Source organism: Pecten maximus, chromosome 10 (assembly GCF_902652985.1).
Source record: "Pecten maximus chromosome 10, xPecMax1.1, whole genome shotgun sequence".
In the NCBI taxonomy this organism is placed as follows: domain Eukaryota; kingdom Metazoa; phylum Mollusca; class Bivalvia; order Pectinida; family Pectinidae; genus Pecten; species Pecten maximus.
Window position 1 is genome coordinate 35144002 of NC_047024.1, and position 257089 is coordinate 35401090.

Genomic DNA, 257089 nt, shown 5'->3' on the forward strand with positions numbered 1-257089 from the left:
CGGTTGTATTCAGATAGCCTGGTATATGCATTGTATGACAAACATCCACTTGTAACGATTGTATTCAGTTAGCCTGGTATATACACTGTATGACATACGTCCACCCATAGCGGTTGTATTCAGATAGCCTGGTATATACACTGTATGACATACGTCCACCCATAGCGGTTGTATTCAGTTAGCCTGGTATATATACTGTATGACATGTGTCCATCTGTAACGGTTGTATTCAGATAGCCTAGTATATATACTGTACGACATACGTCCACCCATAGCGGTTGTATTCAGATAGCCTGGTATATATACTGTATGACATACGTCCACCCATAGCGGTTGTATTCAGATAGCCTGGTATATATACTGTATGACATACGTCCACCCATAGCGGTTGTATTCAGATAGCCTGGTATATATACTGTATGACATACGTCCACCCATAGCGGTTGTATTCAGATAGCCTGGTATATATACTGTATGACATACGTCCATCTGTAACGGTTGTATTCAGATAGCCTGGTATATATACTGTATGACATGTGTCCATCAGTAACGGTTGTATTCAGATAGCCTGGTATATATACTGTATGACATACGTCCACCCATAGCGGTTGTATTCAATAAATCTAATGTCTCACATACTTTGTATGTTAGCTTGTCCATCCACGCGTTCCATTTTGTTCTCCACATTGTCTGAAAATACCAAAACAAAAACAAAAACAAAACAAAAACTAAAAAACTCAAAAGACTTCTAAAACTCATATGGAAATAATTTAGATCCTATATTTTCCCATGATTAAAATGTTCTTGTTTATGAGATATTTTATATCTTTTTAAAGATATCTGGGATAACAATTCAGAAATCTTATGATTTTAATTTTCTTTAAAGATGTATCATATATCTGATCTAATTAAGAGTAATGACGTACAGACTGTCTTCAAACTGATCTAGTGTGTACCGATTAAAGTAAGGTCTATTTTTAGGTAGAATTTAAGTTAACCATTAACTGTGACAAGCATTCTCGTTAGGCAGGGACAGAGGATGACAAAGGAACTTAATGAATGTGTCATAACTGCTATTGCAATAGTTCTTGTCAGTAAGATACCTATCGTTTGTGCCTGCTATTTTAAATACATTGCCATGAAGATAATCATCTAAGTGTCTTGTTACTAGACTGTGCTTATTTCCTCACCGAGAAAATCATATTTTTATTTGTAACGAAAATTAAATCACCATTTTCAACCAAGATTTTGTTTATTTGTAGAACAGATAAAAGTGGCGGTGACTGATATTTTGTCGATATGGTTCTGCATCAGCTTATGAGATAACACCGTAGGATGCATTAAGGACTAAGTGCCAAAAATAATGTTTCTGCGTCAAATTTTACAGTAATCGTAAAACAGGTTTATCGGGAACGTTTGGGTTTTAAAGCCCCACAGTCACTAACAGTTTACAATATATTCTCTTATCTATAGTACTTACATTTTTGATGAGTGCCTTTTTCACAGATTTCGGTGTTATCACTGCCGATAGCTGGTGAATCTGACAGAAAGTGCTCACTATTTTACGTTACAAAACTTCAACTACAGTCAAATTTCGCTATTTCGAACTCTTATCACTCAAAGACCCCGCCAAACTCGGAGTAAAAGTTCAGTGCAACGGTAGATATTCTGTATAGAATATACTTAGCTACCTCGAATACTGGCTGTATCTTTTTTAATTTTTTTTATGACTCAATTGACTTGGTGATATAGGGGGTTAGATTGTATAATCTATAATTATTTGATGCATATCGAAAGTGCATATATATACGAGACGTTAATTATAATCAACTGTGAAGAATTCTTATTTCTTTATCATCGTATTCTAATTTATCTGCATATCTCACAAATATGTATTCTATTATTCCCCAAAAGCACAACAATCCACCACACTGAAAATCTATAAATCAAAGAAATTACTATACAAAAGTCTCAAAAAGGCGACAGGAACAGCTTGTCCAACAGTGAAAGAGCAAAAATACATTCCTGCTGACTCCCTTCCGCTCTCTTTCGTCATTACAAAAGAATGATCAATATATTGCCTCGTTTTGACAGGTAAAAAGCACACTGTATACATTCCATATCGATTTATCAATACATTACATTGTCGGCTGTTCAGAATGCAGTATACATTTATGTACCTATAGCTACAATAAAGCGTTATACGGTTGTATATATCTAGACGTAACGCGCGATGTTGGTGACACCGCTTCTAAAGAAGCATACCGCTTTCTAAAAGCGCTGCCGTCTTTTTCGTCGATAGGGTCTTGGTGTGATATTATATATCATTAAGAACGTGTTTTAATGTAAATTCTATTTGTGTCAATTATAAGTGGTATATCGAAACATAAACACGTTTTATATTGCTTAAACACCTCAAATATGCCCAAATAACGCTTGTAACGCGTAACATCTTCGGGCTTAGTCGTTTAAAAAAGAATATTTAAAAACGCGCCAAAGGTGGACACAAACTAAAAAAATGACGTATGGAAGTGAAAATGACGTCTTTATGACGTCAGATGATTTCAACAGTGTAGCGAATCTGCAAATGAGATAAAATATACCCAAACCAGCTCGACTCAACATGTAACGCTGGGCCGAGAAAAAAAACGGTAAAAGTTTAAGGTTTTACTGGGGGAAAATGGTAAGTCATTTTAATTATCTGAATTTATATCTGAAATGTGCTTTTGCTGAATGTATCAACTTAAGAAAATTTTCTTTTCAAAACAACGTTTTCATTTAGAAGAGGTAAGTTTAGAATTTCCGTAAATTGTCCAGCAGCTAATTTTGTGTCATTTCTTGCATATATAAGGGTTTTGGTGACATTTTATAGTGGATTACCACATACAAAATTAAGAAATTACATCATATGAAAAATGTGTCTGTACTGAATATTACGAAACATCTTTCGTTTTGATAATGCGACTAATAATAAAAAAACGATACCATAGTTATAAATTTCCGTAAAATGTCCACTTATATGCCGACGCATTAAAAACGTCATGTACGATAGTACGTCACGTTACACATTATTTAGTAGAAATCGTTTTCAAATCACATCTATAGCTACAGACTGCATGGAAAATGTTTGTGAATTATAAATAGATATCTGTACAAATTTATGTTTTTGAATACTAGAAGGATGGGGAAGGGGAGAGGTGCGTAATCCGGTAAACGATATACATGAAATTTATCTTGGATAAATATCCGCATATGTAATTGCGCCAGTCCGATTTACATGTATATCAATCCTACATTGTACTTTGTTGCGCTTTTGTCTACGATAACGCATGTGTTCTATATTAGGGTCGTAATTGGTAAAATCTGTGAAATAAAAATTATAGAAATATATAATTTTTTAATTACAGGATACTGGGGTACAATTGCCCTCTCTAACGTCCACGGAACGCATCAAATTATTCAAACAGAAGCGCAAAGAAAGTAGGAAAAGAAAACGCAGAGAATATTATGAAAAAGAGAAAAATCGCGTTAAAGTGAATCACAAAAATGTATCAAAGTCAGCACTGATAAAACGAAACCAACGTGCTAAAACCAAAGAACAAGAAGAAAAAAATAAAACGAAAAAGCTTAAAACTAAAGCACGTGTACAGAAATACAGAGAAAATAAAAAGAAAGCAAGCATAGGCGACAAAAACATGACAGACTCTGTAGAAAAATCTTTCAAAAATAGAATGAGCAAGTGTAGGTCTTTAATGCGTTTCAAAGAGAATCTACCGAATACTCCAGTGAGAAGAAGTGCGGTAATATCTGCATATTTAGATTCTAAATCTCCGACTGCAGAATTTCTTCAGAAAGAGAAAAAATGTGTTCCGCCTGAAGATATTGAAAATATCGAACTCGCGAATTGTGTACTCAATGACATGAAACAGGCTATTCAAAGTACCAAAACCAAACGCTCAGATGATGCCAGATCGTCTATTAATGTAATATGTGCGTCTGTTAATGGTCCTAATTCAGCAGAAAAAAAAATCCAAAAGAAAATAGCTCGCAAACTAGGTTTACCAGCTAGGCGTATTTCTGGCGGGAAACGTATTCGTCATCGGGTATTGACGTCTGAAAAATCTTCCTGGACGGAGACCTGTCGGAAAACACGCGCCGATAAAATATCGGACTCGGACAGGAAGAAAGCGTACGATTTCTGGACAGCTTCTCAAAATTCGCGACCAACCGGGAATAAGAATGACATCAAACGAGTAAGAATTCGTCCTAAATGTTACTCTAGTCACATGATCCATGTACTCGAGAAAACACAAACGGAAATTTATCTTGCTTTTAAAGCAGCGTATCCCAATGTAAAAATGTGTCAGAGAACATTTGAAAGGTGTAAACCTTACTATGTAATTCCAACGCGGCAGAAAGATCGGAACACATGTTGTTGTAGATATCATGTCGAAACGAGAACTGTATTCAAAGACTGCATGGATTTCCGAAGAAATATGATAAAGCACAAATCGGAGGATGAAAAGGAACAATACCCAATATACGATCACTTGAAGGAAATTGTTCTGACAACATTCTGCAATCAAAGAGATGACAACATTGATTGTATCAACCGAGAATGCAAAAACTGTGGCGTAAATTTATTGTCATTTCATGCTGAAGAATATGATAAGTCTGACTCTACTCCACAAGTCACGTGGTCGAAATACGAATACGTTAGCATCAATGTGAAGAAAAACAAAGAAATAAAAAAAACTATGCTTAGTAAAGAAAACTACTGCACCAGGAGAGATGTTCTCGTATCTAAGACATTTATTAGTCTCATTTCCGGCCCATCAGTTCCGCGCGAATTGGCAAACAACACAAATGAAAACCTTACTTGAAAATTTACCGATAAATGACTGCATTTGTATTCATGATTTTTCTGAAAACTTTTCATGCATCGAAAAAAATGAGCTTCAATCTAGTTATTTTCAGAAAAATGAAATCTCAATCCACGTTACTGTTATTCATAGACATTCAGTTCTTGAATATGATGGAATAGACAGTACAGAAGATATGCCGAACATCGTTACAGAACACTTCTTTGTTATAAGTCCGGACTTAAATCACGACCAATACTTCACATATGCTGTCCAACGTCTGGTATCTGAATACCTTAAATCTATAGCTTATCCAACAGAAAAAATGCATGAATTTACAGACGGATGTCAAGCTCAATACAAAAGCCGTCACTGTATGGGTTCAGTGGCTCATGCATGCGAAGATTTCGGGTACATCACATTAATCAGAAATTATTTTGAAACTTCGCATGGAAAGGGGCCCCAAGATGCTGCCGGGGGATGTTTCAAGCGGAAGGCGGAAATGGCAGTCATACGAGGGGCAGAGACTATCCAGTCTGCAAAAGACTTGTATAATTTTGGAAAAACCAAGTGTGAACAACCAAGTGAGACTGCTAATTGTAAGCAAAGACACTTCAGGTAAGTAAGTCTTACAAAAAAGTTTATGCCACAAATATTGTAGCATCTATATAGGCTAGCAGGCCCGTTGGAAGGAAATTCATAAATGCCGGGATGGGGTGTTAAGCTATATGTTGATGACAATAATTACTCTTTCATTACATGTGACAATTTCATCAACCTAAGGGTGGGGGGTGCTTCCGTGTGTGCTTCCAATGGGGCTGAAGGGTAAAAAAATTGTATGGATGTCAGGCGCGGATCCAGAATTATTTTTCGGGGGGGGGGGGGGGGGGTTGTCCAACCGTCAGAATTTTTCCAAGGGAGGGGGGGGGGGGGGGGGGGGGGGGGTGGCGGGCGAGCCTAGAAATCCAAGAATACATCATGGTTTTTGGTTGTTCTTTTTAAAATTTTAAAATTCCAGTTGGGCGGTCCGGACTCAAGTTTTATCCATGTCTTAATAAGGACGGATTCAGTAGTCATACATCAGATTTTGAAATAAAACCAAACTTTACATCGTAAACTATTCATAAACAATGTAAAATATGTTACATTGTACTTTTGGGCTTTCATGGAATTTTAACTGTTTTTCAGGTATATCGAGGCGGTTTCGCGTGAAACAAAGATACGGTTTAAACCAATCCCCCAAAACAGGAAAATACACCAAATAATAACCACCGGGAATCCCTCACTTCTGTTCATCCGTAATCTCTCGTGCTATTCTTGCGATGAATGTATCGAGGGAAACTATGGATCTTGTGTTAATCAACATGTCGGGAAAACAACGACAGCAAACATCAGCCGGGAAAATGTCAACGACGCAGAAGTCGATGTAGATGATACGGAGGAAGAACCACACGGATTACTTGATTTATGTCAGCCCGGTAGCATACTGGCTGTATACACAGACGACCCTAATGAAGACTTTTATTTATTCAGAGCTGAAAGTCCGCCCGAAAAGCTGAAAAGGAAGACAAAAGACAGTTGGGGGGCGACATTTGAAAAAGGACATGAAATCATACGGGGGGTTTATTTTGAGGCCACGAATGTCGATTTTCGCTACCGCCTTTTAAATGACAGACATGCCGTGGTGCCATCATGTTCTGTGAGACACATTTTGATGAATGCGAGTATGACCAATAAAACTCTTGTCATCAGTAAAACCGACAACGAGGAAATATTGGCATCAATGCCTGAAGTTTTTCGAAATTAATGAAATTTGAAAGTCGCGAATTTGACATTACATAAACTGAATATAATTTATATTTGATTACTTGTGTGATTCTAGTCAGTCTCGAAAAAATCCTGATATTTTTCAGTTCGATTCTCTGTTGCTTATTAGAACTTTACATTGCAGCTTGAATGCAAATAATTAGTAATAAAAACACATGTAGTGACAAGTAAACAAATGTTTCCCCGTCGATGTGCCTCACATTCTGTACAGGAAGTTGCAAGGAGATAACTCATACCGCTATAATTCAACGGAGTATGCGAATGGTGAGTAGCTTGTAGGGCTTAATTCTCCATCAAATATATCGAAATGTTGTGAGTATGTTAAAATCATAAGGTTATGTATTGTAAGGGTAGAGTATGAAGTCAAGGTACATATCTCTGGATTTAGATTTAAAATTCTTATATAGTCATGAATGTATTAATTTTCGAAAACGAAAGTAGGAATTACAACTCACCAGATGTAAAACGAATAGATATTAGGTTCCTTGTTTTTAAACGTTAACAAAACATGTGTTAATTACACCTCTGAATTTAGAAGTACATGTGCGTGTATATAGGTTAAAGACTGAATAGCGAATAGATCTACATTAGACAGCAGGTTTTCTATCCTTTGAAAACTTGTTCATGTATATATATGACTGTGTATCGACCCAGGAAAGAAAAGAAAGAAAGAAAGAAAAAAAAGGCCTTAGCAACTTGGACACTATAAGATGGTTATAGACCTAGATATCTACAGTCTACTAAGATGGCTAGAACGTGTGGACGCGTTATAAAATGTTTGTAATGGCGCTGTGTTTACCTACTGCGGTCAACTTTTACTTTCACTTTCGAGTATCTTAGATTTCTTAGAACGTTTTCCAAGCTTAAGAGGAAGGAATTTTAACAGTACTGAGCAGTTCAGGTTGATCTTATAAGAAGATTGAATAATATTGAACAGCCCTATGGGAATTTTTTTTGGACTCAAGAAAAAAATTTTTTCATAAGACAAAAAAAATGTTTAATGAACTTTTAATATACCTCTCACTAAAGTGTATAAAATCTGGTTTTATTGCATAACATTATTTTTTCTAGCCAAACTTGAAAAAGGACATACAAAATGTATATATGTTTGCGTGACTATTTTCAAAAACTATCTTACACAGGATACATTTTTGGAAATTGTTTTCTAATGATGGGAATCGGTTTCACTTTCAGAATCGATAATTGGAAACTCGAAATCGATCGATTATATTCGGTTTTCTAAATTAATCACAGAATTGCCCTTTTGTAGATTTATGTCCATTTTAAGTACAATTATTGCACGTATTAGCCGTTGTTTTTAAAATCGTCATCGATGATGGGTTGTTTTTTTCTGACTAATTTTCGATTATTTTTTATCATCGGCCCACCACTAATGTGGTCTAGTATGGATTAAGTAGTAAATGCAGTAAAGACCAATTCATCGGAATCCAGAAGCAACGCCGGCAACCCAGCGATGATGATCACGGATCTCTGCCGCTCATGATTCTGGGAATCTGAGAAAAAAAAATATATAGCTATACTCTACAGTACAATAAATCAACACAAACACGATATTGTAGTTTATCTAATAGATTTCTGTATTTGTTCCATGTCCTATGTCTGTATGTGATCGTTTGTAATTCACTTGTGTCTTGATAAAGGGGCGGATTACCTCGAAAATTAGGCAATTAACTTGTCTGTATATATCGGCGCTATTAATTCAATGATCATATCGGATTGCTATTTTAGAATCAGTAATCTAAGCTGATATTTGATAAGAAGCCATTCATCACATTTCGCTCTTTTCCAGATATGGCTTTGTCAGATTATTCAACGGACTTAACTTCTGGCCTGAACCGCCTGAGGCTGGACGGAAAATACAGTGACGTCACGATTAGATGTGGTGATCGAACGTACTCCTGTCACCGCGTCGTACTGGCGGCTATGTCAGAATTCTTTGAATGCATGTTTGATAGTCCAATGGAGGTGTGTCAAATCATTTAAATCTAAAACTCAATATTTACAATAAGGTCTATATTTACATATTACACATCTTTAACCTTGGCACCAACAAGCATGATACATTGCAAGTGTCTATGCCTTTTTCCCCCTTTATTTTTTAATAATATATTTTTATATCGCGAAAAGTAGAAATTTGGTATTTTACGACATGTGACCCTATAAATGAAATCATGTTATTGATATTATGCTATTAAATGTGTGATTCAGTATGATATTATTGTAAATGTGTTCATGTGATAAAATTGAGTTTCCATTGAAGAAAAGTTGATCCTTTAAGGCCATTGGTTATAGACATCTATTCGGGCAAAATGTGGGAGAGATGTGCAAAAAAATTTAACCGGGAAAGTACCCCAAATCGGCTGTAAAACTGGGGTAAAAGCACTGCATTGTGTCTACAGCTTTTTACATGTGCCTTGACGGAGCCTCGAATTCACGATTTTCTTAACTAAATCGCCCAGCTAGAAATACTAATGGCTGCTTCAACTTGGTCGACTCGTCTTCAAAGACGTTCAATGTAATTAGACCTCTAGTAGTAATTTGAATAATTACGTTTCTGTTTACTTTACAGGACTATTTTGTCTAATTAATTAATGAATTAATGAAATAAATCCAATTCCTGTTCTTTATTTTGTCTTTATTTTGTCTTTTATTGTTTACAGGAGTCAATGACTAGCGAAGTTGATCTAACAGCTTGGAACATCAGCAAGGACGTGGACATCTGTGAGAAGGTTCTTCAGTTCATTTATACTGGAGAATCTGCTATAGACATGTCCTCCGCTGTACATCTACTAGACAGCGCAGCCCACTTTCAGATGGCTTCTTTAAAAGCCGCATGTCTAAAGTTTCTGTCGATTAATTTAAACAAAACCAACTGCCTTGCCGTTTGGCAAACAGCATCAATTCATGGTTTTGGCGAGCTAGAGGCATTGGCGCTCTCTTTAGTAAAGAAACACTTTCCAGAGATCTGCTATAGTGAAGATTTCTTGGCCCTGAACAGGAAAGAGTACATTCTAAACATTCTGAATGGCCAGAATGTGAATTGCCCAGACACAACTGTTATTTGTAGGGCTGTCATGTTGTGGATAAACGCAGATTTTGACAATCGTGTTGATTACATCGATGAGATCATGAACGCCTTAAACACCCTACCGATGGATGTGCGAGACATCGAGGCTATCGTGGTTCGAGAACAGTTTGGAGATATACACAAGCACTCGGCATATCAGAGAGCAGTACAGTCAATGAAGGACCAGCGTGTCTTTCGCTGTAATTCAGTAGCAAAACATGTCACATTCAGCGATGAGTCGATTGTCGTGATCGGTGGATCTGAGGATGAGACCAACCGAGATGTGCAATGTTTCAGTTTTCCTCAGAAAAAGTGGTTCACATTGACTGCTCTACCTTTCGATGTGGGATTCGATTTCGCAGTGTGTTCTGGAGGTGTGCACATATATGTTACCGGCGGAACTACACGCAAGACAGCTTTTTTACGTTACGACGGAGAGCGGAACGTATGGGAGAACATGCCGGAAATGCCAAATAAAAGACAACGGCATTGTATGGCGATTGTTCGGAACAACTTGTATGTTTTTGGTGGATACGACACTCCACAGTCGAGTCCATATCGGACCATAGACATATTTGACTTGACCACATTCAAATGGAAAACAAGTGGAAATCATATTCTAGCTATTCCCGTGAGGTCAGCTTCGTGTGTCGTTCTGGGTCAGACTATCTATGTCGTTGGTGGTCTGGATTTAAAAGGAAATCAGGTCAATCGAGTTCAATATTTCGATGCAAAGGACAATCTCTCCGGTGCGGAATACCAGGTCTTGCCAGTGGAGCCAAACATCCAATATAAGGCGGTGGTGGTCGAGAATACACTTTACATTGTTTGCAAAAATGGCGATGTGCTGCGGTACGACCCAGGAGCAAACAAACGACCACCCGTTAATGGCAGGATAACGAACTTTCCAAGAAAAGACTATGGCATTTGTGAATTTGAAGGCAACATATTAGTGCTAGGAGGAACAGTTAAGTTCCAGACGAAAGGTGATATGATCCAGTTCAATATCGAGAAAAGCCTCACTGTCTCTATGCAGGAAGCCATGCCGGCTCCGAAACGACAGTTCGGTTTGTGTAAGGCGACTGTGATGAGGCGCCATCTTAGTAACATTGATAATTGATTTATGTGACAATACATGCTACCAATGGTATTTCACATATATCGACAAAGTGTGGATATTCATTTATAGAATATATATGAGAGGGCGAGAAGAAAAAAACCCAGGTCTGATAATCCAGTGCCAGTAGATCGGGTCTTTGGGCAGGTAAATATTGGTGACTACTTGGCTGATTGGCAAATGTAAGATTTCTCGTAAGTTTTGCCTTTTTCCTAGAGTAAAATATTGCTTATTCACTATAATGTGACCCCTTTGCTTCACCTTTGGACAAGTACTTATGAACAAAAACTTGCCCAAGGGACCAGTGATGCTGAATTTTCCCCGTCCTGTAATGTATGTGTCTGTTTGTATAGCAAATGATATTTGTTCAGGTGTGTGTACGTTTTACAAGATATGTAATGCCTATTGTAGATTTATGCACTTTTGGAATATATTAACAGTGTTAACGTATAAAAATATGTATATTTGTTTTGTTCCTTTTAACATTTGTCACATTAAAAAGCCGTAAGTATGGAACCGGATGCAGACTTCTTTTATTGTTAAATATATATAAAAGGACACATTTCTAAAATTAGTTCAGTGTTTTAATACCTATTGTAGCACATTTCTAAAATTAGTTCAGTGTTTTAATACCTATTGTAGCACATTTCTAAAATTAGTTCAGTGTTTTAATGCCTATTGTAGCACATTTCTAAAATTAGTTCAGTGTTTTAATACCTATTGTAGCACATTTCTAAAATTAGTTCAGTGTTTTAATACCTATTGTAGCACATTTCTAAAATTAGTTCAGGTGTTTTAATACCTATTGTAGCACATTTCTAAAATTAGTTCAGTGTTTTAATACCTATTGTAGCACATTTCTAAAATTAGTTCAGTGTTTTAATACCTATTGTAGCACATTTCTAAAATTAGTTCAGTGTTTTAATACCTATTGTAGCACATTTCTAAAATTAGTTCAGTGTTTTAATACCTATTGTAGAGTGAACTTCTAATAGCGTGTGAAGTAAACACCGTTGTGATTATAGCCTTTTGATCAGGTCCATACCTGGGTTCATTAGCCTAATCAACAGTTGTTTGTTTTTCAGGTTAAAATCATGTTCATAGAACTAACCAATATCAAAGAACTTAATATAATATGTGTGGTTTTATATGAATGTTTTAAACTTTTCATATATTTGAAATGAAGTTATCTTAATGTTGTGAAAATAAAATATGAAACATTTGTGAATCATTATCAAAAATTATATGACATTACATCATGCAGAAAAAATTGTGATTTTTTCGTATTTTACCATTTTGTGGACTTAACTTTTTTGAAACCAAAACCCACTTTAAAGTTTTGGGGGTAAGTCCAAAGGTATACACCTATCACCCTTCTAATTTGGTTTATACATTCATTAGAGATCCAGGAGTGATGCTGTGGCAAAATCATGCAGAAAAAAAACATTTAGTGGACTTACTTTTTTGGACACAAAACCCCACTTTAAAGATTGGGGGGGGGGGGGGGGGGGGGGGTTAGTTTTGGAAAGCTTGTAAGTCCACACCCTTCTTATTTGGTTTATACATCCATTAGAGGTCTAGGAGCGATATCAGTCCTGTTTTGGCTCTTTGGTTTTTAACTCGTAGGGACCAAGTCCAAGGGATCTATTGCTATATCTTATGCGTCGGCGTCGTCCATAGATATCTAAGTGAACGTTTTTTTTTTATAAAAGCATTGTGTTTTAATGTATTACTGAATACATAGCTTAGGTATTTTACATGTGTTCCTTAAGGCAAGACCTTTCCATTGATGCTATACTTGGTGACCCGCCAACATTGACCTTTGACCTACGTTTGAAAATTAACCTTGGTCACAGTACAAGAGAGGGCTTTATATTTGACCTATACTTTGCTTATCACAATACCATTCTGGTGGTACTTTTACCTTGACTGGCATCTTTGACCTACATTTAAGAATGATTCTTTATAAGAAACCACTTTGTGGTCTATGATTTCTTCTAACAACTCATGTCTTGATTTGTCTTTTTCTGAATATTAACAATCTTGGTCTGTAGTATCACTGACGAGACCTAGAAGGATGAAACAGCTGTATCATGTCACTAATATCAATGACGAGACGAAGGATGAAACAACTGTATGATGTCCCTTGTAGCACTGATAAGACATAGAAGGATGCAACAGCTGTATGATGCTCCTAGTACTAGTATCACTGACGAGACATGTAAGGATGAAACCACTGTATAGTGTCTCTTGTATCACTGACGAGACCTGTAAGGATGAAACAGCGGTATATCTCTTGTAGCACTGCCTAGATGAAGGATGCAACAGCTGTATGATGTCTCTAGTATCACTGACGAGACATGTAAGGAAGAAACAGCTGTTTGATGTCCCTTGTAGCATTGAGGAGACATGTAAGGATGAAACAGCTGTATGGTTGTTTGTTGGGTTCATCGCCCCGTGAGCAGCCATTTGATATTGAGGTAGTAGCTGGTGACTACATCACTGAACAACATAGGAGAGACCTAATCGTTTGTCATTCAGAGTAATAAGGGTAAAACATTCTTACCCACGTCAGCACAGACCGGTCCATTTCTCAGCCTCTCGGGAGCCACAGACCAGGTAGAGAGCGTAGAGAAACAGCTGTATGGTTCAGTGTTGTGTCCGTTATTTGGATATGATGTATCTCTTACTAATTACGCTCTTTAAGGGGTTATTCACTTGTGTCTTTCGTGCAGTCCTTATATCAGATATCTGATAAAAGATGTATGTCATCAAATTTTAATTGTATCCTCTGAACAAATCATATTTTATTTATAAACATAAAATATATACAAATGTAGTAAAGTTACACGATATCTCATAAAGATACCATTTTATTAAGCACTGACTCAGCGTCGCTTGAAACGAAGCCATGAATGATGATAATAATGATAAAAAAGAAACAACAGAAAATCAATACTTCATTGTAGAGAATAGACAGAAAAAAATATGAATACGAAGTTATGAGACATTGGCTTGCGAATATGGTAATCTACCAAAACATGTTTGTTTAACGTAGCAATGTTAAAGCTGTCGATTTCATAGAGAATAGACAGTTTACGATAAATCTTCATTTCATCCTAATTAAATAGCAGCCTGGAGAAATCTCTAGAGGTTATTAAATCTTTTTTTTTCCTTTTTGAAAGTTTATTAACTTAGCTAATTTATTTGCCCTAAAACACTGATACCGGCAAACCACACACACACCACAACACAATATTAAAGTAATACATATCTATGATAGAGAATAGGTGTATTTCATGATCCCAATGTCAAAACAACGCCTTAGTGATCTACATGACAGGTCTGTGGTTGTGCTTGTAGATAAGTCATAGCTTGACCCTTGGCTATAAATTTTTACATTTCCCGTTTGCAAAAGAAACCTTGGCTTACTTGAAAACCAGGGAAGCCTATACCTTAACGTTATCTCCGTTTTCTTAAGACCAAGTACTGGCTTATCATTCTGGAATACTGCAATTTTTCTGGATACCATTTAATGAACGTTAACTTCATACTACCATTCTTAGTGCTATTAGGTCAGGTTAGGAGGCACTGGGAAACTCCGAATGTGGAATTAATTCATTGTGGATTTGGAAGAAGGATTTTAATAAATCTCTAACAATCGTTAGTTAATTAAATGTACCGTATCAAAACAATAATTACCTGTTTCGAACTTACTTACGAACCCTCCTTTTCTCTTGTAATGAGGTGCCCTACATATAGGGTGTAAGAATGGTACTTTCTGTCCCATTGAATGATCGTTAGGCATATTTTAGAAGAATTGTGAAAAAAGTTATGTCAACTTATATCAATCACGCCTTTTGGCTCGATGGAAGCGCACGAGGGTCTCATTGTGGAAGGATATCGGAGTACCACTAAAAGCCCACGTGGTAGCGCAGTTGACCACTTAACATTCTACTCCTGCTTAACGCTCAACATTTAAAGAGTGGGACGACCGGTTCGCCCGTTGTGTTCTGCTTGATGTCTTCGGCAGTATGCTTCAGTGAGATAGCACTGTAAAATCGACATCATTTCGTGCTATCACGCGAAAAATCCGAAGCCTCCCAAAACACACAATCTACACTATATGCATACATTTCGCACACAGGGGCGATAAACAATGCATAACCAAATCACCTCATATCGCAAAAGGAAATAGAATATTTTGACATGATGTCGTCCATTAAACTGTCCCGTGTCTCTCGATACACGAATGTTATATTTTTGAGTCAGTAATCAATATCTATCACGGAATGTCGTTGGATATTGATTGGTTTGTTTTGTTTTTGTTTAACGTCCTATTAACAACCAGGGTGATTTAAGGATGTGCCAGGTTTTGGAGGTGGAGGAAAGCCTGAGTACCCGGTGAAAAACCACCGGCCTACAGTCAGTACCTGGCAACTGCCCCACGTAGGTTTCGAACTCGCAACCCAGAGGTGGAGGGCTAGTGACAAAGTGTCGGGACACCTTAACCACTCGGCCACCGCGGCCCCCGTTGGATATTGAATCAACACGTATATGTGAAAATCATAGGTAGGAAAAGGAGGAAGGCTACTATCTGGAAATGGAAAAATCAAAAATAAAGATGATGAAATCATTACGCTTATCATGCAACTTAGTTGAAAGGTCTTTGTAAGATGTTAAAGAATATGTCATTTATTTGAAATTCTACAGGGTGTGTCCAATCGATATTGCAATAAATTGTTTTGGGGAGGGCCGTCCTTAAATGACCATAGCTGTTGATAGGACGTTAAATAATACAAAAACGGACCAATCTTGTAATAAGAGCTGTCTTTTCCAGACAGGTTAACGGCGTTATAAGAGCCCAGAAGAAATACAGATACTTACTCTTTTGACGAGGCTGATTATATTGAAGAGCTTGTCATAACAGGAAAATAGTTCATCTAATTCATATTAAGATTTATCATATGACTACCGTTATATACGGTGTCATAAACCCATCACGTAAATTTTCTTTATGACACCAGTGTAATAACACCTTTCGCTAGCCTACGTACGCTGATTGGCTGGTTCCGTGAGAACTGTATTCATACGCGTGGGAACGACCTACTTCTTTTTACTACGACTCGTAAAAATGGCGACTAGTGCTTGTAAACTTTGAAAAAAAATCAACTGAACGACAAATCGGTCTATTAGTATTAACAGAACATGTTGTACAATCAAAGATAAAATCCTAGATGTACACAGCCTAAGTTTTTTTAATTATATTTATACTATAAGATGTTAATTAGGCCTAGCAAACATCTATTTTATGATCCCTAGCAACATATTTTAACTCCGATACAGGCGATAGAAAATTGCGGTTGCGTTGTCCGATGAGACATATCTAGTCTAGATTCTTTTCAAATAAACAAATAATAACATTATTTAATAAAATCCTCATGAAAAACGGCAATGTAGTTTGTTACAACTTGCCTTCAACGGTTACTCAGAATAACATGCTGACACTGTCGTCGACAAACACGTGTAATGTCAACACAAACAACACTGCCAACAAATCGGTATCCAACGTCGCTTTTCACGGCAGTCTGAACACAATGTTCAGTGGGAATATTCACGGTGGAACATTTCACATCTCCATAAACTCCCGCGAGGACGAGGATAAACACAAAGCAGTGAAAAGGCGCCGTACAATGGTTCTGTACGACAGCGACAGCGAATAGACATTTGTACAACGAAGCCTCCATTATCGCGCCAAGTGACGTCACGGCTTCGTCACATCAAAAACAGTCGCCCATGTACTTTCAAACTAAAATATTTTCGTCATTGTTTCAAACACCAAGGACAATTTATCTATTATAGATTAAATGAAAAAATGCTGAAATTTTGTTTTGAGATGTGTATTTAATAAAATGAATCCTTTTCAAGAGTCAGTTGTGTTAGAACTATTTCTTCTCTCGTCGGTATAATTGACCTACTTCGAAGGTTCGGGTGATTTGGTTGAGATGTGACGATTCAAGGCAAAAGAGAGAATCAGTTTTTGATGGGGAACGATGAAAGAAAACGTCATATGATAAAAAGAATCTGTCATTCGTTTCCCTTCATATTAGATTTATGATACTCGTTTAGAATTTTTTATTTTTGCTCGCCAGAGGCTCGCAAAAATAAAAAATTCAAAACTCGTATCATAAATCTAATATGAAGGGAAACTCATGACAGATCCTCTATATATTGACGATGTATTGTTTTCCTTTTAAAATAATAGCCTTTATTGGCCAGGACAATGAGACATACCCCTAAAAATTTAAAATAAAGGACACTACAGACTCTTCAACACGCATGTCTTATCTTGGTCTTTACACCAGGGACAACCTACAACTAAGCTCTATGATAAGCGTGATAATTTAAATTAATTTCAATTTCAATTTCCAATTTCTAGAGAGTAGCATGTCTGCGTCCCCTACCTACGGTGTTGACATGTTGATTCCATACCATGGGCGTGTTTGTACTATCACGACCCAATTTAATGAAGACTAAGGTGGAATTTTATAGTGGACATCATAATCTTATTGAGAAATATTCTATTTTCTAGTGCGATATGAAGTCAGACGTTTTCGAATTTTAAAAATTCAATAATATTGGAGCTGTTTCGTAGTTGGTTACAATTCATTTTTTCGGGCAAATATAACATTTTACCAATAAAAAAAATGTATAAATGGACATAAGCTACACATATTAATTTGTTTACGGTTATTTTTTTAAGTGCAACACATTTGACGACAATACTTGTAATTATTTCACTATTCTTGTATGTGATGTCAAAAACTCTTGACCCGCTCTCATCTTCCGCCTCGAATATTTATTCATTTTAAATCAACCACCTTATAGCTTTATCGGTGTTTGACAAAAAAGTACTTTTTGCACGTATTAAGTTTTAAGATTGAACCAAAAGTCTTAATGACATAGTTACGTTGTCAGAGTATCTGACGATTTAAATGATGATTTGACATTTCCGGGCTTTTTTAACCTTATGTTTTTACTGTAGGGAGGACAAGTCAGATGGAGGCATAACTGTGTATGTTAAAGATAATATATCGGTTAAAAGGAAAGTAGATTTAGAATACCCGACTTTATAATGTATATAGATAAAACTGTTCTTTGAAAACAAATCCGTATTGTACGGTAGATTCTGTAGACCCCTGAACTCATTTCTGGGTGGAATCATATCTCTCGTTCTATAGATTGCATATACAGTGTATTACTGAGGTCTCCTGATTACTGGTGATTATTGGTGATTTTAATGTAATTGTGTTAAGTCAAAACTATCAAAATACCCATTCAAATCGACTGCTAATTGGATTGTTCTCCACTTATTACGGCACAAATGTGATACAGAATTATCATCTTCCTACTTTTACATCATTTGTAATTCGGATATTTATGAAAGTTCTTCAGTTGGTGAAAGTTTCGAAACACATACCTGGCTATTTGTCCTCTCGAGACACCTGTCTGGCTATTTGTCCTCTCGAGACACATACCTGGCTATTTGTCCTCTCGAGACACCTGTCTGGCTATTTGTCCTCTCGAGACACATACCTGGCTATTTGTCCTCTCGAGATACATGTCTAGCTATTTGTCCTCTCGAAATACATGTCCAGCTATTTGTCCTCTCGAGACACCTGTCTGGCTATTTGTCCTCTCGAGACACATGTCTAGCTATTTGTCCTCTCGAGACACCTGTCTGGCTATTTGTCCTCTCGAGATACATGTCTAGCTATTTGTCCTCTCGAGACACATGTCTAGCTATTTGTCCTCTCGAGACACCTGTCTGGCTATTTGTCCTCTCGAGATACATGTCTAGCTATTTGTCCTCTCGAGACACATGTCCAGCTATTTGTCCTCTCGAGACACCTGTCTGGCTATTTGTCCTCGAAACTGTCTGCTATTTGTCCTCTCGAGACACATGTCTGGCTATTTGTCCTCTCGAGACACATGTCTGGCTATTTGTCCTCTCGAGACACATGTCTGGCTATTTGTTCCTCTCGAGACACCTGTCTGGCTATTTGTCCTCTCGAGACACCTGTCTGGCTATTTGTCCTCTCGAGACACATGTCTGGCTATTTGTCCTCTCGAGACACATGTCTGGCTATTTGTTCTCTCGAGACACCTGTCTGGCTATTTGTCCTCTCGAGACACCTGTCTGGCTATTTGTCCTCTCGAGACACATGTCTGGCTATTTGTCCTCTCGAGACACCTGTCTGGCTATTTGTCCTCTCGAGACACCTGTGTGGCTATTTGTCCTCTCGAGACACATGTCTGGCTATTTGTCCTCTCGAGATACATGTCTGGCTATTTGTCCTCTCGAGACACCTGTCTGGCTATTTGTCCTCTCGAGATACATGTGTTGCTATTTGTCCTCTCGAGATACATGTCTGGCTATTTGTTCTCTCGAGACACCTGTCTGGCTATTTGTCCTCTCGAGACACCTGTCTGGCTATTTGTCCTCTTGAGATACATGTCCAGCTATTTGTTCTCTCGAGACACTATGTCTGGCTATTTGTCCTCTCGAGACACATACCTGGCTATTTGTTCTCTGGAGACACCTGTGCGTCTATTTGTGCTCTGGAGACACCTGTATGGCTATTTGTTCTCTTGAGACACATGTCTGGCTTTTTTGGTCTCTCGATACACATGTCTGGCTATTTGTTCTCTTGATACACATGTCTGGCTATTTGTTCTCTCGAGACAATTGTCTGGCTATTTGTTCTCTCGAGACACATGTCTAGCTATTTGTCCTCTCGAAACAAATGTCCGGCTATTTGTTCTCTCGAGACACATGTCTGGCTATTTGTTCACTCGAGACACATGATTGGCTATTTATCCTCTCGAGACACATGTCTGGCTATTTGTTCCATCGAGACACATGTCTAGCTATTTGTCCTCTCGAGACATATGTCTAGCTATTTGTCCTCTCGAGACACCTGTGTGGCTATTTGTTCTCTCGAGACACCTGTCTAGCTATTTGTTCTCTCGAGACATATGTCTAGCTATTTGTCCTCTCGAGACACCCGTGTGGCTATTTGTGTTCTCGAGACACAAGTCTAGCTATTTGTCCTCTCGAGAGACCCGTGTGGCTATTTGTTTTCTCGAGACACATGTCTAGCTATCTGTCCTTTCGAGACACCCGTGTGGCTATTTGTTTTCTCGAGACACATGTCTAGCTTTTTGTCCTCTCGAGACACCTGTGTGTCTATTTGTTCCCTCGAGACACATGTCTACATATATGTTCTCTCGAGACACATGTCTAGCTATTTGTCCTCTCGAGACACCTGTGTGGCTATTTGTTCTCTCGAGACACATGTCTAGCTATTTGTCCTCTCGAGACACCTGTGTGGCTATTTGTTCTCTCGAGACACATGTCTAGCTTTTTGTCCTCTCGAGACACCTGTGTGTCTATTTGTTCCCTCGAGACACATGTCTACATATATGTTCTCTCGAGACACATGTCTAGCTATTTGTCCTCTCGAGACACCTGTGTGTCTATTTGTTCCCTCGAGACACATGTCTACATATGTGTCCTCTCGAGACACATGTCTAGCTATTTGTCCTCTCGAGACACCTGTGTGACTATTTGTTCTCTTGAGACACCTGTGTGGCTATTTGTCCTCTTGAGACACCTGTGTGGCTATTTGTCCTCTCGAGACACCTGTGTGGCTATTTGTTCTCTTGAGACACCTGTGTGGCTATTTGTCCTCTCGAGACACCTGTGTGGCTATTTGTTCTCTCGAGACACTTGTCTAGCTATTTGTACATTGAAATCTTGCACACAGATGAAACATTCAGAAGGTGACTGAAGTGACATGATTGATATTGACGTATTCGAAAATATGATACAGTTTTATTAGAAATAATAAACGTGTTTCTCATCAATCGATAACCTTCAATTAATGCAATAGTTGTATTTTTTTCTTCTAGTTCAGTGACTGAAATGTATTGATAGTGTGATTTTAACACCTTGTTTTTAGATTCCTTTTCATTGTTTGCAATAAAAGATTCATTGTATATTGTGGTTTTATGTTTATGAAATAAACTACGGTTTATACTAAATGTTTAAGGTACAGGATTACAAAAATACTCCCCACTCCTATTATTTCTGTTGTGGGTATATATAACCAGGTTTATAAAATATAATGAGTGGGAATGGTATTTACTGTCGAGTATCCGTTAGGGAATGTTCTGTTTAACATGGCTGGCCATCATGATCGTAGATGATAGTAATGCATGGTAGTAAGTTACATAACTAATTATCTATAACGGCAATCTGACTGAGACAAGTACAAAGTCTAACTAAGAACTAGTTTTTACATCACATGACACACAGTGTATAGGCCATTTACATTCCTCACACAATTCTTTAATTGATATAGAAGCATTAACATGAAAAGGAAATAATTATTTTCAAATAACATGTAGTTGAAATCTGGTAATTGGTACAGTCCGATTTCCCTTTTTTCGAACCGTTTTTTGGGGGAAATGTGTATTTAAGATACTTTATAATCGATATTAAAACTTGTACATTAAAGCTACAGACATGCAGCTTACCATTTCTGGATTAGTGTCATAGATATAAATAATCTAATTTAAAATTGAATTACTGATGATTTTTAGTACATGCAAGTCACCGACCCTAGCTAATATTACGGTTTTTTTTGTTGTTTTTTTTCTTTGTTTTTTTTTTATCTGTTTTTGTTTTTTCATGAGGTCGCTGAATTCGCGTAATTAGTTACCCGAAAAATATACCAAAATGTTTTTGTAATTATTTCGGTGGTTTTACATTTTATCATTAAACAATAACGATGAGGTCAAAATTTGGAACATAGCATTCAACGCTGATCAGAATGAATGTGGTGTTTTTGTGCTTGTTGTAGTTTGTTTTTCACGTGATGTATGGCGTGTAAATTGGTTTATAACACCTTCATGGCCAGTCGAGTCGATTTGTGTGATAAATTCAGGACCGACATGCGTTCATACGAACCGACATGCGTTCATACGAACCGACATGCGTTCATACGACTTACCCATTTACACGGGGCAAACCAATTTCACATAAATATCGTGTCGAAAGCACATTAACACGTCATATTCCCTGTAAAATCAAAGTGACTTCGAAATGGACCAGTAATATTTCCTCTTGCATCGCATTTAGTGCTCAGTTAAAAAACGATCTATATATACTTTTGATGACCTCAGTATGTAACGGAACACACACACAGGTGGAAGCTAAATGTCAAAAGTGAGTCAGAGTTAAAAGATATATTTACACACTATCTTAGGAACATAATAGCAATAATTTTTTTTTTACCAATCGATCTTACGTTGAACGAGCCAGCAGATGCTGATTTTCAAGACATGGTGTAACAAATAACCCCTCGTGTGCTACCATCGGGCCCAACAACAGTGGTTAATATACGTCTATATATACCCGGTAATTTATTTCGCCATTGGTGTAATACATTGTACCTACGTCCATTAAGAGCCCTGATGCAAGTCCTGATAGACGTGTCTTCTCGTAGAGTGTAAAGATACTTCTATGTACAATAACGACCAAATAATGGCCCAGGATAGATTTGTCTATGTTGGTCATTGTCGCATTGAATCAAATCTAAAACAACAATGTTTTATTAGCAATAGTCAGTTATTTTTTGTCACCCTTTCAGAAATTGCCTTTGCTTTCGTCGGAAATCTCGTTCCTTCTTATCTCCTTCCTCTTATGTTTCTTTCTCTCTTATCTTTGTATTTCCTTTTCTAAATCAGCTTCTACTTTTTATCCAAACTATCCCCCAATCCCATTTTTCAATTAGCTCCAGTCAATATATTCATTTGTTGATTGTTTCAATTCTACATACACTGTACTGCCCAATAATTAAGAATGTAATAGTAGATTTAAAATATGAGTATTCATAAAAATTGATTACACGTACGTAATTAAGAGAGTATTGATGTATATGTTTGTCTGGAACTAAAAAAAAAAAGAAAAAAATATATATAAAACAACAAGGCATCACAAGCGATAAAATCCCGTCGCATGCCAGGATTAGCCGCTTCTCCCTGACATCGTCGCAAGGAGATATTAAGTAAACAAAAGCTGATTAGATAAAGTAGAGAACTTTATTTTCAATTATATTTATATCAGATTAAAATAATTAAAGATAAACTTTCTATATCATTTGATGTTAAGATGAAAGAAACAGCAATTTGACATGTTTTACAATATAAAACGACAATGTACATTCAAGAACAGCTCATAATTGCGGCTGTAGCATATGATGTAGATTGCTTAGCTCGAAATAGTCCTGAATAAAATAAGCGATTCATTTGTTTGAATCCTAGTTTTATGTGCATATTTATAGAGATTGAATTCAGTCCACCTATGGCCGCCATACAGAATCCATTATTGTCGATCATCTGTCTCGCGAGACTAGCTGTAACATATTTGCCTAAGCCCTTGTTCCTGAACTCTGGTCGGACGAATGTCATCCCCAGGTAGCCATATATCTGTTGTAGCGACCAGGCGACCAGTTCCCCTGATTTAACCTCCTCCACACCCACACTCACAGTACCAACTGCCAAGATTCGTTTCACGCTTTTGACGTAATTAGCGTTTCTGTACTCCACTCCAGAAATTATCAATTCATAATCAGTTGGGACGAGGGACCGGGTAGAGAATCCATCTGGTAGAGTTCTGCAATAAAGAATCATACATGTATTGTCTAAAACAATATTCTAACGCTGGGTAGAGTACTACAATAAAGTACCATATTGTCCAAAAAAAAAATAGTCAGAAGACCTGTATGAGTTTAAAACATATTTGGAATGTTCAGTAATTATCTATAGGAATATATCCATAACCGATATTTTCCGATACTCGATTTTGTCTTTTTTTCATGAAACTGACATAATTCATATTAAAACAGAAAACAAGCTAATCTGCCAGAGTTGAAAGTTATCACTCTGATTGCAGTAATTGCGTGATGTATGTCAAGAAATATATGATAGTAAGTACAAAAAGCAGGTTGATAAATATATTTGTTGGTAAATTCATCGTAACTGTTGGTGAGTAAGCCACGTATGGTCGTAGATGATAGAATCCATGTGACATTTTGATAACAAAAATACCGAATAAAGTTTCATTATTAATGTATTATATGAAACTTCATCAGTAACAAATGATAATTACCAATTATAAAATTTAAAAAAAAAATGAACATTTTTCATAACATAATACAAATATGTCCTAAAACCGTCCCTATATATGTTGTGACCAGTAGGTATGTTACCTCTTATATAAAGTATGTAATCATCAAAGGAAGCAAAATTGTTGCTACGTCATCAGAATACAGTACTAGTATGACGTATTACACATTTGTACAGAGTAATCCAGTTAGCATTAAGATACATTGAACGAGATATGTTAATCGTGCGAGCCTTGAGTAATAGCTGTTATACTAATAAGCATTATCTATTAAAGCTTATATATACATACGGAACATCCGGAACATTCTCTGTGTAGTAAACGTCACTTCCAGAGGAGAGTACTTCCGTGTATGGCGAGACGCCTCGTTGAGAGAGAATGTCCCTTACTTTGTCATATGTTTCCTTCCATACTACTGTAACAGTTATTTATTAACTATTTAACATAGAATCGAAGTAATAATACAGTACAACATCGCAAAACCGTAAACGTACATATATTTTAGCTTATTCTTAAACGATTGTTACGCTGTAAGCATCCCGCTTAATTTCGATTGTCCTAATGGTAGTTTCTATGCATTTTGTTATGGCAAGCATTGCGAGAACACTATTTTATTATAATGTTAATTCATAATCTAACTTCAAATGGAATATTCAATTGGCTTTTTGTTTCGTCTTCAACAACATAAAATTATACCGCAATAAATATCGATATTGATCGCAATATGAAAACCATAACAAACACAACTCAACAAGATGACTACAACACCTACGCCGTGATATGTTAAGCTTGATATGTAAATATAGCGGTCATTGAACATTTGTGTAATATGAACAGGAAAACGGTAATTGATGATGCAAGTGCAAAATATGGACAAATGATAGTTTAAAATTTAAAAGAATAATGAAACATGAGAGCATCGATAACTCCCGTCAATTAAATCTAGGTCAAATTCAAGTAATGTCCAGTTCATATTACGACCATGTCAAAAACGCACCACACCATGTCAACGAATACCGAAAGTCTAAAATGTAAACAAACACAAACATGTCATCATACCATCAATCGAGGCGAAATATGCATTTTCCTTAAATGATGACGCTAGACAAAAGTTGATCTCAAGTTAGCATGAGATTATGTAATGCATGTGTAGTAATCAGTATATTTATAGAAGGAACTATCTTTTAAAATATGTCATAAAGGAAATAAAGCCTGAGCAGAAAATGGTGCAGGCCAGGGAAATGGTGTCAATGTGTATTTGTAACACTTAATTAGAGACAGCAAATTACATGGACCGAAAACGTCAGTGAGAAATTGAATGAGTAGACAGATATTATCACAGAAGTTACGAGAGAATTCAGAGAAAATGCAGCATTTCCTCTAAAAATGATCACGTGGAAATAAGACAGGATATTAACGGATCTATCACACAGTATAAGAAACCTGAAGACATTGTGATAATCACCAGTGAATTTTAAGTAGGTGGTTACTCAGTCCAGAAATACATTTTATGTAGCCGTTTCATTACCCTCACAGCCAGTCTGAAACAAACTTTCACTGTGTTGTCACCGAACTGCAGCATAGCGAAAAGACTAGGGAAAATGAAAGGGAGAAAAGCACAGTGTGCGGGCTAACAATACATTATTAACGATAATCCATAAAACTTCTACAACAAAACAATAGCTGATAGTATACTGATGAATACGTACCGTTAAATGTGATATGATCATGCTTCAACAACCCGGATGTGTTGAGTAATGATTGGATGTCGGTGTCAGGAACGGTGAAAATAAATACACTTTTCTCGTGGTCTGAACTCTGAAAGATAATTTTTTTTATTGTACTAGCTACGAAAGATGAAAACTCAACTTAGTTTCTTTTTAACAGTAATATGTCTCAACATTACGTTTAATGAAACCGCCGCTCATTGCCTGAGGTCAACATTTCAGCCCCAATCGCCCACGTGGTTATCCTTAACTTGTTATCACTATTTCTAGTGAAGTACTGTACATTGTACGTCGATGATCTTGCTTAATTTTGGTCCGACGAAGATGTGCTTATTCAATTTAAGACTGGTCACAAAAACAAAATAGCAGATAGTCATCTTTGATTTTTGTATTTGGAATAGTCATCGCTCTTTCCAAGAACGTACTAGATGGATCATTTTCAAATAACATGCAGATTTTCGTGGTCCCTAAGTTGTGCATGATCAATTTTGAGCTGAAAAATTGGCTGACAGGAATCTTGGAATTGGACTGCTGAGTTGGAAGATACCTATTTCTCTGGAAGCATTTCATGCGAGTTTGTCAAATCAGAAAAAAAACAACAATATGCAGCCATTTTGGATTGAAGCTTGTTAAGATTTCATTAATATTTCAAAAGGTCATTCACTAGGGTGTGGGTATATTGCTTAAAAGAAATGACATGTGCTCGTAAACAAAGAGCTTTAAATTACATCGTGATAAAATGCTGACTGCTGACGGAAATAAACTATATCCCAGGGTTGGAATGGTACATGTTGACGGTAATGGGAAAGGTATACGGTCTCTATCTCGATCTCATCGGCAAAAACCTTTCTTGTGGAATATGAGGTCAGATTCGATCTGTTCCTTTCTCACCACTCCTGTTTTCAGGATGTACATTAAACCCGATTTAACCTAGGTTTACATGATGGTTGTGTTGATAACGCATAAGACGCTAGCCCTCCAGAATGCCTGGGTTATTGCCACAGCACTTTTTCAATAGTTGTCACGCCTATGTTTTGCCGTTATGTTGCCTTCGTATTATCAATTTCAGTTAGACATTCGGTTCGGTCTGCATGATGGTGTTCTGTCTTAATGTTTCCATAATAAGCTAGATAACCTATGATAAAACTTACCTGTGTGTAAGGAAGGTGAATCTTTTACATACCTGTATTGTGTCTTTAGTACAACATATCGGTATAAACATACACCAGTCTGTGTGTTCTCTTACCTTTACCAGATATACATGTTTATTGTAAATGATCTGGAGGAGATATAACGACGGTATGATCCAATGTTGGTACTTTTAATCAAAGCAATTGTGTTTTCGTTAGATGTCTATTACTAGGATTGATACACGGTTCGCTAATAGCGACATTACAGTGTCTAACTGGTATACACAGGCAATATTTCTTCACGTGAATTTCATGTGAATTTCACGTGAAGGACTATTGCCTGTGTACGTCTAGATAATATAGAGCTTTTAAACAGCATGAGACTTCCTCCACTTAGTATGCTGGATGATGTAGTACATCATGGTATGGTCTCAAGTGGAACTCCATTATGAACTTTATACATTGTTGGCAATCTAACAAAGGACAACACTCCCGAATGTATCAATCAACTCTCACTTAAGTCAAACTGTCTGTCATTTCGGATCGATATTGATTTCTCTTTGATGTACGCATTCCGGACTGTAAAGGTGTGTACAATCCTTTGAGATTGCAGATGGCAGATACTGCTGGTGAGTGTTTTAGTCCCCGACGTGCATCGTAGCCCCCTTGCCACGTTTCAATTCATTTGAGATATAACACGGTCCAAAAAATTAAACTGTCACTAATGTTCTTTTGCAATGCAATATTAAAAATCGTGAAATTAAGGGCGTTTTACATCTCCCAATTCAGATTTTGACATTTCTGTTGACTTATCCGTTTGGCCCCAACATCAGCGAGGAGTCATAAAAGTACAAAAAAGCTTTACGATGCAGTTTAACTAATTTGGCTCTATTGTATCCAACAAATATTTTCTTTGTCTTTTGTACAATTTCAAAACGTCACAGGTCAAATACTCAATCAATACTAATCAATATATTAATCTGTCGTCTTCTGATTAAACTGCTGAAACAACGTTATCATCGTCAAATTAATCAACTTTAAACGCCACGAGCTTTAGATGTCCACAGGACAGATGCATTGGATTAGCTAGTTTCCTCAAATGATTGCTGCATTTCTCAGGCTTACAATTAACTATTTCCTCGGTGATCAATTCTTTAGTAATCTCTTAAGTTTTTATCACAAAGCATCAAGTAGCGTTAGCCAATACTGTGAATTTGTGACAATGACAAACCGAACAAATATTAGGGTAGATTGTGAATTATGGCCAGACAATACAGCGCTACCAGTTTGTGTTCTTATCACTACTCTCACCACTCTTCTGCTGCTAATGCACTCTCATACTTATTTACGTGAGAGGCCACGTGATCTGGTATCACCAGCACAGCAGTAATGGTCGAAAGCCTGTCAACAAACACGTCATATCCGCTTAGTCCACGTGACACTAGCACCACCGGGGAGTAGACCTGGCAAAAAACAAGAATATAAATCTCAGCTTTTGTTTTTTTCTTAGCAATTAATTACCCATACGACAAATATGACACGTATTGATTATATTAAAGTACATCCCGAAATGCCAAAGACCGGCTATTCAATAGTCCTCGCTTTAACGTTCTTTAACTACAAAGGTCGTCTTAAGATGGTTTACTATAAGAAGATACGAGTATTACGTGTAATTGTAAAAGAGATCGTCCTGCAAAGGAACAGAATACCAGTTTTAGCAGTTTATCTAAATTCTGACGGACTGTAACAAACGTTACATTACTATAATGTAAAGAATATTGGAGATTAAATGTTCACAGTTACATAGAAACCAGGAACGAAAAAAAAAAGCCGTACATCATTTTTTCTATTTATGATAGAGAATATAACACTGTGATAATAGAAATTGGAAAGAAATAATGAAAAATGAAAACATATACTATAAATAACCAATTTTGTAGACATGAACATTTCCTTAACATGTCTCCTACAGAGTGATCCTGTACTGTGAACTCTGAACTCTGAACTCTGCTACTCCAGATAATGTGAAGAAGCCTTATTTCGGTATAAAAAGAGATGATCGCTTCGTTATCATGTTAAATTTAACCGAGCTGACATAACTACTGACCTGATGTCACTGGTTATTTCTATACCTAGACCCGTCCTCTGCATTAGCTCGGTACCTGGTACCACAGCTATTAATTGTTGGGACCCACACCATTATTTTTTGTAAATATCATCGTGTGTTGTAGTCATATGTTTTGTTTGCTGTAAGAGTGTTTACACCTGGATAGATAGACAGAGTGGAGTTTTATCATAATACATACACAATCATATGTAAGGCCAGGTACACGTGGCTGTTACTGATAAGATGTAACAGATTTATACTCACTGCCATAGAGTCGGGCAAGTGACCAGACAGCATTGTAATAACACAGCTCAGATCGCTAACAGGTACCCGCACTGCCATCTCGTCTATACATAAAATAACCATTTGATTTGTATGACTGACGTAAAATGCTAACCACAATGATATAGTGATAGAAGATATATAGCTGATAAACGCATTCAATATGCCAGATAGAAGTTAATACTTATAGCCAGCGTGCAGAGAAACTTTATGTTTGACATATATTTGATTTAAAGAGGCACGTGAACAATGTAAAGCAGCTACTGCTTACCTGTTTGTTAACACCAGGGAGGTTACATACGTGTAACACGCTTAGGTATATGTGCATATGCGTGTTAAATCGTACGGGTCGTTGATCTCGACTGAACTCATATTGAAGTATGTACTGGTTGTTAGCTGTTTAAACCTCGTGCAGCTTCTGGGATTTTTTTGTGCCATCAACGTCATGGCGACTAGAACAGAAATCCCATAAAGCTTTTACTTCAGTACCATCGTGATATCTATTTTTAGTTTTCTCTTTTTAACTTAACGTTCCTATTATTACTCTTGGGAATGTCTCGTTTTTTTATGTTCATGTTGAACTACTGTCAACGTTATGATGTTCAGTGGGTTCAGACTAAGACATGATAGTCCCGAAAATAGGTACTATCATATCTCTATAGACAAATAAAGTCTTGTCTGTAGATTCTTTATGATTGTCGTTTTTTTCCACACTCCTGCCGTTCTATATGTCATGCCTTGTTTCATATGATCACCTTCTGACAAAATGTAGCTACAACCGATCCTTTGTTGAGATAGTAAACAACGACAAATACTTGTATATCCCGATCTTTACTTTCTCGTATATTAACTTATCCTAGGAGTTCTGACACAATTGATCTCCTGTTTTGATAAGATAATTGTTTGCAATTGTTTCGATACCTGGGGGACACATTGTGAAATATAAATGAAATATTCATCAAAAGGTCAGGAACTAGTTATACTGTACAATACACTACACATTAGGTAGGTGTGATATCTATTTGTTTTGTTATATAAAAAAAACTTCTGGAAATAGTCACCTTCAATTCTCAAAAAGAAATCTCTCTGACTATTAAGGAAGGTCTAAATATATGATAACAAGTACATATGGCAGGATGTATATATAGGAATATAATATAATACTGGTTTAAATACTATTCCATTTTAGTATACTGTAACTTAAAATTCTTCTGATGATGAGTATCACATTCAATACATATTAGCGGAACTTAACATATAGTGATAACGATACATTTCACATAGTCATTATATCATTACACACAGTAATTCTAATTTTACACTCAGTCATTATAACAGGATCATTATAGCATTAAACACAGTCATTATAACGTTACACAGTGATCATAACATTACACAGTCAGTATAACATTACACACAGTCAGTATAACATTACAGTCATTATTACATTTAACAGTCAGTATAACATTACACAGACAGTATAACATTACACAGTCAGTATAACATTGCACAGTCAGTATAACGTTACACAGTCATTATAACATTACACAGTCAGTATAACGTTACACACAGTCAGTAAAACATTACACAGTCAGTATAACATTACACACAGTCAGTATAACATTACACAGTCAGTATAACATTACACAGTCAGTATAACGTTACACAGTCAGTATAACATTACAAAGTCAGTATAACATTACACACAGTCAGTATAACATTACACACAGTCAGTATTACATTACACACAGTCAGTATAACATTACACAGTCAGTATAACATTACACAGTCAGTATAACGTTACACAGTCAGTATAACATTACAAAGTCAGTATAACATTACACAGTCAGTATAACATTACACACAGTCAGTATAACATTACACACAGTCAGTATAACATTACACACAGTCAGTATAACGTTACACACAGTCAATATAACATTACACAGTCAGTATAACATTACACAGTCAGTATAACGTTACACAGTCAGTATAACATTACACAGTCAGTATAACATTACAAAGTCAGTATAACATTACACACAGTCAGTATAACATTACACACAGTCAGTATAACATTACAAAGTCAGTATAACATTACACACAGTCAGTATAACATTACACACAGTCAGTATAACATTACACACAGTCAGTATAACATTACACACAGTCAGTATAACATTACACACAGTCAGTATAACATTACACAGTCAGTATAACATTACACAGTCAGTATAACGTTACACAGTCAGTATAACATTACAAAGTCAGTATAACATTACACACAGTCAGTATAACATTACACACAGTCAGTATAACGTTACACACAGTCAATATAACATTACACAGTCAGTATAACATTACACAGTCAGTATAACATTACAAAGTCAGTATAACATTACACACAGTCAGTATAACATTACACAGTCAGTATAACATTACACAGTCAGTATATCATTACACAGTCAGTATAACGTTACACAGTCAGTATAACATTACAAAGTCAGTATAACATTACATAGTCAGTATAACGTTACACAGTCATTATAACATTACACAGTCAGTATAACATTACACAGTCAGTATAACATTACAGTCAGTATAACATTACAAAGTCAGTATAACATTACATAGTCAGTATAACGTTACACAGTCATTATAACATATCACAGTCAGTATAACATAACACAGTCAGTATAACATTACACAGTCAGTATAACATTACACACAGTCAGTATAACATTACACAGTGATCATCATATTACACAGTCAGTATAACATCACACAGTCAGTATAGCATTACACAGTCAGTATAACGTTACACAGTCATATAACATTACACAGTCAGTATAACATTACACAGTCAGTATAACATTACACAGTCAGTATAACATTACACAGGCAGTATAACATTACACAGACAGTATAACGTTAAATAGTCAGTATAACATTACATAGTCAGTATAACATTACACAGACAGTATAACGTTAAATAGTCAGTATAACGTTAAATAGTCAGTATAACATTACATAGTCAGTATAACATTACACAGTCAGTATAACATTACACAGTTATTATAACATTACACAGTCAGTGTAACGTTACACACAGTCAGTATAACGTTACACAGAGTCAGTATAACATTACACAGAGTCAGTATAACATTACAGTCAGTATAACATTACATAGGCAGTATAACATTACAGAGTCAGTATAACATTACACAGTCAGTATAACATTACACAGTCAGTATAACATTACACACAGTCAGTATAACATTACATAGTCAGTATAACATTACACAGTCAGTATAACATTACACAGTCAGTATAACGTTACATAGTCAGTATAACATTACACAGTCAGTATAACGTTACACAGTCAGTATAACATTACACGGTATAACATTACACAGTCAGTATAACATTACACAGTCAGTATAACATTACACAGTCAGTATAACATTACACAGTATAACATTACACAGTCAGTATAACGTTACACAGTCAGTATAACATTACACAGTATAACATTACACAGTCAGTATAACATTACACACAGTCAGTATAACATTACACAGTCAGTATAACATAACACGGTCAGTATAACATTACAAAGTCAGTATAACATTACACACAGTCAGTATAACATAACACACAGTCAGTATAACATTACACAGTCAGTATAACATTACACAGTCAGTATAACATTACACAGTCAGTATAACATTACACAGTCAGTATAACATTAGATAGTCAGTATAACATTAAACAGTCAGTATAACATTACATTGTCAGTATAACATTACACAGTCAGTATAACATTACACAGTCAGTATAACATTACACAGTCAGTATAACATTACACACAGTCAGTATAACATTACATAGTCAGTATAACATTACATAGTCAGTATAACATTACATAGTCAGTATAACATTACACAGTCAGTATAACGTTACACGCAGTATAACATTGAACAGTCAGTAACGTTTCCCAGTCAATATAACATTACACAGTCAGTATAACATTACACAGTGATCATAACATTACACACTTGTTATAACATTAAACTGTTTTTATAACATTACACAGTCAGTATAACATTACACAGTCAGTTTAACATTACACAGCCAGTATAACATTACACAGTCAGTATAACATTACATAGTCAGTATAAACTTAAACAGTCAGTATAACATTACACAGTCAATATAACATTACACAGCCAGTATAACATTACAAAGTCAGTATAACATTACATAGTCAGTATAAACTTAAACAGTCAGTATAACATTACACAGTCAATATAACATTACACACAGTCAGTATAACATTACACAGTCAGTATAACATTACATAGTCAGTATAACATTACATAGTCAGTATAACATTACACAGTCAGTATAACATTACATTGTCAGTATAACATTACACAGTCAGTATAACATTACACAGTCAGTATAACATTGCACAGTCAGTATAACGTAACACAGTCAGTATAACATAACACAGTCAGTATAACATTGCACAGTCAGTATAACGTAACACAGTCAGTATAACATTACACAGTCAGTATAACATTACACAAAGTCAGTATAACGTTACACAGTCATTATAACATTACACAGTCAATATAACATAACACAGTCAGTATAACATTACACAGTCAGTATAACATTACACAGTCAGTATAACATTACACACATTCAGTATAACATTACACAGTCAGTATAACGTTACAAAGTCATTATAACATTACACAGTCAGTATAACATTACAGTCAGTATAACATTACATAGGCAGTATAACATTACACAGACAGTATAACGTTACATAGTCAGTATAACATTACATAGTCAGTATAACATTACACACAGTCAGTATAACATTACACAGTCAGTATAACATTACCCAGTATAACATTACACAGTCAGTATAACATTACACAGTTATTATAACATTACACAGTCAGTATAACATTACACAGTCAGTATAACGTTACATAGTCAGTATAACATTACACAGTCAGTATAACATTACATAGTCAGTATAACGTTACACAGTCATTATAACATTACACAGTCAGTATAACGTTACACAGTCAGTATAACTTTACACAGTCAGTATAACATTACATAGTCAGTATAACGTTACACAGTCATTATAACATTACACAGTCATTATAACATAACACAGTCAGTATAACATTACACAGTCAGTATAACATTACATAGTATAACATTACACAGTCAGTATAACATTACACGGTCAGTATAACATTACACAGTAAGTATAACGTTACAAAGTCATTATAACATTACACAGTCAGTATAACATTACACAGTCAGTATAACATTACAGTCAGTATAACATTACAGTCAGTATAACATTACATAGGCAGTATAACATTACACAGTCAGTATAACATTACATAGTCAGTATAACATTACACACAGTCAGTATAACATTACACACAGTCAGTATAACATTACACACAGTCAGTATAACATTACAGTCAGTATAACATTACATAGGCAGTATAACATTACACAGTCAGTATAACATTACACAGTCAGTATAACATTACACAGTCAGTATAACATTACACAGTATAACATTACACAGTCAGTATAACGTTACACAGTCAGAATAACATTACACAGTATAACATTACACAGTCGGTATAACATTACACACAGTCAGTATAACATAACACACAGTCAGTATAACATTACACAGTCAGTATAACATTACAAAGTCAGTATAACATTACACACAGTCAGTATAACATAACACACAGTCAGTATAACATTACACAGTCAGTATAACATTACAGTCAGTATAACATTACACAGTCAGTATAACATTAAACAGTTAGTATAACATTACATTGTCAGTATAACATTACACAGTCAGTATAACATTACACAGTCAGTATAACATTACACAGTCAGTATAACATTACACAGTCAGTATAACATAACACAGTCAGTATAACATTACACAGTCAGTATAACATTACACACAGTCAGTATAACATAACACACAGTCAGTATAACATTACACAGTCAGTATAACATTACAGTCAGTATAACATTACACAGTCAGTATAACATTAAACAGTCAGTATAACATTACATTGTCAGTATAACATTACACAGTCAGTATAACATTACACAGCCAGTATAACATTACACAGTCAGTATAACATTACACAGTCAGTATAACATTACATAGTCAGTATAACATTACATAGTCAGTATAACATTACACAGTCAGTATAACGTTACACACAGTATAACATTACACAGTCAGTAACGTTTCCCAATCAGTATAACATTACACAGTCAGTATAACATTACACAGTTATCATAACATTACACACTTGTTATAACATTAAACTGTTTTTATAACATTACACAGTCAGTATAACATTACACAGTCAGTGTAACATTACACAGCCAGTATAACATTACACAGTCAGTATAACGTTACACACAGTATAACGTTACACACATTCAGTATAACATTACACACAGTCAGTATAACATTACACAGTCAGTATAACATTACACAGTCAGTATAACATTACATACAGTCAGTATAACATTACACACAGTCAGTATAACATTACATAGTCAGTATAACATTACACAGTCAGTATAACATTACACAGTCAGTATAACATTACACACTCAGTATAACATTACACAGTCAGTATAACGTCACACAGTCAGTATAACAGTACACACAGTCAGTATAACGTCACACAGTCAATATAACATTACACACAGTCAGTATAACATTACACACAGTCAGTATAACATTACACAGTCAGTATAACATTACACACAGTCAGTATAACCTTACGCACAGTCAGTATAACATTACATAGTCAGTATAACAGTACACACAGTCAGTATAACATTACACACAGTCAGTATAACATTACACACAGTCAGTATAACGTTACACACACTCAATATAACATTACATAGTCAGTATAACATTACACAGTCAGTATAACATTACACAGTCAGTATAACATTACACAGTCAGTATAACATTACACACACTCAGTATAACATTACACAGTCAGTATAACGTTACACAGTCAGTATAACATTACACAGTCAGTATAACATTACACACACTCAGTATAACATTACACAGTCAGTATAACGTCACACAGTCAGTATAACATTACACACAGTCAGTATAACATTACACACATTCAGTATAACATTACAAAGTCAGTATAACATTACACACATTCAGTATAACATAACACACAGTCAGTGTAACGTTACACACAGTCAGTATAACGTTACACATAGTCAGTATAACATTACATAGTCAGTATAACATTACACAGTCAGTATAACATTACACACAGTCAGTGTAACGTTACACACAGTCAGTATAACGTTACACATAGTCAGTATAACATTACATAGTCAGTATAACATTACACAGTCATTATAACATTACACAGTCAGTATATCATTACACAGTCAGTATAACATTACACACATTCAGTATAACATTACACACAGTCAGTATAACATTGCACAGTCAGTATAACATAACACAGTCAGTATAACATTACACAGTCAGTATAACGTTTCCCAGTCAGTATAACATTACACAGTCAGTATAACATTACACAGTGATCATAACATTACACACTTGTTATAACATTAAACAGTTTTTATAACATTACACAGTCAGTATAACATTACACAGTCAGTATAACATTACACAGCCAGTATAACATTACACAGTCAGTATAACGTTACACAGTCAGTATAACATTACACAGTCACACCAATACATCAATAAAACTGCTTAGATTATATTTTGTTAGTAATTGGCCTAGATGAGAGTGTGGCTGAAGGTTTAACATATCTACATTAATATCACCAGTTATAACTACATCAGTAACATTATCATCAAAAACTTTATCAAACATGTCATCTAGTTTTCTCCAGTATTCTACATTGGATTCGGGTCTATAAATACATCCTAATAGTAACTTATGGTTATTGACTATAACTTCTAACCAAATAATTTCAATATCTTCACACTCCAGATCTCTTCTACGCTTACTGACCACAGTATCTTTTGTATATATAATAATTCCACCTCCAAATCCTACCTGTCTATCCCTTCGATAAAAATTATTAAAACTGTTTAAAATAAGGTCATTGTCTGATATTAGCGGGCTAAGATGGGTTTCTGTAAGACAAATTATATCATTTTCAGAGAGTTCATTATCTATTATGTCTAATTTATTCCTAATCGATCTTATATTCAGATGAGATATTTGGAGATTGCGCAGAGGACCAGGATTTTGTTCAATATCATTACACAACAGTAGTAGATTTGTTAATAATAAACTAAAAGTTACATGCTTCTCAACAAGATATAGAATATAAATATATAGTATATCAGAATAAAAAAATTTGGATGCTTGATATAAAATATAACTTCCATGTATATCACGTATCCACAACTTAATCATATATATACAAAAGACATTTAACCGTAATCAAAATGGTGTAGCGCTGTGCGATACATGAAATACATGGAAGGAAGAGTATTACAAAATAAACATGTAATGGGGAGGAGATACACTATAAGCAACATCATATAAATATATATAAACAAGACTAAGAATAACATGAGAAAGTTTTTGGGGTTTTTTTTCTGTATGGGGTAGAGTTAAATTCATTGGAAATTTAATTGTGATCATGATATTTAGGAAGGAAATAATAATACATTTTATCTAATAAGCATTGATTTTATACATACAGCAACACATGGTTAGGTAGAGGACGATTGTAACTAATAATCTAAGATAATCAGACACAGGCGTCTGTCACCACGTGCACGTGTATAATATAAAATAAGGCGACTCCATTATGGGCGGGTAAGCTTGATAGTAAAAGTGGACTCGTTGTATACAAACATATAGGAAATCATCCGTGACGACATAACACATGTGGTTACTATAAATATATACATAGAATGGTACAAAATATTTTTTTTGGAAATATTTTGACTCTTACTTATTTTTTTCATAAACCTGATCTTGTCTCACTGTATAGACGATAGACAAGGTACACTGTAGATAGGTAAATATGAAGAAAGAAATCATAACGCGTGTAAACGTGACGACTCGTTATCACAGATCAAATACTATTTACACTATATTCCAAAATGTTTGTATGTTTGATGACAATACATTTACACATATAGTACGTAGGATGAAATTAACAAGTCAATGCCAAGTTAAGCAAACCAACTCAGTGACAGACAAATACTACATGTATATACAATGGAACGCTTGTGTACAGGTATTATGAACTTTATATGTCAGAATATTTTTAACGCTACTGTGGCAAATGAAAGTAAATTTTCAGGACAGCTTTTAGATGTTATGAAAAAAATAATACTACATTGGAAGATAAAAGATTCACACGAGTTTCAGGTTTGACACGATCAATGCAGGAGTGCACGTGTGTGGTGATTAAACATAGACTTGGCGTACAAACCGCCCCACCGTGACGACCGACCTTATGCACTCAGCTGATCGTGTGAGGTACAATGTAAACACTTGTAAAAAAATGAACATGTAGAATAAATTTTCAACAGAGAATGGATTGGTGGTAAATACACGCACGCAGCAGAATTACATTCTCCTCATCATAAACTTCTTCAGAAAGTATCATTTGATTAGTAAGACTTAATTTATCAGTGTATATACTGATACATATTTGGACATGTTGGTAAAATTACACACAGTCAGTATAACCTTACACAGTCAGTATAACATTACACAGTCAGTATAACGTTACACACAGTCAGTATAACGTTACACACAGTCAGTATAACATTACACAGTCAGTATAACATTACACAGTCAGTATAACATTACACAGTCAGTATAACGTTTCCTAATCAGTATAACATTACACAGTCAGTATAACATTACACAGTCAGTATAACATTATACAGTCAGTATAACATTACACAGTCAGTATAACATTACACAGTGATCATAACATTACACACTTGTTATAACATTAAACAGTCAGTATAACATTATACAGTCAGTATAACACTACACAGTCAGTATAACATTACACAGTCAGTATAACATTACATAGTCAGTATAAACTTAAACAGTCAGTATAACATAACACAGTCAATATAACATTACACAGTCAGTATAACATTGCACAGTCAGTATAACATTACATAGTCAATATAACATTACACACAATCAGTATAACATTACACAGTAAGTATAACATTACACAGTCAGTATAACATTACACAGTCAGTATAACATTGCACAGTTATTATAACATTACATAGTCAGTATACCATTACACAATCAGTATAACATTACACAGTTATTATAACATTACAGTCAGTATAACGTTACACACAGTCAGTATAACATTACACACAGTTATTATAACATTACACACAGTTATTATAACATTACACACAGTTATTATAACATTACACACAGTTATTATAACATAACACATTCATCATTACATTACACACATTCATCATTACATTACACACATTCATCATTACATTACACACATTCATCATTACATTACACACGGTCATTGTACCATTAGACACGGTAATTGTACCATTACACACGGTCATTATACCATTACACACGGTCATTATACCATTACACACTGTCATTGTACCATTACACACCGTCATTGTACCATTACACACGGTTATTGTACCATTACACACCGTCATTGTACCATTACACACCGTCATTGTACCATTACACACAATCATTTTACCATTACACACGGTCATTGTACCATTACACACGGTCATTGTACCATTACACACCGTCATTGTACCATTACACACCGTCATTGTACCATTACACACGGTCATTGTACCATTACACACGGTCATTGTACCATTACACACCGTCATTGTACCATTACACACTGTCATTGTACCATTACACACAATCATTGTACCATTACACACGGTCATTGTACCATTACACACGGTCATTGTACCATTACACACCGTCATTGTACCATTACACACTGTCATTGTACCATTACACACCGTCATTATACAATTACACACGGTCATTGTACCATTACACACGGTCATTGTACCATTAAACACGGTCATTGTACCATTACACACTGTCATTGTACCATTACACACAATCATTGTACCATTACACACTGTCATTGTACCATTACACACTGTCATTGTACCATTACACACTGTCATTGTACCATTACACACAATCATTGTACCATTACACACGGTCATTGTACCATTACACACCGTCATTGTACTATTACACACAATCATTGTACCATTACACACCGTCATTATACAATTACACACGGTCATTGTACCATTACACACGGTCATTGTACCATTAAACACGGTCATTGTACCATTACACACTGTCATTGTACCATTACACACTGTCATTGTACCATTACACACCGTCATTATACAATTACACACGGTCATTGTACCATTACACACCGTCATTGTACCATTACACACAATCATTGTACCATTACACACTGTCATTGTACCATTACACACGGTCATTGTACATTACACACGGTCATTGTACCATTACACACAATCATTGTACCATTACACACCGTCATTATACAATTACACACAATCATTGTACCATTACACACTGTCATTGTACCATTACACACGGTCATTGTACATTACACACGGTCATTGTACCATTACACACCGTCATTGTTTCATTACACACTGTCATTGTACCATTACACACTGTCATTGTACCATTACACACCGTCATTGTGCCATTACACACGGTCATTGTACCATTACACACGGTCATTGTACCATTACACACGGTCATTGTACCATTACACACGGTCATTGTACCATTACACACGGTCATTGTACCATTACACACCGTCATTGTACCATTACACACTGTCATTGTACCATTACACACAATCATTGTACCATTACACACGGTCATTGTACCATTACACACCGTCATTGTACCATTACACACAATCATTGTACCATTACACACCGTCATTATACAATTACACACGGTCATTGTACCATTACACACGGTCATTGTACCATTAAACACGGTCATTGTACCATTACACACTGTCATTGTACCATTACACACTGTCATTGTACCATTACACACCGTCATTATACAATTACACACGGTCATTGTACCATTACACACCGTCATTGTACCATTACACACAATCATTGTACCATTACACACTGTCATTGTACCATTACACACGGTCATTGTACATTACACACGGTCATTGTACCATTACACACCGTCATTGTTTCATTACACACTGTCATTGTACCATTACACACTGTCATTGTACCATTACACACCGTCATTGTGCCATTACACACGGTCATTGTACCATTACACACGGTCATTGTACCATTACACACGGTCATTGTACCATTACACACGGTCATTGTACCATTACACACGGTCATTGTACCATTACACACCGTCATTGTACCATTACACACCGTCATTGTACCATTACACACCGTCATTGTACCATTACACACAATCATTGTACCATTACACACCGTCATTGTACCATTACACACCGTCATTGTACCTACACACGGTCATTGTACCATTACACACCGTCATTGTACCATTACACACAGTCATTATACAATTACACACGGTCATTGTACCATTACACACAATCATTGTACCATTACACACCGTCATTGTACCATTACACACGGTCATTATACAATTACACACGGTCATTGTACCATTACACACAATCATTGTACCATTACACACAATCATTGTACCATTACACAATGTCATTGTACCATTACACACCGTCATTGTACCATTATACACAATCATTGTACCATTACACACAATCATTGTACCATTACACACGGTCATTGTACCATTACACACGGTCATTGTACCATTACACAATGTCATTGTACCATTACACACCGTCATTGTAACATTATACACAATCATTGTACCATTACACACAATCATTGTACCATTACACACTGTCATTGTACCATTACACACGGTAGTTGTACCATTACACACGGTCATTGTACCATTACACACCGTCATTGTACCATTACACACCGTCATTGTACCATTACACACCGTCATTGTACCATTACACACGGTCATTGTACCATTACATACGGTTATTGTACCATTACACACCGTCATTGTACCATTACAAACGGTCATTGTACCATAACACACGGTTATTGTATCATTACACACGGTCATTGTACCATTACACCATTACACACGGTCATTGTACCATTACACACCGTCATTTTACAATTACACACGGTCATTGTACCATTACACACGGTCATTGTACCATTACACAAAGTCATTGTACCATTACATACGGTTATTGTACCATTACACACGGTCATTGTACCATTACACACGGTCATTGTACCATTACATACGGTTATTGTACCATTACATACGGTTATTGTATCATTACACAGTCATTGTACCATTACACACGGTCATTGTACCATTACACACGGTCATTGTACCATTACACACAATCATTGTACCATTACACACAGTCAGTATAACATTACACAGTCAGTATAACATTACAGTCAGTATAACATTACAGAGTCAGTATAACATTACACACAGTCAGTATAACATTACACAGTCAGTATAACATTACACACAGTCAGTATAAAATTACACACAGTCAGTATAACATTACACAGTCAGTATAACATTACACAGTCAGTATAACATTACACAGTCAGTTTAATATATTACACGGTCATTGTACCATTACACACCGTCATTGTACCATTACACACCGTCATTGTACCATTACACACCGTCATTGTACCATTACACACAATCATTGTACCATTACACACAATCATTGTACCATTACACACGGTTATTGTACCATTACACACGGTCATTGTACCATTACACACGGTCATTGTACCATTACATACGGTTATTGTACCATTATATACGGTTATTGTATCATTACACAGTCATTGTACCATTACACACGGTCATTGTACCATTACACACGGTCATTGTACCATTACACACCGTCATTGTACCATTACACACTGTCATTGTACCATAACACACGGTCATTGTACCATTACACACGGTCATTGTACCATTACACACCGTCATTGTACCATTATACACCGTCATTGTACCATTATACACAATCATTGTACCATTACATACGGTCATTGTACCATTACACACGGTCATTGTACCATTACACACGGTCATTGTACCATTACACTGTCATTGTACCATTACACACAGTCAGTATAACATTACACAGTCAGTATAACATTACAGTCAGTATAACATTACACAGTCAGTATAACATTACACACAGTCAGTATAACATTACACAGTCAGTATAACATTACACACAGTCAGTATAACATTACACACAGTCAGTATAACATTACACAGTCAGTATAACATTACACAGTCAGTATAACATTACACAGTCAGTATAACATTACACAGTCAGTATAACATTACACGGTCATTGTACCATTACACACCGTCATTGTACCATTACACACCGTCATTGTACCATTACACACCGTCATTGTACCATTACACACCGTCATTGTACCATTACACACCGTCATTGTACCATTACACACAATCATTGTACCATTACACACCGTCATTGTACCATTACACACCGTCATTGTACCTACACACGGTCATTGTACCATTACACACCGTCATTGTAACATTACACACGGTCATTATACAATTACACACGGTCATTGTACCATTACACACAATCATTGTACCATTACACACGGTCATTGTACCATTACACACCGTCATTGTACCTACACACGGTCATTGTACCATTACACACCGGCATTGTACCATTACACACCGTCATTGTACCATTACACACCGTCATTGTACCATTACAAACAATCATTGTACCATTACACACGGTCATTGTACCATTACACACGGTCATTGTACCATTACACACCGTCATTGTACCATTACACACCATCATTGTACCATTACACACCATCATTGTACCATTACACACCGTCATTGTACCATTACACACAATCATTGTACCATTACACACCGTCATTGTACCATTACACACGGTCATTGTACCATTACACACGGTAGTTGTACCATTACACACCGTCATTGTATCATTACACACCGTAATTGTACCATTACACACGGTCATTGTACCATTACACACAATCATTGTACCATTACACACCGTCATTGTGCCATTACACACGGTCATTGTACCATTACACACCGTCATTGTACCTACACACGGTCATTGTACCATTACACACGGTAGTTGTACCATTACACACCGTCATTGTATCATTACACACAGTAATTGTACCATTACACACGGTCATTGTACCATTACACACAATCATTGTACCATTACACACCGTCATTGTGCCATTACACACGGTCATTGTACCATTACACACCGTCATTGTACCTACACACGGTCATTGTACCATTACACACTGTCATTGTACCATTACACACGGTCATTGTATCATTACACACGGTCATTGTACCATTACACACTGTCATTGTACCATTACACACGGTCATTGTACCATTACACACAATCATTGTACCATTACACACCGTCATTGTACCATTACACACGGTCATTGTACCATTACACACGGTCATTGTACCATTACACACCGTCATTGTACCATTACACACAATCATTGTACCATTACACACGGTCATTGTACCATTACAAACAATCATTGTACCATTACACACAATCATTGAACCATTACACACCGTCATTGTACCATTACACACGGTCATTGTACCATTACACACCGTCATTGTACCATTACACACAATCATTGTACCATTACACACAATCATTGTACCATTACACACCGTCATTGTACCATTACACACCGTCATTGTACCATTACATACCGTCATTGTACCATTACACACCGTCATTTTACCATTACACACGGTCATTGTACCATTACACACAATCATTGTACCATTACACACCGTCATTGTACCATTACACACCGTCATTGTACCATTACACACCGTCATTGTACCATTACACACCGTCATTGTACCACTACACACGGTCATTGTACCATTACACACCGTCATTGTACCATTACACACCGTCATTGTACCATTACACACAATCATTGTACCATTACACACCGTCATTGTACCATTATACACCGTCATTGTACCATTATACACAATCATTGTACCATTACATACGGTCATTGTACCATTACACACCGTCATTGTACCATTACACACGGTCATTGTACCATTACACACGGTCATTGTACCATTACACACGGTCATTGTACCATTACACACCGTCATTGTACCATTATACACAATCATTATACCATTACATACGGTCATTGTACCATTACACACCGTCATTGTACCATTACACACCGTCATTGTACCATTACACACCGTCATTGTACCATTACACACCGTCATTGTACCATTACACACCGTCATTGTACCATTACATACGGTCATTGTACCATTACACACCGTCATTGTACCATTACACACGGTCATTGTACCATTACACACGGTAGTTGTACCATTACATACGGTCATTGTACCATTACACACGGTTATTGTACCATTACACACAATCATTGTACCATTACACACCGTCATTGTACCATTACATACGGTCATTGTACCATTACACACGGTCATTGTACCATTACACACGGTCATTGTACCATTACACACCGTCATTGTACCATTACGCACCGTCATTGTACCATTACACACCGTCATTGTACCATTACACACCGTCATTGTACCATTACATACGGTCATTGTACCATTACACACCGTCATTGTACCATTACACACGGTCATTGTACCATTACACACGGTCATTGTACCATTACACACCGTCATTGTACCATTACACACCGTCATTATACCATTACACACCGTCATTGTACCATTACACACCGTCATTGTACCATTACATACGGTCATTGTACCATTACACACCGTCATTGTACCATTACACACCATCATTGTACCATTACAAACAATCATTGTACCATTACACACGGTCATTGTACCATTACACACGGTCATTGTACCATTACACACGGTTATTGTACCATTACACACCGTCATTGTACCATTACACACCGTCATGGTACCATTACACACGGTCATTGTACCATTACACACCGTCATTGTACCATTACACACGGTCATTGTACCATTACACACGGTCATTGTACCATTACACACCGTCATTGTACCATTACACACCGTGATTGTACCATTACACACCGTCATTGTACCATTACACACGGTCATTGTACCATTACACACCGTCATTGTACCATTACACACGGTCATTGTACCATTACACACCGTCATTGTACCATTTCACACCGTCATTGTACCATTACACACAATCATTGTACCATTACACACAATCATTGTACCATTACACACCGTCATTGTACCATTACACACCGTCATGGTACCATTACACACCGTCATTGTACCATTACACACGGTCATTGTACCATTACACACCGTCATTGTACCATTACACACCGTCATTGTACCATTACACACCGTCATTGTACCATTACACACCGTCATTGTACCATTACACACAATCATTGTACCATTACACACCGTCATGGTACCATTACATACGGTCATTGTACCATTACACACCGTCATTGTACCATTACACACCGTCATTGTACCATTACACACCATCATTGTACCATTACACACCGTCATTGTACCATTACACACCGTCATTGTACCATTACACACCGTCATTGTACCATTACACACGGTCATTGTACCATTACACACCGTCATTGTACCATTACACACGGTCATTGTACCATTACACACCGTCATTGTACCATTACACACCGTCATTGTACCATTACACACCATCATTGTACCATTACACACCGTCATTGTAGCATTACACACCGTCATTGTACCATTACACACCGTCATTGTACCATTACACACCGTCATTGTACCATTACACACGGTCATTGTACCATTACACACCGTCATTGTACCATTACACACCGTTATTGTACCATTACACACCGTCATTGTACCATTACACACGATCATTGTACCATTACACACCGCCATTGTACCATTACACACAATCATTGTACCATTACACACCGTCATGGTACCATTACATACGGTCATTGTACCATTACACACAATCATTGTACCATTACACACCGTTATTGTACCATTACACACCGTCATTGTACCATTACACACCGTGATTGTACCATTACACACAATCATTGTACCATTACACACAATCATTGTACCATTACACACCGTCATTGTACCATTACACACAATCATTGTACCATTACACACCGTTATTGTACCATTACACACCGTCATTGTACCATTACACACCGTCATTGTACCATTACACACCGTCATTGTACCATTACACACAACCATTGTACCATTACACACCGTCATGGTACCATTACATACGGTCATTGTACCATTACACACCGTCATTGTACCATTACACACCGTCATTGTACCATTACACACCATCATTGTACCATTACACACCGTCATTGTACCATTACACACGGTCATTGTACCATTACATACGGTCATTGTACCATTACACACCGTCATTGTACCATTACACACCGTCATTGTACCATTACACACCATCATTGTACCATTACACACCGTCATTGTACCATTACACACTGTCATTGTACCATTACACACGGTCATTGTACCATTACACACCGTCATTGTACCATTACACACCGTCATTGTACCATTACACACCGTCATTGTACCATTACACACCGTCATTGTACCATTACACACGGTCATTGTACCATTACACACCGTCATTGTACCATTACACACCGTCATTGTACCATTACACACCATCATTGTACCATTACACACCGTCATTGTACCATTACACACCGTCATTGTACCATTACACACGGTCATTGTACCATTACACACGGTCATTGTACCATTACACACCGTCATTGTACCATTACACACGGTCATTGTACCATTACACACAATCATTGTGCCATTACACACGGTCATTGTACCATTACACACAATCATTGTGCCATGACACACGGTCATTTTAATGTGGAACAAAGGTCATTACAGCACACTATCCTGATAACGTTACGTGAGATATTTCGTTTTTTAAAGTAAACATTAATGATAATTGTAAAAGTCAAAAACTGAAGAGATATATCTATTTCCAATTTTTTCCCGCTTGAGATGGCATTCTGAGATGTTGTATATTAACGTCAAACCCGTTATGGTAATACATTCCAATATGGAATGGCTGGTCCATTTTGGTAAACCCAACTCCTTCATGTAATGCTACTGATACTGAATTCTTTTCCTCTATCCCGGCCAAACAGAATCCATCTTGAGCTATCATTTTCTGCGTGAGAGCCACAGTTACGTATTTCCCTAGTTTTTTGTTCCTGTGTTCCGGTATGACGAATGTCATTCCCAACATTCCACTCATGTGTTGCAGTGTCCAGGCAACCAACTTGCCAGAGGAGTCCTCAACTCCAACACTGAGAGCTCCTAGAGCCAAAACTCGTTTTACGCTTTTGACGAAGTCGAAATCCTTATACCACACACCCGTTAAAATCGTTTCATAGTCCTCGGGTCGGAGACATCTTGCTGAATATCCTTTCGGCAGTTCACTGAAAAAAATGTGAGTGAAACAGACTATATCTTGTAAGGTGAAGATTTATTAATGTCCATCAAGCTACCCACACAGAGTCGAACAGTGTGTCGCAAAACATGGCCAATTCAAACTTAAAACTCGAAGGATTATACCTATGTACCACTCCTAGAATACAGAATTAAATCAGTAACATAAACTGTTTTTATGCGCCTATCGAGCATCATTTGTGATCCAGAACTACAAATCCTGGTCATTTTCATTCTACACCAAAACCTTCTGTATCATTCCGAAAACATACTATCAAAGACTTGTAATTTAAATTGGGTAATTTTGTCAATCGTTCCATGAAAATCAGAGGTCATTCCGCCCGCTACGAATATTTTCATGAAAATCATTTTGTTTCAACGTATATTAATTTTGCAGATTCAGAGTAAACCTATGGAATTAGAAGCCAATCAGCTGGCCGTTCCAGTGAATATTATTGTTAAACATAAACTTAACTGGTTAAAAATGAACTTATTACACTGGCAACAATATAACTGGTTATACATGAACTGATCTGGTTAAGCATTGACTAAACAGATGATCCGTCTGTAAACGGCCTAAAATGTGGGCATCTAGAAGGAGGGTCAGTAAAATCAGAGGGAACCTTTAATTAGACATTTATATAAATGTTCATTCAAGAACTTGACACGGTAAACCAGCGAGACAATTTACTTACCGGGGTCCCTGGTTGATAAAACATTATTTATATGTAAGATATATATGGTATATTTATCAATATATGTATTCAGACAATATAACCTACGGTAATTGGCTGACAGTGGTACAGCAATACATTGGCACTGTTTTGGTTACGTGCTCCACAAAGGACGGTTCCGTCGAGGTACAAAGGATTTCTCTGATCATTTTGGAAGTTTTCAACCACGTGCCCGCTACAGTAAAAATGTGATAAAATTACACTGGCAACACGTACGATGGATTTTACCAATAACACATCAACATTTTGGAAGAACAAATCATATACAGTTAAGTTCTAGCTGATTGATAATGCCCGCAGACTATATGATTTAAAACATTAAAAAATGCTTTCTGAGGGCTATCTGATGAAGCAGGCTATCTGACGAAAAAAACACACGAAAAATTGCGGGCTCTACTATACTGTCATATCCAAGTTAACTTTTTGTGTATTGTCTAGTAAGGTATTGGTCTGGTAAGGTATTGGTCTGGTAAGGTATTGGTCTGGTAAGGTATTGGTCTGGTAAGGAATTTGTGTAGTAAGGTATTGTCAAGTAAGGTATTGGGGCCGTGGTGACCGAGAGTTTAAGGTGTACCGACACTTTATCACTAGCCCTCCACCTCTGGGTTACGAGTTCGAAACCTACGTGTGGCAGTTGCCAGGTACTGACCGTAGGCCGGTGGTTTTTCTCCGGGTACTCCGGCTTTCCTCCACCTCCAAAACCTGGCACGTCCTTAAATGACCCTGGCTGTTACTAGGACGTTAAACAAAAACAAACCAAGTAAGGTATTGTCTAGTAAGGTATTGGTCTAGTAAGGTATTGTCTAGTAAGGTATTGGTCTGGTAAGGTATTGTCTAGTAAGGTATTGGTCTGGTAAGGTATTGTCTAGTAAGGTATTGGTCTGGTAAGGTATTGTCTAGTAAGGTATTGGTCTGGTAAGGTATTGTCTAGTAAGGTATTGGTCTAGTAAGGTATTGGTCTAGTAAGGTAAGGAATTAATCTGGTGAGGACTTTGTCTGGTACGGAATGGTCTGTCAAGGAATTTGTCTGGTAAATAATTGTCTAGAACGGAATTGTCTAGGAAGGAATTGTCTAGTAAGGAATTGTCTAGTAAGAAATTGCCGATTTATATTTAAAAGCAATACGGAGTGATGCATATTCTCAGATATATATTCTCCTGTTTTCAAAAAAGAAATGTATTCCATCTACTACAAAGCGCATTTCGGTTTTCAGTTTGAAAGTCCTCACGGTCAGTCATGGTCGTCATTAAGATGACTTTAACAGTCTGATGGGATTAACACTGTACTTTTCTGTACTTACGAACGACGATGACGGGCTGGCTAATCAGACGACTTTTACCAAGTAAATCCCGTAGTACGACATCCGCTGTGTCTTCCAAAGTGTAAATGCACGTGACTTTCCCATGATCAGGATCCTATTATAGAAAATTAATTGATCATAACAATATATTTCGAAGTATGTTCTTATCCCAAGTCCGATCAGGTGATAACTAAATTTAGAATAAAAAAAATCGACCTTGATAGTTCTTTATGATTAAACTTGGTTTGTGTCATTTCTGACGTATTGTCATATATGTGCTACAAGATTCCTGTTTATTAAGGAAACTTCTGATAACTTCGAGATTTTCTGATTACTGGAGAAACTTCTGATAACTACAAAATTTTCTGATTATCAGGAGATTTCTGATTACTACGGAATTTTCTACTGACTAGATTATTGAATTTTCTTATTTCTGCATAATTTTCGGAGTACTACGAGTTTAATTTACTTCTTACGACATGAACTTATTTCTACGAATTATTCTATGGTTACAATATTATCTAATCACAACGGGATTATCAAATAATAGCTAAGGCACTATCGAAATTACCATAAAATTATTTGTACGCTACAATATTCTGCTATTCATTATCTAATTGCTAATTACTCAAACTAATACGATATTATCTGACTGCTACTGACTTTCTATTACAGATAGGTAAATTGGTCATAAACAAGCTTTATAACTACTAAATACTTATACTGATTTCCATTATGTTATAAGGCACATGATTACAAGAAATGATAACTGATAATCGGTACTGTATACAAGACCAAATATAAACTGTCGTACAAATATATATTTATAACTTGCTTCACTTACATTGAAGTCTTCTTCTCTCGTTTTTACGACAACTGCACTGAATTCTGACCATCTGTCTACATAAACGTCATATCCGGTCAATCCTCGTGTGATTAATGATATTGGCATGTAAACCTGGAGAAATGAAGTTGCTTTATCGGCCTACGTTTACTACGTATTTACTGTTTTTATGTCACATTTTAAACAAACATGGGTTGCCAGTCCATAAAAGCACAACCACCTTCTCTATGTACTTTTTCAATGGACTCCTTGCCTTACAAATATCCCCCCCCCCCCCCCCCCCCCCCCCCGAAAGCTGGAAAAAAAAAGGATAAAAATATATGTAATTATGGCTAAGCAATATTTGTATACACAAATCGTTAATTGATAGGAGTTGTTGCCAGAGTTAATTGGGGAGCCCTGGGTTCATCTCCGCTTACCGTAATGGACTTCGGTAGTTGTTTCCTCAATACAGGTAATAGGTCAGGGATGTCTTTTGGTAACACTTGGACTGCCATACTTCGTTTTTCTCTCACAAAAGAAAAATGCTAAAACAAGTAAAATATTTATACACCTTTGTAACTATTTTGATTCTCCTGGATGGTAAGGTTTTTATTTATTAGTCTTATCTTATTAAAGATAATCCATTGAGCGTTGGAGGGTTTAACAGGACTGGTACGGAAGAAGTCTTTTTGTGTAAGCCTGGATCATGTTCAGAGACTGAAGCTTGTTTGTTGCAAAAAGATGACTCGCAAATCAAAGACAACAAAAATTATATTGTTGTTAAAAGGTCATTTATTGAATGACTGATGAACTCTTGCGAGTCCACAATATATCATTATTCAACATGAATAATGTTTGATGTAATGGAAAAAACAGAGTGCATTTACTGAATATAATGATGTAGCAACAAAGATGGGGTACAAATGATAGGCAGGTCTGGCTCTAGAATAAACATAAAGGGTGGGATAAAAAGGGGTGGGTTTTATAAACACAAATGTCCACAGCATATGAATGGCTGAAAAACACGTGGAGACGCACGGAATTATATGACTAATGTAAGATGGCGATGCATGGCCAGAATCTCCGCTGGGCAGTGAGCAACGCGGATTGGTCCACAGAATACACGCCCTATATGATTGGTCAGTCGGGGCTATCACGGCAAGGGTCATGCTGACCCCCATGCACTGATCACGCGTGATGACTCCCTAAGGGATAAGGCATGCATGTCCAAAACACGTGATATCCAAAATAGCCACAGCTGGTCAGTAACTGGGAGATGACCACGGACTGAATATAATAACCTCTAATCACCTAATCTAGAGCCAGCCTCATATTAGTTAACCGTGCATATAGATACACACAATAGTATCAGAACAATTCAAATGTTAAAAGTAACAAAGGGGGAAAACCCATCTAACACAAATGTATTTATTTCCATGAAATAAATTATATTTGTGTAAGCCTGGATCATGTTCAGAGACTGAAGCTTGTTTGTTGCAAAAAGATGACTCGCAAATTAAAGACAACAAAAATTATATTGTTGTTAAAAGGTCATTTATTGAATGACTGATGAACTCTTGCGAGTCCACAATATATCATTATTCAACATGAATAATGTTTGATGTAATGGAAAAAACAGAGTGTATTTACTGAATATAATGATGTAGCAACAAAGATGGGGTACAAATGATGGCACAGATGATGAGCATTAGATACATGCAATGGACTGTACATACAGTGTATGTAGATCGATGTTCATCATCACCCCATAAGTCTTTTGATTTCACCTTCATGAGTATAAACATTGCATGGTCGTTTTACTACGCAAAAAAAACGTTTGCCTTGCACACCTGCCCTCCTAAAAACCAACAAGAGGATACTACTGAATGGAAAACGAGACGATATCAGCAGTGTCAAACAAAATGTAAGTGTTGAGATATCAGGACAACATATCTTCCTATATGACATTGAATAAGACTCTGCATTAGTATTGAGAAGTATTTCTTGTTGAATCATCATGCTGGGTTATATAGCCACTAGCTGGTTCATCATTCATACAGCACGTCATACACCGATATGAATCTAAATCAAATATGACAGAATATACCTATATGGAAAATGTATCCCACGATGAAAGTTTAAGCGTTGTATATGTTAGTTTTGGAACTTGTCGAGTCTTCCTCTGAAATCTCTAGTACAGTATGTCGATCACAATGAGTACTAAATACCGATGTAGGGTTATATGTGTTATTTTTATCGTGCACAATGTATATTGATTTTTTGTTGTCTTTAGATAACAAAACAATGCATGTTGATCCTATGCTTACCATGATCTCTATTTACAACGAAGACAACAGGGACGGTTACCACTAAATTTTCCATTTCTAGATAGCAACATACTTGCCGATATATAGATGAAATATAACATATATGATTTAATTGGAATCATACGGAATGTGTCTTTTATTGTTTAAATGCATAATAACCGTGTCTTTGATTTAACATACATAGAGGATATCTAACATTCCAAATATATTCACGAGTGGGGCCGATATTTTTATATGATTATCGAAATATTAGCCACACGAGTGAAATGAATTTGGTATTACTGAAGTTACTGTTAGTTATTCTGTTAATTTTAAAAAAAAAATTTTTTTTGCAAAATATACCGAGTCAGCTTTTAAATTGTCCTCGCTTTATTTTACTTATTTAAGATAACGCATTGAGCGTTGGAGGGTTTAACAGGATGGGTAAGGAAGAAGACTTTTGATTTCACCTTCATGAGCATCAAAATTGCATGGTCGTTTTACTACGCAAAAATGTTTGCGTGTTGCCCCTGACCTTCTATAAATCCTTTCTCATCCAACTGTTACATAAGGAATTTTAAATTTTCCTATTTCGCAAAAGTTTAAGTTTATTGATACAACCCCAGGAAATATGAATGGAACGTGTTTCTTGTTAGAGATGTTTTATATTTTACTCGCATTCTTATCGACCCACACCGAAAAGCAGCTGAATGAACTAGTAAATGAAGAGAAAATCGATGAACAGTTTACAAGGTTTACATTATATAGAACAACACTTAAGGAGCTGAAAGTATTCATACTTCACCTTGTAAATGAAGGATACCAAAGTTGTTTTTTTCAGGTCAAACAATTAGTGAAGTAAACAAGTAAATAACAAACATATGATATTTTGACAGGTGTAAGCCTACGTCACTTTGATGATCAGTTTGTTGTTGTGTATGTTGATTTGTCTGGATATAGCCATCATCAAACATGTGACGAAAATTGTTTGTTAAGATAGTTTTACTAATTCAAAGTCACAAGGTTAAATAGCAAAAATTAGCGGGTGTAGTATATATAATTCAACAAGATTTACCCTGTTCCTGTATTAAGATCATATCATTCAGTCGGTTTGAACGAAGGAAACTTTATGATGTAATTTATGTTTCAACATCAAACGATTCAATTTGACACAACTCGCCTATTATTTTTATTTAAGATGAACTAATAAAACAGGAATGACAAACACGAAAAAGCAAAAAACATCTTACTTACGTGATTGGAATATCGCTGTCTAATGCAGTCTACAGGTAACAGACTTCAACAGAGAATTTCACTTATTCACCGAGTGGTATATGATACAGATCAAGTCCATTTGCATGAATAAAACATCTCGAGACCAACTATATGATAGTGTATCGGCGTTATGACAAGTATCTGTATATTTTTGTGACAGATGTCGACTGGGAAACAACACGTGGTTTCGGGAGATGAAGGTAGATGTCGACTGGGAAACAACACGTGGTTTTGGGAGATGAAGGTTGATAAGGAACCCAACAATGCTTCGACATAACGACTTCATTGGGACATATTCTATATCCTTTTGTAATATAAGGTCGTACATCACGACTTCATTGGGACATATTCTATATCCTCTTGTAATATAAGGTCGTACATCACGACTTCATTGGGACATATTCTATATCCTCTTGTAATATACGGTCATACATCACGACTTCATTGGGACATATTCTATATCCTCTTGTAATATAAGGTCGTACATCACGACTTCATTGGGACATATTCTATATCCTCTTGTAATATAAGGTCATACATAACGACTTCATTGGGCATACTCTATATACTTTTGTTATATAATGTCATACATAACAACTTCATTGGGACATATTCTATATACTTTTGTTATATAAGGTCGTACATCACGACTTCATTGGGACATACTCTATATCCTCCTGTAATAAAAGGTCATACATAACGACTTCATTGGGACATATTCTATATCCTTTTGTTATATAAGGTCATACATCACGACTTCATTGGGACATACTCTATACCTTTTGTAATATAAGGTCGTACATCACGACTTCATTGGGACATACTCTATACCTTTTGTAATATAAGGTCATACATCACGACTTCATTTGGACATATTCTATATCCTCTTGTAATATACGGTCATACATCACGACTTCATTGGGACATATTCTACATACTCTTGTAATATAAGGTCGTACATAAAGACTTCATTGGGACATATTCTATATCCTTTTGTTATATAAGGTCGTACATCACGACTTCATTGGGACATACTCTATATCCTCCTGTAATAAAAGGTCATACATAACGACTTCATTGGGACATATTCTATATCCTTTTGTTATATAAGGTCATACATCACGACTTCATTGGGACATATTCTATATCCTTTTGTTATATAAGGTCATACATCACGACTTCATTGGGACATATTCTATATCCTTTTGTTATATAAGGTCGTACATCACGACTTCATTGGGACATATTCTATATCCTCTTGTAATATAAGGTCGTACATAACGACTCCATTGGGACATATTCTATATCCTTTTGTAATATAAGGTCATACATAACGACTTCATTGGGACATATTTTATATCCTCTTATAATATAAGGTCATACATAACGACTTCATTGGGACATATTCTATATCCTCTTGTAATATACGGTCATACATAACGACTCCATTGGGACATATTCTATATCCTCTTGTAATATAAGGTCGTACATAACGACTCCATTGGGACATATTCTATATCCTTTTGTTATATAATGTCATACATAACAACTTCATTGGGACATATTCTATATCCTCTTATAATATAAGGTCGTACATCACGACTTCATTGGGACATACTCTATATCCTTTTGTTATATAATGTCATACATAACGACTTCATTGGGACATATTCTATATCCTCTTGTAATATAAGGTCGTACATCACGACTTCATTGGGACATATTCTATATCCTCTTGTAATATAAGGTCATACATAACGACTTCATTGGGACATATTCTATATCCTCTTGTAATATAAGGTCATACATAACGACTTCATTGGGACATATCCTTTTGTAATATAAGGTCGTACATCGATGGATGCTCGTTTATGTACCAGGTTTACATTTCTCACCGCTCTAATTATTATTTTGAGGATATGACTTAACACGGATTTGACCTAAATTTTCGTGATGAATCAGAAGACGCTGCCCTTCTAGAACTCACGGTCTTATTCTTCTTGCATTTTTTCAATGGTCTATTTGCATGTCTACATATTGTTCATATTTTCCCCTTGTTTTAGAAGTATGGCCTTAATTGCATGTCTGTATATGCTATGTATTTTAATAAGTTTTTAATTATCCTCATCGTCGTTTGCAAACAGTGCTTTGATTAATCAGATAAGAAAATGTGATATTTTTCAAATATCAGAAAAAGTGATATAGAATGATTAATGCTCGATATTTCACTGGTAAAAATGTAATAAATACGCATTCGCTTCTAGTTTTAATTTAATTTGAATAATTTCACTCGGTTAAGTCACTTCCAGTGTGGTCTATCTTTTCTGCCGAGGTCCACAGTACAGTCTTGTGTTACATTCATGTATCTCGTATGCATACCATCAACTGCCTTGTGATTTTAATATGCAGCACCATGCCCATATCTCGTATGCATACCATCAACTGCCTTGTGATTTTAATATGCATCAGCATGCCCATATATCGTATACATACCATCAACTGTCTTGTGATTTTAATATGCATCAGCATGCCCATATCTCGTATGCATACCTTCAACTGCCTTGTGATTTTAATATGCATCAATACGTCCAAGATGTCAAAAACAATTAAATATGCAATTTTCTTTCCTGATTTATTTAAATCGCTGCGTACAATTTTCGTCGATCTGAAAGAATATGCATGTGTTCGACTATTCGGAAGTACATGCATTTGTTCGACTAATCGGAAGTTTCCACATGTATTTAATTGTCTATCACGAAGTATACACATGCATTTGTTCGACTATCCCGAAGTATACACATGCATTTGTTCGACTATCCCGAAGTATACACATGCATTTGTTGTCTAGCCCGAAGTATACACATGCATTTGTTCGACTATCCCGAAGTATACACATGCATTTGTTCGTTTATCCCGAAGTATACACATGTATTTGTTCGACTATCCCGAAGTATACACATGCATTTGTTCGACTATCCCGAAGTATACACATGCATTTGTTCGTCTATCCCGAAGTATACACATGCATTTGTTCGACTATCTCGAAGTATACACATGCATTTGTTCGTTTATCCCGAAGTATACACATGTATTTGTTCGTCTATCCCGAAGTATACACATGCATTTGTTCGACTATCCCGAAGTATACACATGCATTTGTTCGTCTATCCTGAAGTGTAGTCCGGAAATGTATACATCTGCTTTTCTATCTGGAAGGATATACCTGCAGTCCCTCAAGTACCCGGGCAATATATTGTTTCTTTCTGAATACATTTACAGAGAGGACAGGAAACAGAAGGAGTGTATAAACGTTATGTACGAAGTCTGTTGATACCATTGATATCAGTAATCAAATAGTAGAACTAACCCTGATAGTCTGTTATGATTCTGGTCCCTCACTTAGATGCCTTCAGGTAAGCAGGGCAGCTAAGGACAAAGGGAAAACAATACAAACACACCAATACCAGGGTGATGTCTATTGCTGGTATACCTGTTTCGCCCGAACAGAGGGCTTCATCAGGACCCAAATACATTTTTTAAAATCTCGCTCCAAATGAAAATGTGGGCAGATACCTACTACTCCTATTTAAGAATGTCCTTCATGCTGTGAATATGGTATACCCGTTTTTGACGCTTGGCATGGCAGCTCCGAAAATGTACATATCATAATACATTCGTGGGTTATAAATATAATTGGTTATCTAGACTACCGTCCGGTAAATAGTCAATAGCAGTGTTCAGGAAGTTCACATCCGTGTCAGACTGACTTCAAAAAAGTGAACGTAACCTTGAGGTGCTAGTTGTGGCTACACGGAAGGCGATAAGGGCCATTATCGAAGTATATATGAAGAAAATGTCCTTGTTGTTACGGTTTTTGATATACATATGTAATGAATTATTTGAAGGTATTGATATTATGTCCTTCATTTAAAAAAATAATAACAAATATCTTCTTCCACCTAATTGCATTCCTACCAGAAAAATATGGTTACATAATATAAACTGTACATTTAATTTTTGTTTGTTTTTGTTTAACGTCCTAGTAACAGCCAGGGTCATTTAAGAACGTGCCAGGTTTTGGTGGTGGAGGAAAGCCGGAGTACCCGGAGAAAAACCACCGGCCTACGGTCAATACCTGGCAACTGCCCCACGTAGGTTTCGAACTCGAAACCCAGAGGTGGAGGGCTAGTGATAAAGTGTCGGGACACCTTAACCACTCGGCCACCGCGGACCCCTTGTACCTGTAACATAATGAAATATAGCAAACGCATATAGTACAATTAATATCGCATGATGTTATAAACAACACATAATTCACATCATATAATCAACATAACATAATTCACATCATATAATCAATATAACATAATTCACATCATATAATCAACATAACATAATTCACATCATATAATCAATATAACATAATTCACATCATATAATCAACATAACATAATTCACATCATATAATCAATATAACATAATTCACGCCATATAATCAACATAACATAATTAACATAGCATTATCAATATAGCATAACTAGCTAGCATAATCATCATTAAATGATAAACATTGTATAATTAACATAATTTACATAGCATAATTAGCGTAACATAACAAACAGCATAATCATTATAAAATAATAACATATTATAATAAACATGTTATAATCAACAGAAAATAATAAAACATATTATAATTAACATAACAATAATTTACATAGCATAATTAACATAACATAATTAACATAACATAATTAACATAACATAATTAACATAACCAAAATTATACAGGGTATTTAACACTTATACAGCCACTGAATCAATACAAACGGTCAACGGTTTGCGATTATGAAATACGTATCTATTTCCACATTTTATTCTCTGAAGAAGGTATTTTGATATGTTCTATACCAGCATCACATCCTTTTTTATAATAAACTGATGTAACGAATGGCTGGTCCATTTTGATAAACCCCACTCCTTCATGTAATGCTACTGATACCGAATTCTCTTCCTCTATCCCGGCCAAACAGAATCCATCTTGAGCTATCATTTTCTGCGTGAGAGCCACAGTTACGTATTTCCCTAGTTTTTTGTTCCTGTGTTCCGGTATGACGAATGTCATTCCCAACATTCCACTCATGTGTTGCAGTGTCCAGGCAACCAACTTGCCAGAGGAGTCCTCAACTCCAACACTGAGAGCTCCTAGAGCCAAAACTCGTTTTACGCTTTTGACGTAGTCGAAATCCTTATACCACACACCCGTTAAAATTGTTTCAAAGTCTTCGTGTCGGAGACATCTTGCTGAATATCCTTTTGGCAGTTCACTGAAAAATATTTCACCAATTATACGTCAATATGTTGAAGTAGGTAAATTATCTATGAATTGAAATTAGTTATTTTCATTTCCAATATAACTTACGGTAACTGGCCGACAGCGGTACAGCAAAACAGTGGCACTGTAATGGATAGGTGTTCTACAAAGGAACCTTCTGTACACGAGATGTCTTTAATGATTCGGTTGGTTTTCAACGACACAAACGCTAAAAATGAAATAAAAAGTTACATAAACTTAGACCGGAGATGAAATATGACCAATGACACATCCGCTTTTCGTTAGCAAATAATGTATGTAGTTATTTCTAAAGCTGTAGTCACTTAGGCGGGAAAACAAAAACTTACTTAGTTCTAAAACTCAATTAAAGGGTTTGGAGAAAACGTGAATTGAGAGATAACTATGACACAGATATTAAATCGAAGTCTCACCTTTCGTCATGACATTAAAAAAAATCATCATCATTATTCTTTTTTTTTTAATTTACGGTCATATGTATATGTAATCATTTAAAATAAAAGAAGTTTAAATCAAAACGTGTTATAATCAAAGGAAATTTCATCACGTAAGTCCCTCTAAAACAGTTATGAAAGACTATTATTGATCTTCAAGAGGGTTATGGTACGTTGTATGTAATGGAATGTAATTTATTCGGTGGTTAGAAATAGCACACATGGCTTTAGCACTGAATTTAACATTTGTTTGTATTTGTCTGAAAGAACATACTGCAGCTTCTAATCGTTAATGAATTGATAAAAGAATAGCATCAGTGTTTACTGATTATTATAAAGTGTTTCATGTGTTTACAAACTAGCAATTGGTTAGCAGGAAATTATTGATTAATATAGAAATTGCAACGAAAATGTATATTGTAAGGAGATATTGCTTCATGTATCCAAACTATCAGAGGATCTCTCCGAGAAAACAGCACAACGGAAGTAGTCCGTGTACCAATCAGAAACGGGTTACGCCATTTCGTTTTCAGCTTGACATTCCGTTCTGTTAGTCATATTTTTCCTCAACGCAAGATAGGTAGGTACTGTACATGTAAATATTGTGAAGGGATTAAGAGTTTATTGTTGTGTACTTGCGAGCGACAATAACGGGCTGGTTAAGCAGACCACTTTTACCAAGTAGATCTCGTAGTACGACATCCTCTGTGTCTTCTGAAGTGTAAATGCACGTGGTTTTCTCGTGGTCATGGTCCTATTGAGTTTTATGGTAAATGTAAATAGAAAATGAAATTGTTATAAAATCATACATTTCAAACTAGTTTAAACTTACAATGATCTATCCGGACTGGACAGTTAAAAAAAATTGTGAAAATTGGTCCATGGAGCTCGTAATGAATCAAATCAGAATGTGTTTTCTCTATCAATTTACCGAACATGTAATTACTCTTATGTAATCTGATTGTTATTAATTTTTTAAAAGGAAGCTGGCTGAACGATTGCGGAAAGAGTTTGTCAACCCGAGTATGAAGGAATCAACGGAAGAATTGAAACTATCCTTGGAAACGAACAGGGGAGAAGATTCAGAGAACATGCAATTATACAAAAGAAATTAAATGAAGTACTGGTATTATTCATGTATACCGAATCTAAATCTAAAACGTCTTTGAAAGTAATCCATTCGGTTATAAAATGAGAGCCGCATGAGAATGAAAAAAATGTAACGTCACGTGGTAGAAAAATGACGTTTTGGCTGACTCATGCTATTAATACTTTATTATTATAGAAAGCTCTGTTTGTGTATAGAAGACCAAAGGCCTTATCTATTGATGCACGGCATGTCATATTTCTATAGGGAATACAATATATACTATAAGTTGAATTTATTTCCCATCTGTTCTAGACATGTAAAGGGCTATAGGAACCATGTTTTCAAAAATGTTCAAATAACCCTAATATAAGGATGGATCGAGCTGTTAACAACACATTCGCACAAAAATGTATAAAAAGGACAGAGGTTGTGTTGAGGGTGAGATGACAAAGAAAATAATATTGAAAGAAGTGAATGTAAGAAAGCATGGTAAGAAAGGTATGATGTATCCACATTGTTTTAGATAGGTATTGCAATTTTAAATAAAGCCGGCCGAGACATCATAATAGCGGATATAGAAGACAATTTGAGTATCAAAATAGTGATTAGATTAAGCTACGCTGTTGTTATTTTACTTTACTCTCAGAAATATGGTACAAGGTACTAAAGTATACGACCAATGAACTATACAGCAATTTCAAACATAATAACACTATCTAAAGTAACTTACATTCAAGCCTTCCTCATTCGTTATTACGACAACTGAACTAACTTCCGGCAATCGGTCGACATATACGTCATATCCGGTCAATCCTCGTGTAATTAATGATATTGGTGTGTAAACCTGAAATAATATACGTCGTTATTTTACTTACAGCATTCTATTGTATTTTATGAATGCACGATATCATAGTGAAATGTTAAATGTTTGTCTACGACTTTGTTTTATATGCCTTCCTTTGGTACATCATGTTTTTAAATTGAAAGATCAAGTCCTATGATTAAATCTGATGCTATAACTGTTTTTCATGCTTGTACAGTTCACAGATATAAGGGGAAATATTTAATACGGGTTAATATTATATTTAACTCATATGTTGAGATAATTTTTAAAATGACGGCGGCATATCAAAGCTAACAGTGGCAGTTTAAAAACTTCAAATTGGGATTACAAAACAGAATACCGGTAGTATGAATAAAGTTTCAGTTTTCAGAAAACGTTACTGAGATATTGCCCAATGATTATAATATTATCATCGTATCTAATGAATTATGGACAATATTAAACACAAAATACAGGAGTTTTTCTTCATCATAGAAGGATGCACTATAAACTGTATTGACGACGTATATAGAAAAAATATAGTTGCACACTGTTTTATAGTTACTATGTTACATTATAAAGATAAACAAATGCTGATCTATGATGTTGGTAGTGACATTGGGAAAGGTATTGATAAACAGCTTACGCATAGGGACATCGGCAGTTGTTTCTTCAAAGCAGGTAACAGTAAAGGTAGATCTTTTGGTGGTACTTTGACTGCCATGCTTCGTTTTTGTTGTTGTTGTTTTTTTAATAGAAATAATGCTACAATAAAGAAAAATATATTTTCGCCGTCAATTTGTTTTTGATATACATCATGGCAGATATTTGACTTTCAATTTAATGATGTCACTCATATATACGTATATAATCATTATCGACTCTCAAGTGAATATCCGGAGTTTCTCAAATTTGTTTTAAAATGTAACGTATTAGGTATATGCTGTGTTGATCACCAAAAGTTTTGTTTTGTTTTGTTTTTTAATTTGGAGAATAATAGGAGATGATGGACTGCTATACGTGTTCGATTTTTTAACTACACCACTGACAAGTTAGCTATCCTCAACACATATCCAACATAATATTTTTTTCTTCACAAAAGCAACCTTGTCAGCACTGAAAAATACAGAATTAATTATCTGTACGATTTAATTAAGAACAACAGATACAACCTATGCTGAAGGGAGTTTCCGTACTTTCCTACCTGAATACTTAGGGTGCTAAAGGAGTATAAGACTTCTCCGTCAGATATCTATTGACGTAAGCGTATTTAACATCACGTGTTCAGGTTGTGTTTTACTACTGTCTTGGTCAGAAACTAGAACGTTCTATTTCCACATGATAGTCACGATAAAACCCTGATCAAAAGTACACTACGTACTGCAAACAAAGACATAATATTCAATACATATCGAGCAGCTTTAATTTGTCTCCACGACAAAGTGTAAGTAGGTTTAGGTCTCCTATTCAATGTATGTATTTGATTTTGATGTGATATTAGAACTACCGAAAAGTTTGTCAGAAAGAAATAAGCCTATACTCACATGATATGAATATCCCTGTGTAGTGTGCTGTTATATAGACCGGCCCATCTATAGCATGTCAGGTTACTAAATATTTTCCGGGTACTGATCAGGCTTTATCGGTAAAGGTCAGTTGACGCCTGTGGTGATGAACCTTGGGTTATTCTACAACACGCATTATCCCCATTATATCATCAGCTTAAAGTGATAAAGAGCATTAATCTGTTTCGTAGCAATAAAATACGTCTGCTCTACTCGCCTTTTCTCACTAGACTGACCATTCATGCTACGTACCATTATCCTAATCACCCTGTCCAGGCACACCCATTCTCACGACACTGGCTTCCCTTATCTGTCAAGCCATAAACGTCCACTCCTCATCCGATAGAACAATTCAGTGCATTAATTCATTTATAAACATAACCTCATCTAAACAGTTTAATGATAAGTTCCCCTTTATTATACTTAATGATCTTGACACTTCAATTAAAATTTGACATCTCTTGACACTCGGTGAGGTGCCTTGGGACAATGTCAGACTCATCACTTGGACATACATACATGCCAGTCTGTTTCTCTCCCCCCTACTCTGTCGCTGCCTCTCATCAAGAGATTTCTTATATCTTTTATGAGATATCTTAAAACTTATATAAGATATCTCATAAAAGATATAAGAAATATCATATGATATATAACATATCTTATATTTTTATGAGATATCTTATATGTTTATAAGATATCTTATTCAAAAGTATATGTAATATATAAGTTATCTCATAAAGAAAAGTTTATAAGATATCTTAAAAGATATATGATATCTGATATATTATATAGCATTGTTAATTATAATTGTTATTCCTTAGGGAACCAAAGAATTGTATAAAATAACTCACAATGTCATATATTATTACTGTAATTTCGGTTCAACTCACCATACAGTTTGTAAGTAGTAAACCTTTATATAAACTGTTTTACTGTTGTATAATTGTAATTTCTATGCACTTGTCTGTTTACTTGTGTAAGCTATCAAACACTTAATAAATCATTGCAATGCAGAATAATGCGTTATTTAATATACGGTAGAACATATTGTTGTAAATAAAGTCATGTAATATTATTTGTAAATGATTTCATGTAGTTATGTATGTAAGATGTTGGTATGTAAGATGTTGGTATTTTACCTATGTTACAGGTTTTTACGGTCATAAATATGAACATAAAGGCTTGTCTAAATAATCAGACAGTCTTTGCTTCTATTTACCCGTCATCTTCTGTCGGCTAAGGGCAAAACATATTGAAAATAGAATGACGTAGGATTCGAGGTGTAAAAAGGCGGGAATTCCCCAGTGTACTGTACCCGTGTGCTCGTATATGCCATTAAACCTATACAATAACAACATTTATCCGATAGAAATATAATAAAGGGATGGGATCACTAGTATTAACATATAGTAAATTATTTAGCTGTGTGAGTCCTTAAGTAAAACGGAACTAGGAACTGGTTTCTAGTTCCATTTATCTTCAACGGAACTGGAAACTAGGACCAAGTCCCGTAAAATGTATACGTGACTGATAAATGACTTTGCACTCATTTGCACATATAGTTTTTCTTCCTCAGATGCGGGTCTCATATTGAGATAAAGTACATAGAATAGTTTCTTAAACGGAACTCGGAACTGGAAACCAACTTCAGCTTCCCCAGAACTAATCACCTGAAGCTGTGGGTACCAGTAATATAACACTAAATCTTTAGAAGGTTGTCTACGTTTTAATCAGACTTCTCAACGAGCACAATCAACTTTAACAGAATGTCAGTAATCCAAAAGAAGAGTACACAAAATGCTTGTTTATTCTGTACCGGTTCCATCACGGGCCACGTATATTTTGGTCAGTGTTTCCACTTTTCATAACAAGAGTGCTGCAAGATCATAATAAGATTTACATCGCCTTACGAGTGGCTGTCAGGCATGCTATTAATGTCATCTTTCAATATAAAGTCAATATCTAATTTTCTGACAATTGTGGATAACACATACTCAAGTCTTCAACATCAGCAATTAACAGCAATAACTTGTGGAAAAATAGTTTCATCAATTATTTTTCGGGTAATATATCTTTATATGCAAACATTTGCCATGAAACACACCAACATATCATGATTATAAAGCCTACAAAGTTTAAAAGAGGGCATTAGAAAAATGTAGGATATAGCCGGACAAACGAAATTTTACATCGGACGCCTTCCCTAATACCCCCGTCAAATTTGATGGCCGTATAAAATGAAACCTGGCTAACAGAAGAACTACTAACCCCTGTGACTTCATTAGAGTTTTTCATCAAGCAATCTAAACGAGTTGTGCAGCAACGTTAAATATCCAAATACATGTATAATGATAAAATTGTATTTAATCAGTTTCGTAATTTCTTGATATTAATGAGTTTAAGTACACTTTCCTAAAACACATTCAAAAGTTCATTTTTTCTATGTCATTTTACTAAAATAAACAATATTGTATCGCATTTTATTGAATTGCACTAATATATAAAAGACGGTCCCAAAATGAGGGTTATTCCTCGACAAAGCGATACCCAGTAAAATATCAATTATTTGCATTAATCACAAGAATTATAATTTCAATATGTTGTTTCGCGGTACTTAACAAGCTTACAAAGGCGTTGTGTGTTAATTATATATGAAAATATAATTGTAACTATAATATTATGTTATATGATATCCCAATTAAACCACTTATTTAGATCTCTTCCTAACCCAAGTGAAAAGGAGATAAAGGAAATAAACTCATTATTATTCGAGTTTTTATGTGATAGTAAAACTGACAAAGTTAAAAGAAGCATTGTTGTTCAAGACCATTGTAAAGGAGGTTTGAAAATGATAAATTTATATGCATTTATAAACTCTCTTAAATTGGGGTGGGTCAGAAGACTGTATAACACTGAAGGGAACTGGAAATATATCTTAAAAGAGAATTTTGATGTGGATCTTCTATTAAATATTGGTGGGGAATATATATCTCACTGTAGTAAATTATGTACTAATAATTTTTGGAAGGACATTTTTCATGCCTGGTATAAATTGATTAACTCTAAGGAAATTAAAGAACCCCAACAAAATTCATATTTGACTTAGTGCATTTGGCATAATAAGGACATAACTGTTGCTGGTAAACCTGTGTTCTATAAATCATGGTATAAATCAGGAATACGTACAATTGCAGACCTAAAGATTTCAGAGGACATAACTTTCTATTCATTTGAAGAACTTTCACAAAGATATCAACGAATACAAATTTTCTTCAGGTCCAAGGATTAATATCAACAGTTCGAAAATGTCTGCCAGACCCTCTACCCCAAAATATCCCACCAGTTATTCGCCCTTTGCTACCTCCTAATATACAGTGTTTTCTCTCAAGTATCAGTGATTCAAAACTCTTTTATAATATTTTAATAAAACAGACACTGTTGCTACTGGCAAATCAAAATGGAATGAACAGCTCCTATTTGATGAAGGAGAATGGAGTAAAATATACAATATTCCACGTAAAGTAACAAAAAATACTAAACTTCAATGGCTTCAATATCGCATATCTCATTATATTCTTACCACCAATTCTAAATATATGTATTATACACCTATGATTTCATGATAAAAAATGAATTATTAAAAAAAATATATATATTATCAAAGGATATTGATCTACCGCAGCGAAATTTAAGCCGTTGGAACTGTTCAATACGTTCTCAACACGTAGTCACGTATCACTATACACACCATAGGCACACTAACGGTAGAGATATCAATTTAGATATGCAAAATATATATATATATAAAAAAAAAAAAAAAACCCAACATAGCCAACTCAGAATTACGTCTTGATATTTATCAAGATGTCAATTCTCTATATGCACATAATACAATCTTGGTTGTATATGGTCGGTTACAGCTAAAGGTTATTGTTAACACGAAAGAGAGGTACTCGGCCGACGTGTCATGCTTTATGTAACAGTTTTCGTATAGTGGATAGGTTTTCTCGGGTCCTAGGACTGGGTTCCGTGTGTGCTATACATATCTATTTATACAGGGCAACCATCAAGGCAAGCTTGTAAGACTTTTACAAGCAAATTAAATAAGAACAAAGACAATTAATGTTGAATTGAAAATGGCCGTTTATTATATTAAACGACGGATGTTAAGAATATAACATCATAGATAACAATTCTTTCCTTAAAAGTCTTAGATGGGGGTCAAAACCCCATCAAGTACAAGTATACTTAAAAATTAAGTTCTCATATGGATATAGACATATGAGTTAAAAAGTCTAAAATGGGTCAAAACCAGCTTCATCAAGTACATGTATACATACAATTTTATAGTTATCATACAGATATACAAGAGATTCTACAGAGATTATCTCTGCAGAATTCACAATTTACAATCATACGACACATACTAACATAGGTTTAAAATGATAATTGATGTTCGTTAAATACCTATTAAAATCATAATATGGTATTGACAACTTCGGAAAGGAGGCAGTAAGGGGAAGGTGGTGGGCAAAATAGAACTTAGTCAAAGTAGTTAAAATACTTGGTGCAAAAGTACAATAAAATAGGTTGGCCTTGACCGTACGCACCTTGTTCCGCCATGTTTTCTTCAGCTTCTGTGTGTAAACAACTGCGTCATCGGTTTATATATATAGCAGTCTAAAAATAGCGACAAATTAATGCGCGACACTGATGAAGCTTGACCTCTTCACACATCCCTCAAACATGCCTCCTTCCATATCAATATGATCAACTTGATTTATAATACTATTAGTTTGCCTGCATAAATTACATTAAAACAAGTTTTAATTAGTATTTATACAGGGCAACCATCAAGGCAAGCTTGTAAGACTTTTACAAGCAAATTAAATAAGAACAAAGACAATTAATGTTGAATTGAAAATGGCCGTTTATTATATTAAACGACGGATGTTAAGAATATAACATCATAGATAACAATTCTTTCCTTAAAAGTCTTAGATGGGGGTCAAAACCCGCCACAATGATTTCTGTAAACACATGTACATAAACCTGTAATATTGGTGTTACAGAAATCATCCCCCATCCGCAGCCCTGATGGTTAGCCTTAACCTTATAACCAAGGAATTAAATGTTTTCGGTAATATAAAACATAAGACTACAAAATCGACTAGCAGTTGATACAACTGAGGGTTAGATTGCATATTGTTATCATCTCTTTATCATAATAGGATAAAAAATATATCCATCACTTCCTGACCCTATGCCCAGAAGTAGATGGATATTAACACCAACGAAGCAAGCTTCAAAATTAAGCAGCTGAACATATATTTTTCTTAAAATATGTAGAGTAGTATAATCCAGACCCTATGCCTGAAGATAAGGAGATAAATGTGCGTTAAGTGCGGAGCACTTAAGAAGACCATTTCAGTTGCAGCACATATTTGTCTGCCTTAGGAAAATTCTAACCATTTTGGTTACATGACCCGAAGAAAGGGACAATACAAAAAAGACCAAGTGGCCAATATTACAAAAATTGGTAAGAAAAAACCAATAAAATACAAACTAACATAAATCCGAGATACAAACAATGTATCTATACAATTGTACCTACCACCTTCTCGACCCTATGCCTAGAAGGGACAGGCACACAATCAAATTTAAGTACATTTTTTAATATCTAATCTATAAGATTAGACTTGAGTTGGTACAAATACCTAGCTACCACAAAACATTAAGCCTTCCCGACCCAATGCCCAGAAGGAAAATGTATGATTACACAATTAATAACAAAAACTTGGCCTTTGGATTATTACAATCACTTCTCGACCCTTGCTACTCGACCCTATGCCCAGCAGCTTGCACACACTAATTGATCACAAGTCATAAAAAGTTGGCATTCTAATGTACCTTTTAAAAGCCAATGAATGCCACCTGCCCATATGTTGTATTTCTTCATCTGGCAAACCCATAGCAGCAGCATAACTGGCTGCCCCTATTCTAAAACTGTGGCTGGAATAAGGAAGATGGGCTAAGCCAGCCCAAGCTAGAGAGCTCTGCAGACAATTACTAAAGTAAGAGTATGTGACTGGTACACAGTTTGGAAAACAAAAGAGTGGCCCTTCCGCCTGACCACGAAGCTTTAAATATTCATGAAGAGCAACGACTGGGCAAGTGGCAGCATTAGCTGGTTTACATTGTATCGATAGTGTAATAGGACGGATGTTATAGTGTCCTTTAAATGATCGAAACGTAATTTCAAGTTCGGAGGGACAGCCATTGGGATTATATAAGAACTTAGCATCCTGCAACTGGATTACATGAGATGCTGACTTATTTAAGGTCATTTCCCCAACGCGAAGCAATGCATGGAATGCCAGGAGGAACATAGCCCTAAGGAGGTGTATTTGATAATTTGTTTGACAAACATGTGGCAGTGATGCCACTAACTTAGATAAAATGCCTGGGGTAATAGGTAGACGACTGTCAGACCGTGATGAGACACGTTGTACCCCCGTTAGTAGCTTTTTAATGATGAATGACTGAGTAGGATCAGAACCACCAGCAAGCTTATTCAGATATCCTATAGCAGCCATGTAAGTAGAAATCGTAGAAGAGGCTAGACCGATTTCATATAAATGGGTGACAAAATAGGCTATTGTACCAACATTAGTAGGTATAATAGGAAGAGCTTGATTGGTATTTACCAGGAACTGTTGTAACAACTGGTACGCTCTGTTGTATGTACGCCTTGTTTGTGGTGATGTTGATTTTGACAACAGATGTACCAATGACCTGCTCAAATTTTCAGAAGGTGACCCGGAATTGGTGTTGGGTGTTGTTCCATGTAAGGAGCCACCTGCCGGAATAAGTCCACCTGTAAACGAGACAGATGGTCAGCCAAAATATTCTTTTTTCCAGGAATGTGTTTTGCAGAGAAAAGAATGTTCAAACGCAATGCAGCTACTACAAAACGACGCGTCAAGATCATCAAAATATGATCTTTGCTAGTTTGTTTGTTGATGATATCAACTACAGCCATATTGTCACAGTGCAAAACAACACATCCATTGCGTAATGATGGGCCCCATATTTCAATTGCCAAAACAATGGCAAAAAACTCTTTTACTGTAATATGATAAGAAGTAAAAGATGAAGGCCATGACCCGTAAAACCAAGATTTTTGGTAAAGGGCCCCAAAACCCAGATTGCTGGCGTCAGTAAAAAATTGTAAATGTGTTGATGCGACCCTTTGATCGTCCAAAAACATGGAAACACCATTGAATGAGTCAATGAAAAGTTTCCAAGCTGCCAAATCAGCTTTTGCTTCCTTATTCAAACGAATATGGTGATGGGGCTTCTGAAGACCTCTAGTCAAATTGATCAGACGCCGTAAAAATGTACGGCCAGGAGATACTACCTTACAAGCAAAGTTAAGTACTCCAATCAGGGATTGTAGTTCTCTTAAAGTTACTTTATGTCGACACCTAAACTTCTGTAATAATTGCCGAGCTTTGATAACTTTTTCCATAGGAAGTCTGGCTTCCATGTTAACACTGTCTACCTCTATTCCTAAAAAAGTTAATAGAGTACAAGGGTGAACCGTTTTACTTTGTTTGATGGGAATGTTGGTCTGACTACAAAATTTTAGAAAATTTGAAATATCTTCCATACATTTAGTATTTCCTGCTGGTGGACCAACGAACAGAAAATCATCTAAAATATGCACCATACCTGCCACCTGATACTTAGTTTCCCATTATCCAGTGTATTGCTGAGCTGAAAGCTTCAAATAATCGACAAGAAATCGAACAGCCCATTGGTAATACTTTATCAAAATAAAATTTTCCATCAATCTGGAAACCTAACAACTCATAGTCATTGGGATGGATAGGGATCAGCCTAAAAGCTGACTCGATATCAGATTTCGCTAGTAAAGCTCCAGACCCAAATTTTTTTATGAGGGCTATCGCATTATCAATAGTTTGGTAAGAAACAGTAGAGTCGTCTGGGTCAATACCATCATTGATGGATGATCCCTCAGGATATGACAAGTGGTGTATAACCCGGAATTCATTTGGTTCTTTTTTGGGGACCAAACCCAATGGAGAAACCTGGAGATTTGGAAAGGGTGGATTATCAAATGGGCCCTGAATACGGCCCTGCGCCTTTTCACTATCAATTTTTTGTTTTAGAACTGGGATATTGTCAAGTGCAGATTTAAGATTTTTTGAAAGCCGAAAAGAACGCAGCCCTTGATATTGTAATGAAAAACCATATGTGAAACCTGAATATAAAAATTGAAATTGTTCATCTGGATAACCTTTTAAATGAGCAAAAAACTGTGGGACATCAATGGGGGTTGGAAGGTTACTGCTTGTTGGGAGGTTTAGTTTGTGTACGCTGATTGGGGTTGGCATTGCCCTGCCCGTTTGGACTACCTTTGGAGGAGTCTGAAGTGGCCGAGGACGGCGACTTGCACTGTTTGACGGGATGCCCTCCTCCACAATTGGAGCAGACATGAGGGAATTTGCAGCGGGAGCCCTTTTTACAATTTCCCGTTTTGTTGAATGGCCAACAAATTCCTTTTGGGAAGGTATTTCCTTTAGCAAGAAAGGGCTGCTGCAACTGGGGCGATCGTGTAGCTTGTTTCAACCCAATGGCTGTCGCCTCCAAATAAAATTCTGAGTGCATATCCCCCCATGACATAAAAGGGTAAAGTTGATGCCAGCGGCGAAAATGGCTATCATAGTACATAGCAGCAGCAAGTCCCGACCTCCTGTTTAACGTCTGCACTATGTCAGCATATTTCATCAGCGATGAAATAGCCTGAACATGGTTTTGTACATAAATAGAGACAAAAACATGAAATGCAGATAACCACTGCTCAATTGTTTTGATACTAAAACTCTTTTGTTTTGGCACAATGGCCAATTCCGACCCATTCAATTGGATCTTGAATTGTTCACTTTCAGAGGATTTGTTGAGTAGAATTCCAAAATCTACAAATTCATCTGCAAGTATTTTTGCTTTAATTTTAGTATCAACGTGAAGGTCAAGAGGCCGGGAAATGCTGCTATTAGTATAGGTAGATGCTCCCTCACCAGTTATATTTGCTAGAGCTGCAGAAATTGGCATTTGAAATTGATTGTCTGACCGAAATTGTCCAGGCCTTCTCTGTTGTGTGTCACTTTGAAAACTGGAACTGTCCATATGCATTGATCCCTCTTGTTGCATTGCCATTCTGATGGGGTCTGTAGGTACACTTGATGGACCCCCTGCAGCTGCAGCGGGGACATATCCTGTTGACAGTCTGTTATTTAATATGTCTGCTTGAGAAGCTACATTGTCCCCGGTAGGGACCCTCATCATGTAACCCTCTTCCTTCATCTGCCGAAAAAGTTCTGCAGCAATCGCCTGTGTTGAGGGCAAGGCAGAGGACATGTTGACCGGTGTGGGAGGTTGAACTGGCAAGGCATTAGCCAAATTAGCCTCTGTCTGTGTTGTATTGTTGGGCGACGGGTTAACATGGCCTGTCACCATTGAAACATCCTGAGCATTTTCATTTGCGGTTGGCAAAATTTGGACAGGAGGAGCAGACGATTCTGTATGTCTTGTCCTACTGCCCACGAGACTATGTTGTAATGCAGCCCTTCTCCGGGTTCTGCGGATTGGTCCTGCCACATGTTCTGAAAACGAGGAGCATAGAAAGTATCTGTGGTACAAACCGTACGCTTTGTCTTTTTTTTTTTTTTTTTTTTTTTTATAGACTGCTATAAAAATGGTGTGAAACTAACATATCCAATCTGTTAATGTGAATATATATGCGATGATATATATCAAATTATACTGATGTATTGCTAAAGGTAAAGAAATTTAGTGCCTAGAACTCAAGACACAATAGCCATATAATTCTGAATTAGAAATTATCCATCACACCATATAGCTACTATGTAACACAATTAAACTACTAGTAAAAGTTCTGTCTTCAAATCAATTAACATTACAACAGACCCTGGCTAGCCAAGCTACAATTTTTTGAAAATAGGAAAAAGGCTAACCTTCTGACCAAGAAAACTTGAATACATCATTTATAACACTGTGCGTGTGCCTGTTATCACAGGCGTCGACTCTGTCAACAATCATGTGAACTCACATGTGTAGGAATTTGCGTAACACGCAAAAACCCATAACGGAACAGAGTCAAAACACAAGTGAACTCACTTGTACACAAAACACGCGTCAACAATTTGAACATAGACTTAGTGTCAACACAAAACATGTGAACTCACATGTAAACAAACGTGACCTAGATATAGGCCTATATTTACTAGTGTACAAAACATTGAAACATGTACAAAACCCAGACAAAAGTCGGGATGTTGGACATAGCTGTGCATTATCTTTAAATAAACCCAACACACTTACTTAGAAAGTAAGGTAACAGACGACAGTGTACATATTATAGGAATTCAACTGTTCCATTACAGCGATTGTCCACGTGTCGTGGCGTGTCTCATGTTACATGTACACACGTGTCATAACAACAAAAACACTATAATCGTAAATAAGATCATGTGCCAGACAAAATGAAATGAAAATAATACTGCATCAACGAAAAGGAAAGTCATTAAGACTTACATTTGGAAGACAGCTTATATAAGAAAAGAGCCAAAGTATACACACACGGTCTTCAATTAACACGCGTGTAGCCAGCCTCAAGTTGGGCGGAAATACAAAACATGATTCTGCGCATGGGCAAGACAACAATACTGTTAATCCCATAATATTCAGCCCCGACACTAAGTAATGAATATGCATGACATTACCTTATCGGGAAATGGAAGTGTATCACGTGGAAGCAGCAGCCAATCGTAGGCCCTGCAGGGCGGCTCCCCGCACAGAGTAACTGTACTTGCGCATACCATTAGCAGATAAATGAACACCATCTCTACACAAATCTTCGAACACGCCATCTTTTAGACCTTTGTGTCTCCAATAAAAATAGTCAGTCGAACCAACACACCGCTGTTTAAGAGCATTATTAACAAAGTCAACATGTTCATTATAAATATGTACCGGCATAGATCTTGTAGACTGTCTATAAAACAACTGCATAAAGCCAACTTGTTGTACTCGGAATCCCGCCAACAACCACTCGGCTATAGAAATTAGGTCGGTCACTATTGTGTCCTTCACCGTATCAAAGTCAAAACGATCTAGGTCGTTTCCTCCAATCTGGAGTAACACTACTGAAGGTTTAACGTCCTGTATAATGTTAGATATCCATCTAGCATACATGTGACGAAGTCTACCTCCACTTTTTCCAACACAAGTTATCTGAACTTTGTCCGGGTCGAATCCAAGATTCGTCCATGAACCCGACAATGTATCATCTAAACGTCTAACAAAACTGTGACCCAGAACCAAAACAGAAGCCATTTCACTAACGGAAACATACAAAATAGAACTTAGTCAAAGTAGTTAAAATACTTGGTGCAAAAGTACAATAAAATAGGTTGGCCTTGACCGTACGCACCTTGTTCCGCCATGTTTTCTTCAGCTTCTGTGTGTAAACAACTGCGTCATCGGTTTATATATATAGCAGTCTAAAAATAGCGACAAATTAATGCGCGACACTGATGAAGCTTGACCTCTTCACACATCCCTCAAACATGCCTCCTTCCATATCAATATGATCAACTTGATTTATAATACTATTAGTTTGCCTGCATAAATTACATTAAAACAAGTTTTAATTAGTATATATACCGGTATGTATCTCCAGCATGACGTGGCAAAAGACAAACAACAAGCGGATATATTCAACTTAGATATTAATTTACACGACAGGAAATTAAACAGAACACTCAACAATACAAGGCCTACAAATACAATTAACTCGCATACTGCACTCTCTCTCACACGGAACAAGAACCCCCGACTAGGGCTACAGTTGTTTCCCCAACAGAGACGACGGATAAAGGGACATAACTGGAAATAGACGACGACGGACACATATTTTCTACTGTAGACGACGGTAATTCAGAATAGACATTTAATGCCGGTATCTGGTGTTCTCGGTCAGTCCCTATCTAAACTTCAGCCGGGAATCAGCAGATACCTAACACCGAAACATGTTAATAAATTATTGGTTGAAATCGTGAGAATTTTTTTTTTGTATTTATTTTATTTTTCAAGTTTTTTTCAGCATAGTAAAAACATAAATATAACATATACACTTACACTCGCACATAAGATCATAATCACATCACATATATGATATCATCATTATCATCGATATCATCATCATAGTTCATTATATCATCCTTTTCATGCTACACATTCAATTCCTTTACACACATTAATTCTTAAATATTTAACATACAATGTAGTAACCACACCTATACCTACAGTGTACATCATCACGATCATCATCATGATAATCATCATCATGATCATCATCGATCATCATCATCATCATCATCATCATCCACTCAATATATCACAATCAACATATATATATACTATAAAATAAGTTACAAGTTACAATAATTATCTCACATAGTGAGAATGATTGAAATCATATTGGTCAAAAATAACATTTGTTGGAAAGAATTTGTACACACTTTAGAGGTGATACTTGTGCTCAACTCTTGGCCAACACTTTTCATACAAGGCTGATTCGAAGTTCATATCAAAATTAGATTTATTGATGATGATGTAGGACTTTAAAAAAAAACAAGCGAAAAAATGTCTACTGCGTCGATTGGATATAATCATCTAGAACGTAAAATCAAGGCCCCAAAAGAGTTTTCCACACAATACATATTTTGCTGGTGACTAGCTGCTAATTAGAGAAGTCTTTTTTTCTGTTCTGATTAAGATGTTTTCACAGTTTTTTCACAGTTGTTTTCACAGTTGCTTTCGCAGTTGTTTTCACAGAAAGCATTGGAAAGCATTTCATATATAGCCCATATCACAGCGACGTGCTGATTATGAACAACCCCACAACGCATGAACGCAGATTTGTTTCCGTTGAATCTGATTTATCTATGCATCAAAATAACTCGTATATTGTGATATGATTGCTTGTGTCAGAGGCAGCATTTGACAAAACAAGTTTGCTACCGTATATAGATAATGTGTATGGTTGTTGTAAATCTTCTGAATTGACGAGTTCTCGAACTGTTCCGTCTCGCGAGATTTGAACAACGTTATTTGAAATCCTGCCACAGACGTACACGTTTCCTTCCCCGTCAACATCCACTCCGTTTCCGCCTTTCAAAAGTCCCACCTTTGTAATTTCTGTGATTACCCCGTCAGGTGAAAGTCGGAACACAGCGGTGTCATCTACAGTGGAGGTGTATACACTGCCTATAACATCATTGCTAATCGAGTCGTTAGCGAGATAGTAGGGATACGAAGTAAGCTTATGCAGAGCCAAATCATCTTTTGTCAAGCAGTATATTTCAGATGCGAGTGCTGCTGTCAGAACATATTGACCATCAGTGTACGTTATTCCGTGACATGGCTTTCCAGTCTTGATATCAGCGTTTCGATATAGTTTAAGCTTCGAAGATTTCATTCTGATCTTTGATATCAGCTGTTTGCTTTGCATGGTAACGGCCACAGTGTTTTTGGCTACCATGCACAAATCCCAAGGTTGTCCTTGAAGAGGCAGTTCATCAAGTAACTCTCCATTTTCCTGGAAGAGTTTTACCTTATTGTTGCCACCATCCGCCAATATGATGTGTCCGTTCGATAGGTATAACAGTCCCGTCACCTGGCATCTCTTTTGATCAGAAGCAGTCTTTATGCACAGTTTTCCTACCTCTTTCGCCTCAGCATGACACAGCTGTTTAAATAGAAATCCCCGTCTTGTTCGAGTGATATGTAATCTCCCTAGTATGGGTGTCGCATCGTCCATAAACAATGCATCTTCATAGTCGAGACTAATTTCCACGGAAGTTAACGCCTGGACTACTTGTGGCATAATGTTTTTGCAAGATCTTATTTCCAAACAACCTCTATGAAGAAATGACACCATTTGCATGTCATCATCTTGAATTACATCACTCTCCGACAAAGCCTGCGTTGTTTTGATACCCATGTACATCCGCTCGCACTTGTTTAACATGTCATCAAGTTTTTTTTTCTCTTCCTTGTACGTAGTGTCCAGTTCATCGGTAATGTCCTCCTGTAATTTGTTCAGGTGTGTCTCGAATCTCTGACGCAAATCTGTCATCTGTTCCATTACAACGTCTCTTCCGTCGCCAAGATTCTGTGTTTGCCTTTTGATATGTTTAGCAAGGGATTCCATATTTACCGCTACTTCTTGAAGTTCAGAGCGCATGTCCTGTATTTGGGTGCTACTTCGGACTTTGTCTCCATGCTCGGACAGCGTCGTGACTACCTCACATCGTCTGTGGGCGACAGCTATACACGTAGAGCAACATACAGACTGGTGATCCTCACAGTACAGGTCCGTCTCCTTCTTGTGTTTCGGACAGTAGGTGCATGTTGGAGAAGTTGATGAGAGGAATTTCTGCCCCGATGTCACTTCCACTAGCGTATGGTCATCGTCTATGACGTCCCGGAGTTTATCAAGGCATGCATCACATAGAAAGCGATTGTACTCTTTCCACCAAACTTTTGCTGCAATATTCCTTACATTCCTTTTCTTGCATGGATCGCATTCGTATACTTGTGATTCTCGGGAACACATTTTAGACATTTCAACAATGAGGTTGTTGGTCGGGAATTGTTTGGCCCAGTTTCCTCTCTCCTCTTTCGGGTCCACTGGTACGGTTTCCAACCGACAGATTGGACAGGGGAAGGAATTGGTTAGTGTATCTGGCTTCTGTGTGATGTAGATGTCGAGGCATTCTTCACAGAATGTGTGAAGACAAGGTAACGATTTCGGATGTCGGAGTTGATCAAGACATACAGGACACTCAGTCAGACGTGGGTCGATGGCTGCACTCTTCTCTGTCAGATCAGAAGATACAGTCGCCAGATTGTCTGCTTTTCCACCTTCCTCCATCTTCCCCTTCACCGGACGTCAATATGCAACCATAATAGGCCTACAAGTATAATGAGTATATGATCGATTATGAGGACAAGCGTTTCGTATAGCTTTATACCTTAACAAAAATTGTATGTTATTTGCTTTCACTAACATCCAGAGGTTTTAGTTTCTCTTTCTATAGCTAAAATTAAAGAGATTAATTAACGGCTGTGTTATTTGTATTTTTTCGTATTAATTAGATAGATCTATGTACCGTGAGTGCAACATTTTGATTTTGTAACTTTTGATTATTTGAAAATAATCTAAAGATTATTGAATAAGGAGCATAAAATGTAACAATAAAGTGGATCATCACTATTCCTCTCAGAATCGATACTCATATCAGGTTATTTAACGTAGAATTATCAATGATGACCAGGAAACGTTCCCTAGGTGGCAAAGCAATTGTATATAAACAGTATTTATATTAGGGCCTACACTAATTAGATAAAAAAAAATGATACATGTATTAAAGAGTGTAGAATTAGTTAAACTCGACTTTCGTCTAAATAAGTTCATCTCCTTCCTGATTAAATTATTACGTCAGAAAAATCTTTTTAAGTTAGGGTCGTCATAATTAACATAGCGGGTTTATTTTCTTTCTATATTGTATTTTCACTAACATTTGTTCTTCGAATAATCAGCGACATGTGGGAATACAAAGAATTTAATTTTTTCAATAGAAAAACAAGAGGCCCATTGGCCTTAACGTTCACCTGAGTTTTGAAAGTTTGATATAGTTTTGTAGATTTGATTCCCATGACCTTTAAATCGATGCCGATGTTGTGATTGTTGTTCACTCCAGCATGCTACAGACAAAACTCCAAATGTGTTGGTTCTCGGAAAGAAGATGTTTAAAAGATTTTAGCATATTTGACCCCTGTGACCTTGAATGAAGTTCAAGGGCATTCATTTTAACAATCTTGATAGCTCTTCACCCGAGTATGCTCAACGCCCAATACTAGGTCTCTGGACCTATTGCTTAGTGAAAAGAAGTACTTTAAGGGTTTTAGGTTTGGTTTGGTTTGGTTTATTTTGTTTAACGTCCTATTAACAGCTAAGGTCATTTAAGGACGGCCTCCCGTGCGTGCGACATGCATGCGTGTTGTGAGTGTGTATGTGTGTTTTGGGAGGCTGCGGTATGGTCGTGTTAAGTCCCCCTGTGATAGGCCGGAACTTTTGCCGATTTATAGAGCTACCTCACTGAAGCATACTGCCGAAGACGCCCAGCAGGACACCCAACCTGGTCACATTATACTGACAACGGGCGAACCAGTCGTCCCACTCCCAATATGCTGAGCGCTAAGCAGGAGTAGCAACTACCATTTTTAATGACTCTGGTATGTCTCGGTCAGGGGACATAACCCAAAGCCTTCCTCACAGGGGCGAACGCTCAACTGAAGACCAAAAGTGAGGCATTGTCAAGGGAGACATTAGGAAGAAGAAAGTTGTTCAGAAAGAAGAGAAAAGATAATATCCCAAATTTAGTCGCCTCTTACGATCATACCAATCTTGATACTTTTTCTCAAGTATGCTGCAAGTTCATTATCGGGTATCTGAACTTCTTGCTTAATGAGATTTTTTAAAGACACACATCAGGTATCTTTACCTCTTGCTTAGCGAGAAAAAGAAATCGCCTTAAAAAAAACATATTTGACCCATGTTACATTAAATGAATGTCAAGGTCGTTGAATTGAACAATATTGACAGCCCTTCGACCAAGCATTCTATAGACCAAATATCAAGTATCTAGGCCTCTTGGTTACTGAGAAGAAGTTGAAAATGTAAATTGTTTACGAACGGACGAGGCACGAAGGCGAATTAGGATAGGTCAATTGAGATATCTTCGTCTCTAAAAACCAAGCGTGGCACATTGGTAACATAATTGCACATAATGAAATACCACAAAAAGTGCACATCGGTCGTAGGATTATCCGTCTAAGCAAAGTAAAGTGATGAGTCCGGTTTGTCTCCCTTATACCAAGTCGTCTCCTGGACTGCGTACGTTGTGGTATCCCTATAGTCGTGTGTACAATGTTATACATGTACCCTTGTACGATTAGACGGGGTTATAATTTATCAAAAGATTCTATCTTCATTGGGTCATAGGTTGCTTTGAATTAATTGTAAACCATAGCCATATAAAATATTGTAAACAATATGCCCTATTAGAAATAATAAACCATTAGATAAATGCAAGAATTAGCATTCAATCTGCAACTTTCGGTTTAAACGACGAACTGAACGAACGATCAACATGGCGGCTATAACAAGAATAATGATTAAAACAACTTTCAAAGGCCAATTATAAAAGAAACAAGAAATAAACTGTCAATATCTACACAACAAAGCTGCTTTCCTTAGATAGTCAATTAATGATTCAGCATGAAAATATCTTACCACTTTGTACAAGGTCAGTCCATAAACCTACGCACAGACGTCGAATGTAAATAAAAGATAGATATAGCGGTACAAAATTCCGGATTTTCCTCTTTTGGATTTATGATTTCTGATCTTTTTGTCAGCAAAATAAGACTATAGGACATTTTATTGAAATAGAAAAATATGGGGTTTTTTTTTAATTAAAAAACAAAAATACAATAACCTAGCATGCATGTAATATCGATATCGAAAGTACACAAGGAAACTGGTATGATATACAATAAAAACCCACTTGAATAAGAACATCGAATATACATGTACAATAACAATGGCGCACCAGGTCAGATATTGCTTGCCCATGCATGAAATAACTATGACTCAATGTCTGTGTGGATTGGTTATCACTGTAGACGTGTACCCGTACAGTTAAGGAACAGGAAGTGAAGATGATGTTGAATGTTACATTTGAATATGGTTACATACTCTGTGTGGGTAGTAGAAGGCTCAACAACGTCACTGTGTGTGAGGAAAAGTTTGCAAGTTGGGTAAATCACACAATACCTCAGCACCGTGGAGCTAGCAAAGTGATATTGGTTGATACCTTTGTCACAGGGGAAGTCCTCGTTTATGACAGTATTCGGACAACATCAATTCAAGGAAGTGTCTTTTGAAATGAAAATCACAGGGTTTCTTTTTAGGGAACCCCTGTGTGAATACAGCACCAGCTCTATTTGCGGAATATGTTGTCGCCTACTCGTTGTTGTCGTGATAAGTGGAAGGACGACTTATGTTCTGACGGAAAGCAGAAACCATAAATGTGTGTGTGTGTGTTTTTCGGCATAGCCGTATAATTTGCTTTTGGTCCCGGATATGACGCGAAAGGTGGCATTACTGGTCAAGATGAAATATGTGATTGGTCAATGTAGCGGTAAATGCAAAATGCAGATATACAGTTAAAAACGAAACAAAGTTAAGATTGAATGCAAGCTGAATAAGTGGATGTATGTATTCAAATGACACATTAATAAAATCATATTCCTGGTTCAAATGCAGTCTTATTATCACCAAAAATTATTCAAACTTATATAATTTTGTTATCCGTGCTGAAACTGCGCATTCCTAATTAGTGCGTTCATTTATTTCACCAGCAGTTTTACATCATAACCACCAGCAGTAAAACTGTGCCGTTTATCTTTTTAAGATATTTCTTGTTTTGTTTTTGTTTTGTTTGTTCTTTTCCCTTTGTGTTCGCAACTTTTAGACATGATTTCAAAACAGGTCCTTCTAGGACCAGCCAAGATTGACTCCATCAGGCCGGTTAACAAATTTCAATAAAATATGATTAAACCAATTAATGAATTATCATCCGTACAGAACGTATGGCCTATGTGGTTGCTCAATTTAACTGTCTGGTACAGAACTGAAACACGGGTGTTTGCCTCTGGTAAGTATTGTAAGTATTAAAAGGAAACAAATGTTCATTTGTGTTAATAGGAGAATTTGAGCACATAGGGTCATTGCAAATATTAAACCAACGAAGTCAGGAAAGTTCCTTCACCCACAGGCGTCTGCCTCTGGTTGGTATTTTTTAAAAACGTAAGCCTGTACTCTTACTGTATCAACGTTGATATAGTAGGAATAGGGGACTGGTCTTTTTTTTCTATTAATACTAACCTGAGGCAGACGCCTGTGGCTGAAGGAACTTTCCTGACTTCGGTGGTCAAAGATATGCACTGACCCTAAGTGTTCAATTTCTCCTATTAACACCATTGTTGAACATTTTTAAGGCAAACTTACAATCTGAGCCATTATCAAAATCGTGTTGAATAATATTATTTTTTCCAGATTGGAAAGGCGTGCAAACCATTCACACTGATTTCCTCACGTTATACAACTTAAGCTATATAACCGAAGCATTCAATTCCGTTCAAATATAATACAGCTCATGCTCTTTCGTTGCCAGCATTAACACGAACTAATACTGTAAGTATTTGGCTATAAAATATACCAGAGTGCGCTTCATGAAACGACCAAATATAAAAAAGAATCATTGAATTTCGTATTGGTTGAAATCGTGAGAATAATTGAATTTAACATTGGATAAAATCGAGAGAATGATTGAATTTCATATTGATTTCTGATGAGCTATATTTACTAAGTTTGGGGGAGATTTTTAGGTGATATCAAAACATGGGACTTGGACCTTACCAAATACTTCAATTTCATCTTAAGATATATTGATGATACCTCTTTTTAAAAAGTTTGGTTTACTATTGTTTAACGTCATATCAACAGCGAAGATCATTTAAGGACGGTCTTTAAATAACAAAATAAAAATGCTAACTACGTTGATTGGATATAAAAAACCAATTACCCTAGAATATTTTTAAGACTATCATAGTGTTTCACAGAAAAGTGTAACAGAAAGAAACCCAGACGCATGCAAAAGTGGATATCTTGCGGCTATTATTTTGAAAAAATTATCAAAATATTGGCCCCACTCATGAAATATATTTTGTATTACTGAAGACACTGTTAGAATATTCATAATACCTGTGGGCACAATAGGAAAGTTTTCAAGAAGAGAAACACGAATCAGAATACGAGGATGCGATTTCTCCAACTGTGTCGTTGATTCGTGGAATTCCACCGTCTTTAGTCATGGCACTAACTTTGTATACCATTAACACCATCCAGGATGTAATATGGCAGGAAATGACCGGAAGTCAGCACCAGTAATTAACGGTGAGTTACGGTGAGTAGATATTCTGTTTATTACATTTTACAGCAAAACATACCGGGTCAGGTTTTATGTTTCCCATTGTCCTTTGTAAGCAGTGTTTTGATTGGTCAAATCAGAAAATTAAAATATCAGACAGAGTGATATGTTTCACTAGTGAAATATATCACTTTTTTACTGGTAAAAATGTAATAACTATTAACTACCACGGTAGTTCGTCAGAAAAACTTGAAATGACATTAAAAACAATTCTATCTGTGTGTTTTACATGGTGTGTATAGTAAACATTGTAAATAGTAAGAAATATATTTTGTTTTAAAAGTTTTTAATTCGTAGTAATGCACAAACTCAACCATGTGTTTTATAAATAAATAGTTCTTTTTACATTAGTTTCATGTGAATTTGTTCCGATCATGGGTCACCCGAGATGACAACATTATCTCGAACTACAGGTCTAGGTTTCCGCGTGACTTTCTGTAGGTTCCACGCGTAGTTGTACTTAGTTAACGTATCTAGTTTCGACTGATGTCTCTTGGGTACCAATGCTCGCCTTACAAAAACCTTACATCCATTCTCTACTACAGACCTGATTTGGTTTAGGAGACGTTTCTTCCCTCCATGGAGAAGATCGCACTCCCAATCGCTAGTGTTAGCTTTCCCGGGAACAGTCCGTGAATATACCACATGGCGCTTTCCCCGGGTCTTCGTTTGCACAGCTAACTCATACAACGCTGTTTTCCGTGATTGGTCATTGAACAGCTGTTTACGTTTCAAACATTTGCAGCCGAATTTTGTAATGAAGGCTCGTTTTGAACTTGGTTCAAATGCGTTGACTGGAGTGTATGCAAGACGCCATGTTGACCAATCTAAACGGCTGCACGTGAAAGAAGAGCTTGCGACTTTCTCTCTATGTATGGGTTGTAAGTCTGCCTTACACCTAACGTTTACCTGGAAGAAAAAAATGTAGTTTCTTAAAAATGTATGTCCAGTGATTGTTAGTAACTAATTTCCCAATACATACCTGTTAAAAAAATGTTTCCCTTGGCAGGAAATATAAACATATTCGTATATTGGAGTTAAAATTTCCTCCTTTTATAAGATTGGTTTGCTGGTAATGCAATGGAGTTTACACCAATAGTGTACAGTAGCTCTTTGCTTTTTACATTTGATAAAAATGTAAAATAGTGTATTCCTATGAAAGACAATCACCCTGTTTTGTCCCTATGAAAGACAATTACCCTGTTTTGTCCCTATGAAAGACAATTACCCTGTTTTGTTTTTATGAAAGAAAATTACCATATTTTGCTCCTATGAAAGACAATTGCCCTGTTTTGCTACTATGAAAGACAATCACCCTATTTTGTTTATATAAAAGACAATTACCCTGTTTTGTCCCTTTGAAACACAATTACCCTATTTTGCTTCTATGAAAGACAATTACCCTGTTTTGTTCCTATGAAAGACAATTACCCTGTTTGTCCCTTTGAAACACAATTACCCTATTTTGCTCCTATGAAAGACAATTACCCTGTTTTGTAACTATGAAAGACAATCACCCTATTTGTTCCTATGAAAGACAATTACCCTGTTTTGTCTCACAATTGGCTTTAGTTTGGTCAGTGGTGAAGACTTTTCTTTCACAGTCAGTTTATTTTGACGGCTTCTTGGTAATTGTTTTTGCGATGAAGATGGCACTTTTCTTTTCTTTATTTTCGGACTAGTGACTGTGGATATAGATGGCACAGGTACAGGATTTGATGATGTTGTACTATAATAGCTCGCCCCTGATTCGTTTCTTCGGAGAGTACCAAAGAGACCCTCCAACTCTCTGTTAATACCCCCGGGTCCATGTCTTGAACGGACCTCAGCTTCGTATCCCTGAAATGAAAGTTTTATTTCATCGTCTACATCAAATTTGTAGCTAAAAAGGAAAATGCATAGGAGGAGACAACACTATATAAGGCATCACGAATCATTCACAAAAAATCCTGTAAAATATAATAGATAAGTGTTAGATTTAAGCCTTTTATGTCAACTTTTTTGTTTTGTTTTTGTTTTTTTTTGTAACAGGATGAACAGCCGTAAAATGATTTTCAACATCTGGTTTCATGGACTATAATTATGTCAATTTCATGTCAATATCTTGACATTAAATGGCCTTTCTGTTCTTTCCAGGTCAAATTAACGTAAAACTTTTCATTCGAATTTGACTATTTGACCTGAAGACATCTTGCTTTAGAACCAACAGATTAAGTAAAATGACGTTTACAACAACATATTTAATGATAATGTCAATTTTCATTCAAGTATATTTACGATAATTAACATATATCTTAGATAATAAGGTTTCTGAATCGGTGTTCTTCGGGTTCCGGTATCTAGCTATAATGATTGATAACCGAATATGTATTACCTGTTTTTATTTTCCTGTATAGTCTTAAAAGCGTTATATAAATACAACAAAAATATGTACTCTAAATACTCTCGCATAATATACGTACAGTAAAAAGGTCCTCGCCTCTCTCCCGATAACAAATAGCCATTATGAAATCACAAATGTTGGAAAATTCGCCCAGTTTGAGGTAGTGGCCGTCTGTGTTTGCGGCCATTGTCCTGTAGAAGTCCTCAACACCTTCGTGATCAAATGCCTGGACTCCATATATCTTTATTCCCTACAGAATAATATAATAGTTTGATCAATGCCATGCCGTATCTCACTGGAAATGTACCGCGTGTCTATTAATACTAGAAGCAACAATCTTGGTTAAATTGTGAAGTTATTTTGACTATTTTATTTTTTATTTCCTGTTTGAAGAACACAATAATGTTATTACAGTATTAATAACAAACACAGGATAAAAAGGTAGGAGTGTTAGGATAATTAACTAACACTAATATATGCTTATTTGCAATGGGATACATTTTTAATTAATATCACATGTTAAGAATGAAATGTGATTTCTTTAAGGAAATTACCGTTTCTTATTAGATGAAAAACGCTAGAGGTATCGAATAATCATTAAAATGTGCCTTGAACTTTTCGTAAAATATGGTTGAATGCTACTAGACGGCAACCGGTAGAATTATGGCTTTTATTAATATCAGAATACTTATAATAATATATCTTCGTACGTACACTATTGCGGAGATGACTGACTTCCTCTTTCCAGTCAATGTTGTCCACATTCATCTCGTACTCGGGTTCGTGTGGGTTAGCGTCTCCAATCATCACCAGTATTTTCTGCGACATGGGAGTCCACGAGAAGTTTTCTCGGGCCATTCGAAGAATCAATTCATAGCATTCATCCTCATCACCACCACCGGTACCTTCCGTCTCCTTCACGAAGTTACAAAGTTCCACGACATCGCTACACAGATCCAGCTCCTTGGTCAAATAGAAAACGTCTTTGTCGCAATAATCACCATGTGCAATGACGCCAATTCTTATGCCTGGAATGTCCGCCTGGAGGCGCTGTATCATGTCCTGCAATCTTCCCTGCAGCTCATCAAAAATGGAGGACATTGAACCCGTAGTGTCAAAGGAGAAGACGATTTCCATTTGACCTCCGGGAGGAAGAGCTAGTGTTCCTGTCGCCATATTTATCTACACCTGTGAACACAGAGTATGCAATGTTATGTGTCAAATGACGAGGACGTTTGGTTTATGGACAACACCATATAGTCCAAGCAATTGATGAAGTGCATCAGGATCATCACAGATCAAGATGAGACATGGTTGGATATTAATTGCTTTCAATTTTAATAAGGGTGTTTTATCTGACTGCATCATACCCGATCCCAGACTGGCGCACCATTTATAAGTGTTCTTGTCTTTTCTTGGTTTAACATTCCATCTACTTTACAAAAAAAGAAAAAGCAACGGAATTCTGGCGATTTATCGGCGAATTTTTAGCTTACTTCTAAATTATCATTATAAATAAAAAACCCTATTTAAATTGTACGATAGATATTTACTGATAGAACGTCCAGTTTCTGTGTTTTATTCTGGGTCTTAGTTCCTGGTATTGTGTTTGACGTACCTAACAATACGGGCAAGATTCAATCAGTAATTTTAGGATGAATACGTTAATTCACTTATCACTCTTGCTTATTGGTATTATCATTGTTAATAAAACAAAATGTCACTCTGAAATAACAAAGCATGTGGTACTATGTATACAGCATTTGATAGAAAGAAATCGTTGTGTTCATAGTAGCATAATAATCTGAATTACTGACACAATGCACGGGAAAATAATAATAGTAATAATGATAGCACGCCCTACTCCAATAGATATCAACAGAACCAGTAAACACACTTCACCTTCAACTGATTAACGCCTACGGGAAGGTAAAAACCAATATAAATAAGCATCCCGGAAGAAGCTTTTTGCAGAGTAAGCATATCTTGCGCAAAATAAATCAGACAGTTATAGGAATTATACACGTAGTTCCGTGTTAGGATTATCATTTAACTTTATGACTTAGCACGGCTGGCACGTATTATAACTTACCTTGGCCGGTGTACAGTCCTTCAGCCGTACTCCCGTTAGTGAGGCGTGTGTGCTACCTAGGTCTGGTATCGGCAGATACGGGTATTGATAAACACTATTATTATCGTCTATGTGTCCTATAAACAAGTCCTGTCATGTTGGAAATGTAAAACACATACAAATGTACATTTATGTCAAGGTATATGGAAGAGGGGTATCGAATGTAGTTTAGTCTATTTTTACCGCTGAGTTTTAAGAATGCGTAGGTGAAGCCAAATCAGAACATTTTTAGCTAACTCACTCAAGTGTAAGTGAGCGTCTGCCTGGTACATCGTCCGTCATCATACGGTGTCGACAATTTCTCAAAATCCAAAATGCCTGGAATAAAGATGTTTGGCTGGTAGGTTCACAGGGACTTGAGAATGTGTTACAGTTTACTTAAGCATTGAACTGTTACCAAATGGTAGTATACAGTCGATATGAATACAGTTTGGGTGACAGATAAATAGAATGTCGCCCGTTAGGGCGACATGAAATATTTATCTGTCACCCAAATTGTATTCATATCGACTGTATACTACCATTTTGTAACAGTTCAATGCTTATATTTACATTCATAAAGATTTTTCATTTAGTGTATGTTATGACGCGTTTAAATTTGCCGCTTACCCTATCACTGACGTCATCAAGTTCAAATACCGGAACAGCCGAAATTTCCAGAAGGAATAATATAGTTCCTGATGTCGTTATTAATAGCAAGCACATATGTAAGAACGTTTTTGTACAAATATGGCTTTATTTTTTATTTCATATACGCTTGTACATGTAGGTATCGCCAAATTATTCACAATTGCATAATTTCTTATTGTTCAAAATCGAAACCGTTTTTTCTGCGCAATGATATAAAGTTAACATTTAGAAGTGATGCGGTTCGAACGGGCATTGCCCAGGACAGACTCGATTCCTCGGAAACACTTATGTTTCTATCGACTGGATTTACGTTAATTTAACAAGAATACCAGCGTTTAGATTCTAAATGAAAGTCGTCTTGACAGTAGGGGAAACGATTCCAAGGATATTTCGTTCGAAACAGATTCCAGTCTAACCGGTCAACTCAGTGCACGTGTCGCTAGGCTAACTTGGCAGACGATTTTCAACTTCATAGGGGCTCGATTTTGTAAGGTAGGCCTTTGACATCAGTGAATAATCACAAAACTAAAATCCAGTAGGCCTACACATATTCAACCGGAAACCATGTCGATACTCCCGATATTTATACAAGATTGTTTTTATAAATACATTACTTTTATTGTTGTCGTATCTTGCATTTCTGAAAATTCGGAACGAGCCCTGTGAGTGTGACGACATTCACAATTTGATCATATTTCGTATAGATCAAGAGTGGCACTTAATTATAGTAATTTCGTGTTGACTACATTTTTCTAATTATAAAATGATACTCTCATAACTTGTAATGTTGCTTTATTTTTCGTTGTGGCTTCTGTAAATAAATGCTAGCATTCCAAAGCTCTCTAGGCCGAAAGTAACTGGCGGCCATTGTTTAACCTACAACACTTGGAGCTGTATTCCTACACTGACCGAATCACTGTAAATTGTAGTATACAGTCTCATGAATACAATTTGGTTTACTAACGACATATAGACAAATGCAACACAGAATGTAAATATAGACAAATGTAACACAGAATGTAAATATATGTATTTGGACCTCCCCTAGTGTGTATAGCACATTTTCAGACGTTTTGGGTATGTAATTGAACGCCCGGGGAGTCATTTTTATACGCCCGACAAAAGACTTAAGTATTATGTTATCATGTTGGCGGGCGGGCGGGAACATATGGTGTCCGGACCATAACTCCAATACTACTCGACCCAGGCTCTCCATACTTGACACAAATATACATCTTGATGAGTCGGAGTGTCGCATACCAAAATCATGCCCCTTACCCCCTTATGTGTGGAGTTATTCCCCTTTGACGGTTTAACTTCGGGCACATATGGTGTCCGGACCATATCTCCAGTACTACTCGACCCAGGCTCTCCATACTTGACACAAATATACCAAAATCATGCCCCTTACCCCCGTAGTTGCGGAGTTATTCCCCTTTGATGATTTTACTTGTCCGGACCATAACTCCAATACTACTCGACCCAGGCTCTCCATACTTGACACAAATATACATCTTGATGAGCCGGAGTGTCGCATACCAAAACCATGCCCCTTACCCCCTTATTTGTGGAGTTATTCCCCTTTGATGATTTTACTTCGGGCACATATGGTGTTGAGCTCTCCATACTTAACACAAATATACATCTAGATGAGCCGGAGTGTCACATACCAAAAGTATGCCCCTTACCCCCTTATTAGCGGAGTTATTGCCCTTTGATGATGTTACTTATCCGGACCATAACTTCAATACTACCCGACCCAGGCTCTCCATACTTGACACAAATATACATCTTGATAAGCCGGAGTGTCGGATACCAAAATCATGCCCCTTACCACCTTATTTGTGGAGTTATTCCCCTTTGATAATTTTACTTGTCTGGTTAAAATTTTGTAATTGCTCACCGTTCACTTAATAATGGTATTAGGAGGCTGATTCTTTGCAAAGAGGTTCTTTTAATGAATATATTCTGTATATAAACATGTGAACTAATTTTTGTGTTGTTGTGTCTAAACCAAGGTTTCCCATATTTGCAACATATATATACATCTCATCATTTAAAGTTGCCCTTCGGTTTCGACTACACACCAACTTTTCAACAATGATGCTTCATTTTAAAGCATTACAACCTGTGAAACTACCCCCTTCCAAGTGTCAAATATTGCGGCGGGCGTACGTTGTGGCCCTCCAACGTGCCCTTGTTACCGAATTTTAATCTAGCCCCCCAAAACACCTGAAAATGTGCTATACACACTAGGGGAGGTCCAATACATGTAAGTTGTAACTAATCATCAAGTCTCCCTGTGGGTGGGTTACTTGGATGAAGCCCCAAAAGTGTCCAAACAAAATAATATTTAAACACTCTCAAGCTTTAGGTTACATCTCGCCAGAAAAGTTATCAGATCACTCATGCATTACCAAGCCCTTAATTCTTCTTGAGATATACCCATGATACCATGATATTTTGCCTTTAAATAACAACAAATAAATTGATTGCCTTTTTAACCTAGCTAACTGCTTTTCCAACCAGCAGCATCAATTTACAAGCCGTTGCTATCTAATAGCCTATTCTCATATCACGATACAGTACGGAGTTTTGAGAGATGTAGATTACATAATTTTGTACTCGGTAGCCTTTTTTTATCATATTCAACTCTCGTAAAATGAAAACGAATGATCAAGTCCCTGTGGGTGGGTTACTTGGATGAAGCCCCAAAAGTGTCCAAACAAAATAATATTTAAACACTCTCAAGCTTTAGGTTACAGGGGTCAAATTTACTAAAACTCTCAAACCATTTTCAATTTAACAAAAGTCCTAGATTCATAACATATATGCCAGAAGGATACATACTTGAGGGATAGTCCAAATACATGTAGACTTTAACAAATTCTCAAGACCCTGTCGACGAGTCCTATACGGACGAGGCAGCTGTATGGTGTCCCTAGCATCAGACGAATCCTAGACGGACGACACGGCTGTGTGATGTCCTTAGCATCACTGACGAGTCCTAGATGCACAAAACTGTATGGCGTCCCCATGCAGTGTCCCTAGCAACACTGACGAGTCCAAGGAGGAAACAGCTGTATGATGTTCTCAGCATCACTGACGAGTCCTAGATGCACAAAACTGTAGGGTGTCCCCTGCAGTGTCCCTAGCATCACTGACGAGTCCAAGGAGGAAAAGTTTGTATGATGTTCCTAGCACCACTGACGTGTCCTAGAATGACGAAACATCTGTATGGTGTAATCCGCAGTGTCCCAGCACCACTAACAAGTCCTGGAAAGAACCAGCTGTATGATGTCCCTAGCATCACTGACGAGTCCCAGAAGGACGAAACACCAGGTCCTGTATGATGTACATGTCATCAATGTCGAGTCCTAGACTGAAATAGCTGTATGGTGTCCGTAGCATCACTGACGAGTCCTAGAATGACGAAACAACTGTATGGTGTCCCTAGCATCACTGAAAAGTCCTTTAACGAAGAATCAGCTGACATGACAAGCCCTAGAAGGGCGAAAACGCTGCATGGTGTCTCTAGTAATCCCGAGCATCACTGAAGAGTTTTATCAAGAGGAATCAGCTGTAGGGTGTCCCTTTCATCATCGACGAGACCTAGGAGGAGGAAACAGCTGTATAGTGTCCACAGCAGTACAACGCAGTTTTTTTAATCAATACTTTATTTAATTCTTACTTGAAGATGCTATGTTGTCATTTATACAATCATTTGGTACTTAGATTTTCCCACAGATTGTAGGCATACTGATGTTGCCGACATCTCGCCAGAAAAGTTATCATATCACCCATGCATTACCAAGCCCTTAATTCTTCTTGAGATATACCCATGATATTTTCTTTAAATAACAACAAATTGATTGCCTATATCGATATACTAACCCCCTGAGCTTGAAAACATCAAACTTCGACACTATCATCTTTTCTGCATTAGCCGATCGACTCGATCTTTACTTTAACCTAGCTAACTGCTTCTCCAACCAGCAGCATCAATTTACAAGCCGTTGCTATCTAATAGCCTATACTCATATCACGATACAGTACGGAGTTTCGAGAGATGTAGATTACATAATTTTGTACTCGGTAGCCTTTTTTTTTTATCATATTCAACTCTCGTAAAATGAAAACGAATGCGTTTGTTCAGTTTGAAATGACAAACGGCAGTGTTCCGAGTGGGAAAGCAAAATGTCATAATAGAAGAGACATGTTCATGAATCTTCATAGCCCAATTTCCGCTTCTGTACTACACAGAACAACAATACGACTGTAGCCGATTCTTAATATTACTAGAGAAGAAAAAGGTGCTCGTGAAGAGAGGATGACTCCCCCCGACTGGACATGAAAATGTTTGTAATATACCTGCACGACCATATAGCCTTTCACTTAGAGAAATGGTTCCCCAGTAATAAAATCTGAGCTGATAAGAATGATGATTGAGTTGGTAAAACTTATTTGACAATTGATGTATACAATAAATAAATAATGTTTATACTATATGGACGAACCAACAAGAAAACAATCAAAGTGATTTGTTGTACAAGCGATATCATTATCCTGTATTATCAAACTAATTGTCTGGCCAGTTTTCATGAGCATTCCTTGACTTTATTGTTTCCATAAGAAAGCATTATTGAATTTAAGGGGAAATCCTAGCGGAGGAAGGTTCCTTAAGTTCTGTTTAAGTTTGGAAATTTCCTTCGGTCAAAGAACCTTGATGAAACCGGGGAAAGTAGTATTTCGTCTTTTGAGAAATTGCAAGGTCACCAAGCTCCAGTTACCTTACGTGTGGCTACATTTGAACAATTTTAACCAATTACCACGCTCCATTAATTTTAGACCATTGTTGGGTCAACATGATCAAATACAAGATTTATTCTGATTGTATATAAAGAAAAACAAGTATGTTTATATCAAATATATAATTTAATTTTAACAAATGTATCCACATACAATTTAATTGCATGCATAATGAACATATTAATCATTAATTCAAAACTTTTTAACTAAGTGAAACAATTTAACTATCAACATCATGCAATAGCAATATTCAAAACTAATAAGACAATATCAGTTTCCCGGTCTTAACGATACCGGAGATTCACCAGTGGAAATTAGCAGGACTATTGTGATTATAAACAAATAAATAATGCGTATACAGAAAGATTTTCTACAAAGATTTTCTACACAATATGCTAAAATATATTTCATAATTCCGAAATACACTGGTATAGCAAAGAAGATTTCTATTTTACCTACGAGTTAATTTTAAATCTGGACCTACTGGTCTACTAAATTTGATACCCAAGTCTTTCTGATGTCGGTCGATTCATTTCTGGCGTTACCAATACCTTGTGCATATTTTGTTCAATTTGTTAATGTGTCGGACTTGTAGTCCGTTTCTGATGGGTTCAAAGAAATTTATATGCTGGTAGTATCCCTTCATTTTCCAATATTCATCCAATTAATTCTAGTATAAAATTAAATGACTGTGGTAAGTTAACCACTGTCGCTGGAAGGCTGTTCTATATATAGATGTTAAATGCATATAAATGTCTGGTGTGGGAAGATTTATATCAACTGTTTTTCCATTGCTAAATTCATGAAACTCGGAAGACCTATCAAACTGTTGATCTTTTCAATACTAACTATTGCTGTACATGGAATATCTCCAGATATTTTGTGAAATTAAAATCCCCCCAATACAAAAATGCTAGAGTTTTACCTAAAAATTTGGTTATCTACACAGAAATTGAAAAATTGACAAAATATTAGGAGGGAATGAGAGAACATGATGAAGACTAAATGCACTATTTGTGTATTATCTTGTCTAGCTACATTACAATATACCTCCTAATATCTGTCTTTAATATCAATATATCAAGACTTTGTTCAAAGTAAATGATATGGGTTGGTAATAAACAAATATGTTTATGAATCAAACTCACATAGAAAAGAGGAGTACTTGACTCGAAAAAGACAAGGTGAGCGTTTTCTTATTATTTACCTGCTGCAATGAAGAATCAATTTTCTTTGGTCTGGGCACAAAAATTGTGATCGATATTCATTTTACCGCAGTTTCTAGCTGCTACAGTGCATTCTATATGTTCAAAACTCTAGAAAATATTCGAAAGCAAATAGTGTTAAGGCCACGTTTAAGATGATATATTACATCAAATAATATACTCAAATTTGTTCGGTATGTATTTGACAAGGCTGTGCTGTTTTGTTCGGTATGTATTTGACAAGGCTGTGCTGTTTAATATTAAGTAAAACAATTTAACCAATCATTTACTGATGGAAGAATTAACATGCATGGTGACCAGTCAGGTAGGTATATTTGAGCATGTCCGTGTCTCAATCTGATTAAAATCAGCTGTAACATGGCTACGTTTACTACGTACTAACCTGAACCATGTAACAGCTGATTTTAATCAGATTGCCTGTCTCTGAATCTAAATGTAGATCAGACAGATGTATCCGAAAATGTCTACATATACATTCATGTATATATATATCAATTGTTGGAGAACCTAACTTCACTTTTATTAAATAGACACAGCATAAGGTGAAATTTGAGAACATTTTAAATAAGTAAACAAAAGGCATAGAGAATCTACATTTTGTACATCAATCATTCCCAATGATGTTTGGCAAATATATATTTCAAACATGGCTACCAAATTCAGCCCTTGCCCTAGACTAGAACCATCTTACAGGATTGAATCACCTGCTTCCGCCTATATTGAATCACCAATCCCTTCCAGCTACAGTTAAAGACATAACCTGATGCAAGTTAAATATAAATAGCATTACTGTATGTTCTTTGGTTTATCAGAAGTCATCAGAACAGATTAGTAACTTGATCTCCATAACCTTGAATTTAGATCGAGTTCAATAGTTCAAACAAAACTGACAATCTTCAACTGTATTGTCCTACAGTCCTCATACTGATGCTATCACCCTTGTATCCCCATGGTAATTGTTATAGAATTTTGAACACATTTAACATAAGTGACCTTATATATAAGTGAAGGTCTTATGGTTCTTGATAAGCAATCATTTCAAAGAAAGTACTAATGATGGACGGACAGACGACCAATGATTTGCCACTGCTTTCTTGATGTTACATCCAGGCACTTCTTGTCACGTCAGCAAAAACTATCATCTTAATGGAAACTGCACTCCAGTTTTTATGTCACATTTGAAATAGGATATGGGCAGGTGAATAGTTTACTTTGTACATTAACATAATCACAAAGTGATAAACTTTAAGCAGTGTTGTTTCATCACCTTGATAGCTACAAGATCTTTATATGCTCATAGAAATTGAAAACCTATTCTTCCAATATTTTAATTCTGCCATGCCAAATATAGCATACAACTGGATTAACACTCAAATGATAACTAGAGTAGTGTTTCAAGATCACAATGGTAACTTTAACATGACACCTTCATCAGTATGGTAACTATGATATTTTCTTACATCACCATGGCAGTTATAATTTTATTTTTTCATCACCATGACAACTACATGGTAAATATAAAATTATATTTTATATCCTCCATGGTAACATTAACATGAACCTTATATCATGGTGGTAAATATACGGTATATAACATTATCCTTGAATCACCATGGTAACAATTACATTTTCATTACTTCACCATGGTAACTATAACATGATCCTTACATCACCATAGCGACTATGATTTTATCATCATATCACCATGGTAACTATAACATGATCCTTACATCACCATAGCGACTATGATTTTATCATCATATCACCATGGTAACTATAACATGATCCTTACATCACCATAGTGACTATGATTTTATCATCATATCACAATGGTAACTATAACATGATCCTTACATCACCATAGTGACTATGATTTTATCATCATATCACCATGGTAACTATAACATGATCCTTACATCACCCTGGTAACTCTTAACATGTTCATAATAATAACATGATCACCACATATGGGTAATTGCTAAACCTTAAGCACAGATCACAGGACAGTTCAATGTGTTACTCTTAAATCACGACATAATGCTATCACTGCATCATATCACTTTGTCACAATCAAATCATCGCTGTTTTCATTGGAAGGACATAGTAACATGTTGGACATCAGTCACATTGATGCATTCCGCAGCAGACTGGACCACCTCTTGACCTAGAATAGCACCTCCATCTAGTGTGTCATGGCCCTCTAACTGCTGTTGTGCCAGTTGCTGTAGAAACAAGATCATACAAATGGTCAAATCCAAGTGATTAATTTAATCAATCCGATTGAACAAAGGAGAAAATATAAAAAGAGGCCCAGAGGGCCTGTATCGCTCATCTGGTTTCCACGAGATATGAAACAAGAATGATGCTTAAGTATATTTGTCACTGGTATTGCTATGTCAATATATCATAGGCATTTTATATGGGTACGTGAGGTTTTAATGCCAAAAAATGTATTAATCCATGAAATGAAATTGACTTTTGGCACAACCCCATAGAGATGCTACCACACAAATGTGAGTGATATCCATTGCTTGGTTTCAGAAAAGAAATTGTTTAAACCAACTGACTCCTTTTGACCCTGCCCTCTGCCCTAGGGGGGTTAGTTCCTTGCTTTATAAAATTTTGAATCCCTTCCCAAAAGGATGCTACCAGTCAAATATGAGCTATATCAATTGCTAAGTTTCAGAGAAGAAGTTGTTCATATCAATTTAGCCAAATTGACCCTTTTGGCCCCACCCCTCAGCCCCCAGGGGGGCCAACCCCAACATTTGTACAATTTTGAATCCCCACCCCATGACCATGCTACCATACAAATATGAGCGATATCCATTGCTAAGTTTCAGAGAAGTTGTTTATATCAATTAAGCAAAATTGACCCCTTTTGGCCCCGCCCCTCAGTCCCCAGGGAGCTCGGCCCCATCATTTGTACAATTTTGAATCCCGACTCCAAAGGGATGCTTACAGTCAAATATGAACAATATCTATACCTTGGTTTCAGAGGAGAAGTTGTTTATATCAATATAGCCCAATTGACCATATTTGGCCCCGCCCTAAGGCCCCTAGGGGGTCAGCCCCATCATTTGTACAATTTTGAATCCCCACCCCATAGTGATACTACCAGGCAAATATGAGCGATATCCATTGCTCGGTTTCAGAGAAGAAGATGTTTATACCAATATAGCCAAATTAACCGCTTTTAGCCCCGCCCCGCCCCAGAGGCCCCCAGGGGGTCAGCCCCATCATTTGTACAATTTGGAGTCCCCTACTCATAGGGATGCTTCCGACCAAATTTGTTCAAATTCTGATCAGCGGTTATAAAGAAGAAGTCAAATAAGTCAAGTATTGACGGACGGACGGACGACAGACGCCACGGTATGGCATAAGCTCACTTCGGACCAGGTGAGCTAATGAATGGAATTATCATTTGATCATAGCATACTTGATATCATAGTGGTGGGAATGTAAACTAGAGGATGGTTAAAAGAAAATATTTTTTAGAATTACAATATTTCTTGGTTCTATGATACAAATTTCAATTTTGACAGTGTACATGTATATATAAAATATATTTTCAGCTTAAGTTGTGGCCTACCTGGAGAGCTTCTAGCTGAGCTGGATCAGTTATAACATAAACCTGCTGGCCCTGGTCTCCCACAGTGATAGTTGCCACACCCTGCTGTTGCTGCTGCTGTTGCTGTAGTTGGCCTAGAAGCTGAGCTGCTGTTGTCTGGGTCTGCTGTATGGAAACAACGGCCTGTTCCTCTGTACCTAAGACAGTGGCACCACCCATCAGTGAACTCTGCTGTTAAACAACCCAAAAAATTATTGCGTTATCATTCACATTGACAAAAAATACACTTCTTTTGATAAAAACATGTATCACACAAAAAAAAAATTAAAAAAAAAAGAATCTTCTGTTGATATGAAAATATGATGTGACCAGAGAGTAGAACAATTATTGAGAGTTTCAATTTTCGTTTTGTCTAATTTTGTTTAGTAAATTTCAACACCATCAAACAACCATCCAGTGAACTGAAATCACTATCAATTATTTCCTAGCAAAAGCAAAATTAGACCAAAGAGTGCGATTAACTGAAATTTCATCTCTAGTGAGCTAAAAATCTATCAGACACCAGGAGTTTCTAGTGCGAAGATACATGTATCTTAATACATATTTCAGTTCCAAATCTCAGGAATCCAGGCTTCTTTTAACTTTTCCCACTAGAAAACAGCTCTAACTCTATAGGTGGCTCAGATGACTGAGTGTGTTTACTCACAGCTTGTTGGGCCTCTGATGTTGTTATCGCCATGGTTGCATCCTCCTGAGATACTGTGCCATCTGGTGTTGATAAGGCATACTGAAACTTTGCCCGTTTTTCTGGCGGTTCATCTTCATCATCTGTGAAACATTCATGTACAAAATTCTATGGTAAAATTGATGATCTTTTAAGTAAGAACTTTTTAAATGTCACTTTATATGTTTTTTAGTAATTCTCTGCAATCCCAAATTATTGCATGTATTCCATCAAAATATGAAAATATGTTCAATTGTAGCAAGTAGACATTTGGGTTGGCATTTAGAACAGCACTGGAAATACTTCTATTATTTAGGAATAAACATAACTGTTTTCAAACAAGCCATAGTAATTGACATTTTTTTCATAAGATTTTTAACAAATCTACAAAATGCTTGAATAACTGATGGCTAATAAAATATAAGAGGTCCTCATTGTAGAGCACAACTAGAATGGTGGACATACTAGACTGGTTCCCTCCCTTAGCTCTCTACTCTCCACCATGGCTACACTCAGTCCACAAGGAACTGGTGGTGGGTAACCATGTTCTTTTTTTTATTGGTTAATTTTTATATCCAGTGATGTATGTATTGCTAATTTTAGACATGAAGAACCCCAATATACACAAAGCGATGGATTTCAACGTCAAGAGTAAATACATCTTTTGGTCCATAAACAAATGAAGAGGATCTTAAGTTTCGCTTTTTCAAATGACTTCACGCAAGCAGTGTCCAATGTGCTTATGGCAATGACACTATTAATAACATCTCCATGATGACATCGCATGCACAATAAAGATGCACAAATGCTGGAGTAGGAATTCTCACTCAAGATGGTTACTCACTACCGGTCCTCTGTGTAGCATATGCAAGGGAGGTAACTCAAGGTACCAGTCTAAGCACAGACTGAATTTATTACCCAACATCAGTGAAGAGGATGAATGATAACTCATGATGACTATGTGAATATTGGCCAATCCTATTACAATCAAATCTTACTTTTAGAACTGTAGTTAAACTCGTCAGCAATCCACTGAATCTAAACTTTTGATTTTTTTTTTCTATTCCTACCTGCTGGGTTTCGGTGTTGAACCAGTAATTGAGCCTCATTTTCAGGTGAGATGTCCTCTCCATGAGCAGTGCGTTTATGCATGGCCAGAGTAGATGTCTGTCTGTATGTTTTTCCACAATGGTTGCACACGTAAGGCTTGGAGTGGGTGTGTACCACATGATGTTTGTACAGACTGGAGTACTCAGTAAATCTCTTTCCACAGCCATGTACAGTACATACATATGGCTTCTCTCCTATGGAATAAATAATATTGATTATAAAACAATGAATTTTTTTTTTTTGGGGGGGGGGGGGGGGTTGTTTCATTTAGGTATGTCGAGAGTCCACAAAATGCACACAAACAGCATAAAAGATAACTGTCCTGGTAAACATTTATATCCATCATTTACATTTACAGGTCAGAATGTAAAATATTATCACCAACAGAACAACTTAATGTGTTCCTCAGTACCTGTATGTATGCGGATATGGTTTTTGTAATTGGTGGCACTAGCAAAAGCTCGTCCGCAGCCCTCCTCTTGACACACATAAGGTCGCTCTCCTGTGTGGGTACGGATATGTACCTTTCGTATATTGGATGTTGTGAATGACCGATTACAGCCCTCAAATGGACATTTAAATGGGCGTTCCCCTATTAAACAAAAGAAGCAAATTGTTGTGAAATGATTCCAATGAGATTGATACTACTTTTGAATATGTGTGTACACGGGCAAAATGTCTTGAGGTAAATTTGACCTGAAAAAATATTGACCTGAAATTGGCCTGACTTTGACCTGAATTTAGGGCAAAGTCAGGTCAATTTTTTTTCAGGTCAATTTCTTGACATGAATTGACTGTTCTGCTCTTTTAAGGTCAATTTGACCTGAAAATAAAGAAAATATTGACCTGAATTTGACCTGAAGACATTTTGCCTGTGTAGCCCTTACTCCATGCATGCTCCTGCCAGACATCATGACTCTGAGCCTTCGGCAGGACATTGGATGTGTCACAGCAAGTAACATCTGACATAACAATATGTGCAATGTACCTGTTACTAATTCAACTTCTATGCATGTTACTGATCAAATACATGAAATACAACACTTGGCTTCTTGTTTATTTAAATTCAGAAGTACAATGTACTAGTTATTTAAAGCTTCTATCACACATGGTGATGGGGTCAAGGTAATTCCTTTGAGCAAACTTGATAGTCCTTCATTCTAACATTCTACTTGCCCAATACCATGACTACAAACATTTTGGTTATTGAGAAGAAGAAATTTGAATAAAACAATTGATGCCAGACAGATGATGGACATTGCAAAGCATGAAGTCATTTTTCTCTTCACACAGCTGAACCAAAACCTTGAAAGTATGAAGTTCATTACAAAGTATTACAAATGGAGAATCATAAGAAATTATGTTAGAAAAATCTGTTCATCATATCAATATAGTAAATTAAGTAGTACAGTTTTGAACATATTCGTTATTGATGAGGTAAGCCCTGAAATATCTCAAAAATGGATTCTCACCTGTGTGTGTTCTCACATGCTTTTGCAGGTCCCCTGACGTTTTGAATGCTTTATCACAGTTTTCTTCGGGACATTTGTAAGGCTTTTCTCCGGTGTGAACTCGTGTGTGACTCTTTAGGCCATAGCCTGTGGCAAAGGCTTTCGTACAGGCAGGAAACTCACATTTAAATGGCCTGTCTCCTGTATGAGATCTCTCATGGACCTGAACCAATTACAAAAAAGGACAGCTATTTCACTAACTTTGTATAAATGTTAATTATATTCATATAAGTCTCATGAACAACATTTACTATACATATATTTCTTATCACTCAGTATATCAAACTTAAATCAAACCGAAGTCTTTTCTCTGAGGGGTTTCAATGCCCATCAATATGTGCCAAATATGTGACTTGGAAATATGCCACCAAAAATGCTGCAGACAAAACTGTTTTCAATTTCGACAGATTGAACAGCTTCATCATGATGATAGGTTGAACCCTTCAGAAGAACTATTTACACATTTAACCCTGGTGACTTTGAAACTGGGTCAAGATAAACCAAGACTGAACAAAGTTAAAAGTCCTCTATCACCGCAATTTACATTGACCATTGTATAGCCTCACAAGCACCTCATTTTGCTTCAATATATATCACGTATATATTTCTAAACATTCTTGACATAACTACTTGTTTGGACTGTACCTTGAGATGATGATGGGTGGTATAGAGACGACCACATCCTTCAAAGCTACACTTGTATGCTTTCTCACCAATATTGATTGGTTTGCCATCTCCAGTTAGACCTGCGGCAATCACAGTCTGAATAAAAGAAATTATTTAGGAAATAAGATCATGATTAATTCAAACTTCTTTCATTAAAGATTTTATTTTCATATTTTTAACAATTTTCTTGAAGGTATAAAAAATATGTAATTATTTATCACAGCATTGCAAAAAACAATACGAAACATAGCTGAGGTTAGTTGAATTTTGAGAAAAAGATAAAAATGCCAATAGTTTATGAACAGCGTATGCATGATGACGACAAGTCATGTTGACTCTCCGAGTTAGTCAAGATGACTACCTAAAAAGGATACATCTATAAACTGTTAATACCGAATCATCAGAGGTGACTAATGTGGGGAATTCATGTTCAACGGAGTGACAAAAATAAATCTGTTGTATCCATTGCAATCTTAAATATCTTTATTTCCTCTCTATACACTAACCACAGGGGCATGAATAGTCACTATTAAAAAATAGCCAGAAATACCTATATATAAAGGCATAGGTATTTCTGGCTATTTTTCTGTATAAGACTAGACATGCCCCTGTGCTCTAACCTTCTCAATGCCTTACTATGCAGTAACAAACCAGATTCCTTAAATTAGTATTTGCTGCCCTACTTGTATGGCTTTACTAGTATAATGTGACTGAGTGGTAGGTCATGTTACCATGATCCATTTCAGAATGATCGCACTATAAATTACCGGCCCTAGCATTCCTTGATATTATCTTCATAAAACCTCTAACAGATTAACTATACATATCACATGATTCACTATGGTACAAAATACTTATCTCCAATGTTGCTTTTTACACCAATAATGTATGCATTAAACATGTTGCAATGTTTCAAGACCGACTGTTTTCTTTGTCAAGCTATGAGTGAGTGATTTCTAGTGCTTACCTGTACAACAATGTGACAAAAATGCCAGTCAATAGAGTGCATATACACGCTTCGTCAGATACGCTACAGCCAGACTACTTACTATGATACACATTTCGTATGACTTACTATCAAATAATGATACACATCAATATCACATGACTAACTACGATACACAACACATGACTTATTATTATAAATGATGATACAACATATACAATGAATCACATGACTTACCATCATATGGATCACATGATTTGCTATGATACACATCACGGTTTCACCGGACTTTCTATGACACAAATCAAATCTAAGATAAAGATCACTATGATACATGTACAGTAGATCACATTATTTACCAAGCTGTACATATCACATGACTTACCAAGATACAGGTCAAATGACTTACTATGATACCAATCACATGACATCACTAAGATACACATCCCATGACTTACTATGATATACATCACATGACTTAGGATACACATCACATAACTTACTATGATATACAGTACATCACATGACTTAAGATACACATCACATGACTTACTTTGATATACATCACATGACTTAAGAAACACATCACATGACTCACTATGATATAAATCACATGACTTACTATGCTGTTGACCACTCCTCCAACTCCATTAGCCACACTGACAGTTTTTGCTTCAGATGCATGTACCATATCTGTACATGTCTTCAGCTGTTCTGCTGATACCTACAAAAACACACATCATCCAGTATCATAAATATTGTTTTGTACACTATTTAAAACATCTGTGTGCATAATATTGTAGTGTAGTCGAAAAGACCTGTCAATAATAGCAATTTCATATACTGTACTTTCACATTCCGGTATATCTGTCATGTACTTCACTAATAATTTGTCGGATGAAGGCAACAGAATGTAGTCACCAAAACATGCATACAATTCAATTCTGGTTGTATATGGTTATATATACATTTTTTTTAATATCTATTCACATACACATCATGACCATCGGAGATTTCTTTAACTGACAATATCTTTTAAGTTTGATGCATTAAATTATATCAACATGTGCCCTAACAGTCTACATTCCCATAAGTATTGCTGAAAAAGATTATTCCACCAGTCTCTAACAAGCATACTGGGTATTGTTAAAGCAAAACATGTCCCCTATACAACTGGCCCCCAATAAATTAGTAACTGTGACCTTGATCTTGACCCAGAAACCCTGAAACTCAACCTTGTCTAAGATATTATATATAGAATCCTTTATTATTGTGTGAAGTTTGATCAAAATCCTTCAAGGCTAAAGCACTGACAAACATTGGCCTTACTTCCATAGGTACAAGACAGAGAGGAAACTTATCTTCAGTTACCCAGGGTAGGAGTCTGATATATGTACAAGACGGATGGAGAGAATTCCTATAGTCATCCATGGTTCATTGGTAGGGGACTAATAATGTCCCCATCATATCATACCTGAGTAGTAAGCTGCTCCAGAGTAAGAGGGGCAGAGTCAAGGTTAGCAGCGTCCCCAAACAGAGCCTCGGGTGTTGGGTGGGAGATGTAGGCTGTAGTACCATCCTCCAATTGTATGGCTTGTAATCCCTCTACAATGTAACGCAAAGTTTATAACATCTTCTTCCTAGTGTTTTCAATACTTTAAAGGTTTCGTTTATTTTTAAAATGTTTTAAAAAGATATTTGAGCTTTATGCATAGGTTTAGTTTTGTTGAGGACACATAACACATTTATACTACATTGGTTTACATTTGCATAGTAAGTATCTCAAAATTGAACTTGTCATGAAGGCTTGACTAAGGTCAATGCCTCACCTTTTGGGGTTGTATGTAAATAAGCTGTCGTCCCATCCTCTAACTGGACAGGCTGGCCATCAGTCATATGAGCGTGGCTTTCAGCCAGTGTCTGACCATCCACAATGTGTGTACCATCTACAAGGGTCATCTGCTGGGCCTGAAGCTGCTGTATATCCTTCAGGTCAACCTCATCTGCCATACTGTCTGGCCCGGATTCAATCTGGCTGGGTAAGTTTGACACTGCAATAAGATAAATTTCAATTGAAAGCATTGGTACCAATCCTTGACAGATAGAATTAACACTGTATACAGATTTTATTTTGATGTTGGCTACCACATTGGTATCGTCCTTTAACATATGTTTTTAAATCTAGATACTGTACACGTGGAAATTTATGTGAGGGGGAAATTTACACTTATTACACAGAGTCATTTTGATTGCAAAAATTTTCCCCACGCATATTATTTTAATATCAATTTGCATAATCTCGAACTACAAACGAAGGTGGATTGATTGGGAAAATTACTCCAACGCGTATAGTTTACATATCGAAATCGCGAAATTAACCACGTTTACAGTAGTATATCTACCTTGACTCAGCCCCTGTACCACAGCTGTACTTCCATCCTCAAGTGTTATAGTCTGACCCTCTAGAAACTTTCTCCCTGTCAATAAAACCAGATACGTCTTTATTTTCCTGATATACTTACGAAGTTTGATAGTCTGTATGAAATCTTTACTTTACTCATCAGGTCACAATTCACATTTTGGCTATATTTACTGACATACATATTTTGTTTTGGATTGACAACTTTTAAATAGATTGAGAATTAACCATTCATTTTTGCATTGAGTTGATATGCCACATACAGCACAATGGAGTTAATGATATTGATCTATTGATCTAAGAAGAGAAATATCATTCAATAAACAAGAGACCCATGGGTATTATCATTCACCCAACATACCTACACTGAGTAGATATTCTTTGTTGTTATAACATCTCTAGGAGCAAATATAGCAACTGTGAATTTGTGAATAGCATGACAAATACAAGTATTAATCTACCTTTGGAAAAAAATAATTTAATACCTATTACACTGCATACAGGCTCAATATTGAATAGTATTTGAAGTTTTTGCAATGAAAGTTTATCGCAATAGGTCACTCGAGACTTCACATAGCTTACATTGTATCTTATAAAATTCCAAAGTTTTCTGATGAATATACAATAATCATATTTCACTCTGGTGTCCGACTTTTTTTATCATTCTTTTCAGAAAACAACATATATCAGAGTATATGAATGTACATGAGTATAGGGGTTACCTTTAGGATGCTGAATAAAGGCTGTGGTCCCATCAGCCAATGTAACAGCCTGAACTGTCTGGGCAGTAGTATCAGCAGGGATCAAACCCTGGTCAGGTATTGATACCGTCACGCCCAACTGTTGGGTGTCAATGTCGTGTACTAGGTCCTCCTCAATCTAGCCAAAAAATTAAACATTATGAAGCTACAGACATCAAGATCTCCAATGGTATAAACTTCTCAAACAAAACAGCTACTATTTCTATTTGTAAACTTATGGACAAAGCTGGTTTCAGTATGATCAATTAAGTGCATCTTTGGAGACATTTGACAAACAGGACTAATGCATCATTTGCATAATACTATAGTCAATACTTTGATATCTTAAGTCTGTACAAGTACATATTTTCTCTATTTTGTTATTTCAATTTTTTTTCAATTTTCATTCTAATAATCTTGTAATTGATGGCCTAAGTCTTACCCCATGACTTTGAAGCAGAAGTCCAATTACCTCCCCTTCGTGCATGTCGTTATGAATGCCCACATTAGGGTCAACTACAATGGAATCACCAATCCCTGAATTGTCTACATTGGGTTCAACCTTAATTTCCTGATTAACTTCACACAGTTGGTGGTCATCTGATTCGTCTTCCAGAATGTTAGGTTCTGGATGGTCTGGGGGGTCGTCCTCGGTGATCTGGCCAGGGACATCCCCAACATGGCCAATCCCCTCTATAACAATACTATCCATCTCAGCTGGGCGGCAACATCATGGTCAATGGTGAAACATTTTTCTGCAAAACAGATTATTACTTCATTGGCAATTACACACATATATAATGTTCATGTTTTTTGTTTACAATAACTTTTTGGTAATATTTCTTTGCAATACCAAATAAGCACCTGTAAAAGGTAATAATTCTATAATAAGATTAACAAACAGTTGTAATCATTTGTAGAATTTTTTAGTTTATCTACCTTTTCTTTGTTGATTATCTATTCATCTCCATTTGAATTAACTAAGAACAAAAGGCCCATGGGTATTATCTGACTTGAACAGACCTTAGTAATTGCTCTGGACGACATGCAACTGGCCTCCTGTTAATGAAGTTAAAGTCTAGATCTACAACTAAAGCAATTAAGGAGACCCAGGGCATCCAGTAGACCCTTGAGAGTGTTTTTGACTCCCGAAAATGAGATCTGACTCTTGGGTTTGAAGGGACATGTCTATTTGAAATATATATGTTTTGACCCTTCAGATTTCTCAGAAATAGTGATTTGACTTCTGAAATTACTAAAAGTCAAGGGTCAACCGGATGCCCTGACTAACCTCGCCTGGCTGTTCAAGGGAATAAAGGGGCAGTAAATCTAGCAAACAAACTAATCTGCCTAAGTACTATTGTAGTATATATACTCAGCAGCAGTATAGTGGTCTGACAACACTTCATGTGAAATAGTGTAATTTGGTGGCCATAATCATTGGATGGCCATGTGATTTCGGACTAACCTGAAAAATAACAACACTCGGTCAGGACCATCTCAGGAAAGTTAGAGCTAAATCCCACTCATTCCAATGTGAAAAGAAATAGTAATGTTGCTCAATTGCAAGAAAATCATGATTGCACAATCATGTTACAAAATGGCACCGTGCACGTGGCTACCATGTCAAAGTTTTAATAAGGTAAAAAAGATAACAACATAACACTTTGTCAGCTTCCTTTCTTTAATACCCCTGCCAATATCCAGCTTAATGGCACCAGTGAAACTGGATAAGAAGTTTAAAATGTGTTTTTCAAGATGGTGGCCCAGCTATAGTATGGCAGTCATCAGGACCATCTCTGGATCGATCATTTCTGGCAAGTTTGAGCTCAATCCTATCAGTGTAATTTGAGAAGTTTGAAATGTGAAAAGTTTTTACATGGCAGATGACGATGGACAAAGCATGATGGCTATAGGTCATTCAAACCCTTTGGGTCAGATGACCTAAAAGTTGCCAGTTTTTGCTTTTATGACAAAATTATTCATGTGTGTGCAATATAAATATTGATCGATTTTTAACGTAAACAATTACCTACCAACAAACTCATTTTGGGGGTTCACCAAAATTTTAATATGTTAACGTATCTTATAATGATGGATAATCCTACATATTGTTTTTAACAATATCTTTTCCAATTGGAAGCTGTAAGTAAGTGTTGCAAATAACCTAAGCTACACATGTAGGTTAATTATTTCATTAATCATAAAAAATATTTTATAGGCTATACAGATATGATTTGTCGTTATATAATCCAATAATGGAATCACAGTACAAAGTATAACAACCTGTTGAACATTAGGAAAAAGTAAGTTTTTGCAAACATAGTTACCCTCTTTTGTTTAATTTTTTTTTTTTTATTTATAAATCATTTACATTTAGCTACTTGCATGATGAGAACTCAAAATAAACTTTACAGCCAAAATTGAAGAAATAAAATAAAACGTGTTTGCATCCATTACACAATAATCACTATTCTTATATGAATTGTCATCCGACATAACGATGATATCCCAAACAAATACTGTATACTGTATTTTTCTATGTAAAAAAAGTCTTTCAACAGTGGAAGCCATTATAGTATTAAGTTCCTGTATTATACGCATAAAACAGTATCCATTCATTCTTCCGTCTGTGAATTTGTTGCTACCACCTTTAGGAAACAAGTTGACAACTAGGCCTAGCTAGACTATAAAGGTTGGTTAACACATTGTGTACCTTCTATAGCATACACACATGTCGATCTCGGCCCCTAGAATGCTACAACTAACATGTCAAGTGGGTCAAACAACTCCATATAGTTCACAAAATAAATTAACACAGATTTAATATCAAAGCATTTCTACTTTCATTTTCCAAAAACATGTGTCTATCAGAGAGAAAATCCCAGTAGCTCAGTATCGACTAATGGAAGAATTCGCTTCAATAAGCTTATGTGGTCGTCTAGCAGGACGGTCTCCATCTTGAAAGTTTACTGTACAAGACCGTTTACTTGGTTTTCATGTTTTAAATGGCAAACAGACCCATATTCGAAACATTTTTATAGGCAACATGATAACTGATGCTCTAATTTCATCAATCCCAACAGCCACTCTGCTGTTGACAGTATGCACTTTGAACACTGGGAAAACTTACCCAAAAATCCTCACTACCTAGACCGCCATGCAATGCTCTGTCTTCCGGCCCCGATTATGGATATCTATAATTATAATGAATAAATATATGTAATATTGTCGCAATGTTTGTTTGAATGATTGCATGCATGCATGATTTTATTAGTCAAAATAAGTAAAGATTCAAAGTACTTACTGAATATATATTATAAATCCAACCCCTCCTGACTTTTCTTTCGGTACATCACGCTATGCATATTGGTTTAAATTGATTAGCATATCGTGACGTCACAAAGGCAAGCCCTGCCGTCTAGACTTGCACATGGCCCGTTGGATGAAGCACTTTCAAGACTATTTTTACAACATATATTTACTATAATTGAATAAATGGATTTAATTCAGACATCTGTACCTAAATAAAGTTACATGTAAGCTATATCTATTTAACTACATATATCACTATTTATCAAATACGATCGGAGATATTTGTGTTAAGTAAAATATATAATATTTGTATCTAAAAAAAATACAGCTGGGCCTGTACATCCATGATCTCTGATATAAATAAAAGTGTATCTTGGTGTAAATACAGATATCTTTATTTTACATACAAAATCACTGAGGGACCTACATACATGCAGAGACTTGTATATCAGGTATATACATGTCTCTGATGAGGAGGGATAGTAGATAAAAAGGTCACTTGTCAAGATTAACCCATAGTTAAGTTTAGTCGGGCGGAGGCAGAGGTCTAGCTATATGGGCCATTCTCTCAATAGGTCTACAATTAAAGTTGTTATAAGAAAATTTCAGATGGCTTTCGGCCCAAGACAAGCGGATTTTGGAATCTTTGTATACAGCAACACATCGATAACGCATTTTGACAGTTGGCCACGCACAAAAAATACCAAGGTCAACGCTAAATCAATCGATATGGCGTTGAAGGTCAAGTTAATTTCCATACCATCACAATTTTACATCGGAGTAAAACGACTTACAGCCTTGATAATAAACGACATATTCGGGTAATTTTGGTGTTTCTTTACTTATTTTCAAAGTTATTAACAGTTATGTTGTATTTCGTCCATTTTTTTTTTAATTTTTAGATTCTTTTTAACAATTTATATTGTGTAACGGTACAGAATGTCCCCTTTCAAAAAGCATTTAGTTAATCTACCAACGTCTACATTTCATGAAATTAATGTTATGGGTGTTTTTACTGCTTTGGTTAAAGAACGCATTTAAAAACCTTTCTGCTAAGCGTTTTTGTTTTTGAAAATGCGTGTCAAAATATGCCATTTACATAAAATGTAAACCAATTTAGGTTTTGTGACGGTGAGGACACTGTTGTTACGGTATGGAAGGCATGTGATGGTACTGAAATGTATGATCACCGAACTCATTCTAAACAATGACTCAACGACTTTTACAAATAAAACTGCGCTTAATTCTTCGTCAAAAATACTTTACTTCCTGTGAACTACATGCAGAAGAACAACGCATAGAAGTAAGGCTAACTTAAACTGCAATGATATCAGATTATAAGCTTGATTGATTTCATCAAACAACAGATGACAAAACAATGCCAAATGCAAATTATTTGAACCATTGAATAATATGTTAACCAAATATGGTCTAATTTGGCAACAATAGAAACTTTTTTTTCAATTAAAACATTTAACTAGAACTGTTAACTATTACACTCCCCCATCTTCACACACATATATGGATTGAATAGATTTTTAAAATTTTCATTGCGGCTATGAATACCAGTAGCTAGCAGCTACATATCCCGTGGCGCGCGGTAGCGCGCCTCGGAGGATATGTAGCTAGCTACTGGTATTCATAGCCGCCATGAAAATTAAAAAAAATCTATTCAATTCATATATTTACATAACCTTGATTTAAAAAATTTATATCGAGAAAAAGAGAAATTTTATTAAAAAGAAAAATTTGTCATGTATACGACGAAACGCCAAATTATTAGAACAGCCGGGAGATCCCGCCTATGCACCACGCCATTGTTTTAATGTCGTTCCGCATTTTCCAGTCTTTTTTGTTTAATTTTGTATAAAATAAAAAGAAAGAAGTATTAAAGTAAAAATAGTATCTCGTACCAACGTTATCGATCCAAGGGAAGCTACTCTTCCTGTCTTACTGTCGATGGCGTATTAATATGACCCGATTAATCAGGTGATTTGCACGAGAGACAATATTTTCATACGGTTTTCATAGTGTATTCATGGTCATATGTTTGTTGTTTTCACTTTGTATGTTCATATCAGCAAACCACATTAGGAATGTAAATATAAGTAAATGTAATGCATTCGATATTTATACAAAGTAGTTAGTGGAACTCGTAATTCATACAGGTCAATTGTAAAATTGGAATTGTTGCAATAAAGTCATTCGATCACCAGCAATAATGCTGATTGATTGTATGTATAACCAGCACAACTTCTTTGCAGCAAAAAGCGAAAAGAGTGAAACGTACATATATCTTGAGTTTGGTACCAACGCTGTTGCTCTTTCGCGCACGTTCATATGAAATGTTCTACATTTATTTGACTGTAGACGCGTCCTCGAAATCCCAAGGTCGGAGTCGTTAGACTGAGTCGGTAGAGAAATGGAGAAGTCTTTAGAAAGAGTCGGTAGAGGAATGGAGGAGTCGTTAGAATGGGTCGGTAGAGGAATGGAGGCGTGGTTAGAAGGGGTCGGTAGAGGAATGGAGGAGTCGTTAGAATGGGTCGGTAGACGACTGGAGGCGTGGTTAGAAGGGGTCGGTAGAGGAATGGAGGAGTCATTAGAATGGGTCGGTAGACGACTGGAGGCGTGGTTAGAAGGGGTCGGTAGAGGAATGGAGGAGTCGTTAGAATGGGTCGGTAGACGACTGGAGGCGTGGTTAGAAGGGGTCGGTAGAGGAATGGAGGAGTCGTTAGAATGGGTCGGTAGAGGACTGGAGGCGTGGTTAGAAGGGGTCAGTAGAGGAATGGAGGAGTCGTTAGAATGGGTCGGTAGACGACTGGAGGCGTGGTTAGAAGGGGTCGGTAGAAAAATGGAGGAGTCGTTAGAATGAGTCGGTAGAGAAATGGAGGAGTCGTTAGAATGGGTAGGTAGAGGAATGGGGAGTCGTCAGAATGAGTCGGTAGAGGACTGGAGGAGTCGTTAGAATGGGTAGGTAGAGGAATGGAGGAGTCGTTAGAATGGGTAGGTAGAGGAATGGAGGAGTCGTTAGAAGGGGTCGGTAGGGTAATGGAGGAGTCGTTAGAATGGGTAGGTAGACGACTGGAGGCGTGGTTAGAAGGGGTCGGTAGAGGAATGGAGGAGTCGTTAGAATGGGTCGGTAGACGACTGGAGGCGTGGTTAGAAGGGGTCGGTAGAGGAATGGAGGAGTCGTTAGAATGGGTAGGTAGAGGAATGGAGGAGTCGTTAGAAGGGGTCGGTAGGGTAATGGAGGAGTCGTTAGAATGAGTCGGTAGAGGAATGGAGGAGTCGTTAGAAGGGGTCGGTAGAGGAATGGAGGAGTCGTTAGAATGAGTCGGTAGAGGAATGGAGGAGTCGTTAGAATGTGTCGGTAGAGGAATGGAGGAGTCGTCAGAATGGGTAGGTAGATGAATGGAGGAGTCATTAGAATGTGTCGGTAGAGGACTGGAAGAAACGTTGAATGTGTCGGTAGAGGAATGGAGGAGTCGTTAGAATGGGTCGGTAGAGGACTGGAGGCGTGGTTAGAATGGGTCGGTAGGGTAATGGAGGAGTCGTTAGAAGGGGTCGGTAGAGGACTGGCTGAGTTGTTAGAATGGTTCGGTAGAGGACTGGAAGAAACGTTGAATGTGTGTCGTTAGAGGACTGGAGGAGTAGTTAGAATGGGTCTGTAGGGACTGGAGGAGTGGTTAGAATGTGTCGGTAGGGGAATGGAGGAGTCGTTAGAATGGGTCTGTAGGGACTGGAGGAGTCGTCAGAATGGGGGAGTCGTCAGAATGGAGGAGTCGTCAGAATGGGTCGGTAGAGGAATGGAAGAGTCGTTAGAAGGGGTCGGTAGAGGAATGGAGGAGTCGTTACCCGAATGGGTCGGTAGAGGAATGGAGGAGTCGTCAGAATGGGTCGGTAGAGGAATGGAGGAGTCGTTAGAAGGGGTCGGTAGAGGAATGGAGGAGTCGTTAGAATGGGTCGGTAGAGGAATGGAGGAGTCGTTAGAATGAGTCGGTAGAGGAATGGAGGAGTCGTTAGAAGGAGTCGGTAAAGGAATGAAAGAGTCGTTAGAAGGGGTCGGTAGAGGAATGGAGGAGTCGTTAGAATGGGTCGGTAGAGGAATGGAGGCGTGGTTAGAAGGGGTCGGTAGAGGAATGGAGGAGTCGTTAGAATGGGTCGGTAGACGACTGGAGGCGTGGTTAGAAGGGGTCGGTAGAGGAATGGAGGAGTCGTTAGAATGGGTCGGTAGAGGACTGGAGGCGTGGTTAGAAGGGGTCGGTAGAGGAATGGAGGAGTCGTTAGAATGGGTCGGTAGAGGACTGGAGGCGTGGTTAGAAGGGGTCGGTAGAGGAATGGAGGAGTCGTTAGAATGGGTCGGTAGACGACTGGAGGCGTGGTTAGAATGTGTCGGTAGAGGAATGGAGGAGTCGTCAGAATGGGTAGGTAGATGAATGGAGGAGTCATTAGAATGTGTCGGTAGAGGACTGGAAGAAACGTTGAATGTGTCGGTAGAGGAATGGAGGAGTCGTTAGAATGGGTTGGTAGAGGACTGGAGGCGTGGTTAGAATGGGTCGGTAGGGTAATGGAGGAGTCGTCAGAATGAGTCGGTAGAGAAATGGAGGAGTCGTTAGAAGGGGTAGGTAGAGGACTGGAGGAGTCGTTAGAAGGGGTAGGTAGAGGAATGGGGGAGTCGTCAGAATGAGTCGGTAGAGGACTGGAGGAGTCGTTAGAATGAGTCGGTAGAGGAATGGAGGAGTCGTTAGAATGAGTCGGTAGAGAAATGGAGGAGTCGTTAGAAGGGGTAGGTAGAGGAATGGAGGAGTCGTTAGAAGGGGTCGGTAGAGGAATGGAGGAGTCGTTAGAATGAGTCGGTAGAGGAATGGAGGAGTCGTTAGAATGTGTCGGTAGAGGAATGGAGGAGTCGTCAGAATGGGTAGGTAGATGAATGGAGGAGTCATTAGAATGTGTCGGTAGAGGACTGGAAGAAACGTTGAATGTGTCGGTAGAGGAATGGAGGAGTCGTTAGAATGGGTTGGTAGAGGACTGGAGGCGTGGTTAGAATGGGTCGGTAGGGTAATGGAGGAGTCGTTAGAAGGGGTCAGTAGAGGACTGGCTGAGTTGTTAGAATGGTTCGGTAGAGGACTGGAAGAAACGTTAAATGTGTGTCGTTAGAGGACTGGAGGAGTAGTTAGAATGGGTCTGTAGGGACTGGAGGAGTAGTTAGAATGGGTCTGTAGGGACTGGAGGAGTGGTTAGAAGGGGTCGGTAGGGGAATGGAGGAGTCGTTAGAATGGGTCAGTAGAGGAATGGGGGAGTCGTCAGAATGGGGGAGTCGTCAGAATGGAGGAGTCGTCAGAATGGGGGAGTCGTCAGAATGGGGGAGTCGTCAGAATGGAGGAGTCGTCAGAATGGGTCGGTTGAGGAATGGGGAGTCGTTAGAACGGGTCAGTGGAGGACTGGCTGAGTTGTTAGAATGGGTCGGTAGAGGAATGGAGGAGTCGTTTGAAGGAGTCGGTATAGGAATGGAGGAGTCGTTACCGGAATGGGTCGGTAGAGGAATGGAGGAGTCGTCAGAATGGGTCGGTAGAGGAATGGAGGAGTCGTTAGAAGGGGTCGGTAGAGGAATGGAGGAGTCGTTAGAATGAGTCGGTAGAGGAATGGAGGAGTCGTTAGAAGGAGTCGGTAGAGGAATGGAAGAGTCGTTAGAAGGGGTCGGTAGAGGAATGGAGGAGTCGTTAGAATGGGTCGGTAGACGACTGGAGGCGTGGTTAGAAGGGGTCGGTAGAGGAATGGAGGAGTCGTTAGAATGTGTCGGTAGAGGAATGGAGGAGTCGTCAGAATGGGTAGGTAGATGAATGGAGGAGTCATTAGAATGTGTCGGTAGAGGACTGGAAGAAACGTTGAATGTGTCGGTAGAGGAATGGAGGAGTCGTTAGAATGGGTTGGTAGAGGACTGGAGGCGTGGTTAGAATGGGTCGGTAGGGTAATGGAGGAGTCGTTAGAAGGGGTCAGTAGAGGACTGGCTGAGTTGTTAGAATGGTTCGGTAGAGGACTGGAAGAAACGTTAAATGTGTGTCGTTAGAGGACTGGAGGAGTAGTTAGAATGTGTCGGTAGGGACTGGAGGAGTGGTTAGAATGTGTCGGTAGGGACTGGAGGAGTGGTTAGAAGGGGTCGGTAGGGGAATGGAGGAGTCGTTAGAATGGGTCGGTAGAGGAATGGGGGAGTCGTCAGAATGGGGGAGTCGTCAGAATGGAGGAGTCGTCAGAATGGGGGAGTCGTCAGAATGGGGGAGTCGTCAGAATGGAGGAGTCGTCAGAATGGGTCGGTTGAGGAATGGGGAGTCGTTAGAACGGGTCAGTGGAGGACTGGCTGAGTTGTTAGAATGGGTCGGTAGAGGAATGGAGGAGTCGTTAGAAGGAGTCGGTAGAGGAATGGAGGAGTCGTTACCCGAATGGGTCGGTAGAGGAATGGAGGAGTCGTCAGAATGGGTCGGTAGAGGAATGGAGGAGTCGTTAGAAGGGGTCGGTAGAGGAATGGAGGAGTCGTTAGAATGAGTCGGTAGAGGAATGGAGGAGTCGTTAGAAGGAGTCGGTAGAGGAATGGAAGAGTCGTTAGAAGGGGTCGGTAGAGGAATGGAGGAGTCGTTAGAATGGGTCGGTAGAGGAATGGAGGCGTGGTTAGAAGGGGTCGGTAGAGGAATGGAGGAGTCGTTAGAATGGGTCGGTAGACGACTGGAGGCGTGGTTAGAAGGGGTCGGTAGAGGAATGGAGGAGTCGTTAGAATGGGTCGGTAGAGGACTGGAGGCGTGGTTAGAAGGGGTCGGTAGAGGAATGGAGGAGTCGTTAGAATGGGTCGGTAGACGACTGGAGGCGTGGTTAGAAGGGGTCGGTAGAAAAATGGAGGAGTCGTTAGAACGGGTCGGTAGAGAAATGGAGGAGTCGTTAGAATGGGTCGGTAGACGACTGGAGGCGTGGTTAGAAGGGGTCGGTAGAAAAATGGAGGAGTCGTTAGAACGGGTCGGTAGAAAAATGGAGGAGTCGTTAGAATGAGTCGGTAGAGAAATGGAGGAGTCGTTAGAATGTGTCGGTAGAGAAATGGAGGAGTCGTTAGAATGTGTCGGTAGAGAAATGGAGGAGTCGTTAGAAGGGGTAGGTAGAGGAATGGGGAGTCGTCAGAATGAGTCGGTAGAGAAATGGAGGAGTCGTTAGAAGGGGTAGGTAGAGGAATGGAGGAGTCGTTAGAAGGGGTCGGTAGAAAAATGGAGGAGTCGTTAGAAGGGGTAGGTAGAGGAATGGGGGAATTATTAGAATGGGTCGGTAGAGGAATGGAGGAGTTGTTAGAATGGGTCGGTAGAGGAATGGAGGAGTCGTTAGAATGGGTCGGTAGAGGACTGGAAGAAACGTTGAATGTGTCGGTAGAGGAATGGAGGAGTCGTTAGAATGTGTCGGTAGAGGAATGGAGGAGTCGTCAGAATGGGTCGGTAGAGGACTGGAAGAAACGTTGAATGTGTCGGTAGAGGAATGGAGGAGTCGTTAGAATGGGTCGGTAGAGGACTGGAGGCGTGGTTAGAATGGGTCGGTAGGGTAATGGAGGAGTCGTTAGAAGGGGTCGGTAGAGGACTGGAAGAAACGTTGAATGTGTGTCGTTAGAGGACTGGAGGAGTAGTTAGAATGGGTCTGTAGGGACTGGAGGAGTGGTTAGAATGTGTCGGTAGGGGAATGGAGGAGTCGTCAGAATGGGTCGGTAGAGGAATGGGGGAGTCGTCAGAATGGGGGAGTCGTCAGAATGGAGGAGTCGTCAGAATGGGTCGGTTGAGGAATGGGGAGTCGTTAGAACGGGTCAGTGGAGGACTGGCTGAGTTGTTAGAATGGGTCGGTAGAGGAATGGAGGAGTCGTTAGAAGGAGTCGGTAGAGGAATGGAGGAGTCGTTAGATTGGGTAGGTAGAGAGGAGTCGTTAGAATGGGTCGGTAGAGGAATGGAGGAGTCGTTAGAATGGGTCTGTAGAGGAATGGAGGAGTCGTTAGAATGTTTCGGTAGAGGACTGGAGGAGTCGTTAGAATGGGTCGGTAGAGGACTGGAGGAGTCGTTAGAATGTGTCGGTATAGAGGACTGGAGGCGTGGTTAGAATGTGTCGGTAGAAGACTGGAGTTGTTAGAAAGGGTCAGCAGAGGCCTGGAGTTGTTAGAATGGGTCGGTAGAAGACAAGTGCTAGGAGTTGTTAGAAAATTTGGCGGTAGAGATGTTATATTCTCTTTTTCTTAAAGCATCAATTTCAATCGTATGATAAAACAAGAGGCCCATGTGCCTTACCGGTCACCTGAGTTTCAGCTTATTTGACCCATGTGACCTTGAATGAAGGTCAATGTCATTCATTTGAACAATCTTTATATCCCTTTACCCAGGAATGCTATAAGTCCAACACCAGGTCTGTGGGCCTCTTGGTTATTGAGAAAATGTCCTTTTAATATTTTAGTATATTATAATTGACTCCTGTGACTTTCAATGTATAGTTCAAGGTCATTGTTAAAGGTTAGAAATTATAAAAAATGTCCGTGTTAGATTAAATACAGGAATTTAATCTTAATGTAACGGTATAGCCAGCAGATGAACTCTGTGTGTAAAAGTGATGCGGAGACAGTCTCCATATATCAATAGATAACCGGTGGGGTCTGTTGACATCTAATTAGTGTATGCTGGAGAAGTAAGGGGCCTTATCAAATTGATGTGGCATGTGCTACGGACCAGTGTACCTCAGAGTTGACCTTCCCAGGACACCAAATTTTTATAAGTAATTAATCTGATAGGAACAGTAAAAACAAACGGTAGAGCTAAGTTTGGGCAGTCATAGACGAGGGTTGGCTCGGTTACACACCTTGTACTAAACGCTAGTAAAGACGACTGTGGAAAACATATATTAATGTGTTGATTGTCGTGGGTGCTGTGTAACATTTTGGTGGCAGCGGTGGGATATATCTGTCAGACACATCTCTGGGATATATTGAACACATTTCTGGGATATATGTATCTTAATTAAGTGTTTTAATTTTGGTATATCAAGAAACTGTTATTGGCTATTATAGCTGTTTGAGCCAAAGGAGGTCTATGAACTGTATGCAGTAACATATCACAGTGCAGTATGGCAACTGAGGAAAGCCTGATAGAACTAATGACTGGTGAACAGATAGAGGAACAAGTTGATGAAGAAGTAACTATTATGACAAAGGTTTTAAAAGACAACACTGAAATGAAGGAATTTGAAATGCGAAAAATGGAAATTGAATTAGAAAAACAACGCTTAGAATTTGAAAAATTCAAAATAGACCGGGAATTACAGCATCAATTGCGTCTGAAAGAACTTGAACTTGAACTTAATCGTGGCACAACAAAAACTGAAGCCACAACGAAAATTCCAGTGAAACTTAAATTACAACCATTTAATCATGACAAAGAAGATGTGCTAACATATTTGGATGAATTTGAGTCGGTATCCAAGCAAGCAGGATGGGAAGAAGATATCAAAGTCTTACATTTGAAATCCTTACTTGTTGGAGATGCTCGCGAGATTGCTTCTCATTCTAGTAAAACATATGAAGATCTACGGAAGGCCTTAATTACACGATTCAGCAAAAGGAGGTCTGATTATTTCGGAATGTTATCTGGTATCCAAAGAAACCACAATGAAACATACCGAGGACTTATGGCACGCATAGATCAATATTTGGCAAGGTTCATCGGAGAGCGTGATACTATTCAGTGTTTTCGAGAAGAGTACTTCTTGAAGGCGTTGCCAGGAGCACAGTCCCAGTGGATACGTAGAAACCAGGGAACAGGGACGGTGGTAGAGGCTGCAGAGGATTATATAGTACCTCAGAGAGATCAGAATAGGCGGAGTGCTGGGCATATACCTATGGGATCGGGAGGTACGAATGCCAGTAAAGTGGTTTCACAGGAAATGTCGCGATTTGCTGGCGAGGGCAAGAAGAATGTGGTGTGCTTTAAGTGTAAGGCACGGGGCCATATTGCCCGGGACTGTCCGAGTAATAAAAGACAAGGAGGACAAAATCAGGCTTCGTATCTTGTTAGGCAAACAATTGGGGAGCGACTGATTTGTGTGCCAGGTCTTGCAGACGGACAGGAAATAAGCTTTGTCAAGGATACTGGGGCTGATGTGACGTTAATTCGTGAGGAATTTGTCAAGCCAAGTGCTATCCTTGAAGGACAGTGTATGACGTTATACACGGCGATTGGCCAGCCGTTTCAAGCAAAACGGGCAATCGTGGATCTTGACCTTCCATGCTTTAAGGGTCATGCTCAAGTTGGTGTCGTGTCGGACTTGGCTGCTGAAGCTTTACTAGGAATGGATATTCTTGACAGGTCAGTTATGGCAGTGACAAGGGCACAGTCCAAGCAGCAAGAGGCTGAGGAGCATGTCGTGGAGCGTGAAATGGAGGTAACAAAAGTACTACCTCGAAACATTATGGAAGAAAGATCGGAGGAAAGGCTGGGTGTTGATGAGCTGTCAACGGTCAACTCAGAGGAACTTTCCAAGTTACAGCGAGAGGATGAGTCGCTGAGTAAAATTAAGGCGAAGTCCTTGTCGTCAGCTGAGGAAGCTGATGAAGATGATGTTGCTTTTTATTGGGAACATGACATTCTAAGGCGAAAGTGGAGGACTGGAGATGGTAAAACAGCTGGAAAACAGTTGGTACTTCCCAAATCACTGAGACAAGCTGTCATTAAACTTGCCCATGACAGACCTTTAGCAGGACATCTTGGACAAGAGAAAACTAAGCAAAGAATCCTACAATCATTGTATTGGCCTGGAATGTTCTCGGATATAAAAAGTTACTGTCAAACGTGTGATGTGTGTCAAAAAGTGGCTAGACGTGACCACCAGAGAGCTCCAATGGTCATTGTGCCAAGAGTTGGACAGCCATTTTGGAAAATTGCTATGGACATTGTCGGACCGTTACCAATGACAAAATCAAGGAATAGGTTCATCCTAACTGTAGTTGACGATGCAACGCGATATCCTGAGGCATTCCCATTACCTAGCATTGAGGCGGAGAGAATTGCTACAAAACTCATGGAAATGTTCAGCCGTGTGGGTATCCCAAATGTTATCTTGACAGATCAAGGTACTAATTTCACCAGCAAGTTACTGACGTACCTCTACAGAAACCTTGGGATCAAAGGTATCAAAACAACTCCATACCACCCTCAAACAAATGGCACAGTAGAACGGTTTAACGGTACTCTGAAAGCCATGCTAAAGAAGCTGTGCGGAGGTAATGTCGAGCAATGGGATGAGTTACTGCCCTATACCCTGTTTGCATACCGTGAAGTCCCACATGAGGAAACTGGATTTTCTCCTTTCGAGCTTCTGTACGGTTGGCCTGTTCGTGGACCTTTACAAGCACTAGAATCAATCATGACAGGAGAAGGAGACACCCCAAGATCTGTGGTGGACCATATAGTAAACATACGAGAAAAACTTCAAGATGTCAGTCAGGTGGTTCAAAATAACTTAGCAGAACGGAAGGCCAAGGTCAAAGTATGGTACGACAAAAGGGCAACTGAAAGATCATTCAGTCCAGGTGATGAAGTCCTTGTTCTACTCCCAACGGAGAACGCCAAGATGCTAGCACACTGGAAAGGACCATATAGAGTGACTGAAAGGGTCAACAATGTCAATTACAAAGTCAACGTCGGAGGTCGCAGAGGAATAGTCACGTATCACGTGAACCTGCTTAAACGGTACTACCGTGCTATGAACATAGTTAGCAGAGTAGAGGGTGACGATGTTGGTCAGGAGGGGAAAATCTTTCATCCAAATGACTCGGAGGAGACAGTTAAGGATGTTAACGTCAACAAAAACGTAGGCAGTGACAAAGTGATGGAACTGTGGGCGTTGTGTGCTGATTTTGAGGATGTCTTTACGACAAGGCCAGGGAAGGCAACTGTAGTGGAACATGAGATAAAAACTACATCAGAGATTCCCATAACACAACGGCCTTATAGGATTCCATACACTCAGCAGGCTGATGTAAAACAACAACTGGATGAGATGGCTGAGCAAGGCCTAATCATACCGTCAAAGAGTCCATGGAGTTCACCAATAGTTTTGGTCAGAAAACGCGATGGAACGATTAGAATTTGTGTGGACTATCGAAAACTGAACAGCATTACAGTGTTTGATGCTTACCCAACTCCCCGCATCGATAACATACTTGAGCAGCTGGGAAATGCTAGATATTTGAGCACTTTGGACTTAACTAAGGGTTATTGGCAAGTGCCTCTTTCTGAAAATTCCAGAGAAAAATCTGCATTTATAACGCCGTTTGGACTCTACGAGTTCACCGTCATGCCGTTTGGAATGAAAACAGCTCCAGCAACTTTTGCACGACTTATGACACAACTACTTCAAGGTCTAAGCCATGTTTTGGCTTATTTTGATGACATCATCATACACTCCAACAGCTGGGAGGAACATATGCAGGATGTTCAGGCTGTGATGGGGCGACTTAGGGAGTATGGCTTCACTATTCGACCAAGTAAGTGTAGTTTGGGGCAGGAAGAAGTAAGGTGCCTAGGACACCTTGTTGGAGGTGGCAAAATTCAGGCAGATCCGGACAAAATCAAAGCAATGATTGAATTTCCTTTACCTATCACAAAGAAACAGGTACGTGGATTTCTAGGGATGACAGGATATTACAGAAAGTTCATCAAAGATTTTGCTGAGCTGGCAGCACCGCTTACCGACCTTACTAAAAAGGGAGCGCCAACAAAGGTAATCTGGAATGAACATGCTACCAAGGCTTTCAAAGACCTAAAGTCTAAAATGGTGTCAACACCAGTGCTGTCAATGCCAAATTTTGAGGAGCAGTTTGTTCTGCAAACAGACGCCAGTGACATCGCTATTGGCGCTGTTTTGACACAAAAGCAAGCAAGTGAAGAACACCCTGTAGCATACCTTAGCCGGAAGTTACTGCCGAGGGAAAGGAACTATGCCACGATAGAGAAAGAATGCCTGGCCATAGTTTGGGCGATCGAGTCCGTGGCACATTTTGTAAGTGGTACAAACTTCGTCGTGGAGACCGACCACAATCCATTAGTGTGGTTAAACCAGGTTCGAGACAAGAACCAGCGCCTATTGAAGTGGGCACTAGCTTTACAGCAATACAACTTTTGCGTGAGATACCGTAAAGGAAAGGATAATGCCAATGCAGATGGATTATCACGTATTTAGGACTTGGTTAATTTTCAATTAACTCGGTAAATGCATTCAAAATGGACAATAAGTGAATTCAAATTGGACAATAAGTGAATTCAAATTGGACAATAAGTGTATTCAAAAGTGGACAATAAGTGAATTCAAATTGGACAATAAGTGTTTTCAAAAGTGGACAATAAGCGAATTCAAATTGGACAATAAGTGTATTCAAATTGGACAATAAGTGCATTCAAATAAGACAATAAGTGTAATCAATGTGAACAGTAAGTCTATTTGAGTTGGATATTAAGTAATTTTATTATGGATTTATTTGGATCAGCTTTAAGCGTGAGTATTGTCTACTTCTTCTGTATAATCTTTATAATGTAACCGTGTACCGAGTCAACCCATCAGATAGATATCAGTCCTATAAACTTCTCTTGTTATAGAAGTTTATTTTTAGGAGGGAGGTGTTAAAGGTTAGAAATTATAAAAATGTCCGTGTTAGATTAAATACAGGAATTTAATCTTAATGTAACGGTATAGCCAGCAGATGAACTCTGTGTGTAAAAGTGATGCGGAGACAGTCTCCATATATCAATAGATAACCGGTGGGGTCTGTTGACATCTAATTAGTGTATGCTGGAGAAGTAAGGGGCCTTATCAAATTGATGTGGCATGTGCTACGGACCAGTGTACCTCAGAGTTGACCTTCCCAGGACACCAAATTTTTATAAGTAATTAATCTGATAGGAACAGTAAAAACAAACGGTAGAGCTAAGTTTGGGCAGTCATAGACGAGGGTTGGCTCGGTTACACACCTTGTACTAAACGCTAGTAAAGACGACTGTGGAAAACATATATTAATGTGTTGATTGTCGTGGGTGTTGTGTAACAGTCATTAATTTGAACAATTCTGATAGCACTTCATCCCAGCATGCTAAAAGTCCAATATTAGCTCTCTGTGCATTTTGCTTAGTTAAAAGAAGCCATTTAAAGGTTTTAGCATAGTCCCGTGTGACCTTGAACTAAAATCAAGGTGTGTAACTTGAGAAAACATGCTAAAAACCGCATGGTTATCAAGAAGATGCTGTTTAAAGATTTTAGCATATTTGATCCATGTAACCTTGAATGAAGGTGAAGGTCATCCATTTCAACAAACTCGGTAGCCCTTTATCGAAGCATGCTACAAACCCAATACCAACTCCATGGTCCTGTTGGTTATTAAGAAAAAGTAATTTAAAGATGTTAGCATAATTAACTCTTGTGACCTTGAACTTCATTCAAGGTCATTTATTTGAACAAACGTGCACATGGCGGCACGTACGTTATCCATGCATGCTACGTACAGACTTAATAACAGGTCTCCGGGCCACTTAATTGGTTATCAAAAAGAAGCTGTTAACAAAAATAGAATATTTGACCCCTGTGACCTTGAATGAAGGTTAAGGTCATCCATTTGAACAAACTTGGTAACAAAAAAAAGGCCTTAATTTATCCCTACATATACTATACAGACCTAGCTAATATATATATCAGGTCTCTGGTCCACATGGTTATCAAGAACAAGTCATTTAAAGATTTTAGCATATTTGACCCCTATGAGATCATCCTTATGAACGACCTTAATTGATAGCCCTTCATCCTAGAATGCTACAGACTAGATTTCTACCAAGTCCGTGAGCCTGTTGGTTATTGAGAAGAAGCTGAAAATGTAAATTGTTTACAACGAACGACACATGACGGACAGCGGACAGCGCCGGACAAAAGGCAATCGCAATAAGTCAACTGAAACCTCGTCTCCGGTGACCTTAAATGAGAGATAAGTTTTGTTTTGTCCGTTTTTTTCTCCGTGCTGCGAATGTAGTCGATAAGCCTACTGAATTCAAACTTCCGGTTATATTATCGGTTAGTTTATCCTGATTTTCTGGACCGGCAGGGATTGTTGTTGCAGGTTGAAGTCCACCGGCAAGTCTGCAGTCTTTAAGATAGTACAATTTACGATGGATGACATTACCGAGAAGTTTTGTAAAGCGTCTACTCTAGTACCAGTAGGGCTGTCAGCTGCAGCTTTAGGAACGTTTATGTTTCTCAAACGATTCGGGATACTTTATCAGCTCTTTCACAAGGTGCGTCTGTCCACAGGCGTCTGAAGTTCTGACAGTAAACTGAGATATAATACCATAGAAAAAATAAGAGTATCTACTATAAAAAAAGAACAGGTATGCAACGCCTCCGATGTCAACAATCACTTAAATCTCTGCAAACGGGAAAAATATACGATTTACAATATAATTATTGGTATACACAGATGCCGCTAACATTATTTAACACTCGACAAGCATAAACCATTACTCACTGCGTTTAATAAGTTCTATTTCAGCTAAAAACTTTCTGAGATGGTCTGTCACGTCAACCATGTCGTGAAAATGGCGGACATTGTTATGCAGGTCCGCAGTAAATATCGAGGTAATACTTTTTAATCCATGAAAAAATAAGAGTTACCTGCCCTTTATTTTCAAACGTTTTAAAAACTGAGAAACATGTTACACCAGAAGTATTAAAAATGTTTCAACGACACAGAATATAAATATAAATTGAAAGAATCCATGTGCTTCTAGAGTTCTTTTTTTATTGTCAATATCATGAATTAAAAAGTATTACCTCGATATTCACTGCGGACCTGCATAACAATGTCCGCCATTTTCACGACATGGTTGACGTGACAGACCATCTCAGAAAGTTTTTAGCTGAAATAGAACTTATTAAACGCAGTGAGTAATGGTTTATGCTTGTCGAGTGTTAAATAATGTTAGCGGCATCTGTGTATACCAATAATTATATTGTAAATCGTATATTTTTCCCGTTTGCAGAGATTTAAGTGATTGTTGACATCGGAGGCGTTGCATACCTGTTCTTTTTTTTATAGTAGATACTCTTATTTTTTCTATGGTATTATATCTCAGTTTACTGTCAGAACTTCAGACGCCTGTGGTCTGTCATTACTGACATTACCAGTATAGGGTTGTAGGCCTAGGTCCAGACGTCTCCTTACAACACATCCGTCATTATGCACAAAGGCACAATACTATATGATAATTGGTATGCTATGGGTCAGAGCCTATTATATAATATCAACCCATTTATGTTGTAAATAATGTGTCCCTGTTCCTTGGCTAAATCTATTATGTATTGACTCAGAATGTCCAATAGTTATAGAAGTATCAGACTGACTTACAAAACAACACACCTCCCAATGCTGTACTACCTCTAGCTAGCGTGAATTCGAATTTTACCTTTATCCTACTGGTAAAGGATGAACGTTCTGTCAGACAGAGGTCGCTAGCTCGAGCCCCAGGGCGGACAGGACATTTTCATTACTGCTTCGTTCCTTCCTTTTAGATTACAGATTTGGTGTCGTTGACCAATCAAAGTGTAAGATATATGTGATTAAGAGGCTCCCTAATAGCCAAAGATACGGGGTTGTTGTTGTCTTAAGATACAAAAAAAAGAAGGAGTGAGTACAAGTGCAAAAGTGGAGAGTATAAATCTCCTTATAATTAGCAGTACGTACTGCATAGCGGGAGTTTCCCTTTAGCCTTAAGTTGTAGGATGTCCCTTGCATGGATAGTGAGAGCTAGGTTGCTCGTACACTTTTTTTTTTATTTCTCTTTTCTATTACACATATTGGGGATAGATAGTAAGAACTGAAGCTTTATTCAGCTGTTGTTATAAAATGAGTCTCACAGATTAAGTGTTACATTAAAAAAATATACAGGGGGAGCCTAGTCCAATGGAGTCCTCAATTTCCTATATGAAATTCTCCAAGTTCGAGCATCCTCTGATTCTCTATTGTCTGTTGGTGTAAAATATGATGTCTTGACAGTGGAAAAGAATCTATAAAACATTAAAAGAACCATGTAATTTAAAAAGAACCCCTTTGATCAAGTACAAATCCTGTGTTAAAATTTTTAAAAATTGGCAAGAAAATATCTTGATCATTTATCAATCTGGTTTGATAAATCAGCTTGATGACGTAAGGAACACCATCATGATGATTATATTGTATTTAACTGAAATGAAATGGGCTGGCTGCCATGTGTTAGTGTGTGGATGTCAAGAGTTGAAGTCCTGGTCTGGTTGTTGCATTTCTATAGGCCCATCAAAATTTGACGAAAGTATCTGTCTGGCATAAACTTTTGTATGGATAACTTCTACATGATTCAATTGATCTCTTTGAGACTTGGTAAACTTTATAATCATTGTAGTTGTTTTACCAGGGCCGCGGTGGCCGAGTGGTTAAGGTGTCCTGACACTTCATCACTAGCCCTCCACCTCTGGGTTGCGAGTTCAAAACCTTTCCAGGTACTGACCTTAGGCCGGTGGTTTTTCTCCAGATACTCCGGCTTTCCTCAACCTCCAAAACCTGGCACGTCCTTAAATGACCCTCGCTGTTAATAGGGCGTTAAACAAAAACAAACAAAGTAGTTGTTTTACCAGGAGTGGCACAGTTTAATTCTTAAATTTTTGCAGAAGTTATTTGACTTTAATTTATTTCTATATTTTCTTTTGTCTTCTGATTTTCTCTCACATTCTTCATCTGACATCTTTGAAACTTTGAAGTCTTTATAATAATGAATGATGATGATATGTAGCTGTGTTTTTCTATGCAGCGTTTTGATTCAGATATTTTTTCAGTATTTGAATTTTGTCTTGATCGAGATCTACATTTTTCATCCAATTTTTTTGAAACTTGGAAGGTTTAATAATCATGATATGTAGTTGACATGTCTCTTGAGCTCTTCAGTTTTCAACTAGTTTCTTTCAATCTTTGTACATTTTGATATGATATGAAATTTACTTTCTTGGTGACATTTTGATTAGAATATTGATGTTTTATTTCTTTATTTGTTCATGTAATTCAGTTGGATACAATAATGCATTTCGCTTTTGCGTTTATTGTTCTGCCCTGCGATATTTTTGTTTCTGTAATATTTCATTTAAATGTGAGTGTATACCTAAATGCTTATATGTTAAATGGACATTTGCTTTTTATTGAAGGTTGACAAAAACATCAAACGGAATGGTGGTGATGTAGTTGGGGATGTTTTAAAGGTAATTAACATTTACAAGACATAAATTAAATACATTTTTTCTTTTGAGATGTTTTGCAGTGGCTTGCTATTGATATTAACTCGTGTGCAAGACAAATTTCATAAATTTTAAATCAGTGAATTTATTTTATTATGTTGATGTTGAAAAATTAGTAATGTTAAAATGTATATGATGACCAACATTGTCATGTTACTTGATTAAGTGTATACATACAATATTAGCATGATTGAACTATCATCACCATTGTACAATTGCTTTTGTTAGTGAAGGAGTGAGACTACGTTTGCAAGGTAACACTTACAATGACACCACATGACATTAAAATCATATGTAATCGATTTGCGTATTGTATGAAGCAATTACGAAAAGCCAGTGGTGGACATAGTGTAAAAGTTTTTCAAGACAAGTTTTTCAAGACAAGTTTTTCAAGACTTATTCAATTAAAAAATCATTATTTTCTCCTTTTCATATTTGTGATTTCAAAAGATTTTTTAATGCTGTTTGTTATCTAGAAAAAGAAGTACCCAGGTAACCAAAATGGACAAAATAAAATACAAGAATATTTATTTAAAGTTACATGTTATGAACAACAACTCTGAAAAGCTATTATCACAGCAATGGAAATAGGAGATGATACTGACTTAATAAGAACTGTTTCTATATATCTTCAATCTGGGTTCTGTATGGTTATAAGTAAAGGTGTGAGCAGTGCTAGTGGGTATGTGTACAAGTAAAGGGTAGACAATTAAACATGCATGTGTGACACATGTTCTCTATGCTTTAGGCTCATGGAGTGAAGTATGTGTTTACTTTGGTTGGAGGACACATATCTCCAATACTAGTGGCCTGTGAAAAAATTGGAATCCGTGTGGTGGACACTAGACATGAGGTAAGTTGTACCTGTCATTTTTACTTGATGGTCCTTGATGACTGATACCTGATTCAAAATTCTGTTCCAACATACAAAATCTCATTTAATGTAGTACTTTTGATTTGTTCTTTTTGATTTCATACAATTCTAAAGTTTATTAACATCTTTAGAAAGTGAAAAAAAACTCTTACTGACAGAGTTTGTAATGTTTGTATCCAGGTTACAGCTGTATTTGCTGCCGATGCTGTGGCCAGAATGTCGGGGACAGTGGGTGTGGCTGCTGTCACTGCAGGACCAGGTAAGTCATCTTTACAGACAACCACTGTCACTACAGGACCAGGTAAGTCATCTTTACATACAACCACTGTCACCACAGGACCAGGTAAGTCATCTTTATAGACAACCTCTGTCACCACAGGACCAGGTAAGTCTTCTTTACAGACAACCACTGTCACAACAGGACCAGGTAAGTCATCTTTACAGACAACCACTGTCACTGCAGGACCAGGTAAGTCATCTTTACAGACAACCACTGTCACCACAGGACCAGGTAAGTCTTCTTTACAGACAACCACTGTCACCACAGGACCAGGTAAGTCTTCTTTACAGACAACCACTGTCACAACAGGACCAGGTAAGTCATCTTTACAGACAACCATCTTTGGTCTGTCATGATATTTTCCTTAATAGTTTTTTAAGATGAATCTGTTGATTTATTAATTTGTTTACCAGTTTTTATATTTTGTATGTAGATAATATGTATCCTATTATACTGGGTATGTGTCTTATCATCCTTGTTATATTGATTGTGTCCACAGGACTTACCAACACTGTGACAGCTGTGAAGAATGCTCAGATGGCAGAGTCTCCAGTACTGTTGATAGGTGGGGCTGCTGCGACACTTCTCAAGGTACAGCAAAGATTTTTACTCTAATATTAGACATGATGACATCTGCCCATATTACCTTTCAGAAAATAGAAAAGTTAACTTATTTATGAGTGTCAGTATGCCTGGTGTTTTTGTTGTCCCTTCTCTGGTTTTCCTTTTGGATTAATCTAGATTATTTGGACTGTAGGTTTCTTCTGTTGGTCGTTGGTCTTGTAGGTATGTATGTATGAATGCAACACCAAAGTTTGTCAGCAATCTAGGGTTTTCATTTTCTTGAGAGGTTTTTATCAAAATTTCCACAATGAAAAAGGTCCATAAATCTCTGACAAGTTCATGTTTCAGCGTTTTTTGGGTCCAGGTCAAGATCACTGGTACAATTTTTAGTGGGGGCCAGTATGGGACATGTCTTGCTTTAGCAATATGCAATTTGCTTGTTTCTTAATTGTATGTGTGTGAAAACTTAAGAGGTTAGTAGTAGGTAGAAAAAACATGTAAAGTCAAACATGAATCCTCCTGGTCATAAGTCTCAGAATTTGTATACTTGTTTGAAATTTATTCTAGGGAAGGGGAGCACTACAGGATATTGACCAGATGTCACTGTTCAAGCCGCTGTGTAAATACTGTGCAACTGTTACTAAAATCAGGGACATTGCTCCCACACTACAGAAAGCTCTACAGATAGCCCAGTCTGGAACTCCAGGTAAGGTCAAGGTCACAGACATTGTCTCCTTAGTACACAAAGTCTACAGATAGCCAAGTCTGGAAATTCTGGTAAAGTCAAGGTCATTATCTCTTCAGCACAGGAGACCCTACAAATAGCCTAGTCAGGAACTCCAGGTAAGGTCAATGTCAAGGGCATTGTCTCCTTAGTACAGGAAACCATACAAATAGCCTGGTCTGGAACTACAGTCAAGGTCAGTTCAGGGATATTGTACCAGTATTGAAGTCCAGGTACTGTATGTCTGGTAAGGAAATACAGCTATTGGGTTAAATTTTGTCCAATCTTGAACAGCAAATAAAGCCACTGTCAGATCCAGTCTGCAATGAAAGATTGGTCTATGCAGTCAAATAAAGCAAACATAAAGTAAGTTTTATATCACAAGACCTACACATCCAAACTATTTTCACAAGTTCTGTGGTCTTCATCAAAACACTTTGAGACTTGAGATAAAATTATGTAACTCTGTTTACCCAGGGCCAGTGTTTGTGGAGTTTCCTATTGACAGTCTGTACCCATACCAGACTGTCAGTAAGGAGATTGGCATCAAGGAGAAGGGAAGACTTAGTCTGATGCAGAAAATCACAAACTGGTAAGTAACAAGTGAATTGTAAATCAGATTGTCTATCATCATTTTGACCTAAAGAGGTGTACTTAATAAAACTTATACAGGGAAAAGTTTCCATGTGAAATCTGGATGGAAAAATAACTGTTATTCATTTACATACCGTTATAAAGCAAACAAAGTTTTGGTTAAAATTTTATTGGCTGATCATTGAAGAAAGGAAGTTTTATAATATATTTTTCACTTAGCACACACATCCTTTTATTCTATAAAAAGTAGGAGTGCACTTATAGGGACGGGTGCACTTATTAGGTCAAATACGGTAATGGAATATATACTGGAACTTGTGTAGAATAATATACACTGAAGCAACATTTATATCAATAATAGAGCAAAATGTGACTTACAACTTTGATCAGTCTATTCAATTATCAAGAAGTTGTAAACTCCTTTACACATTTATCATTAAGAAGATTGCTGTTTTAATATCTGGTAAAATTTCTGCTTTCTACTTTTAATCATCATTAAATGTGACAGCTCTACTCTCCTATATGATGACATTTCAGGTATCTGTCTAACTACTTGACTAATCTGTTTGCTGGAGCATTTGAGGAAAGAGATATGAGTCCATTGGCAACTGACATCAAGAAACCAACTTCTTCACAAGGTATCTGTTATTTTCTAGATTCTAAGCAATGGTTTCAGTGAAAATAACCTGTATAATTAGAGGAAGGAAAATATGTTCTGTTATGAGTGTATTGTTTATAAAGATCCATTTTTCACATTTTGATTATTTAGGGGAGATAACTAATATATAAAGATGGAAATTTATAATTATAAACTTTATTTACAAATAATAATATGGAATCTGTATGTTCTCTTATGTGTATTGTTTATGAATATTTCTTTTTCACATTTTGATTATTTAGGGGAGATAACTCTAATATTTTAAGATGGAAATTTATGATTATAAACTTTATTTACAAATGGTAATGTGCAATCTGGATTTCAGTGAAATAGTGTTGGTGAAGAGAATCTGTATAATTAGAGAAAGGAAATTATGTTTTGTTATGTGTACTTTATGTTAATGTTTATGTTTAGGGGAGATAACTCTAATATTTAAGATGGAAATTCATGAATATGAACTTTTCTAATAATGTTGAATCTGGATTAAAACTTTCCTTTCACTTTCTATAAACTCCAAAGATTATTTTTTATTCATTACACAGTCCAGAAAGGCATAGAACTACTTTCAAAGGCAAAGAAACCTGTGATTCTGATTGGAAGTCAAGCTACACTTCCCCCAGTTCCAGTTGAGGAACTGAGGAAGGCACTGGAGGTATAGTATCTGATCAATAATGAGCAGGGAGATAAATTCTCTCATACTTCAGTGGATGATCTTGCTTTATACAAGGATAAAGAAAACTTTCTCACATGTGGTAATGAAACAGCTAACACAGTTATGATGATTATCAACCTCACATCACTGTACGAAGTCATACTGTCTTAGGGAATGAGGAGTCCTGCCTCAGTCGAAGAGTTTTTATTTTTTACAGACAATGTAGATCAATGTTTATTCCAACAATAATTCGTTCATTGAAGTATGTGAGAAAGAAATGTACAATCAAACATGACTCAGTTCTGTGGACAGCAATATCTCAACCTTTGTGTAAGGGCTTAGTCTTCCAGTTGAAACTGGAAAAGACTACGGCCAGCCAACTCTTACATGAGGGTTGAGATATCCTGGTTCTTTGAACTGACAAGGGCCAGCCAAACTCTTACTGTAACTTGAGAGTTGAGATATTAAACCCATGTAAGATTCTATTTTATATTCAACTTTCTTTGTTCAGTAGTTAATGTAGTTAATCATCACCATTTGTTAGTGGATGTAAGAGATACAAGAATGTGTCTACTGATACACAGAGATTCAATCCTTGTTGATATCTTGAATAAAATTATGAAAATTGTAAAATTATTATAAAGATTTGTTTGTTTGTTTGCTGGGCTTTTCGCCCATGAATAGCCAGGGTCATTTTGGCACAGGGTCTCCTTGCAGCTGGTGCTCTAACCGAATGAACTAACATGGCCCCGCTATTATAAAGAGATCACAGAGAAAAAATAGCAATGTACAATCAAATTATTTCAGTGATAGAGGATTGCTTGTTTTATTTTTCAAGAATCTGTAAAATATATTTGCTATTATAGGACATAGGTGTACCTTGTTTCCTTGGTGGTATGGCCAGAGGACTTCTGGGTAAACACAGCTCCATACAGGCGAGACAGAAACGGGGCGAGGCACTCAAAGAGGCTGATGTTGTTATCATGGCAGGTAAGACTGCTAAAAAATAATATGATATATACTGTAAATCAAAGTAAATTATTTAAGACACAAATAATGTACATAATCATTAAGACAGGAAAGAATACTGAAAGTAATGTCATATAAATTTATCAACATGCTAGTAGACATAAGTAACATCAAGGTAGGTAGGACAAAGTCTGGAAAATCTACACATATACCTACAGGAAATACATCCACAATTAACATTCTAATCAAGGCAGGTAGGACTACAGAAAAATAACATTGTATAAATTAATATGTTTTAGGGGTAAGGACGAAATACATACTGCCACAAATAATATAATCATGCCTGGTAGGACTCAATGATAATGTCATGTATAGAGGAAATCGAAGCATGTGTGAAAAATATCAAAATATTCTGTCATATGAGTGAAATATATGTTTTATTAAACAGGAAACCATTCAATTTTGTTTTTATTGCATTTTGAAAACAAAATTAAAAACATCGAAAAATCAATAGTGTCAAAAAGTGCGGGAATCAGTAACATAATTCATGATGTTATCTCTTTGTGGCGTTACTCCACGTCAACTTGACGGCAACATTTTGAAAGGACTTATCAACGCAATTTAAGCGTTTTCTGCTGTTATCGGAGAATCTATGCATGAATAGCTAACGTGAAGTGATTATTTTGTCAAAAAAATAGTCTGAATATTTCAGAAATACAGCAAAATAACCAATTTATCTATCTTCGTTTGAATTGGAAAAATCAATGATGTGAATACAAAGGTTCGCTCTGATTGGGCAAAAATGAAAAACATATGTTCACTGCAAAATCTGATATTTTCACTGCTCATCGCTGCAGTGAAAATACAAGATTTATTAGTATCATCGATAAATTTCTTTATTGCATTTTTGCCAGTAAAATATAGAAATTTTTAAATTGCGTTGATCAGTCCTTTCAAAATGGCGCCGTCAAGTTGACGTGGAGTAACGTCACAAAGAGATGACATCATTACTGATTCCCGCATTTTTGATGCTATTAATTTTTTTGATGTTTTTAATTTTGTTTTTAAGTTTATGAAATGCAATAAAAAGAAAATTGAATGGTTTCCGTTAAATATAACATATATTTCACTCGTATGATAGACTATTTCGATATTTTCCACTCGTGCTTCGCACTTGTGAAAATATCGATATTCTGTCAAACGGGAAACCATTCAATATCCTCTATATATTTCAATGGTAAAAACGCAATAAAAATAGATATTTGTAACGTCCACTCTCCATGAACACGGGACGTGAAAGTTCTTTTTGGGATGGTTGTGGTGTGATAAACATAATTCAACACTGGATATAAAGTTTACTTATATTTATTAATCCACAGGAAAATCCCGAAGGTACAATACAATCCAATGAAGTTTCATCCATCTTCCACACTATCGCCGGCGCATTCACACTTAACAGTTCACACACATTTAAACAAATCTAAGTCTACATATTTACATCCTAAATATGTACATCCAAACGGCACTAAGTCCGTTAACGTTTAGACTGAAAGCTGCTGGAGAACTCCTTATGCAAAACGCGCAAGTCTTTTTATATCCCCTAAGGGTTAATTAATATGTATGAATTGACGATGTGGTCAATTGACCAATCGTGACCTTTAACCCGAAATATGGGCGTATCTAAACCCCTATCTCGTCATTTCCAAATATAGCCCTAGGCACTGACCACTGGTCCCACGGACCGTGTGCTACCTAATAACGACTGACTTTCAGGTTCTACCGTTTGGTTATATTTTACCTTGATATAGAATGAAGGGTGTAAACCTAAAACGGGTTAATTAACTACTGATCTAAGGGAAGCAACTCAAATAGATTTGGCTGACTATAGCGTATAGCTTTAACTACTCTAGGTAACTTTGAACGCATAACATATAAAACTTGTCTATTTCCTAGTTCACTACACAACCCCCTTCTTTTGAAGAGTTTGTGTCCCCACAAACGTCATACATAGTTAATAGTTTTCGTAACAAAAGCAATCTATCTATTCTAACGTGAAAACATAAAACATATTAAAATACCATTTTGCGTTTGCATTAACAAAACTTTTCTTACGACATGTACGAGTCTAAACTTCAATGTCAAATATTATTTCCTGACATTCTACACGCATTTTAAAAGGTTTTAGCACTAAAACTTCTAAGTAATAAAAATAATGTTTACAAGCCTATAGCTACCATCGATCGCTTACGAGCTCCTGGCGGCTATATATCCGCAAAGTTCAAACAAACATCGTAAAATCAATGTCTACCAAAATATTAACATACATTTTACTGGTTTACCGTAATGTTTTCAAAAATGTACCTAGTCTACAAAAACATACAACAACTCGTACTCTTCGTACATCTCCATCACACGTTATACCCCTGCACACATAAAACGTCATCAGACTGTATATGAATTTTCGATTTTACATCGATCCCCTACATATAATTTGGCTACACGGACACAATCGAATATCATTTTTCAAGTATATTTCTGATATGAAATAACAAATATATGTATGGTTTAGTTGTAACGTCCAAACCCCCAAGTATACGTATCCACTAATACGATATACTACAATATTGAGATAAAATCCACCCATGCCATAACCCTTAATTTGAGTTACATCTAAGATAGAAATCTAACATTGGAGGCAATACTCACAACTATAATATTAATGAACATGCTATTCGTACATTACCTTTGACACAGTGAAATAAATTCCAAAAATTTACATGTATAAATGAGATCCACGGAAACAATAACTAATAATCACAGAAATTAGTGTGTTTGTCCTAAATAATATATCCATCGGAAATTATTAAGTCACTTTTTGATATCACAAAGTTCAGTTATGTAATGTCACTGTAAAGTATCCACGCACGTAATAACCCTTTGGTAATTCTGCATAATTCAGTCCATTTCAAAGTTACAAATCCAAAAGTAACGAATTTCCGTATTTCACTAAATGTTCTAATCCAAGTCGAAAGTTTGAATTAATATCACAGTTCAAACACCAGATCAAAGTATCAACGTTTAAATCCCTTGATAATTTTGCACGGTTCCTATTAAAAAGTTAATAATCCATTAAAAGTCCTGAATGTTCGTGATTCACAAAACTTTATTCTGTCTCTGGTAATGATCCAAAACAAGAGTTCAACGAACATCACTTTTTGAATTAGATCAGTTTTGTCACTTCACAAAGTTGAAATCTTTACTGATTCAAAACAAAATCCATTCTTCATCCCCCCAGGGGCCTGCGTCCATATAGGGCAATAATTATGTCGATGATAACTACGTAATCCAATCTTCATCCCTATTTGGCATGCGTCCATAAAGGGCAATAGTCGATGATCTTCGTAAGTCCTTTGAAGTTTAAAACTGAGGTCTCTAAGTTTCGATGGCTCGCCCAGTTCGCGTTGTCCTGACAACGAGGGGTGTCCACTTCTGGTCAGTCGTTGGACCTGGCGAGTCCAAACGCATAGGTAAATTATTGGTAGGGGTGGAAGCTCCCGCTGTGCTGGGGTCGGTCGCGCTGTCCCCAGTACGTGTACCTCCAGACTTCAAATTGCCACTGTGTATTACAACTGGCTCTGATCTTCCGGAGTAACGAATTCTAAATAACACATCACTAAGCCGTGCGACTACTGTCCACGGTCCGGTCCAATGACGGGCTAACTTAGCCTTAGTTCCCACTAGTATTTAATGTTGGAATCTGCGTATTTTATCTCCAATATCATAACACATTTTGGTCATGAATATAGCTACCGTTTTCCGTGCCGTACTGAATGATTGGTAAACTTTGTGAACACGTTTACCGAGTTAATTCGAATTATTACTGAGTTCGAATTGAATATTGTTTCCAGGATATGTCCTTTGAAAAACATTGATTTTCACTTATCTTAATGTAAATCCAGAGTTTACAATTAAATGTGACAAAGTTACTAGCATCCGTGTAAAGAATATAAATTCCACTTTCCAAGCTTGGATATCCTAGAATCGGAGCAGATATGTCGTTATTCCAGTTCGTTGAATGCGAACATACACTGAGCATTCCTTAGTCCATAATTTGACCACTTAAACACCTTTTCCTGGCGAGGTCACGCAGACATTTCGCTATTAGTGCGAAACCGAACATGACTTTCCGATAATTTGACGCAAGTCCGAGATCTAACGCTCTATAGCTGTAACTCGGTAAAATACAAAACTGGAGCAACATCGCTTCAACTGCCGCGATTTTCGAAGGAGTTCCAATGCTATCCTGAGAAACCACCTGTCCTAGGATCTAAACTTCATTGTACAAGAAGTTGCATTATTCGCCTTAAATTTCGCGCGATATCAAGGCTACCAAACAGCGGTCAAACTATACCAAAACTGTTTAAAATCCTTCGCGTACACAATTATTGTCCAGATGAAGCACTACGTATATATATAGTATTATATGCACTAGCGTTCCACTTAGCGCCTACTCCATCCTGGAACACATGATTGGCACTATTCAAAGTCCAAAATCATCTACATGTACAAATATCATCCTCACTAGCTGAGACGTAACGAACGCGGACTTGGCTCAATCTGACATCGATGAAAAGAGTCAAATTAACAAATACAAGCGAATTAAACCACAGCTCCACTGAATGCGACCAAATATCATCTATACGACCAAATACGTGTAGGATACACATCATCTGCTATGTTAACACATATTCTCCAGGAATTCTTCATTTTCTATACCAAAACCACGAACTAAAACTTGTCTCTTCAATTCCACATTTTCACAATTTCTGAATAATGCACATTCCTCTATGACATAAGAAGTTTCAAATCGCGTGCGAAACGGTACTAACACAGGGCGTTCTTCTGGTGTTACATTGTATTCGATGATACGCCAAAAGATGTTTCCATCATGGAATTACTCCTGGCCCCAGAGTCTAATTTCCAATTAAGTTAACGGCTATTTTGCTATCAACTTCCTATCCGCGTTGCTTTGAACATCACAAATTTAGCTTTCACATCTTCCTGTCTGCGACTTTGCGTGGAAAATTTTAAACTTTTCCACTTTCTCCCAATGTCTGTTTTAGCACCACCGTTCGCTTTCCCCGTATGGTCGACCCCATCAACCTCACTGACTTAGGTCCAGAAATTGGCGATACTTGACTTTGGTTATTCCCTGATTTGAGCCTTCCCGAATCTAGGACTGACACACGATACACTGATCAAGTTCCTGCTCATTTTACTACTTAGTCCGAGAGTTGTCACAATCTATGAACGATCATAGTTTCCTAAAAGATCAAAAACATGTGTCTAAAATGCTTAATTATGTTATTTAGCAATCCGAAAGTTCTTTGACACCGTCACAGCTGTTATAAGCGTTATTCGACAATATTTCGATGATTTTTAAATGTACTCACGGTTCATTGGATAAAATTTCTTATACATGTCCTGTATATATCCTGTATATACCCCCGGAAAATTGTCGGATTTTAACTTCCAAGTAGCGAAAATATTCACTTTTAATTTCCTAAATACTTCTCCGTTAAGCACTATTAACGCGAGGAAACATAATGAGTTAACTTCCATAGTAACTCGGAAACCACTAGAAAAATCCTCAGCTTCCCGATGGTAAATATATCCTCCGAAACTCCTTGACCTATGTCCTGCATCATATCCCGAGTAAATAGATCTCTCATTACAACTTCAATATAATAGAGAACACAACTGCTAAACACACAGTCAAAACGTTCCATTACTCAACATTTCTTTGTGAAACATACAACTATATGATGTGGGTAGCGGAGATAAATCCACAAGCTCGAGGCAAGCACTTCTAGGGTTAAAATCCATTTCCGAACAAAGTTTCCGAATATATGCCGTTCCTTTGTAAATTAAGAGTAACGGACTTAAAAGACACAGTTTTTGTGCTCTCGATAGCACTACAGGATTTGACGAGTTGTATGAATCCAATCGTACCAAACTCCGTCGAACGAAAGACATCACAGTTTTTCGTAGAATTCAAACATCCAGTGTTAGTTACAGTTTATCACAACCACATTTTAAAACCATCCCACCGCTGCCACCAATTGTAACGTCCGCTCTCCATGAACACGGGACGGGAAAGTTCTTTTTGGGATGGTTGTGGTGTGATAAACATAATTCAACACTGGATATAAAGTTTACTTATATTTATTAATCCACAGGAAAATCCCGAAGGTACAATACAATCCAATGAAGTTTCATCCATCTTCCACACTATCGCCGGCGCATTCACACTTAACAGTTCACACACATTTAAACAAATCTAAGTCTACATATTTACATCCTAAATATGTACATCCAAACGGCACTAAGTCCGTTAACGTTTAGACTGAAAGCTGCTGGAGAACTCCTTATGCAAAACGTGCAAGTCTTTTTATATCCCCTAAAGGTTAATTAATATGTATGAATTGACGATGTGGTCAATTGACCAATCGTGACCTTTAACCCGAAATATGGGCGTATCTAAACCCCTATCTCGTCATTTCCAAATATAGCCCTAGGCACTGACCACTGGTCCCACGGACCGTGTGCTACCTAATAACGACTGACTTTCAGGTTCTACCGTTTGGTTATATTTTACCTTGATATAGAATGAAGGGTGTAAACCTAAAACGGGTTAATTAACTACTGATCTAAGGGAAGCAACTCGAATAGATTTGGCTGACTATAGCGTATAGCTTTAACTACTCTAGGTAACTTTGAACGCATAACATATAAAACTTGTCTATTTCCTAGTTCACTACATATTTATACAGGTGTAGTCATAAATAACTTTACTCAACATGGCATTTAGAACATGGTTTAACAGATGGTTTATGTGACATTACTAATAGGTGGCTAAGATTAATAACAATTGTTTGTCCTTGTAGGTTCTGTGGCAGATTTTAGGTTGGGATATGGCAGGGTGCTGAGCAGGAAGTCCAAGATAATTGCCATCAACAGGAGTAAGGAGCAGCTATATAAAGTAAGGGTATACTGTGTTTCAAGGAAAAAGCTAACTTGTAAGTCAGGCTACGTTGTCAAGTCCTGTGTATCCAGATAGATCAAGGGAAAAATTAAGGAGGTTTTCTGAGGGCAGTAGATCCACAATTAGGGAAGGTTTTTAACAGATCTACAGATCAGAGAGTCTTTTGGATTGGCATGGGATATTAATGATGATTATCATGTTTAAATTACAATAAAAGTACAAAACATCTGTATATTACTTTGTTAACTTAAATACAAATGAATTTAGATATGTGATTCATCAAAATATCATAATATTGTATAAAATGTGTATTTAATTAAAACTGGTAGTGTATGTAGCTATTTAACCACTGGACCTGCACTTCATTCGCATCTGAACAGAAAGACAGCAGATTTCAATGAGGAGAATAAAAACTATAAGCAAAATTCTGATTGGCCAATACTGAAAATTATATACCAATTTGGTGTGACTGTCTTTAATGTGTCTGTCTTTACAACTGTTATGTACATCAGCTAAGTAAAAGTGAAAAACGGCAAACTATCATGTAAATTACCAGTATTGAACATGTTTGTATTGTGGTAGAACTCTGACATGTTCTGGAAGCCGACAGTGGCTGTGGAGGCAGACGCAGCAAGCTACATTGTGGAGGTTGCCCGAGGACTGAAGGGATACAAGTGTGACCAGGAATGGCTACATCAACTAAAGGACAAGGACACTGTCAAGGAAAAAGCTAACCTGTAAGTCAGGCTACGTTGTCTAGACCTGTGTATCCCGATAGATCAAGGGGAGGATTTGTGAGGGCAGTAGATTCACAATTAGGGAAGGTTTCTGAGGGCAAGAGATTCAGGTAGAGAATAAGGGAGGGTCTCTGAGGGCTGTAAGTATACAATAAGGGAGGGTTTTTGAGGGCATGAGATCCACAATTAGGATGGGTTTCTGAGGGTAAGAGATTCAGGTAGAGAATAAGGGAGGGTCTCTGAGGGCAGTAGGTGTACAATTAGGGAGGGTCTCTGAGGGCAGTAGGTGTACAATTAGGGAGGGTTTCTGAAGGTAAGAGATTCAGGTAGAGAATAAAGGAGGGTCTCTGAGGGCAGTAGGTGTACAATTAGGGAGGGTTTCTGAGGGCAAGAGATTCAGGTAGAGAATAAGGGAGGGTCTCTGAGGGCAGTAGGTGTACAATTAGGGAGGGTCTCTGAGGGCAGTAGGTGTACAATTAGGGAGGGTTTCTGAAGGTAAGAGATTCAGGTAGAGAATAAAGGAGGGTCTCTGAGGGCAGTAGGTGTACAATTAGGGAGGGTTTCTGAGGGCAAGAGATTCAGGTAGAGAATAAGGGAGGGTCTCTGAGGGCAGTAGGTGTACAATTAGGGAGGGTTTCTGAGGGTAAGAGATTCAGGTAGAGAATAAGGGAGGGTCTCTGAGGGCAGTAGGTGTACAATTAGGGAGGGTTTCTGAGGGTAAGAGATTCAGGTAGAGAATAAGGGAGGGTCTCTGAGGGCAGTAGGTGTACAATTAGGGAGAGTCTCTGAGGGTAGTAGGTGTACAATTAGGGAGGGTCTCTGAGGGCAGTAGGTGTACAATTAGGGAGGGTTTCTGAGGGTAAGAGATTCAGGTAGAGAATAAGGGAGGGTCTCTGAGGGCAAGAGATGTAGGTAGAGAATAAGGGAGGGTCTCTGAGGGCAGTAGGTGTACAATTAGGGAGGGTCTCTGAGGGCAGTAGGTGTACAATTAGGGAGGGTTTCTGAAGGTAAGAGATTCAGGTGGAGAATAAGGGAGGGCATCTTCGCTAGCCAAGACTTCTGATTACGTTACACTCCACGAACCCTTGGCAGATATAGTCGTATTTCAACCGCCGCGCCCTGGAAACAGGGCATCCAATCAAATCACATTTTATATTCAGGCTTGGTTTCGCAGTAAACAAAAATTGCGGCGCCCAGTACAGAGCTACCTTGTCGACTATATCATGGCATTTCATCTAAATACAGAGACGTACAATCTTTGGTGAAACATTCACAGTGTTTGATCAATTTATAGAAGTTATTGATCACGTCTCATCAAAATAAGCATCACCGAGGAAGTACAGCGGTAACGCTTGTTTTGATTGGTAGAAAATTTCTTGCATAAAGGATGGTAATTTCGAATATTTGAGGGCCAGAACTGACGTCTAAATCTGCCAAGGGTTCATGGAGTGTAACGTAATCACAAACCATGGCTAGCGAAGATGAAGGGAGAGTTACTGAGGGCAGTAGGTCCACAATAAGGGAGGGTTACTGAGGGCAGTAAGTCCACAATAAAGGAGGGTTACTGAGGGCAGTAAGTCCACAATAAGGGAGGGTTACCGAGGGCAGTAAGTCCACAATAAGGGAGAGTTACTGAGGGCAGTAGGTCCACAATAAGGGAAGGTTACTGAGGGCAGTAAGTCCACAATAAGGGAAGGTTACTGAGAGCAGTAGGTTCGCAATAAGGGAGGGTTACTGAGGGCAGTAAGTCCACAATAAGGGAGGGTTACTGAGGGCAGTAGTCCACAATAAGGGAGGGTTACTGAGGGCAGTAGTCCACAATAAGGGAGAGTTACTGAGGGCAGTAGGTTCGCAATAAGGGAGGGTTACTGAGGGCAGTAGGTCCACAATAAGGGAGGGTTACTGAGGGCAGTTAGTCCACAATAAGGGAGAGTTACTGAGGGCAGTAGGTCCACAATAAGGGAGAGTTACTGAGGGCAGTAGGTCCACAATAAGGGAAGGTTACTGAGGGCAGTAGGTCCACAATAAGGGAAGGTTACTGAGGGCAGTAAGTCCACAATAAGGGAGAGTTACTGAGGGCAGTAGGTTTGCAATAAGGGAGGGTTACTGAGGGAAGTAGGTCCACAATAAGGGAGGGTTACTGAGGGCAGCAAGTCCACAATAAGGGAGAGTTACTGAGGGCAGTAGGTCCACAATAAGGGAGAGTTACTGAGGGCAGTAGATCCACAATAAGGGAGAGTTACTGAGGGCAGTAGGTTCACAATAAGGGAGGGTTACTGAGGGCAGTAGGTTCACAATAAGGGAGGGTTACTGAGAACAGTAGGTTCACAATAAGGGAGGGTTACTGAGGGCAGTAAGACCATAATAAGGGAGAGTTACTGAGGGCAGTAGTCCACAATAAGGGAAGGTTACTGAGGGCAGTAGTCCACAATAAGGGAAGGTTACTGAGGGCAGTAGGTTCACAATAAGGGAGGGTTACTGAGGGCAGTAGGTCCACAATAAGGGAGAGTTACTGAGGGCAGTAGGTCCACAATAAGGGAGGGTTACTGAGGGCAGTAGTCCACAATAAGGGAGAGTTACTGAGGGCAGTAGGTCCACAATAAGGGAGGGTTACTGAGGGCAGTAGTCCACAATAAGGGAGGGTTACTGAGGGCAGTAGGTCCACAATAAGGGAGAGTTACTGAGGGCAGTAGGTCCACAATAAGTGAGGGTTGCTGAGGGCAGTAGGTCCACAATAAGGGAGGGTTACTGAGGGCAGTAGGTCCACAATAAAGGAGGGTTACTGAGGGCAGTAGGTCCACAATAAGGGAGGGTTACTGAGGGCAGTAGTCCACAATAAGGGAGGGTTACTGAGGGCAGTAGGTCCACAATAAGGGAGAGTTACTGAGGGCAGTAGGTCCACAATAAGTGAGGGTTGCTGAGGGCAGTAGGTCCACAATAAGGGAGGGTTACTGAGGGCAGTAGGTCCACAATAAAGGAGGGTTACTGAGGGCAGTAGGTTCACAATAAAGGAGGGTTACTGAGGGCAACAGTCTAGCAAGAAATAAAACCTTTACAACATCTTAAGGTCATAACTAGTATACAAACTTGCCATAAGGAATAGCCATTTAAGAGTTGGTAATTAAACACCAAAGATAATGTCAGAAGGTCGTAGTAAGTGTTAGAATGAACAAAGTCAGTTTCTTAGGAAAGTCATCAAAATTTTGTTCTCTGACTATCTACAAGTATTCACAGGCACTTGATACAAATTGCTTTAGCAAAAACAGTCAATGTCATGTTGGCGAAATTTCAGAATTTCTTTTATTTTGCTTACAGTTTCCGTAAATCTCCCAACAAGTCAGAGAATGCAAAATTTAAAAAAAGATGTGTAGCAATGAAACGTATATATGTTTTGTAAAGTATTCAGAATTGTTTAATCATAACGTTAACACTGGTTTATTTTTTTGCTTTATTGCCGTCAAATGTGAATTCCAACAGATGCTTTTAATGTTTGCTTTTTTATCTTTGATTTGTGAGTAACTTGCTGGTCATTAAATGTTGGTCATTTGTAGGGAGAAAGCAAAGGAAGTAACCGATGTGCACCTTAATCCACTAAAGGTCCTCCACGTCACTGAGGAAGTGATGGGAGACAACACTGTGATGGTGGCTGATGGTGGAGATTTTGTCGCTACTGCCTCGTACATTCTAAGGTAAAGGGTTAATATCTAGAAATATATGTTCTCTCAGCCCTTGTACTCAGTTGTCAGAGTGACATTCAGTAAAATCAGCCTTAACAGAAAACCAGAGTAAAATATGTTTGGACTGATAATTAGTATAAAATATGTCTAAAAACTGAACAACAATTGTGAAACATGATTGGACTGAACAAAAGCAAAAAAGGGATGAAAGAATTGCTTAATTAATCAAAGAACTGTATTAATGTTTAGTGGCTACAGGAATAATACTATTTAAGTTGAGAAACTTCACATACAAGTAACAATTATATTTTAGGGTTTTAATTCACCAAAATATGATCAATTGAAAAAATTAAAAAAAAAACCACTCTATTTTGCCATGAATGAAATCATAATATGTACCTTAATTTCATGCAGTGATATTATGGTACGTTTTCTTTCATCTCGTAAAACAAAGTTATCCACAGCCAAACATGCCTCTTAACTACATCTAATATGTATCAACACTCTTAAGGGGGAATAAATCTTATGAGCTGTACTCAAACATAGGTCTGATATTTGATTGGAAATCTTTTCCTGAGGAGATAGCATTTTATGAGAGTTTCATATCCCATTAAGAAAACTATGTTCATCCTTTGTCTACTACAGGCCTAGGGGACCTCTTCACTGGCTTGATCCTGGTGCATTTGGAACTCTAGGAGTTGGAGGTGGTTTCGCATTGGGAGCCAAATTGTGTCGTCCTGACTGTGATGTGTGGATTATTTACGGTGATGGTTCCCTTGGTTACAGTGTGGCCGAGTTTGATACCTTTACAAGGCACAAGGTAAAATAGTCTAACAAATCCTTATCATTAAGAAATTCCATGTAAGGCAGTAAGAGATGGAATGAATCTCATTGAAAGTTGAAGATATTAAGATGTACCAGTATATATTTTCAACTGAAAATTACATTTTAACATCTTATTGTTTTAATTTGGTGTCTGTCACTGGATCCTGATAACCCCTGTATGTCCCTGATCCTAACATGATATAACCCCAGTATGTTCCTGATCCTAACATTGTATAACCCCAGTATGTCCCTGATCCTTACACTATATCACCTCAGTATGTCCCTGGTCCTAACACTATATCACCCCAGTATGTCCCTGGTCCTAACACTATATCACCTCAGTATGTCCCTGGTACTAACACTATATCACCCCAGTATGTTCCTGGTACTAACACTATCAGATCAGTATGTCCCTGGTCCTAACACTAAATCACCTCAGTATGTCCCTGGTCCTAACACTAAATCACCTCAGTATGTCCCTGGTCCTAACACTATATAACCTCAGTATTTCCCTGGTCCTAAGACTGTACCACCTCAATATGTCCCTGGTCATAACATTGTTTAACCCCAGTATGTCCCTGGTTCTAACACTGTATCACCTCAGTATGTCCCTGATCCTAACACTCTGTATAACCCCAGTATGTCCCTGGTCCTAACACTATATCACCTCAGTATGTCCCTGGTCCTTACACTGTATCACCTCAGTATGTCCCTGGTCCTAACACTATATCACCTCAGTATGTCCCTGGTCCTAACACTATATCACCTCAGTATGTCCCTGGTCCTAACACTATATAACCTCAGTATGTCCCTGGTCCTAACACTGTATAACCTCAGTATGTCCCTGATCCTAACACTATCACCTCAGTATGTCCCTGGTACTGACACTATATCACCCCAGTATGTCCCTGGTCCGAACACTATATTACCTCAGTATGTCCCTGGTCCTAACACTGTATCACCTCAGTATGTCCCTGGTCCTAACACTAAATCACCTCAGTATGTCCCTGGTCCTAAGACTGTACCACCTCAATATGTCCCTGGTCATAACATTGTTTAACCCCAGTATGTCCCTGGTTCTAACACTGTATCACCTCAGTATGTCCCTGATCCTAACACTCTGTATAACCCCAGTATGTCCCTGGTCCTAACACTAAATCACCTCAGTATGTCCCTGGTCCTTACACTGTATCACCTCAGTATGTCCCTGGTCCTAACACTATATCACCTCAGTATGTCCCTGGTCCTAACACTATATCACCTCAGTATGTCCCTGGTCCTAACACTATATAACCTCAGTATGTCCCTGGTCCTAACACTGTATAACCTCAGTATGTCCCTGATCCTAACACTATCACCTCAGTATGTCCCTGGTACTGACACTATATCACCCCAGTATGTCCCTGGTCCGAACACTATATTACCTCAGTATGTCCCTGGTCCTAACACTGTATCACCTCAGTATGTCCCTGGTCCTAACACTAAATCACCTCAGTATGCCCCTGGTCCTAACACTATATCACCCCAGTATGTCCCTGGTCCTAACACTATATCACCTCAGTATGTCCCTGGTACTAACACTATCAGATCAGTATGTCCCTGGTCCTAACACTAAATCACCTCAGTATGTCCCTGGTCCTAACACTATATTACCCCAGTATGTCCCTGGTCCTAACACTGAACCTGCTCAGTATGTCCCTGGTCGTAACATTATATCACCTCAGTATGTCCCTGGTCCTAACACTATATTACCCCAGTATGTCCCTGGTCCTAACACTGAACCTGCTCAGTATGTCCCTGGTCGTAACATTATATCACCTCAGTATGTCTCTGGTCCTAACACTATATCACCCCAGTATGTCCCTGGTCCTTACACTATATCACCTCAGTATGTCCCTGGTCCTAACACTATATCACCTCAGTATGTCCCTGGTCCTTACACTATATCACCTCAGTATGTCCCTGGTCCTTACACTATATCACCCCAGTATGTCCCTGATCCTTACACTATATCATCTCAGTATGTCCCTGGTCCTAAGACTGTACCACCTGAGTATGTCCCTGGTTCTAACACTATATAACCTCAGTATGTCCCTGGTCCTAACACTATTATATCACCTCAGTATGTCCCTGGTCCTAACACTATATAACCTCAGTATGTCCCTGATCCTAACACTATCACCCCAGTATGTCCCTGGTCCTAACACTATATCACCCCAGTATGTCCCTGGTCCTAACACTATATAACCTCAGTATGTCCCTGGTTCTAACACTATATCACCCCAGTATGTCCCTGGTCCTAACACTATATAACCTCAGTATGTCCCTGGTCCTAACACTATATAACCTCAGTATGTCCCTGGTCCTAACACTATATCACCCCAGTATGTCCCTGGTCCTAACACTATATAACCTCAGTATGTCCCTGGTTCTAACACTATATAACCCCAGTATGTCCCTGGTCCTTACACTGTATCACCTCAGTATGTCCCTGGTCCTAACACTATATCACCTCAGTATGTCCCTGGTCCTAACACTATATCACCTCAGTATGTCCCTGGTCCTAACACTAAATCACCTCAGTATGTCCCTGGTTCTAACACTATATCACCCCAGTATGTCCCTGGTCCTTACACTATATCACCTCAGTATGTCCCTGGTCCTAAGACTGTACCACCTGAGTATGTCCCTGGTCATAACATTGTTTAACCCCAGTATGTCCCTGGTTCTAACACTGTATCACCTCAGTATGTCCCTGATCTTAACATTGTGTAACTCAAGTATTTCCCTGGTCCTAACACTGTATAATCTCAGTATGTCCCTGGTCCTAACACTGTACAACCTCAGTACATTCTTGATTCTTACACTGCATAACCTCTGTAACCCCTAGTTCTAATACTTTATAACTTCTGTTTGTTCCTTTTCCTAACACTATATTATGACCTCAGTATTGTCCTGGTCCTGATACTGTATCCTAATAACCTCATTAACCCCTGGTCCTAATGCTGTATAACCTTAGTTTGTTTAATACAACAGTTGCCGGTGATTGCCTTGGTTGGGAATGATGCTGGCTGGACACAGATTGAGCGAGAACAGGAACCTATGTTTGGTAGCAGTGTGGCTTGTAAACTGGCTGTGAGTTAAATATCTTTTTAGGTCAACAGAAGCTTTGTGACCTTTTTCCAAGAGATCTGTTTTGATGTTGCTATCTATTGGTAATACTATAATTATATCAATGTACAGTATAATGTTTTAGATGTACATGTATGTGTTGAAAGAACCATCAGAACAATCAAAATAAGTATTAAGTTTATGTTACAGATTGAAAAGGGTGAAATCAATACAAAACTAACAGTTATACATACATTAATTATACATAAAAGATATCTAAGTATCATTTTGTACATATATAGTGACTTTCGAATTTGTCATTTAAATAAAATTAGAAATGTTCTTTTATTCAGTTCACCGATTATGAAAAAGTTGCCATTGGATACGGTGGAAAGGGCATGCGATTGGACAGATCAAATGAGGAGAAAATTAAGGAAGTACTGGAGGACGCTGTGAAACAGAGTCGGGATGGACACAGTGTATTAGTTAATGCTCTGATAGGAAAGACCAACTTCAGGGAGGGCAGTATTTCTGTGTAACACTTCAGATGGACACATCTATCTCAGGGATTCAAGTTCTACTCTCAATATATAAACATTTTTCGGTACCTTTATAAGATGCCAATGCAGAATCGAAGGCTTGGGGTTGGCCATTTTATTAGTATTTGGCAAACTAATGTCCAGTCAATTGACTGACACATGTCCTTTGCAGTTTACAAGGGTGCTAGACCAGAGGTGACATTGATTCTGCCACTTACACACCTTCCCTTTGTTTCTGTATCAGAGGATCACACCAGGGATAACTCTGGAGGGGACCATGGGGCCATTTGCCCCATATTTTCCAAAATGGCCCACAAAACTCACAATTTCTGAAATCTTGTCAAAATGGCCAATGATTTTTGGTTCCAGGGTGAACCCAGCACATGATTGTGTAAAATTATGCTTTTGTTAAAATTTCCACATAAATAAATTTGTATCATCTGTAAGGTAATGCATACAGAGATTCCATATTACCTTTTCCAGGTTGGCAGAGATGATAATTACCAGGTACATGTATATTGAGAGCAGATCCCTTGAATTTTGGAGATACAAGTCTGTGATGACACACCAACTCTCTATATGGAGCTGAAAACATTCCTGTGATATTCATTCTAAACATTTTTATATAGCAAGATTAGCAAAATATTTGTTTCCCTACATTAAGGCAAGAAATAAAATTTCAGCAACACTAGTCTTTTGGGCAAGTTCATGTTAAAAAAAAAGAATGGGCAAAAAGTTGAACCATTATATTGTTGTCCTATTTAACTTAATTAGTAGCACTTTAAAGGAATTAATCAAAGGAAAAGATAGAAATTACAAGAAAATTAATTTTGCATTTAGCTATCTTGCAAGTCAACATTAAATTTGTAGTCATATTTACTTGCCCAAAGACCAAGACTACTGGCTGCAGGTCATGGTACCTGGATTTTTTTTTCTTGTCCTGTTCAGCTTACAGAATTCACTCTCCCAGTGCTGCGACTTTGTATATGTGACTGTAAGGGTTGGTAAGTCATGAAGGATTACATGTGTAAGTATGTGATGGTTTGTATGGGAGTTCTGAATGTTATTGGTTGCTTATTTCTAGGCTGATCATTGAGGAAATGTTTTGTGGGTGTAAACACTTTGATATATCAAGTGTTAACTTATAAGTACATGTTGGTGAGTTTGGTAGTATACAACTTGTGTTGGGTTGTACTCTTATTATTATAATGCTATATATGTGTGATCAAATATATACAAATATATGCAAGTGTTGATCATGATAATGTTTCTGGTAAACCTTGAAACATTCACAGAACAAATTATTTCTGTCCAATTTCTGTATTATACTTGGTTTTTGTCTGATCTACTTGTCATTTTGTACATTTGTAAAATGTTTTCAGTAGATAGAATCAGTCATTTAAAATCAGATGCAATATCCATTATTAATATATTAATATACTTGTAATGTAGTTGAAGAGTAAGGCTTGATGTGTTAATTTATACTGTTAGAAACTAATATTTTTTTTAGAATGTGTAAAGATACCTGTAAAGGAGGTTTTGTATTCCGCAATAAAGCAAACTTTGGTTATATCGCAAAAACAAAACAAAACAAAATCATAAAAAGAAAATAAAGATGTTATCCCCATAGTCAATTGACAGCTTAAGAGCTTTAATAATGCAATTATAATTGTCAAATTTTGAGATCAAAATATATATTTCCTACGACACCAGGGAGTTTTGGTGTCTGCATTTTATTGGTACAATGTATAATGTATTGGTACAATGTATAATGTATTGGTACAAAGTATAATGTAATGGTACAATGTATTAATTGGTACAATATGTAATGTATTGGTACAATGTGTAATGTATTAATTGGTACAATGTATAATGTATTACAATGTATAATGTATTGGTACAGAGTATAATGTAATGGTACAATGTATAATGTATTGATACAATGTATAATGTATTAATTGGTACAATGTATAATGTATTGGTACAATGCATGTAATGGTACAATGTATAATGTATTGGTACAATGTATAATGTACATATAGTAGATGAACTATTTGAAATTTGAGGGAGTTATAGTACATTGTAAGGAATACTTCATGACATTGAATATGATATAATAGCTTAATTTCTTCAGTATGTTATCTCTTGAGGCACTGAAATTGAGTGAAATTCAGATAAAGTCTAGAAAGAAATTATGGCTAATGTTTTTTCTCTCAAATGTAATTTGTCTTTTCATGAATAACTTATATTAGTGGCAATATTGACTTATTCTACTTGTATATCATAACATTATTGTTACAGGACATCATGGAGATTAAACATTTTTTAAATAAAAAAAACTCATTTGTTATATTTTAAAATACAAAATAACTAAATGTATGTGATTAGCTTGGATTGCTGAATTAGAAGTTACATTGAGCCATCACCAGGCGTGTTGTCCATATCAGTTGTTAAAAGTGCCACATGATTTCCACAATAAGTCACATGCACTTTTTTCTAATTACAGGTTTCAATAATATTGGTATAAACGATATATTTATCACCAAACTTGGCTGCTTTACCACTCGTATGACATCACACCATTGCCTCTGTAGAGAAAAAATGTACCGTCTGGGTTTAAATTAGCCTGTCCACATAATCTATATTAGGTAGTACCATCAAGGAAGAAAGAAATGAAGTGTTTTGCCATAATCATTCGTTAGTTGTTAGTTGAATGTCACATGGATTCAATCTTATTTAGTACCAATCATGTTGTAAATGTTCTTCTCACTAGTTAGTTTCTTAGTTTCTCAGAAATCCTTCATTTAAGGATAATGTTTTTCAAAGTGGCATTCATGACAGCCATTTTGAATATGACACGGAACTTGAAATTAATGTATGAATTTCCATTCAGGAGAAGTAGCAGTAATAAGGTTTTCAAGATGGCAGCCATCTGAATTGTGGAATGGATTTAAATTTCCGGTGGAGCATACATTGACTATACACTTTTTAGGTTACCTGAGACGAAGTCTCGAATGACCTTTTCTAATCGCCTATTGTCCGTCGCCGTCCGTTCGTAAACAATTTAAATTTTGACTTCAATAACCAAAAGGCCTAGACACCTGATATTGGGCATATAGAATGCTGAGGTGAAGGGCTATCAAGATTGTTCAAATGATTGACCTTGACCTTCATTTAAGGTCACAGGGGGCAAATATGCTAAAATCTTTAAATGACTTTTTATCAATAACCAAGTGGCCCAGAGATCTGATATTAGGCCTGTAGCATGCTGGTGTAAAGTGCTATAAAGATTGTTCAAATGAATGACTTTGACCTTCATTCAAGATACAGCGGTCAAATATGCTAAAATCTTTAAATGATTATTTTTTCAATAACCAAGAGGCCTTGAGATATGATATTAGGCCAGTAGCATGCTGGGTAAAGGGCTATCAAGATTGTTCAAATGAATGACCATGAGCTTTATTCAAGGTCACAGAGGTCAATTATGCTGAAATTTTAGAATTATTAGCCTCTTTAATGTCAAGAAAAGTTTTGAAAGTAGATCAATGTTATCCATTTTTCATCCCATCATGCTACTAGCTAGTTGTCATGACCTTGGTTATTGAGAAGTCATTTAAAGATTTTAACACATTTCATTTGACCTTAAAAATAGGTCAAGGCCATTCATTTGAACATACTTGGTAGCCCCTTATCCAAGCAGTTGCCACAGACCTGGTATCCTGACTCTTGGCCTCTTGGTTATTGAGAAGTGATTTTGATAATTTTCCTTTTTATTCTTTTTTTTTTCTAATTATTTTTGCAAAATGCGACACTGATGACTGCCGGAGTGAACCTTGCAGATGATGATTCAGATGAAACTTGGTTGTAATCCACTCAAGCATGAAGGAGGATTAGCATTTAAAAGCAAGATTTTAGGGTAAATTCCCCATTTGCAGCCCTACCAAACTGTTCCGAGGGTTTAAACCATCCCCCAAGGAGAATAGTATTTTGAAAGGAATAGTTCCATACAATGCATATTGGACAAAGACAGAGGAAACTTAATGACCATAAGTGTCACATGATCTAAAATAAAATAAAAAGGTGCATGGTTGAAAGATAGATAATTTTATTCAATAAGCAAAATCATTAAATATTTTATTAACTCGCACCATTAAGGTAGTATCATACATTAACGTTGAATTGTCCAGAACAATATACTGAGTTTATAAACAATGTAGTTGTATAGATAAACAGATAAATATCTTAATTATAATATCACATATAACATTGATATTGCATGCAGTGTAATTCATAAACAGTTTACAATAACAAAGGAATGCCGATACATCCAAGTAAACCTACTTAATCGAATCCTTTTTGGGTCATATTTAAATTTCATTCAACTTTTGGGTCATATATAAATTTCATTCAATTTTCTAGTACAAAGGACAGTAAATGAACTCGAAACATGAATGAATTCACTAGATGCTAATTTGTAAATGTTTCTAATCCAACTAGAAATAAAATCTTTAAACCTAACTGCCAGGGGTGGTAAACAGATTTGGGGTTAACAAAAAGTAAATATAGTAATAGATTTGTAGGCAGGCGACCAGAAACCTTGGCATTGTACAATGTCATACATATAAAGTGATATGGTATCTTAATCTGAGACGAGTTCTATCAATCTGAGACGAGTTCCATCATGCAGTTCAGTTGTCCGTATTGTAACATGGTTTATATTGTCACTCTCTCATTAACGGGTACTTCTGAAAAACACCCCTCAATACATTAGAATTTGGTGTTATTTAAGGACCTTTCCACATGAGCTGTACATTAAAATCACTTATGTAAACAAGGTAATACCAGGTACCAATTTGATAATGGTTTGTAAATGTTTACAGTAAAGTTGTCAGTTGAACAGGACATTACATTAGATTGGGGTACACAAAATCTCCAGTAGGGACTACAATCTCCCTTGTAGGAGATTTATCCTGGTCTACAGGCCTACCTTCACTTGTGGGGAGAATTAAAATCAATGTATCAGAAGCTGGTTAAAGTAACAGTTGAGTGTAGGCCTGCTAAACATGTTAACTGTTAACTTATGGCTACGTAACATGTCCTATATGTTAATGGGTTGCTGGTTAACATGTCCTATATGTTAACTCGTGGCTATGTAACATGTCCTATATGTTAACTCGTGGCTACGTAACATGTCCTATATGTCAACTCGTGGCTACGTAACATGTCCTATATGTTAACTCGTGGCTATGTAACATGTCCTATGTCAACTCGTGGCTATGTAACATATGACCTATATGTCAACTCGTGGCTACGTAACATGTCCTATATGTTAACTCGTGGCTATGTAACGGGTCCTATATGTTAACTCGTGGCTATGTAACATGTCATATATGTAAACTCGTGGCTATGTAACAGGTCCTATATGTAAACTCGTGGCTACGTAACATGTCCTATATGTTAACTCGTGGCTACGTAACATGTCCTATATGTTAACTTGTGGCTACGTAACATGTCCTATATGTTAACTCGTGGCTATGTAACATGTCCTATATGTAAACTCGTGGCTATGTAACAGGTCCTATATGTAAACTCGTGGCTACGTAACATGTCCTATATGTTAACTCGTGGCTACGTAACATGTCCTATATGTTAACTCGTGGCTATGTAACATGTCCTATATGTTAACTCGTGGCTACATAACATGTCCTATTTGTTAACTCGTGGCTACGTAACATGACCTATATGTTAACTCGTGGCTACGTAACATGTCCTATATGTTAACTCGTGGCTACATAACATGTCCTATATGTTAACTCGTGGCAATGTAACATGACCTATATGTTAACTCGTGGCTATGTAACATGTCCTATATGTTAACTCGTGGCTACGTAACATGTCCTATATGTTAACTCGTGGCTACGTAACATGTCCTATATGTTAACTCGTGGCTATGTAACATGTCCTATATGTTAACTCGTGGCTACGTAACATGTCCTATATGTTAACTCGTGGCTACATAACATGTCCTATATGTTAACTCGTGGCTACGTAACATGTCCTATATTTTAACTCGTGGCTACGTAACATGTCCTATATGTTAACTCGTGGCTATGTAACATGTCCTATGTCAACTCGTGGCTACGTAACATGTCCTATATGTTAACTCGTGGCTACGTAACATGTCCTATATGTTAACTCGTGGCTACGTAACATGTCCTATATGTTAACTCGTGGCTACGTAACATGTCCTATATGTTAACTCGTGGCTATGTAACATGTCCTATGTCAACTCGTGGCTATGTAACATGTCCTATATGTTAACTCGTGGCTACGTAACATGTCCTATATGTTAACTCGTGGCTACGTAACATGTCCTATATGTTAACTCGTGGCTACGTAACATGTCCTATATGTTAACTCGTGGCTACGTAACATGTCCTATATGTTAACTCGTGGCTACGTAACATGTCCTATATGTCAACTCGTGGCTATGTAACATGTCCTATGTCAACTCGTGGCTATGTAACATGTCCTATGTCAACTCGTGGCTATGTAACATGTCCTATATGTTAACTCGTGGCTACGTAACATGTCCTATATGTTAACTCGTGGCTATGTAACATGTCCTATATGTTAACTCGTGGCTATGTAACATGTCCTATGTCAACTCGTGGCTATGTAACATGTCCTATATGTTAACTCGTGGCTACGTAACATGTCCTATATGTTAACTCGTGGCTAAGTAACATGTCTTATATGTTAACTCGTGGCTATGTAACATGTCCTATATGTTAACTCGTGGCTACGTAACATGTCCTATATGTTAACTCGTGGCTACGTAACATGTCCTATATGTTAACTCGTGGCTATGTAACATGTCCTATATGTTAACTCGTGGCTACGTAACATGTCCTATATGTTAACTCGTGGCTATGTAACATGTCCTATATGTTAACTCGTGGCTACGTAACAGGTCCTATATGTTAACTCGTGGCAATGTAACATGACCTATATGTTAACTCGTGGCTACGTAACATGTCCTATATGTTAACTCGTGGCTACGTAACATGTCCTATATGTTAATTCGTGGCTAAGTAACATGTCTTATATGTTAACTCGTGGCTACGTAACATGTCCTATATGTTAACTCGTGGCTATGTAACATGTCCTATATGTTAACTCGTGGCTACGTAACATGTCCTATATGTTAACTCGTTGCTGTTTAACATGACCTATATGTTAAAACGTGGCTACGTAACAGGTCCTATATGTGAGCCTTAACAGGAAAATTGGAAAGATTTGTTGGCATCACTTAAAGACTATGAACACATCTGGTGATCCACACAATTAAATTGATGGCCCAGACTTTAAAGTTTATTTCAAAGTACATTGTATATTTTTTTTAGGACAAATAAAATTTGAAAAGCAGACAGATGCCTGTTAGACAATCATCTGAAAAAAACAGCATAAATAAAATGCATATATATCAGGATGTTCAATGCATCAGATGTAAAATACAATACTATATGTATCGTGAAATTTTACAATGGCGGACTTTCTGAAGTGGGATGTAAAAGACTGCTTACTTGACATGTTACAGACACTTACATTGCATAGCAGTATATACATGTATAGACATGTTTTGTTCAGTTTTTAGTGAGTAATACTTAAGATAAAATAAGTTTGGGTAAATTGTAAGGAAGCACTTTAAAATTCTAAGATATTTACTGTCTTGCATAAAGGCATTGAGCGATTTGTTCTATAAATAATACAAACAATTATCAGTGCTAGTTTTAATAAAACAGATTTTTTTTCCCATCAATTTCAGTTCTAACCCAGGATACCAATTTAAAGTTTCTACAACATGACTTAGAGTTGAATACAATTATCTCTCTTCTATCTTCTCTACTGTGACTAGCTGTATCTATAATTCTTATATATTTCACATACGTTTTCTTGAATAAATAACAACAGATGAGAATGCCCATTCAATAACTAGATAATAAACATACATGCAGTTATTAAAAATATTGAGTTTTATAGCTACAGACACAGAGTCCAAATATCTACTCCAGGAGCAAGATATATGATGTTATATACTCAGGAACATGATAGTTTAAGAAATGAATAATATATTGTATAAGGGATAGAAGCATACAATTTTTATTTTAAATCAAAAGACATGTAAAACATATCTGGATAACAACAATATTAGGTGGCTCATCTTGCCATACTACTAAATTATCAAGATCTTATAATATGTATTACAAATAAATTTTAAAATAACATTTGATCATCTTTAGTATCTTTGGAATTGGGTTATTTTGATTAAATTCTGATATACATTACTTTTTAATTAAATAATTTGTATCTATTCTACAGTATGGAATAATATTTTCCTGTTTGTTGCATGATATCATACTAAAAGTCTACATATCTAGGTATATAATAATATTCTATATCTAGTGTTTTCTAGCCTTATTAAATCAAATTACTGTTCAGTATTACAGGCAGAATTTAATTAACTTTCAGCTGAAAATATGTGAAATATCAATCACAGGTAACACCATGACAACGAGGAATGTATATAGGTAATTATATAAGTATAGCGTACCTATCTTACAACATAGAATATCTTTTGTAAAATTTATGCTAATATCATGTCATTAAATTGCAATAAACTACTTTCACATGAGTGTATGTTAGCATTTTGTTTAAATGAAATGTGAATGTTGATATTTTACATTTAAATGACTTTTGTTGTGTTTCAATCCAACTGTCAAACAGCCCAAGTCAACTTTGTACACCGTAATTATACAGGCGTTGTTTAAAGCACCTTCACCATTAAAAATCACAAATTATACAAAATTATAATTATGCATTTGTGGGAAATGTGCATAAAATACAGATACAATAAAATGGCAATAATTGGCTTACATATATATCCATTTACTGACAGCACCGCACACAAGTTATATAAATCGGATGTAAGCGTACAAAAAAGTTATAAGTTCAACATAAGTTGACCTACTAACAAAATATACTATGAGGTAAAACTGATATGTCTAAATCGAGTTCCATGAAACAATCACCTGGATGTCGATAGAATCAATAACAGTCTTTCTTTATGAAGTCTAAACTACCGGTAGGTATTGAGTCTGTAAGTTAATTTTCGGCTAGTTTCAAATTTAGTTTTTGATGTATTAGTTTCCAATATTTTTTTCAAAAAGATTTACACAATACACAAATACAGTAACTATTATCTGTTATTATTTAAAAGATATTTTCTATAACCATAATTAGAATTGACAAGTCCATGAATATTACTACTACATGTACTTGCCTGTTTAGAAATACATACAGCAGTACCTCTGCATAAAATAATGAATCATTGAGTTGGGTATATGAAAAATGTAACATATTTTTGTATAATCAAACAAATTAATATAAATTTATAATAATTATGTTTGAATATCATTTTATAATAAATAACAGAATAATTTGCCATCATCAGCCCAGTAAATATATTTACTACATGTATAATTATGATAATAACAAAACAAACCGTGAATTACAATTAATGTTAAATATATAATATTAGACCAAGGAAGCCAGAATTGATTTGTATCTAAATACAGAATTACAAAATTCTAACATGAAATACAACACCGGATAAACTCACTTTTATCCCAGAAAAACATTGTAATTTTTTACCTCATTTTAAATTAATACTGAATGTATTAGATGTAGCAACACCGAGACAGACACACCCTGTAATTTAAACACAGCTTTAACTATTTGCTAATGTTTTTTCTATGTACTTTTGAAGCTGTTGATGCTAATGACTCATTAATTACAACCATTGACACATCTGTACTTATTGTGATTGTTTTTTTCTGACTTAAAGATTTTTTTTTTTTCTGACTTTAAGATTGTTTTTTTTCTGACTTTAAGATTGTTTTTTGACTGACTTTAAGATTGTTTTACTGCATGATGATTGGGATAAATTGATAAAATGCAAGACAGTCTAGTTCTGAAAATCTTGGATGAGCCTTTTGGAGATAGTTGCTAACCTAAAGGTATTAGATGGTTTCTCCTAGCTGTCCAAATTTGAGCCTTTAAAGGCTTCACCCATGCTCCATGGTATTCAAATTTTCAAAAAAAATCAGGTTTGCATTGAGAATATATGTTGGAAATATGAGGATACTGAATACGACATTACCAGGCCTTTGCTCACAGCTTTTTCAATGCAGTTGGCTTTATTTTTTTATCCTTGACCTTCACAAAAGTTCAAACAAACTAATTATGATACTAAAGATTTCTATCCAAGGTTACTTAAAAGTGGGTCAAGGTTATTCATGGAACAAACTTGGTATCCATTTGTCCAAAGACATTACTGACCATCATCCTTTGCCTTTTGACGATTTAGAAGTACTTAAATGTTTAATGAATGATGGTATTTAAATGCTCTGCAGTGAAGATATAAAACATTATCATCATACAAGTACTATGACACCCTGTGGTTCCAAATCGTATGTTAGTCAACACATAACGTCTTATTAAATAAATGTTCACAATGTAATCCCCCCACCCCTCCTGAAACAAACAAACAACCATATGCATTTGCACCCCCATAACTGAATACAGTATACATCATGTCAGATAATTAAGTCCATTAAATATATTAAGTAAACATTTATTGAACATTAAAGACCAGTTAATTCCTTCTCACTACCATTATTCAATATCTTGGCAGTGATGATATATTGCAGAGTGTACATAACACATTTTTTACTTTCACTCATATTTATTTTTTAAGAAGGACAAGCCTCTTAAACTGAATACAGTAATAAAACATGAACTGATTGAAGTCATTTTTAAACTCCTCCATTACCAGAATAAACAATAATGCCTATTACAGGATATCTGAGTTACCTACACTTCAAACAATAACAAAATATAACATTAGTATATAGTTTAGCATCCTCCTAGATTTGATATCAAAACACAAACTTTTTAAGGTATATGCTTAGTATAAGCTATGAGAACTTCCAACCCAAATTTCATTGACTGAAGAAATATTATATTGTATACCATATCCTTATTACAGCTAATAATACACTAGAATTGTTTTTAATTGTATCTATAGTATATGTCTCACTTTGCCACATAATCAAATTCATCTTGAAACCACATAAACTCAAATTTGACGGACAAATATTAACTTCACATTTACTAGTTTTGTGTAGTATTCCTCATTGATCACTATCAATAGATATTGACAGGGTATCCAAAAACAACTTAGTCTCTTAGCTGAAGCATCCAACCAATCAGTATGTATACTGCTGTGTGCTTTGTTCAAATTTTGCCAACATTTAGTTTAGTTTCAATGACTTTGTGATGTAGTAGCTTATTAAATTTTGTCAAACTAAATAATACTTCAACATTGATGGTACTTATGTGATTAATCCTTTAATTTTGAAAAAACAATGCCCTAATAAATTCTAAGAATGACGTTATCAGAATTAATCTATTGAGTTTCGTTACCTTGGGCAATTCCTTAAACTTCTAAGTGGTCCATGTTATTCTTGGCCGATGGACAAATAGTTTTCGTATTATAGGTCCAACATTTGCTTTTGATGTGTATACTAAGACATACTTTATCTTTGTCTTCTATTTCTGAATACAAATAAATGTAAATCCTTCGTTGATGATATGCGACTCAGGGAAAGAGTTTCCAAAGCAATCAGCAAACAAAACTTTCAAAACAGTATCACACTGAGTATATAATGCAAAACATTAACAAAAAACAAACAAACAGTGATGACGATACCCATGAACACAATGCAGAACTAGATATCACAGAGCATGTATGATACACAGGTGGTAGTCAAACATTGTATAAATCTGTAGGAGGTTAATACAGCACTACCATCTGATATAGTTACCTTGGTTATCAGTTACCTACTTATCCTGTAACACGCCCAGGAAGTCAATACATAAAATTGCAATGAAATGCCATTCTAAGCATTATTACTGACCAGCAATAGACATTAGGTAGGCTTATATTTATAATTAAACTTTATGTATTTTACAACTTTTAACTATGTTGTTCAATCTTGCTGACCCAGATGGAAGCAAGTGAATGGTCTTAGTGTAGGAGGAAACCAGAATACCTGGGAAAAACACATGGTCAGACAGGTGATCCCATACCTTTTCATGTCCAATAGGGGAATCAAACCCAAGCCGCCAGGGGGAAAGACAAGTGTTATACCATAGGGCTACTCAACCAACTGACTTATGTTAATAATATGTGTTCAATCATTGTTTTATATTTCATGTACCAGACATACTTAGGCTTATTGCTGGATAAATATGATACTGTTACTAACCTACATAAAGCATATCACATTCATCTGTTATATTTACAGATTTCTAACATTTTTCTACTTGACTGATAACATGTCAAACCTGGACACTAAGATCGCAATTCACCTGTATTTTGCTATTTAATATGTAATAATTCCTTCACATTCGTTCAAATTGAACCTAACATTACAACAGTGTGCTAGATGCACAACAATGAAGACAGCGTAGACTTGTATACACTTACTGTGTGATCATACACAGAGCATGTGGAGAACAGGATTACATCTCACCTACAGTGAATGGCCATTTCATTAGGTTTTAAATTAACTACATTGTGATACAATAACATCTAAATTTAAGTACATTTACACTGACTTCAGGATCTTAAAAAATCCAGAAGATATGTTATCATGAATAAAACACTTAAATCAATAACATGTAAAAGTTTAAACTCTGAAAGCAAAACCAAAGCAACAAATTGATAACTCCAAAGCAAACAGTCATATAAATGTGAAATGACCTGCAGTATTTAATGGGATAAAATCATTGATAACAAACCCTAATTAATTAGACTATATAATTATTAGTCAACACCCGCTTTTAGCTAAAATTTAATATTAGACAAATTTCAAAATTAATAACAGTTAAATTTAAAAACTCTTTAAATAATAAATTAACATCAAACTTGAGCACTACAGCTAATACACAAAGTTGTACTGCTTTCCAGTGTCTATCCACTGACTAACCTAAATAACTACCATATAACTACAGACTAACCTAAATAACTACCATATAACTACAGACTAACCTATATAACTACAGTTCAGTGTACGTATATATCATATAACTAAACTAATTACAAGTTAGTAACAACTTAACTATGACCTATTTAGACCGACTAGTTAATCAAATTTTCTATCACTTAGTACATACAAATTATCACAAATTAGAAAACTATATAGCAAACTAGCACTAGAATTAGAAAATCATTGATCAGATTAAATGTTCCATATAATCAATACAACTAAACACTATCAGGATTGAATGACATCCATAATAATGATAATATACATATAACACTGATACAGGAGACTGGGAAACTGAGAGTCATAGCTATGATAGGCCAGCCATTAGTCCTCAAAAATGTAATGAAGATGAGAAATGATTTTGATGTTTGGATAAGGTGTATTTAAGAGCTGGTCAGGAAAAAGTCTGACCAGAGTACTTAGGTGAACACTTGACCACAATTGAAGGAAAACTCAGTGCTTTACTTTGTTAATTGTGTTTTGGATAGCTTGAGCCTATGTAAAACTACCATTTCCACCACCAAAGACCACTTGATCAAACTACCAGGTAATGTACCTGTATGTGCGTAGAAATTCCTCTCACATTTATCTTTATTCATGAAACCAAACTCATGCTCCAATACACATTTTGTGCTCAGACTCAAATACTGTTTGGTGATAAATCTGACACCTGAATTTAATAATATCTTTTCAATGATTTGAAGGAATTTCCAAAAGACCTCAAATAGGATACTACATGTATCTTCAATATTTAGGTTATTTTCTTTTAAACTGCCATTTCATGATTTAAGCGAGTTTATAGGAAATTGGGTTGAGCACAGATTTTATGCCTGAGCATGAGAATGGTTTCACGAATACAGACCCAAATCTAATTGTGATCCACTTGTATCTATCCAATCTAATATCGTTTTGAACAGTAGGTAAATGACTAGGGATAGTGATATTTGCCAGTACCAGAAGTACTGATTATATAATGCTGTTAGCAAATGCTTGTACTATACAAGGGTGGGTATCAACTATACACACAGGGTGGGTTATTATAACGAGATACAAGAGGGATCTTGGTGCCCACCGTTGAATAATCTTTATTGGTTCTCTGTCAGACTGATATTCTAAATACTTTCCCTTTCTATCTTTTTTTCCCTCTTAATATTCTGATAACATGTCAGCATGTCAGCCATTTTGTATTTCTGATAAAACATCTTCATTCAATTGGCACAACTAAGGACCAAGGGGAACCTATACACGAAGTTTGAGGAATAACCTTCTAGCACTTGCAAAAAATAGCGAAAACAAGTATTGTTTACGGAAGGACAGACGACATATGAATGAAGGACCATGGACGCAGGGCGATTTGAATAGCCTAGTATGTATATATAATTATGTTGTGTCTGATCTTCTACATTTAATGTGTACAGTAGAGTTTCAATACTGACTGGTAAGATATGAAAGCTCATTAATGACGCACCACATAACCAAAGTAACTGAAACATTTCAGGACAATATGAAACAGTTCTGCAACTTTCAGAAAACTGGGAAAACTCTATTTCTGGGGTCAAAGCATACAGACTGCCCATATATTTCTTGTTAGCATCAGTTGAAATTTAGTGTAATTTTTCTTAAATTTTCAATCTCACATTGCCAAAATGGCTACATACACCATAATTAGAACCATAGTGCAAAAAAGTAAACAAAATCTAACTGTATGCAAATACAATCATTGATCAAGATAGTACAAGACTTGCTGTAAACAAAAGGTAATACATGTACTTCAGGTTCAGTGATTTGATAAAAAAATAAAAATAAAAAAATAATATTCACATTAAAACTGGAATATTTATGACAAAATATAAATTTTATGATAACTTACCAGTAGTTCAGACTTAGTCTTCTTATTGTACCAGCTAACATCATTTGATGGAGTGAACCACAATTACAATGAATATATGAACAATGAACTCTCAACAATACAATAAAAATAACCATTAAAACAACAAGGACAGGCTTCATGCTAAGAACAGAATATAAATGCTGAAAGAGGAAGTTAATCACAGAAATCCTCCACCATACCACTTCACCGTAAAACCCTTAACAAAACTATGATAAAATGAAAAGATTCATACTTTTAACAAAAGATCTGTAGCTTGGCAAACAAAGAGTGCAAATGACAGTCTTTTCAACTGTTCACTATTTGGTGCTGGGATGAAAGTGTAAAGTCAAATATCAAATTGTTATTTAAACTGCCTTTTAGTTGATGATTTTCATCCAAATAACCCTTTAATACTGCAGGAGGAATAGTGAACTATCCTAAAGACTGACTTCTTTCACTCTTTTCCTGACAAAGGAAACAAATGCTTGTGTTAAATATATCTTTTCAAATTTATACCAAACTGAGGAATCTCAAAAAAATGTTTTATCATTAATACTCTAACAGCTTTTCTCTCTGAGATTTGAATATTCTTTGATTTGTGATTACTTTCACAAAATACCAACTTTTTCTTGATCAGATGTTGACAGGGCATGATCATGACCTTTTGGCCAGATTAAAGGTTGATAGGTCGTGACCCTGGGATGTTGAGTCTCCAGTCATACTCGTTGTATTTGATGTTTACTCTTCCCACATTCTGTAACTTTGACAGGATAACATGAGCACGGTCTGCTATACTTTTCTCCAGGTATGGCATAGTCCATCTGAAAACAGAAAAAAGCATTTTACCAGCAGGAAGTCATTAACACTATACAGTTTTTAAGTCTTGTAACCTTTCCATGCATATGGCTAAATATTTTGTATTTAATCTATTTTTATTTTTGCAAGTTTAACATTCAATCATTATCTGCAATATAATTTATGAACTTCTTACACACACTTGAGGTAGAATTTCAATTTCAGCAAGAATTAGTTTTGTAAAGTTTTCTATTCCAGTGCTATTGTAGTACGCTGTACATACTTGATCACATCGACCTCTGTGACACCAAAGTCAGATCTGTACCACTGAAAGATACGGGAGAGCCAGATCTCGTCAACCTCATTAAACATGGACACCTCCTGTACACAGAAGTTCTTGGTAGCACTGTCCAAGGCTGTATCAATATTGGCCTCAGTGTAAACATTTATAGCTGGGCAGGACTGTGGAGAGACAAACATAATATGTAACACTGATGACTGGAGAGAACACAGAAATTACTTTATACTGCAATAACAAATATTCCCAATTATTGATTAGAAATACCAGGTACCCTTGATTGAGGTTCTACATTATATTTATTGTTTAAGTTTTGTTTTAAATGTTTAAAATCTAACTTCATAGGGAAGTGGAGTACCCATCCAAAATATATTCAAAATTAAATCTGAACTACCATCACATCTAATGATGTTTCCTTTAAATTTCAATTTCAAAGTTCATGCGCTATGTGCCCATGCTGCAGGCCGAAGGATTTCAAAGTTTTACCTCTTTTCTCAAAATAGGGCTGTGCCCTTCTTTCTAAGGAAATACCACTTTCAAGCGTCTTTTGGCAAGGAATGTTACATATCAAAATATTATATACACCAACCCATTCATGTGCAAAACATTAACTCTATTGGCACAAGTTGTTCTGTACAAAATTAGGTTATAATCCTCTTTATCATACAGCAGACACATATCTTTGTTTCACCACCGATATGTTCTTACCACAGCTCCACAGACCAACGCAAAGTGAATTCTGGGGTCCAACTGTTTCAATGCATACACAAGTCTGGGGTCATCAGGTTTGAATGGTTTATCTGTTGTGGCAGGGTGTGGGCTGTTACCTGTTCAGATTACAATGGAGGTTGTACAATGGAAATCAGGATTTCTTACACATTTACAATGTAAACAGCAGAAAAAGATAAAAGCACATGTCTCTAATGATTAATTGGCAAGAATATCAAAATAGAAAACGAGAGAGGCAAGCATAATGGTGGGCCGATGATTGAAAATGATCAAAAAATGATCAAAAAGAAAAATTAATAATAACCAATCATCGAGGACAAATTTTCGAAAAGACAAAGAATCAGAAATTTCTGGACGTGCTCGTAAATCTTCGTCTTCGTGTATGTTTGTAATTGATTTTATATTTTATTGCTAGTAACAGTACATTCATTGGTCATTAAATTTACAAGCAATTAAGCATATTTACATATATATTAACAACTGTTAAATGATTTGTTTGTGTTCAGTATTAGAAATATTGATAACAATGGCTAAGATGTACATGTGTAATAAATGTACTTGAGATGTACATAAATTTTCTATAAAAGGGCAATTCTGTGCTAAATTTAGAAAACTGATTATAATCGAAATTCAATCGATTTTGAGTTTCCGACTATCGATTCTGAAAGTGAAACAGATTCCCATCACTAAGCAAGCTTCATTTTTTACCAGAGGACCAGATCTTTGGACAGCATATATATATATATATATATATATGACTTTTACGTCACACTCTGAGCATTCACAGCTCACAATTTTCTTTTACCAAAGGAAACAAAAGGTGTCACCTCTAAGAATTCCATGCTCCATGTCGTCCAAGCTGTACATATTCTTTCCAATTTTGTAGCAGGTTCTTTTCCAGAACTGACCGACATCCAGTACTGAGTTAGGTAGCGTGTCCATCATACCAAGTCCATGTATTGTCAAAGCATTGTACAGATCTACATGTTAAGGTCATATAAATGTTTGGAAGACTATGCATGCCCTTAACACCCATTTACAAGCAGAACCTTGTATGAGCTGATTTTCAAACGAATAAATTTGCATAGCAACAGTGGTCAAATTAACCAATGAATTCAGCTATTAATCAGATAGCTTGAAAGAAATGCAACTAATTACACATTTATTTTACTGATTGCAATCATAACTCTGAAAATATACCCAGGCTGTCACAGAATATACCTGGGCACTGCCTTGGCTCTTATGGTCTAGATACATATATAGAGAGAGAACACTGAATGTGATGACTGGGAATACAGACTGGCGACTTTGAAAGGTAAAGGATACTTATAAAAAAGACTTTTTTCTGTGTGTCTGTAAGTTCTGACAGATCTACATTGTGCAGTTGAGCAACCTCCTCTTTGTATGCTTTGAAGCTTGGAGAGCCTTTAAGCTTGCTGTAGTCAACACCTTTTCCATCCTCTTGCATACACTCGCCCTTCAACCTTAATAGACACACAGTAGAATTACACATTTTCACAGATATAACACATAAATTATTAACTCATATACAAAACAATATTCAGTAATATGGTATCGTCATGTAGTTCACTTGTATTCATGCATTACATGTATTATTATCATGTGCATATCTGTATAGATATGTGTGTTGCTTTGAGTGAATGAGTGATCAAGTGCCTTTATTTATTGTTGTGGGATAATCTATATTTAGCTGTCACACCTGGACAACCGACTTGGGTACCTGTTCCATTATTAGCATGTGTGGGGGTTAAAATGTTTTGTTATGAGAGAGAGAGATGACCATTGTCCAGGGGCCTTGTATTCTTTAACATAATGGTTTTGTAATGTGCGTAATTGTGTGACGTCAAGTCATCATAGAGTTTTCTTTGTAAATCAACTGCAATTGTTCAGGCAGACTGAGCTTGATGGTGGTGATGAGTGGATGTGTATTATTATTATCTTATCCTATTGCCCCCTTGCTTATTATATTGTACTAGACGTTTTTTGTAACACCCAAGCCTTTGAGTTGTTTTTCCAATCTATAACTATATATTCGTCCTAAAATGATTATACATTGCCCATTGGCAGAGTCCAATCTAACATGTTGACAACAACATTTTTCACAATATTTAGTTCACAATGCCATAAACCATTCTATTGTATCTTCTAATGTAGCTAAATGGAAAGTCATGGCAAGAGAAAGAGTTGGTACATTGCAATATGCATATGGTTATTAGTGCCATTATGAGATAGTGGGTTAATAAGTTATACATGTATAGCATTCATGGTTCCATCACCTCAAAATGATGCCAATCAAATTTGATCAAAATTCGTTCAGTCAATCAGGGTCATCATAAAATAGTGATTTAAAAGATTTACCTTTATTTTCACCACCAAGGCACCCTCCAAACCTATAGAAGCCATACCCCTTTTTATACAACATAGAACCTCCTTCTGTCACCCAAAATACAGTCAAACCTGTCTATAAAGACAAGTTGCCTTTATATAGACACCAACCAGTTAACGTGAAACTACCATTAATAACTGGTCAATGAACAGGGCATTCAATAGACCAGTCAGTTTTAACATTTTCAGAAGTTGAATCAATGCATACACTTTATTTATATTTTTTAATAAATCTGAAGGATTAAATATATATTAAAAAGACTTTTTAAAAAACCCAATGCAATTTGAGACAAAAAAACATAACTCAAAATGGTCTAACGGATACAAAAGCAACTTTTTATATATTTTTGTTCTGAAATATTACTAATTTAAATGCATTTGTCACATTATCTCCCTTTCTTTCTTGAATAAAAAGAAATACACAATAATAAATATAAGTCCCCCAAACAAAGTGTGGGGACTTGTATTTACTCCATTTCTTATTACATGTGTATTATTCTTCCGCCAAGTTTTGTCCGACACATTTCTCGAACACTGTGGTCGGATTGAAATGAATCTTTGCGTGAACATCTATGGCAATCTGAAGTTGTGCACCGCACTATTTATTTTTCGATCTGACATCCAATATGGCCACCAGAGCCCCTAATTGACTAAAATGTAATGGGCTTTAACTCTATAACCGTTGGTTGCATTGAAATGAAACTTGGTGGGAACAAAGATGAATATGTGAAGATTATTTTGAGACACTTTTTCCCGAAATCAAAGATGGCTGTCTGGCTAATGATATTTGTTTGAAAATTTTCCTATTTCTATGGTGTACGCAAGGGTTCTCGGCCAGCTCCTCTTATATTTTCATTATAACTTTAATTTCATGAAATTTGGTATTAAGGTGTCTCATGACACTTAAAACATAACTGCAACTTCCGTTTCTAGATTGAAAAATGGTGGCTATTTCCTGGTCTGAATGGTCGGAATTTAGATATTGTCTGATTTTGATAAAATTTGGTATGTAGGGATATTATATTGGGGGACTGCAAAATTAACCGAATGGGGTTCGCTACTATAGCAACAATATGGAAGCTTCTGATTGGTCGAAATTTAGACGTTTGATTTCAATGAAATTTGTCATAGGGATATTGAGGAATGTCAAACATAATGGTAAGACTGCTGGGGCGTTTGGGGGACTTCTGTTATGGTTTCCCATTACAAGTAGTACTTGTTAGTGAATTAATTACGTTTGTGTAATTACTACTTATTATTTTGTGACATGTACACTAACTTCTTTTAACCAAAAGATTTGTTTTCTGACCAAAAGTGAAATCTGGATATTTGTGGCAGTTTACAACATTTTATTAATACTGACTAAACAAAGATGGCGGCAGTAGATTAAAATGCTAGTACCAACAGCTACAATTAAGAAAGGCATTATTGGCTTGAAATCATGTGAGTAAATCTTGTTGACAGATATGGCCAGTGTTTGCCTTTTGAAGTGATCTATCTTAGTTGAAATCACAAAATTAACTGACCGTGTCAAATGAGGCCACCTTGCACAGTTGTAATATAACACACAGACACTCATGGTGACCGGACTCCTCCGAGGCTGAGGCAGCTACAGTATATATAGGCTAATAGATGGTAGAGTCCAGGGTTGTGAGGGTATTTTGTTTAATCAGGCCAGGGTCGATGTGTCTGAATTTTTCCGCGGATTTTATGATGGATTACTTCTGAGAGCAGAAGATGGCTGACAGAAATCCATCACTATAGAAAACTAACGAGCGACTGCAGTTGCAAAATCACCGGTCGTTAGTCACATTAGACAGGTGGTCGCTGTACAGAGGGTCGTTATATAGTAAAATCTCACAGGGAATCTTAGAATCAGTAGTTATAGACAATGTTGCCAAAACAGCACTCATTATATATGCACGTGCACTTTATGGTACGTTATGGTCTAATGTGTGGTCGAATCACAGGGGCGTGTCTACTGTCTAGTCTTAAGTATTTCTGGCTGTTTTTTAATATAAGAGTAAATTAAACATGTCCCTGTGGTCGAATCGTCTACGCAGTCACAACCAATCTCAATTTTGACTCATGCACAACTTCACACGAACCATCAAGAAAATGCGTTTATAGGTCGGTAATCAGCAATTAGTGAGTAACAGAGCTAGCAATGTGGTCATTCATCATTTCCTTAATGACCGAAGAGCGAGGTTGTCGACATAGGCTACTGTTCTAGGTAACTTAGATACGGTAATGAAAGTTGCTTCCTACCTTAACATAATCTTCTGTAGTGTCTGAGACAATTTTGTAGCGGAGACGCTCCCTTTTTCCTGCTTGGGAGGAGGTTCTGGATTTAGAATCATTACGTCTTCTTTCCCTTTTCCTTTCGTCGCCATGTTGATTTTAAGAATGTGAGCTAGCGTCATCTTGTTTACTGATGAGTTTCGTATAAGATGTTTCAATACGGTTTGACTATCTATAGATACACTTCAACTTATTAGAAAATTACTATCAAATTTGAAAATGCAAAAATTGAATTGTTATAGAAAGCTATGACGGTAATTATTAGACATATCCACATTAAAATTGCGAAATACGAAAAAATAGGTGCGTTCGCTAAAAATGTTTGGCAGAAATATTCGTACCTGTTACAGTATAGGTTATTTTGTTATTGAGTAATTTACCAATCAATTTATTGTTCTGCAATGAAGCATCGATAATCAGGTGCAATATGCTTAGTTACTGTATACGTCACTTTTATTTTGAAATAACTATTTTTAGAATATCTTAAAATATCCGTTCGGAATATTTTCCTTCGGTATACTTCGTGAGTTTTCTTCGGTTGTAAGGCGAACCGAAAGAAGGGGAAGGATTAGAGGGCACATGTGCTAGATCAGTACCGGCAGATATTATAATAACGTCTGGTAAGTATTAGTTTATTTACGGATCATGTTGCTATATTGCGTATTGACATAACTGTCCTCGTTATTTATATGTAATTACAAGCCTTCTATATCTACCCATGAGTCTAGCTACAAGAACAATTTGTTGTTATGTAGGGTGGATGGGATAGCCATAAGTTATATTAAACTGTTGTAATAATATATTTTTCTATATTGATATTGTAATTAGGGCTGTGACGTAAGCGTTCGCTGCAGAAATGGTCATTGCATTAAATTGTATTGTTCTTGTAAATTTAACAATGTTTATGTAAATAGTATAATGGTCATGTACATTGATGTAAATTGAGCCATTTATTTTTCATATGTACATGTACAAAATGTAGAAAATAGATGACTGTACTTTTGTTCTTGTGTGTCTTTTAAGTAACTATTTATAAGTTCAGCTAATACTGACTTCCATTTTACTTCCTGGCAACATGCTGAGCTGAATACTGGTGAACTCATCCTAGTGCGATATGTGCCTATATGTTTTCAATCCATGTATACGTTAAATATGGACAGATCCATTTTTTTCTTCCAATTAACATGTGTTCCAAGGCTATCTGGGTATTGAAGAACCTTGGCAAACCTTTTTCATGAAGAATTTTAAGATACTTAATGCATAATTAAATTGAGAAACTAAAAATTGTTAAAGTTGAAAATTTTCCAAGCCAACATGGTACATTCTAAAGTCTTAAAGGAACTAGTCCATGTTAAATATAAAGCATTAACAATGACTTTTGCTAGGTCTATGCAGAAGGGAAATATTTCCACTTCATTAAGGAGGGGCAATCAGTCAGATATGGAAAACTATAGATCAGTCAATGTGACAAATATTGTTTGTAAAACTGTAGTAGAAAGAGGATTTCTGACGTTGAACCAGTTGTGGAAGATATCGATTGTGAAAGCCATTTGTGTATGTCATAGCTGGCCAATTTTGAATCAAGGTGATTGGGCCTATAAACTCTTACACATCTCCAATCAGGTAATTACTAACAATCATAGCAGGCCCATTGTTGTGTTAACACTTGTATAAAATGTACATATGTCACTGTGTGCTAATTTTATACATTATCTGAATCAACTTGACAGAATGGAACATATAATAACTCAACATAAATAATTTAGCCAAAGTTTTTGGAACATGCTTTAACCATTTACGAGTAAATTACAAAATCTTTAAAACCAATTTTAAACAGACACAGAGATGAAGGGTAAATGATCACTAATTGCCCTCATATTGTTTTATCAATGTATGGCAGATGTAGAGAAGAGAGGACTTTGACATATAATTCAAGGGACATTAGAGCAGTTGATAAGTAATTAATTTGTTAAAATGATAAACAATTAACTGCTTAAAAATGTTTGAAGTCCTTATATTTTTGTTTTATCTTGTTGGCCATGCATCATGGATTGCTACACAAACGATTGGTATTCCCAGAATGATTCTTGTGTATGCTGGGTACAAAGAGGTAAACAAGATTAGCCCTGGGGCCATCCCAGGACAATTAATCTCATGATTATAGATAATGTGGTCCTAATATTTTCATATATGAATCTGAAACATGAAAAAGACTTTGACCTGGTATGGAACCTTGGAATCAGATGTATCTAATATGTAAAAATAAAAATCTTGTCCTGAACACAAAATAAGGGAATATTTGTAGTCATTTAATCATAATGTTTCCCCATTATTACTGTATATATGCAGGCAGGCAAATTTACACTGGCCTCTATGTCTCAAACAACTTCTCCATATTACCAAGAGGCCCAATGCTATGATATTGCAGGGCTTTTCCTGAGGGCTTTTTGTGGCCGTTAATGGGCCCCCTTCCCAATTAGAATTACAGACCTGCCAACTACTACTATTTTATAGTAATCTTTACTATTTTGTGGTGGTCGTTACTCTTTTTTCTCTCGAAATAGTAGCAAATTACTCTTTTTGATGCAATAGATTTGGCAAGAATTGTTAAGAATTACTCTTTTTTTGCTCAAAAATGGGCCAAATTACTATTTTTGAATTTGAAAGGTTGGCAGGTCTGGAATTATTTAATTAGTGATTAATAGTATAAATTATGTATTTTTTTTGTAAGTAAGGACACTTAGGATTAGGCACAAGTGGTGAATGATTATTCATCCTGAAATAAAGAAACAAAATATCAATAGTTCCATCAGTCTGTTAATATTTCTACAGACAAATGTCTGAAGTAATTAAACCAAACTGACTTCTTTAAATCAAAGAATTTTCATACAGGTAGATGCTATGGAGGCCAATACTAATGGATGCCCTTTAAGCAAAGAAGATCAAAAAGTGAAGCGTCTCAAAACATCACAAACAGAACTGGAGGAATTTGATGCAGTATTCAAAGATTTGGTGGATGGACTGGTGAACCAGGGGAGACAACACAAGGAAATATCAGCCACAGTTGATTGGTTTAAAGAGGTAAAACTGATTAAGAGGGTTAGACAGTGCAAAGATTAACTGGGTAAGACATTGTTAAGATGAACAGGGTAAGACAATGTTAAGATTATCTAGGTAAGAAAATGTTATGATTAACTGGGTAAGATATTGGTATGATGAACAGGGTAAGACAATGTTAAGATGAACAGGGTAAGACAATGTTAAGAGTAACTGGGTAAGACAATGTTAAGATTAACATGGTAAGACAATGGTAAGACAGTGTTTTGGTAAGACAGTGTTAAGATAAACTGGGTAAGACATTGATATGATGAACAGGTTAAGACATTGTTAAGATTAACTGGGTAAGACATTGTTATGATGAACAGGGTACAACATTGCTACGATCTACCTGGTAAGACAGTGTTCAGAATAAAATGTTAAGCTGTCAGTGTGTTGTAAATAGATTAATGATGTAAGGCTTTGCTCAGCTTTAGGTTGAAAAATATGTGAAGATTGAATGTTATAAAATATATATATGTGCGGAAGATTAGATCTATACATGTACATAAATAAATGCCTGGTGCAATTGTTCATTTTTTAACAGGAAGGTTAAGTTCTGATAGCTCAAAGTTTAAGGACTAAACTCTACTCCATTATAAATACACAGCTTGAACAGATTAAAAACATGCATTTATTCAGTTTAAATCTTTGTTTATAATTTTCTGTTTATAATTTTCTATATTTGTATTATTTTAACAAATAAATGTTGATGTTAACATATCATTACTCACATATTGATTGCTAGGTATGCCTGTACAACGTACCATTTGGAAAGAAGACTCGTGGCCTCTCTGTGGTGATGACTTATAAGAGGATTAATACCAATGCAACAGAGAGCGAGCTCCGGCAGGCTAGGATACTTGGCTGGTGTATAGAATGGGTATGTATTGGTGGTGGATCAATATACCAATAAACTGATACGTCTTGATATAGCCAGATATTTCAGTATATCAATGCATACGCTTCGGCTGTATCGATACATGTGTCCAAAAATAGCTTCCACTTTCATTTTGTTGACAGAGCGCATAAATGTTTGAAACCTAAGTGCTGTATGCTCTTGTCCAAGTGTCTGTGTAAGTCTGACTTAAAAAACATTCGGGTTATTTGTCATATAGTAAATGTGCCGCCAGCACAGTCCAAGATATGACTGTACATTTGTATACACTTAGTGTGAAAATGTTATACCACAGTAAATAGTGCTCCTAACACTGTAAATTGTGAGGTTAAAAATGGTCGTTCAATTGTCGTTGATCCCTCATTAGATGCACTTGTGTTTCTGAAGAATTTCAACAAGAATTAACTAAAAGTTAAACTTGGATTAACTTTCTGACCACAAAGCATGTAGATTTCCCCAAGAAACTTCGAAAACTTACCAGAATTAGTAAAGCATCTAGCCCTCTTTGTTGGCTTCGCATTAACAGTTATAGATTCATGTCAAAATATCACTTATATACTATGAAATAAATGCATATTTAAAAAAAATTCAACTATGACACTATCGATTAAATAAATAAATAATATTCACATATCAGCAAGTTATTTATCTAATGATATTAACTTAACATATTGAGCTACTCATCAAATATTAATTTGGTCAAATCTTACACAAGAACCAATATGTATTGTGTATTGAAACCATATTGACCAATACGTATTGTATCGAAAAAATATCACCAATACCCATGCAGCCCTAGTATGTATCCACAAAGTGTCAGATCTGGTAGGTCAGGATACTTGACTGGTGTATAGAATGGGTATGTATCCACAGAGAGTCAGATCTGGTAGGTCAGGATACTTGACTGGTGTATAGAATGGGTATGTATCCACAGAGAGTCAGATCTGGTAGGTCAGGATACTTGACTGGTGTATAGAATGGGTATGTATCCACAGAGAGTCAGATCTGGTAGGTCAGGATACTTGACTGGTGTATAGAATGGGTATGTATCCAGAGAGAGTCATATCTGGTAGGTCAGGATACTTGACTGGTGTAGAATGGGTATGTATCCACAGAGAGTCAGATCTGACAGGTCAGGATACTTGACTGGTGTATAGAATGGGTATGTATCCACAGAGAGTGAGATCTGACAGGCCAGGATACTTGACTGGTGTATAGAATGGGTATGTATCCACAGAGAGTCAGATCTGACAGGTCAGGATACTTGACTGGTGTATAGAATGGGTATGTATCCACAGAGAGTCAGATCTGGTAGGTCAGGATACTTGACTGGTGTAGAATGGGTATGTATCCACAGAGAGTCATATCTGGCAGGTCAGGATACTTGACTGGTGTATAGAATGGGTATGTATCCACAGAGAGATCGAGTTAGATCTGGTAGGTCAGGATACTTGACTGGTGTATAGAATGGGTATGTATCCACAGAGAGTCAGATCTGACAGGTCAGGATACTTGACTGGTGTATAGAATGGGTATGTATCCACAGAGAGTCAGATCTGGCAGGTCAGGATAATTGGCGAGACACTGAAGAGTCTGGGGAAAAAAGTCACTTTATGCCCTTATTATTAAAATATTTTTGTTTTTCAGCTGCAGGCCTTTTTCCTTGTGGCTGATGATGTGATGGATAAGTCAATTACTCGGCGAGGAAAACCGTGCTGGTACAAAAAGGTAGGGTCTTAAAATACAAAGTGATGAACAAGCTAGATATCCTTCAAATATGATTGTGATATTATTGATGCTGCTGGTTCACTCCAGTTATATCACTATAAATGAATAATTAAAGGGACAGCAGCTTTACATTTGATAATCAGGAAATGATGAATTCTTATTATATGTTGAAATTTGTACATAGGTCTAGTAAGTAATAACGACGGTTTAATCCAATATAGGTACTGGATCCTAACAAACAAATGTTTGTTGGATGTGTATTACTAGAAATAGATAATTTTCAAATAGTAATAACGACAGTACAGACAAGTAAATTGTCGAATTTTTGAGGCAATCTGCCCCTTTATCAAGAAGCAGGTAAATTACAAACGATCACATATAGACATAGAACATGGAAGAGTTACACAAATATAGTGGGTATAAACAACAATCAAATATCGTTATGTTGTAAAAACGATCCCCTCGGCCAATAATTAATTCGCCAAGGGCTAATACATGTATAATTAATTAGAAAACATCTTAGGTGGTGTACAGATGGTAAAAGTTGAAATTTGTAGATAGTTATACAAGATTTCATCATAAACTAATTGAGATAGGATATGATAGGAATGATTAAGCATGATAATCTCTTTAAGGGATGATTGAAGTACAAATATTTGCTGGGAATTAAATAAGTATGAATGTCTCTGCAAGGTAGGGACGATTGAGGTTTGATTATCTCTGCCAGGAATGATTGAGGCATGAATACCTCTGCCAGGAATGATTAAGGTAGTAATATCTCTGCTAGGAATGATTTAGGTAGTAATATCTCTGCCAGGAATGATTTAGGTAGTAATATCTCTGCCAGGAATGATTGAAGCAAGAATATCTCTGCCAGGAATGATTGAGACAAGAATATCACTGCAATGAACGATTGTGGTATGATTATCTCTGCCAGGAATGATTGAGGCATGAATACCTCTGCTAGCTAGGAATGACTGAAGTATGGATATCTGGTTTGAATAATATAAGTACATAATATTATGTGTCTGCAAGCTGGGAATGATTAAGGCATGAATATCTCTGCAAGGAACGATTGAGGTATGATTGTATCTGCTAGGAACAATTGATGTATGATTGTATCTGCTAGGAATGATGGGGACATGAATGTCTCTGACACGAATGATTGAAGTATGAATGTCTCTGCCACGAATGATTGAGACAAGAATATTTCTGCTTGGAATAATTGAGGCATGAATATCTCTGCCAGAAATGATTGAGCTATGCATATCTCTGCAGAGAAAGATGGATATCTTTTCATCTTTGCTGAGAATTATTGAGTTATAAAAAGCTTTGCTGGGAATGAGCATGGGTATGAATATTTCTGCTAGGAGTGATGGAGTCGTAGCTTTTTAGGAATACATTTTAACATATACTCATGAAATGGATTACACCCTGATTTTACCTTGGGGTACAGCAATGTACTTGGTTACAATATTATTTCAGAAAGATGTTGGGTTGGTCGCTGTCAATGATGCTTTTTACTTGGAAACCTGTGTTTATGCAATCTTGAGAAAACACTTTAAACAAGAAGACTACTACACAGATATTGTCGACTTATTTCATGAGGTAATTTGTTATATCTGAATGACTCAATTAGGTGGGTAGGAATAAGTGATATTTAGGATTTCACACCTATATGTATATGTATTAATATATATATTAAGTGACAATTAGAATTTTACACCTGTATGAGTGTAATATGGGTATTTAGTGACAATTAGAATTTTACACCTGTATGAGTGTAATATGGGTATTTAGTGACAATTAGAATTTTACACCTGTATAAGTGTAATATTAGTGACAATTAGAATTTTACACCTGTATTAGTGTAATATGGGTATTAAGTGATAATTAGAATTTTACACCTGTATCAGTGTAATATGGGTACGTATTAAGTGACAATTAGAATTTTACACCTGTATAAGTGTAATATGGGTCTTAAGTGATAATTAGAATTTTACACCTGTATTAGTGTAATATGGGTCTTAAGTGATAATTAGAATTTTACACCTGTATAAGTGTAATATGGGTAAGTGATAATTAGAATTTTACACCTGTATTAGTGTAATATAGGTATTAAGTGATAATTAGAATTTTACACCTGTATCAGTGTAATATGGGTATTAAGTGATAATTATACCCCTGCAACAAAGTTAGGGGGGGGGGGGGGTATACTGGAATCAGGTTGTTTGTCCGTCCGTCCGTCTGTCTGTAGACGCATTTTGTCTGGACAACTCCTCCTAAACCGATGGGCCAATTCTGATGAAACTTCACACAAATATTAATGATCATGTGTAGATGTGCATGCCACTTTATTTTTCTCAAAATTATGGTTGCTATGGCAACTGGTCACTATAAACAGGTTTTCTGATAAGAACCATAACTTTAAGTTTGTCCGGACAACTACTCCTAAACTAAATGGCCAATTTCAATGAAACTTCACACAAATACAGAGGACCATGTGTAGATGTGCATGCCACTTTCTTTTCTTTCAAAATTATGGTTGCTATGGCAACTGGTCACTATAAACAGGTTTTCTGATAAGAACCATAACTTTAAGTTTGTCCGGACAACTACTCCTAAACTAAATGGCCAATTTCAATGAAACTTCACACAAATACAGAGGACCATGTGTAGATGTGCATGCCACTTTCTTTTCTTTCAAAATTATGGTTGCTATGGCAACTGGTCACTATAAACAGGTTTTCTGATAAGAACCATAACTTTAAGTTTGTCCGGACAACACCTCCTAAACCGAAGAGCCGATTTCAATGAAACTTCACACAAATATAGAGGACCATGTGTAGATGTGCATGCCACTTTATTTTTCTCAAAATTATGGTTGCTATGGCAACTGGTCACTATAAACAGGTTTTCCGATAAGAACCATAAGTTTAAGTTTGTCTGGACAACTCCTCCTAAACTAAATGGCCAATTTCAATGAAACTTCACACAAATATAGAGGACCATATGTAGATGTGCATGCCACTTTCTTTTCTTTCAAAATTATGGTTGCTATGGCAACTGGTCACTATAAATAAATAGGTTTTCTGATAAGAACCATAACTTTAAGTTTGTCCGGACAACACCTCCTAAACCGAAGAGCCGATTTCAATGAAACTTCACACAAATATAGAGGACCATGTGTAGATGTGCATGCCACTTTATTTTTCTCAAAATTAGGGTTGCTATGGCAACTGGTCTCTACAAACAGGTTTTCCGATAAGAACCATAACTTTGTTTGTCCGGACAACTCCTCCTAAACCGAAGGGCCGATTTCAATGAAACTTTACACAAATATAGAGGACCATGTGTAGATATGCATGCCACTTTCTTCTTTTTTTTCTTCAAAATTATGGTTGCTATGGCAACTGGTCACTATATTACTGGGTTATCTTAGTTAGCCTCTAATTAACAGTTCCAATTCACCATTGACTCGTGCAGATTGCGGGGGTATTAGTCAGCCATCCTGGCAACAGTTCTAGTTAGAATTTTACACCTGTATTAGTGTAATATGGGTATTAAGTGATAATTAGAATTTTACACCTGTATTAGTGTAATATGGGTATTAAGTGATAATTAGAATTTTACACCTGTATCAGTTTAATATGGGTAAGTGATAATTAGAATTTTACACCTGCCTGACTGTACGTATTTTACAATTACGGCTCTTTGTTTCAATCGATAAATTATGAAACAAAGATAGCCAATATTGACTGCCAAGGCTCAAGGTTGTTATTTGCTATCTTTGCTTTATAAATCATCATGTTGATCGAAACAAGGTGCCATAGCTGTTTTATTACTTTTGTGTATCAAAACCAGAGTACAGAATTCTCCAGGTATGATCCTATGTCATTTAAATTGATATTAAGTACCGTAATATATTCCATGATATTCTACACAGTGTCATAAACATTTAACATCATATTGCACTCTCACGCAACTTCGCAGACATGTGGATCGACCGAAGTTATGCGATCTCACAGTACACTAGCACAAATGTGCAATACAATGTTTTATTGTTGCAGAGTGCAGTTTGATGCAAAATAGAATAATGTGATAGGATGTAGATCAGTTTACATCTGATACAAAATTTGAAATGAAATAAATAATCAAATGTTAATTGCTAAAGTCAGACCGACTATGGATTTCATGCGATGGCTAGCAGTGATAGATACGAACAGTTTGAATATCGTCTGGTTTCTTTCATTTGCTTGCACCACAAACCAGACCTACAATCTTAAGAACACTATTTCCAACTTGTGGGGTAGTTTGGAGGACTTATGTTATGGGCGAGATTACAATTAAAACTTGTTTCATAATTACTCCCACTGCCAATACTACAGTTCTAATCAGTACTCTGTCTAGTCAAATTACTATGGGCCTCTTGTTAAGAATTTTCGTTCTGATAATTTTATTGTATCTTTTTTAGACAACAATGCAAACTGTCACGGGTCAGTGCTTGGATCTAATAACCTCCCCCGAGACCCGTATTAACTTTGATGAGTTAACTATGGAGAGATATACAGCTATCGCTAAGTGGAAGACAGCATTTTACTCCTTTTATCTCCCTGTTGCCCTGGCCATGTATATGGTAAGTATTCACGAGGCCTGTAATTCTAAATCTATAGCGCGATCTGGTGGTACACAGGTAGCACACTCGTCTATCACCTAGGCGACCTTCGTTCAATTATCAGATTGGATGTGAAAAAGTAAATAGATGTGAAAAGGTAATTAGATGTGAAAAGGTAATTGAAAAGGTAAATGGATGTGAAAAGGTAATTGGAAAGGTAAATGGATGTGAAAAGGTAAATGGATGTGAAAAGGTAAATAGATGTGAAAAGGTAATTGAAAAGATGAATGGATGTGAAAAGGTAAATGGATGTGAAAAGGTAAATAGATGTGAAAAGGTAATTGAAAAGGTAAATAGATGTGAAAAGGTAAATGGATGTGAAAAGGTAATGGATGTGAAAATGTAATTAGATGTGAAAAGGTAATGGATGTGAAAGGTACCTGACTATGTCGCTTTTCTTCTGATACTCTGGTGGTCTGCTACAGTATAAACCCTTTGAGCAATTCAATCTGGGCCCATGAGTGTACATGTATTTGAAATATATGTTAAAGCTAAATTTGTGTTAAAATTTTGTATTTACACTGACATGAGGAACTATATCATTTCCTCTGGAAAATATGGCTATGACTAGAGCTACTTTTATCATTTACATATAACAAGCAGGAAATTCAAACATAATTTTGCTTCAGTCACATTAAACTATATGAATTTAACTACAAGCATTGAACTGTTACCAGATGCTAGAAAACAGCCACTATGAATACAATTTGGGTGACAGGTTCTGTGTACTAGTAACACAAAACATTTGTTGTGCAAATAAGACTTTTACTAGCACCAGGTAACATATACAGTTCAATACTTATTATAAATGAATGAAATAATTATGAAAAATAGAGGCATTTTCATGGTGTAATTTCTAAAAAAAAACCTTCCCTATTTTCAAATATCAGGCTGGAATCAAAGACACAGTCACACATGAGGCTGCCAAGGCCATTTTATTGAAAATGGGAATATTTTATCAAATTCAGGTAAGATGAAAAAAAAATGATATTCTGTCTGTAAATGGCATTTATGTTCTATGATTTTGTCTTAACTAAACTAATGTCCCATGTTTGACGGACTTCTTCACCTGTAGTGGTAATGGAAAATCGGAGATGGGTGATGCAGAGATGGTTTCTCAGGAAATCCATGCACATAATGAATTTTATAGCTTCATGACTATGTCACTGCTTGTATGTGTAATTGAATGAATGTTTGTTCTCTATTTTTAATAGTACCTCTTTGAATATTTGTATTTAAGGAAAACTCCCACCCTTACTAATATATTAAATAAATCTGACATGTTGGGGTGACAATTTGTTACAGGATGACTACCTGGATTGTTTTGGTGACCCAAAGGTCATGGGTAAGATTGGAACTGACATCCAGGACAACAAATGTAGCTGGTTAATTCTACAAGCTCTCTCCAAGGTTACACAACAGCAACGACAGATCTTAGAGGTAAGATACACACCTACCCAGTAACGACAGACCTTACAGGTAAGATACACACCTACACAGTAACGACAGACATTACAGGTAAGATAAACACCTACACAGTAACGACAGACATTACAGGTAAGATACACACCTACACAGTAACGACAGACATTACAGGTAAGATACACACCCACACAGTAAAGACAGATCTTACAGGTAATATACACCTACACAGTAACGACAGACATTACAGGTAAGATACACACCTACACAGTAACGACAGACATTACAGGTAAGATACACACCCGTACAGTAACGACAGATCTTACAGGTAATATACACCTACATAGTAATGACAGACATTACATGTAAGATACACATCTACACAGTAACGACAGACATTACAGGTAAGATACACAACTACACAGTAACGACAGATCTTACAGGTAAGATACACACCTACACAGTAATGACAGATCTTACAGGTAAGATACACACCTACACAGTAACGACCTACACAGTAACAACAGATCTTACAGGTTAGATACACACCTACGCAGTAACGACAGATCTTACAGGTAAGATACACACCTACACAGTAATGACAGACCTTACAGGTAAGATACACACCTACACAGTAATGACAGACCTTACAGGTAAGATACACACCTTCACAGTAATGACAGACATTACAGGTAAGATACACACCTACACAGTAACGACAGACATTACAGGTAAGATACACACCCACACAGTAATGACAGACATTACAGGAAAGATACACACCTACACAGTAACGACAGACATTACAGGTAAGATACACACCCACACAGTAACGACAGACATTACAGGTAAGATACACACCTACACAGTTACGACAGACATTACAGGTAAGATACACACCTACACAGTAACGACAGACATTACAGGTAAGATACACACCTACACAGTAATGACAGACATTACAGGTAAGATACACACCCACACAGTAATGACAGACATTACAGGTAAGATACACACCTTCACAGTATGACAGACATTACAGGTAAGATACACACCTACACAGTAACGACAGACATTACAGGTAAGATACACACCCACACAGTAATGACAGACATTACAGGTAAGATACACACCTACACAGTAACGACAGACATTACAGGTAAGATACACACCTACACAGTAACGACAGACATTACAGGTAAGATACACACCCACACAGTAACGACAGACATTACAGGTAAGATACACACCCACACAGTAACGACAGACATTACAGGTAAGATACACACCCACACAGTAACGACAGACATTACAGGTAAGATACACATCCACACAGTAACGACAGACATTACAGGTAAGATACACACCTACACAGTAACGACAGACATTACAGTTAAGATACACACCTACACAGTAACGACAGACATTACAGGTAAGATACACACCCACACAGTAACGACAGACATTACAGGTAAGATACACACCCACACAGTAACGACAGACATTACAGGTAAGATACACACCTACACAGTAATGACAGACATTACAGGTAAGATACACACCTACACAGTAACGACAGACATTACAGGTAAGATATATACACACCTACACAGTAATGACAGATCTTACAGGTAAGATATACACCCACACAGTAACGACAGATCTTACAGGTAAGATACACACCTACACAGTAACAACAGATCTTACAGGTAAAACACACACCTACACAGTAACGACAGACATTACAGGTAAGATACACACCCACACAGTAACGACAGACATTACAGGTAAGATACACACCTACACAGTAACGACAGACATTACAGGTAAGATACACACCTACACAGTAATGACAGAGACAGACCTTACAGGTAAGATACACACCTACACAGTAATGACAGACATTACAGGTAAGATACACACCTTCACAGTAATGACAGACATTACAGGTAAGATACACACCTACACAGTAACGACAGACATTACAGGTAAGATACACACCCACACAGTAATGACAGACATTACAGGAAAGATACACACCTACACAGTAACGACAGACATTACAGGTAAGATACACACCCACACAGTAACGACAGACATTACAGGTAAGATACACACCTACACAGTTACGACAGACATTACAGGTAAGATACACACCTACACAGTAACGACAGACATTACAGGTAAGATATATACACACCTACACAGTAATGACAGATCTTACAGGTAAGATATACACCCACACAGTAACGACAGATCTTACAGGTAATACACACCTACACAGTAACGACAGATCTTACAGGTAAGATACACACATACACAGTAACTACAGATCTTACAGGTAAGATACACACCTACACAGTAACGACAGACATTACAGGTAAGATACACACCTTCACAGTAACGATAGACATTACAGGTAAGATACACACCTACACAGTAACGACAGACCTTACAGGTAATATATATTACATCTACACAGTAACGACATACCTTACAGGTAATATACACCTACACAGTAACGACAGACATTACAGGTAAGATACACACCTACACAGTAACGACAGACATTACAGGTAAGATACACACCTACACAGTAACGACAGACATTACAGGTAAGATACACACCTACACAGTAACGACAGACATTACAGGTAAGATGCACACCTACACAGTAACGACAGACCTTACAGGTAATATACACCTACACAGTAATGACAGACATTACAGGTAAGATACACACCTACACAGTAACGACAGATCTTACAGGTAAGATACACACATACGTAATAACAGACCTCACAGGTATAAAGAATAACAACATACAATGTATTTACTAATTGTAAATTAAGTTCTATATTCATAAGTTGTATTAATTGTTGATGAATTAACATCATTTATACGTAGTCAACAGATAAAAAATTAAACAAAAGAGCTGAAGTATAATTGTATTTACTGTTTGACCAGGAGAACTATGGACAAGCTGAGGAGGAGAAAGTGTTAAATGTGAAGGCTGTGTACAAAGCCTTGGACTTAGAGCAGGTTTACCGTGACTATGAGGAGGAGAGTTACAGAGAACTCAACAAAGACATCCAGTCATTCCAGGGCCAGCTCCCTAAGGATGTCTTTACTGACTTCGCTAACAAAATCTACAAAAGGAACAAGTGACATCACAGCTGGGTAATCTCTACAATGCACAAAGTAACGTGTTATACAATGGAATAGTATGGAATCAAGTGAGGAGTCCTATTTGATAAGACAAGTGATAATTATATATATATGTAAGTTGTTGAAATATAGAATTATGGTTATTTTTCTTAATGCTGATATTACTGGAGACATGTAAATGCTGTCAGTGAAAAAAATACCTAATTTTTATATATCAGAAAGATTGAATTCACCTAGTTGAGATAATTCAAAATAATTGTATGGAGTAATACTCTATGTCACAATCGCCTTTTATTTACATTTTAGTCTGATAATTGTATTGCCATTCTCATAATGACGTGATATGTATCCCTGATAATACATGTACTAGCTTCAGTATACTCTACCACTTGGATTGAGAGATCTTCTCTGTAGCTCCATCTATAGTTATTGCGTAAGACTACACATAGCTAGTAAGCCAGAGGTCCTTGGTTCAATCTTAGTTGAAGCATTGACATCTTGTCTATTGTTACATTAGCGTACATGTAGGGACCTGGGGAAAGTCCTTGCACCACAAGCTTTGCTCTTACTAGTTCTTTCTTGAAAAAAGAGTATATAACCCTGGTAAATACAAGCTGCAATATACACTTGTATATCACTTGGCTAGAGAGAACTTCTCTTCAGCTCTATTTGTTGTCAGCATAAGACTAGTAAGCAGGAGGTCCGGGTTATATCTTTAGCTTGTGGAGTCATTGATGTAAATTGAAAATCAAAATCAGAGTTAATATTTAGTGGAAATAGCTCGGTATAAACCTTCTATGTTATAAAAGCAGATAAATTCTGGTCATAAGTTCCTGACAGGTATTATGAAATTCCAACGATTAGTTCATTGTTGAATTGAAAAAACAAACAAAACAGGCAATAGAAACTATGTACAATAACTATATTTAGCACAATTTTATGTTAGTGCAGAGCATTCAAGTGTAAAAAATGTAAAAATAAGATTGACTGAAGCAAAGTATATCTGTATTATGTGGTTAATTTAAACCTATGTTTGTGTGATGTCTATCACTACGTTTGTGTGTAACACTGACATGTATGTCTCAATGCATTTAGAGTAGACAGTATAAATGTCAGTCATTTGTCTGTGTAATATACATGTATATCAAATATTGACATTGCTATACTGTTATATTGATAATTAATGTTATTTTGTATTGAACCATACCACATTTTGTCCCAATTGTCTTGTGGTAGAAATGAAAGATGAAGTCATGTTTGATTTTATTGGGTGAGATTTGGAAGTATGTTTTAATACTATTAGGAAATTGAAGAAAATGTATTGATTGTATGGATGTAACCTATTTGCCGTCATACCAGCATAATTACCAGTAAAGCTGAAAAGACAACTTTCAATCCCTATGTGATAAAATGGGTTGAAGTGCACATGAACATTTTGTAAATGTGGTTGGTATACTGTTTTTATTGTAGGGTTGCAGGATATATGGGAAAACTAGTGTTGATCAAACACAAGTCAACCATTCAAAGTAGACAGCGTATTAGATTACACAAGGTGTATTTGTGCAGAAGAACGTTTTAAATTTTGAAGATCCTGAATGTTGGAAGTTTTATAAAGATTCCTGATGATTATAATGATAATGAGTGACTAGAGATGGACTAAAGTGTACCTTGTAATGTTATCAATATTTTGTTATTTCTCTTTGTAATGAGCATTTTGTACATTCGTAAGAAAATATTTACTCATGATTTTAAAACTTCAACAGATTTCTCCAAAGTTTTGTTACTGCAACTTAATTTTACATATTGAATGATTTTATAAGAATTAGGATCCATGGCCAATGACAAACCAAAAAGTGCAAGAGGGGAATTAGTTTTCTTAAATAGATTTGTGGACCAATGAAAACTTCCTTTACAAAACATACTGTGGTAGTTTGAATTGTCATTTTATTAGCTCACCGGACCTTCGGGTCCGGTGAGCTGATGCCATGGCGCGGCGTCCGTCGTCAGTCCGTCAACATTTGCTTCAAATCGCTACTAGTCATAAAGTTATATTTACATTCTGTGTGACAGTCTCCCATTACTCCTGTGTTAAACCAGATGGTATTGATCACCGTATAAATGCAGCCCAGATCACCTGACGTTTTTGAACCCAATTTGGTCAGAAACATCCTTGGGGGAAGGGGAACAAATTTTGCATAAATGGTGACTCTGACCCCTGAGGGGCCAAAGGGGCGGGACCCAATAGGTGAAATAGAGGCAATGCCTTTAAATCGCTATTAGTCAAAAAGTCATGAATGGATTTGAACCCAATTTGGTCTTAAGCCTCCTTGGGGGAAGGGGAACAGATTTTGCATAAATGGTGACTCTGACCCCCGAGGGCCCAAATGGGCGGGGCCCCATAGGGGAAATAGAGGTCATTCCTTTAAATCGCTACTTGTCATAAAGTTATAATTGGATTTGAACCCAATTTAGTCAGAAACATCCTTTGGGGAAGGGGAACAGATTTTGCATAAATGGTGACTCTGACCCCCCCAGGACCAAAGGGGCGGGGCCCAACAGGGGAAATAGAGGTAATGCCTTTAAATCGCTACTAGTCATAAAGTGATGAATGCATGTTCTTGAGATCTTTCAGACCATAGAGAGTCTGGACTTCATTATTTCTTTAAAGCAGTTGGGATCCCCACACTATAACCATATATAGTATTGTTTGAGATTTACAAATAAAATGAGTTGAACATGAACATTATTTTGACATTTAGTCTAATCCAACCAGGTGAGTGATACAGGCCCCATGGGCCTCTTGTATTTTATAGATAACTCAAGTTCAAGTTCATTTATTACTTTAAGTCTTACGACTCATCATTGTAAACATATGTATACAGGATATTTACATATATACAAAATGTTAAATTGGCCACAGGAGAATGAACAAAGCAATAATATAATATAATAGTAACATCAATCAATATTATTATTACAATATATATATACATGTATATGCTTGTGATCGGCACTTATTTGCTGCTAACAGATATTTCCCAAGATTACACAAGTCTTTAACATTATTTGTATTAAGTAATTGAGTAAGCTTATATACACTTGGATTATTTCTATAATAATATTTTAAATACTTCCGTCTTAAATCAGAATACCTAGTACAAACTAAAACAAAATGGAATTCGTCTTCTATATCATTAAGATTACATAGAGTACAAACTCTGTTACTTCTATCAATGCCAACATATCGCCCAGATTCAATATTCAACTTGTGAGCTGACAGTCTGAGCCGAGCAATTTCTTTCGTATAGCTGATATTAACTGATTTTGTTAGATACGATTGTAATAGAATTTTATCATTTTATTCCCTGTAAAGCAAACCTTTCGACATATCTATAATAGCGCTATATCCATTTTGATTAAAAATGTCAAATAATCTTTCCTTAATTATTGCAAAAGTTTCCATTCTGCGCGTCCCAAATATAACCTAAGCCTAAGCGATTAAAATCATCTTTGATTTCACAGACCCATTGGTCCTTAAATAGGATCATATTTTCATAACACGATTTCAATATACAATTTTCAGTATTGAGCAATTTAAACCAATATTTAAAAATTCTAAGTTTCCTTGTTATGTACAATGGATAACGGCCTAATTCGAAATATACCATCATATTTGGAGTAGATTTGCGCACACCTAACAACCTTTTACAAAAATTGACATGAAGTTTTTCGATATCAGGGCCTTTATGGAATCCCCATATTTCTGAACCATAGTTGACTATGCTACTGACATATGTATCAAACACTGCTAATTGAGTCTCAATATTAAAATACTGTTTCTTACATGCCCTCATTAATGCAAATAATGCTTTACGACCTTGTTCAGATATTTTTTTCTGTGTTTGTTTAAATTTTCCATTATAATTCAATAAAACTCCTAGATAGTTGAATTCATTCACTATCTCTAAAACGCACCCGTCATATTTCCAATTTTCATTATCTCTCATTATATAACTGGACACAACAGCTGCACTGTTTAATGATTTCCAGCATTATGTAATCTAGTTGGTCAGTGCCCACCTATTGTTGTGTAGGGGACAACACAGTTGTCATATTTACATTACTGTACCTGTATTCATTTATCTATTGTTGTATCCTGCTTAAAAAATGTAGACATTATAAAATATCATCCATATTATAATACATTGAGGTCAAAAGGTCTATCCCTTGTGTTGAGGAAAACATTAAAATCCATACAGAAAAATATTTTACTGTAAATCGTGACCTACAAAATAGTGCAAGGGGAATCGGTATATTTGTCTGTCATCTGTTCAGTCAGCCATGCATATCACAACTTCATTGATTTAACTCCATATCCACACATCTAAGTCATTTTTAGCTTACATGGATGAAGTCCAGCAGAGCTATCACTATTCAATGTATTGTGGGTATTAGTGCTGTCCATATATAGACAACTAGGTTAAAGTTTTTACAAAACAGGTCAATACGAATATACTTTTAAAAAACTAATTACGAATTTCAACTCACTCTGTGAGCTATTTTGTCTTCTGACACCACCTGTTTTAATTTCTTTGTATTTCATACCACTTTTTATATTTGATATTGCTACCAAATTTACTGAATTATTGGGATTTTTTATTATTTGTCAACGTATATGCAAATAATGACTAACAAAGTTATCATGATTTTTTTTTAGGGTAAATCCAAATAAAATGTACTTGGCATATTCCTCCATTTATATGAGACACAAACATAATACTGAATTATAAATAGCCACGCTAATCTGGTTTCTCTTGAAATCCAGAATAGTTAAATTAGAATTGTTTAGTAAATTAATATATTTGCATTTACATGTAACAGGCGATGATCTGATCAATTTACATGCTGAAGTTTCGTTGAGGTATCATAAATATTTATGTTGTATGAATGAATGATGATTGTATGAATAACAATATGAATTGTTTTGGTTGAGAGTGTCTTTATTTCTGAGGTATGTTTTGGTTGAGAGTCTTTCTAAGGTATGTTTTGGTTGGGAGCGTCTTTCTAAGGTGTGTTTTAGTTGAGAGTGTCTTTCTATGGTATTAAGTTGCTATATAAGCTACTGATGAATTGAGGTGAAATATACGGAGATCATTTTCAGTATATAAATAAAGCATCAGAGATATTGTGTGTGACATCTTGTTTTTAGCCCACCATCTGATGATGGTGATGATGCTCCTATTGCCTTTCATCCCTGGTCCATCATCAAATGTTTAATTATTTAAATTATCTGTGCACAGCGCCTAATTATGCACATTACTGAAAGACGCGAGGCCCAGAGGGCCTGTATTGCTCACCTGGAAATGGCAGTTAAAGTATGGGAAAACTCTACATTTCTACAGAAAGATTAGGAAAAATTTGATATATATTTCCCCTTTTAGGCTCCTGGCATGGCCAGACTCACTGTTTTACACCCAATTGGATCCCCTTCACCAAAGAATGCTTCACACAAAATCCTTTTTAGGTCACCTGAGACTATTCTAATCGCCTTTTGTCCGTTGTGCGTCCATAAACAATTTACATTTTCAACTTCTTCTCCAAAACCGCTGAACCAAATTCAATGAAATTTGGCAGGGAGCTTCTATAGCTAAAGGTCAACTAAAATTGTGAATTATATGGTCCCCACCCCACAGGGGCCTGAGAGGCGGGGCCAAAAAGGGTCAAATTGACTAAAACTTCAAAAATCTTCTTCTCTACTCTCAAATATGGTGGAATCAAACACTCTTTATAGATGGAAAGGTCTTAAGGTGCTTTACCAAAATTGTGAATTTCATGACCCTGGGGAGGGGGTAAACTTTACTAGTTTATATAGGGAAATCACATTTTTAGCTCACCTGGTCCGAAGGACCAAGGTGAGCTTATGCCATACCGTGGCGTCCGTCGTTCTTCCGTCCGTCTGTCGTCCGTCCGTTCGTCCGTCGTCCGTCCGTCAACAATTGACTTATTTGACTTCTTCTTCATAACCGCTGATCGGAATTTGCACAAACTTGGTCAGAAGCATCCCTATGGGTAGGGGACTCAAAATTGTACAAATGATGGGGCTGACCCCCTGGGGACATCCAGGGCGGGGCCAAAAGGGGTTTATTTAGCTATATTGATATAAACGACTTCTTCTCTGAAACCGAGCAATGGATATTGCTCATATTTGCTTGGTAGCATCACTATGGGGTGGGGATTCAAAATTGTACAAATGATGGGGCTGACCCCCCAGGGGCCTGAGGGGCGGGGCCGAATGTTGTCAATCCGGCTATATTTATATAAACGACTTCTTCTCTGAAACCAACCAATGGCTACCGTTCATATTTGCCTGGTAGCATCACTATGGGGTGGGGATTCAAAATTGTACAAATGATGGGGCTGACCCCCCAGGGTCCTGAGGGGCGGGGCCGAATGTGGTCAATCCGGCTATATTCATATAAACGACTTCTTCTCTGAAACCAAGCAATGGCTATCACTCATATTTGCCCAGAATCATTATGGGGTGGGGATTCAAAATTGTACAAATGATGGGGCTGACCCCCTGGGGACATCCGGGGCGGGGCCAAAAGGGGTTAATTTAGCTATATTGATATAAACGACTTCTTCTCTGAAACCGAGCAATGGATATTGCTCATATTTGCTTGGTAGCATCACTATGGGGTGGGGATTCAAAATTGTACAAATGATTGGGCTGACCCCCTGGGGACATCCGGGGCAGGGCCAAAAGGGGTTAATTTAGCTATATTGATATAAACGACTTCTTCTCTGAAACCAAGCAATGGATATCGCTCATATTTGCCTGGTAGCACCTACTTGGGGTAGGAATTGAAATTTGAACAAATGGTTGAGCTGATCCCCCAGGGGCCTGAGGGGTTGGGCCAAATGTGGTCAATTGGGCTATATCGATATAAACGACTTCTTCTCTGAAACCAAGCAATGGCTATCGCTCATATTTGCCTGGTAGCACCTACTTGGGGTAGGAATTCAAAATTGTACAAATGGTGGGGCTGACCCCCCGGGAGTCTTAGGGGCGTGGCCAAAAAGGGCCTGTTTAGCTAGATTGATAAAAACGACTTCTCCTACGAAACCAAGCAATGGATATTGCTCATATTTGCCTGGTAGCACCCCCTTGGGGTCAGGATTCAAAATTGTACAAATGGTGGGGCTGACCCCCCGTGGGGCTGAGGGACGGGGCCAAAAGGGATCAACTTGGCTAAATTGACATTTTGAGAATTACAATAAAATCAATGTTCATGTACCCATATAAAATGCTTATGATATATTGACATAGCAATAACAGTGACAAATATACTTCAGCATAGTTCTTGTTTCATATATCATGAAACCAGGTGAGCGATACAGGCCCTCTGGGCCTCTTGTTGAAAATCATTTATTGGATTTCTATTGGAATTTATTCTAACTTCGTTGACATTATAAGCGTGGGATGGCTGTTTGTCGGTATGCACATGTTGGCCCTGACTCGGACCCCCAGGGCCTGAGGGGCGGGGCCACAAAGGGTCAAATTGAATAAAACTTCAAAAATCGTCCTTCTCTACTCTCAGATATGGTGGAATCAAACACTCTTCATAGATGGAAGGCTCTTATAAGGTGCTTTACTAAAATTGTGAATTTCATGACCCTGGGGAGGGGGTAAACTTTACTATAGTTTATATTGGGAAATCACATTTTTGAAAATTATTTATTGGATTTTTATTGGAATTCATTCCAACTTGGTTGACATTATCAGCCTGGGATGGCTGTTTGTTGGTATGCACATGTTGGCCCTGACTGACCCCCAGGGCCTGAGGGGCGGGGCCAAAAAGGGTCAAATTGACTGAAACTTCAAAAATCTTCTTCTCTACTCTCAGATATGGTGGAATCAAATACTCTTCATAGACGGAGGGTCTTAAGGTGCTTTACCAAAATTGTGAATTTCATGACCCTGGGGTCACACGTTTGGCCCTGAGGAGGGGGTAAACTTTACTTTAAAACAAGAGGCCCAGAGGGCCTGTATCGCTCACCTGGTTTCATGAGATATGAAACAAGAATGATGCTTAAGTATATGTGTTGCTGGTATTGCTATGTCAATATATATCATAAGCATTTTATATGGGTACATGTACATTGGGGGGGGGGGGGGGTCAGCTCCTTCCTTTATGCAATTTTGAATCCCTACCCAAATAGGATGCTACCATTCAAACCATTGCTAAGTATCAGAGAATAAGTTGCTTAAATCAATTCAGCCAAATTGACCCCTATATCCATTGCTTGGTTCCAGAGAAGAAGTCAATTATATGAATATAGCCCGATTGACCATATTTGGCCCCGCCCCTCAGGCCCCTAGGGGGTCAGCCCCATCATTTGTACAATTTTGAATCCCCACCCCATAGTGATGCTACCAGGCAAATATGAGCGACAGCCATACCTCGGTTTCAGAGAAGTCGTTTATATTAATATAGCCAGATTGACTACATTCGGCCCTGCCCCTCAGGCCCCTTGGGGGGTCAGCCCCATCATTTGTACATTTTTGAGTCCCCACCCCATAATGATGCTACCAGGCAAATATGAGCGATAGCTATTGCTTGGTTTCAGAGAAGAAGTCGTTTATATCAATATAGCCGGATTGACCATATTTGGCCCCGCCACTCAGGCCCCTGGGGGGTCAGCCCCATCATTTGTACAATTTTGAATCCCCACCCCATAGTAATGCTACCAGGCAAATATGAGCGATAGCCATTGCTTGGTTTCAGAGAAGAAGTCATTTATATCAATATAGCCGGATTGACCACATTTGGCCCCGCCCCTCAGGCCCCTTGGGGGTCAGCCCCATTATTTGTACAATTTTGAATCCCCACCCTATAGTGATGCTACCAGGCAAATATCAGCGATAGCCATTGCTTGGTTTCAGAGAAGAAGTCGTTTATATCAATAGCGCCAAATTGACCCCTTTTGGCCCCGCCTCAGAGGCCCCCATGGGGTCAGCCCCATCATTTGTACAATTTTGAGTCCCCTACCCATAGGGATGCTTCTGACCAAATTTGTTCAAATTCCGATCAGCGGTTATGAAGAAGTCAAATAAGTCAGTTGTTGACGGACGGACGGACGGACGGACGCCACGGTATGGCATAAGCTCACCTTGGTCCTTCGGACCAGGTGAGCTAAAAATCCTGTGATGTCGTCCTTTGTGTACAGTAAATGTATAGTTTCACTATCCAATGATGGTCAGTTGGATATTTCACAATCCAATGGTGTTAACCGTTGGATAGTCAAATATCCAACTGAGAGTGTAATGAGAACAATAAAATCAAACTGCGATGCTTCATTTTAATACTGTATCAATATCGTATTTATAACAAAATCCAAATTAGACTGTAATTTTCCTGTCCTCCCCTTAGAGCAAAATTCAGACCCAAAAGGTACAGAAGTGTATCACATAGTTTGTCCAGAGTATCAGAACTTGAAATACCACATTTCCACATTTTATCCTCATCAACGATAGAAATAACATGCGATTGTTGTTTGTCTATCCCAACACCCTTTGCTGCCAAATCTTTCATTTTTTGTCAAGTTTGCAACGCATACCTTCAAATTCAGTGTTACAAACTTCCAATTTTCACGCATAGATTTTAGCCAATTTGGTGCATATTTCCCATTTGGCCCCACCCCTGGGGACTATGCCAATGGCAACAGTTTATACAAAATTGGTTCTCCTTTACCCAAGGAGGCTTCAAGACCTAATATGGACCTAATCCTTTCATTCCTAGAGAATAATAATTTTAACCAATTTGGTGCATATTTTCCATTTGGCCTGACCCCAAGTCTTCTGGAGGGCTAGGCCCATTGTTTAAACAAAACTGGTTCTTCTTCACCCAAGGATGCTCCACGCTAAATTTGCTTCAAATCTGCTCTGAACGTGGTTCATGACTAGTACTGTAAAGTTGACAGACAACGGATGTAGGACGAGGGACACTCTGCCACGGCAGTTAGCTCATCAGTCCGTCGGACCAGGTGAGTTAAAAACCAAGACAGCTATGTTACGTTAAGTCTCATAAATTATAAACTGCAGAGTGACAAAACAGTGGTGAGACGAACTAGGTAATCCCACACCAAGAGCAGATGATTCTTCATGGTTCAATCGAGTTATAATCAAAGAAAGCACAGACAATGGGATTAGAAATTATCATTTTAATAACAACAATTCTTCTGTATATGGTCGAGATGACAACAACAATAATGATGGATGATGTGATGATAATGCTATCTTCCTGTACACGTCATAATCTCTATTAAAATGACTCTAATAGCTCTCTCTCAAAATAAGAAGTTTCTAGTTTTCTGTTCAATCTAACAATAAAAGGATAATATGGAGATGGACCACTTCTGTTTATTGTATTTTACAGTTCAATATGACTAGATGAACCAGTGTTTATCGTTTACGAAGATTAATCATGATCTAAACGTAAGATTTTCTGATCCGGTTGATTATGGATGAGCTTTGGAAAATGGCTTGAAGGGCTTTATGATTTAATATGTGTATGGTTAGCAATCAGCCTGATTTCAATTCCAAAATGTTCCATCACAAATTGACCTCTCAAAGATGTAGGTAAACATTTACAGAAAAGGGCAGATGTCATATTAAAGGCTTCACTTCAAAGTCATTGTCAAGTACTCTGTTATGCGATTCTCACCAAAGTCTTTTTTAAATACAAAAACAAAATTTTGTTTTAATATAAAATATTTCTAATTTTAAAATTTAAACATGTACAGGAGCTCATTGTAACTTAGCTAGAGTAAGCTTGTTTTTTTTTAACTTTTGTTTTGTTTTACATAGTTAACCAGTATAATGTAAAAAAAACTTCATCTCACTCAAATTACAATTGTTTTGCATAATATGCATAGCATATACTGTAACAGTGGGCAAACTTGATTCTGATGTGCCGGTGGCAAGGCAGAAAGGCAGCAAAATTACTTTATTGTGTCCCGAATATGCGCGCACAATTTTGGCACATGCCAATCGGTGTAAATTCCTGTCGGTTTGGAAGCACCGGCACACAAGCTGGCGACGCGTTCAACCGAAAGATTAGATTAAGTGAGAAGTTAAAGAATTTCAACTTGTTTTGAGTCTGTAAGGCTATTTTAGTCATATTTATTGCAAAATAAGTTGATTTTGAATATTCGACAGCGTTCAATGTTTACAATGCTTTTGAAATATGTTTATTTATAAATGAATAAAGATAAATATGTTTTGGTCTATGTCGGCCATATTGCATCTTAGCCGCTTTGCTTGAATGTACGTGCCGGCGGCAAGCTCAAAACCGGCAAACAGCACAAACGGCAAGCTAGAATCAAGTTCGCCCAAATTAAATTACAAATACTAACAGTACATTATCACAATTCATGAATTGACCCTAGCATGGCATATTGTAAATATCACCTTTCAATTGTCAGGATGATATTAATTAACAAGAGGCCCATGGGCCTTAACGGTCATCTGACAAACACTTACACTTACAGCAGGGATACACCCCTCAATCCAGCATTATTACCATAAATCATTTATCGCAGCCAGTTATGTTTTAGATCAAATTTGGTTTTATCCATTTAGCTTGTCCAGGAAGAGCAGCATCATAAAGCAAAATTTTAGCCAAGTTCCCATTTTTGGGGCATGCCCCTCTGTGTCCCAATGGGTCAGACAAGACTCATTTATATCAATTAGGATTGCCTTTCCCCAATGATGTTTCATGCTAAATATAGTTGTAATCAATTAAGGCATTAAGGAGGAATTGCATTTTAAAGAAATGTTTAACCTAAGCGCTCCTTTTGCCCCATCTTTTTTTCCCCAGGGGTCAAACCTGTCTCATTAAAAAATATGATTGCCGTCACCTTATATTTCACATCAAATTAGGTTGTAATCCACCAAAAGGTTAGGGAGGATTAGGATTTAACAGAAAATATTCACCAAAGTTCCCCTTTTGGGGCCCTGCCCCTAAGGCCCCAGGGGTCTCACTAGCCTCGTTTATATAAAATATGACCACCCTTCCCAAAGGATGTTTCACACCATATTTCGTATTAATCCACCCAAGGGTTAGAGAGAAGTAGGATTTATAGCAAAAATTCACCAAAGTTCCCCTTTTGGGGCCCCGCCCCTCTGGCCCTAGGGGTCAAACCAGCCTCATTTATATAAAATATGATTGTCCTCCTCCAATGATGTTTCACACCAAATTTGGTAATAATTCACTATGGGGGTTAGGAGGAGTAGTATTGTAAAGCAAAATTTCATCAAAGTTCCCCTTTTGGGGCCCTGCCCTTCTGGCCCCAGGGGCCACACCAGCCTAATTTATATAAAATATGACCACCCTCCCCCAATGATGTTTCACACAATATCTGGTTGAAATCCACCAAAGGGTTAAGGAGGAGTAGGATTTTATAGCAAAATTTCATAAAAGTTCCCCTTTTGGGGCCCTGCCCCTCAGGCCCCAGGAGCCACACCAGCCTCATTTATATAAAATATGACCACCCTCCCCCAATGATGTTTCACACAATATCTGGTTGAAATCCACCAAAGGGTTAAGGAGGAGTAGGATTTTATAGCAAAATTTCATCAAAGTTCCCCATTTGGGGCCCCGCCCCTCAGGCCCCAGGGGTCACACTAGCCTCATTTATATAAAATATGACCGCCCTCCCCAAATGATGTTTCACAACATATCTGGTTGAAATCCACTAAAGGGTTAAGGAGGAGTAGGATTTTATAGCAAAATTTCATCAAAGTTCCCCATTTGGGGCCCCGCCCCTCAGGCCCTAGGGGTCACACCAGCCTCATTTATATAAAATATGATCATCCTCCCCAAATGATGTTTCACACAATATCTGGTTGAAATCCACCAAAGGGTTAAGGAGGAGTAGGATTTTATAGCAAAATTTCATCAAAGTTCCCCTTTTGGGGCCCCGCCCCTCAGGCCCCAGGGGTCACACCAACTTCATTTATATAAAATATGACCGCCCTCCCCCAATGATGTTTCCAACCAAATTTAGTTGTAATCCACCCAAGGGTAAAGGAGGAGTAGGATTTTATAGCAATATTCACCTAAGTTCCCTTTTCGGCGCCCCGCCCTTCTGGCCCCAGGGGTCAGACCAGCCTCATTTATATAAAATATGATTGCCCTCCCCCAATGATGCTTCAAACCAAATTTGGAAGTAATCCACCCAAGCGTTAAGGAGGAGTAGCGTTTTGAAAGAAAAAGTTTACGGACGGCGCACGGCGCACGGCGGACGGCGGACGACGACGGACGAAGCACGATGACTATAGGTCATCCTGACCCTTTGGGTCAGATGACCTAAAAAGAATGTTTAGACCCCAACTAAATTATTTGATGGAGTAAGGTGTTTCAACTAGTACTCATGGCGATGGACTTTGATGTTTCAAATACAATATACAGCTTGCATTTGTTCTGCAATACATGATTAGATACATGTACATGTATATCGTATTAAATATTTTCGTTTCTTAGAAATACCAGGTTGTCATTATCTGTATAACTTCTCCTTACTGAAAATTTGTAATAAGGTAGTCCTTCAATATCAACACAAATCGGGGAGTTGGTTCATCTAATGAAATGATTGGACAAAATATGAGCTGCCTCTTTAATACAAATGTAGCCGGAATGAGTGAAAAACAACTGGTACAGGTTTGTACATCTTCGAAGAAACAGAAAACGTTGTTAACTGTACCTGCCTAGAAACAATATTAAAAGATAAAATCTCATCAGATACATTAGACTTAGCACTACATCTTCCCATACTTCTCTCACAAACCACACTCTCAAATCAACACAATACTTTACAGAATCAAAAAGAATCAAAATTAGAATAATTCATAGAACACAAACCCAAATTTTACAAAATTTACTTCGTTGACATTAAAACTGAAACACATGATTTCTGACCGGATAAAGGGAAATTACCTCACAACTGTGACCATGCTTCCCTGGTGTTAAACCATTCTTAGAAGAGTTGAAGAGTTTGTGGTACCATAGTACACTGGTCTCTATGTGACCAACAGTACCAATGCACAAACTGGTATTCACACTTGTATATAAAGTTATTAACTTAAATTTCTAACTGCTATTACCTCTCTGAAGTTTGTATTGTATCTTGTATCTGCTCTCAGATCTAACTTATGCATGATTTTGTCAGTTTGACGCTTTTGTACTATAAAATCTAGAATCTAGCATGTGTAGATTTCAACAATATGAAAAGTTTCTGACCACTACTGTCTTGGAGATTCACTGATCTGGAAAATATTTCCCCACATATTATTTTGAAAGAAAGGTTCATACCACAGAGACTCCACTGTACAGACAAAAGTCTATTGTAGCCTGGACTACAGATATGCCACAGAACATTGCCTGAAGTATTCTATGTAGTCAGGACTACACAGGTTCCATGGCACACTGCCCAACATATTCTATTGTAACCTTAACGACATAAGTTTCCCAATACAATATACTAACATATTCAATTCTATCTGAACTAAAGAGGTTCCACTGTGCACAATCTATAGCTCATAATAGATGTTCCACTGTACAAATTTTATAGTCCAGACTGCAGAGGTTCCACTTTACACAGTCCATAGTTCAAACTACAGAAGATCCACTGTTCACAGTCAATAGTCTTGACTCTATAGGTTCCACGTAAACAGTCTCTAGTCCAGACTCCTGAGGTCGAACGTAGACAGTCTGTAGTCCAGACTCCTGAGGTCCCACGTAAACAGTCTCTAGTCCAGACTCCTGAGGTCCCACGTAAACAGTCTCTAGTCCAGACTCCTGAGGTCCCACGTAAACAGTCTATAGTCCAGACTCCTAATGTTCCACTGTAAACAGTCCAGACTCCAGAGGTTCCACGTAGACAGTCTATAGTCCAGACTCCAGAGGTTCCACTGTAAACAGTCCAGACTCCAGAGGTTCCACGTAGACAGTCTGTAGTCCGGACTCCAGAGGTTCCAGGTAAACAGTCTCTAGTCCAGACTCCAGAGGTTCCACGTAAACAGTCTCTAGTCCAGACTCCTGAGGTCCCACGTAAACAGTCTCTAGTCCAGACTCCAGAGGTTCGACGTGAACAGTCTCTAGTCCAGACTCCTGAGGTTCCACGTAGACAGTCTGTAGTCCAGACTCCAGAGGTTCGACGTGAACAGTCTCTAGTCCAGACTCCTGAGGTCCCACATAAACAGTCTGTAGTCCAGACTCCAGAGGTTCCACGTAAACAGTCTATAGTCCAGACTCCAGAGGTCCCATGTAAACAGTCTCTAGTCCAGACTCCAGAGTTTCCATAGTTCCTAATGTATGTACCCGTCAGTGTGATGGCTATTTGACGGGAGATATGGCCAACATTAACTTGGAAACGCTGGTCTGTACAACTTGTTGTAGAGTTTCATCCTCACATTTAACATCCTGAAATAGAAACAGTACTTACTTAAGATTTGTTTTTTTCGTAATGAATGGCTACAAATTCACCTCCAGCATTACAACACAATTCTAGTACCAGACAATGATTTCACCTCAATCAATCCGATTAAGAATGATTGTGTAAAAGACACACAAAAAAGCCTTTCAAAATTGAATACAAATTGATAGTTAGATAAAGCCCAAAGTGAAAGTTCATCATACTGCTGTTTCTACCTTCCAGGGCTTGGTACTTTAATAGGTTCTGAAGTTTTGATACCTAAGAAGTGACAGAGGACAATCAACATAGGTCAAAAGAAATATCAATAGGCCAATAATTAAATTTTCATTATTTTCAAAATATATTGAATGAAGATTTTGTGATAGAAACAATCCTCTCCACGCAGTAAATTCTCAACACATTGAAATATTTGAAAACAAATCCCCATAGCAACCAATCTCCATAGCAACAAATAATATTGCAACCAAACACCATAGGAACAAAAGGTCACAAAAATCCTTGTTATCAGTGTTTTTACTTACCAATGTATCTATGTTGATTACAGCAGTGTTGTCATCAATGGTGATTGTCATTTTGTCTCCCTTTATGAACTTTCCAACACTCTCTGTTCCAAACATGTCGGTGAACATCTCAATTAAACATTCTGTGATATGGCCACGGTCCACTTTCACAGCTGGTGGTACGTCTGTAAGATATCAACAGAAAATGTGACCTACATAACACTATCTTTGAAATCTAAGGGTTACTTTCCCAATTGTAAGTGAATTGGTTTGGTTTGGTTTATTGCCCTATTAACAGCCAGGGTCATATAAGGACTGCCTGGTTTTGGAGGTGGAGGAAAGCCGGAGTACCCGAAGAAAAACCACTGACCTACGGTCAGTACCAGGCAACTGCCCCACATGGTTTTGAACTCGCAACCCAGAGGTAGAGGGCTAGTGATAAAGTGTTGGGACACCTTAACCACTCGGCCACCGCTGGGGAAAGCAAAAGTGGTCAGGTGCCACAGTGGTAACACATATGCCTTTCACCTAATTAAGCAGCTGGGATTGGATTCCCTGATTGAATGTGAAAATGTACATGGTGACTTGTCTGACCACATGTGTTTGCTACGGGTACTCTGGTTTCCTCCCACAGTAAGACCCCTCGCACGCTTCCATACAGACCAACAAGCATGATGAATAGATTAACTTGTTTTACATTTATAAGTCATAAAATAAACGAAGCAAATAATCTGATGTTACTTACATTTATGTGGCATTGGGTCTGTCTCAGCTCGGAGTACTACGGTAACCACAGCATCAGCATACATGTCTGTCACTGGGTTGGCAACCCACTACAACACAGAAATACAGTCACTGGGCTAGCAACCCACTACAACACAGAAACACAGTCACTGGGTTAGCAACCCACTACAACACAGAAATACAGTCACTGGCCATGGGCTAGCAACCCACTACAACACAGAAACACAGTCACTGGGCTAGCAACCCACTACAACACAGAAATACAGTCACTGGCCATGGGCTAGCAACCCACTACAACACAGAAACACAGTCACTGGGCTAGCAACCCACTACAACACAGAAACACAGTCACTGGCCATGGGCTAGCAACCCACTACAACACAGAAACACAGTCACTGGCCATGGGCTAGCAACCCACTACAACACAGAAACACAGTCACTGGGCTAGCAACCCACTACAACACAGAAATACAGTCACTGGGCTAGCAACCCACTACAACACAGAAACACAGTCACTGGGCTAGCAACCCACTACAACACAGAAACACAGTACTGAACAAATCCATTCTGAGAGAGTATCTCTATTAACTCCTTCTGTAATTTCGGTTATTTCCAGCTTCCGTACCAGATGTAGTTTTAATTTTAGGTCCAAACCCAGAATTTTAAATGAAATATCAGACTACCATGTTTAATTTATGGTGAGCTGTATGGTAGGTGTAATCTGCTAACACTATTGAACAATCATTTATTACTAACATTATTATATAATATTGAAATGTTGCATAAAAAGTGTTGTGTTTCTAGACAGCATTTTCCAAAGTGAAAGTAGAACAAGTCACCATATTGTTTACACTGGCATCTTCTAGAAATTATAGCCTACAATTTATAAATATTTACATTTGCTCCGCATTTCCCCATTGACACAATGCTAAGTGGCAGTTGCCACCATACGCCTATAACACCCAGTGCCTCAGGCTATAACACCCAGTGGGTCATGTGACATTAAAAGAGGCGGGATTTTTTTGTGTTGGTTTAGTTTTTTTCAAAGTTGATGAAAATGGTAAGACAATGTAAATATAAGTATTGAACAGTGGTTTTAATGTTGTTATAACGGGTTCCCATGCCATTTGCCCACCATACATCTTGCTGCCATATCGACTATAACAACATTAAAACCACTGTTCATTGCTTAAATGACAGCAAGATGATCAGGAACAAAATGTAACTACTGAATTACATCAAAGATCAAATTATTCTTTTTATATTAATACAAGTGGTTATATCTATATTGAACGTTTATTGAGAAATGACTACTTATTCACTATATTCAAAATACTATTAATATACACTATCAGAGATATCAACCAATGACAACATGTTACCTCTACGACAGCCATCTTCGGTTCCACAAGCACAGTGACGGCCTTGAAAATCTTAAGGGCAGGTTTGTCGTTGGACATATACTGCTCCACGTCCCCCGACAACTGATTGAGGTAATATCGCAGCAGGTTGATTGTGCCCGTGTAGGCAATACTCAATCTCTGTGTTACTGTAGCCATTGCTAAGTCTGTATAGCCTATGTTATATATAAAGTTTTTTTTATTAAAACAAAGAATGTTTGAGGACCACATATGTTACAACTTCCACTTTGACGAAAATAGGACTTAAATTTAAAATTTTAAATAATATTTAAAAAAATTAATTTACCATTCTGACTGTACAGTAAATCCAATTGATCCAAAAATAAATAGCTTGTAAAATATCAACATCCTATCACAATATGAATGAATGGCAAACTCTGCAGGACTTCTTAACCCAAATTGTGCCTTGATGGACAAACGATAACACCACATTCCTCGCACCACTTTGTGACAGAAGGCGAGATAAAAAGAACCAGCTGACAAGGAATCAAGGCAATGAAATAGATATCACATAAATCTTATAACTAACAGAATATGATATTCAACTGTAGAGCAATCTTCAGCTCAAACCAGGCATCCCATATAATATATCTATATATATATATTGACAGTGTATGAGTACAGAGGACAGGAAATTGTGAATTAAATTGTTGAGTATTTTGAGAATTTCACTACTGACTTGGGAAAATAATGGGGAATATTGATCATGACTAATTCAGAATTATCACTTTTTCTATGTATATATATAATGTAAGTAAAACATATAAAATACTCACTTGATAAATCACTTGGATGCATGATATGATAGTTGAAGTTCCGTTTCACCAATATCCCTGTTACCTTTTCCTCTTGAAGAGGTTTTTCTGCAGCCAACTTTCCAACAACCTGAACAAACCCACAAAAGATCAGTATCCATAAAATTACAAGAACATTCATAAGTTTTTTATGGCACTGGAGACAAAATTGTTTTTTCCCCCCAAATGTTCCAGCATGCTATGATGCTGTGTGGTTCCTTCAAAGTGATGATGGTGCTAGGTGAGTAACTAGGCACCTACCTGAATCATATGGTCAGAACTTTTGCTGAAGATTCAACATGTGTATGCTGAATCAAATGGCCTTGTTATATTGGGTGATTTGGTGTATGTACCCGCCATTGCAAGTTTCATCCAAATGAGTAAAATATTCATATATAGCCTGGTGCTTGGATTACCAGCAGTGAATCTGCTGAGTAGAAAGTGAGCAGACTCATGTCTTTTCATTTGAGAATATCTCAACTTTTGGGTGAAACACTATGTCTTTAATTTCGGCTAATGTTTTTAATTCTCTGATTTCTTTTCATCCAAACACTTCCCTTCCCTGACATTTGTTAAACTTCTAAACATTTCAATTCAATCTCTAATATTTTCCGAACATGTCTCACATTTTTGTATCATACATCCTAGTAATTTTTAAGATATTCTGTGCTATAATTTGGTTTCCTTTGTGAATGGGGTTTAATCAAACATATGTTGTTAAGAACACATTACATTATTGACCGGTAGCACAACTTGTGAAAATGATAGCAAGGAAGTGAAAAGTGTCCTTATTCATGAAATTCATAGACTTGTTTTGAATTGGAGGAATACCTTGGCCATTTTCTCGCCTCTGAAGTGAAGAGTAACAGCGACAGTGTTACGGGGATTGTGGACCTGCATCTGGTACTCTGTGTCATCCTCGTACTCCCGGATCAGTGCTGCCTTCAAACGTGACATCTCATTCTGTTCTCCATGTACAAGTACCTATATATGTATGGAATATTTACATTTATGTCCTCCATGGCCATGCACAAAATTACCTACTTTTACAAAACATTCTGAATATTAACATTTTTGATCATCTTAAAAGATTCAACATTTTTACTCAATTTTAAGAATTTTAAGATCTATCTTAAAGGAATTTACATGTGTAAGAAGAAAATACAAATATAAAATAGCATTCATTATAATTCATCTTGCAAAAAAAAGTGTAAGACTTTGTAACATGTACCTGAAAAAATACACAATTTGCCCTGCCTTGCATGTGGGAGTTTAATTAAGCATTGAACTGCTTTCAGTTGGAAGTTATGGGCTGATGAATGCCAACTGGATAGAGGCGAATTTAATGAAGCGCTAGCATTTCGTGTTGAGTTGGAATTCATCAGCCCATAACTTCCAAATGAAAGCGGTTCAATGCTTGTATTGACACATACGAGCTACATTTGGCAGCGATTTTTAAAGACTATATCCAGGAATTTTGCTCCTACGATGAATGCTTTAGATTATCATCTTCAAAGATGGAACAGCCTTTTCTACAGCCATCTTTCATTATCTCAGACGTGACAATTATTAGGGCTGTAACGAGTACCCAGGTGACCCGTCATGGGTCGGTTTTGATCCCAACCCGGGTTTGAAATTGTGTACCCGAACCCCGAAACTTTGTACTAACATAGTACTAACTACTGTAGTTCACCGAAGTACACATATATTTCAAAGTACACCGTATAGCTTTGACACAATTGAGTCATCACATATAGATAATTAAACATTGTTTTTAGTGTTCTGTAAACATGTCTCCTGAATGAACAGTCACATTGTTGCATCGTCTGTTGACACTTTCTCAGGGTCGCGAAATGTGCTGCCTCAACACCGGTTTTTCTTGTAACATCGGAACTCCGCAATGTATGTAAGGCAAAACACACACACATTAGAGAAACCTCGAATCGACACCAAATAAACATTTACTGTAATAACCATACACAAGCCTCACACAAGTCATGGACGATAATGATAGTATAAAACTGCTCACTTTCATCATGTCGTTTTCGTGTGTTCTCTTTACCTGAGTTATTACGGTAGAGCTGTGTTTCCGGTCATGCTCAAAACAAACTGCACGTATGTCAACTAAACAACATGGCTTCCTTGATTGAAGCGCGACTCAATACAATGTCTTTTCATCAGTACATATCATGACTTCATCAGTAATGTTCAACTAAGAAATAAGAACTATTCAAAATATTCATTTAACACAAACAAATCCATGTTCATAATATCGAAGGCCTCCCCTGTTCTATTCTTAACGTCGGTACAGGGCTACAACTCTACAGCCAACGGGTAACCGGGTACGGGTCGGGTTGTAAAGACCGAGTACCCGGGGAAAAAAATTGTACCCGTTACAGCCCTAACAATTATGACGTCATAATAATAATGAGGTCATAAAAAAGGTTTTGAAGTTATGTAACCTTCAAGTCAGTGTGGCAAAGTTATATAGTGGAGCTGCAGTTTGAATGTAAATATGTGTGTGTATGGCATAACACAACAAGAGGCCCATGGGGCCTGTATCGCTCACCTGGTTGGATTTGACCAAATGTCAAAATAATGTACATGTTCAATTTGTCAATACATATACAAAAATGTACTCTCTGAAAGACCATATGGATTATTTTTACACCATAATGGTGTTTAAAGAAACTAAGTCCCTTAGGGTGGGGAAAACCCCTTTGGCCTATTTTTACATAAGAATTGTGTTTATCTCTTAATGCCCAGCGATGATATACATAGTTATGGGATTGAGGGTCACAGTAACCATTTATGCAAAATCTGTTCCCCCATCACCACGGATGTTTCTGACCAAATTGGGTTCAAATCCATTTAAAACTCAAATCTCTATTTCCCCTATTTGGCCCCTCCCGTCAGGCCCCTTGGGGGTCAGAGTCAATATTTATATAAACTCTCTTTCCCCCTTCCCCTAAGGATATTCCAGACCAAATTTGGTTCAAATCCATTCGTAACTTAATAATTAATAGCGATTTAAAGGATTAACCCCTATTTTCCCTATCAGACCCCACTCCCCAGTCCCCTGGGGATTCAGAGTAAAAAATCATACCAACTCGGTTCCCCTTCTCCAATGAATATTCTTGACCATATTTGGTTAAAATCCATTTAAAACTTTATGACTAGTAGCAATTAAAAGACTAATCTCTATTTCCCCTACTTGGCCCTGCCCCTTAGGCCCCTAGGGGTACAGAGTAAAAATTCATATAAACTCTGTTCCCCCTCCCCTCAAGGATGTTCCTGACCAAATTTGGTGAAAACCCATTCAATACTTTAGGACTAGTCGCGATTTAAAGGAGTAACCCTATTTCCCCTATTTGGCCCCGCCCCTCAGGCCCCTGGGGGTTGAGAATAAAGATTTACACAAACTTTGTTCCTCTTCCCCCAAGGATGTTCCTGACCAAATTTGGTTCAAATTCATTCGTAACTTTATGACTAGTAACGATTTAAAGGAGTAACCCTATTTCCCCTATTTGGCCCCGCCCCTCAGGCCCTGGGGGTTCAGAGTAAAAATTTATACAAACTCTGTTCACCTTCTGCCAAGGATGTTCCTGACCAAATTTGGTTCAAATTCATTCATAACTTCATGACTAGTAGCGATTTAAAGGAGTAACTCTATTTCCCCTATTTGGCCCCGCCCCTCAAGCCCATGGGGGTTGAGAATAAAGATTTACACAAACTTTGTTCCCCTTCTGCCAAGGATGTTCCTGACCAAATTTGGTTCAAATTCATTCATAACTTTATGACTAGTAGCGATTTAAAGGAGTAACCCTATTTCCCCTATTTGGCCCCGCCCCTCAGGCCCCTGGGGGTTGAGAATAAAGATTTACACAAACTTTGTTCCTCTTCCCCCAAGGATGTTCCTGACCAAATTTGGTTCAAATTCATTCGTAACTTTATGACTAGTAACGATTTAAAGGAGTAACCCTATTTCCCCTATTTGGCCCCGCCCCTCAGGCCCTGGGGGTTCAGAGTAAAAATTTATACAAACTCTGTTCACCTTCTGCCAAGGATGTTCCTGACCAAATTTGGTTCAAATTCATTCATAACTTCATGACTAGTAGCGATTTAAAGGAGTAACTCTATTTCCCCTATTTGGCCCCGCCCCTCAGGCCCCTGGGGGTTCAGAGTAAAAATTTATACAAACTCTGTTCCCCTTCTGCCAAGGATGTTACTGACCAAATTTGGTTCAAATTCATTCATAACTTTATGACAAGTAGCGATTTAAAAGAGTAACCCTATTTCCCCTATTTGGCCCCGCCCCTCAGGCCCTGGGGGTTCAGAGTAAAAATTTATACAAACTCTGTTCACCTTCTGCCAAGGATGTTCCTGACCAAATTTGGTTCAAATTCATTCATAACTTCATGACTAGTAGCGATTTAAAAGAGTAACCCTATTTCCCCTATTTGGCCCCGCCCCTCAGGCCCCTGGGGGTTCAGAGTAAAAATTTATACAAACTCTGTTCCCTTTCTGCCAAGGATGTTCCTGACCAAATTTGGTTCAAATTCATTCATAACTTTATGACTAGTAGCGATTTAAAGGAGTAACCCTATTTCCCCTATTTGGCCCCGCCCCTCAGGTCCCTGGGGGTTCAGAGTAAAAATTTATACAAACTCTGTTCATCTTCTGCCAAGGATGTTCCTGACCAAATTTGGTTCAAATTCATTCATAACTTCATGACTAGTAGCGATTTAAAGGAGTAACCCTATTTCCCCTATTTGGCCCCGCCCCTCAGGCCCCTGGGGGTTCAGAGTAAAAATTTATACAAACTCTGTTCCCTTTCTGCCAAGGATGTTCCTGACCGAATTTGGTTCAAATTCATTCATAACTTTATGACTAGTAGCGATTTAAAGGAGTAACCCTATTTCCCCTATTTGGCCCCGCCCCTCAGGCCCATGGGGGTTCAGAGTAAAAATTTATACAAATTCTGTTCCCCTTCTGCCAAGGATGTTCCTGACCAAATTTGGTTCAAATTCATTCATAACTTTATGACTAGTAGCGATTTAAAGGAGTAACCCTATTTCCCCTATTTGGCCCCGCCCCTCAGGCCCCTGGGGGTTCAGAGTAAAAATTTATACAAACTCTGTTCCCCTTCCCCCAAGGATGTTCCTGACCAAATTTGGTGAAAATCCATTCAATACTTTAGGACTAGTAGCAATTTAAAGAAAAAGTTGACGGACGCCGGACGACGGACGCCGGACGACGGACGCTGCACCATGGCATAAGCTCACCGGCCCTTCGGGCCAGGTGAGCTAATAAATGTGGGAGTCAGAGTGTATGGTATAACTCACCACATGTGGGGGTTTGAGGGTGTGTATGGTATAACTCACCACATGTGGGGGTTTGAGGGTGTGTATGGTATAACTCACCACATGTGGGGGTTTGAGGGTGTGTATGGTATAACTCACCACATGTGGGGGTTTGAGTGTGTATGGTATAACTCACCACATGTGGGGGTTTGAGTGTGTATGGTATAACTCACCACATGTGGGGGTTTGAGTGTGTGTATGGTATAACTCACCACATGTGGGGGTTTGAGGGTGTGTATGGTATAACTCACCACATGTGGGGGTTTGAGTGTGTATGGTATAACTCACCACATGTGGGGGTTTGAGGGTGTGTATGTATAACTCACCACATGTGGGGGTTTGAGTGTGTATGGTATAACTCACCACATGTGGGGGTTTGAGTGTGTGTATGGTATAACTCACCACATGTGGGGGTTTGAGTGTGTGTATGGTATAACTCACCACATGTGGGGGTTTGAGGGTGTGTATGGTATAACTCACCACATGTGGGGGTTTGAGTGTGTGTATGGTATAACTCACCACATGTGGGGGTTTGAGTGTGTATGGTATAACTCACCACATGTGGGGGTTTGAGGGTGTGTATGGTATAACTCACCACATGTGGGGGTTTGAGGGTGTGTACGGTATAACTCACCACATGTGGGGGTTTGAGTGTGTATGGTATAACTCACCACATGTGGGGGTTTGAGGGAGTGTATGGTATAACTTACAACAATGTGGGGGTTTGAGTGTGTATGGTATAACTCAGCACATGTGGGGGTTTGAGGGTGTGTATGGTATAACTCACCACATGTGGGGGTTTGAGTGTGTATGTATAACTCACCACATGTGGGGGTTTGAGGGTGTGTATGGTATAACTCACCACATGTGGGGGTTTGAGGGTGTGTATGGTATAACTCACCACATGTGGGGGTTTGAGTGTGTGTATGGTATAACACAACACATGTGGGGGTTTGAGTGTGTGTATGGTATAACTCACCACATGTGGGGGTTTGAGTGTGTATGGTATAACACAACACATGTGGGGGTTTGAGTGTGTGTATGTATAACTCACCACATGTGGGGGTTTGAGTGTGTATGGTATAACACAACACATGTGGGGGTTTGAGTGTGTGTATGGTATAACTCACCACATGTGGGGGTTTGAGGGTGTGTATGGTATAACTCACCACATGTGGGGGTTTGAGGGTGTGTATGGTATAACTCACCACATGTGGGGGTTTGAGTGTGTGTATGGTATAACTCACCACATGTGGGGGTTTGAGGGTGTGTATGGTATAACTCACCACATGTGGGGGTTTGAGTGTGTATGGTATAACTCACCACATGTGGGGGTTTGAGTGTGTGTATGTATAACTCACCACATGTGGGGGTTTGAGGGTGTGTATGGTATAACTCACCACATGTGGGGGTTTGAGTGTGTGTATGGTATAACTCACCACATGTGGGGGTTTGAGTGTGTGTATGGTATAACTCACCACATGTGGGGGTTTGAGTGTGTGTATGGTATAACTCACCACATGTGGGGGTTTGAGTGTGTGTATGGTATAACTCACCACATGTGGGGGTTTGAGTGTGTGTATGGTATAACTCACCACATGTGGGGGTTTGAGGGTGTGTATGGTATAACTCACCACATGTGGGGGTTTGAGGGTGTGTATGGTATAACACAACACATGTGGGGGTTTGAGGGTGTGTATGGTATAACACAACACATGTGGGGGTTTGAGGGTGTGTATGGTATAACACAGCACATGTGGGGGTTTGAGGGTGTGTATGGTATAACTCACAACATGCGGGGGTTTAAGTATTTATGTTTTACTCACCACATGTGGGGGTTTAAGTGTTTATGTTTTACTCACCACATGCGGGGGTTTAAGTGTTTATATTTTACTCACCACATGCGGGGGTTTAAGTGTTTATATTTTACTCACCACATGTGGGGGTTTGAGGGTGTGTATGGTATAACTCACAACATGCGGGGGTTTAAGTATTTATGTTTTACTCACCACATGTGGGGGTTTAAGTATTTATGTTTTACTCACCACATGTGGGGGTTTAAGTATTTATGTTTTACTCACCACATGCGGGGGTGTAAGTGTTTATATTTTACTCACCACATGTGGGGGTTTAAGTGTTTATGTTTTACTCACCACATGCGGGGGTTTAAGTGTTTATATTTTACTCACCACATGCGGGGGTTTAAGTGTTTATATTTTACTCACCACATGTGGGGGTTTAAGTGTTTATGTTTTACTCAGCACATGCGGGGGTTTAAGTGTTTATATTTTACTCACCACATGTGGGGGTTTAAGTATTTATGTTTTACTCACCACATGCGGGGGTTTAAGTGTTTATATTTTACTCACCACATGTGGGGGTTTAAGTATTTATGTTTTACTCACCACATGCGGGGGTTTAAGTGTTTATATTTTACTCACCACATGTGGGGGTTTAAGTATTTATGTTTTACTCACCACATGTGGGGGTTTAAGTGTTTATGTTTTACTCACCACATGCGGGGGTTTAAGTGTTTATGTTTTACTCACCACATGCGGGGGTTTAAGTGCCCGTAGGAACTCGCTGGTCTGCTGATAGTCTGTGTGAGCGGAGAAGGATATGTAATCCACTGAACATTTCATTGGTAACTTTTGTCCTGCCATTGTCACAATCTCATCTGGCTCTGAGAGGATGTGCTGTGTACAGATAACATCTGATGTTATTGTCTATATTAAATACAACACAAGTACACAATAATTAAAGGCCCAATGGTTTTGTATTGCTCATATTAAAATAGGATTAAAATATGCCTTACATATAACATACTTATTTTATGTTCACATTAAATTAATATGGATATATGTCAGATTTTATCCTTACTAATTTTTTTTAGTTATTATTAAGTTTAATTTTTAATAAGTTTAATTTGCAATTAATATTCATTTAAAAAAATTATAATAGTATAAAAATTGAATTAATTAAACTCGATAGCAAACTTTATAGTCCTTCATCCTAGCATGCTACTTAAACATAAAATGACCTTCAGGGCTTGGTTATGCACAATTTGTTTGAAGCGAAAGTCCTTGACAGATGCCACATGCCAGTCATGCATATGGCTTAACATTGTTAAATGGGTATTTCACCCAGATGAGCTAGCAATCTTATAAATGACAGGTGAAACTCAGTTCAAGCAACTACATACTATTTCAACAACAACGCTGAGAATTAAAACCTGGGTCCAGTTTTCACACTAAGATTATGACCAGAGACACGTTACCTTGGCCAGTGTACCCTCCACACAGTAGCCGGCGATGATACAGCCATTTCGTTTATCTGTACACCAGTTCTCAAACAGTTCACGAGACAGCCCACTCTGCATCATACCAGGACTTGCCAGAACTACAGAGGGGCCAATGTCTTCAAAGTGTTCCATGCTCTGCAAGGGAGAAGTCATATTAATATATATGTATTTTATGCATTATATCACTTTCATTACGAATAGGTCAATACAGATTTAGGAGAAATGTTGACACATTCTACATCTGTATATGTTATTAATGTTAAAATAAGAAACGTGTAGATATTGAACGAAGCTGTCGTGATTTTATATATATATATATAAAATATTCCTGTTTTGAATCTTATTAAATAAAAATATGATTGAACATTGCAAAATGGGTTATGTATGTCTTAGTAACTCAATATAATCATGCTAAATTCAACAAGCATACTGAGTTTTGATAAAGCAATAAATGTCTCCTACCGGCCTCTGTTAAAAATACTAACAGTGACCTTGACCTAGAAACTCAATGTTGTCAAAGATCTATTATGGTCCTCTATCATTATGTGATGTTTTATCAAAATCCTTCGAGGAATATTTGAACCCACTAGATCGCTGAAAATCTTTGGCATTACATACATAGGTACACAGTCTGATGGAGTGAAAACCTATATACAGTCTCTCCAACACCTGGCTCACCTATCTATCAAAATGGAATTTGTATTACATCTGTCTTCTCCGCTGAAGTAACTATAAGTTAGATACTTATCTATATAAGAAACAAAACTGAATTATGTTCTACTGTTACAGTATACGTAGTGGGAATATTTCTGTAATGCGATGTATCCTACCTTGAGATTAGATATGTGTTTAAAGACAAACGGGTTGCTGATTGTGATTTGTCTGCGGATTTTTTCGTTCATGGCGTTGATGTATGTCTGGTAAACACTCATACACTTTTTGGCGAGAGACGAAGCATAGTAGATGGGAATGTCATGTAACTCTGGGTGGTTACTCCAGTACTCATCTGTAACACACATTCTGGCAGTCTAGGTTTATATGATCAACAACTATACAATAATCTTTGATTATCAATAAAGTTAAAAAACTGAATCAAACGTCATATCCTAAGAAATAACGAGACTTAACACTGCCTTAATAGATGTTTAGATAACATCATCACTTTAGTATAATCCCTTAGAAAAGTAAGTTTTTGGGATTAAAGTAGCTTGTTATAATTTAACGAATACTTTATGAAGATCAAATTTGATTGTCTTATCAAAGAGCTTTTACAGTTAGCTATAAAACTTACATTTTTGCCAATAGCTTAAATATCAAGTTGGACTTTTATAAGAAAAAGATGAATACACCAAAATCTAAAGGTTTACTGAAAAATACCCAATATGACAATAGGATTTTAAATCTATGCTACAGTAGGCACAGGTTGCAAACTTACCTAGAATGAGCAGCAACTCCTGGGCTCGACCTAACGCAAACACAGGAATGAGACACCTGCCTCCCCTGCTCACAATATCATGGACTAGTCCGGTAAATCTTGCCTCCCTGTCTTCCCTCTTTTCGTGAATATGAGTACCATATGTGGATTCCTGTTACAAATATCAGAAGTTAATTCACATTAAATGGCATATATCCTATTTATATAAATCAGTAGACACTGTTTTATTGACAATAATGATATAAGGGCTGTTGAAGAAATTAATCACGTGCACGGCTGTTAAGAAACAGGTTCCTATCTACATGTATGTTACTGGTACAATATTTCTATAATAAACTTTAATGGCAAATTAATGCAAACAGTCTGCATTAAATAAAATGTATTTCAATCTTATCCTAATTAATATGTAGTCAGGAACCATTAACTTACAATAATGACTACATCTGGATGAACATTTGGGATTTCTGCTGCCATTAAATGTCTGTCTTCTTGTCGGGAAAAGTCTCCAGTATACAATATCTGAAACATCACAGTGGTGTCAATAACATTCAGCAATATCTATACAGTTTTAAAAGAGAGTCCAGCACACTGTAGTATCTAAAATATTGATTAGCCCCAATACTAAGTGAAATATTCAAATATATAACTGTAATTAATAATGGCACGACCGATTGACACATGAATTTCAGTATAACCTCCCTCCCCCCCCCCCCCCCCCCCCCCCCCCCTTTTAGGGTCTTTACAACATTAAGTGTAAACTTTAATACCTTCTTTCTTTACCACAGTAAAATGAATAGCTGTCTAAAACATACCAACCTTTACACCAGTAATCTTTACCATAAACATGGCTGTCCCTAAAACATACCAACCTTTACACCAGTAATCTCTACCATAAACATGGCTGTCCCTAAAACATACCAACCTTTACACCAGTAATCTCTACCATAAACATGGCTGTCCCTAAAACATACCAACCTTTACACCAGAAATCTCTACCATAAACATGGCTTCCTCTTAAACATACCAACCTTTACACCAGTAATCTCTACCATAAACATGGCTGTCCCTAAAACATACCAACCTTTACACCAGTAATCTCTACCATAAACATGGCTGTCCCTAAAACATACCAACCTTTACACCAGCTATCTCTACCATAAACATGGCTTCCTCTTAAACATACCAACCTTTACACCAGCAATCTCTATCATAAACATGGCTGCCCCTTAAACATACCAACCTTTACACCAGCTATCTCTATCATAAACATGGCTTCCTCTTAAACATACCAACCTTTACACCAGCTATCTCTATCATAAACATGGCTTCCCCTAAAACATACCAACCTTTACACCAGCAATCTCTATCATAAACATGGCTGTCCCTAAAACATACCAACCTTTACACCAGCAATCTCTATCATAAACATGGCTGCCCCTAAAACATACCAACCTTTACACCAGTAATCTTTACCATAAACATGGCTTCCTCTTAAACATACCAACCTTTACACCAGCAATCTCTATCATAAACATGGCTGCCCCTTAAACATACCAACCTTTACACCAGCAATCTCTATCATAAACATGGCTGCCCCTAAAACATACCAACCTTTACACCAGTAATCTCTATCATAAACATGGCTGTCCCTAAAACATACCAACCTTTACACCAGCAATCTCTATCATAAACATGGCTGCCCCTAAAACATACCAACCTTTACACCAGCAATCTCTATCATAAACATGGCTTCCCCTTAAACATACCAACCTTTACACCAGCTATCTCTATCATAAACATGGCTGCCCCTTAAACATACCAACCTTTACACCAGCTATCTCTATCATAAACATGGCTGCCCCTTAAACATACCAACCTTTACACCAGAAATCACTATCATAAACATGGCTGCCCCTTAAACATACCAACCTTTACACCAGCAATCTCTATCATAAACATGGCTGCCCCTAAAACATACCAACCTTTACACCAGCAATCTCTATCATAAACATGGCTGCCCCTAAAACATGTCCTGCAGTGTAGCACCAAAATTTGATTCCATTGATTTCCACTTCCTGTGTAAAAAAAAAAAAAATTAAAAAAAAAAAAAAAAGTTTTAAAAATAACATTCAAAATATTAACACCAGATTTTGGATTGAAATGATATCTAAGGAAACTACATAATGTTTCAAATTAAAGACAATTATTTTCTTTAAGTGAAGCGTAAATTATAGCAGCTAAAACTTACTATCACATTGAATTATCTCCTAAAGATCTTAAATCTTGTTCAATTTAAACATCCAATTTTAACGATGCCATATATATATAAATCAACACTTCGTTTTTAGAAGGCATGAGTGACATCATGTGATAGGTATGGTAGGAGTTCTACCAGTGACTACTATTATATCTCCCCATAATGAATACACAGCTTCTTGAAGTGTTACAAAACTGTCTTAGTTTGAACTTGTATCATTGAAACAATGAAGCAGGTATGTAATCTGAATAATGATTTATACATTTATGTATGTCTGCTTTAAAAAAAATCAATGACTATACCTGGTGAAAATTGATGGTTTCTATTTTATCCATACTGTTTTCTATATCTTTTTCTGTATATAACATGTCATCTGTGGCAATATTACTGAAATAAAAACAAAATAGAAACAGTTAAAATACCTCTGGACAGACCTATATCTGTAAAACAGAAGGCATGTACCATTGGTATTAATGCAATACACATCACAATGTACAGTCACATGAACACTTTTTTAATGAAAGTGGTGTGTACATATTAAAATTGTTTTCAAAAGACAGTCAACATGAATAAAATATCATTAGGATGAGACAGATTTAAGAGTTTCTTTGAAGTCAAGATTTGTAATGACACTGCAAACCTTAGTAAAGCTGTTTGCAATTCAAACTTATCAGGAAAAATAGCAAAAGTAAGCTTTTGGAAAGAATTACCATAAAACCTATTACACTGATATTTAAAGGATTATCATACAGCTTATTACACAGATATTTAAAGAAAAAGAGAAGCAAAAACATTTATATTAAAGGATGGACTGAGGACCAAAGATAATGGACAAAGGTGTAAAAGTGATTTTCCCACTCTCATCATAACAGTAATCTTACCTGACTTTTACATAATCTGACAATAACCATCTAAATATAGCTTTAGTAGCATGTGTCATAAAACATCTGCCTTTGAATTCTGTTTTCTCCAAGAAGAATGGGAGTGCACCACAATGGTCCAGATGGAAACTGAAAAAAAAAACAAATTAAATAGCAGTCATCTTACATTAATATTATGGTAGTATGGGACACTGATATTTATATTACAATAGTATGTGATAGGACCGTTAAACTGTTGTTGAGCACCGGTATTTATAAAGCTCTCAAAATAAACAATGTAATGATAACATAAACTAGAACATGTCTGTAAGACATCAATGCCAAAACTGCCACTTGACACTCCAAAATAAAGTTTTGTGAGGACGGCACCAGCAGTTCCTGAGATTAGCTAGTTACATTGCATCGGGATGGGACGGAGCGGGATGGGATGCAATTTCATGATGGGGCATAAAAATATTGTAGTAAGGTTTATTCCATTCTTGGTAAGTTTACAGCAAGTTGTAATGTTTTACTCCTCATGATAAATGTCCCTGACAGAGTACCTAGTTAAAACACTATGCTAAACAATGCAACAGTACATATGTACAGCTATATCATCTACAACCAACCACTGATCTGGCCTGCCCACAGACACTACTGGATAGGACTTCTGGTGACATTAATATTCTGACCGTTCTATTTAAGTCTGTCACCTTGTTATATTTCATATTCATGAATCTTATCTTTTAAACGTCAGTTGACAAGTCGTCTTGGTGCCAAACAGGTTGAAAGATTGTTACATACTGTTATAGGGTAGTCTGTACAGAGTTGCATCCCTTTGTTCATTTTTGATAACAAAGTTTGTCCAGTAATTGGACGGAGACTGCATAGTGTAGTGAAAATCGGGGAGTTTTCTCCCCTAATTGGAACTTGCTTCCAAACAAGGTCTAAACCTCGCTCTTAATCCCAACTTCCCTATGGATGTAAGTATAAACCTTTGTATTTTCTGGTTCTGGAACCCGAGAGTCATAATACAGTTCATATGGTACTAATGTGTAAGTAGAAACCTCTGTATTGTCTTGTTCTGGAGTCTTACGAGTCATTTCATTAGTATTCTAGAGAGGACTGGTGATATTTCAGTCTTCTCTACAATATCTTGTTTTGTTCTGTGTCTTATTATTACTTACTGACTCATCAGTAGCAAATCTATCTCCTCCACATCCACCAGATCCAGAAAGGGCAGTGACGCCATTCCATTCAGTCCGGGATGTATTCCACAGTCCAGCTGCAAAAGCAGACATAGTATTTGTGTAAATCATTTTTAAATAAGTATAATATCTCTCCTTTCTGTTACAATGATTGGTAGTTGCTTCAAAGTTACCATATTGAATTAAAAGTAAAGAAATGGAATGTGTAAAACACAAAGTCAATACATTTTAAATTTTGAATCAAAGGAGATTGATTTATTACTTTATTTTAGCAATTAAAATTAACCCAGGCCTGTTTTGTGACATAAAAGTATCCAATCCAAATTTGAAATTAAAGAAAATTCATAAGAAGTGTGTTACTGTCAACATTACCATAATTTTCTTTCCTTTAAACTCCAGAAGGTGACATGATCGGCCCACCTCTTGCCCAGCACCCCTGTAATATATACCATATCAATTAATTACACATACAACAATGAACATAGTAATAATCTATGATCTTCTAATAAATGATTTACAATAGACAGGAAATTGATAACCACATGATGATCCTGATAAATGTAAAATTCAGTCTTTTTAACAGTGTATTTATAATATATATACTGTTCTCTATTCTATATATAGGCCTACTGACAAATATATCAAATACATTGTAGATATATATCTAAAGCACTTAAAAGCTATATTCCTCTCATCTAATGTCAGAAAAAAAGTTAACACTACCATAATGAAACAATGCTCGTCTGTTTTTCTGAAAACAGTTCAATGGCACGTGTACAATTAATGAATATATATATCATTGCATTTTAAAACAAGACAATTGTGGAAAGGTTTGAAAACAATTACTGCTGTCTTGTACTTTACTGTCTACAAGAAAATCAAGTTTTATTTGCCTACAATCAGCATTGAATATTCAATTTGAATATCTAAATATTGTCAATCTTGAAATATGAAGAACATATATGATTTTTATACCCTAAACTGTGTTGACAGAAATATTGTCAGCTGATAGTTGTCCATTGCCAGATTCGTATATTTGGAGAAGCATAATATGACATTGTGACTAACGAATGTGCATATTAGTTCTTCACTTTCAAATGAAATACTGTTTAGACTTACAATGGTGTAATGATGAGTTCATCGCTTTCCTCTATGGGGACTCTGAAAGACTCCTGGCTCTCAGGCTTTCTTTTGGTGGCCATCCTTTCTGTGGGAAAATTTTGAGCAGCGGCGGTTCATAAAATTTTCTAATCTATTTTGTTAAAAAATGAGATGAGACAATATACAGCATTTCATATTTTCATGTTTTTAGGGAAAACACAAAATATTTCTACTTTTATTTTATGATTTCAGATTAAAATAAATCGAAAACGTTTTTATCTAGTTTTTTTATACTACAATTTATCAATATTTCTTTCCGCCTGATATTCTTAAAATTTGTGGAAACCAAGATGTCTGCGCCCTTAGAACATGCAGGTACCGAGGGTAACGGTGAGTAAAAGGTTATTGAAGTTTCCATAAAATAAATTAATCATTCCTCAATATTTAAGATTCTCTTGGATGAATTTCAATTCGAGATGTTAATTGTTACAGCAATCGCACAACTTCCACCTAAACTGACGGGGGAACTGATCAATATGTTTCAGTAACTTTTGAAAGACGTTTCGGTACCGTTGTGTCGGTGGCAAAACGGCTCTTAAGACGATTCGGCATGTTTTTGTACATATCACTGTACCAAACGTTTCTAGAACATGGTAGGACGATCCGTTACACATAATACAATTGTATACGTGTACATGCTTTTTTGGTATATTCCTATACCATATTTGGGTTGCACTTGAGTTAGAACACATTGAGCAGGTTAACGTTGGAAAATGGTATAGAGCACCAAGTTTTTCCAGTTTGACATATTTTAGCCCGATAGTCCAAAAATAGGTAATATTGTATCGTGAATAAATGATTATATAGATGTGTAACAGGAGAGGAGAAAATGTAGCGGCCAGACCGGGGTTCGAACCCGGGACCTCCGAACACTAGCCGGATGCTCTACATATTGAGCTACCTGGTCACCGATGGTCGACCCAGTCCAGTCCCGCTACACACCTCCCTCCTTTTTTCCAAGTCTTCGCCCTCGAAGACACACGAGACCCTTATACCGTGGGTATTTTAGTTGGGCGCCAATTTTGTAACAGGAGAGGAGAAAATGTAGCGGCCAGACCGGGGTTCGAACCCGGGACCTCCGAACACTAGCCGGATGCTCTACCAATTGAGCTACCTGGTCACCGATGATCAACCCAGTCCAGTCCCGCTACAGATGCATGTATGAAATGAATGATTTCCTATTAAGTATAACATGTGTATCATGAGTAGGACAGTATTCTATCAGAGAGATATATATCACATACAGTATGTGATATAAACGTCTTGGACTGTTATAACAAAAAAAAATGAAAAAAGGAAGAAATATCTGTGGCAAAACGCTTGTGTCAGTAGTATAATTTTTGTTGTCATGTACTCGCAACATTATGCTTCACATTGCCATCATATTATGAGTGGACTGGTCAACACAATTTTAGCATTTTCTGATAAAACCAGTTTACAAGTGAACATTGTATAAACAAATGAATATTGCATTGATATAAAGTAAAATAACCACATTTTATGCCATCGCTTTCTGCACATATGTTACGTATGACTTTTTCTCTTTTTTGATTCGCACCATTTTGTTGGATTTTTTTTTTGTGCCAAGTCTTTATCTTTGAAAGTTGGAGGCATTTGGCATTGAATCTGTAATAACCTAAATACTGATTTTTCAACAGAAGATTTAAAAAAATGATTTAATTGACAATTTCGAGTAATACTGACTTAAAAATATTTATAAACATCACTTGTATTGATATTTACCTATTTTCGGACTATTTTGACTTTGGGCTATCAAGTCTTCAGACTATCAGGTCTTCGGACTAAAGGGCATTCAGAATATAAGGATGTCACCGATTTTTGTTTTGGTTTAATTATTTACACCTTCCAAAAATGGTGATTTTGAGTGGTACTGTTCCAAAATCGTTGAAAACAGCAAAAAAAGAAAACTGTTCAAAAATAAGCAAAAGAGACATGGTTTTCAATAAAATATTTTCATGTGTTATGTATATGAAGCGCACTCCATCATAAAAAAAAAGAATTATTAGACTGTCATGTCTCAACTTTCTGAGGGAGTTCACAAATTCTCAACCTAGCTAATATTGATCAATACATTCACCAAGTGACTTCTTGTGATATTTACAAAGGTAATAATAATTATAGATTATCAGGGATTATTTTTGGCATATATAGTACTTTAAATTACATCATAGATTAAAAGACACATTCCAATATATATACATCACAGATTATGTTTGAAATGTATCATGAACCTGGATCGTCAAAATCAATAGGCACTGTTTATCAACAGCTTTTAACTTATTAAACCACGGGCATCTGTATCTGGTCAGTATTTATAAACAAATATATATTGGCCCCATCTCCTTTAATGTACTTTGATATATTTAGAGTAGGGGCTATAAATATTTACCCAGAAGCCTGTGAAAAGACTGTGATTTAGCTTTCGGTATTAAATCCCTTGAAAGCTGCAGTACAGCCTAGTTCAAATTATGATTTTATCCTGTTTCCTTTTGTTCTGACCGGGACAATACATAAAAGAATGTCTACCTCAGTAAGGCCATATTATCTCAGCTAGATCACAGCTTCATTTTTAACAAGATCCCCTTATCCTTACCCTTGCTTGAGCCTTTTAAGGTGAAATCATATTTGGAATCCATTGATTCCATACAAAGGACAAATGTGTGATAATCAATTGAATTAAAAGTGATTAAAAAATACACCCCCCCCCCCCCCCCCCCCCCAAAAACTTTATTACTAAAATTGCTAAATTAGGGGAGGGGCTTTGAGGACAGATATATGGTACTTATTTTATTTCCCTTTCTTTCTAGTGGATGATCTCCAACAGTTACGAAGATGTTCCTGACCCTGTTTCTTTGTTAAATTAATTCTAAGATGGCATCCTCCTTTACCCCGAAGAAATCATTTCTAAAGATCTGGAGGCTTACAGGAAAAGTGACCAGGTCTTTTCAACAGTTTAATCAACAACGAAGATTTCCTGAAGGTCTAAATAAAGAAAATGATTATTACAGAACATTGTCAAAGATCAAACATGTTTTTTGTCATCCATTTGTTAAACGGACCCCTTCTTGTTTAAATGGTAGACTGAGTATATGTAAGAGGACTTTCTCATCACAGATCTGTAACAAACCATCAAGTTGTATATATTTGTGTGGAGTTCATAAGGTTCAGCGTTGTTTGTTACTCAGTTCTGACGTAGAACAGACCGCAGGATTCATCCATGTCCGTGGTTATTCATCATCTGCTAGTCGTGTGTCCTTTGAACTTTTTCAAAAATACCTGGATAAATTAAATGATGAACATGTTGATCTACAAAAGAAATCACACATGAAGAAAAGTGAGATGAGACGTATGCAGAGTTTAGAACCTGTGTTGGAGTTACGTCAGGACTTTTTACAGAAACTTACAGATTATGAAACTCTGGAGACATTGATTTCAGGTAAAATATTCCATAAACACATTGATGAACTGATGTCATAGCCTCAATGTCATTGTTGTATGCTTAAAAAATGTGTATTGGAGTGTTTTGTCTTAATCTAACAGGTGAATCTGCAAGGGATTCTATTGGTTTGCTAGGACCAAATGTTCATATCAAGGGTAACAATGTTTTCTTTGATAATTCTGTGTGACTTCTGTAATGCATGTAACAGATTTATAAAAATTTAAATCACTGCCTCTGCTAGGGATCGAACCAAGAACCTCAGGATTACTAGTCCAACGAGCTAAAGATTAGTTATCTATAGCCAGGCATGATATAACTCCCAGAACTTATCACTAACAGTTTTCCAGGGTTAGCACGGGCCTTGAAAAGCCTTGAATTTCACCTTGGGCCTTGAAAAGCCTTGAAAATTGGTTAACAGCCTTGAAAAAGCCTTGAAAATTAAGGTTTCATTAGAATAAGTGAAACCCTGGCCACTGATCAATTGGATTCATCTTTGTCTATGCTGCCTCCCTACAGACGTTAATAATTACCATGTCAAGTTGTATTTTGATCAAGTGGATAGTTATAAGTTGCCTTTTTGTTCTGTTGTTCCCTCTCAAGATGACTTAGATGACAGGTAAAATGGGCCTTGAATATTTAATTAAGACATTGAAAATGCCTTGAAAAGGCCTTGAATTTGGTTTGACATAATCCGTATGAACCCTGTTTTCATCCTGGGGTTGTTTTTGAAGGTCTGGGTCCTGATGATGAAGAGATTCGTTACATGGCAGAACAGGAAAAGAGAGAGTACAGAACACAAATAGAGGAACTGAAACAACAGGTACAGATACCGCAGATCTTTAATGTGGAACCAAATTGGAACATTTGAAATCTTTATCATTTTGTGATCAGTAATCTCAGATATAGATATTCATAAATAATTTTTGCTGAATATGCTTAAAATATATTTAACTTGATTTGGAAGGTATTATGTGTGTATTTCTTAAGACATGATTTTCGTACAATGTGATTATATAATTAAACACATATTATATTATCATGTTAGATACTGTCCTGTATCATACCCGAGGAAAGTACAGACAAAAACGACATCATACTAGAGGTGTCCCAAGGAATTGGTGGACAGGAGGCTATGCTGTTCGCTGCTGACCTCTTTGAAATGTACCGGGGAGTTGCAAGGTACAAGAACTGGGAGTTTCAAGAGAATGTTTATGATGACGAGACTGTCACAGGTATGTTTAAGTGATCCAGGTGAATGTAGGCTCTTCAGTGCACTGGAGATCAACACAGAATAAAATATTAGAAGTGTGAGCAGTCCAAAATAATAATCAATTTACTTTTTTTTCAGGATTATTTTTTTCATACCAAGTTCAACGTATAATTAATCATTTGTTTCCTTAATCTACACTGAAATATTACATTGAAGTACAATGTACATGTATTCTTGGCCCTTACAACACTAAACAAATCTTGTTATACCTTGAGATATATCTGTGACATCTTGAGGCAGTGAAAATTAAAGAGCTTAATATTTTTTGTAAAAGTTATCTCCCTTATATTACCCAAGGTAGCTTTAATTGCTCAGGTGCTTATTCATAATTTTCATAATTCAGGGTTTAATATCGCCATTGTATACATGCATTTTGATTGTGTCATGACCTGGTTTTCCATCTTGAGATGTTGGCAATACTGTGTGCCGTTGATGGATGTGTTATCAAACATTAATCAAATCCTTATTACAAATGTCCCCTTCAATTGAAAAAAAAGTGATTGTACTGTAACATTGTACTTTGTGTTCTTATTATACCCCCCGCAACGAAGTTAGGAGGGGTATACTGGAATCACCATGTCCGTCCGTCTGTTCGTCCGTCCGTCTGTCTGTCACAAAATTTGTCCGGCTATGCATTCGCTCATTTCTTCATGAATTTCACTCAAATTTGGTATATAGTTAAAAGACCATATGAAGTTGTGTCCCCTGCAGTTATTTTGCGATTTAGATCTTTTTAACAGAGTTATGCCCCTTTTTCATACAAAATGTGTCATAATTTTGTCCGGCTATGCATTCACTTAGTTTTTGATGGATTTTCTTGAAACTTTATACTGAGTTGAAGGATGGCATGAAGTTGTGTCTCCAGTACCGGCTTCTTCCGAAAAAACCCTTTTTACAAAGTTATGCCCCTTTATGTAAAAAATGGTTACTAGCTTGTCCGGCTATGCATTTGCTTTGTTTTCAATGGATTTTCTTGAAACTTTTTACACAGTTGAAGGACTGCATGCACTTGTGCCTCCAGTAAATGCTTTTTCCGAAAAAATGCTTTTTACATAGTTATGCCCCTTTATTTGAAAAATGGTTATAATTTTGTCCAGTTATGCATTTCCTCAGTTTTCACAAAATTGGTGTATAGTTAAGAGACCATATGGTGTTGTGATTTTCCCCAAGTAGTCCTTTTAAACAAATTATGCCACTTTAGCCCTTTTTAACAGAGTTATGCCCCTTTTTCATACAAAATGTGTCATAATTTTGTCCGGCTATGCATTCACTTAGTTTTTGATAGATTTTCTTGAAACTTTATACAGAGTTGAAGGATGGCATAAAGTTGTGTCTCCAGTACCGACTTCTTCCTTTTTACAGAGTTATGCCCCTTTATGTAAAAAATGGTTACTAGCTTGTCCGGCTATGCATTTGCTTTGTTTTCAATGGATTTTACTAAAATTTGGTATGTAGTGAGAGGACTCTATGAGGCTTAGCTCTATGCAATGATTTTGCCGAATTACCAGTTCTAATAGAGTTATGCCCCTTTTTCTTTAAAAACACGCAAAATTTTGTTCGGCTATGCATTCACCTAGTTCTTACCTAAACATAGAACATGTTTGATTTGGTTATAGTACCATAAATAGGCAGCTTCACAAAGTATCCAAACCAATCATGGAAAAGCGGGGGGTATATATATACTTGTCAGTTGTCAGACCCTCGGTGACAGCTCTAGTTGATTTTTTAATGGTTTTTGGTCAAAAACTTCAAACTGTAAGAGATACTGTGTTTAACTTAAAGTATGCTTGCATCACCAACAAAATGTGTGCTTTGCAGTGTACATAGATCGGCATCAGTATGGTCTATTTTGTGTTGAGGTCAAAGGTCATTCTAACATATTATAGGAATGCTAAGGTAAAATCTTTTGAGATGTTCTTTATGAGTTCTGTCAGTTTGTAAGGCAACACTTTACTCAGAAAATACTGAAATTGTTTTATAAGACATATCACTTGTTCTGTAACACAGGTGGTATCAGGAAGGCTTCAGCTTCTATAAGAGGAGAGAATGTATACAAGTTCTTCAAGTTTGAGTCTGGTGTTCATCGTGTCCAGAGGGTGCCTGCTACTGAACAACAAGGGAGGGTCCACACTAGTACAGCAACAGTGGCTGTCCTACCACAACCTACTGAGGTAAGTAGTCCTACCACAACCTACTGAGGTAAGTAGTCCTACCACAACCTACTGAGGTAAGTAGTCCTACCACAACCTACTGAGGTAAGTAGTCCTACCACAATATACTGAGGTAAGTAGTCTACCACAACCTACTGAGGTAAGTAGTCCTACCACAACCTACTGAGGTAAGTAGTCTACCACAACCTACTGAGGTAAGTAGTCCTACCACAACCTACTGAGGTAAGTAGTCCTACCACAACCTACTGAGGTAAGTAGTCCTACCACAACCTACTGAGGTAAGTAGTCCTACCACAACCTACTGAGGTAAGTAGTCCTATCACAACCTACTGAGGTAAGTAGTCCTACGACAACCTACTGAGGTAAGTAGTCTACCACAACCTACTGAGGTAAGTAGTCCTACGACAACCTACTGAGGTAAGTAGTCCTACCACAACCTACTGAGGTAAGTAGTCCTACCACAACCTACTGAGGTAAGTAGTCCTACCACAACCTACTGAGGTAATTAGTCCTATCACAACCTACTGAGGTAAGTAGTCTACCACAACCTACTCAGGTAAGTAGTCTACCACAACCTACTGAGGTAAGTAGTCCTATCACAACCTACTGAGGTAAGTAGTCCTACCACAACCTACTGAGGTAAGTAGTCTACTACAACCTACTGAGGTAAGTAGTCCTATCACAACCTACTGAGGTAAGTAGTCCTACCACAACCTACTGAGGTAAGTAGTCCTACCACAACCTACTGAGGTAAGTAGTCCTATCACAACCTACTGAGGTAAGTAGTCCTACGACAACCTACTGAGGTAAGTAGTCTACCACAACCTACTGAGGTAAGTAGTCCTACGACAACCTACTGAGGTAAGTAGTCCTACCACAACCTACTGAGGTAAGTAGTCCTACCACAACCTACTGAGGTAAGTAGTCCTACCACAACCTACTGAGGTAAGTAGTCCTACCACAACCTACTGAGGTAAGTAGTCCTACCACAACCTACTGAGGTAAAATTGTCCTACCACAACCTACTGAGGTAAGTAGTCCTACCACAACCTACTGAGGTAAGTAGTCCTACCACAACCTACTGAGGTAAATTGTCCTACCACAACCTACTGAGGTAAAGTAGTCCTACCACAACCTACTGAGGTAAGTAGTCCTATCACAACCTACTGAGGTAAGTAGTCCTATCACATCCTACTGAGGTAAGTAGTCCTACCACAACCTACTGAGGTAAGTAGTCCTACCACAACCTACTGAGGTAAGTAGTCTACCACAACCTACTGAGGTAAGTAGTCCTACCACAACCTACTGAGGTAAGTAGTCCTACCACAACCTACTGAGGTAAGTAGTCTACCACAACCTACTGAGGTAAGTAGTCCTACCACAACCTACTGAGGTAAGTAGTCCTATCACAACCTACTGAGGTAAGTAGTCTACCACAACCTACTGAGGTCAGTAGTCCTACCACAACCTACTGAGGTTAGTAGTCCTACCACAACCTACTGAGGTAAGTAGTCCTACCACAACCTACTGAGGTAAGTAGTCCTATCACAACCTACTGAGGTAAGTAGTCCTACCACAACCTACTGAGGTCAGTAGTCCTACCACAACCTACTGAGGTAAGTAGTCCTACCACAACCTACTGAGGTAAGTAGTCCTACCACAACCTACTGAGGTAAGTAGTCCTACCACAACCTACTGAGGTAAGTAGTCCTACCACAACCTACTGAGGTCAGTAGTCCTACCACAACCTACTGAGGTAAGTAGTCCTATCACAACCTACTGAGGTAAGTAGTCCTACCACAACCTACTGAGGTAAGTAGTCCTACCACAACCTACTGAGGTAAGTAGTCTACCACAACCTACTGAGGTAAGTAGTCCTACCACAACCTACTGAGGTAAGTAGTCCTACCACAACCTACTGAGGTAAGTAGTCCTACCACAACCTACTGAGGTCAGTAGTCTACCACAACCTACTGAGGTAAGTAGTCTACCACAACCTACTGAGGTAAGTAGTCTACCACAACCTACTGAGGTAAGTAGTCCTACCACAACCTACTGAGGTAAGTAGTCCTACCACAACCTACTGAGGTAAGTAGTCCTACCACAACCTACTGAGGTCAGTAGTCCTACCACAACCTACTGAGGTAAGTAGTCCTACCACAACCTACTGAGGTCAGTAGTCCTACCACAACCTACTGAGGTAAGTAGTCCTACCACAACCTACTGAGGTAAGTAGTCCTATCACAACCTACTGAGGTAAGTAGTCCTACCACAACCTACTGAGGTAAGTAGTCTACCACAACCTACTGAGGTAAGTAGTCCTACCACAACCTACTGAGGTAAGTAGTCTACCACAACCTACTGAGGTAAGTAGTCTACCACAACCTACTGAGGTAAGTAGTCCTATCACAACCTACTGAGGTAAGTAGTCTACCACAACCTACTGAGATAAGTAGTCCTACCACAACCTACTGAGGTAAGTAGTCCTACCACAACCTACTGAGGTAAGTAGTCCTACCACAACCTACTGAGGTAAGTAGTCCTACCACAACCTACTGAGGTAAGTAGTCTACCACAACCTACTGAGGTAAGTAGTCCTACCACAACCTACTGAGGTAAGTAGTCCTACCACAACCTACTGAGGTAAGTAGTCCTACCACAACCTACTGAGGTAAGTAGTCCTACGACAACCTACTGAGGTAAGTAGTCCTACCACAACCTACTGAGGTAAGTAGTCCTACGACAACCTACTGAGGTAAGTAGTCTACCACAACCTACTGAGGTAAGTAGTCCTACCACAACCTACTGAGGTAAGTAGTCCTACCACAACCTACTGAGGTAAGTAGTCCTACCACAACCTACTGAGGTAAGTAGTCCTACCACAACCTACTGAGGTAAGTAGTCCTATCACAACCTACTGAGGTAAGTAGTCTACCACAACCTACTGAGGTAAGTAGTCCTACCACAACCTACTGAGGTAAGTAGTCCTACCACAACCTACTGAGGTAAGTAGTCCTACCACAACCTACTGAGGTAAGTAGTCCTACCACAACCTACTGAGGTAAGTAGTCCTACCACAACCTACTGAGGTAAGTATAGTCCTATCACAACCTACTGAGGTAAGTAGTCCTACCACAACCTACTGTGGTAAGTAGTCCTACCACAACCTACTGAGGTAAGTAGTCCTACCACAACCTACTGAGGTAAGTAGTCCTACCACAACCTACTGAGGTAAGTAGTCTACCACAACCTACTGAGGTAAGTAGTCCTATCACAACCTACTGAGGTAAGTAGTCTACCACAACCTACTGAGGTAAGTAGTCCTACCACAACCTACTGAGGTAAGTAGTCTACCACAACCTACTGAGGTAAGTAGTCCTATCACAACCTACTGAGGTAAGTAGTCTACCACAACCTACTGAGGTAAGTAGTCCTACCACATCCTACTGAGGTAAGTAGTCCTACCACAACCTACTGAGGTAAGTAGTCTACCACAACCTACTGAGGTAAGTAGTCCTATCACAACCTACTGAGGTAAGTAGTCCTACCACAACCTACTGAGGTAAATAGTCCTACCACAACCTACTGAGGTCAGTAGTCCTATCACAACCTACTGAGGTAAGTAGTCCTACCACAACCTACTGAGGTAAGTAGTCCTACCACAACCTACTGAGGTAAGTAGTCCTACCACAACCTACTGAGGTAAGTAGTCCTATCACAACCTACTCAGGTAAGTAGTCCTACCACAACCTACTGAGGTAAGTAGTCTACCACAACCTACTGAGGTAAGTAGTCCTACCACAACCTACTGAGGTAAGTAGTCTACCACAACCTACTGAGGTAAGTAGTCCTATCACAACCTACTGAGGTCAGTAGTCCTATCACAACCTACTGAGGTAAGTAGTCCTACCACAACCTACTGAGGTAAGTAGTCCTACCACAACCTACTGAGGTAAGTAGTCCTACCACAACCTACTGAGGTAAGTAGTCCTACCACAACCTACTGAGGTAAGTAGTCCTACCACAACCTACTGAGGTCAGTAGTCTACCACAACCTACTGAGGTAAGTAGTCCTACCACAACCTACTGAGGTAAGTAGTCCTACCACAACCTACTGAGGTAAGTAGTCCTATCACAACCTACTGAGGTAAACTTGTCCTACCACAACCTACTGAGGTAAACTTGTCCTACCATGACATCAAGATCGATTTATCTCATCCCTGGCAACAAGTTTAGATACCTGTGAAATATGTGAACAGTAAGGTTATCCTTTTTCAAACTACATCAACCACAGTCCTCGGCTACAATTGTTCAATGATTTAGAAAAAGCCAATGTTAGTTGATAAATAGATAAAGAATGGCATTGAGTTGATGTTATAATTCATGTTCCAGTTACAATAAACCAGAGGTTTCAGTTACTATGAACGAGAGGTGTTGGTATTGTTTCAGTTACTATGAACGAGAGGTGTTGGTATTGTTTCAGTTACTATGAACGAGAGGTGTTGGTATTGTTTCAGATTGATATGAACGAGAGGTGTTGGTATTGTTTCAGTTACTATGAACGAGAAGTGTTGGTATTGTTTCAGATTGATATGAACGAGAGGTGTTGGTATTGTTTGAGTTACTATGAACGAGAGTTGTTGGTATTGTTTCAGATTGATATGAACGAGAGGTGTTGGTATTGTTTCAGTTACTATGAACGAGAGTTGTTGGTATTGTTTCAGATTGATATGAACGAGAGGTGTTGGTATTGTTTCAGTTACTATGAATGAGAGGTGTTGGTATTGTTTCAGTTACTATGAACGAGAGGTGTTGGTATTGTTTCAGATTGATATGAACGAGAGGTGTTGGTATTGTTTGAGTTACTATGAACGAGAGTTGTTGGTATTGTTTCAGATTGATATGAACGAGAGGTGTTGGTATTGTTTCAGTTACTATGAACGAGAGTTGTTGGTATTGTTTCAGATTGATATGAACGAGAGGTGTTGGTATTGTTTCAGTTACTATGAATGAGAGGTGTTGGTATTGTTTCAGTTACTATGAACGAGAGGTGTTGGTATTGTTTCAGATTGATATGAACGAGAGGTGTTGGTATTGTTTGAGTTACTATGAACGAGAGTTGTTGGTATTGTTTCAGATTGATATGAACGAGAGGTGTTGGTATTGTTTCAGTTACTATGAACGAGAGTTGTTGGTATTGTTTCAGATTGATATGAACGAGAGGTGTTGGTATTGTTTCAGTTACTATGAACGAGAGTTGTTGGTATTGTTTCAGATTGATATGAACGAGAGGTGTTGGTATTGTTTGAGTTACTATGAATGAGAGGTGTTGGTATTGTTTCAGTTACTATGAACGAGAGGTGTTGGTATTGTTTCAGATTGATATGAACGAGAGGTGTTGGTATTGTTTCAGTTACTATGAACGAGAGTTGTTGGTATTGTTTCAGATTGATATGAACGAGAGGTGTTGGTATTGTTTCAGTTACTATGAATGAGAGGTGTTGGTATTGTTTCAGTTACTATGAACGAGAGGTGTTGGTATTGTTTCAGTTACTATGAACGAGAGGTGTTGGTATTGTTTCAGATTGATATGAACGAGAGTTGTTGGTATTGTTTCAGATTGATATGAACGAGAGGTGTTGGTATTGTTTCAGATTGATATGATGATAGACCCTAAGGAGATTAAAGTAGAGACGACTACAGCTACAGGAAAAGGTGGACAACATGTGAACAAAACAGAAAGTGCTGTGAGACTAACACACCTTCCTACAGGTAATTTTGCTGTAATCTAGTGATGTTGTTATACCTACAGGTAATATTGCTGTAATCTAGTGATGTTATTATACCTACTGCTGTAATCTGCTAACACTGTTACATCTGTTTTCAGGTACATATATTGAATTTGATGTTTTAAGACCGTGTTCCATAATCTTTTAAGCTAATGTCTCTTTAGCTTTATTTTGTATCTCTCAAGAAAAGTTATCAAATTTCATATGCCTGTCAAATTTTAGGAGAGTATTATGGCATGGCATCGTCTGTCCGGCATTAACTTTAAATTTGTCTCTATGTCGATCTCCTCCTTCATTTTTATGCCGTGGTGCAGCGTCCGTCGTCCGTCCGTCCGTCTATCCATCCGTCCGTCTATCCGTCCGTCCGGCGTCAGCTTTTCATTAAAACAACTTCTTCTCAATAACCAAGAGGCCCAGGGACTTGATATTGGGCCTGTAGCATGCTGGGATAAAGGGCTACCAAGTTTGTTCAAATAAATGACCTTGACCTTCATTCAAGGTCACATGGGTCAAATAGCCTATAATCTTCAAACAACTTCTTCTCAATAACCAAGAGGTGTAGGGACTTGATATTAAGTCTGTAGTATGCTGGGGTGAAGGGCTACCAGGTTTGTTCAAATAAATGACCTTGATCTTCATTCAAGGTCACATGGGTCAAAAAGGCTATAATCTTCCAACGACTTCTTCTCAATAACCAAGAGGCTCAGGGACTTGATATTGGGCTTGTAGCATGCTGGGGTGAAGGGCTACCAAGTTTGTTCAAATAAATGACCTTGACCTTCATTCAAGGTCACATGGGTGGAATAGGCTATTACCTTCGAACAACTTCTTCCCAATAACCAAGATGCCAAGGGACTTGATATTGGGCCTGTAGCATGCTGGGATGAAGGGCTACTAAGTTTGTTCAAATGAATGACCTTGACCTTCATTCAAGGTCACATGGGTCAAATAGGCTATAATCTTCAAATGACTTCTTATCAATAACCTAGAGGCGTAGGGACTTTATATTAGGCATGTAGCATGTTAGGGTGAAGGGCTATGAAGTTTGTTCAAATAAATTACCTTGACCTACATTCATGGTCACAGGGGTGAAATCGGCTTAAATGTGTAAACAATAATTTTGTGATAGCCAAGAGTCTCTGAAATCTGATATTAGGCAAATATTATACTGGAATGAAGGACTAGAACATTTATTGATATGACTAAACCCAGCATACACTGATATTTGAATAAAGAGGTAATCAGCATAGTATGTGTAGAAATGACCTCAATCAACTTCAAAGTTGCGGTAGAGCCAGGTGAGCGATACAGGACCATTGGGCCTCTTGTTATATCACCTGAGAGATAGGCTTGTAAAATGGAAAATTTGAACTTGAATTATTCTTATTGCCTTTTGTCTATCGCCATGTGTCATCCCTCTGTAAAAAATTACATTTTCAACTTCTCAGAAACCCTTGAACTAATTTCACTGAAATTGTGCAGAATTCTTTCACAGCCAAAAGTCAACCAAATTTTGGAATTATATGGTCCCTACCCCCCAGGGGTAGGGACCATCCTGTATTTTGTATAAATCCCCTGAGGGGTAGGGACCATCCTGTATTTTGTATAAATCCCCTGAGAAGAAGATTTTTAAATATTAGTTAATATTAACCCATTTTGGCTCCCAAAAGGGGTAAAATTAACTGATATTTAAAAATCTTCTTCTCAAGACCTGAATAAGGTAGAAGCAAATACTCTTCATAGTTGGAAGGTTCTTGGGGTGCATGACCCTTGGGTCTCAGGTTTGCCCCTATTGTAATTCATTGATCAAATAAGCATGTTGGTCCTGACTGACCCCCTGGGCTGATGGGTGGGGCAAAAAGGGTAAAAATAACTGAATTATTTCATAACTCAGGTGATCGTTAAGGCCCATGGGCCTCTTGTTCAACTGATATTGTTGAAATTTTGTATACATTATGATCATGAGGGTGTTTCCCTGAAAAGAATTTTGGTTCAACTATTTTGAAAAAAGTTTATTAGTTAATTTTTGTCCAGAGATCTCCTTCATTTTTCAATTGGACTCTTTTAAACGTGGAATACATTATGATCCTGATATGAAGTTGTGTCTCCCAGAAAAGAATTCTGAAATGACTGTTTCTGCAAAAGTTACTGCCCTTTGTTTATTTCAGTATTCAATTTTTTGTCCAGAGACCTCCTCCTTCATTTTACAACTGATTTCTTTGAAACTTGCTACACCGGTATGCCTACAAACATATTCACTTGATAATAACAATTGTTATGGTTAAACCTTGTTTTTGTTATTCAGGAATAGTAGTGTATTGTCAAAGGGAAAGGTCACAGGTCATCAACAAGGTTATTGCTATGGAGCAACTTAGGACAAAGTAAGTTATCTTTGACTCTAGAGAAAGTTAAGTGACTATTGGCTCTATACCGGTTTGATATATATCCTTTGAATCATATTGTTCTTGTTTCAATGATAAACCTGGAGTCTTCCTGTTAAATAGATATCCTACTGGTCAGGAATATATAGTCTTTATTGACTTGGTATCAATACAGTTATTACTTACTCAGGTCAGTTGTTATAAAACTCGCATCAAAATGTTCCTAACTTTAGGAAGAAAGAATTGATGATCTTTTTTAATATCATCATATTCTTCGGTTACTGAGATGTGTATATTATATAGTTAAATGATGTTAAAGATGATTCTGATTAACACTGACAACCATCCTATTGGCTTGTTTGTAATGTTTCAGGGTATATGCCCGTCATCTGAAAGCACAGGTGTTAGAGTATAAAGCTCAAAGACAATTACAGGTCGGCTCAGCTGCTAGGTCAGAGAAAATTCGCACTTATAACTTCAATCAGGATCGCATCACAGACCACAGATTGCATGAGAATCTGTTTAATATTGACACATTCTTTAAAGGCGGTGAAGATATGGACTTCCTGAACAAAAAACTGCAAGAGACAGCACGCGAGGACATTATTGAGGAGATTCTGGATCAATTTGAGATCAAGGACACGAAAAAAATCAGCAAAAAGAAATGACATACATATATGTACATTGTTTTCATTTGTATGATGTAAGATTTATATATTATGAAATGTTTATGGGATTAAAATCTATTGTATTTAAAAATATTAAAACTGTTGAATAAAGGTAAAATAAAGACACAAAAAAAAGTGTGCTTTTCAAATTTTTGGGAATTTTTGAATATAGATACAGTATTTACAATTGAAGACATTGACTTCTGCACTCAGCTATGTTTTTTTAGCTCACCTGGACCGAAGGTCTTGTGAGCTTATGTCCTGCATCTGTTGTCCGGCGTCCATCTGTCAACTTTTTTTTTTAAATCGCTACTAGTCCTGAACGCCTGAATGGATTTTGATGAAATTTGGTCTGAAACATAATTGGGCAAAGGGGATCAATCTTTGTATAAACGGAGGGTGTGGCTCCCCTGGGGCAAGATGGGCGGGGCACAGTACATGTATGGAAAATTGAGGTAAATCCTTTAAATCCCTACTAGTCCTGAACGCTTAAATGGATTTTGATGAAATTTAGTCTGGAGCATTATTTGGCAAAGGGGATCAAGTGTTGTATAAATGGAGGCTGTGGCTCCCCTTGGGCCGGAGGGGTGGGGCCCATTAGGGGAAATTGAGGTAAATCCTTTAAACTGCTACTAGTCCTGAATGCCTGAATGGATTTTGATGAAATTTGATCTAGAGCACCATTGGCCAAATGTGATCTAATGTTGTGTAAACTGAGGGTGAGGCTCCCCAAGGGCCTGGAGGGGCAGGGCCCAATAGCGGATATTGAGCTAAATCCTTTAAATTGCTACTAGTTTAAACCCTTGAGATCCCCACCCCATAACCATATATAGCATTGTTGGCATAAAGATATAAACACAATCATGATCTAAAAATCGGCCCTGGGGTCTTTCCCCACCCCTAGAGACTTATTAAGTCCTTGATATATGTTTGAAACCATTGAGATCCCACCCTATAACCATATATAGCATTGTTGGCATAAAGATATAAACACAATCATGATCTAAAAATAGGCCCTGGGGTCTTTCCCCATCACTAGAGACTTGAGTTCTTTTATATACAATGTACTTTTGAAACCATTGAGATCCCCTCCTAAGTCCTTATAACCATGTATAGCATTGTTGGGCATAAAGAGATAAACACAATCATGATATAAAAATAGGCCGTGGGGTCTTTCCCCATCCCTATGATTTTAATAAGTTCTTTTATATACAATGTACTTTTGAAACCATTGAGATCCCCTCCTTATAACCATGTATAGCATTATTGGGCATAAAGAGATAAACACAATCATGATCTAAAAATAGGCTCTGGGGTCTTTCCCCATCCCTAGGGACTTATTAAGTTCTTTGATATATGTTTGAAACCATTGAGATCCCCCCCTATAACCATGTATAGCATTGTTGGGCATAAAGAGATAAACACAATCATGATCTAAAAATAGGCCCTGGGGTCTTTCCCCACCCCTAGGGTCTTAGTTTCTTGGTTATTAGCTCATCTACCCGAAGTGCAAATGAGCTTATGCTGTGGCCCGGCGTTGTCCTTCCGCTGGCTGGCCGTCGTCAACTTTTAGATTTAAACAACTTCTTCTCAATAACCAGGGACTTGATATTGGGTCTGTAGCATGCTTGGGTAAAGGGCTACCAAGTTTGTTCTAATGAATGACCTTGACCTTCATTCAAGAGGGGTTAAATAAGCTGAAATGTTTAAACGACTTCTTCTCAATAACCAAGAGTGCCAGGGAGTTGATATTAGGCCTGTAGCATGCTAGGGTGAAGGGCTACCAAGTTTGTTCAACTGAATGACCTCGACCTACATTCAAGGTCACAGGGGTCAAATAGAGTGAATTCTTTAAACGACTTCTTCTCAATAACCAAGAGTCCCAGGAAGTTGATATTGTTTCTGTGGCATGTGCAGGTAAAGGGCTACCAAGTTTGTTCAAATGAATGACCTCAGTCACAGGGGTTGAATAGGATTAAATATTCCAACGACTTCTTCTCAATAACGAAGCATCTCGGGGAGATGGTATTGGGTTTGTAGCATGCTAGGGTGAAGGGCTACCAAGTTTGTTCAAATGAATGACATTGAACTTCATTCAAGGTCACAGGGGTAGAATAGGCTAAAATCTTCTCAATAACCAAGACTCCCAGGGAGTTGATATTGGGTCTGTAGCATGCTGGGGTGAAGGGTTACCAAGTTTGTTCAAATGAATGACCTTGACCTACATTCAAGGTCATAGGGGTCAAATATGCTAAAATCTTTAGATGACTTCTGAATAACCAAAAGGCCCAGAGATGTGATATTGGCCCTGTACCATGCTGCGATGAAGGGCTACAATATTTGAGCAAATCAATGGCCTTGACCTACATTCAATGTTTTAAGGGTCATCTGAACATGATTTAAGAATTTAATACGCCAAAAGACTTAAAAGACTCCTGAAATAACAACAGGATCCATATATGAAAGGATCACTGCATTGCAAGTGAGTGATTCGAGCCCATTGGGCCCTTGTATTTATGAAGCCGCTGAGATCCCAACCCCATAACCATATACATTATATAGCATTGTTTGACAAATATAGATATTAACGAATTGAACATGAACATTGTTTTGACGCTTGGTCAAATCCAACCAGGTGGGTGATACAGGCCCTCTGGGCTTCTTGTTCATATGTACCATAAATTTGAGCATATAATGCACACTTTTCAAAAAATAAATTGACAAGTGAAAAAATCCACTGCGCACTATACGCAGAAATAAGCCTTTGCTGGTCAGAAACATGGATGTCATAAATGTGATTTGAGATTTGTGGTCAAGCAGAATATGTTGGCTGTTGAGATAAATTATTGGTATTGGACAACTTTGAAGTAACGTGTATGCGTGCATGTATGCCAGTTATTATACACGGAGGACAAACCTGGACAGTACCCCCTCCCCATAAGGGGTCACGTCGGGGTGACTACTTCCATAATTTTGGAAGTGAATTTTATATGTCCGAATTAGCATGACTAGAGTGCATAGCTTGCATAATCTTTCAATTTGTTTCGAAATGTTTTGCTTTGATAGCATCGAAAAATTGGACAATTCGCCCTGAAAGTGAAATACACACATCTCAGAGGTCATCAGAACGTGACCCCTTATGGGATGTTGTTGGATGTTCATGTAACGTAGTGAGAATGACCATCTAGATTTTAATTAGATTGATATTACATGTGTGTAGGATAGGATTTCCGCATCTTAGGAAGTAATTAAGAGTTGCGCGATATAATTCAAGTAATGGTTGTATGTTAAAACAAGGTGATATGGTAGATCATCAAACTTCAATGAATTAGCGAGTCTGAAGTATCAACTTCGTATAGCATATGAAAATATATTGGGAAAAAAACCTGTCATGATCACATAACATACGTACTCAAACAGACTTCAGATCCGAGAATAGTACTATTTCTAGCAGAATGGTTATTTTATATAAAAAAGGTCCATATGAAGTTGAAACATTTGGTCGGGGTGCAAAGGGTGGAATAGCTAGTATTATCACAATTGCATAAGCCCCAGAGTCTGAGCCTGTCCCTGAATTAGCAAGTCTGAAGTATCAGCTTCGTATATATAGCATATGAAAATATATTGAAAAAACTATCATGATCACTTAACATATATACTCAATCAGACTTCCGATCCGAGAATAGTACTATTTCTAGCAGAATGGTTAAGGCAACAATGAAAGCAGAAATGTGATTGGCTTTTATTAGGTCATCTGACCCGAAGGGTCAGGATGACCTATAGTCATCATGTTTTGTCCGTCGTCGTGCGCCGTGCGTAAACTTTTCACATTTCAAACTTCTTCTCAAGTTCCACCAGTGGGATTGAGCTGAAACTTGCCTGAAATGATGCTAGGATGGTCCTGACCAAGTGTTGTTATTTTTCGGGTCAGTCTGAAATCCAAGATGGCCGCCACAGCCGCCATTTTAAATACACATTTGAAACTTCTTCTCACGTTCCACTGGTGAGATTGAGCTGAAACTTGCCTGAAATGATCCTGGGATGGTCCTGAACAAGTGTTGTTATTTTTCGGCTTCGTAAAAACTTTGACATGGCAGCCATGGCGGCCATTTTGTAACATGATTGCGCAATCATGGTTCTTCTGAACAACACCTATTTCAAACTATTTCTCAAATTCCATCAGTGGGATTCAGCTGTAACTTACCAGAAATTATCCTGAGATGGTCCTGACCAAGTGTTGTTATTTTTCAGGTCAGTCAGAAATCCAAGATGACCGCCATGGCAACCATCTTGAAAAACACATTTTAAACTTCTTCTCCAGTTTCACAGGTGCCATTGAGCTGAAAATTGGTGAGGATGTTAAGGAAGGAGAGCCAACAAAATGTTATTTTCCGGCTTCGTGAAAACTTTGACATGGCAGCCATGGTGGCCATTTTGTAACATGATTGCGCAATCATCGTTTTCCTGAACAACACCTATTTCAAACTTCTTCTCAAATTCCACTTGTGGGATTAAGCTATTACTTACCAGAAATGATTCTGAGATGGTCCTGGCCAAGTGTTGTTATTTATTGGGTCGGTCAGAAATCCAAGATAGTCGCCAAGGCAGCCATCTTGAAAACACATTTTAAACTTCTTCTCCAGTTCCACTGGTGCCATTGAGCTGGAAATTGGTGAGGATGTTAAGGAAGGAGAGCCAACAAAGTGTTGTTAATTTTCTGCCTCGTAAAATCTTTGACATTGCAGCCATGGTGGCCATTTTGTAACATGATTGCGCAATCATCGTTTTCCTGAACAACACCTATTTCAAACTTCTTCTCAAATTCCACTTGTGGGATTAAGCTATTACTTACCAGAAATGATTCTGAGATGGTCCTGGCCAAGTGTTGTTATTTATTGGGTCGGTCAGAAATCCAAGATAGTCGCCAAGGCAGCCATCTTGAAAACACATTTTAAACTTCTTCTCCAGTTCCACTGGTGCCATTGAGCTGGAAATTGGTGAGGATGTTAAGGAAGGAGAGCCAACAAAGTGTTGTTAATTTTCTGCCTCGTAAAATCTTTGACATTGCAGCCACGGTGGCCATTTTGTGACATGATTGCGCAACAATGGTTTTCCTGCACAACACATATTTCAAACTTCTTCTCAAGTGGGATTCAATTGTAACTTACCAGAAATGATCCTGAGATGGTCCTGGCCAAGTGTTGTTATTTATCGGGTCAGTCAGAAATCCAAGATGGCCGCCATGGCAGCCATCTTGAAAAACAAATTTTAAAATTCTCCAGTTCCACTAGTGCCACTGAGCTGGAAATTGGTGATGATGTTTTGGAAAGAGAGTCAACAAAGTGTTGTTATTTTCCGGCTTCGTAAAAACTTTGACATGGCAGCCATGGCGGCCATTTTATAACATGATTGCACAATCATGGTTTTCCTGAACAACACGTATTTCAAACTTCTTCTCAAATTCCACCAGTGGGATTGAGCTGAAACTTGCCTGAAATGATGCTGGGATGGTCCTGACCAAGTGTTGTTATTTTTCGGGTCTGTCTGAAATCCAAGATGGCCGATATGACCGCCATCTTGAAAAACATATTTTAAACTTCTTCTCCAGTTCCACTCGTACCATTGAACAGGAAATTGTTGAGGATATTAAGGAAGGGGAGCTAACAAAGTGTTGGTTTTTTTCGGCCTCGTTAAAACTTTGACATAGCAGCCACGCGGCCATTTTGTAACAAGATTGTGCAATCATGGTTTTCCTAAACAACTATTTCAAACTTCTTCTCAAGTTCCACCAGTGGCATTCAGCTCTAACTTAGCTGAAATGATCCTGAGATGATCCTTACCAAGTGTTGTTTATTTATCGGGTCAGTCAGAAATCCACAATGGCCGCCATGGCCATTAGTGTGCCACTAGACTTGCTACTGAGTATGTATGGTACAATTGTACAAGGGTCTTTAGAGTCAGATGACCGTTAAGGCCCCTGGGCCTCTTGTATAAAAGAGGTCCATATGACATTGAAACATTTGGTCGGGGCACAAAGGGTGGAAGCCCCAGAGTCTGAGCCTGTCCTTGGGACGTGTGGACTATAACCTGGGTTATAGCATGTAAACAGACTAAAACACTGGGTCATTACATAGATTTAGTTTGGGACCCATAAGGCCGTAACACAGCAACCATTCGCAAAATAAAGATGCAATGTAACGGTCAACTGCCATGACAGGGCTGTAGGCTCTGCTTACTCAGAGGAAATCACACAGCAAGGTATTGGTGGGGTATGGCTCACCTCTTTCAGCCTAATACTTACCTTATATGGAGTTTGAAATAATTGATTGCGTTTTTTATAAGTGAATGTGCTAGCCTTCACAAGTTTAGCACCACCAGACCATATGGACTTCCCACGCAAATCCCCACATAAAACGTCACCCATAGGGTTGTAGTTGGTTCCTGGGTCCTGGAATTAAATTATTACCTTACCTGGCCCTGGCCGGTCAGCTTATGGCAGGGCGCAGGGTCCGTCATCCAACATTTCCTTGAAATCGCTACTAGTCCTGAACGTCTGAGTGGATTCTGATGAAATTTGGTCCGGAGAATTATTGGACACAGGAGATATAATGTTGTATAAATGGAGGGAGTGGCTCCCATGGGGTCGGAAGGGCGGAGTCCATATAGGGGAAATATGGACAAATCCTTTCAATCACTACTAGTCCTGCATGATAGACTGAATTTCGATGAATGATTCGAAACATTATTGTCCAAAGGAGAATTAATGTTGTATAAATGAGAAGTGAGGTTCCCCAGAGGCCGGAGGGAAAGGGTCCAACAGAGGTCATAAAGCATTTTTTTTTTTTTTTTTTTATCTTTCTGCTGCTTTTTCCACATTCAGTTTAATTTGGACCATTGTTGGAAGAGGCAGCTTAAAGAGTAAGAAAATATTTCAAATGTAACCAAAATTAGAATATTTTGCCATGTTGAAATATCCAGGTGAGCGATTCTAGACATTAAAGTGAGAGTCCTTAACCTGTTACATTAAACTACGTACTGAGACAAAAGCCCGAGTTGGGACACTTGAGAATAGTTAACTTAGATATGCTCCCTGGGTTCTAATGTATAAATATTCATTATTGTTTTACGATTATAGCTCAACTGTTTGAACGACTGTGCAAAATAGGGCTAGCGTCCAGTACGGAACAAATTAATTCAATGGAAGTTGGAGTTTGATTTACGATTTTGTAGAACTCTCGTTATCGTTATTTGTTTCTACGACGATTTTGAAGATTTTCTCTCTAATATGGGTTAATCGTAGACATTGTCAAACACTCGTGGCAGTCATAAGAATATAAAACGCTTGTTTTTATTTATCTTGTCTGGTCGATCATGGTGAGTGATGTGAGGTGTATACTCGTGATGTTTTATATAGGTATAGATGTACCATACCTATGTACAGGTACCGACGGGTGATGTTACAAGGCAAGTGGGCTAAGCACGGGAGGTCCGTACCAGGTGCTAATTACCACTCGTACAACGAGCATTTCAATTATTTTATTCCGTATGCAAATAGCATATAGGATGACAATATACATACATATTACAACATTTTACATTTGTGCAAGACGGCGGAGAACACAGCCAATGTAACACAAAGTATTATACATTTCAATAAAGCATGTGTTAATATTTTTTGCCATCACAAAAAGTGTATATCATATAATTACAATATTACAATTGCAATTTTAAACTACACGAATTTTTAAGACATAAAAAGACAATCACATACTTGAAATTATATTCCTAGACATATTTTCTCTAGAAGGTTCTGATAAAGAAAAAACTGTTGTGCAATTACTAATTAATTAACTATTAATTAAATATATAAATACTTATTAACTAAGTAACAGTGACTTCCTTTTGGCCGTTGCCTGAATTAAATATTTTCCAAAATTTCTTAAGTTTTTACATTGGTACTACAGAACAATTCAGTCATTTTGAAAACAGATGGACGGCGATAAAAATATGGTTTTAAATACTTCACCCTTAAATCCAAATACTTTGGACATAACAAAATAAAATGGACTTCATCCTCAACTTCATGATTATCACACAAAGTACACAGCCTTTGGGGTGTAGGGATACCACTGTATCTACCAGTTTCAATATTCAACGAATGAGCATCTAATCTGTATTTGGATATAATTCGTTTTATTTTGAAAGTTAATGGTTTACTGAGATAGTCCTGTATGCTAAACGTATCAACGATGTGTTTATATATGATGCACTTAGAAGAACTTTCTAAACTAGCTCTCATTTCTTGGATAAAAATATCTTGTAAACGTTGTTTATACAATAACATAAATATTTCTTTATTTGGTACGTTCTGTGCATACCATACATCGCCAAAACCAAGTGAACATAAGTCATTTTTCAAATTTGCTTTGCTATTAGGCTTTTAATGTTAAGTTCAAATAATTCATTATAGCAATCCCTCAATATACAGTTTTCAGTCTTCAATAGTTGTAGCCAATATTTAACAATAAAAATCTTTCTCGTTATATAAAAAGGAAAACGTCCTAGCTCAAAATAAACCATAGAATTGTTAACAGATCTTTTAACGCCCAAAATCGACTTAAAAACCGTCAAGTGTAGTTTTTCAACCTGTGGCGCAGTGTTATAGCCCCACACCTCACAAGCGTAATTCAGAATACATGATACGTATGTATCAAACAATGACAGTTTTGTATTTTCATTTAATATAAACTTTTTCATTTTACGATTAAGAAGATAATATGATTTTCTGCCTTGTATAGCAATATTATTTTGTGCTATTGTAAACTTACCATTGTAATTAAAAACTAAACCCAAATAACAAAACTGGTCTACTACTTCAATAACTTTACCATCATATTTCCATTGTTCATTCGGAAACAAACGCTTATTTTTTCTAAATATCACAATCTTTGTTTTATCTACACTGACGGACAAATTCCATCGATCAGAATATCGTTTCAAGAAGTCAAGCATATTTTGAAGGTCATCAATATCTTCAGAGAACAAAATAGTATCGTCTGCGTACATGATCAAGAAAAGGTTAAGCATCTGTATTTGATAACTTTGACAATTAGATTCAATAAGTTCTGATTCCATATCGTTTACAAACAAGGAAAACATTATCTTCGACAAAGATTCGCCTTGTAATAAACCGACCTCTAGGTCATACATAGGAGATATCTCGCCATGTGATTTTACACAAGATTTGATACTATTATATACAGATTTGATAACATTTAACAAACGTCCTCTCACCCCAGATTTCCAAAGCTTTAGCCATAAATTACCATGTGATATACTATCAAACGCTTTTCTGTAATCAACGAATACACAATACAATCTTTTATTGCTCTGTAATGTTTTAGTAATTAAATTATTAAGGACAAAAATGGCGTCTCTGGTACCACTTCCTGGCTTAAACCCAAATTGAGCATCAGATATGACGCCCTCACTCTTACTCCACTCTAACAGACGCTTATTCAAAAGTGATGTAAATAGTTTTGCTATATGACTAATCAAAGTGATGCCCCTATAATTATTAACGTCATTTTTATCTCCTTTCTTGTGCAAAGGGATGATAACTCCTTCAGACCAAGCTTTAGGAAAATAACCAACATGTAAAATCGTATTAAATAGTTTCAATAAAACTGGTGCAAAAACATCACTGTACTCAATGAAATATTCATCAAGGATCCCGTCTAGCCCTGGAGACTTACCTCTAGACAACCCCTTAATTGCAGCTAATAATTCTTCAAGGCTAAAAGCATTGTCAAGTTCAGGATATATACACTCATAATCTCTTATTTGATCCAAATTTACTTCAGAACCCTCAACCGTATTATTAGCGATACCTTTAAAATAATCATAAAACTGGTCCAGGCATAAATTTCCTGCATTTCGATTCTTCCTTTTTGAAAAATGCTTATAAAACGATTTGGGGTCATTTGTCTTTAATATGTATAACATATCTCCTTCCATTTGGAGATAATTACGTTTTACCTTTGATTCGTAAACCTTATACAAATGTACTTATTCTTTTGACGAACTAATATTTCTCTGTTGCCAGGGGATCTACAATTATTAAACGAATGCATTGAATTTTTATACTCATTATACAATCTTTTGCATTTCCTATCAAACCACGGCTTATTTGGCTCTTGAACCTTACGTTTAGTCATCTGGTGGCATGAACAATCACATTTACACACAAATTTGTCATTGACACAAAATTCATCAAAAACAGAATGTATATTGTTCGTCTCGCTAAGCATAAATCAATACTTTCTGCAGTATTCTCTAATTCATCTAATGAGGCGGTTATTAAAGATTTATTCTCATCAATTTTTCCAGCAGGTTTATATTTTGCCTCTTCTGTCCATAATACTGAACTGACTTTACACCGTTCACTAGTGCCACAACAATTACAAGTATTACTTAAAGATGCCGACAAGTTGAAAAACAACGGGGCATGGTCAGAAAAGTCACTGAAGTTTCCAACTTTAAAATCCCTCACATCATCCATATGATCACTATGAGAAAGTAAATGATATATGGTGCTTGTACCTAAAGCGTTATAAAATGTTATTTTACCCTTGCTGTCACCCAGTGTTCGACCATTCATGATTCTAAAATCAGTTGATCTGCACATCTCTAGTAAGCGACGCCCAAATTGATTGATAACTGCATCTTCAGAATTACGAATAAGACTGTAATTCCCATCGTCATATGATATAAAGCTCTCTAAAATGTTATGTATAGTATTCGGCAATACATCAAAGGAAATAAAATCTGCATCCCTACCAGTTCTACTGTTAAAATCCCCTGTAACATCAACGTTACCTAACCCAGTAAACGTTGCAATGTCTGATTCCAATATTTCAAAAATATCAACGTCATAATTATCGTAAAAGGTCGCTCTTTCTGGCGGAATATAAACAAAACATATGTATGTGTCAAAGTTATTACCCAATAATTTACCATCCAATTTAATCCACACGACACTATCAGCTTCAACGGAAACTAGTGAAATGTACTCTTTAATCCATGGTTTGAATAAGCAAATCATATCCCCTCCCTTACATCTACTTCTCTTGAACGGCGGGGAAAATTCAACCCCATTTACTGAGAAATCATCCTTTACCCAACACTCACTAAGGAAAACTATATCACATCCTTCAAAATTTCCCTAAAAATCATTGTTTACGATTTTATTGCAAAAATCTCTGTGTATATTCCAGGAGCATATCTTAATAGTGGATATGTTCTCCTGTACACAGGCAATATTTCTTCACGTGAATTTCGCGTGAATTTTTTTTCACGTGAATTTCACGTGAAAATTTCACGTGAAATTCACATGAATTTTTTCATGTGAATTTCACGTGAATATTTTTTTCACGTGAACATGAATTTCACATGAAAAATTTCACGTGAATTTCACTTTTTTGCCCTTTTCACGTGAATTTCACGTGAAGGAATATTGCCTGTGTATATCCTATCTGGTGACGACCTTTTCTAACGTCTCATCCTCATCTACACTTCTGTCACGCGATCTTGAGATGGCGGCTGCCTGGAGGACACTCTCCCATCAGGCATAGAAGGCTCACGTTGTCTTCTCCTGCTGTATGATGCGCGATCCCTAGTTGCAGAAGATTGAAAAGATGTGTTATCATGGTCCTGCACTCAGTAACACTGCCGTCATAGAGTTTGCCATCGACAAACATTTTGTCCCTGACGAACTTCACACTATGTCTGCGCTGTCGCAATTCCTTTGCGATGGGATATAGTGTTTTACGTACCTCGACGACTTTGGGGAATTTTTCATTAATACCATAAGGCTTGCCCTTTAACCGAAACGCCTTACTCAATACCATGTCATGTTGATGTTGGTATAGGAAACGCGCTACAATAGGTCGAGGTTTGTTACCACGTTGCCTACCGAACCGATGGACGTTGCCGAATTCCAGAACATCGTCAATCCACAGCTCATTCTGTATAAATTGTCGTACCAATGATTCAGTATGCTCCCCACTAGATTCCTTCAGACCAGAAAACACCAGGTTACATTTCATAGATCTACATTGTAGGTCAGTGACAGCTTCCCTAAGTTCGTCTGCCTGTGCGCTCAAATCCTTTGAAACACCGTCGACTTTAACTACACAGTCCTTACACTTAGCATCGACCTTGAGCGAATCTAGACATTAAAGTGAGAGTCCTTAACCTGTTACATTAAACTACGTACTGAGACAAAAGCCCGAGTTGGGACACTTGAGAATAGTTAACTTAGATATGCTCCCTGGGTTCTAATGTATAAATATTCATTATTGTTTTACGATTATAGCTCAACTGTTCGAACGACTGTGCAAAATAGGGCTAGCGTCCAGTACAGAACAAATTAATTCAATGGAAGTTGGAGTTTGATTTACGATTTTGTAGAACTCTCGTTATCGTGATTTGTTTCTACGACGATTTTGAAGATTTTCTCTCTAATATGGGTTAATCGTAGACATTGTCAAACACTCATGACAGTCATAAGAATATAAAACGCTTGTTTTTATTTATCTTGTCTGGTCGATCATGGTGAGTGATGTGAGGTGTATACTCGTGATGTTTTATATAGGTATAGATGTACCATACCTATATACAGGTACCGACGGGGTGATGTTACAAGGCAGGTGGGCTAAGCACGGGAGGTCCGTGCCAGGTGCTAATTACCACTCGTACAAAGAGCGTAAAGTGAACGAACTGTTGCTTATATCTTCTGGCACAATCCTCACCTGACATTCAATTCAATTCATTTATTACTTTAAACCTTACGGTTTATCAGTAGTGCATATATATACAGTGCAGACATTACAAATAACATACAATACAAATACAAAGTACATTGTAACTCACAAGCACACACAAACCACACATACACGATCGCTTCGCTAGTGTAGAGAGCGTTCTATTACATTAAACAATTAAACAGCATTTAACCGTCTTTTTGAACCGATAGAAATATATTTGCCTAAATTACATAAATCTTTATTATATTCCGTCGTTAAAAGTTGTATAAATTTGGCCATACTAGGTTTTTTTATGGTAATATAGTTTGATAAAATGCTTTCTAATATCTATAAAATGATTACATTTGATGATAAAATGATACTCGTCCTCAATATCACCGCTGTCACAATATGTACAAATTCTAATATTTCTTTCAATATTTCTATATCTTCCAGATTCTATATACAACTTATGCGATGATAATCTAATTTTTGCGATTTCCTTTATAGTTTGTTGGCCAATGGGTTTTGTTAAGTACTGCTTAAGATGGAAATTTCCACAAATATATTTGTACAAAGAACACTTAGACGATGAATTTATTAACTCCATACAATGTTGTTGAAAATTATCACGTATTCTAGATTTAATAATACTTAATATATTCGTTTCGTTACCGCTGGGTTCAATCTCCCATAAGTATCCTAAACCTAATCTAAATAATTCATTTCTTATACTATCGGTCCACTCACTGCCGCTTTGAATCATTTCTTCATGACATGGACGTCCCAGATGTCACGACTATTTCACCTGTGACGGCTCATTCCCCGGTGTCATCCTGTTTCTCCCAAAACTGAAAAATATATATCCTGGTTCAGTGGTTCTCCCAAAAACTCATGTAAACAATATAAGAGGAGTGTTGTTTCAACAGTTAAGTTAACTGCTACCTGTGCAGGTAAATCAATGTTCCTGTTACCTGTACAGGTTAATTAAGGCGTCTATTACTGAATGTATCAGTTGACAAATAAATAGAAATAATAGATTTACACATAATATTCACAGATGGTTTGAATTTGAAAATAAAACGTGCAATTTAATAAGATGATAAATTATTTGAAGTTATTTATACTTTACATTTTTGATATAATTGACTTATTTTTATATGTATCCCCCATATTACAAATTATCAACTTCAGGAGAGGTGTCACTAATTAGGCTATGTTCATCTTCAGGAGAGATGTTGTCTGTACCAATTAAGATATTTGTTCAACCTCAGAAGAGATGTTGTCACTAATTAAAGCTAATGAAGAAAATTGAGCACCCAAGCTTCATGCCACCCACCAAACCATTTCCAAGGGGGAGTTAAGAAAATAATTAACAGCATCAAGAAGAGGTGTAGGAAGGAACTCAACCCCATACCCGACATCTACGACGAAGAAGTATCCAAACTACAAACACAGGACTGGGTAGCTGACAGACCACTACTTCAGCAGCTTCCCACCTACGCAATCTGTAAGACATCCCTTTACCCATCTTCGCTGGCCACTCCAGAAGTAAACTACTACCAAAAAAAGCTACCGATATCCTTGGCAGACATCATTTTGGAAGATGAATTGACTCGAACCAATAACGGTGACCAATTCCTCCTCTTTGACGACAACAGACAACCAACGCATGCTAGCCTTTGCCACTACTAGTAGCCAAGAGGATCCCACACGCACACCCAAACATCTACATCTTCATCCGTGTACTCAAAGAAATCCAGGCTACAAACGACATCACCCGTCTTCAGCTTGCTGCCGGAGGACTGCCATCTTCGCTAGCCAAGGCTTCTGATTACGTTACACTACACGAACCCTTGGCAGATATAGTCGTGTTCAAACCGTCGCGCCCTGGAATCCCAGGGCACCCAATTAAATCGCGTTTTACATCCAGGCTTGGTTTCACAGTAAACAAAAATTGCGGCGAGTGTAACGTAATCAGAAGCCTTGGCTAGCGAAGATGAAGAGACGCAGATACCGACAACCGTTTGACCCAACTGAAAACCCTTCTACGCAACGGCGACATCGACTACATCAACTATGGCGACCGAGCAACATACTTATTACAATACATGTTAACAATGTATCATCTTTATGTAAATTCATCTTTTGTTATATACAGTACAAATATTATACAGAGAAAGTAAACTATTGGTTTATTTATGATATAAATCATTTGTAATGTATGTATGAATGTATATATGTGGTGCTTATTATATTGTATTTTGAAGATAATAGTGCATATTAGTTATCCATTGTACCGACCAGTATGATATCATCAGTAAAAAGTACATATACATGTATATGTATTATTTTTAATTCTTTAAAGTGTAGAATGTGTTTGAAATATATATTTACATATATATTATGTCAATGAAATTTAATATATAATTTCACGTCTCAAAGTATAACATTAAATTGACATTTTTGTAGTTCTATCACCTATCTACCTGTATTTACCTGAATTTTGCAATAAATAAATGAGAGAGATAATGACCTTCTATGTTTACTTAATAATTAGACCCCTGTGTAAACAAATCCTGTTTCTCCCAAAAAATGTTTACCTGGATTTTCAGTTTTGGGAGAAACAGGATTAAACCCATTCCCCGAACACCAACTCTGGTAAAGACAAAGGAAGGTGTTTATGTAGGAAGTTCTTTGAGGTTTAGTTATAGTCTGTTTCAATACGGATACTAACACAGGTAAAAAATAGGGTCAACTCAGGTATATGAATCAGATATAGTTTTCACTGTCATATTTCTCATACATTTAGACAAAGTTTGTAGTATACACCGCATAAAAGTTCGTTCAATACAATAATCATACTGTGGTACTTATGATAACATGTAAATTTTAGAACATATCATTTCCATATTTTTACAATATACATATTTTACAAACTGATGTTTGAAATTTACATATTATTTTTAAAATGTCTTTCTAGTAATTGGATGAACATAGATAGATTTGATAATACATGTACTCTAATACTGCATAATGATAATTATCCTTTCATTTTATTAATAGACGGGTTACATGTATATATAATAACTAGGTGCATATACTTTTTACAAATTTGACTTACATATATATCTGGGCGTACAAATAAATAATGATACTCGCATCCAACTCCAGTAAAACATAGCAGACAAATTCTATTTTCCCGTGACGTGATATTTACGTCTCTGGTATATATGAAAGGAAAAATGATAAGCATATTTCTTGCAAAATTACAAAGAATTCTAAAAAAAAAAGAATTAAGTTAGAAAAAATATTGTGTATATGAAATTGTCATTATTTCATTACAGCCTGTTGGATCTGTGTCAGGGTGAAATAAAAAAAATCTTGAATCTTGGTATTATACATTATTTCTGAAACAGTTTGGCAATCATTAACAGCTGATGATTTTCTGATCACCTAACAGGTGAGTTGATTTACCTGTGTTCTGATTTACCTGTGTTCTTACACTGAGGATATTTCTGTAACAGACTATAACTCCCTATCAACACACCTTAACCCCTATGTAAACACCCCACCCTAACCAGAGTTGGTGTTCGGGGAAGACCCCCCTGTGACATAGGTGTCTTTGAACACCATAAAAGTATATTGAGACAACTCCGCGCGAACAATCGCTGTCAACAAAAAAATGACCGTAGAAATATTAGGAAATATTGCTCGCTGCAGGAAAAAATGGTTTACACACAAAAAAAAACAAAAAAAAAAAAAATTGTTGTAGTAAATATGCTGTAAAATCATAAAAGTACAGTATACGCCAGTCTGATGGACATCGCTGTGAGTAAGTAAGTGAGAATAGGGAAATGTGAAACTTGTCAAATCAAAACGTCATCTGATAAAGCACAACAAAATTCAATGATAATTAAATCATTCCAACTTTCGCAGCAATCGGACGAAAACTAAGAGAAAATTTCACTCGACAACTTTAAAATGCTACTTAATAAAATCATAAGGCGCAGTAACTCTTTTTTTTTTAAATGCCTAATGCCAATACAATTATTGACGTGTGTCAATTCTAAAGCATAAAATATGTTTTAAATAGATTGGTTGAAACCTGAGTGAAAATATTCCCGAATATAAAATACTAAAAAAAGGCTCGATTAAATACCGTAGAATCAAAATATCACTCAGGGAAAAAAACTATATATACTCATAAATCGAAAACAACACCTCCTCCCCCATCCCCAAAAAAAGGACCGTACTTAAGTTGATTATTTTGTTATTGTTTTTTGTTGTTTATTTAATTTTTTTTCAAATAATGGATAAGAATCAACGAATGACATGGGTATAACGAAAAGCCTACTGAAATGTGTAGGTATCCGGGCAAAAATGTTAACGCGGCGGACGGACGGACGGACGGACTACCATTACAACGTAGTCAAACTGGTGGACGTATGTATAAGCATGACTTAGATGATGTTGATAATTATTATTGCACCATGACTAGTAAAAACGAAATAACATCAAACATTTCATGTATGCAATAATACGGCCCGGCTAGAATCTTCTCTTTCGATCGGTTGAGCGTAACACTAGTAAGCCAGAGGTCCCGGGTTCGATCCCTAGCGGAGGCAGTGGTTTAAATTTAATTAATCATGCGCTCTGTTACATTAAAATGGGTAAGTCACAACATATAACAACATGGTGACCGTAGCACCTACAGTTAACTCTGTTAATAGTGATCGTTTACTCAATAAAATTCATTTGTGGTCCAAGCGGAGAGGAACTTCCTGGGATTCGCGGGCACTTCGGCTTAGCCGCAAATATGATTCCCAAGACATCGTAGGATCTGGAGCCAAACCCACGAAACAAATCATGAACATGATCAAATCTAAAATTAGACATAAAGACGAAAGTGAGTGGTTTGGCCAGATGTGGAATGACCGTGGCAACCCTAATGGAAATAAATTACGGACTTACAGGATTTATAAGAAAGACCGAATAACCGAGCAATATGTGAACATTTACATGCCTAGAGCTTACCGAAGCGCGCTAACCAAGGTGAGATGTGGTAGTGCACCATTAATGGTAGAGACTGGTCGCTACAATAGATCTCCTACTCCATTAAACGAGAGATATTGTCCGTTCTGTGAGGATGTAGTCGAAAACGAAATGCATTTTTTGTGTGTCTGTAATACATATAGTGACTTAAGAGTTAATCTTTTTAATCAAATGGAACATAGTGATGTAAATTTTAAAAATTGTGATCATATTGGAAAGTTTAATTTATTAATGACACATTCAGATGTCCAATTTTTACTTGCCAAAACTGTATTTTTAATGTTACGTAGAAGAAGAACGCTTATGCAATTTATTTAATATCTGTTTCTTATTTTCCGTGTCTGTTAATAGCCTTTTAATTCATAAAATTGATATAGTTAAGACACATTTTATAATTATTTTATGTTGTCTATGTTTTTTTAGTCATAATGATATCCACATATATCTTATGTATAAATTTATAAATTTTATGATGATAGTATTAGCATGTACATAAATGATAGAGATGTTGATATTTATACCATATCTAACCTGTCACTCTGAAAGAGTATTCAGTGATGGGATTTGTGCGACTTGTCGGTAGGGATAGGCTCAACCACTCTCGTGCTTCTCCCATCACTGGCTTTGGTACAAGTGTATTTTCAAACAAGTACTAGTCATAATATAGTTGCTATCATTTTTAATTATTTATACATTCCGTCCATATATGTGCGTATGCAGTTATATTTTAAAACCGATAATGACTCTTTTAAGAACTAGATCTTTGTACTTTTAGTTTGTCTATTATGATTTCTGATTCGTATTGATATATTGTATGATATTATATATTTATTTAATAGTGTATATAGATACTGTTCTAATAGTGTCTCATAAGCCAAAATTGGCTGGATGTCGATATCAATTTTATGCTAAGTCTCAAATGCTGTTTTATTATGATTGTATTGACATGTGACACTTTAATAAAATATGATTGATTGATTGATTTGATCTATCACCTATCTACCTGTATTTACCTGAATTTTGCAATAAATGAATGAGAGAGATAATGACCTTCTATGTTTACTTAATAATTAGACCCCTGTGTAAACAAATCCTGTTTCTCCCAAAAAATGTTTACCTGGATTTTCAGTTTTGGGAGAAACAGGATTAAACCCATTCCCCGAACACTAACTCTGGTAAAGACAAAGGAAGGTGTTTATGTAGGAAGTTCTTTGAGGTTTAGTTATAGTCTGTTTCAATACGGATACTAACACAGGTAAAAAATAGGGTCAACTCAGGTATATGAATCAGATATAGTTTTCACTGTCATATTTCTCATACATTTAGACAAAGTTTGTAGTATACACCGCATAAAAGTTCG

The 257089-nt window shown here is 37.1% G+C and overlaps 19 protein-coding genes across 27 annotated transcripts; 7 read left to right on the top strand and 12 right to left on the bottom strand.

Annotated features, from left to right (window-relative positions):
- The first annotated feature begins 5295 nt into the window (after positions 1-5295).
- Positions 5296-6672, top strand: LOC117336823. The gene is made up of 2 exons (XM_033897478.1): positions 5296-5480; positions 6051-6672. The coding sequence occupies exons 1-2, from the start codon at positions 5365-5367 to the stop codon at positions 6667-6669; spliced, it is 735 nt and encodes a 244-aa protein (XP_033753369.1). The 5' UTR covers positions 5296-5364; the 3' UTR covers positions 6670-6672.
- Positions 6673-6924: 252 nt separating this feature from the next.
- LOC117336247 (kelch-like protein 25) lies at positions 6925-12116 on the top strand. Its single transcript, XM_033896722.1, has 3 exons — positions 6925-6953; positions 8500-8675; positions 9371-12116. Exons 2-3 carry the CDS (start codon positions 8502-8504, stop codon positions 10895-10897), a joined length of 1701 nt encoding a protein of 566 aa, XP_033752613.1. The 5' UTR covers positions 6925-6953; positions 8500-8501; the 3' UTR covers positions 10898-12116.
- Positions 12117-23053: 10937 nt separating this feature from the next.
- LOC117336395 lies at positions 23054-29877 on the bottom strand. 2 transcript variants are annotated; one of them, XM_033896898.1, is made up of 6 exons: positions 29664-29874; positions 29375-29457; positions 28353-28466; positions 25856-25964; positions 24438-24561; positions 23054-23636 (listed from the first exon to the last, which is right to left on the bottom strand). In XM_033896898.1, exons 2-6 carry the CDS (start codon positions 29450-29452, stop codon positions 23186-23188), a joined length of 876 nt encoding a protein of 291 aa, XP_033752789.1. In that variant the 5' UTR covers positions 29453-29457; positions 29664-29874; the 3' UTR covers positions 23054-23185. The 2 variants fall into 2 exon arrangements, with proteins under 2 accessions (XP_033752789.1, XP_033752790.1); XM_033896899.1 differs by lacking the exon at positions 29375-29457 and having other exon boundaries at positions 29664-29877.
- Positions 29878-48677: 18800 nt separating this feature from the next.
- On the bottom strand, positions 48678-50211 carry LOC117336779. The gene is made up of 2 exons (XM_033897416.1): positions 50091-50211; positions 48678-49298 (listed from the first exon to the last, which is right to left on the bottom strand). Exons 1-2 carry the CDS (start codon positions 50189-50191, stop codon positions 48833-48835), a joined length of 567 nt encoding a protein of 188 aa, XP_033753307.1. The 5' UTR covers positions 50192-50211; the 3' UTR covers positions 48678-48832.
- Positions 50212-59890: 9679 nt separating this feature from the next.
- On the bottom strand, positions 59891-65528 carry LOC117336741. The gene is made up of 6 exons (XM_033897359.1): positions 64994-65528; positions 64096-64214; positions 63357-63470; positions 62176-62290; positions 61172-61292; positions 59891-61076 (listed from the first exon to the last, which is right to left on the bottom strand). The coding sequence occupies exons 2-6, from the start codon at positions 64171-64173 to the stop codon at positions 60611-60613; spliced, it is 894 nt and encodes a 297-aa protein (XP_033753250.1). The 5' UTR covers positions 64174-64214; positions 64994-65528; the 3' UTR covers positions 59891-60610.
- A 3611-nt stretch (positions 65529-69139) lies between these two features.
- On the bottom strand, positions 69140-76478 carry LOC117335633. Of its 3 annotated transcripts, none has more exons than XM_033895762.1 (3): positions 75844-76478; positions 74119-74703; positions 69140-71891 (listed from the first exon to the last, which is right to left on the bottom strand). In XM_033895762.1, exons 2-3 carry the CDS (start codon positions 74555-74557, stop codon positions 70891-70893), a joined length of 1440 nt encoding a protein of 479 aa, XP_033751653.1. In that variant the 5' UTR covers positions 74558-74703; positions 75844-76478; the 3' UTR covers positions 69140-70890. The 3 variants fall into 3 exon arrangements, with proteins under 3 accessions (XP_033751653.1, XP_033751652.1, XP_033751651.1); XM_033895761.1 differs by having other exon boundaries at positions 75656-76478; XM_033895760.1 differs by having other exon boundaries at positions 74119-76478.
- LOC117336654 lies at positions 75866-76456 on the bottom strand. The gene has a single exon (XM_033897263.1). It carries the CDS (start codon positions 76454-76456, stop codon positions 75866-75868), a length of 591 nt encoding a protein of 196 aa, XP_033753154.1.
- Positions 76479-77705: 1227 nt separating the features above from the next.
- LOC117335632 lies at positions 77706-82547 on the bottom strand. The gene is made up of 2 exons (XM_033895758.1): positions 82485-82547; positions 77706-80100 (listed from the first exon to the last, which is right to left on the bottom strand). Exon 2 carries the CDS (start codon positions 80058-80060, stop codon positions 78075-78077), a length of 1986 nt encoding a protein of 661 aa, XP_033751649.1. The 5' UTR covers positions 80061-80100; positions 82485-82547; the 3' UTR covers positions 77706-78074.
- A 2967-nt stretch (positions 82548-85514) lies between these two features.
- LOC117336410 lies at positions 85515-90099 on the bottom strand. Its single transcript, XM_033896919.1, has 5 exons — positions 89721-90099; positions 88343-88816; positions 87708-87878; positions 86791-87084; positions 85515-86154 (listed from the first exon to the last, which is right to left on the bottom strand). The coding sequence occupies exons 2-5, from the start codon at positions 88802-88804 to the stop codon at positions 85618-85620; spliced, it is 1464 nt and encodes a 487-aa protein (XP_033752810.1). The 5' UTR covers positions 88805-88816; positions 89721-90099; the 3' UTR covers positions 85515-85617.
- A 5206-nt stretch (positions 90100-95305) lies between these two features.
- On the bottom strand, positions 95306-111476 carry LOC117335664 (zinc finger protein 76-like). Of its 3 annotated transcripts, none has more exons than XM_033895819.1 (15): positions 111419-111476; positions 111245-111308; positions 108554-108866; positions 108094-108250; positions 107355-107429; positions 106782-107003; positions 106427-106557; positions 105575-105676; positions 103986-104102; positions 103302-103503; positions 102242-102421; positions 101790-102023; positions 100702-100823; positions 100017-100223; positions 95306-98646 (listed from the first exon to the last, which is right to left on the bottom strand). In XM_033895819.1, exons 3-15 carry the CDS (start codon positions 108821-108823, stop codon positions 98512-98514), a joined length of 2154 nt encoding a protein of 717 aa, XP_033751710.1. In that variant the 5' UTR covers positions 108824-108866; positions 111245-111308; positions 111419-111476; the 3' UTR covers positions 95306-98511. The 3 variants fall into 3 exon arrangements, with proteins under 3 accessions (XP_033751710.1, XP_033751708.1, XP_033751709.1); XM_033895817.1 differs by having other exon boundaries at positions 100017-100226; XM_033895818.1 differs by lacking the exons at positions 111245-111308; positions 111419-111476 and adding an exon at positions 109580-111235 and having other exon boundaries at positions 100017-100226.
- A 2846-nt stretch (positions 111477-114322) lies between these two features.
- On the bottom strand, positions 114323-114850 carry LOC117336655 (36.4 kDa proline-rich protein-like). The gene has a single exon (XM_033897264.1). It carries the CDS (start codon positions 114848-114850, stop codon positions 114323-114325), a length of 528 nt encoding a protein of 175 aa, XP_033753155.1.
- A 583-nt stretch (positions 114851-115433) lies between these two features.
- Positions 115434-115862, top strand: LOC117336656 (sperm-activating peptides-like). Its single transcript, XM_033897265.1, has one exon. The coding sequence runs from the start codon at positions 115434-115436 to the stop codon at positions 115860-115862; it is 429 nt and encodes a 142-aa protein (XP_033753156.1).
- A 12-nt stretch (positions 115863-115874) lies between these two features.
- On the bottom strand, positions 115875-116369 carry LOC117336657 (36.4 kDa proline-rich protein-like). Its single transcript, XM_033897266.1, has one exon. It carries the CDS (start codon positions 116367-116369, stop codon positions 115875-115877), a length of 495 nt encoding a protein of 164 aa, XP_033753157.1.
- A 4180-nt stretch (positions 116370-120549) lies between these two features.
- Positions 120550-124662, top strand: LOC117336658. The gene has a single exon (XM_033897267.1). The coding sequence runs from the start codon at positions 120550-120552 to the stop codon at positions 124660-124662; it is 4113 nt and encodes a 1370-aa protein (XP_033753158.1).
- Positions 124663-126534: 1872 nt separating this feature from the next.
- Positions 126535-151784, top strand: LOC117335709 (acetolactate synthase-like protein). The gene is made up of 16 exons (XM_033895879.1): positions 126535-126755; positions 129688-129741; positions 130526-130630; positions 130832-130910; positions 131431-131522; positions 132063-132201; positions 132697-132811; positions 133351-133451; positions 134014-134123; positions 134990-135113; positions 142040-142134; positions 142720-142874; positions 146426-146563; positions 147197-147371; positions 150413-150511; positions 150841-151784. The coding sequence occupies exons 1-16, from the start codon at positions 126630-126632 to the stop codon at positions 151024-151026; spliced, it is 1893 nt and encodes a 630-aa protein (XP_033751770.1). The 5' UTR covers positions 126535-126629; the 3' UTR covers positions 151027-151784.
- Positions 151785-155114: 3330 nt separating this feature from the next.
- On the bottom strand, positions 155115-172765 carry LOC117336514. Of its 3 annotated transcripts, XM_033897125.1 has the most exons (8): positions 172568-172765; positions 169220-169377; positions 168721-168873; positions 167873-167991; positions 167150-167328; positions 166695-166892; positions 158035-166536; positions 155115-157684 (listed from the first exon to the last, which is right to left on the bottom strand). In XM_033897125.1, exons 1-6 carry the CDS (start codon positions 172720-172722, stop codon positions 166745-166747), a joined length of 912 nt encoding a protein of 303 aa, XP_033753016.1. In that variant the 5' UTR covers positions 172723-172765; the 3' UTR covers positions 155115-157684; positions 158035-166536; positions 166695-166744. The 3 variants fall into 3 exon arrangements, with proteins under 3 accessions (XP_033753016.1, XP_033753017.1, XP_033753015.1); XM_033897126.1 differs by having other exon boundaries at positions 155115-157652; positions 158035-166892; positions 172568-172764; XM_033897124.1 differs by having other exon boundaries at positions 158035-166892; positions 172568-172764.
- LOC117336513 (farnesyl pyrophosphate synthase-like) lies at positions 172496-188110 on the top strand. 2 transcript variants are annotated; one of them, XM_033897122.1, is made up of 9 exons: positions 172496-172532; positions 175493-175681; positions 176445-176579; positions 178242-178322; positions 179808-179930; positions 182797-182958; positions 183888-183965; positions 184303-184437; positions 187387-188110. In XM_033897122.1, exons 2-9 carry the CDS (start codon positions 175502-175504, stop codon positions 187585-187587), a joined length of 1095 nt encoding a protein of 364 aa, XP_033753013.1. In that variant the 5' UTR covers positions 172496-172532; positions 175493-175501; the 3' UTR covers positions 187588-188110. The 2 variants fall into 2 exon arrangements, with proteins under 2 accessions (XP_033753013.1, XP_033753014.1); XM_033897123.1 differs by lacking the exon at positions 172496-172532 and adding an exon at positions 173137-173220.
- A 14617-nt stretch (positions 188111-202727) lies between these two features.
- LOC117335579 (cleavage and polyadenylation specificity factor subunit 3-like) lies at positions 202728-222191 on the bottom strand. Its single transcript, XM_033895673.1, has 17 exons — positions 222088-222191; positions 221341-221404; positions 220948-221045; positions 219782-219910; positions 219203-219287; positions 218626-218718; positions 217073-217162; positions 216644-216794; positions 216039-216214; positions 215185-215343; positions 214457-214603; positions 207376-207528; positions 206527-206635; positions 205712-205905; positions 204331-204418; positions 203607-203770; positions 202728-203072 (listed from the first exon to the last, which is right to left on the bottom strand). The coding sequence occupies exons 1-17, from the start codon at positions 222168-222170 to the stop codon at positions 202986-202988; spliced, it is 2070 nt and encodes a 689-aa protein (XP_033751564.1). The 5' UTR covers positions 222171-222191; the 3' UTR covers positions 202728-202985.
- A 200-nt stretch (positions 222192-222391) lies between these two features.
- Positions 222392-238003, top strand: LOC117336295 (peptide chain release factor 1-like, mitochondrial). The gene is made up of 8 exons (XM_033896784.1): positions 222392-222459; positions 224958-225586; positions 226321-226409; positions 226635-226821; positions 228867-229030; positions 234685-234802; positions 237125-237200; positions 237574-238003. Exons 2-8 carry the CDS (start codon positions 225022-225024, stop codon positions 237866-237868), a joined length of 1494 nt encoding a protein of 497 aa, XP_033752675.1. The 5' UTR covers positions 222392-222459; positions 224958-225021; the 3' UTR covers positions 237869-238003.
- Positions 238004-257089: the final 19086 nt, after the last annotated feature.

Coding starts and splice junctions, on each gene's coding strand:
- LOC117336823 (XM_033897478.1), top strand. CDS start 5,365: ATGGCAGTCATACGAGGGGCAGAGACTATCCAGTCTGCAAAAGACTTG. Junction 5,481..6,050: donor TGTAAGCAAAGACACTTCAG/GTAAGTAAGTCT, acceptor ACTGTTTTTCAG/GTATATCGAGGCGGTTTCGC.
- LOC117336247 (XM_033896722.1), top strand. CDS start 8,502: ATGGCTTTGTCAGATTATTCAACGGACTTAACTTCTGGCCTGAACCGC. Junction 8,676..9,370: donor TGTTTGATAGTCCAATGGAG/GTGTGTCAAATC, acceptor TATTGTTTACAG/GAGTCAATGACTAGCGAAGT.
- LOC117336395 (XM_033896898.1), bottom strand. CDS start 29,452: ATGGCAGTGCGGGTACCTGTTAGCGATCTGAGCTGTGTTATTACAATG. Junction 24,562..25,855: donor TGATCATATCACATTTAACG/GTACGTATTCAT, acceptor TAACTGTTACAG/TAGTATGGAAGGAAACATAT. Junction 23,637..24,437: donor GAGAATGTTCCGGATGTTCC/GTATGTATATAT, acceptor TCTTTATTGCAG/AACTCTACCAGATGGATTCT.
- LOC117336779 (XM_033897416.1), bottom strand. CDS start 50,191: ATGATCAGAGAAATCCTTTGTACCTCGACGGAACCGTCCTTTGTGGAG. Junction 49,299..50,090: donor ACCACTGTCAGCCAATTACC/GTAGGTTATATT, acceptor CATTTTTTTCAG/TGAACTGCCGAAAGGATATT.
- LOC117336741 (XM_033897359.1), bottom strand. CDS start 64,173: ATGGCAGTCAAAGTACCACCAAAAGATCTACCTTTACTGTTACCTGCT. Junction 63,471..64,095: donor AACTGCCGATGTCCCTATGC/GTAAGCTGTTTA, acceptor ATATTATTTCAG/GTTTACACACCAATATCATT. Junction 61,077..61,171: donor ACCGCTGTCGGCCAGTTACC/GTAAGTTATATT, acceptor AATATTTTTCAG/TGAACTGCCAAAAGGATATT.
- LOC117335633 (XM_033895762.1), bottom strand. CDS start 74,557: ATGGTGACAGGCCATGTTAACCCGTCGCCCAACAATACAACACAGACA. Junction 71,892..74,118: donor AGCTCTAGCAAATATAACTG/GTGAGGGAGCAT, acceptor TCTCGTTTACAG/GTGGACTTATTCCGGCAGGT.
- LOC117336654 (XM_033897263.1), bottom strand. CDS start 76,456: ATGGCTTCTGTTTTGGTTCTGGGTCACAGTTTTGTTAGACGTTTAGAT.
- LOC117335632 (XM_033895758.1), bottom strand. CDS start 80,060: ATGGAGGAAGGTGGAAAAGCAGACAATCTGGCGACTGTATCTTCTGAT.
- LOC117336410 (XM_033896919.1), bottom strand. CDS start 88,804: ATGGCGACAGGAACACTAGCTCTTCCTCCCGGAGGTCAAATGGAAATC. Junction 87,879..88,342: donor TCAGTCATCTCCGCAATAGT/GTACGTACGAAG, acceptor ATTATTCTGTAG/GGAATAAAGATATATGGAGT. Junction 86,155..86,790: donor CAATTGTGAGACAAAACAGG/GTAATTGTCTTT, acceptor TTTTTCTTCCAG/GTAAACGTTAGGTGTAAGGC.
- LOC117335664 (XM_033895817.1), bottom strand. CDS start 108,823: ATGGATAGTATTGTTATAGAGGGGATTGGCCATGTTGGGGATGTCCCT. Junction 107,004..107,354: donor GGTACAGGGGCTGAGTCAAG/GTAGATATACTA, acceptor ATCTTATTGCAG/TGTCAAACTTACCCAGCCAG. Junction 104,103..105,574: donor GAGGAGTGGTCAACAGCATA/GTAAGTCATGTG, acceptor TCTTTTATTCAG/ACTGTGATTGCCGCAGGTCT.
- LOC117336655 (XM_033897264.1), bottom strand. CDS start 114,850: ATGACTCCTCCATTCATCTACCTACCCATTCTGACGACTCCTCCATTC.
- LOC117336656 (XM_033897265.1), top strand. CDS start 115,434: ATGGAGGAGTCGTTAGAAGGAGTCGGTAAAGGAATGAAAGAGTCGTTA.
- LOC117336657 (XM_033897266.1), bottom strand. CDS start 116,369: ATGACTCCTCCATTCATCTACCTACCCATTCTGACGACTCCTCCATTC.
- LOC117336658 (XM_033897267.1), top strand. CDS start 120,550: ATGGCAACTGAGGAAAGCCTGATAGAACTAATGACTGGTGAACAGATA.
- LOC117335709 (XM_033895879.1), top strand. CDS start 126,630: ATGGATGACATTACCGAGAAGTTTTGTAAAGCGTCTACTCTAGTACCA. Junction 129,742..130,525: donor TAGTTGGGGATGTTTTAAAG/GTAATTAACATT, acceptor TCTATGCTTTAG/GCTCATGGAGTGAAGTATGT. Junction 132,812..133,350: donor ATGCAGAAAATCACAAACTG/GTAAGTAACAAG, acceptor ATGACATTTCAG/GTATCTGTCTAACTACTTGA.
- LOC117336514 (XM_033897125.1), bottom strand. CDS start 172,722: ATGACGCTAGCTCACATTCTTAAAATCAACATGGCGACGAAAGGAAAA. Junction 169,378..172,567: donor CTACAGAAGATTATGTTAAG/GTAGGAAGCAAC, acceptor GTGTCTATTAAG/GTTGAAGGGCGAGTGTATGC. Junction 167,329..167,872: donor CGTTGGTCTGTGGAGCTGTG/GTAAGAACATAT, acceptor GTCTCTCCACAG/TCCTGCCCAGCTATAAATGT.
- LOC117336513 (XM_033897122.1), top strand. CDS start 175,502: ATGGAGGCCAATACTAATGGATGCCCTTTAAGCAAAGAAGATCAAAAA. Junction 178,323..179,807: donor AACCGTGCTGGTACAAAAAG/GTAGGGTCTTAA, acceptor ATATTATTTCAG/AAAGATGTTGGGTTGGTCGC. Junction 179,931..182,796: donor TTGTCGACTTATTTCATGAG/GTAATTTGTTAT, acceptor TATCTTTTTTAG/ACAACAATGCAAACTGTCAC.
- LOC117335579 (XM_033895673.1), bottom strand. CDS start 222,170: ATGGCCACCAAAAGAAAGCCTGAGAGCCAGGAGTCTTTCAGAGTCCCC. Junction 216,215..216,643: donor GGAGTTGCTGCTCATTCTAG/GTAAGTTTGCAA, acceptor TGTGTGTTACAG/ATGAGTACTGGAGTAACCAC. Junction 207,529..214,456: donor CACTTAAACCCCCGCATGTG/GTGAGTAAAACA, acceptor ATACATATATAG/GTACTTGTACATGGAGAACA.
- LOC117336295 (XM_033896784.1), top strand. CDS start 225,022: ATGGCATCCTCCTTTACCCCGAAGAAATCATTTCTAAAGATCTGGAGG. Junction 225,587..226,320: donor TCTGGAGACATTGATTTCAG/GTAAAATATTCC, acceptor TTGTTTTTGAAG/GTCTGGGTCCTGATGATGAA. Junction 226,410..226,634: donor TAGAGGAACTGAAACAACAG/GTACAGATACCG, acceptor TTATCATGTTAG/ATACTGTCCTGTATCATACC.